The sequence below is a fragment of the Synchiropus splendidus genome, chromosome 4 (assembly GCF_027744825.2).
Source record: "Synchiropus splendidus isolate RoL2022-P1 chromosome 4, RoL_Sspl_1.0, whole genome shotgun sequence".
Taxonomy (NCBI): domain Eukaryota; kingdom Metazoa; phylum Chordata; class Actinopteri; order Syngnathiformes; family Callionymidae; genus Synchiropus; species Synchiropus splendidus.
Window position 1 is genome coordinate 1,020,375 of NC_071337.1, and position 288,358 is coordinate 1,308,732.

The window sequence follows — 288,358 nt, forward strand, 5'->3', positions numbered from 1 at the left end:
GCCTCATCTGCCCTTCACTACTGAGTCGTGAAGCCTCATCTGCCCTTCACTACTGAGTCGTGAAGCCTCATCTACCCTTCACTACTGAGTCATGAAGCCTCATCTGCCCTTCACTACTGAGTCGTGAAACCTCATCTGCCCTTTACTACTGAGTCGTGAAGCCTCATCTGCCCTTCAATACTGTGTCATGAAGCCTCATCTACCCTTCACTACTGTGTCATGAAGCCTCATCTGCCCTTCACTACTGAGTCGTGAAGCCTCATCTACCCTTCACTACTGAGTCATGAAGCCTCATCTGCCCTTCACTACTGTGTCATGAAGCCTCATCTGCCCTTCAATACTGTGTCATGAAGCCTCATCTGCCCTTCACTACTGAGTCGTGAAGCCTCATCTGCCCTTCACTACTGAGTCGTGAAGCCTCATCTGCCCTTCACTACTGTGTCATGAAGCCTCATCTGCCCTTCAATACTGTGTCATGAAGCCTCATCTGCCCTTCAGTACTGAGTCGTGAAGCCTCAACTGCCCTTCAGTGCTAAGTCGTGAAGCCTCATCTACCCTTCACTACTGAGTCATGAAGCCTCATCTACCCTTCACTACTGAGTCATGAAGCCTCATCTACCCTTCACTACTGTGTCATAAAGCCTCATCTTCCCTTCACTACTGAGTCATGAAGCCTCATCTGCCCTTCACTACTGTGTCATGAAGCCTCATCTACCCTTCACTACTGTGTCATGAAGCCTCATCTGCCCTTCAGTACTGTGTCATGAAGCCTCATCTACCCTTCACTACTGTGTCATGAAGCCTCATCTGCCCTTCAGTACTGAGTCGTGAAGCCTCAACTGCCCTTCAGTGCTAAGTCGTGAAGCCTCATCTACCCTTCACTACTGAGTCATGAAGCCTCATCTACCCTTCACTACTGAGTCATGAAGCCTCATCTACCCTTCACTACTGTGTCATAAAGCCTCATCTTCCCTTCACTACTGAGTCATGAAGCCTCATCTGCCCTTCACTACTGTGTCATGAAGCCTCATCTACCCTTCACTACTGTGTCATGAAGCCTCATCTGCCCTTCAGTACTGTGTCATGAAGCCTCATCTACCCTTCACTACTGTGTCATGAAGCCTCATCTACCCTTCACTACTGAGTCATGAAGCCTCATCTGCCCTTCACTACTGAGTCGTGAAACCTCATCTGCCCTTTACTACTGAGTCGTGAAGCCTCATCTGCCCTTCAATACTGTGTCATGAAGCCTCATCTACCCTTCACTACTGTGTCATGAAGCCTCATCTGCCCTTCACTACTGAGTCGTGAAGCCTCATCTACCCTTCACTACTGAGTCATGAAGCCTCATCTGCCCTTCACTACTGTGTCATGAAGCCTCATCTGCCCTTCAATACTGTGTCATGAAGCCTCATCTGCCCTTCACTACTGAGTCGTGAAGCCTCATCTGCCCTTCACTACTGAGTCGTGAAGCCTCATCTGCCCTTCACTACTGTGTCATGAAGCCTCATCTGCCCTTCAATACTGTGTCATGAAGCCTCATCTGCCCTTCAGTACTGAGTCGTGAAGCCTCAACTGCCCTTCAGTGCTAAGTCGTGAAGCCTCATCTACCCTTCACTACTGAGTCATGAAGCCTCATCTACCCTTCACTACTGAGTCATGAAGCCTCATCTACCCTTCACTACTGTGTCATAAAGCCTCATCTTCCCTTCACTACTGAGTCATGAAGCCTCATCTGCCCTTCACTACTGTGTCATGAAGCCTCATCTACCCTTCACTACTGTGTCATGAAGCCTCATCTGCCCTTCAGTACTGTGTCATGAAGCCTCATCTACCCTTCACTACTGTGTCATGAAGCCTCATCTGCCCTTCAGTACTGAGTCGTGAAGCCTCAACTGCCCTTCAGTGCTAAGTCGTGAAGCCTCATCTACCCTTCACTACTGAGTCATGAAGCCTCATCTACCCTTCACTACTGAGTCATGAAGCCTCATCTACCCTTCACTACTGTGTCATAAAGCCTCATCTTCCCTTCACTACTGAGTCATGAAGCCTCATCTGCCCTTCACTACTGTGTCATGAAGCCTCATCTACCCTTCACTACTGTGTCATGAAGCCTCATCTGCCCTTCAGTACTGTGTCATGAAGCCTCATCTACCCTTCACTACTGTGTCATGAAGCCTCATCTACCCTTCACTACTGAGTCATGAAGCCTCATCTACCCTTCACTACTGTGTCATAAAGCCTCATCTTCCCTTCAATACTGTGTCATGAAGCCTCATCTGCCCTTCACTACTGTGTCATGAAGCCTCATCTACCCTTCACTACTGTGTCATGAAGCCTCATCTGCCCTTCAGTACTGTGTCATGAAGCCTCATCTACCCTTCACTACTGTGTCATGAAGCCTCATCTGCCCTTCACTACTGAGTCATGAAGCGCCACTCCACTGATGTTCTGTTCAGAGTGAAGCTGCTCCTCTTATGTCATTCCCAGCGTCCCACACTCAGTCACCTTGGGCACGAATCCCACCCCGGAACTGAAGAGCGGCTCTCCTGGTGGACCTGAGTCTGTAGTTTGTTTGTGTTTCTATCTCAGACTTCTGAGCCGAACGGACTCGGTCTCCAGTCGGAATCCCTGGAGAGGAGGGCGCTTTTGACATGGACCTGTTCCCATCCACTGCTCTCCTTCCACCAGCCTGAGCCGAATCAAGACTCGATCCACCTCTCGATACCATCCATCTTGCAGCGTGATGAGGCACAGATTCCTGGCAGCAGAGCCGTGCGGCCGCTGAGATCTGAGGCCAGATGTTGCTGCTACATGGACGTCTCCTCAAGAGTCAGGTGGCTGTGTTTTTGGGAGGTGGCGTGCGAGCGCCAGCTGCCGATGGAGACGATGTCTCAGCGCTGTGTAATAGTCCTGCTGCAGCGACTTCAAACTCCCAGCTGCATCTCTGGAACGATCAGTCATCGGTTTGGACTCCAACAACACGGTTGGCTTCATGTCCTGCACTGTCTGCAGTGGAGGGAGCGCCGGCTGAGGACCCGGCGTCTGGGTTTGAGCTGAGGGGAGGAAGGTGATCGGTCTCTCCACACAACAGTGTGTCACATGTGCGGCCAGATGTGAGTCTGAGTTTGCCACCTGAGTCTGTCACAGTGCTGCACGTGAGGTGGCTGTGTGTGTCTCCAGGTTCGACTCTCACCTGAATCTCCATGAAAGGCTCCCGCAGCCAGCTGTGGCTCCTCACAGACTCCAGCACCAGAGTGTCGCTCCCTCACGGATGTTTGGGCGGCGGCATCTCAGACGCGCGGTGCTTAGGATAATATTGGTCTTCATAGTTGGCTGTGCTTAAGAAAACATGGCGGCCCACGGCATGAATATAGATGCCGGGCTAAGGAAGTGGCCGCGGCGCGGTGGGCGCACACATCTGCTCGCTGGGAGTGTGTGTGTGTCGCGTCCGGGCCGTGCCATGAAGGGAGGTCGAGACGTGCCGCGGCTAATGCGCCGCAGATGAAACTGGAGGAAATCTATTAGCACCTGGTGGGACTCTCTCCCCGCACCCCCCCCACCCCGGTTAATAACGCCGCACACTCCCACCACACTCCCAGCGCGCCTCTAAAGTCTGGGGGATTAGAGGAGGGTGTGTGGCTCGCGCTGCCTTCAAGGCCCTGCACGGGGCACGGAGCGCTCGTGCAGGGGTCCTGGGACGGGGGTCAGGAGATGAGCCACGGTGAAGCATGAAGGAGGCAGGGTTAGCTGCAGAAGGACATGGAGATCATGGGGGCCGGGGGTCAGGCACGGTGGACTTCACCCACAGTTTGGTCGTCTGCCTGCAGAAAGCCTCCCACACAAGGCGCTGCCCTCACTTGCTTCCCTGCGCTCCCTGCAACACGAGGTGCTGGTCTCCTGCCATCCCATCTGCTCGGCCCTTGTACAGCTTCCTCCATGGAGCTTCACAGATATGTGACCCCTGTTCCACTTCGACAGACGGTGGAATGAGCTCCGCATTAAACAAGGTGAAGAGCAGAGTGAAGACAGGGTGGCAGCGGCCGAGGCGACCGCCAGGAGTGAGCTGCGACGGAGGAGAGGCTGCGCGAGTGAGAGACGCGTGTTATACAACAGCATGATCTTTGGGTTCGAGGCAGTAGCTCTGCCATGGAGGAGGGAGTCAGAGTCAGAGTCAGAGTTAGATGCTGATGCCATTGGAAGAGAGGGCACGGTCAGGAATGAGACTGTCGTCATGGCGACTGCCTATTCAGGTGGTAAACACCTGCTGTGATGTGGTTTGTTGTGTCTCCTGGGCATGGTGTGTTGTTTCCGTATCTGTGGGTGCGGGTCTCCTTGCGAGGGCACGGATTGTGGCCAGGTGAGGTCAGCATCAAGGTTGTCATGGAATGTTTTTATTTCATTTTGAATGTTTGTCTTTCAAAGGTTTGTGAGTGAATGTGTATTTGTGTTGAACTTCTTTGAGGCCAAGACTCTTTAATGTTCTCACGTCATTTTTGTCCGCTCACGTCCTGAAGGTCAAGCATCACTGCTCTGCTTCCTCCAGGTGGAGGTGGATCAGTGCAACCTGGAGAAGTTTGGAGGCAAAGCTGTGGAGGGACCATGGTTAGTAGAGGGGAGGGACCGAGTTGGACCAAGGATGGTGGAGATAGTGTTGTCGTCCAGACCGAGACCAATGAGGAATGAGAGACCAGCGAAGAACAGGACAGAACTGAGGACACAACAGTGCAGTAAGAAGGTTTGGAGCCCCACCCCTGGCCTCGCCTAACCCCAACCTCCGCCTTTGTTTACGTGTGGCGCTGCCCACGGCCTCAACATGCAGCGCTGAAAGCTGCCTGTATCGTCAGTATTGGACGAAAAAGTCATCTTGCCGATAGAGTTGCCGATACGAACGTGTCACCATGGATTTGAGAAGTGCCATGGAAGCTGGGAGACGTAACGTGGCACACCTGGCAGCTTGTTCCCAGGGCAGGAAGACGAGGCGGGTGAAGGGCTTGCTGAAAGAAGATCCTTGAAGAATCTCGTGGCCTTCGTGGCTGTGCAGAAGCTCTCCGGCTGCTGTTATTCAGGGGTCCACCCCCCGTCACGCACTTGCTGGGTGAAAGCATTGCCTTTTAACCACGTTAATGTTCTGGAAATGCTCATCAGGGGGGCGCATGAGAACGGCAGATCCGTGTTCCCCGACCGAGAGCGTCAAGTGGCCCGAGCACTTGGGCCAGTGAAACACAACAGGGACGACAACGTTCCTCGGGCCCTTCCTCTCCTCACAAAGTAAAACCCTCAATGAAAGTGGCGGATATAAGCAAGACCTGGCCTGGTCTCCCTCCTGCGGCTCAGCTGGGAACAAATAAGTGATTCTGGAAGGGTGACAGCTTTTGTCGTAGGATCGCTCCCAAGTGCAAACTTAGCATTTTGCTGCCTGAGGCCCCAGCTCTCTTGGCAGGGAGCGCTAACATGAAACCCTGGCCGCTCTGTTTGATCCTGGATGGAGAGGTTTGGGCGGTGATTTGGGGGTCCCGGCGGACTCTGGTGACTCTGCTGAGACCACCTTGACAGCGACAAGCGAGAGACGTCAGGAATGATCCAGTGGAACCAGACAAAATAAAACCCAAATTAGCGCTCGGGCTTACGGAGTCGTCCTCCTTCTACCTGCTGTCCAAAATCGGATTACTTAAGTCAACTGTGTGCGCAGTGTTTGGGCGGCACTTGCCTGCGAGCTGATGCGGAGAGAGTCCCAGCTAATTGGATTTATGTGCGGGAATGTTTTTCCAAAGCCACACTTGTGAAATACCTCCACATCTGCTGGCCATTAGAAGTGGACATAACACACAACAGAGGGAGAGGAAAGCCCCCGACGCCTTGATTCATTGGACGGCGGCGCGGCTTTTATTGCAGCGCGGGGAAACGTCTCGGTGGAGCGGCTCGGCCTTATCTCTACCTCGCCCTCCTCTCATTCTGTTTGTTTTGCTTCCAGTCATTTCGCAACCTTCTTGTCAAAACTGAAATCTTCTCAAGCTCCATCGTCTTCAACGGCGCCCCCCCGCCCCCCTTCACTCCTCCTTCTTCCATTCCCATCTCTGCCCACTTGCCCGACGCTCATCCATCTCTGTCCCGCTCCCCGACCTTCACTGCCGTGGCTCCCGAGGCAAGCGCGTCCTCCTGTTTCATCCCACCGTGGGCACGCTTGCCAGGGGGTCTGACAACCCCTGACCCCTCATCTGTCATCCCAGAGAGGAAAAGCGCCCTTCTAATGGTGGGGAAAGCGTTGAGGGGGCTGGTGTGGAGGTTGTTATTCTAGTGTCGGGGTGGTCAGAGGTGAAGAAGGGGCGATCACACCGGTGATTAGCCTCCTGCATGTGCTGCAGCAGCCTGCACAAGCTGACGCTTGCTGGGCAGCTGGCCTGTAAAAGACTGGAGGTGGAGGGGCCTCCACCTGGAGAGGAGCAGCTCCTGGGACCCAAGCCTCCCTGCTCATCTCTGTGACAAGGGAGCTTCATCCTGCTCGGTGGCCACGCTGCGAGCGCTGACAGCTTCTGGCCTTGGGATGAAACGGCCTCGTAAACATGTCGCTCTGCTCCTCTCGTCTCTAAACTTCGCTTGAACCGGCCCTGCGTGCACCATCACAGGTGTCTGCTTTCTCTGGCCGTGTTGCCAAACTTCACAGGGATTTTAGAAGCACATCAGGAGCCACGCCTGCAGTGTTTCCATGGAAAAGTCTGACACGCCTGGACCAAAGCTGCGGCTCAGAGGTGACTTCAGTCCAAACCTTGTTGCTTGCTCTGCACCTTCAGAAGCCCAGGTCCAGGTCTTCTCCGTGGCAGCAGTTTGCCGAGGCTCTTGGTCCCTGTTGTCACCATAAAGCTGGCCACTTACTATGTGTCATAGTGAGCTGAACTACTCCCGTGCTGCTTCTCTCGTCTCCTGACTGTCTTGTCGTGGCCCATCAAAAGTTCAGCAAGTGGTCCAGATAAAAAGAGTTGAATCAGACCAGGATGTTGTGCGGCCCGGCACAATGGTGTGGATTGTTTATTCAGGTTTTTTCAATACTGTGTCATGAAGCCTCACCTACCCTTCAATGCTGTCTCATGAAGCCTCATCTACTCTTCAATGCTGTGTCATGAAGCCTCATCAACCCTTCAATACTGTGTCATGAAGCCTCATCTACTCTTCACTACTGTGTCATGAAGCCTCATCTACCCTTCACTACTGTGTCATGAAGCCTCATCTACCCTTCACTACTGTGTCATGAAGCCTCATCTACCCTTCACTACTGTGTCATGAAGTCTCATTTAACCTTCAATACTGTGTCATGAAGCCTCATCCGCCCTGCAACACTGAGTCTTGGAGCCTGATCTCCAGCTTTGGCTGCAGAGCGTGTCCTCATTTGTCTTTTCCGAGGCGGTGTCACCTGCAGGAGCTGCGCTCCTCACACTTTCCACCACGACACAACAAACAAAACTGAAAATCCGAGCTGCTTTGATGTTGTCGTGCCGGGACTTTCGCTCCTATCAACCGCACAAACCGCAGGACAAGTTCAGCGACACACGTTCACTTCCTAGATGGCGGCGCTGCTGCGGTTTGAGCGCGAGGCTGGTGAAGGCAGCAGATCCATGGGACCATCTTCGCCTTCTTCGAATGGCAGCTTTCATCTGGTCGGGGACCGAGCCAAGACGTAAATAAACGGCTGTCAGTCTGTGGAAGGGTTAAGTGCTTAATTAATTAACGGCGTGATTGACATGTGGCGGCTCCAGGGACGGGCCGCGGGCTGTGAGCGCGACTTCCAACAGCGCTGCCTTTGATGTGCCTTCATCTGTCAGATCTGTTGACCTGAGGCTGCTGCTGCCGCACAGTTCAGCAGTCAAGGAGTCCGCTGCGCCACCGCACATCCGCCGGAGCTAGCGCCGCCGCCGCCGCCGCGCACCTGTGCACCTGCCCATACACGGGGCCGCAGCCAGAGCAGGGGAACAAAGGCGCAGCAAATGACCAGCACACGTCCTAATGAGGGCGGCCCGCGCGTCTGGCGCTGGCCTCCGCGCAGCTCTGCTCTCTGGAGGGCCTTAAGCCCAGCAGCCATTAACGGCTGGAGTGTGGATTTCCTGTCAAATGAGGGTGAGGGTCCTTACCCTGGTACCTGCCTGGGATCTCTTCCAGCTGCTCCCACTTAACGTGGAGCTGCTCTGCGCCGCTTCATATTCAGAGACTTTATTATCGCTCATATACCAGGAACCTGATACCGCAGAACAGAAGGACCTTGAGGTTGGTGCGCTCCAATCGGAAGATCTGGCCGAATGAAGCACTGGAACCCACTTTGGTCTGGTTGTAACAGCGGAGTAATTACGCAGTGCTTTGATCCGGGGTGATGTGCAGAAGTGCGCCGCGGAGGTTCAGACCGAGAGAAGTCCCAACCTTCCTTCCTGCATGAATTCCAGGTCTCGAATACGAGTCAGACAGAGCCACACAGCAGTTCAAAACAAGTCAAAGGGCCATGCTACAGTACAAACGGAAAACAGGAAGCTGCTTCTGACTAGGATCCTCCGTCACAGCACCAGCCTGCTGGCTGATCGAGCCCCTGGGGTTGGACAGACAGACGGACGGTCCCAATTTCCACTCTGGTCCTTCCCTTCGGCAGAGAACCTGCAACACGTGGCTGTGCTGTGGAGCTGTGGCCACTGGAATTCTCGCCGTTGTGACATGGCCTGACCTGGAATGATATGGACAGGTAAACTGAGATGTCTTCAATAACATATCTATATATATATATATATGTCTATTCAAACTTTCACTCCTGGATTGAGTTTTTCTGTCAGTTCATTCGAGGTGGTTTTACCCAGCGCTCGAGGCGGGATGCAGAGAGATGGCGCCCCACCAAGAGCAGAAATGACCATTGACAGGAGTCTAACGCTCCAGCGTTCCTGACCCTGCACGACAAACCCGAGCGACATTGGTCGACTCAACATGGCGACACACGAGGCTCAGTAACGCTCACCACCACCTCACCACCGCAAACACAGGAAAGCAACACTGTCACTGAAGTAACCCACTCTAATGTGTCTATTTGGACAATCAGATACTATCCGTGCGCAATATTTGGAGTTCATTGGCCCTAGTCATGACGAGTCAAGTTGCTGGTTCTTGACACTTTGAAATTTACTGCATGGAAATGACAAGAGGGAAACTTTTTTTCCCCAAGAATCTAAGAGTGAAGGAAAAATTGGGGCACAAGGCAAAAGAGGCAAGAGGGCTGCTACCACCAGGGGGCTCTCTGCACGTGTCCCATCGAGTCAGGAGCGTGAACCCGACGACTCGTTTTTCCCGGTCTGGGTTGCACTGAGCAGCCCGGTGGTCTCTCTCGCTGTCAGTCACACTCACAGCACGGTTTTGAGTGAGACGTCCAAACCAGCCTTCTGAGTGCTTTCTCAAGAAACTGCTATCGTCTGTATGCAGGTGCACCATCATCATACGTGGCCGGGAGTCTCTCACTTTCAGACTTCTGCTTGCAGGACGTGATGGGGTGGGGTGTGGAGGGCAGGTGGTGGAGGTCCAGGTTCTGGGGCGACATGTCCGACTGGGATTGACTCGCTCACGTTGGACTGAGGAAGCGTAGTGAAGGGTAGAGGCCCGGCCCTGGGAAGGCCCCGTGGCTCAGCTATGGATCCGGTCCAGGTGACTCCGCGGGTGCGTGAGTCTGGAGGCTGTCGTCATGGCGAGCCTGAGATACCGAGTGAGTGAAGGCGCCGCCGCCAAAACACCGCGGCATGATTCAACACGCTCACAAGGCTCTCAGACAGTGAACCTCCCTGGAACTCTGGGTTCCTCCCGCTGAGCACGCCGGACAGATGCGCGCGCGTGCGTGTGTGACTTCTGTGCACCGGCTGCTCATGCTGAGTCTGCGAGCTGTGGGTCTGAGAACCTCCCGTCTCTCTCCTGCCTTCCTGCAAGAAGCTCATGAATCATAACGTGTCACAACAGAGGCGCTGAAGGTAACCTTTAGGTTCAATCCACGTCTTGCTCAAGAGGCAGCTCCCACTGTAATTTGTGAAGTCGTTTGGGATAATTAGAGTCTGCTCCTTGGCAGGACGTCCATGTGACAAGCAGGGACTCAAACCCGAGACCGTGGCTGCCAGCGAAGTGCGGCCGCCTTTTCTTTGAATCGCTTTTTCCTGGATTCACACTTCTCCTACTGATGAGTTGCATAAGATGCAGGTCAATAACGTCGCAACACGAAGACGCGCTGCTCTCTTCTTTGTCTGTTGGGACGGTGAAGTCGCCCCGCGTCACGACCTCCATTCTGGGAGGAGACTCGGTGGGTTCGTGCAGACCAGCAACGCTGCAAGCAGAAGCCAGGTGTCGCGGATGTTGCCTCAACCCTGGCGCGAGGACGACTGACCCGAGTCGACCAGAGAGCAGTCCAGTCTGTGGCTTCCCTGCTCCAGAACCGCTCTGCTGCTTCGCTGAAACAGGATTGAGCTACATGATAAAACTATTGTGTAGCAGAATTGCATTTAAGATGTGAAGCAACCACGTCACGCGACTCTTAGTTGCATCAACAGTGAGTCATGTGATGCAGTAACCAGTGCAGCGTCGTCCTGCTCTGAAAACCAGTCCATTTATGTCCGTGTATTTTATTCATATGTGAGAGCAAGTTTACAAACCTTGACTTCAAGGTCAAATCTCTCCTTTTTCCTCTCTAAACTTTTGGTGTCCGATCCAAAAGACCTTTCTCCACAGCTGACCAACGTAAAACCCAATCGTTCCCAGTTTTCCCACAATAAGAATTCATTCTATTTTGCGCTCACATCAGGTTGTCATTCAAATAATCTGCCAGAATATTGAGAGTTACGTCTTGTTTTTGAAGATGCTTTGAAGTGCAAAACACAGTGGCAACATTTCAAACAAATTCACAGACGTTTATAAATAACATGACAAGTGTATTTCCGAGGCTGTGAGCGTGTTTTCAGAGTTTGTGAATTGTTGTAAATGTGTCTTGCGCTTGTGGCTGTGAAACACAAACTTTTGAAACAAATATTTCCAGACTCATAAATGACCAAAGGACGACAGATCTTGTCAGATGCGACTGACAAAGCCCGAATGCCACGAACTCCAGTTACAAACGCTACAAAGGTGTCGGCCTGCAGAATTGGAGCCAGATGCAGAGACATTATCTGACAAGGGTCAGAGGTCAGGAAGGTCAAAGGAGGTGGTGTTTGAGACAAATCATAAACGACCTGAGATGGTGTTGCAATACACCGTCTGATGGAGCCTATTGAAAATATCCCTCCTCAACTCATCTTGATTTTCCAACCGTCCAAAGTGAAAATAGATGGAGTTTCCCTTTAGGAGAAGAGTTGCGCTCTCGCTCATTCAGGCTCATAGACGTGTGCGCGCTGATCTCCAGCAGGGGGGGGAATCCTGGTCTCCCTCCTCCAACCCTTGCAGACCTCCTGGTCCTCACAGGCCTGCCACGTCCCAGGATGCTGGTGGCCCGAGGGCAGCAGGAAGTGCTGCCATTTTGGAAAGTTGTGACAGACCAATGAGGCCAGACATCTAATGGTGCTCTTCTACTCAAGCCTGAATTTCCTTGCTTCCTTAACATCCTCCCAGTGTTGCTGTCAAAGTTCTGGAATCTATCTCTGGTGTTTCCACTCCCAGCTCGCCAGGAACAGGTCCCAGGATCAGACTGACCCCGGTCTTCACAGGCACCGACCGGGCACGGGTCTGACCTGGTGTCGCGGAGGCAGCATTCGGAGCAAGGAAGCCCAAACCCGATCCGCACAAACCTCCTCCAGCTCTTTCTGGGGGATCCCGAGGCGTTCCCAGGCCAGAGCGGAGACATCATCTCTCCAGGAGTCCTGGATCTACCCTGGGGTCTCCTCCCGGTAGGACATGCCCGGAACACCTCCCCAGGGAGGCGTCAGTGGGGCATTCGGATCAGATGCCCGAGCCACCTCAGCTGGTTCCTCTCCATGTGGAGGAGCAGCGGCTCCACCCCGAGCTCTGACCCAACTCCTCACCCTGTCTCTCAGGGTGCGGGGCCCAGCCACCCTCCGGAGGAAACTCATCTCAGCCGATCTCATCCTGTCGGTCATGACCCAAAGCTGGTGACCACAGGTGAGGGGGGGAACGTAGAGCGATTCGTCTTGTGACTCAGTTCCCTCTTCACCAGTGATGGTCGCTGTGTGGGACCATTGTGGTGAAGGTGAAGAGGTGAAAAGACAATCTTGTCCTGTTAATAAATAGATGCTTTGGTTGTTAAAGCTTTTGAGTATCGTTCATTTAAAAAAAAAAAAAAAAAAACAACTTTACTTTACACTTACTGCTTTGAACTTCGCCGCAGGTGCGCGATGCAAACGGCAGCGCGATGGCAGAAGTTTTATTTTGAAAAGTCTGAGCGGAAGCGCGCCACCGCGTCCCGCCGCTCTTGACTCTCGTGAGGAGCGGCGCGCAGCGCAGTGAAGCGCAGGATCAAGTGGAAGTTTGCTGGAGAGACGGACGCGGTGTGGCGGATCAGGGGCTCCTCCTGCTCCGCGGCGGCTCCTGGACTTGACTTGGACCCTGACACTCACTCTCCACCCCCGGACTCTCAGCTGGCAGGCGACATGAGGACGCGCGTGTGGATGGATCCGCTTCTGCTGGGACTCCTGCTCGCTCTGCTGGACGCACGTAGGTCACTTGTCTTTGCCTCGCCGAGTCTCCGCACCGGGCCGCGGAGCGGGATGCTGCGCTGCTGCGCGGTTCATTCTCTCATGGTCTACTGGAGCCCCGTCCAGGGGCCACAGTCATGACGATGAGTGTTTGATAGTGGTCCGGCTGTGGTTGTGGACAGCAGGTGGCTGGTTCAAGGTCCCAACTCTGTCTGTAAACTTGTGTTAGTGTGGGTCACTTCAGTCATACACTTGCGCCTGTGATGGACGAGGCCCCTCGCTCACGCACGCACGCGCGCGCACAGACGAGCTTACTGTCCCGGGTGACTTCCACTCCAGTGATGAAGCACCAAGTCCAGTTCGCACCTCCAGGATGCCAGTCCTGACCCGGGACTGCCCCCCTCCCCCTGCACTCTGCTCTGATAGAGAGCTGCACCGGGGGTGGAAGGGGGGTTAGGGGGGTCAACATCTGGCCGCTGGACCTCTGAAGCAGATGTCAGGTCTGGTGTCCCGGTGTCACGTTTGTTGGACCCACTGGAAGGAGAGTGAGCAGGCAAGGCAGGGCTCCTGAGGCGTTCCCGGGCCAGAGTGACCCGACTGGCGGGTCCTCTGCGGGAGACGTGCGGCAGAAAGACTCGACTGCCACAGCGTTTGTCGCTGAAGTCCTGAGTTATTTCTGACAGCTGCTTCCTAGCTCGGTTGTCCGGGGGCCTCTCGTCCATGTTGGGAGCCTCGAGTCGTGTTAACTGATGCATGAACAGTCATCGTCGTCTCATTCTCTCCGTGTCTTTGTAGCTGTGCAGAATTTGGTTCACACAACTGACTGGACAGTAGCGTCTTGACCTGCGTCAGGTGTCTGATTCCTCTGTTGCATCTGAACTCTGGTTTCACCTCTGAACTTGGGTTTCACCTTTGAACTTTGTTGTGAAGTCCCATTTGCACGAGCATCCAGAAGAACGTTACTAGCGTCACGAACGTTACTGGCGTCAGAAACGTTACTAGTGTCATGAACGTTACTGGCGTCAGAAACGTTACTAGTGTCACAAACGTTACTGGCGTCAGAAACGTTACTAGTGTCATGAACGTTACTGGCGTCAGAAACGTTACTAGTGTCACGAACGTTACTGGCGTCAGAAACGTTACTAGTGTCACGAACGTTACTGGCGTCAGAAACGTTACTAGTGTCACAAACGTTACTGGCGTCAGAAACGTTACTAGTGTCACAAACGTTACTGGCGTCACAAACGTTCCAAGGTCCAGACGATTAAAAAATTCCATAACGAAAATTCTCCACACCGTGCTGCGCTCAGGAGCTAGCGTTTGTGCTAGAGTCAAGTTTATGATGCAAATCTTGTCAGTCTGAACTCTTAATGACCCTCACGACTATTTTGACAGTCGAGTCCCAACTACGGTAACGATTCGTCGACGAGTCGGCATGTGACGTGTGCGGGTTGACGAACACTCCAGCGTGTGATGTATAAAGTAGTCATTGAAAACAAACACTTGTGGAGTGTTGTGAATGACTGTGGTGTGAAAGGTACGTGTCCTTTGATGTGTCCTTTGATGTGACCTCCTTTAGTGAAATGGTCCGCCGTTCTTCGGACATTTCAGTTTGCAAAGGTCCCGTAGTCTCAGCCTACTGCAGAGAGAGTGATGACGAGTTAACTCGAACCCGTCGTCGACTCGTCATCACAGCCCTAGTCCCGATTCAAAGTGGGTCAAAACAACTGTATTCATGATGAGTTCTGATCAGTTCCCTGATCCTCATCTCCTTCCATCTGGGGAAGGCGGGTGTTTCCCGGTGTGAACAGGCGTGTCGAGTCCAGACGGATTTTTGAGCCCAGACACAGATGAGACGGTTAAATGTCGCGTCCAGGAAGTGAAAGGGAAGCTTTTGTTGCGGCGTGTATTTCCGCGTGTTCCTGAACACTGGGATGAGTCTCAGCTCGCTGCACGCAACACTGTGCGTCTGATGAATGAAAGACTTTGTTTCTCTGCCTCTGCCATCGGCCTGCGCTGCCTCCGCCAAGGATGCTCTCCTTGATTGGCTCCTGCGAGGGGCGCGGTCCAGCGAGGGGCGCGGTCCAGCGAGGGGCGCGGTCCACCCAGTGGCGGTCAGTGAGTGAAGGACACGCCCCTCTGCAACAGCCTGGCAGTGACTCCACTTTCTGCCCTGTGACTCGCGACTGAAATCGCCTCCTGCAGGCGAATCAATCCGCGCCTCAGGGACTTGTGTTTTCATGTTCGTGTCACCCGCAGGTTATTTACCTTCATTTCCTGTGAGTCACGCTCTGATTGGACATGTTTCATTCTTGGAAGAATAAAGGAGCATCTCTTCTTATCATCAACTCCATCTCAAAGGCGTGTGGGCGCAGGAGTCTGCTGAGGTGGCCTGAGGTTTGCTGTGATGCGTTCACTGAACCAATACTGACACCAGAGGTTCCCTGATGGGCCGTTCCAGTGCAGGGTTTTCTTCAGTCAACTTTCCTTCTTCTCTCTTCAGTCAACTTTCCTTCTTCTCTCTTTAGTCAACTTTCCTTCTTCTCTCTTTAGTCAACTTTCCTTCTTCTCTCTTTAGTCAACTTTCCTTCTTCTCTCTTCAGTCAACTTTCCTTCTTCTCTCTTCAGTCAACTTTCCTTCTTCTCTCTTCAGTCAACTTTCCTTCTTCTCTCTTCAGTCAACTTTCCTTCTTCTCTCTTCAGTCAACTTTCCTTCTTCTCTCTTCAGTCAACTTTCCTTCTTCTCTCTTTAGTCAACTTTCCTTCTTCTCTCTTCAGTCAACTTTCCTTCTTCTCTCTTTAGTCAACTTTCCTTCTTCTCTCTTCAGTCAACTTTCCTTCTTCTCTCTTTAGTCAACTTTCCTTCTTCTCTCTTCAGTCAACTTTCCTTCTTCTCTCTTCAGTCAACTTTCCTTCTTCTCTCTTCAGTCAACTTTCCTTCTTCTCTCTTTAGTCAACTTTCCTTCTTCTCTCTTCAGTCAACTTTCCTTCTTCTCTCTTCAGTCAACTTTCCTTCTTCTCTCTTTAGTCAACTTTCCTTCTTCTCTCTTCAGTCAACTTTCCTTCTTCTCTCTTCAGTCAACTTTCCTTCTTCTCTCTTCAGTCAACTTTCCTTCTTCTCTCTTTAGTCAACTTTCCTTCTTCTCTCTTCAGTCAACTTTCCTTCTTCTCTCTTCAGTCAACTTTCCTTCTTCTCTCTTCAGTCAACTTTCCTTCTCTCTTCAGTCAACTTTCCTTCTCTCTTCAGTCAACTTTCCTTCTTCTCTCTTCAGTCAACTTTCCTTCTTCTCTCTTTAGTCAACTTTCCTTCTTCTCTCTTCAGTCAACTTTCCTTCTTCTCTCTTTAGTCAACTTTCCTTCTTCTCTCTTCAGTCAACTTTCCTTCTTCTCTCTTCAGTCAACTTTCCTTCTTCTCTCTTCAGTCAACTTTCCTTCTTCTCTCTTCAGTCAACTTTCCTTCTTCTCTCTTTAGTCAACTTTCCTTCTTCTCTCTTCAGTCAACTTTCCTTCTTCTCTCTTTAGTCAACTTTCCTTCTTCTCTCTTCAGTCAACTTTCCTTCTTCTCTCTTCAGTCAACTTTCCTTCTTCTCTCTTCAGTCAACTTTCCTTCTTCTCTCTTTAGTCAACTTTCCTTCTTCTCTCTTCAGTCAACTTTCCTTCTTCTCTCTTCAGTCAACTTTCCTTCTTCTCTCTTTAGTCAACTTTCCTTCTTCTCTCTTCAGTCAACTTTCCTTCTTCTCTCTTCAGTCAACTTTCCTTCTTCTCTCTTCAGTCAACTTTCCTTCTTCTCTCTTTAGTCAACTTTCCTTCTTCTCTCTTCAGTCAACTTTCCTTCTTCTCTCTTTAGTCAACTTTCCTTCTTCTCTCTTCAGTCAACTTTCCTTCTTCTCTCTTTAGTCAACTTTCCTTCTTCTCTCTTCAGTCAACTTTCCTTCTTCTCTCTTCAGTCAACTTTCCTTCTTCTCTCTTCAGTCAACTTTCCTTCTTCTCTCTTCAGTCAACTTTCCTTCTTCTCTCTTCAGTCAACTTTCCTTCTTCTCTCTTCAGTCAACTTTCCTTCTTCTCTCTTCAGTCAACTTTCCTTCTTCTCTCTTCAGTCAACTTTCCTTCTTCTCTCCTCAGTCAACTTTCCTTCTCTCTTTAGTCAACTTTCCTTCTTCTCTCTTTAGTCAACTTTCCTTCTTCTCTCTTCAGTCAACTTTCCTTCTTCTCTCTTCAGTCAACTTTCCTTCTTCTCTCTTTAGTCAACTTTCCTTCTTCTCTCTTCAGTCAACTTTCCTTCTTCTCTCTTCAGTCAACTTTCCTTCTTCTCTCTTCAGTCAACTTTCCTTCTTCTCTCTTTAGTCAACTTTCCTTCTTCTCTCTTTAGTCAACTTTCCTTCTTCTCTCTTTAGTCAACTTTCCTTCTTCTCTCTTCAGTCAACTTTCCTTCTTCTCTCTTCAGTCAACTTTCCTTCTTCTCTCTTCAGTCAACTTTCCTTCTTCTCTCTTCAGTCAACTTTCCTTCTTCTCTCTTCAGTCAACTTTCCTTCTTCTCTCTTTAGTCAACTTTCCTTCTCTATTCAGTCAACTTTCCTTCTTCTCTCTTCAGTCAACTTTCCTTCTTCTCTCTTCAGTCAACTTTCCTTCTTCTCTCTTTAGTCAACTTTCCTTCTTCTCTCTTTAGTCAACTTTCCTTCTTCTCTCTTTAGTCAACTTTCCTTCTTCTCTCTTTAGTCAACCTTCCTTCTTCTCACTTCAGTCAACTTTCCTTCTCTCTTCAGTCAACTTTCCTTCTTCTCTCTTTAGTCAACTTTCCTTCTTCTCTCTTTAGTCAACTTTCCTTCTTCTCTCTTTAGTCAACCTTCCTTCTTCTCTATTCAGTCAACTTTCCTTCTTCTCTCTTCAGTCAACTTTCCTTCTTCTCTCTTTAGTCAACCTTCCTTCTTCTCTATTCAGTCAACTTTCCTTCTTCTCTCTTTAGTCAACTTTCCTTCTTCTCTCTTTAGTCAACTTTCCTTCTTCTCTCTTTAGTCAACTTTCCTTCTTCTCTCTTTAGTCAACCTTCCTTTTTCTCACTTCAGTCAACTTTCCTTCTCTCTTCAGTCAACTTTCCTTCTTCTCTCTTTAGTCAACTTTCCTTCTTCTCTCTTTAGTCAACCTTCCTTCTTCTCTATTCAGTCAACTTTCCTTCTTCTCTCTTCAGTCAACTTTCCTTCTTCTCTCTTCAGTCAACTTTCCTTCTTCTCTCTTTAGTCAACTTTCCTTCTTCTCTCTTTAGTCAACTTTCCTTCTTCTCTCTTCAGTCAACTTTCCTTCTTCTCTCTTCAGTCAACTTTCCTTCTTCTCTCTTCAGTCAACTTTCCTTCTTCTCTCTTTAGTCAACCTTCCTTCTTCTCTATTCAGTCAACTTTCCTTCTTCTCTCTTCAGTCAACTTTCCTTCTTCTCTCTTTAGTCAACCTTCCTTCTTCTCTATTCAGTCAACCTTCCTTCTTCTCTATTCAGTCAACTTTCCTTCTTCTCTCTTTAGTCAACCTTCCTTCTTCTCTATTCAGTCAACTTTCCTTCTTCTCTCTTCAGTCAACTTTCCTTCTTCTCTCTTTAGTCAACTTTCCTTCTTCTCTCTTCAGTCAACTTTCCTTCTTCTCTCTTTAGTCAACTTTCCTTCTTCTCTCTTCAGTCAACTTTCCTTCTTCTCTCTTTAGTCAACTTTCCTTCTTCTCTCTTTAGTCAACTTTCCTTCTTCTCTCTTTAGTCAACTTTCCTTCTTCTCTCTTTAGTCAACTTTCCTTCTTCTCTCTTTAGTCAACTTTCCTTCTTCTCTCTTTAGTCAACCTTCCTTCTTCTCACTTCAGTCAACTTTCCTTCTCTATTCAGTCAACTTTCCTTCTTCTCTCTTCAGTCAACTTCCCTTCTTCTCTCTTCAGTCAACTTTCCTTCTTCTCTCTTCAGTCAACTTTCCTTCTTCTCACTTCAGTCAACCTTCCTTCTTCTCTCTTTAGTCAACTTTCCTTCTTCTCTCTTTAGTCAACTTTCCTTCTTCTCTCTTTAGTCAACCTTCCTTCTTCTCTCTTCAGTCAACTTTCCTTCTTCTCTCTTTAGTCAACTTTCCTTCTTCTCTCTTCAGTCAACTTTCCTTCTTCTCTCTTCAGTCAACTTTCCTTCTTCTCTCTTCAGTCAACTTTCCTTCTTCTCTCTTCAGTCAACTTTCCTTCTTCTCTCTTCAGTCAACTTTCCTTCTTCTCTCTTCAGTCAACTTTCCTTCTTCTCACTTCAGTCAACTTTCCTTCTTCTCTCTTCAGTCAACTTTCCTTCTTCTCTCTTTAGTCAACTTTCCTTCTTCTCTCTTTAGTCAACTTTCCTTCTTCTCTCTTCAGTCAACTTTCCTTCTTCTCTCTTTAGTCAACTTTCCTTCTTCTCTCTTCAGTCAACTTTCCTTCTTCTCTCTTTAGTCAACTTTCCTTCTTCTCTCTTCAGTCAACTTTCCTTCTTCTCTCTTCAGTCAACTTTCCTTCTTCTCTCTTCAGTCAACTTTCCTTCTTCTCTCTTTAGTCAACTTTCCTTCTCTATTCAGTCAACTTTCCTTCTTCTCTCTTCAGTCAACTTCCCTTCTTCTCTCTTCAGTCAACTTTCCTTCTTCTCTCTTCAGTCAACTTTCCTTCTTCTCACTTCAGTCAACCTTCCTTCTTCTCTCTTTAGTCAACTTTCCTTCTTCTCTCTTTAGTCAACTTTCCTTCTTCTCTCTTTAGTCAACCTTCCTTCTTCTCTATTCAGTCAACTTTCCTTCTTCTCTCTTTAGTCAACTTTCCTTCTTCTCTCTTTAGTCAACCTTCCTTCTTCTCTCTTCAGTCAACTTTCCTTCTTCTCTCTTTAGTCAACTTTCCTTCTTCTCTCTTCAGTCAACTTTCCTTCTTCTCTCTTCAGTCAACTTTCCTTCTTCTCTCTTCAGTCAACTTTCCTTCTTCTCTCTTCAGTCAACTTTCCTTCTTCTCTCTTCAGTCAACTTTCCTTCTTCTCTCTTCAGTCAACTTTCCTTCTTCTCACTTCAGTCAACTTTCCTTCTTCTCTCTTCAGTCAACTTTCCTTCTTCTCTCTTTAGTCAACTTTCCTTCTTCTCTCTTTAGTCAACTTTCCTTCTTCTCACTTCAGTCAACTTTCCTTCTCTATTCAGTCAACTTTCCTTCTTCTCTCTTCAGTCAACTTCCCTTCTTCTCTCTTCAGTCAACTTTCCTTCTTCTCTCTTCAGTCAACTTTCCTTCTTCTCACTTCAGTCAACCTTCCTTCTTCTCTCTTTAGTCAACTTTCCTTCTTCTCTCTTTAGTCAACTTTCCTTCTTCTCTCTTTAGTCAACCTTCCTTCTTCTCTCTTCAGTCAACTTTCCTTCTTCTCTCTTTAGTCAACTTTCCTTCTTCTCTCTTCAGTCAACTTTCCTTCTTCTCTCTTCAGTCAACTTTCCTTCTTCTCTCTTCAGTCAACTTTCCTTCTTCTCTCTTCAGTCAACTTTCCTTCTTCTCTCTTCAGTCAACTTTCCTTCTTCTCTCTTCAGTCAACTTTCCTTCTTCTCACTTCAGTCAACTTTCCTTCTTCTCTCTTCAGTCAACTTTCCTTCTTCTCTCTTTAGTCAACTTTCCTTCTTCTCTCTTCAGTCAACTTTCCTTCTTCTCTCTTTAGTCAACTTTCCTTCTTCTCTCTTCAGTCAACTTTCCTTCTTCTCTCTTTAGTCAACTTTCCTTCTTCTCTCTTCAGTCAACTTTCCTTCTTCTCTCTTCAGTCAACTTTCCTTCTTCTCTCTTCAGTCAACTTTCCTTCTCTCTTCAGTCAACTTTCCTTCTTCTCTCTTCAGTCAACCTTTTGTCCATAAATAAAATTCTGAAATTAACTGAGAGGCAAAAGACATTTTTAAAAAGTGAAACTTGAGACTTTGAATGTGAGAAATGCGAAAATGCTGTGTGTAATGATTGTAATATAGACTCAAACTCTGTGTGAAGTTCTAAGGCTTTTATCGGTTCATTTGGTCACTGGAACCTCCAGCGCCACATCATCCACCTTCATCCTGGTTCTTCAGTCATTCTCCACCTTGTAAGCTCTTCCACAGCGAAACGTCTGTCTCCGTCTTGAACCCAGTGGTACTGAAGCTGTGGTCCTCCGGTCGTCATGGCGACACCAGATTGTTCTACTTTGGTCTCGGCCCGTTCAGCTCAGTTCAGGAGCCATGACTCTACACTAGCACTGAACTGGACCGAACCTTCGCGAGAGGTTTTCCAAAGGTCATCATTTTGTGGATGGAAATGTTTGATGTGGAGGAAAAGTTGTTGTTCAACGGCTCATTCCAACAGTAGCTGCTGCTCTGTTGATGTAGAGGCTCAGAAACAGCCTGCAGAGAGATGGAGCTGGAGGTCGGCCATCTTGCTTTATAGTGTTGGGCTTCTGACTTCCCTCTGTTCTACAGTTCCATCATGGGGATTTGGAGGATCCAGGATCCTTCAGGTCCGAAACGCAACTCTTGGCGCCAGGATTTGTTGGACAATGTGAGCGTTGCCCTTCAGCTCAACAAGAAGGGAGGGGATATGATGTCGAACATGCTGCGTACAGGGCGCGGCCGAAGGAGACTCTAGTGATTGGTGGAATCGGTGGGAAAGTCGTGGGGATTGGACAAAACTGCAGCGCCTCACAAAGCTTGCAGGGACTGGTTGGAATTGCATTAATAGTTGCGATCACAACAGCGCCACCTCCTGAAGGCAGTGAGCAGTTTGCTAGTCAGGGTCATCTGGAGTTTTTTAGCATCATAATGCAGTATCAGCTCCGATCTATCAGCCGACCGGTTTATCGGGACGCCTGCATGATGATCGCTGCTCGCAGGTGCAGGTGGCTGACAGGTAGCCGGCTGTGTGAATGGCTGGTACGGAGAATGGAAGCTGCGGCCTGGCAACATGGCAGTCGGCGGTCGGATGCACAGCACTAACTAACCACATGTACGTTTGCTCTCCGCGGCACCGCCAGTGTTTTCCCAGCGGGCGGCGGCGCCCCTCTCATTACGCCCTCCTGTCACTCGGCAGCCGCTCTCTCACCTCCACGCAGGTTTGGAGGAAGAGACTCAGTGAAATCCAATTGAGCAGCCCTGGCCAGACATCATGCGCGGACCATGATGGCTGCCAGATGTGGTCCAGCAGAACCCAAACATGAATCGCACATCCTCCTCAAAAACCATTTTCAACCACGAGCAGCCGCACAGTTTACGCTAGTGCGCGCTCCCAGGCGGCCGCTCGTGTGGGCTGTTGGCACCAGTGTCACACAGCTTGGGAACATGAAACTCAAACCTCAGTGATTGAGCTTAATCTTCGGCCGCGCTATAAACACAAGGCTTTTGTAAATAATTATATTCACAGATACATTTGCCGTAAAGAGCCACTCGGCTGAGGGGACACGGTTTATGTTACGGAGGCTCTGGCTCCTAAAATAGGGCTGTGTCCCGGTGCTGAACCCGCTCACGTCTCGGCGACGTGACCCCACGTCTTTGAAATCATCCAAGTCGCGTTTGATGTCGTTTGAAGGCTCACGGTGAAGTTGTGTGATCGACATCGCGGTATCAACGTCGCCTCTCAGGTTTATTGTATCAGTCCAGTGTGGAAACCTAAAGCTGTGAGAAAGTGTGTGACTGCAGCTTCTCACTCAGACGGTCGAGTTGGAGCAGTCGGAGTCAAACCTTTCTTGCTGTCTGTGTTCTTTTGCTTAACGCTCATCTTTTCACTCATTCCTTCACGTGTCGCGAGGTCACCGGTCCATGCAGGCTACTTACCGATGCTTTCCACTGTAGGAGCACTAACTCAGAGAGATCATCCAAGAGTTCAAGTCCTGGGTTTCCTTCAGTGAGTCCGACACCTTCTCTTGTGAGGACCAGGCCTCCAGACTAATCTGAAATTCCTCGTTTGCTGTGGTGTGAAGAAGCTCAGTCTTTTCTGTGACTTGGTGTTGTAGTTAAGACCTTGTCAGGACCAAACTTATAATGTTAAGAAAATGAGATTGTGGAGATATTCGTTTGTTTGTAAACCAGAGGAAATGGAGACATTTTAATGGAGCGATGTTGTTGCTTAAGTTGAACGGAAAAATGTTGACAAACTTAACCGACTTCCTGAATCGTCTCGTGGTGACGGCCAAACTCACCGCAGGAGGCTACATTGCATGTGTGGTGTGGTACTTCAGCCTTGTGTTGACATCAAGTGAAAAGTCAGGCTACATTCTAGACACAAGAGGGCGCAACTGGACCGATAAGTGAAAAAGGGCCCAAACATGGCCCACATATCGGCCACACCGATATGTTGCTCGACCTCTAGTTGATTGTTCTTGTTTACAATATATACAAATCTTCTCATTTGGGTCCCACATTAAACTAAAAGTTGGTAGACGTACTGAGTACCTTGTAGAAAACATTTCAGGAGCCCGTCACAAGGCTGCCAAAGGAAGTGGCAATAGTCAACTGAGAAGAGTCAGTGTGGCAGTGTTAGTGACGGGGGCGGAGCCTATCACCGAGCCAGGCACGCACCACACGCATCCTCCGTCCAACTCTGTATAAATATCACTTTTGAAGTAAAATGTGGGCTATGGAAACAAGAGGGCTTCTACTTAGTGATCCAAATGTACAGAACATTAATCCCCTCTGAGACACGGCTGCAGACTGTGTCGCTGAAAACACAAATAAACATGTGCTCCTTGATATACACACAACGAGGACTCGTCCTCTTCATCTGGTGGAAACAAAAATAAATCCAGAACTCAGAAGCTGCTTGAAGATCAGTCAGACGTTCTGATGGTCAGATGAGAACAAAACTTCCGGAGCTCACGCACTTGAAGCTGGGTTCTTGGTAAATACTCTTCAGTTTACGAGAAGGCAGGAAAGAAGTGTCTGAAAAATGATGACTGTCGCACAATATACTGTACCGACATTAGTTCTGGACTGGTGGAGTCACGACTGTGGAGAGACTGGACCAGACAGAGAGCAGAGTGACTCCACATCACAGAAGCATCAGGACATTGAACAGTCTCAGCCCGAGTCTTGACCTAGTTTTGGCAAGTGTTCCCCACTGCGACTCAGCCTGAGTGGAGCGTGCAATAGTAAGTGCATAGCATCACTAGTGACCCTGTCACTATACGTATTGACAAGTCCTGCCTCAGCTTCCTGAGGGCCCGGCCCCTGGTGGGGCCACCACATCAGCCCCCTCTATAAGCTCCACCACTGCCTCAAGCTTTCATTGGCTCGTCCTCACGCCGAGAAAAGCGCCGTCTAGAGGATCCACATGGAAGGACGGCCCTGACTGTCAGACTTGAGTTTGTGTTGTCGGCCATATTGTCCTGTCGCTTGGTCTTGTGCTTCTTTCGGCCAGGGTCTGTGTATTTTCGCTGCAGTGATTGTGGATGTGTGAAGCCGTGCCTTCCACTGGACCGAACACCCACCGAGAGTCGGCTGCAACCCTGCGAGCGATGATCAATAAACATGCCTATAGACAGCTTGATTTGTTAAGGTCCCGGCGGAAGCGCTGGGCTCGGCCCGCTCTGGGAACTCGTGTATCTCCAGTAAAATAAACCAAAGTCCTTCATAAAAGCAGCTGTTGCGGCTTGCGAAAGCAGTAAAACATGAGATATGCTTTTATGAGTATCAAGTCTGGGACCGGGGCCGCATCAGAGAGCATCGTGCTGCTCTCTGGACTGTCATCGCGGGTCGGCCCGGACTCAGCACAGCCGCGGGGAATTCTGAAGCTCACACTTTCCGACAGACCACCAACGTGATGAGGAGTGATCGAAGTGGTCCGAGTCCAGGGCAGACAGGTTCGGCTCCTGCAGAGGGGAAGGTCTCCTGTTTCGCTCCTCTCGTTCTCCCAGGTCAGAGAGTCAGACGTCTTGGTTCTTGTCTCATAGCGGATGGACCGAGCTCTTTGGTCAGTGCAGCTCGTGGCCCAGTCTTCCTCTTGTTCAAGTATTGTTTTGTGTTACGGATGTAAAGGGTGAATAACAAAGTGTTCTTGTTAGCATATTTTAGCCTCAGAGTTTGACCCGGTGCAGATGGATTTGTAGTTGATATGACTCAGCTCTTGGTTTCAAGGTCGTGCTAAGCTAATGTAGCATGATGCTCAAGCTTCACTGCAGCATGCCACCTGTGTCCTTCGTTACTATTGCGACGCCACCTACAGGCCTGGATTGTGTACTACATCCTAGTGTTGTCGTACTTGACATTGGTCTTGGTCTCCAGACCACTTTTTTAGGGGCAAGGATTCTGGCTTTATGTACCTGGGGTCCCAAACTGAAATGCTAGAGGGCCACAGTGGGGGCAGGTTTTTCTTCCAAACTAATCCGGAGGAGACCCATAGACCAGTCAGGTGTCTGTCAGACTGATGCTCCGTGTTTCAGCTGACCCCTGATTGGTTAAACAAACCATGTGACCTGGCATCTACTGCAGCTCATTTCTGGATCAGTTTGAGACGCTCTACTGTATCTGTCTTGACTCGGTCTCAACCTCCAGATACCCCTGTCTTGTCTCGGTCTCAACGTCCATACAGACTCCTGGGTCTCGATGATGCCTTGGTCTCGGTTGGTGTGGTCTTGACTACAACACTACTACATCGTCCCTCCTCACATCCCTCCCCAGCTTTGTCTCCAAGCTTCTCCACGTGCACCGCTGACACACGATCAGGTCCTCTCTCCCCCTGAAAACCTCAGTATCTCCAGGTATGACTGAAACCAGCCGGAGCACAGGCCCAAGTCTTGGTTCACTGGGCAGACATGACTGTTGCCACTCCATGACTGTGTGTTTGTCTTCATACTTGACACTTGTGTTGTTGGGCAGCCTGAGCTGAGCTGGATTCAGCTTCAAGAGCGGGTCCTGCCCCATGTCCCTCGTGGGCGAACCTTTCTTTACTCGCACACATCAGATCCGACCACATCAGTGGACGGTGACGTCCCATGTGGACCGCAGCAGTTCAGTGGAGGCTCACATGCATTGTGTGTGTTGTATTCACTCTCCCTTCTTTCAAGTCCAAAGGTTTTTGTGATCTTTCCTAAAGCCCTTTGTTGCCCAGTATGTCATGGATTCATCTCCTCGTACCTGTGATGGAATTGTGCTGTTAAATCAGAGGTCCACACAAACTGATATCCAACCATTAATAACCTGGTTCTTAATTCCAGGGAGGGATACACTGATGCATGGACAGAGGAGTGGACGCATGGATAGGCAGATGGATGGAGAGAGGGAGAGAAGGATTAACATAGATGGACGAATAGATGAGGACTGGTGTGTTAAAGGAGGGTAGACAGTTGGACAGCAGTAGAGACGGATGGACGGACGGACGGATGGATATAGATACATAGTGTAGATAGAAGAATGTTGCATGGACAGATGGGCAGATGGATGGATTGGTGGAGGGGTGGATGAATGAATGTAGCGGAGGAGGGATGGATGCATGGACAGACAGACGGACAGATGGGTGGATAATAGACACATTTATACAGCAGACGGAGGGACGGATGGAGCGATGGGTGAAGAGTAACAGAGGAGTGGTGAGGCATGGTAACTGGATCACTTCTGAGAAATCGTTGACCAGTGATGTCAACACTGGAGGTGATTTTTCCAAGAAGTTCATGAGGTGTTTGGCTTCCACTTTCGTGCGTCAGGTGAAGGAAATTGCTCTTCTTTCAGTAGTGGAGCCAGTGCTCGTTGGTCTCATGTAAGTTTGGTTAGAAAATGTGAGCAGGCTGCAGACCAAACCAGTAAGTGAAACCACGTGGAGCCAGAGAGGGAGGAGAGGAACTCGCTGAGTCAAAACACATGCTTTTCTTTTATCGCTCCGTTCATCACTGTGATGAGCGTCGTCATCGTTTCATCCAGCCTCAGTCCAGTAGAACCAGGCGTCAACATGAGGAGGTGTCCACGGCCGTGTGATCCAGGGGACCTTCAGAAGCCCCGTTCACTGGCCTGTAGGGATGCTCGCGTCAGGATCTCGTGGATTGACCGTGAATTTGGAATTACAATGATGATGACCTCCTGTGGTCATGATGTGAAAAATGAACCATTCAATCATTTCAATTCAGACACCTTTTATATCCTTCTACCAGGAGGGGGAAATAGAAAAACCCTGCATGTAATGCTGGAGGGATGCTCCAATCCATCGCTCACCGATCATGATCAATGATTTCAGTGTGATCGTTGAATGCCGATCACAATAACTGATCACATGTGACAGCCGGTGCTCTGGTGGTGATGTGTCCACTCCTCACTCCTGCTGTGGAGCTTCTTTCAGTCTGTCATGTCAAGCTAGCATCCTGCAGCACATGCAGGGGACAATGCTGCGCAGGGAAGCGCCTTCAAATGAAACACGCCATTTAAAGCTCCAGCACTTGACGCAGCACGGAGAGTTTTCAGGCTCATGAAAGTGAGAGCGCTGCTTCCTCAGCAGCTGTTCATAGTTGTTGTTTACGCGGAGACGGAAACGACCAGATCTGTCTGTCGAGTGAGGTGCAGCGTTCGTCAACCACCTGAATCTGAATCTGCTCTCTGTCTCTGAGTCCCACGACCAGCGGCCACTATGTAAATATTTCACTGACATAGCAAAGTCTCTTGAGACTCACCAAACTGCAACGTCTCATTTCAAATGAAATGTTTTGTCTTTTTGTTGCATTCTATCATTTGCCTTACATTTCATTTGATGTGAGATGTCGGAGTTTGGTGAAGCTCTTGAACCTTTTTGTGTCCGTGAAATATTTACATACTGGCCGCTTGTAGCGGGAATCAGAGAGAGCCCTGCATTCATGAAAGTTTCCACTTCCTTTTCAGAAGTTTCAGATTCAGACTCCAAAACAGCGACAGGTCCGGTGGTCTCTGCGTAAACAACACCTGAGAAAGGCTGCTCATCCAGCTCGGTTTAGTTCTTATCATTCCTAATGTCACGCTCGGACCGGTGGGTGTTGCAAAGCGTCAGCTGCGCTAACAGCTGGTGAGGAAGCAGCGCTCTCACTTTCATGAGCCTGAAAACTCTGTGCTGCGTCAAGTGCTGGAGCTTTAAATGGCGTGTTTCATTTGAAGGCGCTTCCCTGCGCAACATTGTCCCCTGCATGTGCTGCAGGATGCTAGCTTGACATAACAGACTGAAAGAAGCTCCACAGCAGACGTGAGCAGCCAGCAGGGAGGGAACAACCGGCGGGGCTGATCATGATCAATCTATTGATGATCCATGATCATCAGATGTTGGCTGGAAAAATGTCAGCAGGTGTAACACTTGGATTGGTGAGTCCCAGAGGAGAAAAGCTGGAAGGCGTGGAGAGTCAGAGATTCCCCTGCGGTTCCTCTCCAGACGTCAGAATGAACGCATGCTCTTGTGCTTCTTCCAGGTTGTTGTAGAGGCTCCCGACAGTCCTTGCAGAAGTTTGAGAAGACTGAGAACCACGTGCTGCTTTGCACAGACTGCCCTCTACAGCCGTCGGTCCGAGAAAATCAATCGCAAGAACAGTGTGCTCGCAAGTGCATGAAAGTGAAAAGCTTCAACTGCAGGTTGGTGAGCTTGTTTGTCTTTTTATTCTTGCGCTTTCTCTTCACCTGCTGAGCTCTGCTGTGGTGGCGGCTCCGTTCCTCACATCTCAGCTTCTCCCTGGTCTGGCCACGTCTTGCTCCGTGAAGCAGCTGGATGCTGCTGTTGTCCCCACATGACCTTCTGGCGCGCGAGCTCAAGTGAATCCAAACAGTCAGGAGAAGCTGCAGGGACCAGTCTGTGCGAGTTGTCAAACAACATCCTGGCCTGGATCGCGACAGCAACCTTGGCTTGGCTGCCGCTGAGGTCCGTAAATGTTTTGACGGCTGCGTTAGTAAACTCCAGAACATGTTCTGGACCCTCAATATTGTTGCCTCCGTCTCTCCATAAATCACACCTGTGACTTGGGGAAAGATAAAGGCAACAATAAACAGGCATTCACTGACTAGCGGAGCAAAACACTGAGAAGGAAACAGTCATGGCTGGTCACCACCATTCTGTCATGTCCACTGAGCACTGAGCAGGTGTATGGACGACCCTTGACGCTTGTTCCACTTGCCACCGTGAAAAGGTTCAGGCCTTTGGTTCATGGATGGAACCCAGAATTGTTCACCCACAGCTGGTCAGCACTGGGTGCAGGAGGGCTGCTAGAGTGTCTGTGCAGTCTGAAGCCTCTTAGTGCGTCCACATTTGATGCTTTTTGGTGAGTTGTAATAACACAGTAGTAATGTAAAGTAGTAGTGATAATAATATTCTTTTATTCACGTTTTTTCTGCAAACACTTGGCAAAAGAGAAACAAGAAAGTCCTAAAAGGCTGACTTGGGTCCTAAAAGGCTGACTTGATGTGAAGGTGCATCAGTTCTGCTTTGAGTCTCTCACGGATGTTTGAGCTCATCGTCCTCTCAGTCCAAGGCGTTCTGTTTTGGCCGCTTGTATCCCAGATCTTGTTCTTTCAGGGCACATACTGCAGGAATGACTCGAACCCTGACATAAGCCGAACCCAACGCTGGTGACCACAGATTAGAGTCAAAGTCCAGTGGTCAGTAGAGAGGTTCCCCCCTCTGGCCTCACCCAGACAAGACTTACTGACCCATCCATCTCCATCGTCCCCTCACTCATGAGCAAGACCCAGAGATACTCCGCCTGAGAAAGGTCCTCAAACTTGAACCAGGACGAAACATTCCACGCTCCACCGAGAATCATCATCTCAGATTTAGAGAAGCTGATTATGGTCCTGGAACTGGAGGTCTTGGTCTGAGGGGGCCAACAGGACCACCTGATCCTGAGGCCATCAACCTAATGCCCCTCTGCTCAGCGCCTGTGCTGAGAAGTCCTGTCTGTGAAACCAGAAGCTCACGTTTTGAGGAGCACAAATCTTCAGGTGAATCTCAGCAGAGTGGGACTCCAGGTGGTTTGGTGACTCCACCTCTGAAGTGCTCCTCCCTAGCCCTGTAGCGGTTACGTTCATTTCTGTAGCAACTTCTCATCTGTTTCCTCTCCTCCCACTGCAGGGGATTCAACTTCCAGAGACACAACAGGAAATGTCACTTGCTTCCCTTCGACCGTTTCACGCACGGCGTTCAGAAGAAGCCCAACACCAACTTCACGCTGTACGAAAGTAAAGGTAATGACCTCAGAGTCAAAGAGTGGCCCCTGGTGGTCAGAAGCTCTCGTTCTCACCAAGACCTTTGTTGCTCTGTGGACGCAACGCTCTCAACGTAAACCTCTTTCCTGCTGTGAGACCAGCGAGAGTCAGGTGCAAACATGTGGCCTGCTCGAGTGCAAACACGAAAATCCAGCACTTCAGATTTGAATGTTGCACTTGGAGCTTCTTTCTGATGTGTGTTGTGGAACCAAAGCAGTGTCTGCAGTAATGTCTGTGCCTCTCTCAGAATACACCAGGGAGTGTGTCAACAGCATCAAGGACAACTACAGAGGCCGCAGATCCTGGACCAAGTCAAACATAACGTGTCAAGCTTGGTCTGATAACAACATCAACGAACACACGTGAGTCTTTTTCTCCTAAACCTCCTCATTTACCGCCAAGAGAGGAATGTGTTGACCCACCAGCCGCCGCTTCTGTGAGGTTGTGTGTGGGTGTGTTTGGTGAACGAGCGGAAGACAGTGGAGTGGAGGCGTGGCCTATTAGCTCTCAGGTCCGTTTCACTCATCTGGGATTCCGTCATGCCTATGGTTCGCTCACACAAGTCCCCATTCAGCCACACTTGTTTCACACCCAAGTGGTCGCCGTTGTGTGCGGACGAGCCTTTGTTGCCGTACCAAACCAGGCTAATACGCACACAAGCAGTCAAATGAAATAGTCCCATAATGCACTGCAGCAGTTGAAGCTCCTTAGAAGACGCTAACAGTTCCTGATTATGCGTGAAGAGTTTCAGAAATGTATCACTCTTGGGTTTTCATTTTGCCAAGTTCTGACTCTTGCGCTCAAGTGGTGGCTGGCTTTAAAAAAGGAGGTCCGTTTGCTCGGGGGCGGGGCTAAAGTGCGTGGAGAGCCAACATGGCGGATGATTGTGAAGGATATTAAAGCAACCAGCTCAACTCCCGAGAGTCTCGCGTTACGAGGCTCCTGCCTCAAACAGTGGAGCTCCAGTGTTTGGAGTCGTCCTCCATCCATGCTGAGCTTCAGGAGAGGTGAGGAGGCGAGTCAGGTGGAGACATGAGCGCAGTGAAAGCCAAGCTCCACAGGACAGTGGAGACACCTGCCATGATGGACGGTTCAGAGACACACAGGCAATTGTCTCCTTGATGGTGGTGACGGCTGAACTTGCATTCCAAGATCATCAGTGGACGCTGTGATGCGCTGGAGTCAGAGAAGGACTTGGCCTCTGAGCTTCTTCACGGCGCCTTGCTCTGCTTCCCTCGCTCTCATGCTTCGTCACTGCTGATTTGACTTGTGAGTTCCCCTCCCAAACTGCCCACATGATGTTGGACAACATCGCTGCGGCATGTCGGCGACGTGAGGCCAGAGGGGCTTGACTGAGGGGGGTTTAGTGGCTAACAGGGCGCCGCCCCGCTGGGCGGGAATTGCCTCCAGAATGAGCCACGCTCCATTTCATTCTCAGGTAACTATTATTTTCATGCTTGACCGATCAGTGCGGGGCATTCCTCCGGAGGCTTCCTGCCAGGAATGGGGCTTCCACCTGTTTTCTCTACTCCCTGTCTGGGCCCAGTGTGGGGGGGAGGATGTGCCGGGGGAGAGTCCGAGGGCAGAACGTTACTCTGCACTTCAGTAAGAATGGAAAACACAGGCCATTTATTTATCCGCTGAGGGAATGTGTGTTTGCACAGGAAGGTCAGGGAGTGTGGCGGCGTGGGTCAGGGCTGACAGCAGACGTCCACCCCGCTCCTCGATTCTCCTGATCGCTTTCTATTGTCTGTAAGGACCAGGTCACGTTTCAGCCACTTGTCCGCAGCGTGCGGTGGTTGGTGCCAATCTGTGGATGGCCTGCCGCTGTAGGTCCTGACCTCACGCAGCACGAAAACACTTCCCCTCACATTCCTCGGCGGAGCACTTGTGGTTGTTTGCCCCTCTTGGCACCTCCTCCTCTTCCTGGTCTGAGTTGAGCTGCTTCCATCCTCCTGGTGCCCTTCGTCCGCTCCTCTTCTCTCTCGGAGTCTCGGAGATTCCTTCCTTAGCAAGGAGGGAGTGAGCGCTCGGGCTGCAAGATATAGTGATATCATATCAATATCATGATATGAACATTCCAGATGTCGCTAAATCACCTGCTCCTCCTGCGTGTAAACCTGTATTTGCCAGCTAAGGCCCATTCATGCTCCCTTTACTGATCCAAATGTCCCGGCCGTTTCTGACCATGTCACAGTCACTGGTCGCATGCTTCCTTGCATTGCTGCTCCCCCATATATATCCAGCAGGGGGAGCAGCCCAGAGTCAGAGCTCCAAAGCTTTGACAGTGGAGTCAGTGTTGATCCTGTAGCTCTGGCACAACAGAGGAAACGGAGGCAGCGTTGTAGGAGGCGCTGGTCGCTGAGGCCCTGAGATATCTGGCCACTGGAGGACGGAGAGTTGCCACCGTTCTTCTGTCTTCTTCCTGTCTCACTAGAGCGAGGTGTCGGGGAGCTACACTGCCCCCCATGGTCTCCACTGGTACTGCTCCGTTTGGTCTGTATTTGTGTAAGGTTTGTGCAGAAATACAGAGGAAATGAAGGCTGAGCAGAGACACTGCTGTATCCGGATCCGTATGGAACGTTGAGCATGAATGGGCCTGAAGAGCAACCGACCAAGATCATTTCCTGCGTGCTGTTGATCAACAGCTAAAACCAGGCAGTGGACTTTCTACTGTGCTTCCGTGATCATAACACTCATCATAATAGTCTTCACTTTACCCAGTGTTGTATTGAGATATCTGCCATTGAGAGCTGAAATATTGCCCACAGCACTCAGCCCGAGTCAGTGGCTCGGTACTCTTGACTCTTCCTTCCTGTTTTCTGACCAACAAACTCAAGGCCCTGGTTGTAGCGCTCCACTAGCTCACCACCATGTTGCTACGATCAGACACAAAGAAAACTGCAAAAAAGTGACGCAGGTCAACAAGAGTTAATGAAAGACAGAATGTTTGTGCCTGAAGAGGAAAAGAAGCAGGCCCTCTCGTGTGCTGCGGGGGACAGTGGCTGTGCTCAGGAGCGACGCCAAGGCGCTGGGATCAGATCCTGTTGAAGGGCTTCTCAGACACGCACTGTTTCATGGATGTGAGCGCTGCAGCCTGGTTTGTGTTTGAACCGCCGGCCTCGTGCATGACGGAGTGTGGGAAAGATGAGACACTGTGTTCTGATATACAAGAATCTTTTCCTTAAAAAAAGAGAGAGAGTCAGAAAAGTAATAATAAGGAGTGCAATCACACGTTACAGCAAGGATGGTGTTGTTTAGGAATTCACCTTCAACAAAGTACTGTGATACTGTGACTGACGTACATCGGCACTTTGCGATGATGAATTTCAGGTCTAACATGATGCTAATACATATCTGAATAAGTGTATTTATGGTGATTCCTGTTCCCTAATCTACAGCGCAACCCTTCATGCTCACCTCCTCTGCTCATGTAACGGCTGCTCGATCAGCTGCTGGTTGGTGCGCAGCCTCCCGTGCTGAGCGCTGAGTTGCTGCGAGGTCAGAGGTCACCTGGGCTCCCCACAGAGCCGTGTGTGCACACGCTGTCGGCCTGCACCGCCGGTGGGAACGCGCTCTGGCAGGAGGCTGAATATCTGGCTCACATCTGTTAGCGCGGCGTCGTGAGGCCGCCTTTTATAGACTCTCAGCACAGGCCAAGCGACGAACCTTGTTATTACCTTCGGCAATTAAACGCACTGTAGCCAGACGGCGATGGAGGCGCGTCTCCCTTTAACTGTTTCAGATGTGTGTTTTGGTTGATGATCGACAAACAAGTGGTCCGTGGGTGAGGCCTCTTCTTCATGCTGCTGCTTGTGTTTTGACTCGTGGTCCATCTTGATCTAATTGGAGCCACTAAAGACTTGACTCACAGGGACATCGCTGTGTGTCGTAAAAGTGTGCCGATGTGCGCGATTCAAAACAGCCATTGACGTTGCTGAGACTCTTTGATGGCATGAGGCGGCAGCATGAAGACTAGACAGCGAGTGTGAGGATGCAGCGTGTTTCTTGACTCAACCAACCTCCCTCCCATGGCGTCATATATTGGACTTGTGCGTCTTATGCTGAGGCCAAAGGCTGCCTCCCGTGTTCGCATGTTGATGGTGTTGCTGTTGGTCACCTCTTACGTGGCTCTCCTCCGGGGGTGAGCATCAGAGAGTCAGCATTATTGAAGCATACGTCAGTTGGAGGGGCTGGGGGTTGAAGGTTCTTACGTGTCGAGCAACATCAGCGCCCCCCCATGGCTCTCTCTGACTTCCTGTTACGTGATGCGCTGCCCACAGCCTCAGGAGAGGCCACGGAAGGCGGAACACATGCTTGAATTGAAACCTAACGTGAGGCTGAAGTTGACTTTCCCAACCTCCATATGTGACGCCATGTGAGTGAGAGTTGCTTGACTTTCTTATGGTCCGTCACTTGTGAGTTTGGTACCATGATGATTTACAGTCCTCTGTGCTGGTAGAATGCATGAAGCCGTGCTTGCACTCCGCTCTACTGAATAACGCAGTCAAACAGAACTTCCTGTCCAGTACCACTCTTCAATGATCGGACTGACCCATATATGCCACATGCTCTGTTCGCTGAGGAGGAACAGCCGCGCTGTAAACCAGGAGGGGCGACCGTGAAGACCCGCCTCCATCACTGCGACCTCCTGACCAAAACATTGTTTTCCACTCATGTGAGCTAGTTTTAACTACACATCAAACCCATTTGAAACTGTGCCACCGATACATCCTCGTGTGTGAGGCCCAGTTCAGAGGCGTCTTCCTCATGACTCTGCTTCACACGGAGCCGAACCCATGACCAACGCCATCAGAGCAGGACTGCTGCCGATCTCTTCTGTTCACAACTGCCTTCCAGGCCAATGCTCACATCTGATGAATTTTATTCCGTTTATTTTGTGCTTTATTTCGAACAGCAGTTGTTTTCTTGCTGTTCATCCTCAGAAAGTGGCAATGAATGAGTCAAACCTTTTTCCTTCCTTCACTGACTGAACTAAAAAAACATAACTTTCTGAGTCAGAAAACATGTTGAGCTGATCTTTTTGGATCCGTTCCAGGGTTCATTTATGAAAACAATGATCATGTAACGTTGAGCCCGACGTTTCTTTGAACCTTTCCTCACCTGCATCATTGGTGTTGTAATTCTTCGGTCACGTCCCGTCTCCTGGTCAAATGGCTTTCGTGAGTGTGTGTGTGTACCTGTGTGGTCCGAGTGAAGCCATGCTGGTGGACCGTAGCATTCTGAGGTCCAGCTCCAGGGCCGGGCTCGTCCCACCCGTCCTGAATTCCTGCACAACACATATAAACATGGCTGTTTTTGTTTGTGTATCCCACTCAGTGGATAGCAGTGGTGCCGTCCAAGACGCTCCAGTTTCATGAGTCAAGATAGCCAGACACTAACTGGAGCTGCTGGGCTGTGTTGGTAACGCCACTCACGGTCTTCTGTCTGTTTGATTTTGGGGTTAAATTCAAGTGGCTGCTCTGTGAGACGGCGAGTGCTCTGAGGTGTTGCTGTTGTTGTCAACCGCCTCTCCTGTGCTGGTCAGGGCTTCACTGGCAGCAGAGAGTCCTGCGTGTCTCTGGAAGCTCCACAGGTCAGAAGATCAAACTGAGAGCTGATCTGTGGATGTTTGCTCTTTGTTATGAGAGTTTCCCCTGAGGCTGGCGTGTCCAAGGTCCGGCTCAGGGGCCATTTACGTCCCGGAGTGAGGTTTCAGGTGGGTGGGAGTGGAAGTCAGGTGACACAGGGGGCGCTGTGTGGCATGACTCCTCTGAAAAAGTGGGACAAGAACAGAAACACACTTGCAACAGGGACGAAGGCGCAGGCTACACACAGAGAAATAAAACTCCCCGCAGTTCTGTCAGCGAAGGAGGCGGCTCAAGGAGACGGGAAAACACCACGCATGAGCCAAGGCTCCTGAGCCAACTGTGCCAGGTCTGAGCACGACACATGAAACACATTCTTTGTGGATTTGTTCACCAGAGAATGTTTATCTTGTTGTGCGAATATCAGAATCAGCTTCATTATCAATGGCAGTGAGGATCCCACCAACTAGGAAAGTGTCAATTAAAAATCAATGAATACAGATGAACAATGTTAATACGAGTAAACTGAGAAATAAATAAACAACAAGGCTGTTCACCAACTCATCAGTAAATCACCTTGACGTTCTCCTCCATCCACAAAAAAGACTTGTCTTGATTTTAGAAGTCTAGATTTTCATCATTTTTCGCACAGGAGGGGTGAAATATATATATATATATTTATATATATATATATATATAAAAGATCCCTTGTCACAACGCAGTGGATCAAGTCCTCCCATAGGGGGCGCTAAGCTGCAGAAGCACTGAGAGCCCTGGAGAGGTCCCTGTTGCTATTGGAGCCTTGACTCCAGATGTGATTGTCCTGTTGTATAATAATAACGAAATGGAAAAATAAATCTTGTTTGGACTCGAGCGTCTCGTGTTCGACTTGTTGAAAGCCCTCATTATGTCGTGTTTCCGAAGGGAACTCCCTCCACCAACAAGCTCACTGACTCAGATTCGCTTTAAAGCTGAACAAAAGTGCTGCTTGGATCGCTGCAAGTGGTTCGTAGCGCTGTTCTGAGCTGTTGGCAGCAAGTGCTCTGTGACCGAGTCTGGCTGCCTTCACTCTCCAGAGCTGGGATCGGGTGGGAACCAGCCGGCCGCTCATGCAGAAGGGGTCCTGAGCCACAGGCGGCGAGGCAGCCAAGTGTGGAAGCACTCCATAAAATAGGTTTAAACAGCTCACGGTCACACCTTCACTAAGGTGTGTCTCCTGCCCTGTAGGTTCTATCCCGACCACTACCCCGCGCAGGACCTGAGGGACAACTTCTGTCGGAACCCCAACAACCATCCAGGGGGTCCCTGGTGCTACACCACCGACCCCAACGTGCGGTCTGAGGAGTGCGGCATCCCCAACTGTGCCGAGGGTGAGACACGTCCCGAGTTTGCTCCGCGCCAAGATGTAAAGCCCGCTGTGTTTCCAGAGGTCTGTATGACCTGCAACGGGGAGGATTACCGGGGCAAGGTGGACCGCACAGAGACTGGCAAAGAGTGTCAGCGCTGGGACTCGGCAAGGCCTCACCGGCACAGCTTCCAGCCCAAAAGGTAAGCCACCACCGTCACTCTGAGAGACCTCGCACCAGCCGTCATGCTGCTCTGTCCCGCTCTCAGGTTCAGGGACAAGGACTTGAGGGACAATTACTGCCGGAACCCGGATCACCGCCTTCGCCCCTGGTGCTTCACCATGGATCGGAAAACGCCGTGGGAGTACTGCAACATCTCAGTGTGCGGTGAGAAGGTCCTCCTCCAGTCGGTGTCCATGTGTGTGGGAGGCCCGTCCACCTGGGCGTCAGTGTTGGAGGCAGCAGAGAAGCTTCTGAAGCCTCTCAGGCCTCTTTCACATTTTCTACTGGTGTCACCTAGTTATGAGACGCTCCCACTTCAACACACCCGGCTGAAAACTAGCCTTCACTTGGCTAAACATTTCAGTTGGACAAGACGGTTTTTTAGTCCTCTTGAAATGACGGTTAGTCCACATTATATTCTTGTTTAAATATGTTTATGAACGCATTTCATGCCTGTCATCTGTCAATAGTTGGAGTCAGTAATGTGTTTATACTGTCCTCGGAGGGACTTCACTCATTCATGACGATGCAGTAATAATGATTCATGAGTGGCTCATGTGATATCAACACACAAAGCTGGCAACTGATGCTAAATACCAGTGTCCTCTCGAGAGCATCGAGACCAGGACGACAAACCAGGACGAAACAGTCGCACAGAAAACAACAAAATAATTTTCCCAACAGAAACAGCTATATATTGTCTTTTATGTTTGTGTTGTGCTGAACCCAAAGGCTGAAGTCGGAGTTGGACAGTCATGCTACGGCAGGCGTCTCCAACACGGGGCCCACGGGCCGCAGGTAGCCCGCAGAGACGAGGAGAGCAGCCCACGGGCCGTTAAAAAAGATCATAATAATGTAGATTTTCATGTAATAACCATCTTATTATGTTTGATTTTGCGGTAATTATTGTGGGACCTCAGCAAGGAGACAGGTATTTGATCATGCATTATACTGTATATGGTGATTTCAGAGGTGAGGACTGAACAGACCAAGACCAATCTGCAGTATTACTGCGTGAGAGGAACCTTCCAGTCCAGCGTGATCGGCTAGTTCCTCCCCTCCCTCCGGTCGTGTGCTCATGTTCCCGCTGGGTCGAACCCCAAGTTCTGTTCCGGAGAAATATATTCAGAGAAATATATTCAGCGCAACTTTGTGTATCTGGTGGTCATCTCCAAAACGTAGTGTAATAGAGTTTGGTTGGCTGATCTTAGCTTTAATGGGAAGTCTCTCATGAATCGTTGGCGTCCCTTCACTCAACTCTGTGCCGTTCACGAGCCAACGCTGAAATCAAATCTGTCTGGAGACTCTACCTGGTTTCACGTCGATTTCCTTCACATGTGACTGACAAGTCAACTTAAAAAGCGATTACGCGCTGCAGAGCAAGTGAGCAGCGCAGCTGAACTCCTCGTGTATTTTGGCCTCATCGAGTTACTGCTGAGTCACTCGGTTACGTAACTCGGCCTTTGCTGCTGTTCTGATGACAAAGAACTCAAAAGTGCGATGTTCAGGAAGCCGCAGTTTAAACCTGCGGTGGGGGCTGCTGCCAGGTTTTGGGGGGGGGGGGGAGGTGTGAAGGAGTCTGGGAAGGTTTTGCGCCTGCGGTTTTGTGGTGGCTCAGTCGTGGCTCCCTGCCTCTCCCGCAGAGTCTTTTGTTTAGCCCACTTGGTGTTTCATGTGGTGCTCGCTTCCCAAACACTCTGGACTAGCAAGGTCTTTTTTCTCCAGCTGGACTTCAGAGGGAGACGTGAGAGACAGAAGAAAGCTGCCTGTCGAATCAGGGTCTTCTCAGTCATCGAGGCCGTCGGTTGCATTCACTCATCCGTGTGGCTTCTTAAACCCAAGTCTCTGTGGGAGTCAGAGTTGCCTGCAAGAGTCATTAGAGATGAGCACAAGCGAGTCCTGGAGTCACCCGAGGGCGCGATAGAGTGGAAGCCTGTACCACAATCGAACATTCCAGCTCAGTGATGTGATCCCAGCGTCCCATTCAAAAGTGATACTTTTGACTGCTTTCACTTCAGTCAGCGTTTTCACTCAATGGGAAGAAGCCTGGCCTCCACCAGCTTCCAGATCAACTCCGAATGTTCCAGCTGCATCATCAGAAACACAAGAAGTGGCTTCAGAAACTGCTCATTAGGTCGTCGTAGCTGGCAGGGAAGCTCCATGGAGCCGCATCGGAACAACCGCCCCCCTCCCACAGCTGGTCCACAGACCACGGAGAGGGCCCCGCCTTTGAACGCCTCTTCACTGGAGACCGTGTCCTGGTTCTGAAAGATTCTTCTGAAGGGACCGCATGACGCGTCACATGTGCAGCCCGAGTCCAAGCAGAGCACTTCTCTGGAAAGTTGTTTCTGAGGAAAAATGAATGTGCTGATGGGATCGATATGTGGTCAGCAGGAGCAACAGGAAAACGCTGCGCTACGGTGCCATTCTCAGTGCGATCTAGGCCTCGACTAAAATCGACTATTGTCTCGGCGCGACGGGTTCTTTAGTCGACGAGTCACAACGCTGTTGTTAGATGATGTTACGTAAACGTGGCGACCCAAGGGTGTGGGACCATTTCACAATCGATAGATCAAAGGACACATCAAAGGACACAGACCCTTCACACCACCTTCAGTGCAGTTCAAATTGAAATATAGAGTTTCAGAATATTATCACACCAATTTAGATACATACATTTATGTTTAATTTATTTCTAGTCCATTGACAACGCTACAATCGTGTTGCTGTTTTCCTCAGCTCGTGCATGTTGTATGTTGCCATCTGGCAGTGACTAGTTGACGATCACCATAAGCATGAGTTATGATATATATTAAATCAGATTTCCCGTGCACTTGCCTCCAAACTTGCTAAAATCTTCAGGACTCAACTGATGCGCCTGCAGCCGCTGCCACTGTTGTGGCGAGTGCCAGGACCCCCGAGGGCTCAGGCTCAGGTGCGGTCAGGTGCATCCACAGTCAGGGAAGTCCAGGCCTCTTTGTTCAGGTGACCTGGGTTTGAGACCAGAACATACAGAGACCGAGACCTAAGTGAGTCCAGAAGCACAAGTCTGTCAGTCGTATAGAGACACAGGAGAGACAGCTTCCTGCCCACTGCACTTTGCAATCATATCAAAATAGGACATGAGCTTTATGGCTGGAAGTGGAAGTCAACACGTGCGTATGAAGTGGGCCGGTGTCTGTCCCACGCACTCAGGCGCTACAGCAAAAGTACGGTGATTTATGGAGGTGTCAGGCAGATGTGCGTTTGTCCAGATGTGAGCATCCCTCACTGTCTGCCCTCCGAAGATAAAACCCGCTGGGCTGCATTACACGCTGGACGCTGGCATGTGTTGCATCAAGCCCGCTCTTCTTCCTCCTCTCTGGGCGGGGCTCGGCTAAACAAGCAGAATTCCACCTGAGCGTGTTTGGAATAGTTCCCCGTCCCATGAAGTGGAGCCGGGCCCGGCTCTGATACCGTGGGCCTGGCTGGTACAAACTGCACTACCTTTTTTTTTGGTTTGTTTAATTTGAAGTCAAATATTTATTCGCAAATACCAAGGGCTTCCTGGAAAAACCATGATGTCAGCAGTTGGGTAACTTGTTGTGGATGTTTGAAAAACACTTTGGTCATCGCAGCTCCTGTGTTTGATCATCTGTCTCGGGGTTCGGCGTGACACATTCCTGCAGGGATTAATGCTGGTCTCTCCGCGCTCACTCCTTCTGTCTTCCTGTGCCAGAGCCGGACCCTTCTGAGGACCCGCAGGTCGACGTGACGTCCACCTCCTGTGTGACGGGGGACGGCAGAGACTACAGAGGAACCATGAACGTCACTCCAGAGGGCGTGACATGTCAGCGCTGGGACTCGCAGTTCCCCCATAAACACTCCTACCTTCCTCACCACTTCAGATGCAAGTGAGTCCCGCCCCCCGTCTCACCCTTGGGTGCCGCGGAGCTTCACCCCTTTTGTTCTCGTTCTCTCGCAGAGACCTGAGGGAGAATTACTGCCGTAACCCCGACGGCGCAGAAAGCCCCTGGTGCCTCACCACAGACCCCAAACAGAGGACGGCCAGCTGCACCCACATCCCCAGGTGTGACGCTGAGGCCAGACAGAAACTGGGTAAATGTGCAAGTCCTCCATCACTGATGAGATCTTTGCCTGTAAATAACCTGGCGGGACTAGGACGGCTGCTGCGCGGGAGCTCATGTGATCGCCTGCGTTTCAGGAAACGTTTAAGATGGGATGAGAAACAGATGACTCGGCTTTGACGGTGGCCTGGACTACCGTCTGGACCTGACTAGCAGCCTCATTCCTGGTCTAATACCAGCGAGTCCCGACTCACTACTGCCCCCTGCTGTCCCAATGAGCTTGTTTAAATCTGGCTGTTCATGCTCCCAATCTCATCTGAAAAGTTGTAGGCATCAAACTGGAAAGGCACTCGGAGAGAGCAGCCCTCCACCAAGCAGCTCAGCCACGCTGAGATACTCCGATCATGTGGACGCAAGCTTTTCTTAACTGAGGAATTCTCTCTTGAGTTTGTCCTCAAGTCTATGGTTCTGGTCCGTGTAGACCCACGTTCCACCAGTGCTCTAAGGTCCAGGAACTGGATCTCTCTTCTGGTGGAGAGTCTGTCAGCAGCTGTCTGTATGTGTGTGTGTGTTCCTCGTATACTTATCACACCTTCTTGTGAGGACATTGTGGCCTGTCCTAACAAGGTTAAAAGGGTTAAAAGGTCGGCAAATGTCGTTTATTTTAACTGGGTTCCAGTTTCCAGTGCACTGGACGGCACTAGAGTCTGAAGTTGATAAACTATTGTGACGATACAAGTTTAATGAAGATCAGCACGGCATCAAGAACTGAACTGTGAGTCATGTGTTCGTCACTGAGCTGATCACAGTCCGAGTCTGGAAACGCTCATGTGGAACGATGCGCGACTCATTCTCATGGAACCATCTATAGATCTGAGCGGCTGCTGGCATCATGCGACTCGTGTGAAAAGGACCTTCCAAACTACAGGTCTCTGACTCGGCGCTGACTCGTCTCACCCTGATCCAATTCCTGCTCAGGTCTTGTGGCGCTCGACATCCGTTGTGTACCGGAGCACAAACACTGCCCTGGTCACCAAAGTGTTTCGTGATGGCAGGTGTCTGGTACCAGCTGGGACCAGGTGGCATGGGGTCAGGAAGAGGTCACGCTCTTCAGATGAAAGGCCCCACAGTCACAGCAGTGCAGTGCAGCGTAGCGTATTTGTTTGGGTGTAAATGGTAACAACGTGAAAGATGTGGTTCTTCCAAGTGGCTTTCCTTCCTGGCACGTCCCGGCGCCGAAGCCTCGCTCCCACACGAGCTTTCGGCCGATGGCTTGTTGGGTCCTGGCAATAGAGTTGCTCTGAGCACAGAGCAGTGGCGAGTGCGGCTGGACCGCCAGCTGCCCAGTGGATCCCTCTCCTCAGCAGAAGGACAACAGCAGACTGGCGTCCTCTGCGCTGCATGTCTGAGGAGCCTGCGAGGCAGAAAGCTGCCCGTCACTCACGTTTCCTCCCTCTGTTTCGCATCAAACGATGACTTGTTACTCGTGGCCGGTTCCCAGTCTGTGTTGAGTGAGAAACTGTTTCAGTGTAGAAATGGCTGTTGAATGAGGCTGGGCCTGGAATGACTGGTGTCCTCCCTGCTAGAGTGCTACGAGGGCGCGGGAGAGCAGTACAGGGGCAGGCTGGCCGTTACCCGATCCTGGATCCCCTGCGCCAACTGGTCAACTCACATCAACAGGTAGGAAACTGCTTCGCATGTTCACCTTCCACCGTCCACCCTTCAGTGCTGTCGCTCCTCGTGACTGCCTCAGGTCCGAGCTCCGCCTTCCGCCAAGCCCCCCCACGTGCATCGCTGTCAGCCGGAACATGTCATTTTCTGCCTCCCAGAATCTTGTTTGTTTGATCACAGGACATCACGTGATTGAGTGAAACTTGGGCTGAGACACTGACGCATTCCATTTATTCATTTCATGCGTAGTACACACCAATCGCATATAACCTTCTTCATTTTTCAGTCACCAGTTCCAGGTGCACCACCTGAGCCAGTGTGGTGTCATCACTGAAACATCCATGATGAACATGAGAACGGACTTGACTTGGTGACTTGGCTTGACGGGGCAAGACGAGGCAACGACTTGGTTGACAAGACGGGACTCAACCAAACTATTACTTGACTTGCTGCTGAGACTTGACTTGGCAGGGTAAGATGAGACGATGGCTTGACTAGACAAGATCAAACTGCGACTTGACACGGAGACTTGACTAAACCTGTCAAGAAGACAGACTAGACCAGACAGGACTTGACCAAACACGTCATTGACTTGACATGGAGACTTGACTAAACCTGACAGGAAAACCGACTAGACCAGACGGGACTTGACCAAACACTTCTTTGACTTGACATGGAGACTTGACTAAACTTGACAGGAAGACAGTGGCTTGATGAGGACTTGACAAAACCTGACGGCAGAGGAACACAGCAGGACACTAGGAACAATCTGTGAGTGGACCAGAGGGGCACACAGACTAAAAAGAAGAGGCAAACACAGGAAGCTGAGACCAACCCTGCCAAAATAAAACAGGAAATAGGCAACCAAACCTTCAAACTGACAGAGAGAACTGGCGACGCATGACACAGATCTGGAGTGTCTGGATGTTGTTCACATTCGTGCAGGCCAAGTATGTTGAATGTAGATGAAAAGGTTTTGTCCAGTGTCACTGGAGTCATGTGAGTTGTTCAGCTACAGTCAATGCTATAAACGCTGTGAAATGGTGTCGATAACATTGTTGATCTTGGCTGAATAAAAGCGGTCTTGTTTGGAACAGCTCCACTACTGTAGCGCAGCTCAGCCAGACCCGCACTGGTCTCCTTCTCTTGAGTTCTCCGCCCACAGAGGCAGGTCGGCACCGTGAGAGAGTCCAACTTTCTGGAACATCAATCTGTGGTCCTTTTTTCCCGGATTCGTCTTTCAATCCCTTGATCTCCACTGGTCTTGTGTCACTGAAATTGTGTGACTAAAACTCAGACATTCCTGTTGAGGATGGCCAAAACAAGCTCACATAGATCAACTGAGAATTCTGCTTTTGGACGAGAGCAGTTTGGGGCCGAGTCACGCTTCAAGTCAGCTCAAACATCTTTGTGGAACACATATCTGCTGTTGCCTGGCGAACAAGTACAAGTGAGGCCGAGCAGGGAAGGGGTCCCAGAGGGGTCGGTACCTGGCCCGCTCTCCATTCATCTCCCTGACAGGCGGAAATCTCTGCCTGCTCCCGCGGTGACCCATCCTGATGGAATCGTTGCTGCGCTCCCTCGGAATAAGTTAATTTACAGGAATTTTAAAAGCCAAAATGGCCCGGGCAGAAAGACATGTTCCAGAGCTCACCTCTGACCCCAGGAAGTGCTTCCCGAGCTGAGCGTATCAAAGCCAGTCAGCTTCCTGGTGCAGGCGGGGAGTCCACCTCATTCAAGGTCAAGGGTCGTGGCGGGAAAATGAAAGCGTTCCAGCGTGTTCAACGTCCTCCTGGGAAGCGATATGATCTGAACTCCTGACAAATTGTTGCCCGTCACTGATTCCTCTGCCAGTTCTCCTGGATTCCTGCTCCTAATAGCTTCGCAGGGATGATGTGCACGTCGCAGATGATTATGTGGAGCTTCACTGTGAGCGCTGGCTCCTGGTGGTCTGAGCCAGGCGGAAGGCTCTGCGTGCATTCCTCCGGACTCCCTGCTCGCAGAGCCGTCCTTCCTTCTAAGGGGCTCTGGCCTGACTCCTGAAGCCAAAGAGCGCAGAGAGCCGTACCTTCAGGGCGATGTTTGTGTGCACCCCATTCCTCCCAGCGAAAACATCAGACTCTCTATCTGTCTTGCAGTCAGGACTCTCACTCCACGGTCTCCCATGTCGGACTGGAGCAGAACTACTGCCGGAATCCGGACCGAGACAAACACGGCCCTTGGTGCTACACCAACCCAAACACCCGCTTGGCATGGGACTACTGCAAGCTGCGGCGCTGTGAGTGTTTCTCCAGTGGCTCGTCCTGGAAGTATTTGTTTGATCTGGCCGCAGATGTGTGTGGTGCTGCTCGCAGGCAGGAATGAGAGGAATGCGGAGCAAAGAACCGGCTGACGGTTTGGCGTTCGCCGCCTTTTTGACACACGGCTGCACCTGGCTAATTGTTTGTGAAGGCAGGTCGCGCTTGTCGTGACACAGTGGAGCTGCAATGCTTTTCCTCCGTGGCACGAGTGAACACGGTAGCGGCTTGTTGAGAAGCCACGTCTCAACATGCTGCGGCGTCAGTGCCAGACTTCAGATGTTTTGGTATCTGACTGCTGCAGGAGTAAACTTGCCTGGGAACCAGTGGTCGCTCACCACGCATGGCGCCGGAAAACCGTCAGAGACTTTCGAGGCTTTGCTCAGAAATGTGGTCTTGTTTTGTGTCGCTGTGTCTCACGTACGCGCTTTGTGTCGTCAGGTGAAGCCGCTGCAGCGACTCCGGCTCCCAACAGTGAGTAAAACCCTTGTGTCCGGATCTCTGTCACCTTTCAACCGCTCGGACAGACGTGGACGGAGGCCTCACATTGAAGGGACCCTGTTGAGATTCTGCTTTTTTCAGTCATAAATCTGTTCACTTGTAAAGACAACATCGACTTCCCTCTGAAATCAAAGGGAACGTGGATCACAAGACATGTTTACAGCGGCGCGTGCCGACGTCAGTCGCTCCCGCCTGCACTAAACTGTGTCTGTCTTTTCGTGGGTGAGCGCTCACTCGCTCCTCACCGTCCGCGCTGTCGAGCGTTTGGTGGGGAACCGTCCGTCGGAAGTTTTTGTTTGTGTGTGTGTTCTAGCCGTCTCCACTTCTCAACGAGTGTTTTCCTTTTTTTTAGGTGACACAACTGGAGCGACTCCAACGACAACAAGCTGTAAGTGAAACTCTCAATTATCTCACTCTTCGACCACACGAGTTGAGTCGTGAGTTTTCAAGTGGTGTCAGTGAGGGCTCGGAGTTTCACCTCACAATTGTCGCGACGCGATTTTCATAATCATGCTCCACTGGTCCATGTTTCACTTTACTCATGTTCTTATGGCTGAAGAACTACTTTTAAAATGCCTGTTGAAGTGCTGAGACAAATTTGAAAACAGTTTGTCACAATCAAAGATGCTCTGATCTGTGACTGTTGACTGGGACCTGTGGGCACAGCTAAAGAATAGCACCTTCAGCTCGACGCCATGAGCTCAGCGTGTTTTGCACTGTGTCGTCGGCAAACCTCACGTGGCAGGGTGGTTCAACACCACATCACGGCCGAGGCTGGTCCACCGCAGACTGATTCGACCTGTGTGGGTGGGTGTGCAGACCTCTGCCAAGCTGTCGTCGCCCTGCACAGGCAGGACGCCAGTCATGGTTCAGCACGGTGGCAAAATAAAAGCTGCCATGCCTTCAGAGTTACCTTTATTTTGTTAGCTCCCATCTAAAGTATGAGTCAGTCATCTCAATTTCAAGGCCATATCTAAGAGGCCATAATGAGAAATTGAAATTGCTGTACAGCAGGTGGCAGTAGGCAGCTCGTGCAACACTCAGTCCAAGTGCAAACGTTGATGAATCCAGATGAACTCCATGACAAGGCATTAAAGGCTGAAGCACTAAGATCATGCTGCGTCTGGTTCTGAGACTTACGTGAAGATGTTGCATTCCGAGGTGCAAGATCAACCAGTCGTCAAGTCAGTGACTTAAATCAACGCAGTAAAGAAGACTGAATGAGTCTTAAAGTCTGAGACAGACGTCATCCCCATATTAACAAACTGACTAGCTGCTCACTTCCTGTTGACAACCAAGTTGTTAATGCCTCTGACCTAAAGTGTTTCCACGACCTGGAAATCTCTCATCAAATCAACTGTCATTTTCAAGAACATGACTTTGAAATGGAGGCGGTGACCATGTGTCAGCAAGTCCCGTTGGAGCCGCTGGCTGAGGAGCCTCTGAGCGGCGGGTTCTGCTGGTTCTTTGATGTGGTGGCGAGGAGCTATGACAGAAAAGACATCACGTTTCAAACAGCGGCATGTCGTGTTGCGTTCCGCTCCGTTCTGATGTGTGGTGATTGACGTTTAAATCTGCCTCGGTTCCAGATCAAACCAGACGGAAGATCTCCTGTTTCGTGCACATCAACACCAGGATCGTCGGAGGGCATCAGGTCCGAGGGGACGAGGGCAGCTGGGTCGTCAGCATCCAGAGAGAGTGAGTCAGCGCCCGCCCTGGTGGCCACGTCAGCCACGTCGTAGTCCTGAAACCCTCTCTGTCCGCAGGAAGGCTCACCTGTGCGGGGGGTCTCTGATCAGGGAGGACTGGGTGCTGACGGACCAGCAGTGCTTCACGTCCTGGTGAGCCTGGCCCGGACAGCGGGTGTGTTCACGGCTTCTAACTTCTGTCCCGGTGCTCCACAGCATCCCTGATCTCAGGGAGTACAGTGTCCAGGTGGGCTTGGGCTCCCTGAAGAACTCCTCCGGTCATCCCAGTCTGCAGATCTCACGCCTGATCTGTGGCCCCGAGGGCTCCAACCTGGTGATGCTCAAGCTAGCAGAGTAAGTCGCCGTGGACAGCCTTGTACAATTTACTCCTTCAACTCATCACAAGTCGTGTCTGAAGTAATCGGCTGCACCAGGCCTGGCCCACCAGTCCCAGGCTGAGAGCCCCACTGTTCTACTGTGCTGCTGAACAGAGCCCATGCTCCAAACACGTCAGGCTGTGAGGCTTCACCTGAGCAGCTGCTCACCTGACTCAGTACAGTGGTTCAAGCTCCTCCCTGTGTGTCACCAGGTTGCTGGTTCACATCCGGCGTACGTCTCTGGTGCATGTCTTTTTCAAACTCCTCCATTTGACCCTGATCCTCCTGGAAATATCAAGCGGGGTAGATTGACTTGACTCCTTTATGTTTGGACGTGGCTCCTGCCACCAATAACGTGGCCCCGCTCTGTGTGTGTGTGAGCCACGCTGCAGACTGGAGCCTCTCCTCTTCACGGACTTCACCTCCATCAACAGTGAGTCACAGGTGAAACACATGCCAGAGCTTTAGTTGAGGGAAGGACAGAGTCAGACCTGGAACTGAGTCATGTCAGGGGTGTTGATGGTGGATCTGATGAGGCTCCAAGTCTGAGGACCACCACTCACATCACCATTGAACCTGCGGCCAGGTTTATTGTTTATGTTTCAACGTTAAACACCAGTTAAAGTCATTGAACAATATAGTGACATCTCGCTGGAATAGCTCTGACTTTTTCCTCTTATTTCTTGTATGAACCATCATCTCAACAGCAACTTGACCAAAACTGCAGGCTCATTTGGCGAAGAGCCGCATGAAACTGGGGAAAGAGCCGCATGAGGCCCGGGAGCCGCGGGTTGGCCAGGCCTCGGCTACACTTTAGATGGGTCTTTTTTGTTTTTTGTTGCAGGCAGAAATGCTTGATTTCACAGAAATGGTGATGTTGTGGGGGCCCACCACTGGATTCAAACTTGCAGTTTCACTGGTCCTGCGGCATGTTCTTAAACGTTGAGGAGTAAACGTTTCATTATATCCCTGATGCGCCTGGACAACCTTGATTCTGTCCCAGCTCCCTGGTCGAGGAGGTCGCACTCTAAGCCAGAAATCTCACACGTGACTAAGCTTCACAACAACAAGAAAACAGAAAGCGTATCATAGAAATGGACACGGTTATGGTGGGTTTTGGTCTCAATAAATGGAAAATCCGGAGAGAAGCATCACAATAACAGAACCACTGCTCGCGGCACTATAACATCCGGGTACCTGAAGGGACCGACCGAGAGAGAGCCATATTTATCTACTGATATTGATTTACTTCTCATGATTAAAAGCTAGTATTTTTACTGTCTTCAGCGCAGTAAATGTCTTCTGTTCCACACCACATTGGGAGCATTGAACACAGTATTTCAGTGGTTTTACATGTCCATGAAGAAACTACGAAGATGTGCTGCTCGCTTTCTTTGCCGTTTTTATTGGTGGAAAATACCCAAAGCATTCTGGGTAGTCTGAGTCTTCCTCGGTCCTGAGGAAGGTGCTGGCGAATGTGAAAATTGAGGAAGATGCTCTCCTCAATCTTGCTCCTCCACTTAACTTCCCGAGCGTGGGGACAGTCCTTGCTCTCTGCAGGACTGAGGTTCAGGATTATTTGGTCCCAACCACATTCACGCGGCCCAGTTTTTGGTTGGCTACTACTCACGAGACTAAATGTTTTAGTAAATGACTGACATCCATGGAAACCAGATTTTCTGGGTCTGTCTCTCAGTAGCCGAAGTGATGTTAGCATTCTTGTCATCATCTTGCAGTCACAGCTAGACGTCACCTCTGTCTTTCCCCCAGCCCCGCACCCGTGTCTCAGGGAGCCTCCACCATCCACCTTCCAGTCAAGGAATGTCACATCGCAGAAGGCACCAACTGCACCATGTACGGCTGGGGCGAGACCAAAAGTACTGCCTTCTTCTGAGTCGACGCAGATGCTGAAGTACGTTGGCGTGCCCCAGCTGACTGACCTTCCTCTGCGCAGATACCGGGCAGGACGAGGTGCTCAACAAGGTGACCATGCCCATGGTGGACAATGACATGTGCTCGCAAATCAAAGGCGGCGCCGGAGACAGTCGCGTATGTGCAGGCGGCAACAGAGGAGAAGGAGTCTGTGACGTAAGGCGGCGGAGAAACAGTTGGTCTCTCCTCAAGAGGCACCTGAGAGCAGTCTTCCTTCTGTTCGCAGAGAGACTACGGGGGTCCGCTGGTGTGTCAGGAGCACGAGCGCAGGGTCATCGTCGGCGTCAGCATCCAGCGGACCAAGTGCGCCTCGTCTCGCCCGGCCCTGTTTGTGAACGTGGCTTTTTACTCCGAGTGGATTTACAAAGTGTTCAGACATTACCCGACGGCGGAGACGAACTGATAACGCGGGGCGGGGGACGGACTCCGCGGGGGAGTTACCCCAGACTGACGCGGCGCCAGGGAATTCCAGGACCTCTCCGGGATGGAACCGCTCTGGATCGTGGGATTCTCCTGGGGCTGAAAATCAGCAGCTCGCCCCTCCAAACGTCAAGTCCAGCGTCTTATCAACCAAAGTCTTGTGCACATCTTGGAACTCTACATCGACTCGTTCAGAATTCCTGAAGCCATGCGAACGACAGTGACTCACCTGGATGATACTTGAATACGAACGAAGGTCGTCACTTCATAATCTCCCCGTCTGTGGGTGGAATTGTGTTTTTAAGTTGGGCTGCTTTTATTGTTTCTTCGGCCTGGAAGTTCGCAGGTTTACACGAGTGCGTTCTTCCACAGCCGCTCAGAACCTTGGTCCTCGCTGGCCTGTGTGGTGGTGGACACCAGCAGCGCTACTATGCCAAAGCCTTCGTGATCTTGTGCTTCTAGCATGAGAGTCAACACTACGTTTGGTCTCCAGTTTGGAGGAAAGCCTGGCCCCTGGTGGGCTGTGTGGTCAGTAGGATAGAGATATATATATTTCTAATCACGCTGCGATGGTTCCGTCAGCGTTTTATGGGTCTCATAGATCTGACACATCAGATTGGCGTTGTGCTTCTTCTGATATATTTAAAGAGAATAGCAGCTTCTCGGTCTATTTATTCAGCCTCTGCGAGTGAAAGGAGGTTTCTCTGTGTATTTATTATTTTCCACACTCTCACAGTCTTGCAGCCTGTAAAGACCTGAAATGTTACCAAACAAGTTTTTTTTTTTATCCTGATTCATCCACCAGAGTTTTATCTTCTCTGGAGTTCTTATCTTTTCCCTCCAGGGCAGACATGTCACACTCAATCACACACGGGGCCAAAAAATGCATTTCCATTGAACCGCCGTGAACCGGCTTTCTGACAGGAAGTAGGCTAAACTGACATCCGTCTCGTTCGTTCCTGCAGTTCCCCTTCGATCGGCGTCGAGGTGTGAAGCTTCATCACTGAGGTCACCGTTTTGTGTTGAACCTTCCACCTCTCTTGCGGGCCTCCTGAGAGGACTTGTTGGGCCGGATTTGGCCCACAGACCTCGAGTTTGACTCGGGTGCTCCAGACATTACCGTGAAGATTTGTTCTTCACTTGGCTGCTGAGCTGCCATGCACTCGTTAAAAATAATCATCTTGAGGTGGAAACCTGTCTGCGAGTCCCGTCTTGTCCCCACCCATCTTCACCTCTCCTTCCTGCCACCTTTCCCCCACAAGATCAGCACAGCTTCAGCAGCGTATGAGTGTGTTTCACACCGTTTGTCTGCATACACATCGTTCCCACAGGGGGCCGTCCGGTCTTCACCACTTTGATCCCGAGCCGACTCATGTTTGCTTCAACGTTCCCACGAGGTGTTTCCGATGTCGCACTGCCTTTTAGCGCCTGGTCCTGTCAGTCCATTCTCACCGACTGCGACAGTGGTGCTGACTCACGTGACTGATCCTGGTGTTTGCACCTCCCCACGTCTTGTCCTGTTCAAACGAGGGATTATTTTATTATCCTAGGTGTTTTACATTTCCACGTCCACCCTTGTTTTCATAAACGCTCCCCAAAAGAAGTCCTCTTTTCTCGAGACAAACTTGTTCCCACGCCGTGGATGGGATCCCACGAGGATCAGTTTGGTAGCGTCTCTCTCTCCGTCGCCCCCGTAAGCTGTATGTTGGCCATGAAGGTGAATAGAATTCTGATATTGAAAGTGGAATCTCATGTGTCAAACTCACGGCCTGAGGGCCACATTTGTCTGAACAGGTCAGACCATAACACAGTGCGTTCTTACGAGCTGAGCTGGAAAGAGGAGCCTCCAGAACAAACAAGGATTCTGTAGTTTATCGTTGCATGTACAGACATTGTTTAGCATGGAAAGCTGAGGCTGCGCTTCTCACTCTGTCTTCAGTTGGAGGAGTGTATCTTGGGGCCTTGTTCGCAGGTTAGGGGAGGGGGGAGCGACCTTCTTTCAACTGTGGGCAACGTTTAGCGTTTGAGTTCTACTTTCTTAGACAACAATATCGCAGATACACGCGGCCAAAATGAGTGTCTAGCCCTGTGTGGCGGGACTCCTTTACAGTATGTTCACACCTACCGCGATTCAAGCAACAAAGGCGAATGACTTACATGTGAAGTTGGGCGGCAATGACTCGTCAACATAGTCGACTATAATCAGTCGCTGAAGGCTTCATGTGCAGACAAGGCCTGATGTCATCGCCACGTGGACATGTTTTCATTCACTGCAATTGGACGTGATGCTGCGCTCGTCTCCCCCGAAGCACCGTGTGCCGACTAGTCGAGTAAGGGTGAAGATGACTCGTCAACTATCAAAATAGTCATTATGTCGAGCAGTAAAGTGAAGTAAATGTACTGCAGAGGTTAGACATTGTTGTGGACACGTGTTTGTGTGTGGCGTTTGGTGCGAGGAGGTGACGCATGCAGAGAGGAAGTGAAATGGAAGAGAAGCTGATGGCAGCGGTTGCTAACGTTCAGGACTGCCCGAGCTGCTCTAAAGGATCCGATGCACCCAGGGAAGGCGGCGCCCAAGTCTTTAGTTGCTCTACACTTTGGCCTCTCTGATCTGCCATGTTGACACGCCACTAACTTAAGCCCCTCCCCCAGTAGGCTGACCTCCTTTTTAAGCACGACTTGAGAAGCGTCGGGATATCGCTTTGGCGGCTGACTCAGGTGTGAGTGTCGCCAGTGTCGCCAAGTCACGTTGAGCGTGAACGTACATGAGAGAACGTCACTTACTGACGTCTGTGGACTCATGCGGCCCACGTTGTCGAAAAGACCGCGTGGAGACCGGCGCATGCTGAGGGTGAGGCTCATCATCGGTCACCTGGCAGAGACTGGCAGTAGATCTGGATCAGGAGAAGCCAGTTGCTTTGCCCTTGGTTCATGACGTGGTTTCCCCGGTAACAACGCTGCATTCTCCCACCCTGCGGTTCCACAGCTGCTCCGACAGCAACATGAAGGAAAGCGACTGTGACTGTCGTTTGTACCAAAGAGTGTGAGCCAGGCTGCTCTTCACCGCCGAGGCCTTGCCCCAACGCTTTGTTGCACAAATGTGAAAATCTGAAGCAAGAAGGAAGAAGACGTCATGTTTGTTGATGTGTTTTTCTACCTATTTAATGCCACGTCATGTAAATAAACTCGGCGCTGTCCTTTTGTAAATATCATTCATGTTCTGATGTGTGAACTATAAAAGCTGCTACTTTGTGTATCGTTCAGAATTTTGTATCTTTGTACCCTCTGATTTTAATAAACAACTTCAGACACTCTGACTCGTCGTCACTTTCCCCTGCATTCATTTGGGGCGGGGTTTCTTTCCCATCCCTCCCTGCGCTGGAGGGCGATGGATGTTGTGTGGCGCAATCGCGCGTCGAGGGTCCGACTGACTTGGATGAATGAGACTTGGGTCTCTATTAGCTTTGGTTCACACTTGGCTAACGTCCAATGTGATATATTCAAGTCAAACAAGCTTATGCTGAAGCAGAGCATCTGGATTATTGCATTGTCATGTGTCGTGCTGGTGAAGCCTCAGTTTTGGAGCTCAATCGATGACGCTCTCTGCTCATCAAGCTTTGACTTTCAAAACAGACCTCATGTTATTATACGCAGAGCGCCACCTTCGGAGCACTGACAATGAAGCTTCATGAAGCTTCATCAGCACAACACCGGCTGCTTTCCTTGGAGTCATTTTCCCCACCACACTAGCCCCACAGGAGTCGGATCTGTCTCGGTTTGTTGCACGAGTTCTGTGTCACATTTGTCCACACAAAACTGGAGCTGCCGGTCACCGCTACTTTTTGAAACGAGTAGAATTGTTGACTAACTTGCTTATGCTTCTGGATCCAGTTTGTGGTGACAGATGTTTCCAGTCCTGGTGACTGGACCTGTCCTGCTTTTATTTTGGCCCCAGCAATAGCGTCCGTGTGACCCCGCAACCCTTGCAGTAAAACTCCAACTGAATGTCTTCACTTGCATATTTTCATCGCCCACTCTTATCTGCAACCAAATGTTTTATATCTTTTCAGCCACTGTTGTTTTGACAAGAACCATGAACAGAAGCCCCCAGGGGACGTGAATTTCCCAGAACCCAAGAGTCCTTTTGGAGCACTGATTCCCTGAACTGGATTTGCAGGGGGTCCGTCTCGAACCCAAACAACTTCAGTTCCCCCCCAAATCAAACATTTCATTTGTGGCTATGTTTTGTGTCCCTCACTTTCATATGACGTGGATCAATGAGAATAACTAAGGTCAGAGGTTTTTGAAAATGCTCCTAAGCTCTCTGCAATTGTGTTTAACACAGGCATCACTGATCATATTCCACACTTTACAGTCAAGTTCATTCATTTCACCTTGAAAGAAGCAGCCGCCGATGTAGAGGTGTCGCCCTCTGCTGGCGGAACGAGGGAAGGTTTCCTCTTCGATGGAAAGCGCTGCTGCAGTTTGGACGTCTTTGTTTTGTGACACCAGCTCACAGTACGGATATTGAAGAATGTAAACGTATTAAAAATATCTCATTTTATGCGCATTTTATTTCAGTACAAATCATAAGATATGGACCAAACGTCTGAGATAAAAAGGCCATTTGTGTGAATATATATTTTCTTTCTATATATTTTCTTTCGGGCACGGCCTGTTTTGTAAGTGCTTTTATTTTGTTGTTGCGTTTCCTGTTTGTCCTCACATCTGTGTGACAGGTACCCAACTGGAACCCGTCTCCTCATCAGTGTCTGTGAGCGTCCATGAGCTTCCTGGTGCCAGTCTGTGGCGACCGATGCTGTGAGTGTGCTTTTGAACCTCCACGCGCCTTTTGTTGCCTTATCTGTTTTCTGTTCTTAATCCATCGTGCTTGACTTGTGACCAGCGCATGATCCTCTGTTTACTTTTGATGGTTTCCACCAGGGTGTTTTGTGCGTTTGTTGCTGGTTGTTCTTTCACGTTTTTTCTCTCTCCGTTTAAAGACACCCTTTTTATTATAGTTAAATATTGATGGTGGTCCGAGGGTCCAGTACTTTTGGGTCCCGTGTCACTTTCAGTATATTTTGAGGAACAAGAAATACTCTCAAAAAATGGCAAATGAAAGTAATAGGCTTCAAACAACGAGCATTTTATATTTACTGCAGAACTAGCAATAGCCAAAAAAATGGACGAAAAACGGTGTATATATTAGTGATGGGTATGTGAGGCATCATGAAACAGTATTGTAGGGTCGATGCTTCAGCGTGCTTGTGTTCAGAGGCCACTAGATGGCGCTCTAGCTCTAGAAATGATGGTTTCCTGGAATTAGTTCCCTGAAACATTTACCAGCTGACAGCGCTACCTGGTGGCCTCTGAACATCAGGACACTGTGTCATGAAGCCTCATCGACCCTTCACTACTGCACATCAGTTGTATAGTTTCAGTCTGACCTCATGAGGACTGTGCAAATGCAGGCAAAGATCTTTATCCGCCCTGGTCCTGGCACAATATGGTGGCGATCGATTTCAAATCTGGAGGGAAATGCGCTGCCTGCAGGTAGATGAGCTCTCTGGTCCCTACTGAGGAGGGAGGTCCCGGATGCACCACCTCCAGTAACATCAGCGCTTCCAGAGACAAAAGACCCTCCACTGATTCACAGCTTTAACTCTGTGACCATCCAAGTGGCGGATATTTTCATCGGTCAAAGTGGTGGTTTAGGTGGATTTTTGCCTGGAACACTAAAGAAATATGGCATCACACTGAACAAAGACAAACAGATGGGGCACAGGCGGTGACACGCTCAGTTCAGGTTCGCCCAAAAGATGGAGGTCTGAGGCGTGGCCGCTGGTCACATGACTGAGGTCCTGTCTTCATGAGCGTCTTCAGAGCCAGGTGTGGGAGAGAAGCGAGCCGCTCTGATCCTGCTGAGCCAGGACTCCACGCCTCCTGACGTCAGCGGCCACAGGTGAGGTGTCCACAGGTGTCCCTGTGTGAGGAATCAAAGGGTGGCGTCCCAGCACCGGTCCGTCTGTGGCCCAGTGCCAGATGGAGGATGGACACTGGGAGTAATCCAGAGCTGTAAAGGAAAGAGAGGGGATTAGACCGCTTCATCTCAACATCAACCTCCTTTCTATATCATTCCATACAGCAAGCCTCATGCAGCTCCAGGAAGCCTCTTTTCCAGAGCTCAGTAGGGGGCGCCCTCGGTTCTGTAGTGATGTGAAGCCAACAAAATCCAACAATGTCGACACTTTCATGAAGCTTCTTGATTCAGACATTTCACAGCCATATCAAGTCCCGTAATGCACTGCAACAGTAGTTCACCCGGAAAATCGCCAAAAGTTGATACAGAAGGAAAGAGATTCCACGATTAGAATGGACATCTTTCCATCCGAGTTGTTCAGCTCAAGACTCAAAACTCAGGTTTACACACGCAAGCAGCCTCAGTCCAACACAGTCGCCCGGTGTTCAAGAACATTCCTGGATCCAGAGCGCAAGCCGGATCACTCCCAAAATGAATTCATTAGTCCCACGTTCAACTCCATCCATAACTTCTCAAATGATTTGACACAAACTCCACACCACTGCCTGGAGAACATAACCTCCTGGGCGGAGGAAACGAAGACAGCGTTGTTCCTGTTATGAACTGTAGTTATAAATACAGTGGTGCCTCGGTTTTGGAATGAAAATCCAGAACTGGAATGCCCCCGAAAAAAAGCGGAAAAAAACATAACGTGCGCAGATCGATCAGCTGAGCCACGAGGCGCTCTGTTGTTGTGTATAACGCAGCCTCTGTACGCAGACGTGTCCCGTTAGCTCCATTCACTGACTGTTTCTTCTTCATATTGAGGTGTCAAACCTTTCCTGTCTCCACACTGGACCATGGTCGAGTGTCACAGGGGAGGTGCTGGAGCGCCCACTCCAGGGTTTGATGTCCTGTTGTGGGCTGGAGCTGGGACAGGGATGAGGCCAGTCTGGGACAGAGCCTGACTTGGTTTATGACTTTGTCACAGCCAAACTGCACAGAAGCGCACATTCAGAGCTGGACACGCACCGGGCACCTCTTCACTTCTGGAGAGACCTCACTCACTCGGCAACCCCTCCCACATGCAGCGGCCACACACATAGAGGAACAGCCACCTGCAGCAGACACTCGACATTCACTCCTACAAAAGCTTGTTTTAAGGCTTGGAACACATCATTTCCATTCATTGTAATGGGCAAAATCCATTCAGATTTCGAACAAATCGCTTCTCAAACGGCCGTCTGGAACGGATTGTGGTCGAGAACCGAGGCACCACTGCACATCTGTTTCCAAATTTCAGTGTTTTACGAACATATTTTTGTTGTCTTCTTGATTCATCTTTATATTCAATCTCATGCTTGATATCCCCATCTATTTAACCCTGAAAGCACCAGCGACAGGAAGCATTTCAACAAGTCTAGCAGCAAATATGGAGCCTGATGTAGTTGCTACTTTACACCAGCAGGTGGCAGACCCATGTAGCTTCAACCTGTGTGACATGCATGGGCGAGTTTCTATGTCTGGGGTAAACGGAGTTTGAAAACCGCTCAGCTGGTGGAGGAGAGGAGGAGGCTGTGGTTCGGTAGGAGAGTGGTTTAGACTCGGATTCTGGATGAAGATGCTACAGTGAGACAGAAAGTGACGCCGTTTCTGTGTGTTTGCCGTGATAGTCCACTTGCTGCACGGCATGCTAGTGCTTTACCGTGGTGGAGGCGCGGTCATAGCGGTGACTGTGGAGAAAAAACCCAGTGGAAATAGCAGTGGAAGCCGTGGGAGACAATACAGTGCCGAGTGTGTAGTGTGGTGTCCAACAGTGGTGATGATCATCATCGTTGCTTGAGAGATGAGGAAGAGTATCACCAGTGGATCAGATAAACATCTGTTAAAGTTACGTCGCTCACTATGGTGGCGCCTGGTGACATCATAACATACAAATACGATGAGTGACTTTGCTCAGATCCCAGACTGAAGATGGCGGGGCGGGTTCTCAGGGTCCGGCTCACCTCACTCGTGAGTGTTGCTGATCTAAGTCTGACTCATGAGACAGTAGAGGGGGATGTTCTCTTGCCTGTGTCTCTGGAGAAACCGCTTGGTCGTCCATGAACCGCGTCCCTCTTTGGGTCTGCCAGGCTCATCACTCCAGATCTCTACAACACATGTGAGGCCAAAAACATGTTTCAAAGTGTGGCCTGGGGGCCAAATGTGGCCCTTTGACTGTATTTGTGTGGCCCTGCTGGAGTCAGAGTAAAACTATAAATCTGACATTGTCTCTGACATTTTTGTCTTGTGCATTGTTTTTTTTTTTTGTTCATTCTGATGCAACTGAAACATAACTTTCTCGTTTGATTATTTTTCTTCATTGTTCGTCTTTTGCGTTGGCTATTTTAGGAGTATTTCATGCCCCTTAAAATACATCAGAATTTAAAGTAGATTTTGAAATGTATGAGACACATTGACAATCTTTAAATGGAATGTGCTTTATGTTAAATAAAACACAACATTTTCTGTGCATTTTGCAAGTGTAATTTCATGATCACACATGACGTCATCAGTTCATTTTTATTTTTAATTTTTCCTCACCCTCCTTTCTTTGGGTTGGACCCTGGCCCCTTGGGAAGTTTAGTTGCCCCCCTCTGTTCTAGGGTAAGCACTTTGAATAGCTTTCACCTCTGTGACTGGCGAGTCTGAGGGCTGTTTCTCCTACCTGAGGAGAAGTGAGACTCAGTGACGGTCCACAGGTTAAACGCTTCCTCTCCTCCTGACGGCCAGGGACTGTAGACAGACAGGAGTTTAACCCAGTCGCTCAACCGGAGGTGCAAAGTGTGACTTACTCTTTTCAGTTTCTCGTCTCATCTTTGCCCTTCTGTTGGAGAACCAGATCTGGAAGACATAAACGCTGATGTAGGACCTGCCTGAACGATGGTCACACGTGGATTTACCTTTATAGTGTCCTCCGGAAGTCCGATCTCCTCTGACAGTCTGCGCCTCGTGAACATGTCTGCATAGTGGTCGTGTGAGAATTCTGCTGAAGGACGTCATGTTTGGTTGGAGCGTCTCCCACACCTGTCTTCTTGATGAGGACTCACCTTCCTCCAGAGTTTGCTTCTGTCCCAAGGTCAGAGAGGTGCGGCTCCGATGGCGGAGCTTCTTAGTGGTGTCACTTTTAGTCAAGTCCGGTTGAAGCCTGGCATCACATGCTGCATCTGCACCACAAGCAAGGTCTCATTGGGAACTGTTGACAACTGTCTCAAGCAAAATCAATACATCTTTCATGTATATTGTTTAGGACGCAGTGGTAACAGCACTGACTCCAGAACCCGAGCCCCACAAGGAGTATGAAGACATTGAAAGTGTGTATATCTCTTGCACTGTACTACTGAGTTGATGGACATAAACCTCCACTGAGCAGCTGCAGTCCACCCCCAACACACACACACCTCCTAACAACGGTGTCCTTCAAAACAAATCCTTGGATCCAGAGAGTGATGCAGATGTTCCTTGTCCCATTATCCACATCGACCAAAAATGTCCTCTGAATTGGTCCACAACTTTTCAAGATATTTCGAACACAGACACCGTTGAAAACGCTGCCTCCTCAGCCGAGGTCATTGTCTGAAATAGTAAATATGTCATAGCCGTAGTATTATAGGTAAGAGTGACTGGACTCTGGGAGTATCAGTGTAGCTCAGACTAATCCTGAGCTCACCAACATCTACTCTGTGTTAACGCACTCACAGAGCCCAACCCTCCTAAAAAGAGTACTGGACAGAACTAAAACTGACTGGAAATCAAGTGAGTAGATCTTGTGTACTGAACATCTGAATGGAAGAACTCATCTGAATGGCCTTCAAAATTGAATCTTTTGTTCCTAGTCTCATTGAACACAGTTCCTGATCCTGATGTGTCTCAAGTTTATTTGTACAGAAACAATCCAGCGCTGTGGAGAAATTAACCTCCTTGGTGGAGGCGACCACCTTGAATATTTAACGAGTAATGACAAGTATTTAGCAGAGACGGACTCTGTCTCTGTCTGTAATTCTGAGATGAATCCTACCTTGGTGCGTCCTGCCGTGCGCGCTGACCTCTAGACTCATCGCTCCATGGTCCAGAGGGATCCTCCTCAAGATCCGATTGATGGATGACACCTGCGGAAACACGGCTCCGTCTCAGTGCTTCACACGTGCACGTGCAGCGCTCGGTCTTACGCTGGGGATCCTGCCGGCCGCGCTGGTTCGCCCTGCTGCCAAGAGTTTTCGGATCTCCCACGCGAACATGGACGGGTTCTCTCTCTTGCACCGGACGATGGAAGCGACGGCCGCAGCGGTGAGGAGCCGAGGGCGGCTTCCTCCGATGGCTCTGGGGCCAAGGAGTCCCGTTTGGCGGAACCGGCTCAGGATCTTACTCACGCATGCGTTTGAGACCTGGAAGAGTGAATGTTAAAAAACAGAAAGAGAGTAGATCAAATTCAGGCGATAAAAAGCGGAGTACCCGGAGTATCCTGGAGATTTGGCTGGGCCGGACTCCTTCCGAAGCCAGTTGGATGATTTGCCTCCGCTGGGGTTCTGGAAGAGGCCTGCCGTTGTGGAACACCCCGCCGAGTTGGTTCACACATCCACCTGGAGGCGACACACCACAGTCACGCTCGCACACAGCCGCACAGACGGAGCTCACCGGCCGCACCTTGGCCTGTCCCGCACATCTTCAAGTCCTGTACCCGAGTGACCGCGGGCCTCCTCTTCTGGACGCCTTTATGGACCTGCACACCTCCACATGGCACACGTGAGTAAATATTGACTCGATAGTTCACCGAGTCTTCACCGCCATCGATATGGATGATGGATCTTCTGAAGAGACGAACAAGGGAGTGGTGAAGTCCCGCGTGAAAATCCGCCAAAATAAAAATGGAATATTGAACCCCGATTATAAGAAAAATATCCAGAAAGCAGTGAACATTATTATATTAAAAAATGCCTATATAGAAATATTTTAATATGAAATTTAATTTTAAAAAATCATATATATATATATATATATATATATATATATATATATATATATATATATATATATATATATATATATATAAAGTGTAGTGTTTGGTTAAAAAGGCAACTGTATTCGATCCAATACATTTTAGAATTTAGATTAAATGGATTGATATTTAGAAAATACTTGTGTAATGAGACTTCACAAAGATTGCTGATTTAATATATTGCCATATACGAAGATAACAATAAGAAGAAGAACAAAGAAAATAATAATAATAATAACAATAATAATAACAATTATAATAATAATAGCAATAATAATAATAATAATAATAATAATAATAATAATAATAATAATAATAATAATAATAATAATAATAATATGTTAGAATTATTTGGGGATGCAGTGCTGATACAATATTCACACAAAACTGTTATGAAGAGAAGCGATGCTTTGTCAAAGTCCTCTGGACAACTGAGAAAGTTGATGGAAGACGTGTATTTCCACCACATGCTTGGTTCCCAATAACTTCAATCAAAATGACCGAAGATGGCCTTTTCAATTCTGTCGGTCTGAATTGGAGTCGGACTGATATTTCTTCTCATATTCTCAACAATCGTCGTAAGAGCGAGCACATCCACCCACGTGCCTGCGCCCTCTTGTCACGTGGTTGGAGCATCCTCTCCCGAGGCAAGTGGCTCAGATGAAGAGCATCTCTCTGGTCCTGCCATAAAGCAAACATGTGCCACGATGACCACTGCCATATGGTCAAGTGCTTTCGATAAACATAAATCCATATTGTCCGCAGGCTTTTCTTTTATTGCGTTTTCTTTCAAAGCGTGAACAAATAGCCTGGCGCGAGGAGAGGGCCAACTGGGGCTCCTGGTTCCACCCAGAAGACGGGGATAAAACCGCCATCACAGATGTTCCCTCGCTCAGACATGAGATAAAATACGCTGTAAACGATTGGAAGGGAAATATTTGACAAGCAAATATTAGTCTTGGAGGTAAAAAAAAAAAAAAACCCGGACGACGCTCGCGTTTGGCTCGGTTTAATGACTAATTGAATATCATTAGTTGAGTCCACACGGATCCAAGTGGCCCCGAAATCAAAGCTGGGATTTTAAAATGCCATATGGGCCGCATTATACATTAACCATGAGTCAGAGGACAATATTGCCGCGTGCGAGCCGCCAGGTAAGATAAAGGTCAGCCATCTTCCAGACCTGGCCATCTCCCTGCCAACAGAGTCACGAGCGAGCGGGGCGGTGCGCGCTATTTATTACAGCTGCCTTGATGGACTCGTTGATTTATAGTGCTTTATTGCGCGCACACTGTGTGCCAAAGCAGATTATGTGAAGAACTTGGGTTGCGACGCTAATCAGACTGAATCGGAGCTCCCCGCGTGCGTAAACGTCCCTGCGCATGCCAGGAGTGGCCCGGGGCCTTCAAGGAGAAATTGGGTGGCAGAAAGTATCAAATAGGCCGCGATGTCGCCTCGCATTTGGTTACTCTACTGATTTAGCGCGCACTTCAGACCGACAGTTGTCTTGAGGCGGTGAAATGTGCCTGCAGGTGAACCGCGTAAAATGTTTTCCAGCGCCTCTCCACGGCGCACCGACGAGCCTCGTGCGTAACGGTGCTGAAAATCAGCCTGGACGACGTCATCTCTCGACAACCATGCAGCTGTCTCGGCTAGAGAAGCGATTGCTTCGTCTCGGATCATCGATTGATGTGTCACGCGCGGAGGCACATTTGTTTAATTTTTTTTTTTTTTTAATTTCCTGACGAGGATTTGGGGGCGGGCGCTCGTGTCCTGGGCTTCTTCGACAGGACTTCAGCATTTACAGCACACGGAACCAAAACATCTGACGCTGAAAGTACACGTGCGCTTCCATGCAGCTTGTAATATGAATGTAATTCACTCTTCACTTTATCTCGATATGTAGCACGTTTATTGTGCAATATCATTTTCCGTCTATTTAAAGACAATTCTATAATGATACGGAAATTAAATACAGTTACATTTAAGTGGTGGACTGTCATATATATAAATGCCTGTATTAATCCAGATGAGATATTGTGTCAAATATATTTGCATATATATTTCATTTGTTTGCTGTTTTCTAAATAAATGACCCCCTACTAAATAGTATAATCGTTTTTATTGTCTGTTTATCTATATGTTATGTTTTAATTCAGAATTGTTGCAATAATCATAAAGACTACAATTCTTCGTTCAGTCTCGTCTCTCACCACCAGAATACTGCAAACGTACTCCTCCGCTCTGGGAGCAGTGGAAGCACACTGTTGGTCTTTGGTGAAAGCTTTAAGATTCTCCAGCAAAGGTCCAGTCTCTGGCATGGCTGTTTGCATCTCCCCTTTTCCCACGTTCCGTTCTCACGCAAGATTGGCTCTACTTCTTATGGGAATTACATTAAGAGTATCACAAACATGATGAGATCTTTATCCAGCTCATGTTTTGAAAAGGTCCCACAGCATCAATTCACTTTGTGCCCGTTTTCCTGCATCGGAAGCAACTTACATTCCAAGCTGGAAGAGCCAAGTGCAATTACGGGGTTTGGCTCAGGGTCTCCCTAAATCATTTCAAAAACAGTGATACAGTGGCTCCACTGTGGCTCCAGGGAGGGGACCAACTCAAGGGGGCCAAAGACACCGACCAAATGAACCCTCTGAGAGTCATGCCCCCGCGCCTCTGATGCTCTCACTTCTACCACAACAGGATTCTCCTTGGGCGGGGATTCTCTGTTACGCCTTGCATTAGTTTTCATGTTATATAGCACAGTGGTGCTCAGGTGGAGGGTCGGACCCAGATGTGGGTCAGGGAACCGCTTTCAGTGGGTTGTGCACCATTCAGCTTTTGCATTGTGCTGCATGTGAGGTTCAGGCTGCACATTTTTAACTCTGTGAAGTGCAGTTTTTCTCTAGATTTGGGCTCAGCTTGACATTTACAAGGTGGTTTTACAATCATCCTCTCGATTCGGCTTGAATGGAAGAAGACAAATGAAATGAACACAGTAGTTCACACAAAGCTTGCTTTGATTGTTTCTTCTGTGATGACCTCTGCTCCTCCTCTTCTCCAGATGCTGATGAGGAGGTCTTGTGACTCTTCTTCTCCATGGTGGGACCTTCACATTAAACCTACCTAAACCATGTGCAGCCCGCTCGGTACCTTGTTTGTAATGGACCAGTGTATCTTGTAAGTGCGATGTCCTCTACGTGAGTACTGATTTCATGGCAAATACAGAGAGTAGCAGCCAATTGTCCATTAGAAACCTTGGAAAACAAAACGGCCTCTTCTAAATCCTAAAATTTATTTTTCCTCACTATATGTGTTGACTCTCTATTTGTGGTGCCAGCGACGTAGAGTAGATTGTAGATTGAAGGATGCTGATTTGCTAACAATTTTGTTGTGCTGTACTTCAACATATGCTCGAATTCAGATATTTAAAACGATTTTTTTTCCTTTTTGGTTTGGAAAGGTTTTATTCACAGTGGTACCCCGGTTCTTGACCACAATCCGTTCCAGATGGCCGTTCGAGAAGCGATTTGTTCAAAATCTGAATCGATCTTTCCCATTACAATGAATGGAAAAAGAACTAATGCGTCCCAAGCCTTAAAATAGTCTTTTGTAGGAGTGAATGTTGAGTGTCTGCTGCAGGTGGCTGTTCCTCTATGTGTGTGGCCGCTGCATGTGGGAGGGGTTGCCGAGTGAGTGAGGTCTCTCCAGAAGTGAAGAGGTGCCCGGTGCGTGTCCAGCTCTGAATGTGCGCTTCTGTGCAGTTTGGCTGTGACAAAGTCATAAACCAAAGGTTTCACACCTCAATATGAAGAAGAAACAGTCAGTCAATGGAGCTAACGGGACACGTCTGCGTACAGAGGCTGCGTTATACACAATAACAGAGCGCGTCGTGGGTCAGCTGATCGGTCCGTGCACCTTATGTTTTTCCGGCTTTTTTCGGGGGCATTCAAGTCCTGGATTTTCGTTCGAAATCTGAAGCAAAAAAATCCAGAAATTTTTGTTTGAATTCCGATTTGTTCGAATTCTGAGACGTTGGAAAACCGAGGCACCACTGTATATTTTCATTATCTTACTTTTTACCTTTACTTCACAGAAAGTTAGTTTCCAAAATGTTGCTTGTATTATACTTCAATATGAATATCAAAAGCAACGTCATATAATGTAAATAAATTCAATGTTTACTGTAATAACAAACATTGGTCCATTCATTCAAATTCATACACAATCATTGTGCAACACAAATAAGAAACAAGATAAACACACCAAAAAAGTAAACGGCGTTTTTAAACCACGGAATATTTGGGGTTTTTGCATACATTTTGGCATATCATTTAGATCATGTAATGGTCCAATGTATACTTCATAAACTGGATACACTGGTAATGCTTCAAGACCGCTTTAGGACGGGGAGGACGGAAGCGGCGGTTTCCGACGGCCCGTGAAGGCACCACTAAGTGGGTGAACGCTATGCTGACGTGTCGCACGTCTTGCTCCGGAAGCCGTTCCGTTCGAGTCTCTTTGGCGGCGTGACTCCGACAGCCATTCGCCTCCATTCATTGCGCTCCATCCAGGACCCGGAACCGCTTCCGACCCGAGCGTATGCATGGCACATTGTGTTTCCGGCATAGCGTGTGTGTTGGTCCGTGCTCAGCCTTCTTGTCTCGGCTCCCTGTAGGTCAGTCAGCCAGCTCCCTCACCTGCTCACCCCGACTCTCTCGTGCTCTTCGACCCGGTGGACATGGCTTCTGTTTCGGCTCCAGCTCAGGCAGCCTCGGCTCCTGCTGCGTCCCTGCAGAGAGGCATAGTGAAGATGGTAAGGACACCTCAGCGCACGAGTGGCAAGCTGTTTGGCAGCCGGCTCTTTCAGACGTTACTAACCAGTCACCCATTAGAATGGTTTGTCTTTAAATTGTTAGCGAGTGTCAGTGTTGTCGGGAGCCCTGACGGCTAACGTTAGCGGCTAAAATGCTAACTCTTCAGCAAGAGCACATGTGTTCTGCTTATTTCAACTTTTCCGCTGCAAGTTGCGGCAAAAGAAGACAGTGAGTTATAGCAAACCGTGTTGAGGTTCACCCACCGTGTGTTTGCCCTCACTTTAGAACTTTTCTGCCACTTGTTTGCTGTGACAGATGGTTGGTTCGAGCTAACGCTGTTATCACCAGAAAGTGCGACCGAGCTAGTTTGTGTGTTCGATAATTCACATTCACTTCGTCGTGTTGGACAAAATGCCTGTTACGCAACGTTCGTTTGGTGACATTCTTCCCTTTTTTTTCCTTCGTTCGATTTTAATTGTGAAAAGTATTGTGACGCGTTAGCGTTAAAACATGGCTGAGTGACTTTTGCTCATTAAAAAAGTGTGGATGTTTGCTGACGTCCGGCCTCAGTGGGCTGGCGTGGGGAGACCACGGAAAATGACACGTAGCTCCAGAGGTTTTTTTTTTCTTCCCTGCCTCTGTAATCTGGTGTCCCTGCAGCTGCGCCGACTTTCAGTTCTCCTTCTGAGCGACTCAGACTTTGACACCGATCTAGAGTCACGGTACTGTGAGTCTGATCAACCCTGTTTTTGTGTGTTCAGGAATGAGCTTCACTTCCCTCAGCCCATCGGTGTTTCCACCTAAGTTAATGCACGAGGAGCTCTTAACATCAAACCACATTCAACATATGTGAAATGGCTGAGGATGGAGATTTGATATATATATATATATATATATATATATATATATATATATATATATATATATATAGTAATACACTTTTTTTTTTACAATCCATTCTTTATTTGTTCACTTTGGTGCAATATTGAAGCAATCAATAATTCAGTTTTGTTTGTTTTTCTTGTAAAGAATAAGCAGAAAAATGCATTAGTATTTCTCAGTGTATGTCTAATGCAGCCGCAGCTTTTGGAAACAATAAAAATCACGATAATATAAATAATAACTTTTATCCTCATTGAATTCAGAAGTCAAGTCTTTCATTGCGCTACATGTGTTTTGAAGGAACCTTCTTCTACTGTTAGCAAACAATAACATGAACAGCGCCACGCCATATCAGTAAACTTTATTGATCACTCATCTCAGAACAATGTCCCTACTGAGGTGCTGCCGACTAAAGTGCAGCTGGTTAAGCCCCTTGACCCAAAGATAGATGAGGGAAATCATGCAGCAGCATGCAATGTAAACAAAGACAAGGGTGATGGGAAACCTACAATAAAATAGTGTGAAATAAAGTAAAAACTTTCAGACTAAAGGCATTATTGGATTTCGCTCGTTGAGTTGTGTTTGAACCCATTTTAGCAGCACTGTCCTGGCAAAGCAATGGGGCCATTTTTAAGATGGACTCCCAGTTGAGTTTATGCTTTCCTCGTTTTGTTGTTTGGTTTGTCTGTGGGCACGAGGGAAACTTTTGTCATGTACCATGAAAGGTAAAACCTCACTGAAATCACCCACTTTGAATTGCAACAGTCAGTCATTTACATAGTTTCCCTGCAATTGCATAGATAGGAAAATCCAGAGGTCTAGAAAGCGAGTCTAGCGACTAACCACTGGAGCTGTTTTTGCCGGATGAATTCATTCTGCTTGATGAGGAGAGGGTGTGATCCAACAGTTAAAGAAAATCTTGTCAGGCTTAAGGGAGGGGGTGCTTTGTGTCGTTGGTGTAGTTTATCGCGCTCAGATCTTAAATCAACAGCCTCCTGTAGTACGCCCAAGGGTCCGCAGATAAAAGCTGTTTGCTCAGATTCGCATAAATGCCGAGGTTGTCAAAGCCAACAGTAGGTTATCTTCTTTTACTATTTATCATCTGATCACCGGATCTGTTTATAATTGAGGTTTTACGACCTTGGTAAAATCCACCCCTGTGATTGTTGTGGCTTTTCCACGCTTGAAGTTGACTTGTGTGAGTGAAATGGATCAATATTTGTTGTTGTCTTCCCGTCCAGGTCTTGTCAGGTTGTGCCATCATCGTCCGAGGTCAGCCCCGTGGAGGTCCGCCACCCGAGCGACAGATTAATCTCAGCAACATCCGAGCGGGAGCCATGGCCCGGCGAGCTGCTCAGGGTCAACCCGACACCAAGGACACCCCTGATGAGGCAAGAGATCTTAACCATAGCTTTTTATGGAAGAACCGACTCTTTGCTTGGCACTTCTATTGGAACACTTGAAATCTGTTCTTAGAATCTCATTGGTTCATAATTGAAAAAAATTGAATTGCTCTGCTAAATATGTGCCAATAAGCGCGTTCAAATTCTGGTCTCAAATGTACGTTCAAGGAACAGACTTCAGGATCTGTGAGTCGGACAGAAAGGACATTGGTGAAGGTCTCAGTCTTATCTGGAATTTACACATCGTAACCCTTCAGTGTAGACCGCTCCTGTGACTTTAACTGGATTATCATCTGACAGAAATTACTAGCATACCACGAAGGAAAATACTTTACCTCAACACAGCGAAAGGATCAGATTCCTTTCTTTGCCATATGATATGGACATCATCCATATCTGCTGTATGGGACTTCACAGTTTCTTTTGCTGAGTGAAATGTTGAAATTCAGAGGTAAATGAAAACCTTACTTCCTCTGTCTCCACTGAGATGATTCTTATGATCATAATTTCAAGACGAAGTAAGAATTTGGCACTGTCTGAATGCATTTTTTGTGCCACAGATTTTAATATACGAGTTTCCACTTTTCACTCTAAATGACTTGTATTTGACATAAAAAAAATTGTAGTTGAGCGATACTATTGGCTCTTGCTGCAACATGTGTGGGTGCCATGACAGGTGATGATGGGCTGATGAAGCGTGGTGATGCTGTGTGCTAGTGATGGGTAGATATGGTTTCATGATGCAGTAACAAAGGGTTGATCAGGTTTCAGAAGCTGTCCTGATGTTCAGAGGCCACCAGATGGCGCTATCTGCTGCAAAATGTTTGGGCTTGAACAACTAATTCAATAAAATCTCACGTTTCACTACACGGCGCTTAGTGCACTTTCACAGTCCACTAGATGGCGCTTTCTTCTGTGTTCTGAGAAAGTGGCCTCATGAAACTTCACATCCCTGTGTGCTTCTTTTAGAACAGCTCGCGCTTCCTTTTGACTACTTTCTTGTTCTTTGACTTCGGCCCTTCTTGCATTGAATTAGACATGTTCTGTTGGTTGATTTAATTATGTCCCGACACTGTTTAACCTCGTCTCCACAAGGAAAATAGACTGAATTACTGAGAGAAGGTTTCTGACCTGGCATGCTCACGGGGACGATTATAATGAACAAAATGCATGTGTTTGTTTTTTTTCTTCATACAGAAGAATAAACACCGAGCGACTGGTATTGTAATCTGATTGTTAATTGGGAATGTCCTGTAAATGCCAGCAAACATCGTTGTCACAGCTGGGACGGGGCTAAAATGCTTTCTCCATTGCAGCCATGGGCCTTTCAAGCGAGAGAATTTCTGAGGAAGAAGCTCATCGGCAAAGAAGTGTGCTTCACCGTCGAGATCAAGACCGCTCTGGGCAGAGAGTACGGCATGGTCTACCTGGGGAAAGGTCAGTCCGGGACCTCCTGGTTCATTATCCTGGTGCAAAGTCCAAAGTCGTAAATGCTCCGACATCACATGAATTCCTCAACTTCTTCTTTCCTTCTTTCTTTGTGAGACCAAATAAGCAAAGCCATCACAAGGGATGGTGTTTGCCGAGGTGGCCCTCACCCTACCTGGCTCTTTAGGGCGCCCCTTGTGGTCCAGCGCTGTGATATCAATCATAATTCACACTGTAGTACCTCATCAGACTTCCCTAAACCTTTTCACAATCTGGTCTGAGGACAGATGACGTGTCAACACTTATCTGTCTATGGTCATTCAAACATTGTTCATTCATTATGGCCACAATTTTTACCTTACCATTTATTGCACTAAATGATTATTGCAGTCAACAAACAGACTTACAGACGTGTTCCTAACCTCGTGTTTCTCTCTGAATACTAATTGCAGACACGTCTGGGGAGAGCATTGCTGAGTCTCTGGTGAGCGAGGGCCTGGCCACCGTCCGCAGGGAAGGCATCCGGGGGAACAAGTAAGACGTTTGGACACACTGTGGCTGTTTTGATATACAGCCATACAAGTTCACATCTCATGGTCTATTTACTTGGTAAATATCCAGTCAACAGGGATGGTGTAGAGTAAAGGTATCTTAATTTATTTTTGACCCCACAGATCCCAAACATAGTGAGATTTAAATCCACTCTTTTTTGCCTCTTCACTGTGTGTGTGCAGTCTGAAATATCTGTGTGTATATTTATTATTATTATATTAGTTTTTAGATTTAATTTCCTTTTTTAACAGTACAATTACACTGATGTATTGTCGTAACTATTCTTTTCAAGTACAAATGATTTCTTGATTTTGTTCGAGCCTTGTCATTTGGGGGGGTGACAATGGCCCACGAAGGCCTGTCCAGGTGAGTGTTAGTTTATCGTAATGCAAAGTAAACAATGGTGTGTTTGTTTACAGATGTCAGTTTTCTTTTACATGCAGGTACCTAGCTGCTTCTGCTCATGTGTTCCAAAGCATTCAGATGTTAGACCTAATGCGGTGCATTCCCTTGGTAGTGGTGTGTATCTATGGTGCCCCAGAGGGGGGCAGTATTACCCTGCCAGAACCAAGTTTCCACTCCCTTCTCGCCCCTCATGCAGCAATCCTCTAAATGGAGCTGCACATGCAGTGTTGGATGACAAGGCACGGCTACATGCCTCCCGCCCCCACCTCACCCCCCCGCACGCTTGCCCCAGTGGCTAGATTTGCATATTACAAACATTACAAGCAATTTGACTCGTGCGGCTACATTACATCTCCCAACGTGAACGGAGATGATGTTAATATTTTGTTCCTAATGAGCCATTTTATGCATTTTGTGCAATCGCCCGGAATCTCGCTAATGTAAATGATGCTTTAAGTGTAAGCGGGCGTCGTTTGGCCAAAGGGGAGAAGCGTTGTTCTGTGACGACTCAAGTTTTTTCACCCCTCAGTGCTCTTGCTTCCAATATCCATTACCCATGGTATTTTTGTGCATTGATCACACGATGATGTGAGAATAATTACCGGGGTGATAACGATGATGGCTTTGGACTGCATAGTTGAACATGTGTTCAGAACTCGGATGCTGCTTGGAAAAGGATTCGCCGACCTCAGCAGAAGAGCTCTGAGTTTGGCATGAAAGACAAAGATAGTGAATCGCTTTAATTGCTTTATCAAAACGCTCTCAGATCTGTAGCATTGCTTAAGCCTCGCTGAGCAAAGTGTTGGCGTTATAAATCTGTTCCATCTTTCTCTATTGTAACAGCTATGATTCAGCTGCCAGTGTGATTTGTGTTGCAATAACAAGTTACCAGTTTCTTTGAAGCTGAAGCTTTAAGAAAGAGCAAAGCAGTTGTTCGTGCACTACTATGATGGCAACTGTGTGCACTCTGATTCGCTCAGTGCCTCTGTTGGTGTTGTCCACTCTGGGTAATGGACAATTTTAGGGACTTCTATTGTGACAGTGTGATCATTTAATTGAAATCTCTGACTTTATTTTGAGGTAATTATGACCTGGACCGAATTTGGTCTCGTTTGGTTGGAATTGACTCTTGCTTTAAACAGTCAAGCTGAGTGTGAAGCAGCCAGGATGAAAATCTGTTGAGAAATGTTCAGACCCATTTCCGCTCACCATTCCATATGCTTCAGTTACGGACGGAGTCTTCTGTCCACCTCCGTTTTTCTGGACATTTCCACAAAGCTTACAGATACGTGCCAAACAGAGCAGTACCAGCGGGAAACCGTGGGGGGAAGTGTTACTGTTACTACCCGATACGTAGCTCCAATGAGACACAGAGAAGCCATAACAAGGTCGGATATTTTCCGCCCTCCAATGTTTGATGTCCTCACTGGGTTTGTCGTCATAGACTTTTGACTCTCAACTGCTCCCCCTGGTGGATACATTGATGAACAGCAATACCACTGTAAAGCGTGCATGTAAGCATCTGATCAATGACGGCAACAGTGCTTGAAAAGGAGGATCACATTTTAATAAATGGACCGTAAGGGTTTGTGTATTAAAATTCCTAACTCAATCTCTATACCCAGGAAAATATTATCAGTAACACTTTCCACACCTCTGGGGTGACTAATACTATGGCATTGAAAACATTTTATTAACATGCATAACAGAACCCCAGGAAAATGATCAATAAAATAACAAAATGATCAGATAATGGAAAAAAGGACACATTTCCACTTGCAAATAAATTCACAATGCATGACATCAAATGTTCATGTTCAAAGCCTAAGAAGACTCAATCATGAAGAGATTCAGTGTAGAGTCGTGAGACAGCAGTTGACGTGACTCCGGCACCCTTTCTGTGTGCCTCCTGAACTGTTGAAATTCTCAAGTCATGTTTAACTGGGAGGACCCTCAAGACAGATCCATTGTTGCTATCATTTCCAGTTCCAGAACATGTTGGAAAGACTGTCTCTTGCTTGGCCCGAAAACTCCTCTGAATGGGAGTCTGCGTCCTCTGACCTGACTCTAGGCAATCGGTGGAAATTGGATGGGTGGATAGTTTTTGAAGTTGATAAACTGGCCAAATTGCAACACATTAGTTTTGCCAGTTAAGAAAGTGCCGTGGTTGAGTGAAGTGCAACCGACACTTTCATCAGTTTTCACCGTGCTCTTAATAAAAACACCCAGGTGGTTAGAAGCTGCAGAATTGGGCCAACACGTCCGTAATACATTTTTCTGCTGAAAAATGTAAAAGATCAGCAAGACCTTTGACTGATTGGTTTATATTGTGTTGCCCACAGAGGCTGGAGATTTCCTGGAGCACAGAGTCGATTATTGCTCCTCACTGCTTCCCCAGTAGGTAACGAGAAAGTAAACACCTGGCGGCGGAAGTGCTTTTGCTGACTGTAGCAGAATACAAGAGCTCCTAAACACACTACATCCTTGCAGCAAAGTCATTTCCAAGGCTTCTAATTTATAATTTAAGATGGCAAACAAAAATGCTGCTCAAACTTGAAATATAAAACTATTCTCTTTTTCATTGTTCCAGGAAAGTGAACTCGTTTTTCTTCTATTCAACGAGCTGTGAAGATGCATTTGTTTCTCCTGCAAATTAACTTGAATCTTCAGCCTTTGAGTGCTTTCTCTGCTGCTTGCATTGTTTGTTTTGAGCAGCTTATCCTTTTGCTGTTGGCAATTTATAGGGAGGTCAGTTGTGTTTCAGAAGGTTTTAGATCTTGTGCGTTGGTCTTGTCTGTGGGAGCCACCTATCACCAGTCTGTCAACAAACATCATTTCCAGTTCTTTTTTTAAATTTCAGAGTCAGAAGGGTGAACAAAGTATGATTTTTTTCCTCATTACAAATATATTTTTGTGTATCTCCAAAGTAATATCTCCATGATGTGGAGATGCTCCATTAACAGGGCAGAGGTGGTGCAGGTCCCTCAAAAATGTTTGACCGTCTTGAAGTAATCTGAGGGAAAACTATTGCCTCTTTAATAGCTGAAATGTTTGCACAGAAGCCCATCAGTGCTTCTTTGCATAAGGTGGATCAAACATTGTTAGAACCAGCTTTTTTCGGTCACATTTGAATAAAATGTTTGAAGATTAGGGTTGGGGGAAAAAAATTGGGCTCCAAACTTCCAATTAGGAACACAGCTTGAGGTCAGACTGTACATTCGGTGCTGGCATTTCCCTTTGATATATGTTCTTTCTACCCCAAGTCACTCTATTTATTCCCGTTTCTTAAAAAGCTCTTGTCGTCAATGCTTCAGCAACTGTAGTCAATCGGCTTCTGCTTCAAAATGTAAAACAAGCCCTTTGGCCATGGAGAGTGGTGTATCATTAGAATTGCCCTAAAAACACTGCTCTATTTGGAGTCGCAGTCTGGAATTAATTGTGGCGTTTCAAGCCAGCTGCGTGCTTCGCAGTTGAAGGAGCTGCCAAATTTTATTGTTGCCGTCACACTAAGTGCTCAAATGAATTTCTTTTAAAGCAATTATAATCTGGTCATCAGCTGGTTCCGACTAAAATAACAGTGCAGTTTGTCTGCGACAGCACTTTGCATAACACTTAACTCAACCTAGCTGGAGCCTCGTAACCCCATGCTGATGTCACGCTTGTTCTTTTAATGAGCCCTTTATAACGTTAATAGCCATTCTCAGTGGCTTCGCCTCAGAAAAATTACAATGTTTAATAATTACTACACGCCAGACGCTGCAACGATTCCTCACCGTTGTTCGCACATGTTTTTAAATTGAAACCAGTAGTGAGGAAAGTTACTGCAGGTTGGTTGGACTTTTGGCCCACACTGTAAACACTGCCAAATATTAATGTGCTTATTAAATGATCAAAGAATGTTTCACCAAGGTCATGCAGGTGCCAACACAAACAGCTGCGGGTCATGCAAATCATTTTCAGTTTTTCTTCTGAAAGAGGAAGTTGTTTTTTTTGGCTACTGGTGTTTTTTGTTAAACACACTCTCTTCTGGATTATCTGGCTTGTAACGGTCAAAATATGTCGTTTATTTCAACACAAATTTCAATAAACAACGTTGCATTTGAACAAGCCAATCAACAGTTTGTCAACAGACATGGTGGCTGTCATTTAAGCCGTGGTGGTGAACCACGATTGTTCACATGGAATGAAAACAGTGGAATTGCTGCAGTCATGGTCACGGGAGTGATGATGCTCCGCCGCTACCACCACCATCATCATTGTTTTTACTTGAGAGATGCGGTGGGGTATTTCCACGGGATTAGATAAACGTCATACCAGTCATACATACCAATCAAATGAGAGAATTTACACGCACCCCACACTCACCTTTATCAATTTTCTAACAACACCCTTTGTATATCAAAGTTGAATTTTTCAGTTGAAAACCTCTGGCGCCCAAAGGGTTTATGAGCTATTGGAGCTTCACCATGTATTGTTATGCTACATTATTGGTCACGACAGCTCATGGAGCCTGAGCAGAATGTTTATCCCAATGTTCCAAATATTGGAGTTTAGTCATGTTCCATGATGCTTGGTTGCACAAGAATAATTGCTTCAATTGCTCCAGTTACCAAACGTTGTCTCAATACATCACTTTGTGTCTCACTCAGTGCCTCAACAGCCACCGTTTCAGTTCATGGTCCTCACAAGTCACCTGGTCTTGCTTAACTTTCTCTGTTTAATCGTCTTTTTGCTTGTGGAACACAAACAGAACACGAAGAGAAAAACTATAAAGCCATGTAAATTAGAAATCATTCAACGAGTGAGTTACATGCCAATTGCATTGTGACATTATGTCATTTTTTAAAATGATATTCGGTTCACTTTTGTACCTGTGCTTTGTGTCTCAATTGGTGTCAATTTTTCCATGTGAAATGTAACATCTCGCCACTGATGGAAATTGAGATTTGCTTTTTTACTGGCTAAAGTCTGAACTTGAAACAGAATGTCTATATTTATGACCGTGAAAGATGACTCAGGGGTATTGCTGCCATGGGTAATTTCACACCTGGCTCTGGGGGACGCATGCGGCTCTTTGCCTGAATTTATTTATGATGTCTGAGAGAAACTATGAAATCTTGAAATGTTCCAACTATAATTTCCAGTTCTAAATAACTTGAGTCATTTAGTACTTACTTTTAATTTCTCTTCTTTACCTATGTTTTCTCTCCCACTTTCATTTGGCTGGTCTTTGTTGCTTGACCAAAGAAATAAAGCTCATCCTTTCCAGGAAATTCACTGCACTCACGAGTTTGAATGAAATGAAAATATTTTGTTATTCTTTTCCGCAGTCCCGATCAAGTCAGACTGTGTGACCTTGAGGACCATGCGAAGGGTGCAAAAAAAGGAATTTGGAGCGAAGGCAGCGGCACGCACACCGTCCGAGACCTCAAATACACCATCGAGAATCCGAGGAACTTTGTTGACTCCTTGCACCAGAAGCCTATCAATGGTAAGAAACGTGAGCAGCGGTGTTGGTTTCCATCAATCTAAAGTCTGTGTCACATAATGGCCTTTTGTCTCCAACATATTCGTTCACAGCCCATTCATTCTGCACTCACCTGTGATTCAGATGGTTCCATTACAAGAGAAACAAATGACAGATTTTTTTTTTCCTGAGAAGTAACTGCAGTTTGTTTGTACTGACGTCTTCATAAGGCCCTCATGGCGTTGTAGTGCTTCGGAACAGGGAATGCCAATTTCCTCCCTGTTGTGCTTCTTCCCGTGGCTAAGTGGTCACGCACAAGCAGCACAGAGAAAGAAATCCTGTCGTCACTCCACCGCTCATCTCAGAGTGCCATTTGTGCGTGAAATGACTTTCCCACAGGTGTCTGCCAATTTTAGACTACTTTGGAGGTCAAGTGAGTGCGTGGAGTGATCCTATTTTGCAGGGAAATAACCAGCTTTACCTCAAAATGAATAGACATCACCTCGAAGCTTGTTAGGTTGCATATTGCCTCTCGAGTCCGACAGGAAGCTCAGACGCTTTATCAGAGTTGTAGCTTGGAGGAACAATTATGTTTGCTGTGATCATTAAAACTGAGACTGAACCAACGGCATTTAGGTGAGAACGTTGAGAGAACGACTGATTAATTATGTCCTCAACACAGAAGCACTTTTCAATGCTAATAGAGGCTCACTATTGCAGGTGTTCTGTTGATGGCATTCAGTATGTAGAGGCCTCTTCAAAGCCTCCTCATTTTTGATCAATGTTTTGTCATATGATTGATGAAATATATTTTAAACTGAATAATGTATTGCATTCAAAGTATATGTCTAGTGCAGTGGTTCTTAACCTTGTTGGAGGCACCGAACCCCACCAGTTTCATATGCTCATTCACCTAACCCTTCTTTAGTAAAAAAATAAAATATAATTTTTTTTTTTTTTGGTGCACGAAATGAATTGTGCATTAATATCACCTTGTTCAAATAACAAAACCAACACAGTGCATGAACTCAAAACAACTTACCTAAGTGTGACTTCTGCTGTTGCCTTTGAGAGACCAGTTCAGATATGCGGTCTGATAGGGAGGTCTCACTCTGCTGCATAAACCAGCGACCTCAAAGCGGACCGGTAGGAAATCTCGGAGCAGGACGCTTTCAATGACTGTGCCCACTAACTGCAGACTAGACTGAGGGGTGGACCTCTGCGGCGGAGGCTCCATCGAACCCCCGAGACCGACTCACCGAACCCTTAGGGTTCGATCGAACCCAGGTTAAGAACCACTGGTCTAGAGTCTTCACGTACAGTAAGATGTCACCGTGTTAGTATGTTAGTATATTTATTTCACAAACTACACTGCTAACCTTTTGTCTTTTATAGTTATATCTTTTATTCTCCATGTTTTCACTTGACCAGTGTGTAGTTTCTGAAACCGGTACCACCAGGGTCCGTCTCTCGTTTCTCTCTCTCTCTTGTTCACGCACATCTCCTCTGCATATACTGTACGTGTCACGCCTCCATCCCTAATTTCCTCAGTATACACCCATTTTGACCATTGACGTTTACAGAACTAAGTAGTTAAAATACGTGAATACCAGTGACTTGAGATCCCGGTGGATTGCGGCTGCCCGTGTCTCCATGCCCTGGCATTGATTGAAAATCGTGCTGTGTAGGATGCAAACGGAGCTTAGGATCAATATGCACACGGAGAGGACCGAGAAATGACAGGTTGACGAGTACATGGGAAGTAAATGCAAAGGTTTCATAACCGATGTTACAAAATAACAAGTTAAAGAGCTGTTCTACAGGGAAGGGAACTTTCATCCATTTTGGGGTAAACGCTGGTAATATTTGAAGTGGGTTGCTCTCTTGCCTCTGCCAGCAATGTCCAGCATAGCTCTGTCTGTTAGGAAAATACCGAAGTTATATTTTTGGCAAATGTTGATGATTAGACGAGGATCAGATGATTCCAAGTTCCCTTGCTCACTATTGAGGCTCCTCCTCGGCCCAGAACAGGCAAGTCATAACTCTGTAAAACACCACTTTCAATTTATGCACTTTAATAACTCAAATTCTGTTTGACTGTGTGGCAGAATCGGTCATTCGTCATTCCACACAGTTTTTATATTGATGGATAAGATGGCTCTTATTTTGACTGATGTCCTATTTGTGCTAGAACTCCTGGGTCTGTCCCATCATCAGGCACTTGCACAGACATTTTGAGGGTCTGGTTCTCACGCCAGAAAAAAAGTTCACCATAGCAGAAACATTAATGTTGTTGTGATTATCAGGAGGGCTTTATAAGGAGCGACATGCAGTCCAATCTCAGATACAATCAACTTCAATGTGTCCAGTGTAATTCAGCTGAATTTATGCCAAGGTCCTGTGGCATAGTGGTCAGGGCAGGGCTAGGAATGAAGAATGCAGGTTAAAAGGGCTGGAGCTGAGGCTGCTGTGCATGTCCCTGCCAGTCGGGGATTTGTTTTTTGCTGCGAGCCACTGCAATTCTTGAGCTGTAGAAGTTTCAGTTGAGTTTTATAACAAATGTGAATGGAGCAGGAAAGGCCGCAAGCTTGGTCTAAAAGTCTTTGCAGATAACAAGCTGTTTTTTCCCCCTTCTCCAGCCATCATTGAACATGTGCGTGACGGCAGCGTAGTGCGTGCCTTGCTCCTTCCTGACTACTACCTGGTGACAGTGATGCTGTCTGGAGTGAAGGTGAGCTCTTTCCAACACAACAAAACCAGCCAGACATTGTAAACAAGAACGCTCGGGTGCTGCATCCGTTGTGCTTGTTTTTCCACATCAGTCTTCTTCACCACGCATAACGAATGTCTCCGTCTTCTACTCTGAGATCTGTCTCTTAAGGTCTCTGTTTCACTTTTCTTGTTGTATCTGCTTCCTGTGTTTGCAACCATGTTTTGATTTTTTTTTACTATATAGTTGGCAGACACAGGACAGAGACATCTGTTTGAAGGCGATAAGTATATTTTCTGACATGCAAAAATGAAGCAGATGGTCTCGATTTAAATGCTAACGTGGGGAGATGTTATCTAATGCTTGTGTTTGTGATTGATCTCAGTGAAACTGTTTATCTTTTCCCAGTGCCCAACATTTAGGAGAGAAGCTGATGGCACAGAGACCCCAGAGCCGTTTGCAGCAGAGGCCAAATTCTTCACAGAGTCACGCCTCCTGCAGAGAGATGTTCAGATCATCCTGGAGAGCTGCCCAAACCAGATTATACTGGGCACCATCCTTCACCCGGTGAGACGCCTGAGACTGTGATCTGTGGTGCCATTGACATTAAGATTCAGACGGCGAAATTAAGGATGCTGCTTCAGTTCTTGCTAAGGTTGTGCCCTTAGTAGTTTGATGCTTTGTCCTCGTTTCAGTCTGTCATTGGCTCTCTTCCTCTTCTCCAACATTCTTGGTGCAACGCTGTCCTCTCTATCTGTTCTCCGTAACACTGTCTCCAAACGTCTCGCCTTTCCGGTATCTACCAATGACGGCCTACTGAGTCTCTAAACATCATGGCGCTGACCACTACTGTCCTGCAATACTCTTCTTTCACGCTAGCTGCCACTCTTCTGTCCCAGATCAGCCCTGGCAGTCGTCTCCACCAGCCTGCACCCTCTCCCTCACATCCATTCTTTCATTCTTGTATAACTCTGTCAGTTTCTGTTCGATTTACTCCACTCTTGGAAGACTGAAATATACCCCCTAAAACTGCCGGTCTCCTTCCAGATGGGACTTTTCTCTCTCCAGGTCACTATTGCCTGACTTATCTTGTCATTTCTCATACCCACCAAACTAGTGCAATCAAGGGAAGTTGGAGGGAAAACATTGAACAGCCTTGTTATTTTATTTTATTTTACTTTAGTTTATTATTTATTTATTTTTGACTGCACGTTATTCCAAAACACTTTCCTAGTTAGTGGGCTCCCCACTGACCATGGCAATAAATTTGATTCTGATTCTGATTCTTTATGATGGCAAAACTTGTTTGTCATTACCATGTGAGAAGCGTGCAAGAAAGTAGTCAAGGCCTGGGCCAACTATGGCTGGTGTTTTCTTTTGGTCAGTCATGCTTGTGACTTGTGTCTGACTTTAATTCTGCCTCCTCCTTCAGAATGGAAACATTACAGAGCTGCTGCTCAAGGAAGGCTTCGCCCGCTGCGTGGACTGGTCAATGGCTGTCTACACACAAGGCGCTGAGAAACTACGAGCAGCTGAAAGGTCTCTCTGGCCTACTTATGTCATCTATGTCTGTTGTCCCTATTAAGAGGAGGCTGAAGATCGCTGCCTGTTGGAAACTGTTGACCATCATCATGTCTGTCTGTCTTGTGTTTGTTTAGGTCCGCCAAGGAACGCAAAGTCAGAATGTGGAGGGACTATGTGGCACCCACTGCAAACTTGGACCAGAAGGACAGACAGTTTGTTGCCAAGGTACACTTTGTTCCTGTTGACAGCAATTTTAGGCTTTTAATCTTGTTGTCAGGTACAATTTCATTCAGCTTGACTTCAATTAAAATTGGTCCTTTTCTTCCTGCTATTATGTTGACGTTATTGAAAAAGCACTCATCTCAAAGTTTATCTTGACACCTCTGTTGTTGCCATGTTATTCATGTCATTTTCAAAGATTTGAAAACCTGTTGGAGCTTCATGTTTCCACTCCTTCATAAAGTGTTAAATGTGCAAATTTATTTTACAACCATACCCTTGTTCTCGTCTTTTAAGTTTGATTCCTTGAAAAGCTTCTGAAAGTCTGTGCATGTAATTGGTTTGTAGAAAAAAATATCAGGATTATGTTGTATAAAAGTGACACATTTGTTCATATTATCCCCTTCATGGGTGACATCAGGATGGATTTTGGTTCCAACTGTTTCAGATTCAAAAGATTTAGATGACATGTTTGAACAGAACTACTTGCATTTAATGCAACATGTTGCATACGTTCAACTCTGTCTAGCAAATTAAGACTTGACCTTATTTCAATGAGTTAATATTTTTTCAAGGATGGTTTGGCTTTGTAAATGTTGCTTACTGTTGTGCAACTTCAGCTGTTTCTGGATTGCAGTAGCTGACGGAGCCTCTGAAAACTTTGAGAGGGTGTGTGTGTGTCGGGGGCGGGGGGGTCGACAGCTGTAATAAAACGTGCTGTCTGGTAGCAAGTTGAGCCAAGTCCACGGTTGGACACTCAGAGGTTCCAGGCCTGTCATTTCTTGACCGCTCTTGTCCTTGTGACGTGCTGGCACGGAATTCTGCTCTGGAGTGACATTCACTCATCAGTCCCATCGTGGACATTGACATCAGCAGCAGTGGCGTCCACTGCCCTCGTGTGCTCGTCCACTCTGCTTTTCACTTTTCATTAGATGAGTGATGGTTGGAGAGCAGGCTCAATTCCCATAAGTCGGTCAATGCTGACGTTTCGACTGACTCTTCCTTTTCCTCCGATCACTGCCGGGATGGGGGAAGCAGATGTAGGCCACATCCCAAAAGTCTTCCACGCGCTGCCCTTCCTTTCCCCTGGGGATCTGTCCCGCTGAGTAATGATGGATGTAAACTGACGTGGTGTAAACCCTGAGCTGACCTCATCACAGGATGGTCATGGACTCTGTTACAGATGCTTTGAGGTCCATCAGAAAACTGATGAGGAATGAGATCACTTGATTTTTTTGTGATCAGTATGGCTTCATCAACAACGCCTAGCATTCAGGTTATCTTTGTGACACTGAACTGTGTTTATCAAGGTCGAGTTAGCAATGGGCTTTACTTGATAAACACCTAAGTTTTTGTGTTTTATTTCTGTTCAACTCTTTTCTACCGATGAACCAATTAACTAGATTCTCACCTCAAGCTTTGTTCAAATTTTCATTCCAAAGCAATGACATTGACTGACGTGCCGCTTCATTGCTCTCCTCCAATGTCACCACGACATCGTTTTGTTATCTTCCGTCAGGAGGTTCAGTTATATAAAATTGAATCTCAACCCAAAATCCACAACACGCTGCTGTCTTATCCTCTTATCTATTTTGCTCTCCCAACACTCCTCCACTGGTTTCTGCCCATTCGTTTTTCCTTTAATCTCCCTCTCAATCTCAATTTAAAGAATAACCCGGCAACAACACATTCATCATTTTGACAATTTCGGAAGCGCACTACAGTATTAATAAAACTTGTCTGCAAGGGGGAAGAGGGTGTTTTAATGCGTGTCGCTCTGCTGTGGGCAGCAGAAAACACACTCCACGCAGGGAATGACTCCACCCACTGAGCCTGCAAATGTTAACGCTCTCCACTCTGGCGTGGCCTCATGGGAACAGATGAGTCCATGTAGTTTTGTCTAGACACACACTAATTAAAACATAGCCTGAAATAATGTTGCAATATATGGATCTTAATTAACCGTGCAATGCTCTGTGACATTTATGGAATTCATATTTAGGATACAGGATTCCAGCATCTGGCTGATACACGACTGACTGAAGTGCTGACTTGTAATATGCTGATTTCCACTTGATTCTAAAAGATTTAAACAGAGCAACACAACAGTTTTTTTTTCCTACTGTGTTTTCAAGCTGGAATTGGAACAGAAAAGCCTCAAGAGGAAAACAAACTGAGAACATGTTTAACAAGTTAACATTGGTGTAGTTAATTATGATATCAAAAGAGGAAATGAATTGATTATAAAGTAAATTTGTCATCATTTGTTTAATCTACTAATTAAGCTCTTGTGTTTTTATCAAAAGTGTGTCATTAATAAAGAAGTCGGGGCTGTCAGCATGGCATTCAACTTCTTTGGAAGCTTTAAAGACGTCTAGAGATGATACAGATCAGATGCACACAATAAGGAGGCGGCTCTCTTGTGTAATTTACTGGCCTCAAAGCCATCTTTCATGTATAGACATTGTTTGGGAGGGATCTGTTTCCATTCTGTCCACTGCTGAACTTGGATTTTCTTCTCCTTTTTGTCTAATTGTTGGAGAGGAAATGATGTGACAAGAATACGATGTGAAACTGCCTGCCTTAATGGATCTGACGAGCAGCACGATCCCTGAGCACATCCCAAATTATCCTCTGACTCATCTGGACATTGCAGATGTCATGCTGGCCACTAACAGAAGGTGGCAGTAGATCCCCACCTCTTGCGTAGCCGTGAGTCATGGTGCTGTTTTTCATCTCCTCAGAGCTCGCCTCTCATGGCTGCTACTTTGGACAGACTTTTGGCTTCATTTTGTTCCTCTCTGTCTCGGTCTGAGATGTTGCTGGCCTTCCAGTCCGAAGTATAATCTGAGGTCTCTGCTGGCAGATTTTATTTTGATTCCATGATTAGTCACCTCCTGTCTGTCACTGTTATTTGTCGTCATGGATCCAAAATTTGTGGCTTTTTTTTAAGCATGGAAGACGGTGCCAAATTTCCCATATTGTCCTCTTGTTCAGTTATTGGTGTATATGTTTGCAGCCGGGTTTTCGGTCTCTTTCAGGCGCCCTACTTAAGCCTCTGAGTTTGGATGCCCCTTCCATGTCACTCACGTCGTACCCCAAATCTGTCGTCTCACTTGGGAGGATTAAGTTATCGCATGAAAAATTTCTGCAGATGCCGTTGCTTGATCACTTGCTGGAAGAGTCACAAACAAGTGTTCAGGTTGAGGTGAACTCTACTTGTGTCTTATGACAAACTTAAGAAGGCTGCTTGTAACAAATCATGGCGTTGGAATGCAGCCATGCGCTCAGGATCCTTGACCAATACACCACAACGGTTTGCCTGTGGCATTGTGTTTATCCACCCGCGGCTGCTAGGGGTTTAAAAGCTCCAAGCATGTTAGGTCTCAGGATTAACCTTGTCTCGAACTAACCTCAAATGTGCCTTGGTGAGTGGTGGAAGAGTTCTTCCCGAAGTGACCAATGATAACCTGTAGAGGTGTAATGTTGTCCTCGAGCCTTGGAGACAATGTCCTTACAAAGTTCATCTGCAGCTCTGCCAGGTTGGAAAGGTTAGAATAGTCATTCTCTTTCATCATTGTGAGGCGATGAGCAGTTGCTATGAGAACAAATGACTATTTGAAGCCATGTGCAAGTGGTTTGTGAATCAAGTAGATGTTCACCAGTTTAATTAAAGAAAAATCCTGTCTCTGGCAGCCTTCCGGTGCCAAACATCTTTAGATTTCCTCTGTCATCCAGACCAGCTCTTTCTCCCATAGTGTTTCGGTTTACTGCACTTCATTCTGAGCGTCATTCCTCCTCTGTCTCTGAATAGATCTCTTTCTCTATTTCTCCATTACCTGCTCCTTCACCTCTCACTTGAAATGTGTGAAGTGTAATGTCACTCAACTGCTTCCTCGGTAGCTGCCCCCTCTCTGGGCTTCAGAAGCTCTTGTCTGAAATCACTCTGAGCTTTTTTGGTGCCTCTTGTAATCACATCGCATTTGTTTCAACTCTGGCTTGCAGGTGATGCAGGTGGTCAACGCTGACGCCATGGTGGTCAAACTGAACTCTGGCGAGTACAAAACCATCCATTTGTCCAGCATTCGGCCCCCTAGGAACGAAGGAGAGGTAAGACCCTGACTTTTTTTTTTGAGCCCAAGGTTCTCCTCAGATCATGAATTTAGTTTTTCCTCCCATTTATAATCCAAGCACAAGCTGTTAATACCTCCTGGAGCAGATTTTGTAATTGTTTTGCCACCCCCCCAGTTTGACATGCAGCCACTTGGTGGCGCCCCTGTTCTTAGCTCTCATGCAGCGATGCATTGAGCCACCCTCACACACCCAGTGGATGCAGCACTGCGGAGTGAGGTGGACCCATTTTTTTTCTCCCTCGCCTCCACTCTTCCTACTTTTCCTTAGACATGTTTGGCACTCCCGTATCCAACATGGGCTGATTTTCATGTGGATAAATGGCATCTGTTTAGAGATTCCATCAGAAATGTAATTCTGACATGCCAGAAATGATTTGTCCTGTGTGAGCTACAGTGGACAATTTAATGTAGATGTGGACAGTTGCTTGCATCGAAATTAGTAGCTGATTATAGAGGTGCTTGTTTCTTGCCTTTTCCAATCGAAAAAACCTTTTGCATTTGTCATTCCAATCAACTGTGTGCGAGCAGGAGAAAGGCGGCAATAGGTTTTCAAGTGTTTTTGTCTGCATTGAGTTGCTGAATATGGTTGGCTATTTTCTACACACCAGCCAGGATGTTGCTTACATTGCTGAACTCAGACAGCAGGGTGTTTGAAACCCATCATGCCCCTTTGACATGGATTAAGTTGTTTTTCTACCGTGGGCTTGTTGATTAATCAGCTGTCCATTTGCCTTTAAATACTTTTCTCCTTTCTCCAGTGATGCTTAGTATGATATGTGGTGCAAACAGAGGAAAGAAACTCAAATCGCACTCCAGGGCACAGACAGTGACTCGAGCCTTCCACACAAACCCAGGCTTACGTTTTTTTTTAAGCCGCAATACTGAATATTGGGAAAGGTTTTGTGTTTGTTGTGTGTGTTAGTGGGCCTGTCTCGAAGTCTGGGGAGAAAAAGAATGCCTTACCATTGTGACAGTAGAGTCTCCGTGTCTGCAGGAATTTTTTAGTTCCAGTTGTCATTATCTCTGTCTGTGTGCTCTGTTTGAGGATGCTTTCTGCAAGCAAGTCGCTGTGTTTGTGTGTCTGCTTGTACGCGCTGTTTGCGGTTACTGAGGTCAGATGCAGTGTAGCCGTGCACTGATGTGCTGTGACAGTTGTTACCAACCCAACTCTTCTACTGCGTTTTCTAAATTTCACTTAACTGCTTCCCCTACTTTGAGTGAGTCATCGCCGCAAGTCAACCAATCCTGGTATTGATCAGGGTTGATGATCTTCTGTCAAACTCTAAACAAGTGGCGTTTGTCCCATTAAACCCATGAATGTATGTTGGTTTGTAAGCCTTACAAGCAAGCTGACTTTTCCAGCAGCTCTAACACAGTCAGATGAAAAATCGTCTGAAACTGCCCAGTCACAAAATTCTATTTTACTTTACAAATATTCCTAAATTAATGTGTAGTGTATGCCTTACGTAGGGCTAAACTAAGGATTATTTTGACAGTCGCCGACTCTTGAACGACAAGTCAGCATGCACAGTAGACAAACACCAAGGTGTCTGATTGTAGTGTTGCAAATAGAACAGAAATGTTATTTTGAAACTTTAAATTTGAATTTTAATAACTCAAGATATGGTGTGGAAGGTACTGTCCTTAGTGAAATGGCCCCATACTTTGTTACAATGGACACCAAACCTCAGCCATTTCTCCTCTTACTGCAGATGGTGCGGAGAGAATGATTGGCGACCAATTTATTAGTCGGTTATAGTCGACTGTCCACTAGTCATTGCAGCCTTAGTGTCTGGTAGATGTTTGAGTCATTGGTCCAACTGAGTTAGCAGTCTTTACTAAATCCTGAAGTCCTTATTGTCATGTTAGCTTAGCTGATGCAATGGAGGATCCGAGCTACTTCGTTCTGCAGACGGAGCCAGTTAAAACCTGCAGCGATGGAAAAAGCTTTGCCAACATGGGTTAGTGTCTCTTCAATGAAAGAATGAGACGCAGGCTTCAGAACTTGGGCTGGAGCTGTAATGCCAAAATAAAGGCACAAATTTGAGAAGATGCCTGAAATGCAGCCGGATGGAAACAAATGGTGTGCAGCAGTGCAGCTGTCTTGCCGTGACTGATAAAGTCACATTAATGCTGAAATGAAATGTGCTGCAGGTTCACCACCAGTTCGCCTCACTTTTGCCTTCCACCTGCTGTTTAGTAACGAGGCCACCTCGCTTTTCTAATTAACGGCAATAACCTCTCACTGCCACTAAAGAACAGGCCCTGACTCCTCCCTCGTGGTGCCGCCGCCGCCACATCTTTAGTGGAGTTATTTTCAGCTTAAAGTCAGATCTGGCTTCCCCTCGCTCCCCCTCTTTTTCTCATTATCTCGGTTTCCTCTATTTTGTCTGTCTTGTGGAGCAGGACAAGCGCAGCGTCAATAGCCAGGATGGATGTCGGTGCATCTTGGTGACTCACTGGCACAAACACACACACTCTCTCTCTCCATTTGAAAACATTTTGAGCCTCTGCGCCTCTGCTGATGGTCATTCCTCATCAGTGTTGTGTGTGTGTGTGTGTGTGTGTGTGTGTGTGTGTGTGTGTGTGTGTGTGTGTGTGTGTGTGTGTGTGTGTGTGTGTGTGTGTGTGTGTGTGTGTGTGTGTGTGTGTGTGTGTGTGTGTGTGTGTGTGTGTGTGTGTGTGTGTGTGTGTGTGTGTGTGTGTGTGTGTGTGTGTGTGTGTGTGTGTGTGTGTGCGCGCGCGCGCGCGTGCTGTTCCTCCTGTGTTGCCATGCGTGCATTGGTTTACGTGATCTGTTAAGGATGTTAACGATGGACCACAACGAGGGGTCGGCCCACTGTACTTACGTAAGGCTACACAATGAGCAGCTTAACTACACACTACTTCACAAAACCCGGCCTACTCCTCCAGCCTCTGCAGGCTACTGCTGAGTTTTTGTGTGCACTGGTGTGTGCGTTTTCTTCACTAATGTACTTTCAATCCTCACTTGACATGTCTTTCTGCAAAGCATCTCAAAGACATCCCCGGTTCTTAAACCAACCAACCAAACCAACTGAGACACATACAGCATTTTTTGAGCTTGAATATAACCTCAGTCTAGATTTGGCCATGTCTTGTCCCATGAAACCACAGCAGAACTAGCTGGCCAAGAAGGCTGATCTGTTGTTTGTATATTTTTCATCAGAGGGACAAAATTAGCATTTCTAGCATAATCATTTCTAAGCCGAAGACGTGTGTACATTCTGAAATGACAAGCTTATGTCAAGTTAACCTCATAAATGGAGTCAGTAAATGATGCCTGACGTGTTTGTTTCTTTCTTTCACGGGTATCGACTCATTCGCACCACACAGTCAACTCTGCGAGAGTCGAAGAAGATTGTGAGCAGTCGAGGGCGGTTAGGAATGAAGGAAAGTTACCCCAAATGGAACAGAAGTCCCCCCGAGGGCCGTGAGAACAAACTGCAATTACGAGGTCACAGTGAAGGCGTCTGCAAAGATCTTAGAGCTATTAGTTCTCTGCTGTGCTGTAAATGACTGGTGCAAATATAGTCATTTCCATAAACTCTCAACAGATTTTCAACTCTTTTAAAGTAAACCTCCGTGGACAGTTTGGCTGACATTCTCACAGGTGACTTGAGATGCTGTGTCCCTGTCTCGCTGGCCCTCTTGGTATTTAGTCGATTTTTGACCAGGTGTTACCAGGAGCTGGTATTTCAGCTGTAGACTATAGAAACTGATGGGAGAAGGTGCAACACTTCCACGTTCCATGTTATTGCTGCTGCTTGTCCGTGTACTTGACAAACTTTTTGAAGAACACTCCGCATCAAATTTGGTCAGCCGACGAGCCAGTGGGTTCGGTCTCCAGTTCAGTGATTTATGAACGTGCACACTACCGATGTTCACGCACCGTGATATTTGGGACAAAGTTTTGACTTTGTAATCACTACCAGTTCAGCGCTCAAGCTTTAATCACTGCACCTGCTTGCAATTATCCAGCAAGGACACCACCAAGCTATATAATATGCCTCGCGTTTTCAAAATGACTCATCCCAAAGCGCGGAGAAAAAACAACATTCCTCTGAACAGGAAGAAATGTGCATACTCTGCAACTAAGTTTGGAGAATATTATCCAGATGCATGCGATTTTTACTGCACGTCTCAAGATGTTCCTAAACATTTCGCATTCCTCTGAAGTTCATACTTGACATAACAAGAGCCTTTTTTTGCCCAACACCAGAGCGAAGATCTTTTTTTTTTTCCTCTTTCCCCCTGTTAACATGATCTTTGCGACGGCTTCCTCTGTTTCTGACAGGTTCATCGCATTATCATCCAATCATTTCTTTGTATATTCCTCCCAGTTCTTATAGATGGGGAGCGCAATCTTCTGTCCTCCTCTCTTTCTCCCCTCCATGTGCCTAATTGGCATCGAGTGCTGACATTTACACACTTTGCCCCTCAGCTCCGTGGTTGTCTTTTCACCGAGAAACACCTTATTAGTTTGGAATCATTTTTCTTTTTTCATACTTAGCTTTTCTCTGAAGTTATGTTTCTGCGCCTCCTTCCTAAAAAAGGACGAGTAATCTTATTGAAAAGAACAGAAGTTGTCTCAAAGGTATCAAGAATGATAAATCAAACTAGGACTGCAACCACTAGTGAGATACTGGTCTCCAATCGACTATTAAATTAGACGCCGACAGGTTCATCAGTCGGCTGCTGGAGACGTCATCGCTGTCTTTTCCTCATGTGCCTGTGGTAGCTTTGCACAGTCCCTAGCAGAAGAGAAACGGCCGAAGCTCTGGGACCCCGCGAAGTGTAACTTAATTCATATTCACATTTCTCTTTTTATTCAATATTTTGACACCACAATCGGACATGTTGGCGTCTTCATCAACCCCTACACATTTTATGGCTACTAGCTGACTGTCAAAATAGTTGCAGCCCTAAATCAGAATCTAGAAACCTTCTTTGCCGGTGAAGGGTTCCACACACAAGAAGGGCTTTCTCTGGTGCAATCGTGCATTACACATAAATAACAGGAAGACAAATCGAGGTGTAGTTATGAGTAGTATTTACAACTGATCCTATGTAATGGAGTTTAAAATGCTTCTAAAAGGTCTCAGAATTCTGACTGCACTTAAGGGTATTAGAGACCCCAACAATAAGCCCCAGCTGACACGCAATGGAGGCCATTGGTGCTTGGCCGAGCTGTGGAGGATTTCCTCGGCCATGTGTGAGATTAACTCACCTCAGAGCTTTATGCTGTGCTGACTCGACGACTGAAATTGTACTGTGACAGGTGTGCATAGGACCCAGCAAGGAATCATGGAGGGCTGTTAGCCTCAAAGGTTTCTGGGCTTCCTTCAAAGTTAAAGAAACTCAAAATCCATGAGACATCATTAGAAGTAGGACAAGCAGTGCTACTAAATTATTTTATTCCTTAATGATATCATAATACATGATTTGTTTTAACAGTACCAACTGTTGGTGCTCTCTTCGAATGTCACCTTGTTTAAGGCTTTCATTGAATGTCATTGCTGGGGCTGTGTGTCGGCAGGTGTTTTACGATACGTATCCTGATACAAGTGTTGATATGATATATTGCAATACTGTTTGGTCTGATATTTATTGTTGAAAGAGCCATCATTTTAGGGGTGGAATCAGATAATGCTATTACATGCATGAAAACAGGTTTATACTTGTGGAGTCCAGCAGCATATCCAAGTATCTATGTATTAAATATTGATGGAATATGGTAATATGAAAGTACTATCACACTGGCAGGTATTGCCATATTTCAGCAAAAATATTGATCCAATATTGTGCAATCAAGTATCAAGCAATGTTTGAGCTTATCAGTGTTTTCTGACACCCCAAGTCATTGTTGCTCTATGCTTTGAAAACTGGACTAGATCTTTAACTCCGCTCTAGTTGGGACTGTGTCTGTCTTCAACATTGCACACATTTGAATACAGGCCTTTTTTCCCCTCTTTCTCTGACCACTTCAGTTGCTGAGTTAAGCAACGTTGCTAAAATACAGTCCTGATTGTATCGAGAATCTAATGAACTGTAAAGAATCAAAGGCAGTTTCATTGGGGTTGTTTTCTTTTGTATCATTTTTTTTTCTTCTCCCAGCTAGTCCCCATATAATATGAATGCACCTGCCACTCAGTGGCTGAGCTGGTGTCTTCATTCTAGAAGGCCTCTGTGTCCTTTTGAAAATGCAAATGGATTCTATTTGTGGAGCTCCCCTCAAAGAGACTGTTGTGTGTATTATGGGAAGTATTTTGGTGTGCAGCTGTGTAAAAGTGATGTGTGTGTGTGTGTGTACGCACCAAAGTGTCAGTTTCCTTCCAAGCTGGTTGTTAAACACAGAGCACGTCTTTTGTTACCGTTTGTCCTTGGAGCTTGTGTTTTGTTTTTGTAGTTTTATTTACTATCTTGGGAGTCTGTTTGATTCTTTCCTGCACTTCTCTTAGTCAAACCGTCTCTTAAGCAATTCCTGCACCTATAAACAGGCTTATCTTGTGTTGCATGCTGAGAAATGACAAACCTGCTGATTGTTGTAAATCTGCAGAACTGCTTTAATTTTCTCTCATTTTTTTTCATTTGCATTTCCACCTAGGAGAAGAACAAGGACAAAGATAAACGCTTCCGTCCCCTCTACGACATCCCCTACATGTTCGAAGCCCGCGAGTTTCTGAGGAAGAAGCTGATTGGAAAGAAGGTACCGTGTCTTTTCTTATAAGTGACTCCAAAAACATGTTTGGCACCCAATTATACTCACAAATTGACCCAATTTAATGCAACATCATGTAGCTAAACATACGATGGCCACCTCTGCCTGTTGATGTGAAGCACAGTTGTCGATCATTTTTGAAAACCAAACGTGGCTCCATTTGAAGCATATTAACACATGGGCTGTGAACAAATATGAGCTCACACATGGCCGAGTAGCCAAGATAATTTCTTTGAGTCAAAATGTTGGTGCCAAGTCAATTGAGGCAAAAGTTGCAGAAATCATGCCACAAATAAAATAGCTGCAGGACGTCTCTTGTCGAAGCAGTTTTGTAGTCAACAATCAAATCTCTTTGCGAGCTGGCGCTCGGAGCAGCAGCACTGCTCTGGTATATGCCCACGTGTGGACGCCTGAATCACTGTTCCCTACGTCTCTCCGTGTGATGAACGATTTCCCAGGTGTAGACAGCATGGAGTTTCAGCCCCTGACGCACTCTTTAAACAAGCAGTGTTGATTTTCTTCTTTTGTTTCAAACCGTCCTCTGGGTTGATGCACTTTGGGGCTGCTTTGATTTGTACATCTCCAACAGAGGAGGTGACTGAAGGGCCCTTGCGCCACGCTGTCACGCACGCCCCGCTCGGCGCATCTGTCTCCGCGCCGGTTGAATTTAGAGGAGTTTCTGATTGCAGATCTTTTTCCATGCCACTCTAATGGACGACATTATGTTCATTCGGCAACATCCTTGATTCACAATTATTTACCATTCATGGCTTTTGGGTATCACTGACTAATTAGAGGCTCTACTCATTTGTTGTCTACAGAAATCGGCACAAAACACAACTAACAAAGTAGGGCAGCGGTAATGAGGTGTTAGAAACTTTATTTCAAGTCACAGAAACAAGTCTTGGGTCCTGCAGCTTTTGTATTGGTGCACATGGTTCATGTTGACATACAATGCAGCTGTCCTTCTATCTGCTGTGGTTTGGAGGCCACCTATACATTTCACTTTGTCGTCTGCAGCTGCGGAAAGATCACTGTAGTGTGGATTAATAATTATAAAAAGCATCACCAGCGTTGCCTGATACAGGGGAAAACATACACCCACTCAGAGCCAAAATTTCCTGGTGACACTGAGAAGAACAGAAGAGTTTTTTATCTTCTCTTCCCACTGGCTGTCCCAGTCTTTTTTAATCATCCTCATTAATGTTTTTTCAGCTGCGGAAACATTTGCCGTGAGCTGCCTCTTTGTGGGTTCCATGTGATGTTTGTTGTTTTGAGTTTGAAGACATGAAATTGGGATCTGAGATTACATGAAGAGGCTTTATGGTGGTACAAATATTTAACTCTGCCTAATTTCGGTGGATATAATCAGCCAGATGTTGGAGGCACTTGGATGCTAGGATTAGGACAAGAACAGCTTCTTTGTTTCCTGACTCAACCAGTCCTCCACCATCTCCTGTCCTGTTGATCCTCCATAACTTAACCGCCATAACTTTATCAAGGACCTCACTCTTTCCTCTCCACATGTCCAAACCTCCGTCCTCCCTAAGTTGGGTCTCCAAACTTCTCCACATGATCACACCATCAATTCTCTAAATAGCTGTGAAGACTTGCATGATAACTTGGTTTGCTATTTGCACACGCTGCTGTGTACCCAGCAGAGTTTGCAATGTATCAATGTTGTACTTCTAAATTTAGAGAATTGAAACACTTGCATCTGCTTCTGCCTTCAGCTGTCACAGCAGCTAAGAACAGCTTCTAAATAATAAGTCTGACTTCAATTGGCCCCGTATTTATTGGCAGAGATAAACTTCACACTTGAGCCTTTAATTTGTCTTACCTTGGCCCGGCGGAGTTGGATGCAGGTATGTGCATCAGCAAATCCAAAGTCTTGTTGACCTACTTAGAGTGATGCTACATTTGAATTCCAAGCTGTTGGTTTGAGATGCGATCAAGTAATTAAGTCAAGTCATGAGTTGAAGGTCCATATGGTCAGTTGGTGACTACTTTTTAAACCCAAGCAGATGTTTTTCTGTATGAGCCACCCTCTGGTGCTGGTGCCGCTGTCTGGATATGAAAGTTCATCATTCAGTTATTTATGATCACCGTTTATGATGATGTACCCAATTCCTTGTCACTTGTTATAAGGGTGAATTGGTCACATCACCAGCTGGTACGTCACGGGACAGAATTAACCTTCGAAGCACATTGGCATCCTCTCAGTGGAAGTCGTTGCCAAGGTTTTGCAACAAGCACATATTCCCATGACCCGAAGCTTAGACGACGTGACTAAACAAGCCTCGTTGTGCTGAGGCCCAAAGCCGTAAAGCTACTACTTTGCTGTTGGAGTATTAAGATGCATTTTTTCCTCTGTGTTTGGCAAAACATTTATTTTGCTGTTGAATTTGCTCAATCTTGGTGATTCATGTTGTGTTTTAGTTGCCAATATTGATTTGCCCTCTGATGCGAGAGTGTAGATGAAGCTCATTTTCTCAGAGTTCATGTTTGGCAACCATCGTGCGTTTATGACCCTTCAGTCACAAACCGTTGAAAAAGGGACTCCCCTGGTTATCTGAGTCCAACATCAAAAGCTTTGAGTAGTTTGCTGTCGGGCTGTGACTCACACCTATTTTGATAGTTGTCAAATCATCCGTTCCCGTCATGATTCGTCGGCATATGACGTGTATGGGTTGATGAACACATGCACACTTGTGCATGCACTTGTGTAGCAATAAATGCTGTATTGCTCTTATCAAATACATTGTATGTGAATTCCAATTGCTCAAAATGTGAGTGAAACTTGTTTGGCAACTCTCTCTAAAGTGTCCATTGTAAAATGTTTCAATAATTCACGATGGTCCCGAAGCCTTAACCACTTCTCCTCTTACTGTGGATTGTGCTGAGGCACCGCAGATAAAAGAGATGATGACATGACTAGTAGACTCATGAACCTGTTGGCAACTAAGTCAGTTTATATTGCGTCGCTGCTGCGCTACGTTGGCCTTTTTGTACGAAAAGAAACAAATGCACAACTGTTTTTGGGGTTTTTTTTTTTGGCCAACCTGAGTTACCATACTGCTTTGCTGTGTATTGCAGAGACAGAGGTTTCTTGGTTCCCTCCTTTCACATCCAAAATAGTGGTAACACCACAAAGTGATGCGGCCCCTTCAGGGGTTTTCAGGGGTAATTTGCAGGGGTGCACCATCATCTGTTTTTTGCTGATTGTTATATCTTTTTTTTTTTGTTTTGCAACTACATCACTCAAAATAGTCACTATTATTTTTATACTTCATCACTTGAACCTTTTAATAATACTGAACAATGCATCATCGGAACCTTTAGAGTGGAAAAAATGGCTAAACAATGCTAAATGTCAATATAAAACAAACTAACTTTCATTCCCTTTTCAATAAACTGATCAAATTGTAACAAATGTAAACTTCATTCATCACCTGTTAAATAGCGGAATGTTGCCTTGTATAACCTGACAGACCGCTCCTCTTCATCGACTACATGACCATGTGCGCTATTAGCTGCTGAAACTGCCGATCACCTCTGACAACAGAAATGGGCTGCTTATCCAAAACGATAAACTCCATTGGCATTGGTTTTGCCTGTGATTCACTCTGGCTAGCTTTCGCTGGGTTAGCCTCTTGGTAGCACTCAAATTTCGCATCAAATTTGTGTTGTTTTGATGGTTTTGGACTGCATGTTTGATCAACATTTGGCTGGTAAACTTTGTTGAATGACCACCGTAGTGTCTGGCTGTAGCATCACAAGTGCTTTGATTCTGCCAGAGTGCCAGTGACAGTTCTGTCATTTCTTCATTGTGATGTAAAATGTAAGAGTAATAATATCTCAGTATGTATGAATGGCATCTTTTTGAAAAAAAAAAAAAAAGTCTATACTTGTCATTTATCGGTGCCGATAAATCGGCCAAATGAATGACCGATGCAACCATGGAAGTTATGTGAAATGTCATGCTGGCATGCTAGTTGTTGATACCCCACTTCACAGCTCTCTGCCTTCATATCTCTCTCTCTCGTTGCCCTCCTTCATATCCCTATATGTTTTGAAACGGCAGAGCTGGCATAGTGACATAATCCCGAAAAGCTTGATTTGGCTAACTTTATAAGTAGTGCTTCTTGTGCGCCTGGGTCTCAGCCTCAGCAGAAAAAAAAGTCCAATGAAAATGTTGCATTAAGCCACTTATCAGAGTTGAGCACATTCAGCTAATCCTGCATTGCTCAAAGTGTCTCCTGTTATACAGCTGCTTTTGTAGTACCGCTAGATTTGCCTTCTCATTGCTGTGCATCTGAGTGTGCATTCTCTGAGAAGGCACTGTATGGAATTTTTCAGCACTATTTGCAAAGGTATTGGTTTTTGGGGTAAGGCTTTCAGAGCATGTAATCGACTGCATGCTGAGTAACACTGGGAAACATGTCATATGATGAATGGTCTCTTTTGGGGACGTCTTTTATTTTGCTCCTTATATTCATTTTGGAACATGTTTTCCACAATAATATGTGAGGTTTCACTAAAATCCTCTCAAAGATTTATCTTGCCCTCAATTAGCTTTCATATTTCTTATTTCCATATTTGTAATCATAGTTACATGGTTTGTTTTGGTGACTCCAGCAGGCGGAATAAGAGGAATAAAGTGAATGAGTACCTAATAACATATCTAGCCACCAAAATGGTTCATGACACTACCAAATGTAACCTACCAGGGTCTGTACTAGAATCCGTCATCCTTTAATCCAGGTGATCTCAGGGTCCTTCCATTTCCAAAACAGGCCAGGGCCCTTCCAAATATTACAACTGAAGAGGCAGTTTCATTTTGATTTTGTTTGTATTAAATAGCTTTATCTCATCTAAGTGTAGATTTACAAGTTGAAACCTTGTCCAATGTCTTGAAACCATGCACTAATCACTTATATATTTTTTATTCAAACTTAAATCGGTACAAGTCTCAAGTTTTCTTGGCTTAACAGAGAAAGCAAACAGATGTAACCTGATAAATAAAGCTGGACATGTGAAAAAAGTGATGGGATTATCAAATATTCTGTCCCAGCTCTGTACGAATAGCTCAGAAATCTCACGAAATCACGCGTGACAGAAAGAAAGTTGAAACTTCATATGAGAGAAAGTGCTTTGGATGAGAGAGTGTTAGGCTCTCCCCGCACACTATTGATCATAAATGTTTTTTGGAGCCACGTGTCAGGGCAAATGCATATTTCACAAACCACAGAGCTATCTTATGGGTCAAATTAATCAGCTGTCTTCCGTTGGGAAAGAGCAAAAGTGGTATGAAAACATTATGCGTGTGGACCCCTTATAAACTGACATCTAGTTCCATAGAGAAACGTGGGCTACTCTGTCTCATTTTTTTAAAGTGAGCCTTTGGGGGACCATGGCACACAGGCCATGAATCACTGCTTTGTTAAGTTATCTACAATTCTGTACCTATATTTCTTCTTGATACGTGGTATGACTGCCAATAATTTCTAGCTAGTATCTTTAATCCAGCCTGCTCAACCTCTCCACAGCATCATTTGATTTATGAAATTGTCGATAAACTTTATTTGAAACAAGACAACACACATGTCATTTCCTTTTATGATGGCTGGTTTCTTGCCTCGCTAAATGGATTGCAATCGCACAGTTGTCTTCTCGATGCCCATTCTCTGTCTTGCCTCCCCCTCTACCTTCCTCTTATCTCGGTGTCTTAAAGATGGCTCTGGCTTATCAGTGACTTGGTTTGATGGCCCGTGGAGAATGGGCCTTGAATTCTTTTAATCCAACATCGCCTGGTCAACTTTATAATTCTCTCTCCTTGTTTCATCGAGAAGACTCCCACTGCCGCTGTGGTCGGAATTTATAGCAGCCGCTAAAGCATTTTGTTTTGCTTCACATTGTAGTAGACGGAGCATATACTGTTTGCTGCTTTCTCATACAATCATTGACAAACCATCACTACTCATCATGACTATATTTTCCACATAATTCCTGCTTATGTAGAACAGCTTTGTTGACCCTCTCAATTGGCTGAAATACTTTTCTGTTCATGTATTTATAATCTGAAAAGTCATTTTGGTCTTTCATAGGCTGAAGACTGAAACAACTATTAAATTAGCTGCGGATGGTTTCATGAGTTTTCTAGTCATGTCGTCATCACTCTCCACGGTAAGCTGAGGCCAGGGGACCACCACAAGCCTAAAAGTTGAAAGTGTGGAACCATTTCACAAGGGACACATCAAAGGACACATACTGCTCATTTCATGTTTTGAACAACCACAATTCAAATATCAAACCAAATGACTGTTGACACGCGGTGGCGTGTTTGTCTATCTGTACAATTCATATGCCAACTCATGGTGATGGTTGTGGGTGACTAGTGGATCATCAAAAACAGCCGCTAGTTTCAGCCCTACACGAGTTGCTCGTAAACCTGAGCTTTGCGTCAACGTGTGTAATCTCTAAGTGACCAAACACAGTCCACAGTGGGCCTCGTTTCCCCAATTCTCGTTTTCCTCCATCTTTCATGTCCTTGCAGGCGGTCTCTCTCTTTGACCCACTTTCGACTGTGACAGTGCTGTGGACCCGTATCTCCTCCCCTCCCACTTGTCTGACAGGGGTGTAGCTCCTACAGTAAACTGCCTACTTTATGTGCAGCTGCATGCCTGCTGTTGGCACTGTCACAGTGTGTCTGGCCCAGGAAGCAGGCTTTCCCCATCACACGCCTGTAGATATGCATTCACACTGTGCTGATGGACAAAATAGCATCTTCAGGCGGGTCGGGCGGCAGTGCGTCCTCGGGGAGCTGTGTTAGGAGCACACAGTGTGCTGCCATTTGTGTCTGTATGTCCTCGTCCTCTTGGGAGTTCTGCAGTGCGCGCAGATGTGATTCACTCTGACTAGAGGTGACCTTGAGAACTTATTTCAGCACACACGAGTCAAAACCTTCTCGACATTAATTATGAGCGTATCTGCTGTTGCCTACACATTGTTTCTGCGGTGCGCTTTGTCAACTTTTTCTTCTCTTGTGCTCGTCAGGTCAACGTGACGGTCGACTACATCAGAGCAGCGACTGGTCCAGGCGAGAGCACTCCGGCCTTCGCAGAACGCACCTGCGCCACAGTCACAATTGGCGGCATGTAAGTCAATTATCTTCACAGCTTTAGATTTTGGAAACATTTCCATGAACTGCAGTCTTTAACTAAAATCCCAAGCATACGTGCAATGCCCGTTTCTGTTCCAATGAAACATAGTCCAGAGATACAGTGTTGGAAAGCAATTGTTTCCCCTTCACAAAAAGTTCTGTGAGTTGAGCTTCAGCCAGTCTGACAGCTTCTACTGACCTTATACTCTTTGGGGCTACAGAGGCTGCAGACACTGGACGGAGCGAATACACACCCAAGGCAGACTGCCAGTGAATGAAACAACCAAATAGACGCGCAACTCGACCCTGTTGTTTGGAGAACATCTTAAATCACAGTTCTCCCCAACTCTCCATTTGCAGCTAAAGTTGGAGCCATTCAGAACTTGTCTGTCTCATCAAGTGGATGCTATTAGACGCCCATGTGACACGGTCGCTGACAGAGTTGATAGCAAGGGAGCTGCTCTTTGTTTTGTTTCTCCATGAAGCGTACATAACCTTTTCAAAATCTCCACATGACAGGGCGAGCCTTATTAGCTCTCAAATGGGCTCCGCTGGTGCTCGCTGTGACAGCATCCTTAGTCTCTCTCCACCAGCCCCTTTCACGCATTTTTATCCATAATTTACCCTGTCCTGACTCACGGGGTTCAAAGACCTCTTTGTCCCCCTTTTGCTCGCTTTGAGACAGTATCCGGACAATTGAAGGGACATGCACATTGATGTGCCACACGTTCATTAGAAATAAATCTTATCCTTGCATGTTTAGGAATGTTTGTCCTTATTATGAGGACAGTTGTAATTTGTTTGCAATCATGATCCATGATCCTTTCTGTTTCCCTTTGCAGCAACATCGCAGAGGCTCTGGTCAGTAAAGGTCTTGCTACGGTCATCAGATACAGACAGGACGATGACCAGCGCTCCTCCCACTACGACGAGCTGCTCGCTGCAGAGGCACGGTAAGGATCACGCACTGATCGATGCCGCACATGCAATGGTGCGGAAAGTGTCTTTCCTCTTCCTGATGCCTTATTTCTTAATGTGATTGTCACACAAAAATCTTTGGCGTCATCAACACTTTTAAATATGAATCAAAAAAAGAACGAAAAGAACCCAAGAGCACCATGAATCACAAACATACTCTGGGCTGGCGAGACAATAGTTGAAATCCACCCTGATGCTCCGACCAAATGTGGTGTGACAGTACCCCACTAAACATGAGTCTTTTCACGTATATTTTACAAGAAGACAGCGGAAACAAAAAGTGTACTACGCTCAATCGTCATTCACTCAGGTCACTTTCACAACACTTGAAAGATGACTGAGACTAATGGTGGTGGAGATGGAGAGTCTAAACTACCGTCTCTTCAAATTCAGCATCTCGCTCTACAATTTTTGTTTGTACCCGCTTATCTGATCCCCGTTCCTGCAGCATTATTGGGATTCTGTCCTCTTTTGGCCCTCCGTCTCCTCCCATCTCTGTTGCCATCCCCGCTCTCTCTTTCTCGCTCTCTTCATCTGTCCCTGGTGGGGTCTTATTAGAGTTGATGAGAGGTTTCTGTCTATAGCTGAGGTTTTATTTTTAGTTCTGACTGCACGAGGCACCAAAGCCCTCGAGGAAGCTCCTGCTGGCTATTAAGTGCACACTTGCATACATGTGTGCATAAATGCCCAGCCTTTATCATTGACTTGGCCAGAGGTGGCGTTATCCCTCAAGTCTTCAGAGGTCATCCTCATATCTCTCCGTCCTCCAGGCTTTTTAAAGCAGTGATCACTAGCACCAGTCATCATCGTTAAAGCTCTGGCTGGCTCGAAGGGAGCAACTCATGTCTCTCCATTCCTCCTTGTTTATTCTTACTGTTCTGCTACTAATGGATTTCCTCTCACCATCGCCCCATGCACATGAAAAGCAGGTAGATTTTCCAGGAGAAGGAAGAATCCTCCTTACAGTGGTGGTTCCAGCTGCGTCTTAATGGCAGTTCAGAGATGAGGCGCCACATTTACATCCCGACTACACAAGCCTCATTGGCTCGCCCCTAATAAAAACCATGGTCTTTTATATGCCCCATTCTGTTCAGCAAACACATGGGTGATTTCTTTATGAAGTGTAATGGAAACTGTTATTAACTTTCATGTTGATTGCAGGGCAATCAAGAACGGAAAGGGACTACACAGCAAGAAGGAAATTCCGATCCACAGAGTGGTTGATATCTCTGGTGTAAGTAACTCACTCTTCAAACATCACTGAAACAGTTGGCTGGGAGGTTCAGGGTTAAGAGCTGCAACGTGATGGATGACACGACCTCAATGAACTGCTTCTTTGCCATGAGCTGGATTGATGTGGTGAAGCAGCTTGTAAGTGACAGATAATATGAGCTGTTGCAACCGTGCTCGATTATTCTCATGGGCAGGAGCCTCAATTCAAAAGGAGTGAAGTGAATCTCATTAATATACACAACAAAACAGACATCAAAATAACCATAAAGATACAAAACAAACTTCAATGATGAATTGGTTTAATTTACTGAGACAACAAGACTAAAGACAAATTTGAAATACAATTTTCAATCTATCTATCATAAACATGTTGCTTGGCTAAGTTATGGCTGACAGAGGTGGAGCATACCAGTCTTTATCTTGACTCAGCTGACCTAACTCCCTCAGGACCTGCAAACCTGGGTTGAAGTTTGGGCCTTGGAAGTGTTGGCTTCTCAACTTGATCCTTTTCACTGGCTGGTTCAACTTTTATCTCACCCTGTCAGTCCCAGTTCTGTCCCCACCTTACGCCTCACTACAGTGAGGGACGAAAAAAAGTCCACAATTGTCCGTCTGCCATCGTGCGCTGAATTTCAGAAGCAATTGTGAATCGTGTAATTGGCCAGATCTTCAGGAAAAGAGCACTGTAGTTGAAACAGTCGTGTTGTTCAGCACAGGCATGGTAGTGTGTGCACCTGGCCATGCTAAAGACATTACTGACCTAATTAAACCTGATCTGAAGCACTCACCGAAGGAAAATTAGACCCCTGAAAGTCTCAGAAGCAATCTGGGGCTTTATTAACTCGTGGCGCAGCTTCGTAGCCTTCCAGCCTAATGTACCGAGACAGTCTGGCTAAGCCTGCACCGATTTTCTACTTTATCTAAAGATTTTTGCATGGCAAAGCTGCTAATAAACAAAGATCAAACGCGAGTGATTTGATGTGAAATGTACAGAATGGAACTGCAGTTCTTGATGTTCCCTTGTCTGAAGGGCTTTTCTGACTTACGAATAAGGCCGGTTTGCTTGCCATGCTTTTGAATTAGTTTTGGATTTGCATGTCCTTGGCACAATTAAATTTTTCAAATATGTGAGTGGCTCCCTTGTTGTGATGTTGGTAATTTGTCAGACAATTGGTCTGCTAATTGAAATGTAGTTGATTCAGTTAGTGCTTAACGACCATTACTAGTGTGATTTCATTTCTTTTGCAAAACAATCTTGCAGTTGGTGATGTCTAAAGTAGCCATTATTGCCCACATTGAGCTCACAAAATGCTTGTTTGGAATGGCTTCTCCATCTGTTACCTCTGCTCTTAAACACGCCCCCACAAATCCACCATCAGATGTTATAGGTTGGAAATTGTGTTAATCCTCGCTAAGTGAATGTTTTTTTTCTTCCCGTTTGATAGTGTTCTGCAATTGTCCTCCTGCATGGTGTTCAATAACCCCATACAATTCTTTTCTTCTGCTGTCCAGGCCATCCGTTTTGGATGTATCACTTGCTTGTATTTATCACCTCATACAGCAAGCCTTTATGTATGACACTCGAATGTCAGGATCACAACACGTTTCATAAATAAACACCCTCTCATATTAGGCCAATGATGATGGGCTGATATCAGATATGGCTTTGGTATTAAATAAATGATATTGTCGTATGAATTTGTCTGCAAGCCTTCCATGACAAGAAATAGACACTATACATTCTTATCAAGATGGAATTATTGCTTAAGTTGAACTGGAAAATGTTGACTAACTTGCAAATGCCAACAACACATAATGCAGTCAGTGACCCAGCCAACAGATTAAGGGAGAGAAGAAGAAATATGGTTATCTCTGTCATTAAGGTAAGTGGAACACTGAGGTTCACAGATGGGTGTGGCCAGGGAGGATGGTCTAGAAAGGATGCTGTGGAGGACTTGCTGTTGCAATCCCTGATGGGAACTGCTGAGCTCCATATTAAAGTTGGCATCTGTTTGCTGTTCACTTTGACGTCCCGTGACATGATGCCAAATTGGCCTCACTGAAGACATACTGCTTGCGTTCGTCTCACTAACACACACGCTACACATGTACAGTCATGCACACACATTTTCCGTCTCTGTGAAATCTGCTGGATTGTGTCCCAAATACTCAATGGCATTTCAAAATTTTACTCTGTGCCACTCATGAAACCAAAGCGTAGAAGCAGCTCTGCCAGTCCTGACTGGTAATCACGGATGCAGCTCTTTCAGATGCCCAGCCACCTCTTTTACATTTTAATAATCCACTCGATGGTCTGCTCTGAACGACTCAGAATTGAACTTTCGAAACATTAGTGCCTCATTGTCTCGCTTGCTTGAGCACTCTTATAGTGCTTGTCGACTGAAGAGGGACATTTGCTTAAATTAATGAGATTCTTTTGCTTTTTTGGTCTTTGAAAATGCAAGTGTTGGTTGAATGATGGGTGGATGGAATACACTTTTCTGTCCCTGTTTCTTGCTGCTGTTTAACTACACGTGACTGGAGTGGCCGTGATCTGATGAGGTGCTTTGTTTAAATGCTTAGCTCTTCTCACTCGTCTGTGAGCATGTCACGCAGTATTTTACACTGTGGCTGCAGCGCTTTTTGTAGTCTGCGCTGCCTGTGAAAGTCATGAGTTGGAAGAAATTGCTGCTGGCATTACATTTAGTACAAAATAAGAAGTCTAGCTTCCACAATGACAGTGAGAAGGTTCCACTTTTAATATGGAATAGTGCTATTCATGCTTGAGAAAAACGGTAAATGGTGACGACCATCAGTCTTCCATGTAATTCCTGGGCAGTTCATGCATTTTCAGGTCAAAGTCCCCGTCGAGTTTTGTAAACGACTGTTTAAAGTTCGGAAGTTATCTGCGGCTTCCCCCTGTCATCCACATATCCCATCAATCACAGCGCTTCCATGCCGCTAGTGTGGCTACTCGTGAGATGTGGATAACCTTGAGATTTACGCCATTGACACTAACGTGGGGACCGCGATTACCTAGCTACGGCTGCAAACCGGTTGAGAGTCAGTGAATTACAGGGTGGAAACCAGTGTGATGGCACTACGAGTAGGGCTAACCCGAACCCCGGCACAGAGGATCAGACATTTCGGGCGTCCTACTGTCGATACAGGAGGGTGTTTTTTTTTTTTTCTATTCTGCCGCGGATGATAGTTTATAACAAAACAACTGACACTCATGGAGCAGCAAGTGTGGGCTACAAAGTGATGTCAGTGCGGCCATCGGCCAGACTTGCATCAGTAATCAGTTTAATATGAGCTAAATGACGAACAGTAGCTTAACCAACCTCGGAATTTGCCATAAAGCCCCATGTGTTGCTGCGTTGCTGTCTGCCTGCGGAGAACACGTGCTATCTGCACCACACTGTTAATGCCAAGTAGGTTTGGTAACTGGATATGTTTGCATGTCTTTTTGGAGCATATATAGGCCTGTCATGATCATCAATATTAATTGTATTTATTAATTGTATGGTCACTAAAAAGGAATCACTTTGGTGGCCTTGATTCATTTCCACATGTATGTTCACTTGTTTACGAAGAAACCTGTCTTCAACTGCTAACAGGAGGGTTCACTCTGTCCGCGATATCAGACACCTCTCCAGTCGCATTTGTGCCACAGTCGGTCACCTCAGGGTCAGTCATCTAGCAAGCACAAGCTCAGTTTAGCAAGTTAGCGAGACCTCTGAGGAGCAACACGAGATACTGTATCTTTGTGTAAATGAAGGGAGAGAAGAAAACATGATTGCAAAGCCAAAAGCCACAGCCCCCGGTATGGGAATATTTTGGCTATATATATTTAGACAAGAAGAAGTTAGAATATGATTGTCTTTGCTTCTCACCCCTGCCACTCTTCTTCACCTCCCTTGATCTCTGTTCTTTACTCTGGATATCTCTTATCTGCTGTGGCCAAGCTGCTCCCAAATCCAAACGGTGCAGCGTTTTCTCTTTAAGCACAAACCTGTGTTTGACTTCTCATCTTTGGATGGGTGTCAGATAGGCGTGTGCTCTCCTGGTCTCACCAATAATCTTAATTTTGACAAAACCTATGAAAAATTCAGTTATGTTTGTCGCCTAGTGTGAATCATGCATGATGCATTCTGCTCACCTGTGCATGGCTGACATGTGCCGCTCCATATAATATAGTGGCGTTCTCAGTTAGTGAGCCAGGCAGCTTGGATTGGATTCTCCTTGCTGCTGTTACAAGTCACATCCACTTGAACCCTTCGGCTCCTGCCTGTGAACCAAAACAGTTTTCTTTATATTTTCAATAAGTGAATACTACTCTACTCTCTCAGAATCGTAACGGTGTTAAATGGTATACTTTGCTCACCAGTCATTTAAAACCTTGTACCATTTCCCCAGAGATGTGAGGACGTAAAGGCTGCTCTCACCTGCGTTGTATAAACTCCAAATGTTTGTCTTGCTGGGCTGTTTTTGTTTAGCTGGTCGTCTGTAAATTTAGAAGTCGGAGTAGCCTTGTGCATGTGTGCTAACGTGTGTGTCCACAGGCATACCCCACACAAACACGCTTACGTCAAGCTCCTTCAGTGGCTGGAATCGGTCTGCTGACAGGGATTATGTACGTTTAGTGGGATGCTATCAAAAATAGAGCTGATATAAATGTGTGATGTAGGAGCTAAACGGAGGTGGTGGGAGGAGAGTGTTTAAAGTACTTGACTCACCTCGTACCTCCAAAGGTTGCATAATCAAGTCCTCTCCCCTCACAGGCTCCTTTTTACTGCACCAACTTAGACTTCACAGCCCACTCGCTCACTGCGGGTCCTGTAAATCTGTTCCTGGACTGCAGAATGTTTACTGTTGGAGCCTCCCATTCATGTGGGAGAAGTTCAGGCGACAAGGACTCTTCGCTCACCATGTCAAGTGTTTGACTCCCACTGGTGACTTACTGATGTTTGTTTGTATAGTAAAGATTGACGTCCCTGCTGAAATGGATTCTGTAATTCAGCCAAAACAAAATATAGCCAAGGAAATATTTATCATATGAATTGCAACTTGCGGAGCGCAGTTTGCTGATGAAAGTTGTGAATTGAATCTGCATGTGTACCGTGAACAAAATTAAGAATTAGGAAAAAAAAACCACACAATGTACAATAGAATTATTTTAATTTCCTTTCAGCTTGGGACCATGAAATGACCTGAAACGATGCACTCTGGCTTAGGAACGTGTTGGAAAGGGAATGAAATTTCCTGCTTTCCTGGCAGGATGATACAATGTATGTGGTGGAAGATAAGCGCTGGAAAGCATCCTCAGCCTTGCGAGAAGGCGTACATCTGATCCTCCAGCTCTTCTTCAGCCCAGACAGTCCAGTGAACTGGTGACTCACTCTCCAAATCTGCAGAGCTTCTTTGTTTTAATGCCTTCTGCTCCAGACATTTACATCCCAGATCAGGCCAATGGCGCTTTGGAAACGTTTGAAAACAATGTCAGAATTGAGGCTTGGGACTAATTAGATTATGGCACCTGCTCTTGTTGGAAGTCATGAATCCACAACGGAAAGACAAATCTCACGGCTCCATCTTTGCTCCCTGCTTCCATTTAAAACACATTTTTTAAGAAAGCTTTATTTTTTTGCTCTCATATTCTTCCTATTCCTCTTTTGTGCATGTTTGATTACAGTTTTGCACGATCCTCATGCTGCATTTTTTTGTCGAGGGCTTCGAGCAAAGTATTTGGGGCCGACGTTTCTCACTGATGTCAGATAGCAGAACTCGCAATCATTTCTGGGTTTTGGCTTCTGAACACTACGTCACCATAGCTGTATGCATATATGCGTGTAAGTTGGAACCTAATGTTAATGTGTTTTGTTTTTGTTGTTCAGGACAACCAGAAGGCCAAACAGTTCCTGCCCTTCCTGCAGAGGGCAGGCCGTTCAGAAGCAATCGTAGAATACGTCTTCAGTGGCTCCCGTCTGAAGCTCTACATGCCAAAAGAGACCTGTCTCATCACCTTCCTCCTTGCTGGTGAGTGGATTCCTTCTACTGTACGTTGCAAATTGGAAAAACTGGAAATGGAAAGATCAAGCACCGCTAGTGTTAAATAACATCGTGGTCACGGTGCCTCCATCTTTACAGTGCCTCCAATTTCTGTGTTCCGTTGGGCTCGATAGAAACAACTTTCCTGACATGTCAAAGGCGACTAGTCTTTTGTATGTGGCTGTTCAGTTGCAAACAATGCTTCTACAATCATAACATGACATTGTACGCAGCACTGCCACTGCTTAATATAAAGATGCCTTGACATGCTGCCTCATTCTTTTTCACACATTCGGCTCTGTTGCTTAAGCTGCTGGAACATTCTGCTCCTGTTTTCAGCTCGAGTGCTTTTGTTGAGAGGAAATTTCTTTAGCTGTGTGAGAAAAACGGGATTAGTTGAAGGAACAAAAACTAAGATGTCTACCATTGTTTTCCCGAGAGCGTGAGCACTCTCCAGGTCAGGAAGTTCCTTTTCTCCCCTTCCTGCCGCTTCAGTTTTGCTCTTACCCGTGCAGATGTTCACGAGGAGGAAAATACATTTCTGATTGACATACAGCTGAATCGTCCTTTCATTGCCTAAGTCACAACTGTGTGTGCTAGAGTGCGAGCGTGTTCCTGTACTTCCATCGTTGTGAGAACCGATTGTTTTTAATCATTGGAGTGTGGACATTTTGTTTGTTTAAGAGCAATGGTTGAGTTGACACTTTTGTTTTGGTGGGGTTAGAGGCTAGGGGAAGCTTTATGTCGATGAGTGTACCGTGTGAGTGTCAAAATGAAAAACACATTATTGTGCGGGTATTGATAACTGCCATTGGCCTTACATCAAACAGAATGATTGATGTCTTCAGGGACCTGTCATGTAACACACATGCCTCTGGCTAGTGGAGGCAACAACAGGGTCCTGTGCTGTATTTCTGATGTGATGTCAGCAACAATCAGTGTATGTCCTGTTGGTCCCAGGGAGCAGATGAGGTGGTGGCTTTTATGCACTGTGACCCAGATGTTTATCTCTGTCAGCTGGGCAAAGACATGCAGGTTAAAATGTGTTGGCAAACGTGTTCCCTGGCTTTGTTGAAATGCTCCAGATACTCTGGGTTGATATGGAGTCGCGCCTGCTGATCCAAAGGTCAGCTAAGGAGAGATATCTCCGAGCATCCACCTCACGATCCCAGTGATAATCTTTTACTTTTACGAAGAGGACAAAAAGTAGAAGACACCAACTTTTTAAGAGGAAATGAAAGCAAGCACAACTTGGATCCCAACAACTTCTGCTCTGAAAGTTGAGCTGGGATTGAGATTGAACCACCGTTGCCACTGTGTGCCATTAGTGAGGCCACAGGGGAATCGGTTTACTTGAGTGATTCTATATAGATTCCTCTAAATGGCTGGGCTATAGTAAATATGATGTATGAATGAAAACTCTGGACAAACCAAAATTAACTTTTCCACCAACGTTAAATGTTACCTCGCATTTTCTGGGTAGAAGAACACCTTTTGTTTTTTGTTTAGACCAATATTCCTTTCATCAGATCAGCCGTGGAAACAAACTTTCGATTATCTGCCGTCATAAAGGCTCTGCAATGCAGTCGCTCCGGCACATCTGGACTTCTATCCAACATCCCGTGATAATGATGTTATACATTTTTCAGACTGAAGCAGCCTTTTAAATCCACTCATCTTCCAGGTCTTATTTTGCTTTTAAAACCCATTAATTTTTTTCTGGAGATGTCCATGTCTTGACATGATACTTGCACATGCAGGTAACACTTTTTAAAGACAGCCCATTTACATCGTGCCACAGTTGAAGTCTGGCAGCATTTGAAACTGGGCTGTCATGTAAACGCCACATGATAGCGCTGCAGCCAGTGTTTAAGGTTCATGCACACGTACCTCTCCTACACAAAGGGTCAGCACCAGAATGCCGCATGAGTATCTGCTCTTGTGGTCTGTGCCTATTGGACATCTTTGAGAACACCGACATATAAACACCTGAGAAACTATCATGACTGATGCTGTTTCCACATGCACACTTTCTGTAAACGGATTCCAACATCCATCATCCTCATCTGCTTATCCGTTGCTGGGTCATGGGGGAGGCAGCTTCAGAAGGTCGCGCCAAACGCCCTTCTCCCAGGCAACATCCACCAGCTCCGACAGGGCATCCCAAGACACTCCCGGGCCAGTGAAGAGATATGGCATATATCAGCAGGTAGCAAGGCATTTCCACCTGCTCCTTGGTCGTCCCCTCGGTCTCCTCCCAGCTGGCCATACCTGAAACGCCTCCAAATGGAGGCCCCCAGGGGCTGTCCTCAAGTGTTTCCACCTCAACGGACTCCTCCCTGCGGAGAAGCAGTGGCTCTTCTCCGTGTCTCTCCCAAGTCACAGAACTCCTCAACTTATTTCTGAGAGACACCCGCTGGATCCGTATCATGACCCATAGCTCATGACCATAGGTCAGGGGTTGGGACCATGATTGAGCTTTGCCTTTTGGCTCAGCTCTTTCCTCACACAACGGTGCGTTACAGCGACTACAATACCGCCTCTGCTGCGCACGAATTCCAACAGCGCGTCCATATCTATCGTGAAGGAAACAATGCCGTGGAGACTCGATCGGCTGACCAATTGGGAAGTTGAGTGATGAGTCCATTCACACTTGCTGCTTGTTCAGTGTTTTTGGGTATGTTTTTGTCTACTTGGAGAGCTCCTTCCAAGCCTTTTCAGGCCTCGCACTGTACCATCAATATAATTAAAGTGGTCTTTGTGTAGTACATTCCTGAGTCGTCTTTCTGCGGATTACGGCGAACAAGCGCAGCTCTTATCTGAGCCCTGGCCAACCCAAGCAGAGGCTCAAATATCTCCCTCTCTGCAATTACTTTACTCGCCTCTTTTTTTGCCAACAGTGTGCACTATTTCCCCCTCCCTTTCATCTCTGTGATGGCTTCTCATTTTACTTTTTTTTCTGCTTCCATCACATCTCTCAATTCTGGCTTCCTTCAAGCCACAGTGTCCCAAGTCTGATCTGGGACAAGTGCTGGCCTGCTATTAATATTTTCAAATGATCTTGGCCTCACAGTCTCCTCCTCCTGCTTCTCTTGCTCCCGATGGATCTCGGAAGTTTCTATCCATTTGGATGGATAATTTCATAGAAGCAAAGTTTAATAATAAATATGCGGTTACATATTGAAGCAAATTATTCTCCCTCAAACCTTGCCTGCTATTTGTCGCGTGATGTTGTGTTCATGTTTTTGTCCTGTCCTTAAGTGAGCTGCCATTACAACTGTGAATATTCCTTCCTCTAGGCATTGAATGTCCCCGTAGTTCCAGGAACACGCCTGCGGGTATGCAGGTAGCTGAGCCCTTCAGTGACGAGGCAATGCTGTTCACCAAAGAACTGGTGATGCAAAGAGAAGTAAGTAACCAATTACCATCCTCCCTCCTCATTTGGCATCCAAAGATCCAATGAGCATGTTGCCATTCCCTTTTTAACTGCAACACTATCTCTCTCTCACACACATACACACGCCTTGCCAGTTTATAGAAAGCTCACCTGATAGTGGATCAGTGCATTTCAGCTTGAGAGAACTCCCCACTGTGTGCCTGTTCATTCACATGCTAATAGGTTTTATGGGAAGCAGTGAATGGACCAAAGCCATGATGGAACTAGCTATAATCCCGCCACCACTTATCCAGGCCACACACTCACTCTTTTGGTTCCCCTTTCCTCCCTATCTTTTAAAAGGCCCTTTTGTGCTGGCTGTATTGTCATCTGGTATTAAATTGTCATGTTAATGTAGCAGTGGATGGTGTGTTAGGTGTGACTTTGAATGAATGTTTCTGCCTGTAGAAGTGGTGGCAGGGAAAATGGCTATTGGCAATAATAGTCCAGTACATGCCGGAGGTCGACGTTGTCAATACAAAGGGCGACATTGATCCTGAACTAATGATCAATTGTCAGACACAAGAACCAAGTGTTTCCTATATACTGAACAAAGAATACAGATTGCACATGTATCTGTTCCTCAAAATACTCATCATTTTTGCTTGTTTATTGAACAAATCTGTTGCAGAGTAAATAGTTGCCTGGCTATAAAGCAGCTTCTACTGAGTTTAAATGATTGCTGTGTTATGCGCCTTCACCCCTGTGCAGTGGCACACATCATCTTCCTTGCCAGTCACAGCAGTGTCAGCAACTTTTGCACAGGTAGCTGGGAGTAATAGGCGAGACTTGGCCACATAATGAGTCCAACATCCAGTGCGTGGGCTGTCTGGTCTGCTACCTGATCTGCTATTAAGGCTAATAAGAACAAATACACACATATGCTGTGAGAACCACAGCACTCAGAAGAAGCCCCGCGTGACTCTCATATGTGGACCTGGACTGTAGAAAACATCCAGATGTGATGTCTTGGATAAGCATCATGGAACTTCAACAACACTGAGTTGATTTGCAGCATTAATAGGAGCAGACTGAAAGTAACAATATAATGTGCTAAGGAGCACAGGATTTTCCATTGTGCTTTCCTGTGCACCTACTACTTGCTATAATGTAGCACGTAGGTGATGGTGCGTCACTGCGATGCATTCAGAAATCCTATTCAATTTACTCAGCACCCCGACAGCACCGTGGCTGTAAATAGCATTTGATTGCATCCTGTTTATCGTGGTGTTGAGATGGTCTCTGAATACGAGTTGATTTCGATGAATGCAGCATGTTTCTTCTTGGTTGCTCAAATTCCTTGGCTGTGATGACATGGTTTGCTTTCTTAGTGTGTCGCACCAGGGACCAAGAAATCACCCCGCTCAGCCTTGTGTTTTTAGTGCGGTTCTGACGCGTCGTGTCTGTTATTGGAATGTCTCTTGAGCAAGTTGTAAAGTAATAAATCAATGTCTTCGCAATGTTTGGCCTTTCAAGTAAGAAGCTGTTTCTTTTTGTTGTCGTTTGAGAATCTTTTTTTATTTACCACATTTTTAATTCCCCTGTTGGTTCAATCGTTTCTGCCTCTGCATTGTTTCTGCAGAGTTTCTTCTTCATCGCGGCTTGTTTATTTTTCTGTCTTGTTTTCCTCTTATCCTCCTGTTTTGGCTTCTCTTCTCTCTGTGTGTAGTGTTAATCTCTGACACACACAACTCAAACTCCAGACACGGAACACATTTCAGAGTGAAAGAAGACAAACACACTGGTAAACACAACTCCAGTCATCTTTGTTTTTTAAGGTCTCCTTTTTGAAGATGATTTCACCTCCCACCCCAATTGACATCACTTCGCTATCTCTCCTGCACTTTCTCTGTGCTTTTGGGGGAACTTCAAACGGACAGTCTAACTAGGAGGCAGGCTGGTGGAAGGCAGAAGGCTTCGGTAATATGTTTATCTTGGCTGCATCAGTCTGTTGACGACAGTGTGTTAACACACGAATGTATGGTGACAACGTTGAGGCGTCTGTCATTCCCTGAGCGCCATCAAGACGTAGACGTATTGGAGGTGAGGTTTTTAAGCCCTCAGATTATGATAGTAGAATTTTGATTGGTTCACACTTGTGTCAGACCTGTATACTGACTAAGAGGATGAGCATCTGCTTATGTAATCCATTGTTATCTATCATGCTTGCTCAATATTTAGTTGATCTAATCAATCAAATGCAATAAAATAGACTTGATGTTGATGGTTTCACCTCTGGATCACAAGCAACTTCTAGTTTTCTTGGGTCTACTACTGGGAGTGTTCTAGGTGGAAAACGTCGTCTGTCTCAGGGCCCGTCACTGTTTTTAGTTTTGATATTAGCTGCCACAGCTCATACCAGCAGTCCCCCCAATTTCACTCTGCCTGCACTCTCCTCTTCACCCAGCCTGGTTTCTTGCCATTGTTCTGGGTGTCTGGTGAGAGCAGCGTGGCTCAATCAAGACGCCCTGTATTATGCAGCGTGTTTCCACTATTTCCTTGTAAAATAAGTTTTGGCTGTGAAACGCCACATTCTGTCACAGCCGTGGCGGACGTCTGTCATCAGTTCATATCTGAGGTGAGAACGACTCGTAGTCCTAAGAAGTGACAGAGAAATGAGGAGGGGTGATCTGGGTGGCGTACAACGTACCATCCTCAGGCCATGACATATTCTATTGTGACCTCTCAATGGTCCTAATCTCATCCCTCATCCCGGAGTTCACATCAAGGATTGAGAGATTACTCTGCTGAGCAGTATGTTTGCTAGTGCTGATCATCATATATCAGGGATTTATTTCAGCTCTCTTTGTCCCGCTGCTATATGACGCATTTTCAGACTGTTTTTCACTTCCACTGACGCCCGTCTTAATCAACTTGGTATCCAATCGATTGCCAAAATAGCTGCCTATTTGGAGCCAAGTGCCCTCTCGGAATCGAATTCCTAAGTCCAACAGTGGGATGTGTAATCACGGGACTTTATCATACTTGGTCTGCTGCTGTTCCGACTGACTGGTGTGATGGTTTGACACCTGCAGTATTTGGTGGAGTGTTGATGAGTTGCTGTGCTTCCCAGATGTCCTCCATAGCTCATTTCTCTGCTGCAGTAACTTGCTGAGTCTTTGATTAAGCCCTGATGAACACCCACAGCTTGGTCACGTCGTCAGATTTTGCAGTTTTGTGGGAATTCATGATGGACCGTAACACCGGTCTGAGGCCCTGAGGTGTCCAGCTGCCTGGCTCACTTTTTAGCCATGTTAGTTTGACACATGCTACACACCAGCTCTCATGAAATGGAGCGTTGTCTCTTCTTCTTTTCATCGCTGCAGTTCCGTGTTGGCTGTCTCCACAGCCCCCATACTCCAACATTGATTTCCAATCACGCTTGAATTATTTTGGCAAAATGCCCGTGACACCAGTCGTGCTTCCCTTTGACAATCGCTCGCCCACCTCCCCTCGCCTCTCGGTTCCAAGTACTCAGTGTACACATGGGTGTGGGCTTTACGCATCCTCAGTCTCAGACAAGTAGTACACAGCCTGAAAAATGTATGCCGTGGTTTCCCTAACAGACTGCGGTGACAGCAAATGCCTTGTGGGTTCACTTCTACTCACCACATGCTGAAGTCAGACAAACAAAAAAGTACTGGCTGTGACCCAGTGTCCAGTTCAGTTATGTTAACTGCACACTACACATCATAGAAAACATCCATACTGTTTGACTTCTGTCAGTAGCAAATAGTGTGATGAAATAAATTTCTTCAAAATATAATTAAATGATATTGAGTTGTAATAATTGATGGTAAATGACAATAATACGTATTTTTCAAATAGGATGCACTTCAGTTTTGTCTTTTATCTTCGTCCACCTGTCCGTCATTATGTCATCACCGTCCACCAGACATCTGCTTTATGATTGTACAACAGTGTCATCTTCCATCGACAATTGTTGATGCTGCCATCTTGGTTTGCTGTGTATTGTATTTCATAAAGTTATTTTGACGATTCTGTTCTTCATTTGTTTGGACAGTTGGCCTTAGTTTCAATAGATTGATGGTCAAACTAATTATGTTTCAGATTTTCTGTTCTTTCCCTTCAGCAACACGATATTGGGATTTGTTTGAGTTTCCGGGCAACAGCGTCTCCAACCTTGTTACCATGGCAACTTGTTAAATTTGCGATTAAATATACCAGGACACAGTTGGGCTCATTTATTCTTTACACGTGCATCAACTTTCTTCATTTAGTTGTTAGAGTCGCTGGCATTTACACGGAAGCGGGCAGAGGATGCAAAATGTGAAACTTCGTATTCTGTTTTTGTCATCAATGCTACACCATTGAATATGTGTTATTTTAAGTACTTTGCAATTCAAATGATGTCTATTGTCCCTGCATCTCTTCAGACCAAGGTCCGACAAGCAAGGAAAGCATAGATGGTTGCTGTTTAACATCCTCTTTCAAATACAAAGATCAATAGCTCATTAGATGTCATACATGAGTTAAAGAAACATTCTTGGTGTTAAATGATGTCCAGTGGAAGTGCCTCAGTTAGAATATCTTCTCCTCTGACCACAACCCTCTTTGTGATTGGTCACCGATAGAAAGTTTAATGTGGAAAAGGGGAGATGTAGAAGAGTGTTGTGGGACTTTTTCAATGTTCTGCGCTCACAACTGGTGAAGCGGAATACAGGACAAATATCTGAAGTGTTCAACTGTAGCTCAGCTGGTTGCCTTCAGAAATATGTGTTTAACTCACTGGCTCGTCTTAATCTTTAAAAAGGCCCCCAACAACCAGCCAATTATGAATCCACCATCATGCTTCACGGTGTCGAGACATCACTGAGAGCTCAATTTGATAAGGCACTTTATCTGAGAATATTGTCCCTCATCTCTGGGAGCATTTTGTTTTTGAGGTATAAGGAGTCAAGAGAATTTTTGCCCCGCATTTTTCCTGATCTAGAAAACAAACCTACTTCTCTGCCTCACCATATGTCAACAGAATCTCTGATGATCCCCTCTGAGGAAAAGTCTCCAGGCCGCCATTGTTTTATTGATGCACAGTTTGATCCCATTCTGCTGGTAACTGTGACCCAACTGTGCAGTGTGATGGACAGATGCACATTCATCCCTGCTTTCATCGGATACAAAGATAAAACCGCAGAGAGAAATATTGACACGGCCCATTGTGGAAGCCCATTCATGGCCAATATTCCACTTTTGAAGCGAGCACATGGTTATTTTCTGTCCTGAAAGGGTCAGTTATTTGTGTGTGTACATGTCAATATGGGTCTGCAGTGTAGTCGCTCTGTTGGTTCCCTTGACAACTCTGGCTTTACAACAAAGGCACACTGACTCACACTGTCGATGGTTATTTTGATGAAGAGACAACACCGAGTTTTATCGATGCTCGGTTTTTATGCCAAAGGCAGGTAAACAGGATATGGACTCACCAGCAGTATCATGTGTTATTAGCTGAAATGAAAATTGCCATGCACACTGCTGCCATGAGAAGACTACTAAAGAGCAAGTCCCATTTCCTCTTGTCCTCCTGTTTCTCTGTCTGACGGGCCCTGTTTTCATTTATTTTTATACAGAAATGGATGAGCGTATCGGAGTAAAGAAAGAAAAGGCTCGCCACCCCTGCTTAACCCCAGCACAGGGTCCCCATGTCTGTACAGTTACCCCTGCCCCAACCCAACATCGTCCTTCGTCCACTCTGTCTTTCCTTTTTTGCCCCTGCGAGACATGTGTTGTGTCAGCAATTGACAGTTTCTGCCACCTTATGGTTTCTCTTTGTCGCTGCTTGACCTGGAAGAAAGAACAGACCATGCAAAAGCTCAAGGCGAACCGAATTGCTGTTGATCTGGCAGCTTTGCGTCAGGACAGCTGACGTTGATGGTAGATGCAGGTAACGCAACAAAATGTCTCCTCACCTTGGAGAGGTGGTTTTATACATGCTCACTTCAGTGCGCTGAGTCACATTCGTCTGATCTCCGAATCATTAAAGAGCTTGGCCAAGAAAATAACTGAAACAGATGTAGTTCACTCTCCAGGCCTGCCAACAACGACGAAGACACGAGACCTGCATGAGCATGATTGTGCTTGTAATGTTCGGTGACAGAGACAGTGCCAGAGTGAGCCAAGTTGTTTTCCTGTTCTGGTTCTCAATGGTGCCGAGGAACGCAGCTCCCATATAGGTCTCTGGCTTCCTGTGTCCTGTAGCTACAGCCCGTCTGACCGTGACCGGGTGCGTCTGCAGCCTCACAGCTGCAAGGACGAATCAAGGCACCGCATCTTATACATGCGCATACAACTGACTGGTTCTTTTCAGATGCAGATGAAAAGAAAAGTTTTCTCCCAAGGTGGGAAACCCTGGATTTTCTCATCTATGCTTTTCTGTTTGTGCTCCGATATCAGTTGTTTTGAGGCTTTTACCACCTCTTTTCCTGTGCTTTTGTTTATATCTCCGATGGCAACTGGCGCTATGAAATGGCCATGTGTATATAGGAGGCTTCTGTGGAAGTATTTGGGTGTAGGCTACTGATTAGCATGTGGCACAGACCAGAGAGATGGGGGTGAGTAGCTGAGACATTCACGACTGGAGAGAACCCCTCCTTCTCAACGGAGACAAGGGCGTCTTGTATGGACTGTAACTTACACTGCTGTGAAACCGCAAGATCAAGTGGAGAGATTACTGCTCAGATATGAGAATGAATTGGCCGCGGATGGATCCCTCCGTGATCCTTGTCTTTGGCCAAGGCTTGTCTCACTGCTGTTGTCAGGATGCCCTTGGTTTTCTTGTGACATTTGCAGGCAGAACTGACAGAACCACAGTTTCCAATGATTTCTGCTGCTCTCTTGATATATCTGTGAACTTAGTTCAGCATCAGGATGATTATTTCCACAATGTAACGCAGCCTTGCACATAAACAGAGTTATTATCTCTTAGAACAATGTAATGGATGCATGTACTGCTGTGAGCAAATAGTCGTTGGCTGCCTACAAAGTGGGAGGGTGAATGATTGCCAAGCCTCCTAAACCCTGTATCCTTCTCTCTTGTTCTTTCATCCCTTCGCCTCCTTTTTACAAGCTGTAAACCCGCTGCATCCTCTTTTCCTTTGGCACACTGTGACCTGCAACTTGGTTTCAAAGCCGTTTTTAGCAGCCACAAATCAAGTGTTATTGATGCACAATCACCTTTTGAGTCGTCCTTCTGCTTCAGAAAAACTATTGTTTACCTTTTTGGATTTTAATATGAGCCCGACCATGTCATGCTGACAACAGTGGGGTATTAATTCACTTGACAAGACAACAAATATTCCGAGTGGGCGGCTCTGCTCACTGAGATCCCAGCACACAGACATCAAGAAGTTATTCATACTCATACTCGAGCAGAATCTTCCTGTCACTGAAGGAGAAACTTCAGCGAATCTGTTTGGAATATGATACTTTATATGGATGGGAGATGGTGTTCACCCATGTTCTCGCAATTCATTTTAGCAGCTTTTCATCTTGGTCTTTAAACCGTCCTCCTTTCTATCTCTGATTGTAATGGTGTTTTGGCCCCTGCCAATACTCACCACTGACTTGGGTCGCTTTAAATCCAAACACTGTACCCTCCTCCTGCTCTCTGTTGGTTTATTGTATGCTAATCTTTATCTGTGTAAAATGTAATGTCACTTTTCCTGGGCTTCTGGAGAAAGGGTTGTGGCTTGCAATTAGCCCCAGGGGATTTCTGACCAACTTCTCATGGTGGCTCATATTTTGACTGCTGAACTTTGAATTCCACTCAAATGTCAGTGTTGATATATCGACGAGGCGGAACTGTGCTAATTGAATGTATAACACGTCGCAGTCCTGTTTCTTGGTTTGCATCTTTAACATCACACTTTGGCAGCAAAGCAGTAACCATTGTGTTCACACCTGCTAATGCTGTTACATTCAACAAAGGAATCCTGGCTCGATCTTGTTCGCGGCGCCTACCTGAACTAGTGTGCAATGACGAGCTCAAACACCTGAAAGGGAACCTTATTTTACGTTCAATACGATTGCCGCTACAGGAACAACACACGTCTCCAGGTTTATCTGCGAGCCAGGGCTTCATTAAATACCAGATTTTGACAAAAGCCTTATTATCTCTGCCGGCTTAATAAATGTGCGCTCGCTATGATTCTGACATCTTTTATGATTCCGCCCCTGATACAGCTATATCAATGTCACCTGGGTTGCTATGGAAACACCAAGTTCAGTAATGGGCTTTGCCATTGACAACCTTAGCTTCACAATGGCTACATGAAGAACGCATTTAGATGCCACTGTGGCTTGTGACCTCATCACACACTTCATACCGATGTGTCATCCAGTTTTCATCAAAACAAATCCACTTATTTTATTTCCTTTTTCTGCTGATCACATCTGCTGATGGAATGGTGAGGACATTTGTGGTCACTAGGATTTGGTCCTGGCTCTGCATGCTTGTGCTTTTTATTGCTCTGTGAACACACAAACCGCAACATTGCCTCCTCACACAGCTCAGCCCCTCATTTCTCTGCCCTCGGAAGTGATTTACAGCGCACACTCTCTTGCTCAACTGCTGGACAGCATCGTAAAAGTGAGGCGGCGGCGTCTCTGCTTGCTAAGAATATATAGCATTTTTTTTTCTCTTCACCTGGAAAAAACAGCAATAAGTCTGTCTCATTGGGTACCACACAAATTGAGTGGTGGGGCCAGTGATTTAAATGGCCAGCAGTCTCTCTGAATCATTTTTTGAGGTGGAAGATAGTTGCTGGAACTTATTGCTGAACGGACATATTAAGCTCATTCTCTCAAATTGTGGCGGGGAGTCATCGTGGTAACAATAGGGTGAGTCCTGGCTCCCTTCATTCCACATTACAACTAAGCAAATCTTTGGCCCTGACTCATGTTGACTCACCAGGCAGCAGCTCGCAGGCCTGCTCAGAATAGCCTCAGCTTCGCTAGCACACTGGCGGCGATTGGATGCACAATTACTAGCCTGTGATCACAGGATGTGGTTTGGAACCTCGTCCAGAATATAATTGCTTACAATGTTTGCAGTTCATATGACTTTGTTTTGATGCAGAGTACAGTGTGGTACTTTATTATACACAGTATAACAGTACAGTCCATACACGTTTATCGTGTTTCTTTTTTCTCTGGTTAATCTTGCATGAATAAAAAATATAGGAAAGATCAGGGCCCTGAGTTCTCATCTCATGTACCCGAGAGATCACACATCCTACTTCCATCAGAAGTTATCACTAATGTAAAACTGCACCACCCAGTTTCTTCACAGACCTCTTTTTTGGATTTAACTTGACATCTTAGTTTCTCAATTTAACATCTTGAAATGGAATGATGTCTACTCATCCTGCTTTAGAATGAAGTAATGTGACTCGTGGAATTGTCGAACGTCAAAACTCAATGGGGAATGGACCAAATAAGTTGACATTTAATGGCAAACAAAAAAAGTTTGAATTAATGAACATTTTGTTTTTTGTTGTTGTTGTTACTACATGTATTCAAGAGAGATTTGTGAAAGTGGCTGCTCATGCTAAATCTAAATGTCGGCATTGATGGTCCCTTCAGCTCCGTTCCTGCTCTTCCTTCCTACCCCTCCATTCACCAGTCATAGCAGAGTCATGACGGCCCAGCAATATATCCCCCTTTCCATCTGTAGCTGGCACTCTTGCATCACATTTGCTTCCTTCTCTCTCATGTGCCTCCACTCCTTCTCTCTCCCTCCTCTTGCTTTGCTTTTCTGTCTAAGGACTAATCACCTCTTCTTTTCTGGTTCTAATTTTGATTTTGTTAAATGAGCTGCGTCTTGTTTGCCTGCTATTGACTTCATTATATCATTCCTTTGGCTCCCTTTGTCTCGACAGCTCTGCGTCTTTGATACCATCGAGTACGCAGTTTGTTGTCCCTCACTGTTTAATAAGACTGGATTCTTTCACTTCCTGCTCGGGACTGCAGTGGGCACTGCTTCAGAGAATGAAAGAAAGACGCGGTGTACCTGCCAGTGCCTCGCTCTCAGGCTGATGGATGACCCTCTAACCATGTTGACTGATTAGTATGACCAGGCTTTTATGGCACTGTTGTTTGTGACCCCATAAAATAACACTTTGGAATTGAACATGCTGTTGACGCGCCCCCCCCCCCGTTATCAGCTAAACAAAAAAAACACAAGCTTGTGAGAACACACGTTGGCACTTTATGACACAATTAGCATTTCAGCCAGTATGAATGCTCCCCAAGTCAGCATGGTAAACATTTCTCATGAGAACGCCTCGGCACGCACCCTCATCAAATCACTGGAGCATAAGCGACTTTCTCAGCCATGAGTCAGCAAATCGGTCAATCGTTAGTACAATACTGAATGGGCATTTACATGTGACGCTCGCATGGCTGAGACCGCCACGCTGTCCCTATGTCAATGCAGTTTGAGCGTTCCAGTCTCACATCTCATGAACAACGGCATCGTCGTCTCGGTGAGAAGGTGGGAGCCGCCAACCAAAAGGCCATGGCTGATGTCATTGTGTCTGATGGTAGCCAAGTGATCAGGGGCGACTGCCCCGGTGCACTGCAGTGATTTATTTGTTGCTCAATTCAGCCATGGCAATTGAAGGAAATGGAGCTGGATTGGAACACGACACTGCTTCACACCTTAGCTGGGCTTTCCTTGCTCGCTCTGTCTGCTCTCTAGCTTGTTCCATTTTGCATCGTCTGACAGCCCTCCATGCAGTTTTTATATCTCATAATGCTACACTTATCAGAGCTCCTTTGGATCACTGTCCTCATCCGAAACATTAATATCTCAGTGTCACATTAGCAAAATGCACTCCTTATTACATTGCTTCCCTGTTTCCAAACTCGACCTTAAGAATGTGTCTTCAGGCCTGGAAGGCCTTTTGTCCTTTTGCTCCCGTCTAATTTATGTCGATGGGTCTCACACTTGCTAATGCACAGATTTGCCAGCATCTTTTGCTACACATTGTTACACCTTTTCCAAAAGCAGACCAGCATGCTCTCTGTACCCTTCCAGGTGTTTTCACCTGGAGCTTGAGCTGTTTCTTCTGTGCTTGTGCTCAGTAGTGTTCATAATTCTGCCTCTTAAAGTGCAGAGCTATTTAAGTCGTGGCGCACTGAAGGGTATTATCTTTGGATTACTTTTGAGAATATGCGGTTTTCTGAAGTCCAAATACAGGATACACCTCAGTGTAATTCTCTGCATCTGCTGCTTGGTGTTCATTTATCATTCATTTCAAAACATTTACCCTGAGTTCATTCACAACCTTTGAAAATGTCTTACTCTGGCCAGTTTTATAACAACCACAGCGCAGTACATCACAGCAAATCAAACCATATGGAGATTACTGAGTAAAAGTGACGGTACAAAAGCAGTTGACGTTCAAAGCACCAGTTACTCGCACATCATTTATTCCGCCTGAGCCACTCAGCACACACGGGGTTAAAGCATAGCTGCAGCGTCTTACTGCAGTGTCTAAAGCACTTGGCTGATCGTTACAGTAAATGGCAGAAGAAAAGGAACGGGGAAATCATCTCTCTCTAGCAACCCTTTTTTTCTTCCAAAAATCATTTTTATTGCATTTATAACATTTGGCACAGTACAAATCTTGGTGCTTTTACAAGATAAACCTCTAAAGATCGACACTGACCTTTTCTCTGTTTTTGTTAAAGAAAGTCTTTGTATAAATATTTCGCTATCACTGCATTCTCTTCAGCATGGTGTAAAAATCACACAGAATGCCCTCTTTGAAAACAAGACTATTCTCATATGTCAAAGTCAAGACAGCATCTTAAACAACTCATTGTCTTTAAATAGAAGTTACAAGTTAGAAAATAGTTTCAATTTCTTTTAATATATGTTTCTCTATCACCAGCCCATGTTTTTTTTTTTTCAAATGTCCATATATATATATTTATTTATAAGCATGTACAACAAGAAAATCAGCAGTCTCTACTGTCGCACTCTGTACAAAAAAGTAGTCGCTGTCCCTTTTTCATTGTGCATTCTATTGCATGATTTTAAAAGGAAATGACAGAAGGGGTCATGAGCTAGGACTTTTTTTTTTCTTTAGAAAAACTGGGGTCTTTCAGACCTCTTAAATCTGAGTCTCCTGGACCTTCTCCTTGGTGTGAGTTTTTATGACAAAGGGCTCTGCCATTGCCGTGATGGTGCTGGGTAAGGTTCGAGGCAGAGAGTTCCCAACATTGTTGTCCGTCCACTTAGCCCCGTGGCCCGATGGTTTGTAGGTGTTGTATTTGGGTTTTAGAGTGCTGAAGTCCACCTTATGTGGGCTGTTGTAGTCCACTTTGTGTGGACTGTAGTCATGTTTGGGCCTCTGAGTGTGGGGACTGAAGTCGGACTTGAAGGCGCTGTAATCTCCTTTGTGAGGGCTGAAATTGGTCTTGAAGGCGCTGAAGTCTGCCCCTGACTTTTGGGAGTTGTAGGGGTCTTTTGTTTTGTAGGCAAAGTCAATTTTTTGTCTTTGACTGTTGTAGTCTGGTTTGGGTTTAGGCTGAGTACTGTAGTCAGGCTTAAAGGGGCTGTATTCTGCCTTAGGTCTTGGATGGGTCCCAAAGTCGTGTTTGTATGGACTGTATTCTGCTTTGTGTGTGTTGTAGTCCGATTTCAATGGGCTGTAGTCGTGTTTGGGTTTTGGTTGTGTGCTGAAGTCTCTCTTGAATGGGCTGAAGTCCGCTTTTTGCCTGGGATTAGTGCTGAAATCCGGTTTGAATGGACTATATTCCGATCGTACTTTTGGGTGGGTCCCAAAGTCTGGCTTGAATGGGCTGTACTCTACTTTTGGTTTGTGAGTGTTGTAGGACTGTCTAAATGGGCTGTAGTCTGGTTTTGCTCTGTGAAGGCTAAAATCCGGTGTCGATTTATGAGTGCTGTAGGCGGCTATGGATTTGTGTGTAGCAAAATCCATATTTGGCTTATATGTGGTGTACTCTGCCTTGGGCTTGTGAAGAGTGAAATCCGGCTGTTTGTATTCGGTCTTGGGTTTGTGAAAGCTATAGTCAGTCTTGTGGCTGATGAAATCAAGTTTGTGAATGCTGTTATGGTCCCGGATTTCAGGCAGTGTGAGGGACGACTCTTGGGCTGCGGACGCTGGGGGTGGAAGGTCCTCCTCGTCCACCTGGATGATCTCCACGGTGCGTGCTGCTGCCACTGTGCTCCTTTGCTGGTGCCTCTTCCTCAACTTGTAGAAGGCGATAAGCATGACGGCAGCAAGGAGGGTGACAGCCACAAAGCAGCCAATTATGATTTTAGTTGTTTTCATCACTTCGTCTAGACTTGGACCAGACTTTCCTGGCTTGCCAGTTGCTCCTTTGACCCCTGGCCCTGGTGATGGCTTGGCTGCTCCCTGTGTACTGTCGGTGCTTTGCAGCAGCACAGTTGGTGTGGAGATGAAAACTGGTTGAAAGACAGAAGGGGACGCTGTTGTTGTCGTTGTTGCCAGGCCTTTTCCTCCCCCTCCAGCCGCTCCAGCGGCAGTAGCGGTTGCTGTTGTCATTTTCGATTTGGGCATCTCAGTTGTTGGCCCCAGTACTTCAACTGTCACCGTAGTGAAGTAGCTCAAATTGGATGTGTTAAGCTCAGCTGCACTCACATTGAGGTAGGCTGAAGCGTTGGAGTTCCCAGCTGCGTTGGACACCATGCAGGTGTAAGTGCCTGTATCACCTGCCAGGACGTTGGAGAAATTTAAGGTGCCATCATTCAGGACTGATATTCTAAGATGGCGGGTGGCATGTGTCAGTATAGTTCCATTTGGTAATAACCAGCGTACCGATGACATCAGTGCTGTACGGCAACGAAGCTCAGCGACTCGGCCTGCTGAGATGTTCAAGTCTCTAGGTGCATCAGCAATAAATGGTGCGGAGCACTGGGTGGCCGCTCCTTCACCTCTCTCCACCTCGACCAACTGCCTGCCCCTCATGTTGGCAGGTGAGTGGCATCGTCCACAGCAAGTAGAGTTGGTGGGGATATACTCTCTGAGCCATCGTGCTAACCACACCGCCTCACAGCCACAGTTCCAGGGGTTATGGTGTAGATGGAGTTCCACCAGGTACCTGAGCGGGGAGAACAGATCATGTGGCACAGAGCTCAAGTTGTTATGGGCCAGGTTTAGCTCCACCAGTGAAGATAGGTCGTCAAAAGCATTTCGCTCGATGACTGTGATCTGCGAGTTCATGACCCACAGTTTTTTCAAGGAGCGGAGCCCTTTAAAGGAGCTTGGCTTTATCACAGGGAAATGATTTTCAGACATCTCCAGCTCTTCGAGACCCTTCAGGGGACTCAGGTTTGGCAAGTCCCCTCGTATGTTGCACATGCCCAGGTTGAGGTACTTAAGGTTTTGTAGGCCCTCAAAAGCCCCTTCTGAGATGTACTCGAGTTTTCGCAACTCTCCAAGGTCCAGTCGCATGAGAGAGGGCACCCGGTTAAAGGCATAGGAGGGAATACTTTCAATGGGGTTGTTCCTCAGCCACAGTTCTCTTAGTTTGGATAGATACTCAAAGGCCCCACTGGGCACCACTGTCAATCTGTTGTCAAAAAGCTCCAGAGTGTTGAGACTTGTAAGTCCATTAAACGCGCCCACCTCAATCTGCCGTATGGCATTTCGCCCAAGCTGGAGCACCTCAAGGTGGTGCAGGTGGCGGAATGAGTCAGCCTGCACCGCCTCAATGGCGTTTTCCATTAGATTGAGGTGTCGCGTATTGGCAGGAATTCCTGGGGGCACACGAGTGAGGCCTCGCCTGGTGCACACCACCTTCCCCTGTTGATTACTGCAGGAACATTGCGGTGGACAGCCCTGGGGTCCTTGAGACATTGCCGCCCCTGCCAAGGCTAGGGAGGTGCTGCTCCACACACGCGCCATTAGAAAGACTACACAGAGTAGGGCGGCTTTCCTGGCACGATGCACAGCTACCCGCCCCAGGAGACTCATGATGTGGCACGTTCATAATTCAGCATCATCTGGGGGGGAGGATCGGGTGTTTTGGGGGTTCTTGAGAGGGGCTGGGGGGGGATTGTGTGCCAGAAATATACAAATGTTTTGATAAGAAAAAAAAAAAGGACAAGTTATTGTGGTTCTCTCACTGTAGCGTTAGTGGGCTCAGATATTTTTCTCTATCTTTGCACTGTACTCTGAGACATTCTGATTTGAAAGGGCAGTGGAGATGTGCTTGCTTTGAAACATGCATGAGAGGATCATGTCGGTAAGTCTCAACAACATAAATGGTAAACAAGGTCGTTACGGGGGGATCGAAGCACTAGACACCTACCTCAAGTTATTTTACAGATCCTTGCACTGAGATATATTACTTCTCCTTATATCAATAGGAAAGAGCTGTGTTATGTATACAAGTAGTACGTGTATTCCAGGAGAAGGAAAAGAAGCCGTTTAAAATATCTGCTCAGTTAGAACATGTACGAACGCCCAAGAGCTTAACCAAGACGATCACTTTTGTAAATCCACACATCCGTATAGAATCATTTTGAAGGCCTTTATGTGTCCGTGTCCTTTCCGTGTCAGAAGAGAAAGAAAACAAACCAAGAAAGAAAAAAAAAAGATAGAAATCCAGTCAGGCTCCAAAAGCAACAGCGCTCATGTGCTCTCTTCTTTCTGCTGCCTCCTCTCTTTCCTGTCCTTGGAATCGCGAGCTTGATCCCAGTGCTAATCGCCCTACTCTGCTCCTCATTGCAGAGTTGTCCGGAAAAAGGCACGCATTTTGTGTCCTGAAAGCCGTTGCAGGTGAAAAAAGAAAGGGGATTGGGGGGGGCACAGAAGTTGGATGGTCCGGTGGTAGATGAAGGTTGAATTAAAATCCAAGTCCTTCGCAGCGTTACGTCCCTTGGCGGTTGTGATGCTTGTGTAAGACTGACAACCCAGAGGAAAAAAAACAGTGTTCTCTTTGTATTCCTCAGTTCACTTTTGAGTCAATCGATCGATCAGTCAGTCGGTCGGTCGGGAAGCCCTTTTCTTTCTCCGTGGCGCCTCTTTTCAATGAGGCATCGTGTCCGCTTGGTTATTCTTGTTTTGCGTCTCCTTTCCCTCCTGGAGTGCCTGGCGAGGGGGTTAAAACAGACGGGCAAAAACTGCCTTCATTAGCTGCTTCTTTTTGTTAACAGACCCCACGCTCGAGCCATGGTTGCAACAGCAGCGATCGCGCACACTCACAGCATCTCTGCAGAGTGTATCGCAGCAGTAGAAAGTGCACACAGCAGCAGCTGCAGCCTGCTTCCCGTGCACTTCCCAATAATCCGTCAATTTCTTCCTTGGAGGAGTTGAATGGGGGATGGAAAGGGGTTCTCCGAGAAGTGGGGGTGCTTAGCTGAGTGAGAGGGAGGGGTGGTGCGCTGTTTCTCCTTCTTCTCCCTGGCTTGTGTCTTTTACTCCCTTTTTCTTCCAGTTCTTTCTTCTTCTTCTTTTCTTGGTGGTTATCAGCACCTCTTCAGAAACATAGCATCCGACTGAGGAGAGGACGAAAACGGGGGAAGGCAAGCCAATGGTGAGCGCACTGCTTACAGGCGTGACGTTAACAGTAGCGTCGATGTGGAAAGATCCGTTGTAGCAGCAAAAGAGAGAGTGTGCACCAGCTTGGTCTCTCTCGGCACATCTCTCTCTCTCTCTGTCGCTCTCTCGCTCTGTCCATCTCACACGCTCACTCTCTTCCCCTGCTTTCTATTGGTCTCTCTCTCTGCCTCGCTTTCTCTCCCTGCCTCCCTGCTGCTGTCTCTGCAGTGTCCTGAGGTAGTTGGGAGAGCTCAAAGCACTCAGACCTTTTTAGAAATCTGCCTCTTCAAACACCATTTTACTCTTGCTCTCCTGTGCACTCTTTAAATACTCATACTTTTTTTTTTCGGGGGCGGGGCTTTGTGTGGCTCCGGGGAAATTAAAGACTACCAATGCGAGCAAAAGGCACAACCGGACGGTGGCATTCCCACGGCAACCAGATTTTTACCGGTCTCTTGCTTGTGCTAAGCAAGCCATTGTGACGCCTCTGTTGGCAGCACTGTTGTGGTGGAAGAGGCAGGCAGATGGGTCTCCTGTCCTCTTGTCTGCTGCTTCCGTTTTCTTCCACCCCTTTCGCTTCTCCTGTCCTTGCTCTCGCCCTTATCATTTTGTCCTTTACTGATGGAGAAACATGAATGGAGTGCTGACGCATCCTGCTTGGAGCTCTGTTTTGCTTAAATGCGTTGTGTTATCTGCCCCCGACATTCGTGTCCCTCTATGCCGTTTTTGTCGTTTCCTCAGCCTGTACTTTTTCCCTCACCAGTGCCCTAAATTTGTTTTTTATTATCCTATTCACTATCACAGAATGTAATGCCTCCTTCAAAAAAGACTGTCTGGTACATGGAACACATTATAATTGACAGTTTTCAAACACTTTTCTCAGGGCTGCAGAGAGTGGTCAGCCTCATCAGCTGTGATCCATTATTCAGTGTCTTGCCAATGATGGAGTCCATGTACCCTACAGCCTTTCTTCCACATGAAAAGAAACCTGAGTTTTATAAACCATTTTGTGCTTCCAAGGACTAATTATTGTTCATGAGCAGGTCGATCGGTGTCCTGAGAAAGGCAAAAATAGTTCACACAACTCTTTTGTGACGCTGTAATCAAGTGGAGAAATTATATCAGGCTGTCCAGCCTCTTCACTGGAAACATCGTAGAAAGTGCAGCGGGAACTGCATATCTGATGCAACAGAAAGTGGAATGTAAATAAACAACCCACCTAAACATCAAAAGGATGACATTGGCTGTGCCTTTCCAACATTTTCTACAGCTGATAGCCCTGATCAGATCAGCTGAGGGAAAGAAAATGTTATCGTTTTGGCACCAAAATTCATGAAATCTGTGTCTTTTTGTTGTCTTTTTTTAAAACTTTCTTGTAATATATATTTTTTTAATTTTGTGATTAGTCACATTTTAACATTTGATAAACGTTTTCCGTCCATCGGCTCAATCTCATTTATTAGTTCTTCATCATGGACGTTTTGGTTTTGTCATACCTGGAATTTGTGCTCTGAAACGTTGCTTCCGGCCAAAGGAAAGTTCATCACATTTATTCTGTTATTGGTGCCACATGTTTTTTTTGTCATAAATTAGTCGCTATTGTCGTGTTTGAGTCCCAGGCCTTTTTTAACGAATGTCGTCTTATTATAGCCTTATTTGCTGGGTAGCAGTTGGTCAAGGGAAATGGTTTTTATTTCATTCCTGAAAAGATACTTGGGCAGAGGCGAGGGACACAGTGAACAGGTCGCCAACCAATCACGCCACATGTGGACCAACATCCAACCACAACACTTACTCACTCCTACCAACCATTTGGAATCACCATATCACCACTGCAGATTTTGGACCGTAGGGGTGAATTGGACACATCCACACTACTACAGTAAGGATGCAGAGAAGACTGGAATCGAACCTACAGCCTCCTTGCTGTGAGACTGCAGCACAAGCCCCAACCCCACCATCTTTTACCATTCTTGCATAATCAAGTCCTACTTTGGTCTGGACATTTTTCTCTTTCATTAATCTTCCCTCCTTGCTTCTGCACGCGCTCAGAGCGTTTCAAGTGTGGGCACCACTTTCAACAAAACTGAGCTTCAGGCAACACAAAGCCATAAAAGGTCATGTTAAGGAAGGCAAACAGGAGTAAACAAGACATGCTTTACCTTCCTGCCACAGGAAAGAGGCAAAGCAAACGCAGCCTACTGTCCCATCAGCCTTCTATCTCCAGTGATTTGTACAAGCCTCGTGTCCATTAAACCAGGAAGCAGTAGTGTGGGTAATTGATAGCTGGTAAAGCGAGCTGTGACAGGCCGCCTGTATGTATGTGTGTGTGTGTGAGTACATCGCTCCATCCAAGCTCTAGAATAAGCGTGTGAAAGAGTAGGAAAGTGAGGAAGCACAGCATGCCAGCGAGAAAAGGTCAGTCTTGCTGTAGCACAGTAAGATATTCCCAGTGGCACATCAGTATAGAGCCTTTATTCTACACAGACACAGGGCATTAGCTAAACCTCCGTACTGTTGAAGTTCCGGGGAGATTGCAGGGGCTAGTTAAATGTCCCATCTAAGTACCTCCTTACACAGAAACACACTTACTGTCAATGCTCCTCTAATTAATATTGACTTACTGTGACTGTGAGCTGTATTTTTTTTTTTTTTTGGCTTTGCGGCATGATAATAGAGTGTATCCGCAATGTAGAAGGCTAAAAGCCAGGGCGAGTTTGTTCTCACTCAGTTTTTCACAGCCTAGTTGGTGTCATTACCGGCCCAACAGTCACAGTTGGTCACTCGTGACCGACCCTCGGCTCTCAAGTTGGTCGCCAGTCAGGTCAGTCGTGTTCCAAGGTCAAGCATTTGTTCGGAGGCGGGACCTAAGGGTGCCAAAGCTGATGTTGCAAAGCACCTAAACTTCCATGTGAAGTCAAACGTGGACTCAGCCGTTCACAGTGTAGGAGTCATTATCTTGACAAGAGTGCTGCCAGGCCTCGCCTGCAGAAACCGGCGACCAGTGGCAACCCGACGAGCTGTCAAATATGCGGGACTTTGAAAGTGTCATAGCAGTTCAAAGCTCCTGTTGCCCCTTGCTTCAACCTTAGGCTCAATGGATTTTCTCTCTGAAAGACCTCGAGGGTTTCAGAGTGTTGTTTGAGGGTACACCACGACCTACTTCAGCCCAGCTTGTCAGCGACAGTCTTTCATGGGGGCACACACAAACAGTACAAAACCTATTCCCTGGGGCGGGTGCTAGCAAAACTGGGCTGTCGCCAGTCACATGTAGGTCAGCAGCCTGTGCCTGCTCGCATGTGTGTTGGGGGGGTGGCCTGCGGACGGTCATAGTAGGAATGACAATCACATTAGATGGGTGAACCGTCCTATTTATGTGCTGCTCGGTGTGATGTTGAGCTGGCTGGCAGAATCTTCCCCTACCCAGGGGTAAAAAAATGTATATATATTTGGGTGCTCCTCGCATTCACAGTCAGTGACCTCAACGTAACTGGCAATTAATCAGGAGCGAATCGTCTCAGCGCATGGTCTCAGCCCAATTTTCATGCCACACACTCTAATGCGTATCAACTGTACATTCAACTTTGATAGTGACCTTGAGGTAAAGCCCCGGCTACACTCTCACTTTCCAATTTCATTTCAATTTACAGGAATTAATTCTGCAGGAGATTACGCACACAGACACATGCACGCAGACACTCTGCTATCACTGTCCCGGGAAGGGCTTAAACTGCTTAGCAGAGCGACTTTTTCTGTTTATCATTTCTCTCATCACCCACCGACACACCAGTCATATGCCAACATATTAAGAGATGATCATATGCCGTAGTAGACTCCCAGAAGGTAAATCACATCATCATCATCCCTATGATTCAGACGTCAGATGCTTGGTCGCTTCCTTTTCAAGGGATTCAGTTTGCCAAAAACGGCGCCGACATTTCAACTTGTGCTGTTTACCACACGTGCAGGCAGGTCGGCCTATTGATTGGTTCCTCTTTCGTGTTTCAGACAGAATTGAACTCTGTTCTGTTTGTTCTGGAGCAGAAGGGGGAATTGTTTTCGCCATATTTTATCCCTTTGGTGAGAAGAAAACAGTGGAATCATAAATCTAGTGACCAAAGATTATAAGAAGCATAGAATATGTTACAACTGTACCTTTTTCATGGAATCTGAACAGATAACTGAACAGATAACACAATGGATCTGGGCCAGATGCAATAAAGGATCCGTCTCGTATACCAGCAACATGCCGCTTGAACGATGGACCAAATCCTGTGCGGATCTGCCAAACGGATCCGAAATGCACGTGGGCCAGTTTTGGCCTGAAATAGCAAAATAAACACCAGCACCCCAGACCCGGGCCGGGTCCAGCACAGATCAGGGCCACATCCGAGCAAAATATGACCATCAGATTCCAGATTGCACCCGACTCCGTGCTGGATATCTGTCTGGTCGATCCAGCCCAAATCTGATTCCTACACAGATCCCACTGAGATCCAGCTGCCATCTGGGTATATGTCGATTCTCCGTGGAAGTTGCACAGAACTGCCTTCATCATGAAGCAATTTCATGGATTTTCTATCATCCCTTTTCTGTTCTTTGTTGACTTCTCCCTTGTCCCATGAAGGTCAGTTCTGAGCGAATTGTGTGTGCTTTCAGAGCATGTTTGCATCTCTGCGTTTGAACAGTGGCAGCAGCATCAGGTCATGGAAACTGAAGCACACCGTTTGAAAGAGATCCCCCCTCCACTCAAATCCTGTGTTATAGGATGTTTGGTCTTCACTCGCAGCCATTGTCTCCACACTAATAGGCTTCATTATGTTGAGCTGTGTTGGAACTGGCTGCCAGAGCCAGGATTAGCCTGAGCGCTGTGTTAGCTGGAAGCAGTAGAAAGAAGCTGCGCGCTTGGCTCCGTCGACCCCATCGTTAATGAGCCAGCAGAGGTAAATAGTATTTGGCCTTCAATTTTGTTTTTTTTCTTGATTTACTCAAACTATTTTATTGTGTTGTTTATGGAAACGAACAGACCACAAATGGACGGGTTGTGCTGCAGCTTCTTCTTTGCCATTAGACATTCACTTGGATCTTTGTCACACCTTTGCTTCCTCCTTCATCATGAACTCATTTGCTGTCCTTTGTTTCATTCCCCTCTGACACTCCGCTGTCTAAGCCAACCTCAGTATCTTCATCTCTTCTTGTTTGGCCCCATGTTTGTGTCAGAGCTACTGCCTACCACTGCTGTGTCCACGACACTCAGCGACATCTTCCATGGAACACCACTTAAAGGTTTCTCTCATCTGCATTTCTTATTAGGTGAAGTAGTTGAAGTGCTTTAGATTTATTATAACTATTCCAAACATCTATTACATTCCTCCATAACCCGTCCAAAGTTGAGTTGTGGGCGTAGATGCCATAGTGGTCTACGTTTCATCAGCTCTTCTTGAGGAGTTTGGAAGCACTCCCAATCAACAAGACATATTGTGTCTCCCACGTGCTGTGGCTGTGCTTAGATATGCCCACAGTACCTCACTCTTTCTCGATGTACCAATGGATTTGTTTCTGATGAAGCACTGCTCTGTCCGTGGATCACTTGTGAACAAGACCTCTGATGCTTCTGGAAGATCTCTCCTTCCACGTGGTCAAGGCAATCCACCCGTTTTATGAGTGAGAACCGTGATATCAGAGTTGTCTTGACCTCAGCAGGCAGTCAATTGCACCTGCATCAAGCGAGTGTTGGGGAAAATAAAGATTCAGTTAATAGTATTGTTTCTACCAACACAAGAGTAAATCAGTCACAGTAAACTGTGGCCAGCTGCTGAGTTTGATGTCGGAGGAGGCAGATATTTTGAAAATGCTAAACACATCGCCTCCCCCGGCCTTTTACACCGGGTCCTGAAAACCTCCTCCAATGTGATTTTACTGGCATTGCCAGGGTTTATCCCCTGGAGTCAGACTGCAATAGTGTCCAGTGAGATCTTGGCTCTGAAAGGACCAGGAGGAAAAAGCAGCAGGCAGCACTTTATAAATTGAAGTCAATAACACAACAGTCTATTCTATCAGGGCCAGTCCTCCCACGTTGTCACGGAGGAGAGCAGAGGCTAAGATGTCGATTAAGTTCTCCAAACTACTGCTACACATGGCAACACATGTCTGTGTGGGTGAACAAGAGGGACAAGAGCCGTGTCACTATACGCCGGGCGTTTCATACCTTTTGTGCCAAACTTGTGTGCGGTTCTGCCTTTACAGGTGAAGCTGCCTTTTTATAGTGGCAACCACAAAATAGTCTAAAAGCTTTGGGGACTTAAATAATCGCCCTTCTGCTGCTGAGAATCTAAGCAAAGGAAAACAAACGGAATACAAATTAATAGTACATTGGAGAATCGTCTTTAGCAAGTGACAAACAGTGGCCCCACAAACGCGTCAGCAGCTATTGAGAAGGAAACGCGTCTTTAAAGTCTCCCATTACCCTGCAGATGGACGGGTATTTACAGCTGCCTCGTGCCTCCACGTTTGATATGCTGTTATAACAGCACAGCATGGATGGGATGATTTCTTTGCTTCCTTATTGCGGAGACAAACGCTCAAATTTTTACACTATGCTGCCCGTAGAAGAGTGAAATGAATTAGTTTTACGACCTGAGTTGATGCCTTTTAACCATGCATTTTATTTCCATGTAAAATAGTTTAAAGACTGTCAGCATTTCACTAGGATGTGACACAAAATAAAGATAAAATAGAAACAATTTCTCCTCTTTCCTTTTAGTAGTGGAGAAGCTATTGTAGCGCCATGTTATTTGCAAAAAATTCTGCAAGGAACCTAAAATTGACTGAAGTCTGTTTCTGGCGGAATTCAAGTTGAGCATTCCAGTTTTTTTTCGGGGAGGTGAGAGCGTGCAACTGTTCCGCTGCAGTTTCAAAAAAAATCCTGGCGTAAACCCTGACATTATCATTTGGCCTTGCTCACGTGTGTTTGAAGACATATTTTGTTGAGCGTAAAAATCAGTTGTTGTACTTCAAAATGTCATCGTAATAAACATCCAGTGTCCATGTGTAAAAAGACACAATAATAAAATAGATGACTTCTCAATATATTTACAGTTTTGTTGAGATCTAAGCGTTTTTTTTTCTTTTTATCCCACCATCTTTGTGTTCACATTCCTTTGCAGTTTTACTTGTGTGCATTCATGGGACCCCATAATGGAAGATTTCTATACTTGACTATCTGAAGTTTCTATGGTAAAACTTGATCTCTGCATATCCCGATAGTTTCATCAAAAAAATGTTTGATTTTTGCTTGTTGCCTCCTTGGTAATTACTGCTGTGCAGTGGTTGTCATTGATGCATGTATCATAGTTGAATTCATTGGGAATGATGGAGAATCCTGGCGAGTGGCTCGCAATGGACTTTGTTGAGCGCAAAGTAGCCAAAGATTCTTTTAAAAATTTGGATTCCAGCTTTGATTATTCATGTCTTTAGCAAAAGAAGAGTGAAACATCTGGAGTCTGGTGCACTCCCCTTCATCTCTCTGTGGGTGCTCATCATCCAGTCAGACCACGTCCCTCCTAAAGCAGCACTGATTAAAAAGCCTGGACAGAGAGAGAAGTAATGGGGACGAGTGACTTGCACCTTTGATATCTTGTCATTTATAGTGTCCCTCTTCTTCACGAAATCTCATTCCACTAATGCGGGCCATTTTTTTTGCCTTCATTTTAGAGGCATTTCAAATGAGTAATATACTTTAGGTGGTTCTAAATCCAGATTTTGGATGGAAGTGTGTGGCCTCCGCTGCCCTAAAAGCACCAGCAGATTAATGAATACAAACACCAAGATTTATGAGCATGCTAACAACTCGAGGGTTGATGGGGAAATGATCATTTCACTGCGTCGTGCTTTATTTTCTGTTTCATATTTCTTGAATATTTGTGTTGGACATAAATGAAAAGGGATTTTGATCTTGATCTTTTTTTCAGTGTTGATAAATAGTTTATGAGGCTGAAAGCTCCTCTCCATATCTGTGTGCTTTAGATTGTGATTCCTTAAACTGTGCTGCTGCTTTATTCAATGTCTATTGCGGTGATCATGTTAGAATCTTTTGGATGGCACCCGCTTGCACTCCGTGTCCTAGGTCTAGGTCTCAAACCAGTCCAATTCAAATGTGACGCACTCGGACTAAAAATGAGATAAAACACATTTTGTTTTGACTGGTTTTCTGGTCACAGATGATGAAGTCAGTGCAGACATAGTTGGCCCTGCTCTTGGGCATTTGCCCCAACTGGCTGAGGCATGGGAGGCTCTGTGATGGCGTGCGTCACTGCATGCTGTGCATTTCTATATGTGGCTGACTTCGGCATCCGTAATCTGGCTTCAAGATCCACCACTGGAAATCATGCTGCTTATCTGACAGAACGGTTCAACCGCTGCCTTCTAGGAAACAACAAACAGCGGCTTAAGAAATATGTCCCCGGAACTTCATTGCCTCAAAGCCTTTCTTAAAATACTCCTCAGTCGGCTCAACAGTACTCAGGAATTGACAAAAAGCCATGTTGAAAAATGCCTGTGGCGGACAACCCGCTCGCCCGTCTACCCCTCATTCTCTCACTCTGTCAGTGCGACAGTCTGGGAGGACAGAAATGGCTTTTTGAGTGACACAGGCCGGCTATGCCATTTTGCGTGTCAGCTGGTGAAAGAGGATAGAAAAGGAGGCGGAGACGAATGATTATGGCTCAGTCGTGATTGCTCCGTACCGTACTTTTTCATCTGCTGGCCCTGCCCCCACCCCACCCACCCCTCGAGGTCACCGAGGTTTTGTCAAACGTTGCTGAAATGTCACTGTCACACAACAATGGTATTAGTGCGATCATAAGAATTGGGTATTTGAGTAATGTGTGACACTGCATAAAGGTTTTACTGGCAACAAAGGGCATGGATTTCTGTTGCTCCTCACCTAAGAAGCCATAATCCTTATTTATCAGCAATTAATGGATGGGAAGAATGACGCCATATATGGTGGAGCTGCATCTTCCTTGACTTAGATTGAACATCAAGTTTGATGTTGAAACGGGACACTGGCTTTATAATGTCGTATTGATTTTTCCAATGTTTTCCTTTTGAATTGCAAGAGAAAAATGGAGTGTCCAGTGTTTCTCCGTCCCCTCCACTTGCCCTAGCTTTCCTGGGTTCAGTGCCCCGCACCTGCCGGATCAGACGATTGATAAGTGCTTATAGAACAAACCAAAGCGACCATCTACTGCGCCCACAGCCCATCCAGTTAGGCAGAATTATCAGGTATTAGTTATATTACAAATGTAGCTCAATATTTATCGACCGTCTTGCCATGTCGGCCCTTTCTAAAAAATGAGATGGATTGTAGTTATTGCGTTTATTGATTTTAATAACCAGGCTGTTAAGGTTCAGTGAAGTGCTTCGCTCTCGCTCTGTGGCCTCCGAGTCCCTTTTTTCAGACTTCAAATATGGAAGCTTGATTATCTTTGGAATTCAGCACTGAGAAACAGTCGAGGTCAGTCTTGACTGCGTCAGCGTGTCATCGACCCTTTTTCTTACTTATGGAGCAACCAATGTACTGATGTGTGGTTTAAAGCAAAACTGGACTGCGATTCGACACCTTAGCATGTGTGAACTCTCTGCGGTTTGAAATATTTACATTAGCCCCGCCTATTGAAAAGTCAAGTCAAGTCAAGCGCACTGTAACGTCACACTGTGCTTGACTTTCATGAGCATGATGAGGGACTCTGTGGAGAGGACGACGTCAACATTTGAAACATACGCTTGAAAGAAAGCTCACTGTATTTTGGCGAGATGCTGTCACCAGGACAAACTGCTCCACTACTTTACTATCATGATACATATTTGTGGTGTGTTCGACCAGTGCTCCCTTAAAGGCTTTGGCTGTTTTCTCCTGTTGGTTCCTTCCCATTATCCCACAGTAACTAGAAATTGCCTTCACGTTTCAAACGCTGCCTTCAAATGCTTAATATTTTTGCATTAGTATAATGACACGTTATTGATGAGGATTCATTTGTCCCCTTGTTTTCTTTTCGCCCCTGTGGCGCTCGCTCCACCTGCTCACTCAGAGTAATGATGTGGGCCGACACAAGTTATGTGCTGATGAAGAGGAACACAGGCTGCAGATTGTGCTGCTTCACCTGGCCGTTTAGGGCACACAGCCGTTCCTGACCTGCTTCAGACCGACAGCAGGCACCGTCCGACAGTGATCCATGGACCCAGCCAGAGTCACATTGATCTCCCTCGGTGAGGCTTGCGTTCATCCGTATGCAAACAAACACGCATGCAAAGGATGTGAGAGCCACTCAATCATTGGCCCACCCCCATCTTGTCCTGTTGCTATTAATATGGTGCTGAAAATGACCTCTGCCACCATATAGAAGAATGTGTGTTCCGTATGTACTCGGGTTGTAATGATGTTTTCAGGAAGTGCTGATAGTGGGACGAGCAACAACTGATTATATTTTGGTGGTGGTCTGAAATAGCCCCTCTGAGCCACATGGCCATGCAAGCTCAACTGGCCTCTGTTTCTATTCGCCTGTGGCTTTGAAACACTGCCCCTGGGCTCCTTTGAATTTCACTCATGAAATGGAAAACACACATGGAGGACAGTAATTTAGGGGAAATATCACAGCATGGTCAGAAATGAGCTGCCTGGCAGAGGTCTGCTCTCTCCAAATGCTTTTCTTATGAGTCATTTCATATTTGCTTGCATCTTCATTTGGGCAGGGATTAAGAGATGAACAATTAATTACATCCAAATAACTGATTAATCACAGATAAACCTTCCACCTTTCACTGGCAGCACTGTAAAATGAAAACCAAATGATATTGTACTGATGAACGGAAGACTCAAAGTCAAATATGCCACTTATCACGACTGGTTGTTGTGCAACATCCTATGAAATAGATATTTCAATATTGCTACCGTCGGTTTAATGACAGTAAGAAACACATTTGACGGTTGAAATAAGGCCAAACCATAGTGCTACTGCTACTGTAAGTTTAGTTGATGCCTCCCACCTTTGGGATGAGTTTCCTCCTCACTGGGACACACAACTCTGTCACCATGAGGAGCTCAAGCCAGTGACCTCACTTTCTTTGAAGTTGTGTTGTCGTCGTCAAAACAAGTGGTTGCCTCTCATACGTGGTTTTTGAATTGGTTGTCAGTGAGCACTCATGCAGACCTTTGACATGATGCGACAGGCTCTTATTTCTGATGTAAATGTTCCAATGTAGACGACTATGATCGTCTTGATATGACTGCTTTACAGAGTCCGCCTTCTTAACAAGTTGAAAGCAACATGGCCGCCGTGATCATTGCTGGCTACTTTATGAATCCCTTTGGGAGGTTCCCTCTGGGAAATTGGATTGGGACGTCAATGCTGGGTTGATGCAGAGAGTCCTTGGTTGAACACAAAGTTTCAGTGGGAAATTGAGGTACTCAAACAGATTGATTGCAAATCATTCTTGAATGCCAGAACAGTAATAAATGGTAGTAATAAGGCCTTTCTGCCCTCCTCTACTCAGAATCAATAGGTACATATTTTTCAATCCAGGTCCAAAAATCTGAAATATTTTGACTCACCGCTGTTGCTGCAGCCACTGGTGACGCTTCACCCTCTCACCATCTGACTGGGCTTGGGGTCTGATAAATATCTGTATGATCCGAGTTAATGAAGCTACCGCCTCTGGAGTTGACCGGTGCCAGAGGTTGGGCCCGTGGCCTGACAGCTGTCCCGCTGACCACTGTTGTGATGCAGCTCAGACGGGCAGTATCATCCTCGAGGAGGAAACAACACAACTCTTCCTGTCAGCTTTGTACAACAGGCTGGGAGCTTTATTGATGACATCACAATGTTATTTCCTTTTCTCTGTCTCAGTCTTCATGAGTCATCAGTTAACCTCCCTCTTCCTTTTTTCATCTCTAACTGGAACAGCTGTTCCCTTCTCTCCAGTGTTTTCATTACAAGCCCCATTAGCGCCAAAATGCATTTTCTCTGTGTGATCTATAGCGTTAAGTGATCAATCGCTGTTAGCTTAATTGATTTGTTTACTATTGTCTCACCTGAGCTCACTTCTTTAAAGGTGACGTGTGTTTGCCACCGTCTACCTGCATCGATCACTCATCTAGACTTAGACTTTCTTTATTGTCATTGCACTAAAACATATCACCACATTATGGCAACAAAATTTCCGTCTGAGGCCTCCCGTTTCCAAAATACAAAAACTATATGTCCATAAATAAGTACATAAATCATGTCTTATAATGAATATAATAAATCATGTCTTTACCTCATGAGTAAATATCTTTACCTCATGAAGGTGTTAGACATGTTTGTTTCTTGGAGTCAAATTAGCCATCTTTGGTTTGGTATTTTTCGTGCCTGCTTCCAGGACGGGACAAAATGGCCGACAGCCAGCTGATCATTTTTGGGATATGTTAAACTCATTCTGAATCGGAACTAATGAGAATCTCAATTCTTATGTGAGTGGGTTTTTTCAGCACTCCCCTGTTCGTCAGTGTTACACCTTACCCTGACCTCCGCCAAGCTCGTGTGTTTTACCCATCAGAGCTGCAAGGACATTGTTAGGAACATTGACTAAAGAGATGTGGCCTTGCTGCTGCTGTTCATGAAATTTCATCTGCTACCGAACATTTGATCACACTGTGAGCTGTGTCCATGTTGCTAGGTTCTGGACTTTGGGGGACTGGGTGGGTCTCTAAATGGAATTTTCATGGCAGACTAGTTTGAAGCAGCAGACCTGACCTGCTGTACTGACCCATTTTCTTCTTTCAATCCACACCAAGACGAAGTACAATCCAGCTCTTTGTGTTATATCCATGAATGATGATAAGTGTTTTTGAAAAGTTGGAATTCAAGTGAAGCTGCTGCTGATTAGGACCCGTTCCCCTTTCTTGCCGTTTTGTATCTCTCTCTGGAGCTGGAGACGCAGTACTTGCAGCTGTTCTGATCTCCGTGCCCCAGTGCTCTCAGGCTTTCTGCTCCTGTGCACATCACTCCTGCAATCTTCTCCGGGTGTTCCGTTGATGAATGGCACATTCTGCTGGAATATCAGAGGACCATGTCTCCGCTTTAGTTCTGCCGTCACTGTCTCTCAAATGCTGCGTCTTACTGCAACCTGAAAAGCCCCAAAGCTACCCAGACTCCATCTAACAACTCTCAAACAACATCCGAATGTTACGTTGGAAACGCTCAGTGTGTATAGATTTAGTGTTTAAATGGTGCTTTTACATGTGTAGCTCCTTGTGCTCCCACCAGCTTTGCTGGGAGTGTGTGTGTGTATAAACCTGCCATCTGATAATTGGACAGATGTCGGGCGTCACAACAGTGCAGGCCAGTTTGATCAGATTATCTGCCCAACTAATCCCACTGTGTTGAGTAAACATACATTATGATAATGTGCCCAACGACTGTGCTGCATTGAAACTATGGGTTTCTTTGTCCCATATATTGAAGTGTGTTGCCGATGATGCCATTTTCATTGCAGCATACTCTTAAAAAGTGAAATACAAATAGCAAAAACCTATCAATTGTAACTAGGTACATGTTGCTCAGCACCATTATCTGCTCTTGTAGTTAATTTGTGAAACGAACCAGGGCGTTAAGCTAATCATGTCGCAGCCATTTGTGTGAATTGCAGTTTTTTTGCAGGATTTTTCAGTCTGTCAGTGGAACAGTGGCAGAAGCACTCTTCACTTCAGATGTTGTGCAGATTGGCTCTGTTATTCCGCTGGTTTGAGCAGATGCCGTGTGTCTTGTTTTCGCTGCATGTCTGCCTGCGCTCTATCTGTTCCAGCAACTGACCGTAGAAGTCAGGAACTCTGTCCAGGGCAGCAGCCACATCTTTAGAGTCAATATCTCTGACTCGAGAGAGCGATGCTGCCAGAGCATATCTCTCTTCATGGCCACTTTCTTGATCTTCTCAGCACTTCTGATGGGCAGCCATGCATGCAGGCGCACCCGCCCCGACTTCATCTTGGCTCTTGATATGCCAAGCATCTTCATGATCACAAGTGGCCGTTCAACTCCATGTGAGGAGTGGACTCGGCTGGTGATCATGTCATTACTGACTGATGACTGTCCTACTTGAAATGGAACGGGTCTCCTGCTGTCAGACGGACGAGCTTCTGTCGCCTTCATTCACTTTGAGCGGCCTGAGAGTACAGTGCCACCCACATTACTCACAACAGCACTGCGGAGCAACCCAGCCGTCCCAGACTGGCTGTCCTCAACTCTGCGGTTCACCTCAGGTTTCGACCTCAGCGACTGAACACAATGCACTTTCTCTTCCCACATGCAGTGTCTGGTTGTCGAGCATCTACTATAGCTGTAGGACTTCATTCACCTACTTTCCCATTTTTCGTTCTGCAACTCAAGTCATGTTCTCTTTTCTTTTTCTCCTGCTGGCATGCCCATTACCACACTCCCCAATACACATTGTCATGCTTAATTTAGGATGTATTTACCAGCGCACTGAGCTGGATAAAAAAATGAGGGAGTGTGGGTTGTCAGGCGATGGGGTGCTTCCCTTTCCCCCTCGTGACGCCGCCATAGTAGTGGTAGTAAGCACCTTCATGTCTCTGTGATTTATGTGGTTAGGCTTTATATTAGGGAACATACATTACCATAAATAAACCACTTATTTGCATGTGTATTAGCTAGGTATTAATCATAATTAAGTGCTGCTAGTGCTTAGTGTCTTGTTAAGCCTGACTGCGTTTTACACTGCTCACTGGAAGTTTCATCTAAACCCCAGCGTAATTACTGATCAGTAACCAGCAGGTGATCCCCATTCTGGAGTGGTTCCATCTATGTGCCATTGGCATTGGAAACCATATTCTTTCATGAATAAGAAACACTGTGAATGATCTTAGCGGAGCATCCAAAGGCCAACGGCACATGGCTGATGCTTTGTCCACATGCACATCGTAGTGGTTTCATAGTTGTTCCTCATGTGCAGAGAGTCCCAGCATTTATGAGATTACCAGAGCCCATTTGTGCTCCAACCGGAGCCATTTTGGCTGGGAGGAGGACTCCTCTGGGAGCCATCTGGGCTCTGCTTGATGTACTTTTTTTCCCCTCCCATCCTTTTTTCACCCTGTGCCTAAAACTATTAACCTTTCTGTGGGAGGAGTTTCAGCTTCACTGTCCGCATATAACAAAGACTCATGACCCATCATTGTCATTTTGCCCCTTTTTAACATAAACAGCTCTTGAAATTGTTGATGTCATGGAATTTAAGTGATTTGTATTTTATGCTTATTTTATTTTGTCTGTATTTGTTTTACTTGACTGCACGGATGGCCAAGTAAATGATGACCATCTACCCCACAACATGGATGGTGTCCCTCCTGTATGTATGGCTGGGGCACATGCATGTTTTCAGACACCCATTCATTTTGACACAACCTCAAGCATGATTTTTAATTTTTTAAAATGGCTTTTTTTATTGCTTCCAAAAAAACCTAACAATTTTATTATTGACTGATTCCATATGTCAAGTTTCAACATTGACGGTATCAAAGTCAACCACTTAATGAATATTTGTTGACATGGGCTCACAGACTGCATGGTGTGTCCCAAACCTTTATTCGTGGGTGATTTTGGTATCGTCAATATTCACACGATACATTCACGTTACGATAAATGAAACTTTAGAAGGAAGAATTTCATTTCCCCGTACAAAATTATTTGAATTCATTTTGCGTTTTCATTCGGGCCTAACAAGGTTTTTATCTTTCCTCATCCAGGTGGAAGTGGAAGTGGAAAGCATGGACAAAGCAGGAAACTTTATTGGCTGGCTGCACATCGAGGGCGTGAATCTGTCTCTGGCCCTGGTCGAAAACGCCCTATCCAAGGTTCACTTCACGGCTGAGCGCAGCAGCTACTACAAAACCTTGGTGTCAGCAGAGGAGGCTTGTAGGCAGAGGAAAGAGAAGGTGAGTCAGTGGAACAAGACGTGCATGGAAGTGCTTTCACACATGAGTACAATTGTGGAAACCTGGATGATGGCACTGCGAATATATCTACCGGTTCACGCTACTGTAATCCTAAGCCACGCAGCGCACACAGTTTTATCAAGTGAAATGTGCGACACAAATGGGATGTCGAATTCCACCACTCAATCATCCTCCGTACCCGAGCCCCCACTCTGAAATGGTGTGTGAGGTCAGCCTTCATCTGTTCAAGGCGATGATGGTTCCTTCCCACCAAACTGTTGCACAAAACGACCTGGAATAGAAAGCTACTTTGGAAAGAAATCTGTTCTCACCAAAGCCTCCTATCCTCGACGGGAGAGCTTTGATGGATGGCGCCATTTGTCACATTGATCCTGATCTGGCCCAGTATTTTCATTATGGCTCCACCAGTCAGCCTTCTTGATGCAGGAAGTAACCAGCAAGCTGTCACCCTCCTCTTGCTCCTGCTATCTCTCCAACTCTAATCCTCCTTCCTCTCATCCTGCCCTGCTTCTGCCTTGCAACTTTCAGCTGTTTTAGAAGACGAGATTGCTTCTTCTGGCAATAAAAAAGTGATGTATTGTCCATTAAATCTGTCGTGCTTATAGTCACTTCCAGATCGCTCTGTATGGCTGATGGCTGGTTCCGTTTCTGACAAATGGACAGCCGTTGTTTGACGTGCTTGATTGTCCTCATTAAAATGTTGGAGCCAATTCCATCTCAAATTTATGGCAGGGAGGAATTAGTCATCTTCCGGATCATATCTCAGAATCAAGAGGGTTTCAGACACGACACCATAAGCAGGAATGTTTCGCCAAATACCTGTTTATGTGATCAAACACCTTTATGGTCACAATTTGAAACCAATTTCCCAGGAAACCAGTGGTTTTTCTTTCCTCCATCACTTTATCTCTACAATGAAAAGCAACGGTTTACGGCAAATTCAATATTTTCAAGAGGCCATCTCCAACCAGGCCTATTGGCTAATGTGAGCCACGCCAGAGGGAACAAGTGATGTGGTGTGTGCTTATCCTCGGCTGCTGGTGATAGTGTCCAGTCACCACAGACCAATGTCTGTCCGTGGATCTGGTCTCCACGTGACACCAGGTTCCTGCATGTGTGGCTGCATCGTATGCATCTTCACTGCAGGTGAGCTGGGACTGTGTGTTCTAATTAACCTCAGGGGACTCCCCTGTGAAAACTGGAGAGCGTTGCACTTTCTTCCCCCCTCTGTTCTTTCATTTGAAGCGCAGCCTGGTCCTGTGTAGGCTGAGGCTAGGTGGAGGAGATTGCATCTCTTCCTGCCCCCCCCTCCTCCTTCTTCCTGGTGTCTCATTGCCCTATCTTTAATGTCCCTGCGGTTGGGGGTGTGGAAGACAGCTGTGGTTATGCTGCGTCAGGCCTCCCTTAAAGGAAACACGGATGTCATAATGAAGCACAGGGGGTGTGTTCTCACACGTTTTCTCATTACAGGGAAGCGGCAGTCTAGCAGGGGCCCAGGACAACATATTGATGCTGCTCCTGCAATAATGTCCTGGACCAGAACTGCTTAGGTGTAATGACTTAAGTGAATGAGTTTCTGCTCAAATGAGACCGATGGGACGCAGACATTTGGTTCAAAATGAAGCTTTCCAAGGGGGTTTTGGAGGAGCGTTTCAGAGGCTCAGCAATTCCGTCTTCTCGATCGACATCCTCTGAAGGCAGGCACACACAGGCTTTTCTAAATCTTATGAGTTTTCTTTTTTAATCTGTCAGAGACCCCACTCATGTAGATGGAGAATCTGGCGTTGATCGTCATGTCTGTGGTGCGCACGATAATCTCACACATAAAGATTCTGATCAATAAGCTCGTTCTTCTAGCCAGAAATCTCGTGCTATCACACGTGAACGAAGGGGAAGCCGAAAGCACAGCTCACATCTTGGCTGTGCATACGGTGGTGTTGGTGTTTTTTAACGGAAATATGCCAGAAGAAACCTTCTCAACGTCCAGATACCTGACGGAGCAGAATGAGGATGGCTGCAGATGGGAGTGAGATTGACTTCTCAATGCTAGCCTCTTGATTTTCCTAAATGTCAATGATCGTGGCACATTGCCAAGGCTTAAAGGAGAGCCGCCACGCCTTCAGAATAATTACCACTTTTTAAAGATGACATCTCTTGCGATTAAACGTATTAAAACGGAATGTGAGCCCAAGTGTAGCGGTAGCACTGGTTAGCGTTGTGCAATGATTCCACTCCTAGTCGTTTCTTGATGATTTTAACATTCAACTACGCCGTGTCTCTGGCTAATCAGTCCTCCTTCCTGAGCTGGCAAGTCGTACGTCCCCACGTCAGGACAGCGCGTGCACCGACCACGCAAGAATCCCAACCAAACTCCCCAACAAATCGACATTAAAAATAACAAAAAAATATATTATTTATAGTGGAGATCACAACCCTGTTACATAAGCAACGGCACGAATGAGCAGCGGGCTATATTCTTAACACAGGGCCGCGATTGGACTAATATAGGCAGGGACTGATATCATGGAGGCCGATCGCGATATATATATCGGCCAAACCAATGTATCGGTCGACCTCTAAACTGAATGAATGAATCCCTTCATCCAATGAATCAGGAGTATACATCCTTTATCTACTATATGGTTATTTGGCTCGGATACAGACGCCACACGCTGATCTCACCTGCACCGCTAGAAATATAAATTTCATCTCTTCACTATCAATCATGGTGAAGAGATGATGATGCAATGTGGTCTGCACAACCCATCGCCTCAAATCTACAATTGATGACCGTAGGTGACCAAAATGGACCCAAATCATTTCTGCTCACCCAGACTCTGTGCGACACAGTGAGCACCCCAAAGTCACCCAGAAACCAGCGGGAGGAAGCATGTGGTTTCATGGTCAGCTGAGGTTTCATTCAGGCCAACCGTCCGTGTATACTGTATATTGACCCGCCTGACCTGAATTCCACTGCTGTTTTCTCGTGTAACACACTATACAACCTTTCTGCTTGTGGTCTGCTGCATCTCTGTGTTGTTTGTATCTTTGTCAGCCATATTTCATGCGGTGATTGAGTCTCAGAACGAGCTTAGCATACAAGGTTAATTATAGCTGCGAGTGTATCGGTTTGAATGCACCAGTGTTTCCTGGTGTCTTTGGAGCGCGTTGTGTTAGGTTAGGTTTTAATTAGCAGCGTCTTTGTTGATGCTTTAAGTGTCTCACACTACAGTGCAGTCTTTAAAGGTGGAGGACTGTCCTGGAAAAAAAGCAATGTAGCGACACTAAGCTGCTGTTTGTTCAGAATCATTGTCTCCTAAAGATGACGGGTGTGTTTCTTCTGTTGGGGTGAAGTTCATTTGGAGACCGTTTCTCAGGAGTTCAGTTCAGAAGTTTACCAGAGGAAAAAGAGAAGGAGCAGATGATGATCTGCATTCAAGATATTTTTGTCATGAGGAAATATTTCCATCAATCCATCACGTCTTAATGGGGGTGAAATGCAGATTGTTCATGAATGTAGGAGTTGAGAACTTGATTTTTTCCCGGTGCGTCGGTCGCTGGTGCTGCTTGGTCAGGCTGGAGAGCTGTGGTTAGCTCTGAGTAACGCCAACTGAATGGTCCTTCCATTAAAGCGAGGGACATGCAAATGGATGTCATCTCCATCCGTCTTATCTATTGTCCTCAAACAAGTTTTCACTCCCGTAAACGATGCCCTCTCTGTTTCCAGGAGCGGCGTGACTGTATCTTGTGATGAAAAGCCAAGTGCTTGTGAAGTCTTTGCAGCCTGCTCATCCATATCTCATTATTCACTATTGATTATTTTCAATGTAAAAGCAGCCGGCTGACAGGTCAATCATGTCCCCCTTTTCAATTTCCCATCCCACTCCACCCTGTCATTCCCTTCTCTGGGTGTCCACTTGCTAATGGACAATGTGGTGTTGTGAGAGGCAAATCCAAGACCGTTAGAATGCCTTGAATAAATCCAGCCTGCTCACGAGGTGGATAAATTAAAACTATGGCGCCGAGTTGGACATTAAATGCCTCTGCAATATTTAATTACGCAGAGAACGGGCTGGTATAAAATCAGGGCCTTTAAATGCCTATGGATTTTACTCTGGCTTGTAAAGCTCTCTTTTCAAACCGTTCCACCAACCAAGGATTCTATGTTTCACATCCATTTTCAGAATGAAACATACACAAATCCGGCGTTGGTGTGCCCCGAACCTCTTGAATCCTGAAACCAGGATGTGGGCGTGTGAATGAGTTTTCTTATGTTTTTGCAGACAAAAACCTTTTCCTCTTCATCAGATTATTATAAATATTAGGAGCCATCGTCAAGTGACAGAGAAGCTGAATAAAAATATATTTTTGGGTGGAATGGTTACTGCTGGGAATGAGCCCTGTGTTGGTGGGATTTTTTTTTTCTCCCCCTCTTCCCACCACTGCTCAGATTCCCTCTTGGTTCCTGGAAACTGCAGCGAGATACGTTTGCTGCACAAGTAAGATGAAGGTTGCAGGCGGTGTGAGAGGACAGCGACATCAAAGCAAGGGGACATCATTGCCTGCAGGCTGGCCACAATGAGAGAGGTGACCCATGTCGGGCCAGGCATCTTCGGAAGTGCTGACAGAATGGAGTGTGCGCTACATTCCACAGCCTGCGCCTCTTTATTGTCTTCAAATCCATATGTATAGAATCTTTGCCATCTTCCCTCCATTTCCTTCCTGTTTGTTTGCTCTGCTCCTGCATTTCCATTCAGGCTGCCTCTCAATACTTGTGCATAAAATGCACTGTCTGCCACACAAAAAGCAAGTCGCTGACGGAGGCCTTTTTTCCCATATGAGATTACATAATCAGATTTTCAATGCACCACGTACACAACCTTGCTTGCAGATGGAGGGAGGTGCCAAATGTGCCTACACCATACTCGCACTGTCCCTTTCTTGCTTACTCAAACGCACTTGCAGCATGTGCAGACCAGTGGTGCAGACAGACACATCCACATGCTCTCTGAGGACAACCCCCCGCCAGGCCAGCACTGTCAACTGCAAGTTGGAGCGCTGGGTGCCCCGAGGCGGAGAGGCAGAAGGACACAGGAAGCGATTAGTGGGCCCACTGATGTGTATGCTCCATGCACCATGACCTCTCTCGCTGCCTCTCATCCCAGATGCTAATTCAGCAGTCTGTCGGCCACACTTATGCTCCACTGAATCTACATCGCAAGCCATCCATTTTTGATCGATATTGTTCTTTGAGGAAGAGTTGTGGATGATTGAATAGTGGAGTCTGACCAGACAAATGAAGATGCAAACTGCAACATTCTCTCACACAGGTCATACAGGACGCAGGGGGGGGAGACACACGTGGGTTAGAACTGTCAGAGCCCTTCTCTGATGTCATGATTCCAAGACAAGTGTCCCACCACTCTGATTAAAAAAAAAAAAAGATTTTTCTTGGGATTTCACATTTCAAATGATCGTAACGCCTCCCCAGTCTATTTTATCTTGAAATTTCCACCTATGGACAGCAAATCACTACGTATAGCCTCAGCCGACCAGATGCTCGAGCGCAGCTGCTAAGCAGTGGTACTTACTATTTTGAAGTGAGTTTGTCACCAACTGCCTTCAATCCCCTAGCGTTGTCAAGTCAGTAAGTAAAAAAGGAAGTGTGTATAGTGTTCAATATTCTCAACATCTTTAGTGCTCACGTCTTGGATGTGTCCATCGTGAAACTCGACCTTGTGGGTCATGATGGTTCTGTTTGTACTGTGGATCATGCTAAGATGCCTGTGTCGTGGAAGCGACAGCGATGACTCCACAACTTGTTAACACATTGATGCGCCTGCCACTTATATAACGGTGGATTGTCGTCGGCTAGTTGTGGCTGCTGCCCTAGTCAAGTGTCTATCTGGCATAAGAGTGCAATGGCTAACAATCACGCCCTGTGACAACATTTTAATGATTATAATAGAAAATTAGAGCCGTCCTATTTTATATGACGTGCGCGTGTGGAGTGGATGTAGACATTTGCTGCATTGACTACAGAAGACTAGGAGGCTTGCAGTGCTATGTACGGCAAGTGTTATTGAGTTAGAAAATGAGTCAGGAAGTGATTTTATTTTGTCTTTTTTTCTTACATGTTTTTAATGAGTTTAAGGCTACGTTCAGACCGTAGGGCTAAATGCTCAGTCGTTGACATTTCCAGTCATGCTGTCTCCAGTGTGAACTTAAAGTGTCCCGAAAGTGTCCCACAGGACCATTGGAGGACACGATGACGCAGTGAGCGTTTTCAGTGTTTCTAAAGACGGATGCTGGTGTTGGAGCGTAGCTGGCGATTTTATAGTTGCTTCCCTACGGTAGCCCCAACATTTGTTTGAAGAGATTGTGATGGAAAGGAGGCAGGTTTTTGGTCACGCATGTTGGGGGTGAACGGCAGCAACGTCCAGACAGAGAAACGGGGGTGAGTAGCTGAGAGTGGTGGGAGTCATTCATTGCTTGATTCATAATTTCTTATGACGACTCGTTTGAATGTGACCTGCTCGTTCAGACTGAAGTCGGCGATCGGACACATATCGGATTTAGGACCACACAGCCAAGTGGCCAGGGTTGCATTTAAAGATCAGATACAGGTCACACCTGCTAAAATCATTAGCTCATTGCACTTGTGCTCACTTAACAGTATTTATTGGAAATATTTCACATGGTTCTAAACTTAAATGTGCTGGCAGGGAAAGTGCAACTAGTCCTACCAGGAAAGACAAGACCACTCCAGAGCACATTTTTAACAGTTCTACAGCGACACAATGTTCCTAAATGTTAACTGAAAGGGTGAACCACTTCACCAAAATATCGATTCATTACATCCTTCAAGCTTCTCTGTAACCACTTGTCGTCACTCACTCCGAACAACTTCCACGCTGGGTAGTCATTAAGGTCTGCTCAGGCGTTACTGAAGCAGTAAGAGGGTTTGTGTCTCCTAGCAACAAAAAGCGCTTGAGAGAGGCGCTTTAAAAATAAGGTTGTCCCACTTCAACGACTTATTTTTTCCCCTTGGACATGGCGCCTGGGTGAGGAGCTCGGTAACTTTGAATATTGCATACAAGGGCATGAAGTCAGACTGAAGAAGAACACCATCTCTCGTGAGTGACGTGGACATAAATCAGAAGAGCCTGCCGCTTGTGTCATACTTGACTCTAATGACAGTCTCGGCTGTGTGTTTGCATCCAAGTGCATTTGTTTGCATGTTAATTGGCGTGTACTGTCCTGAGCGTGTTCCTCTGCATCTGAATGGCTTCGATATTGCAGGCATGCAATGGGCTTATCTGCTCTTAACAAAGGTCCTTGGGGGGGCAGGTTTGTGAATGCCTCTGGTTCACCAGTGCAGAAATAACTCAAGCACTTCCTGCTGTCTCTCACTGTACGCCGCTCGCCGACTTTGGTGGGGAGGGTGAGGGAGGAGGCAGACAAAAGTGAGGGAAGGTGAAACACTGGCAGAGAGCTTAATGCGATATGACATAGTGTGTCGCATTATAGGCTGATTAACACATGCTTAGCCTGCCACCCGCAACGGAAAACACATCCCCCAGGTGGACCTATTTTTCTGCCTTCCTGGTGCCTTCTGCCTCATATATCTTGGGGCATTTCCACCCCCCGGCCCCCTCTCCTTTTCTGCCCCATTTTTTCTCTTTCTTTGCTGGTGAATGGGAGTGTGAAGGACACTGGAGATGGGCCACTGGATTATATATATAATTCCTCATTTGTTACTCTCAGGATGCAGGGAGAAGACGCGTCTGCTTGGTTTACAGTCGCCTGCTGCTGCTCTCCCTTTACACTCATGTACCCATACAGTCAGTGGAGCTGCCGAGTGAATGTATGAACTGATGTGACACATCGTCAGATCATTTTGGTTATTACAGGCATTGTTTGAAGGGACACAAAAGCCATGTAAAGAATGGGCAATTAAAGTTGAAATATTTTGGGCTTCTGACAGTCTGGCGGTTATCCGTACCGACAGCCATGCCCAGATATATTGGCTCCAGCACCCATTGCGAGTGGCAGCAGGAGTGACGTTTTACCCTCCAGACAATTGACATTTGTATATTTTTGGAGTCATCAGACAGAAACGGTGAAGGGAAAAAGGTATTAAGCCTGCGAGCTTCCGCTGCTGCTCCAGGTGTCTTTTCAGATAGTCTTTGTTTAATCTCTGTGAGAAAGAAAAGAGCGTAGGCTGTCCACGTTTGTTCTAAAAATAAGGCACGCGCCAGTTCCAGACATTTGCATAGACGCTGACATTTTTAGGGCCCCTTGCTTGCAGTTGCACTTGACTCCGTTTAATATGGGTCGGCACTAAGACGCGCCCCCCCTCTCATTCTGCCTGCTGTGATCTCCTATGCCACTAATAGAATGCAAAATGTTCTGTCTTGAGGCAACCATGTAAATGCTCTCTTCACGTGTTAGGATCTTTAATCCCTGCCCTACTTTATTAATTTGTTTGTTTTAGTTTAAGGGCATGAGCATCAGACCTTATTTCCTCTCCCCAACTCACCCGCCTTACAGGGCACACGTGCCGCTTCATTCATCTCAGACTTCTCACGCCTTTTTATGCCCTTATATGTTGCCGCCGCTGCTTTGCTTTGATTTCCTAACCTGCCTCTATTGGAGCTAGATAATCTACTTGCCGTCATAATGGAGAGGAGCTTATAGTCGGCGTGGTTCCTTACACCTCATCAGGTTTCTTTATTGCTTGCACAGTCCGCTGCTCATTGACGGACTCCTCTGACTTGAGCATCCAATTCTACTCCTAAATGCATTTTTCTGCGCCCATCTGATGTCCGCGCTCTCAAAGTCTCATTATTCTTGCTCTTCCCCTCTTAAACTCTCCACCACTGTTTTATCCCCTCATACATTTTGGTCTTGCCTCAGTACCTGCACACGATTATCCCCGTCTCCCCCTTTTCCCCTCCCCGTTGTAGCTTTCATTCAGCTCTAAGTCCTTCCTCGACTCTCTGCACTTTTCCAATTTGAGTCCAAATTAGGCATTCTGTTTACCATTCTCCCCTTCACCTCACGTGGCCTGCGAGGTGAATACAAAGCTTCTGGGGTTGTTGTTTTTCTTTAAAGTGTCCTCGACATCCACCTGACTTTTTAAAGTGTCCTGCTGGAGCTTTTTCGCCCTTAAATCTCTTCACGTTGCTGGCTAACAGTTGGACACTGCGTTGTGTTATGTTCATGTGTAGCTTTCTTTCTCAGCTGGGCTCGCCGCTGCAGATCTGTGAGGGAGTTGAGAAGTTAACTATATGTGTCCTTGTCACGACAGCTCTGGCAGTCTTTTTGTCAATGGGTTGAGAATGATCAGAACATTAACATTCAGCAATGTTAGGCTTGGTTCATCAAAGTCGTAGTTCCAAGCCAACGGTGCCCCCTAGTGGGCTCCGTAGATGTGGACCATGCTTCATAAGGCTTCATCAGCCCTCGGCTAGTCTGAGTGAAGGTGGCTGACAGCTTTTAGCCATGTTCAGGAAGCTTTGAGCAGTCAGAGTTCTGCTGTGTCTGAGTGGCAGTCTCTATATGACAGAGGTTCTTAATCAGTGAAACTATTTCGCTCCCAAATTCTACTGACCGAAGGTGCTGTATTATTGCACAGCTTTGACTGTCTATGAAGAGTAAATAATCCACTGATGGTGCAGTAACCGAGGTAGATGGTTCAGTCACTTTTCATTTTTCCTTCACTCACTGGGCTGTAACTGGAAGTCGCCCACTATACTCGGAGGTTGCCTTCTCCAATAACGCCGTCAACTGCTGACATGGTTTTTAACCCACTGAAGGTTTTCCAGTGTATCCAAAAAGATCCTTTCTCTTTTGGTCAATGTTGAATCATTTACACTCATCCAAACAAGTGAATTTGAAAAGCGACTCCAGCCTGTGAGTAAGCAGTCCTCGCTGAGCCTCTGGTTTGGATTGTTTTTGTTTCACATATCAAACCATATGAGCCTTTCACAAACACAAAATGTTTTCTTTTCTGTGCTTTCAGACACAATTCCTCATCCTTTTCTAATGTGAGGATGAATCACTTGGGATGGTAACATGTCCAAACCGTTTAAAACCAAATTTAGCTTGTTGTTTTATCTTCATTTTGGCAGTCGGCGTTGGCCTCATCTTTTCATATTGAGATTTAAAAAAAAAGGGGGGGGCATTTTCTTCTTTTTATATGGTACAAGCTGATTCTGCTTGTTATTTAGGTCAGTTCACTTACTGTGTCCACCCTTGCATTCATCAGTAAAACTAGAGAATGGGACCACTCTCCCAGTTTTGGGACTATGTCTCTTTCCATCTCCTCTCACATGCCCAGGGGTGAGACGGTTACGTAAACAAGCGCTCGTCGCTGCACTGGCTCCCAGTTGGCTTTGTTGTTTGTCTGTTCATTTTTGTGCCTACTTCATTCAGTGGCCATCACCTCAAATGTTACCTCACTTGTCTTTTTTCCCCGACACTGCGCTGTGCTACTCCACTGAACTTTGCTGTCCCCACAAGGTTTTTGTCAGGTCACAGAAGTGATGTGATTTTTTTCCTCTTCTGAGGTGCCGTACATTTCACACCTCACGCTCATCATCGATGGCAGGTGCCTGTACTTGATGATGGTTGTCATTCTTCCACTCTTCTCTTCGGCCCTCTTCTGCGTCCCCGCGATCAGAGCGAGTCCACAGTTATGAAAATGATCCTTCTCTTCTGTAGACTCCAATGTCAGAATCGGTGAATCCTCTTCCTCAGCCAGTTTGAACACATGACCCTGTCTGTCCTCCTCTGACCACCTTTGTCTCAGGTGTGTAGAACTCACCAGTGTGAATTAATACCATGTGTGAACGAAGAGATGGATTTACAGGCCGACTCAACTCAGTTCGCTTGTCTTATGATCCTTCCTCCTCCATTTGTTTGTCTGGTGTTCAGTTATCACTTCATCAGTATTAAACCTCGCTGCCTCTTGCTGTGATGCGACGCCGCTGCCATGACGCTAATCCCTGCCTGGCCCTGTTTTCCTCTTCCGTGTCTTCAGTTGAATGCCTCCCGAGTGCAGAATTATTAATACACCTTCCAATGGGATTAATGACTGGTGATTTATGACATCACCTCTTCACCTTCATTTTCATGGTAACAGCAGTCTCTTGGTGAGAGACGCCAGCAAAGAGGTGGAGGACCAATGAGACGGGTGTGACTTGGTCAGGTGATCCAAACTGCCTGAGAGGACGAGGCGGACTTGCTGTGGGAAAAGTCTGCTGATTCTCATGGTGGTGGTAGGTTCACTTGTGATCTACCAAGGCCATCAGAAGCCATGTCACTGGTGGGTTGCTCCTGGTAGCATCCACTCCCAAAGCCATCTGCTGCACTCATGCTTTGGAGCTCCAAACCAAAAGATGGGAAACCAAGGGTTTGCAGCTGAATTTGCTCCAGTTTGGCTCGTATCTTCGCTGAAATGTGATGCTGAGTAAAATGTCTCAACAGTGGGATTTGATCCTGAAAGGCTGCCTTTCACAAAGCTATTGGAACGTTTGGCCTATGGTCACCAATCATGCGTTGCCATCGACGTCTCTGCTTCAAAATGAAATACAGACATAAATGTAATTGTTGAGAAAGATAAATGTCCATGTATGGATTTTTAAATAACTTAATATTCAATGTCCTGTCCACTTCATGCTTTAAAACAAGTGTAGTTTGAAAGACTGCTTTTTAAACATGTTGTTTCATGGAATGGAATCTTTCACACGCTGAAATCATTTACTTAACCTTCAATTTATTTCCATATCTGGCCGTTTCACGTGCCGTAATGGTTGCCGCCACATGCCTTCCATTTAGTGTGTATTGTTTTGCTCCTATGGATTCGTCCTTGGTACCTTCACCTTTTAAAAAGTGTTGATAGAAAGCTCCCTGTGAAAATCTCTGCATGAGGTTGTTGAAGTGTCTGCCTCCAGGGAACCTGGCGTATTAGCATTGTGTGCAAGTGCTGTGGCTTGTTCTCAGTCATCTGGTCTTTATAGCCCGGTGCTGGTTCCCAGTGGACCAAGGCGCACAGCAACTAATCACTCTCACGTAGCCAGTTATAGCTTGAGGCTGATGCTTGCTAAACAGTTCGTTTTAAATAAACTAAAAAAAAAAATGTTACAAGTTGCTCTCCCGATCGCCCCGGGCTCCTCCACAGCTATCATGTCTGTCTCCGTGCATGTGTGTGTGTGTGCGCTCGGCACTGTCATATTAGGAAGTAAGACGGGCCTGAGCAGCCTCACCGACTGCCTGCTACCTTTTTGAAGGCGGAACATCTGTTGGCTGTGATATGAAGGCAGAGTATCGTTTTCTCTTCTTCCCCGCTCCCCATCGCCTGCGCTCCCGTCCTGAATTCCCCAGCTGCTCGCCTACCTCCAGTCACCTACAAAACCCCCCTGTCCCACACCACCTGTGCAGTTTTAATGCGTAATTGATCTGCTAAGTAACCACATCTGAGAGACTCAGACCTCTGTCCCGGCAATGCTTTCCAGCTCCCGAGTTGGTTGGCTTTGACTGATGGAAGCCGCCACCTCGTTGTGCCACTTGAAGAATTATGCAAATTCAGGAAAACCTTTCAATCTGACCGTTTAATCTGCACAGCGGCTTCCGTAAGCAAGTAGTCAGAAAGAAAAACAAGATCATATGGATGTCATTTGAGGAATCCAATCCTGAAGGCTGAGTCACCATCTGTGCTCGGCTGCTGACCGCGTACCTGTTGAGGCCATCAGGGACGGCTGTCAGAGACCCTGGGCTTTTTTAATAATGCTTTAGTGCTGATGTCCAAACCTGGTTCTCTCTCAACTGTTGAATTCTCTGCAATATTGTTGATATTCACTTCTGTTTAACACTCATTCTTCTTTGTTGGGGTCGCCACGGAGAATCGGCCCGCACACATCCATAAAGCTCAATTGTGGTCTTCCCCACCTTCTTTATGATGGTACCTCCATCTCCAACATTACCATGAAATTGAAGCGGAAAAAATGAATTCATTCATGAATCCTATTGGATGCTGGATTAATAATTCTGCAGTCATGTGTCATCATGTAGAAGACGCTCTCCTCTCCACATGTCCCTCTGAGTCTCTCCTCCTAACCATCTGTCCAAACTTCTCCACATGTCCCTCTGAGTCTCTCCTCCTAACCATCTGTCCAAACTTCTCCACATGTCCCTCCGAGTCTCTCCTCCTAACTATCTGTCCAAACTTCTCCACATGTCCCTCTGAGTCTCTCCTCCTAACCATCTGTCCAAACTTCTCCACATGTCCCTCTGAGTCTCTCCTCCTAACTATCTGTCCAAACTTCTCCACATGTCCCTCTGAGTCTCTCCTCCTAACCATCTGTCCAAACTTCTCCACATGTCCCTCTGAGTCTCTCCTCCTAACCATCTGTCCAAACTTCTCCACATGTCCCTCTGAGTCTCTCCTCCTAACTATCTGTCCAAACCTCTCCACATGTCCCTCTGACTCTCTCCTCCTAACCATCTGTCCAAACTTCTCCACATGTCCCTCTGAGTCTCTCCTCCGAACTATCTGTCCAAACCTCTCCACTTGTCCCTCTGATGTACTTGCTTCTACTCTTGTTCTTTCTGGTCACTGCCTATAAAAAAACTGAGCATCAACTGCAACTCTTTGAACTATGCGTCCTCTCTTGTGTCAGATCTACTGTCACGAAAGCAAGAATCGTGACCTGTCGCACTACTGTGCTGTGGAGTTTCTCTGCTTCGTCTGGCTGCCGCTCACAGCTCACACCCAGACTGCACTCTCCTCTTTGCCTGGTTGGTTCTCCTCACTCGCTCTGACCCTGGTTACACTTCAGATTAGGGAGCGTACCACTATTTTCTCATTTGCTGTTAATAATCGGTTGTGTTTAGTGTTAGTTTAACTGTGTGGCATCGACACCGCTCAACAGGAGTACATGATAGTGATTCATAACTGGCCCATAGCCATATCAATAACTGGTTTATTCATGGAGTTTCTTTTGTCAGCACAATGGAAGGAGGCTGTGTGTTGTCTGCAGCAGGGATGGCGTTCCACTTGAGCTATACGTGTCTGTGAAGGGTGAAATCATGGGGTGACTTCAGCCCTCTATACAGGGCAGTTCTTACGTAGCTATTCCTCCCGAACATTCCCTTCCAGCTTGCAAACCTGTGCACATGCTGATCATAGGTTAAGGCAGGCACACCTTTCTGAAGTCTGTCCGTCTTCTGCTTCATCTTCATAGGTTTGTGGTTGGTGCAAGGTCGCAGTGGATGGTACGCAGCATGTGCCGCACGCATGACTGGTGATCTTGCAAAGTAGAACTGGATTGGAACGTAACCTGAAACGTAGATGAAGACCCAGCAGAATACCCTTTGTCTACATTGATTGATTGCTGGTTTTCCCTGAGCAGTTCCCTTCAAAACATTGAGTTTCTGGAGTAAAGATTCTGCTTGACAGTCGAGCTAAAACGTTCTGATGAGGTCTGTGAAGGTCTGTCATGTGACTCGCTCTTCCTTTCTCACCGTAGATGGGCTTCCCAGTCAGCCCATCATCAGCTGAGCCGTCAGGGTTAATGTTGCGTCAACAGCCCAGCGACCCTCGCAGGCAGGGCTTTTTAGGGGCCATGTGGCTGGACTGGGTTCATGTCTCATCCATTTAGAGTACAGCAGCATTTGATGTCTGTCTGTCATGTACACTCCTGTCATCGTGGCTGCAGACGGTGATTCTTCATCTGAAGTCCTTTGAAATGGTCCTTGTCAGGAAGGTTGAAGACACGAGAGCTTCACCATTCACCCACCTGTAAGTCAAAGAGGTAGACCGAGTCGTCCCACTCTTCTCATTCACTAAACACTGCACCTATGGGATCGTGTGGTAACGTTTTCGCGTGGTAACATTGCGTAAAGGCTCGTGCTTTATTGTTCCAAAGCAACTTCAGTTTCTTCAGAAAGTTGAAGTCAATGAGCAGACCCAGTTTCACTGTTGTCTTTAAGAGCCAACCTAAAATAAGTGTTATGCACAGAAGAATGGAAAGATATATTCTGCCATATTAGCCCAGCATTCTTTCTAAAGTGTGCTTCATTAGCGATATAATGGGCTTCCGATTGATTGGCAAAGTGCTCTCTTCTGAATTGCACACTCGTATTGATTCCAATTGTTCTCAAAGTGTGACCAGATAATGAATTGGCTATATAACTATGCAAATGACAAGGTAAGGGAAATGGAGGACTCGATACGACATTGATGGCTGTTCTCTGAACACGCATGAGCTTGTTGATGTGCTGGTGGATGTTACTGGCTAAAACGGGTGCAGCTCTTGTTTTGTTTAATCATTCCGTTATTCTCAGTGGGAGTGTGCTTGAGATGCATCTGAACTCCAAACATTGTGCAAACAGAGGCTATTAATAGACCAGTAGAATGGCTGTTGATCCCGTTGAAAGCCACGGAAGGTATTTCCACAAAGGGTTCAAATACCTCGAATGTGTTGCAAAATGGAAAAGGTGTATCAGACAGAATCCATTGTAGCCGTACACGAGGTCAATTGTTGCTGCTGGTAATCCCTGTCTTACCGGGTGTTCGTCTATGTAAATGTCCACGTCATGGTTGAGCACGTTTGTAAAGTCTTGAATAGAGGAAGGTCGTGCGACTGCAGCGCTAGGATTGGTGTTTTCTGATGGTGAGCAGGTGAGGCTCCTCGAGCCAATACAGGCTTCATGTGTGAATGAGAACGTAAAAATGGAAATTTACCTAATCCCCCGAATGCATGCTTGAGCACTTCCTTCAGCCCCGCCGTTGTGGTTGCAGGATCAGCGTGAATGGCGCTTTACTCTATTAGCGCTATGAGCTCACACTTGTCACTCATTTGGATGCAAGTGTGTTTTCCTTCTCGGGAGTTGTGAAGGTCAGACGATCCTGCCATCTCATTCAGGTTGGCCTCCATTATTAGGCCTTGTTGTCCCTTCAGTCTGTGCTTAATGGCCAGCCATTCCTTCTCCCTCGCTCGTCTCCTCCCCCTCTCATTGTTTCTGCCAGCTCGCTGGCTCCAGCGTCTGGCTGCAGTTGCAGAGCAGCAGTCACATATACCTGCATTCAAGTGGAACAAACAGGATGGTTGGCTGCTCACGGAAGGTCATCAGCCCTGGGCGCTGTGTGCGAGTGTGTGTGCTTTATAAAGAGATAAAACTCTGTGTCGCACTCCTGTAATCCAAGGGACGGTTCCATCTGATCAAGCAACCGCTCACACTGCCATTCCATGTCAGAAAAGAATTTTGCTTTGTTTTGGAACATATTTCTCTCTGCCAAACCATTTCTTGAGCAGCAGTGACGAAGGAGTCAAAATCAGGTCATAAACTAGTCAGAAGTTGGTCTTCACCAACGCTGACCTTCGACATCCCACTCGTATCAATTAGACAGATTGATTCCACAGGAGCCGCAACGTGGGAGGCAGATGTCCGTCTCTGGTGCGCTGATCGAGTCAGAGGTCAAGAGGAAACCTCGCGGCCGCGTGCCATTTCCGATCCAGCAGTAAGCCTACTCTGGATGAGGTGCCGCGGTGATGGCAGGCAGGCTAATGAATGGTGACACGCTAATCTTTTTCATCCCTAATTGCTGCACAAGGTGGAATTAACAGGCGAGCACTGTTTATGACCATCACGGGCGGAATATCTCAGGGCTTGTTTGAACACATCACAGACCTTCTGCAAACGCCACTCAAGTTTGACTTTGTTCCAACTGTTTGTAGACTGAAACAACGATGGCTGGTCCTCCAGTCATTGTGCCAAACATGTTTGCTCCCTCGGTGGAAAACATTGTGCTTCTTGTTGCAAGCTGGGGGCGGAGGTGGGAAATATTCTATCAAAGCAGTTTTTCTTACCTTGAGGCCTTTCATTATTTACATTTTCTTTGCCACCATGTTACGATCACAAGCAACGATGGAGACTATAGATTCAAAATGATATCGTTTCTTTCACTTCCTGACTGAACCTCTTCAGTGTGAAGCGTCCTGCTGTGTTTTGGACTGACAGCCTCACAGCAGACCTCATTGGATAGATCTTCATTCCTAACTACTAAGTCCCACACTCTTTTTAGCGTGTTCTCTCTCCTGCTGTGTTGCAATTGACTGTTGCCTATCGTGGTCTTTTGGGCCTCTCCTTTGTCATTTCCTGGCGTACAAAAAGGATGCTTGCGGTTAAGATGAGTTGAGTTGGCAGCCATGAGCCCTCACTCTCACACCTGATGTGACTCGACAATGTGTGGCATCCCTCGTCAAGTATGATCCCCAGGCACTCAATGTTGGACCAAGCGGTCACCTTGTGTTGTATGACCCTAACCATATGGAGCTTAACTCTCAAAGCAGCGAGCCAGACGAAGTGCCGTCATCAAATGCCGCTGCAGTGGAAACACTTGATCCATTTGTGAGCCTAATGCATCCTCATGCAACTCATAAGACTGATTTCTGGGTCATCCTGGAACGGTCCTCTTGAAAGCCACCTAATTGTGGCGCCTGTGGAGTGAGAACAGCCAAACCATTTTCCTGGATCCGCTCCATTCCCTTCTGTTATGACTTTGAGAATGACAGGGCTCCATCTCGTGTCATCGGGACCCACAGGTCATGTCCCGTCTTCTAGTAGTGCGTAAATGGAAACCCGTTTCCAATTCTGTTGCTTCCTGCTTGTAACAAGCATTGCCAGTTTCCATCATCGCAGAAAAGGATCATCCTGGCAAGCAGTGGAGCCAGTGTGTAATAAAAGCCCAGGGACTGATGATCTGAGCCCAAACGCTAGCATGGCTGAGCCAAGGCAGAGCGGGAAAAATTGACAACACTCTAACTTTGTAATTGAATTAACTTTGATAGCAGGCTGTTTCAATCATTTGCCTCAACCCAGTTGGCTAATTCTGCTGTTTTGAATCTCTCCCTCTTTTAAAGGAGGCACTCCTCCAGTCGCCTGGAGGAACCGCTGCTAACAAGCGGTGCTGCCTCTGCTGCTGCTGTGCTGTAGCTCCACCAGTTGAGGAACTCTCTGGGTCAACTCCAGAGTCCCTGCCCATATTAGGTGTCTATCTCACAGCCAGTGGTTGAACTCCCCTTTATCTTACCACCTCGATTCGCTCAGGCGTGTGAAGACCCTCACTATATTCCGTCACTGTATATGAGGCTGTTTACAAACATGCTGTATTCACTTTTAACAGCCGCCCACTCTTCCTGCAGCCTCCACTGCTCTCTGCAAACACACACACACACACATCAACTGACATCCATGCAGTTTGATTCGCGGCCCAAGGCAAAAGCCGTCTTTCTAATGAGCCTCCTGCCCTCTGCTTCTCCCGGGGAGCCGAGGGAGAACTAACCTTCATGCTGAAAGGAAGCTGTGCAACCTGCTCATACAAGTATTGTATGGAGGTAAATAACGTCGTTGTTGCATTTGTGACGCTCTCCCGCACAGCAATAAGAGTGTTTTATTGATGGTGTGGCCTGGGTCACCTTGGTATGATCACGGCACGTCCAGAGTTAGCATGAGTACAGAAGCCCCGAGAGACCCGTGATCTCTCGTCACTGCTGGATGTCTTTTCTTGTTCAGCTTTTGGTCTCAGTGAGATTAGTCCCTTGCAGCATGCCGTCACCACTGCTGTGGACCAGTGGTGTCGGGACATCCATGTTCCCCAGTTTCAAGCCCTTCACCTCTCACAGAGGGATGGAGGTCAACGAAGCGGGCTGAAGCAGCGCCTCCTTGGTGGAGGTGATTACACCAAATGCTGCCAACGGTGTGAAGATGCTCATCAAATCTGTTCAAGTACATGCCGGATCAGTTTGCTCGAGTGTTTTGCTGAGCCTTTCCTGCCTCAGAGATCAGGACGAGAGCTGACCAACGGAGCTGACCGATGTTTAGTGACATTATTCAATCGGGCTTTGAAATCCTCTCCATGAAAAGTCATTTGACAAGGCCGACTGCCGTTTCCTTCGGAGGGACAGGAAGAGGCTAATCCTCCGCTCTTGATTCAGATCGCTGTGGTGAAGAGGCTTCAAATAAAGTGCTTTACCTGAGAGCAACTTCTGTTTCCACTTTTATCAATAGGCCTTGGACGTGGCCTGTCCCCAGATTGAGCCTATAGAAGTCGATACCAGAGGGGTAAAATAAGCCAAGTGGTATGATGATGCTGGACGTTGACAGAGTAGTGTTGTTGACTTAATGCTGCCTGGCTGTGTTTCTGAGCTTGTCATTAAAGGTTTGTCTCTTTGACTTGCTGGACAGGTGTGACAAGTCAGGGTCAGGCAATAACAATCTGTGTGTTTTAGATCTGGTCCAACTACGAGGAGAAGCCGGTGGAAGAGGTGGTCCAGCTGACGGAGGAGAAGGAAAGAGTTGCCAACTACAAGCCAGTGTGTGTCACAGAAATCACCGACAATTTGCACTTCTACGCCCAAGACGTCGAGACAGGTAAGCTATGGCTGATGAATCAGCAGAAATGGCTCGGGAATGTCAATTAAAACCAGTAAAGTCGCATGACGCGACTGTGGTGCTGAGCCATTTGTCATCATGTCACACGTTTGTGTCTCATATTTAACACTAGACTGACTTTATTAATGACAATTATGGCGAGCGTTGGCACCCCCAGCTCCCTCCGCCGACATACAAACAAGGGCACGCTGCTTATTGCCAGACAGTGAGGGATATAAATCACCCCCTCCTCTCACCATGGCCAAGAAGTGGCCAGAGAGATGGGATGATGACGCCTGGCTGCTCACCACTCCAACCTGTGTGCATGAATTAAAGCACGCACGCACGCACAATACCTCCCCCACTGTCTCCACGAATGGTGCGACTTCATGGTGGCGTCAAGGTCTGGGACTCTCCCCTGGATTTCTTTATTGAAGCACAAACTAATCTGAAGCTTCACACACGTCAGACTTTAACAAGGCAATTGGCAAATGTCCAGAGCAGCAGCTTTGGCCCCAAAGACCTTGTGAGTGAATTCAAATCATGTTGCATGTCTTTTTCTCTGAGCAATTGTGGAAAATGGTCTTGTCAGTTGTCACAGATCGGATATAAATGGGCAAATTTAGTGAAAAATGCCATTTAGGAAAAAACAAATCATTATCTAAGTTGTTTTCCGCGTTAAATTGTACATTATTGATATGTTGCTCAAAAATGGAGGCTAAATCATTGCTTGTTCCAAATGATGAGGAAGTTTGAAAATGAAAACATTGCATGGTCTAATAGATGATGTTGTTAAAGAAAGACGTCTCTCCTCGGACCTGTTGAGACGGGTCATCCACCTGGTCAGTCTCCACCGTGAGCAACATTCGATGTGACTTTGAATTCATAGATTGTCGAGCTTTGGTTTAGAACAGTCAGTCAAACTCGTAGCCCTTTGGATTTGGAGAGAGAGCTTTGTGTGCTGCTTTTCCATGTACCTCGGCAACACATTTGGTGTGGATCATTATTGCTCTCCCGGTCGGGGCTGTTGGAGCACTGCTGTAAAACATAACCACATGTCAATGAAGATCAATAGTGCTGTCCACCTCCACTCACCCACCGACCCACCTCTTTTGGTTCTTCACTCTTGTGAGGAATACAATAGCACAATACCTTTATTTTCGGTGCGTGACCTTTGATCCTTGAGATTTGTCAAACCGTCCACTCAACGATCAGAAGTGCATGCAGGACCTTGCTCTGAAAGAGAAGTACGAAAAATGCTGGTTGTCACTGCTTTGATGGATTGGATGAAAAGTGGTGTTTGTGTTGAGCTATTGTCTTTATCTCCAGATGAATCTGATCCAGCCATTCAACGTGACCTATTGAAACATTTCAAAGTTCCCTAATAGACTTCTCCTCACGATTTCATTTGACAGAAGTCGCTGGTCGCTCTCTTGTTTTCCTTGAATGGTTCCTCTACAGGGGGAAGAGCGCTTTCTGCGTAGTATTTTTATTCTGGCAGAAGAGCAGTGAGTTATTTAATCTGCTCTGATCGCTGCCAGTTCATTCATTCATTTCCTGCTTTTAATAAGCACCATCTATTTCACACAGGAGCTTGTGTGCTAAAGAGTTTTCTGAGGGGAAGCACAGGCTCCGTGGCCTTCCTGCTTCCTGCCTCTTCTGCCCCATACCGCCTGCCTGCTCCGCTACTGCCTCGCTCAAACTCAACATTTTTGCTGACCTCAAAGCTGCATGGAGTCACAGCAGACCCTCGAACAGCACATAAAACTGAAGGCCGGAAGTTCACCATCATTGTTGCATCGTTACGCTCTGAAATCGTCAAAGTGTAGTATAGTTTACAAGTGATCCTCATGCATTTTGAAGCCTTTCTACGGGGCAGACAGCACCACTGCACCCGCGGCTCGGAGCCCACTGTGACTCATGGATGGACAGCATCTGTTTTCCTCCTTACATTTAGTGAGGTTTATCTTCCGCTGTGCTGTATAGTCCGGAATTTATCATCGATGGCAATACATCGCTGCCGACTGCTCCAGCTCTGTCCAGCAGCTGCATGATCCTTCCCCATGTGTTGTTGAAGGTTCACTTCCTCAATTTCAGATTTGTCGTCTGTCGTCTGACGTCTGGTCATCAGAAGACCATCTGCACAATTGGTGTTTGTTTGAAATCCTCTCGTGAAGTCAACTGGGTTTTCAGGCTCTAATGTTCTTTCAGTCAGAGCCACAAAATAAGCCCAAACAACAATTCAGTTACGTGTCATCCATCCACTACGCTTTTGCCTTCTAGCACTGCACGGCGCGTTCAAATTCACATTCAGAGCAATATTTTTCTTGAATTTTCACTTTGAATTTTGATCGATTCGCTACCATACAACCCATCCATGTCCATCACCATCATTTTTCTGTACTACTGTTTTCAGTGAGCAAGTATTACCAATAATTCATAATCAATAAGAACTTATTATTATTATGATTCTATTTTTTTACAAGCAATGTTATCCATGAGTCATTTTTTGAAACTATCGTTTTTGCTGTGGTCCGCTGAGCCATTGCTGTGACGGCAAAAACCTTGCAGCTATTTTTGCATATGTAAGCCCAGGAAATAATCTTCCTGCTTTTATCTTCTTAGCCATTGTGAAGGAAATGCAGCTGGCTGTGTTTTATTCCCCATGGCTTCTCTCCCACTCGCTTTTCTTATTTTAATTATCCCAGTTTAATAAGTTTTAAGTGCAATTTTTTTTCCTGTTGCGATGTATTTATTTAGGCTTGATAACTGATTAACTTGCAGTGTAATAATTCTTCCCATCACCGAGCGCTTGAGGGATTTTGCCCTTTAATCCTTGGTTCATTTTGAAGGCCTTTATCTGTTAATGCAGTCGTTTATCTCTTATTGTCTCAGTTTCCTCTGTCTCTTCCTGGTCTCCCCTCTTTTCCTCTGCTTCCGCGGTACCTTAGGCTACATGTAATTACTGTCAGAGGGGGGACTCTCATAGATCTGAGTGACCTTGGACACTACAGTGAGAGGCCACTCCAGGCACAGTGGGGAGTCCAGGCTGTAAACCATTGTCACATTTTCACTGCAGGAAATTCAGCGGCAGTTCAAAGTTTCTAAATATAACCCTGAAGTCTCTGGGCACTTGTAATGGCCTCCACGTCAATATCGTGCGCTTGCCTTAATTGCGTCCTTCCAGTCTCCCAGGTAGTGGCGCCACTTGTCATCTGTGCCTCTGAAATAACTCATCACTAGTTTACCATTGACATGGTTTGTCCTCTCAAACATGATTGTTTCATCAACCTCATTAAAAGGATGTGGCTTACTGTTTATGATCGGGGAGAGGAGTCTGAATCAGACGTTTTAGTGCCTTTACAAGGCTTCACTGAAGACACTACGATCGCTCCTGATCCTGTATCACTGATGGTGTTCTAGGAGAATCAAACTTGCAGACAAAGTGAGATCATTCCTAACTGCATCTTCATACGTAATGTAGCACTCACGACCTTTCCCAAGGTGACGCAAGTCGAGCTGCACCGCGCCAGTATGGGCACCGTTGACATCATCATGGCCCATCGAATGGCAAATATAAGCCAATTTAATTATTTACGATAATGAGATGATGCTATTTAGATTTATACATGAATAGAAATGTTATTACTCTTTAAAATTTTACACCACAGTGTAAAAATGACACAGCAGGCCAAGTGTTCCAGCCACGATGGCGGCCGTTTTGCAACACTTCTCCGTCCAGGAAAATGACAACCAACCTTCAGTTCGTGCACACATGCGTTTGCTCCCAAGAGGCTAACAAGCAAACGCTAACCACAAGATTGTAGATTTGATCAGTCCTTTGTTCATTGAAAAGGGAATAAAATGTATTTATTTCATATTAAGTACTTCATCAACGTTTTTTTATTGTTTATTTATTTGCGTTAAAAGTTGCAATTTTTTTCTATACAGTGTTGCTCTATTATTTAGTTAAGGTTCCTACAATTAATGACAAAAGAAAACAAAAACATGAGTTTTGTGTGTAATTTAGTTGAGGAGAAAAAACAAACAATCGCCAAAAATCTGTATCGGCCTGTTCGAAAAAAACAAAACATTTTGGCCAAATAAATGGCCCTCTGTGCATGGCTTGACTAGTTAGCAAGAAGGGTGTTTGACCAGTGACAAGCTAATGTCGTCTTTTGAGAACCAACAAGTCAACACCAGAGCACTTAGCTCGGCGCTGATGCCACCGCACATGAAGAGGCAATCAGACGCTGCCACTGGTCATTTCCTGGGCCACTCTTGTCGCCCCATCAGGAGACAGAACATGTCAACGCAAGTGACGCTTTTGTTGAAGACGCCATTCCAATGACTGTAGGCTCTGAAGATGACAGTGGCTGTTGAAGAAAGGCACTTTCACAACAGATTCGTTTGTGACGTTCATCTGAAGACTGGGCCTGTGTTCCGTGAGAGGGCTCCGCACATATTCATAGAACTGAAGTTACGTTCAGTAACTATTATTTCCTGTTAGTTCTTAAATTCTGTTTCCTTTAGCTGCATTAACTGCCCTTCTGCACTCATTGACGTGGAGTGTGCATTTGCTTCCTCGCTGTGTCATATCACTGATATCACCTGATGGTGGAAGTAAAACACATTTTGGTTCGTTTGTGTTGCTGTCAAATGAATTGAATTTAGTTGATTATTGTTATACTTCAGGATGTTTTTCTGTCTGAAGCATCAGTCAAAGCAATTCAAATGTTGTTTTTCTTGTCCTCCGAATGAAACTGCATCGCTCATTCCCATCCAAACCAAGGCCGCCCTGGTTGTCGAAGAAAGCAGGATTGTAAATATTTATTTGTGGCCATTGAATCATTGAAGGCCCACTAACAAAGACAGAAGTGGTTATTATGACCTGTGAGGTTGTTCAAGGTGGATAAAAAGTGAACTTTATTTGCAGTTTGTTTACATCTTATTCCACACATCTTTTATGGGGAGGTGAGGTGAGAACTGGTCTACTTTGCCTCCAGTGCAGACGGACCAGAAGCAAGAGGCAAGACGCCTCCAAAAGTATTGCCACGTTGCTATTATAAACTCAGCCTGTTTAATAAAAAAAAAACACTCATTTTCTCACCACCCGAAACCTCAGCTGCTGTGCAGTTGGCGGTACTTCCTGTCAAGTACTTGTTTTCTGGCGCAGAGTCATAATGAGAGGAGTCGTTTCTCCCCCAACCAGGTGCCTCTCCGTCCACATTATTCACACTTCTGTGTTTTACACACAGCAGCTGTTCATCACCTAATGATGCTGGACACAGCCAGTGATGGAGCGAGGCAGGCGGGGAGCTGCGCTCGCCCTGGCTCCGCTTCAGTCCAGGCCTCCAAATTGATAAAGAAGAAGCCCGTACTTTCATGGGTGGTTAGACGCTTTAAAATCTCCCTTTGATATTGTTTTTTAAATGCCTGTTTGCTCGTACTCATCGTACCGTCTCTGACTCCTCCACGCTGGTGTGAGTTGAGCAGGGAAACCACTGTACTCTGCTATTGATTATTCTGCGTGGCCCATTTGCGGACAATTGGGTCAATGGTCTATAGCAATGATTCCTTTTTGTAGAACAAGCTTTTTAATAGCAGCGCAGTGATGTACTTCTCGCTGTTGTTGTTTCTTTTCTGCTTGTTGCAGCGAATGCATCGTGATAAGGTCATTTTGGACGTGTATGAAGAGTTACAACACGGTCTGATCCCATCGTCTTCCAGTTCTCTGTTGTTGTCTAAGTTTTCGTCTATATGATGTTGTGTTACACTGGCGTGAATATGCATGTGATGTCATCATGGTGGTGGTCAGCGGCGGTGCATGCCCTCACCCCGGACATGCCTGACCCCACTGCTATCACAGTAAAACGTTACATATTCTGGGCTTAAGTGCTGTATCGGTATAAGCCGTTGTGATATGGGCGTCACCAGGATAGCCTCAAATGTGAACCACAGTTTATACAGTCAACGATTGGGTCATTTCTTTAGATGGGGTGTTAGTGATCTAGGTCTGTGTCAGGGTAAAACTGTTTCCATTAGTGTTCAATTGTGTCCTTGCCACTCACATTGCACTGAGAAGCTTCGTGCCCTGCGCAGACCACAAGCATCGAGGGGTGGGCCAAGTGGGTCTGAGACCTCTGCCACGGTCAGGTCAATAAAGAAATGCTAAAGGTGACGCTTTGCACTTCAATTTGCAGCTGAGCGTCCTCACTCCGTTCATTTTACCAAAGTATATCTGTAAGCCTGGTTGGCAGTTCATCTGGTCTGAAGCTGGCCCACTCTTGTTGCTCTTCAGACGCCCACTTCACATTTTGTTGTATCCAGCCCACATGTTTGGCCCACATGTGGCCCTTTGCCTGCACTAATGTGAGGTTATTTGCCAAAAAATAAGATAAAATGTGGAATAAAAGTGGAAATTATTCTAATATTCTTCTCTTGATGGGAGATGTTGCAAAAATATAATTCAGTTGCTGTTTTTTTTTTTTTTTGCTTGGTGTTCCATCACAATGGCCCCTGGATGTGATGTGACCCTTATAACTGCCCACCTGATCTGGCCAATAGAATAAAGTATTAGGCCTGTTACCATCATCAGTAAGTCAATTCATCGAAGGTTTCTCCCTCAGTGTTCCCTCAACCCCGCCTCAAGTTCTATTGCTGACAGGAGTGTTCACTCTGTGTACCAAGCGTGAGTGACTCGGCGGAATGAAAGGTCTCGTGATGCTTGTGTGTGCACTCCACCACTGGAGAAGAGGAGACGTGTGTGGAGCACCGGTACCACTTGACGATAAACATCAAGAAGCCCAAAGCTGCAGCATCTTTGTGTCAACATTTCGGTTTGAAGCCAAACGTGTACGGTGAGCCCTTGAACACGAACGAACCAGTGTGTCTCATTTGCACAAAAGTGCTGGCAACAAAAAAGAGCAACGCTGCAAACGTACATGCTCATCTCAAGCACAACCACCTGCTTCAGTGCACTCAGCTGGTGAGAAGAAAAACGCACCATTCCAGACTCATTCAAAAGACATGTAGTCAACAATGTTGAATCCACTGAGAATGAAGCTTGTTATTGATACTTTATTAATATTCTTAATTATGATTAAACATCGATATAACTATCATTTGTGCAATAAGTTGCATTTGTTATGGTGTCAGGCTGATAAATGATTACTAATATATGACAAAGTTGACCTTGAAGCTCATGACAAGTGCGGTAGCACATAAAGGTGCATCAACCACAAGGCTGCAAAATAGAATGGATTGGAGTCGATTTAGTACTTGGCAAAAGTGGTTCTCTTGGGCTTGGAAAAATGCTTCAAACCTTCCCTCCTGACTCTGGGAGACAAGCTGGCAGGTGAATCTGTCCCAAGTAGACCTGTCACAATATCATATTTTAGAAGGCACTTCATTCCAAACACTTGCTCGGTAAAGGTCGAGGTGCTTTCGTGATCCAAGTCCACTTCAACCCTCCTCACCGCAGTGTCTGTATTGAAAGAAATTACGGGACCGAGACTTTAACTGAACCAGCGCCGATGATTTTGTGCCTTTGTGGAAGTGGCCATCCAACAGTTCTGCCGTTGAACAGAGGAGAGGAAAGTTGCAACAGCAAAGTGAGCGCCAGCACTGCAGCCAATGCAATATTTAGAGGTCAGGTTGATGCGCATCCTGGCAGGAGGAAACATTCATTATTTAATTTGATTAGCAGCTTGGCATATAGCTGTCACTTTGAATTTGGTGGCCTCTGAATCCCTTCACAGCCCCGGCCAGTCTGTTTCCACACAAGTTTGTGTTCGCGTCAGGCAGAAGTAGGTGCTGATTAATGTTATGGATCTAATGGAGAGTCAAAGATGGCTCATGGAAAAAAAGATATTCTGCCTTTTTTCAGCACTGAAGCAGTCATTTGGTTTAAAAGGCACTGGATGCCTGGAAGGATGAAAGGCTAATTGGTGTTGGTGGGGAGTCATTGAACGAGTTTTAATCCATACCACTTTCCATTGCTTCTGGAGCAGCCCGAGTCAATGCTCTGCTTTAAACTTGACTCCGAATCGAACGCTGTTCAAATCCCACTCTGATGAAGACGATGTGACTTTATCTCTGCGATCGACTTCATCTTTTTGAAGTTTGGACGTCATTTAACTCATTGTATTGCTGCGACAAAAGTCAATTATTATCACCAAACATGATCATCCCACATCGCTCAGTCAGCGACAGCGCAGCATATAAACAGGACAAGCTGCAAATGTGAAGCCTGATGTGAATATTAGTTCATCAAGATGGCGCTGTGGAGAACAGGAGCCTCTTTCTGGCTCTTTCAAGGGAACCTTCCCAGGGGATTGCTATAGTTTCCTCCATCCATCCATCTATTTACTTAACACAAGCAGATGGTGCACACCTGCAACTTCAATCTGAGCAACAGTTCTTGCCGTGTTTCTATAAAGGTGTAAATGAGATGGTCTGAAAACTGTGCCAGTTCACCGAGACGATGCAGGCTGGAGTTAAGTTGTACCACAAACGGCACATATTGGATCTGGCACCGGGGACATGGTGCAGCTATGATCAGAAGACGGGAAAAATAACACCGCGGGAGAAAATACACCTGTGGAGGTGTTGACAGTCCAAACAGTGGCGATGCTCAGCCGTCATCATCACTGTTGCTTGAGCGATGAGGATCAGAAAAAGACCTGTGTAAAACCTGTGCAACACACGACGGCTGTCACCCGGCGACATCAAAACATACTCATTAGATGAGTGAATTGGCTTCCATCCCAACCTCTGGTCAAGACATTTATCTCTAACCGTTTTCATGCTTTTGAAATAGTGGTGTCCAAAGTTTGAAGAATATTTCATTGAGACAACTCTGCTGCCCCAAAGGTTGAGACATTGTGTGACTTCATTACTGACGCATTGTTCTGGCTCCCAGTTGGACAAACTTTCATGATTAAATTGGAGCCTGTTTAAACAGTTCCATTTGCAAGTCTGACCTTTTGCTCCCTTTCCTCCTGTCAGTGATATTTGACGACATAGTTTCATAATAACACTGAATTAGACGACAATTAAAGGCGCTGGGTTTTGTCTTGTTGAAGATAATGAGGGAAACGCTGCTATTACCTTTGTGTTTGCTGGTCATTGTGACAAGGAGACGGTCCTATTTGCATCAGTGAATGTGTTCTGTGGTTGTAAATCCTTCTGCCGTTAACACCCTCCTGGTGCTGGTGCTGGTATCATGGTATCGCGTGTTTTACCTCTGCGTCCTGTCTGTGTGCTCGCCCTGCTTTTGTCTCTATCCTTCACATTTACAAGCTTGAGAGTGAGAATGCTTTTATAAGCTGCCTTCCCTCTGTTGGCCTCTGCCTCGCTCTTATTACCATTTTTCACCCCTCTGTGCTTTAATGGCTTTCCTAAAACAGCCTAATAGAATTTAGCACAGCCTTGGGATCCGTGGCAAAAGAGCACATGATTCACTTTTTCTCCGTTGGCATTTTCCTTTTCCAATTGTCTGTGCTCACGACGTGTGCACTGTAATGTAATCAAAGATCATCACAACTAACCTGCCAAGTCGCTGCTCCCCTTCGCTGTGGCTTTCTCCTCTCTGTCTCTATCGATTCCCCAATTCTGGGGCCTAAATGTTCCGTTTTTCTGGATTGGGCAACTCTGCTTGATTTATAAACAGCCGTGGTGTATACACAAATCTCACTTTGTGGCAGTGGAGGACAAGGAAGTAGGCAGCGACTCCAGTCCAACACTTCACATTACACCATCATCGCTTTTAGATGGCCACAGAACTGAGCACTGCACTTGGTTGTTTTCCACCATTTTTTTAGCCGTCTTTATTTGTCCCGCGAGCTTGCCTGACAGTGAGGACAATAGCATCCTCGCTGTGAGGAGTAAAGACGTGTTTTCGTTACTGTCTGGTGCGTTTGTCCGCCGCTCAGCCTGCTTGGATGTTTTGACAATTCCCATTTATCCCCTTGTTTTTCCACGACAAAAGCCCTGTTTAGCTTTTTAGCTTGATCTCATTCTGCATACAAAGTTCCCCTGCTCCACCGTCCCGTTTTCCCCGCCTTCTTTATGGTATATAGTGGTGGTCTCTATCCCACGTGTTCCTCTGTCGCTGAGCCGTAACTCGCCGTGAATATTCTCTCATTAACCCAGGTTTCTCATAACTCAATCAAATATTAATTCTGTGCTATAGATTAATGCACTTTTCCTGGGTCTGCACCTTTTGAATATTCCATCCTGCATTTTCTGTTCTGTTTGCATCTTGCTAATTATTCAAGCCCTCACGTATGAATATTGATGTCTTTCTACACCCAGCCACATGATACTTCCTCAATGAAACGTGGTCGGCCGGCGTGTGCAGGAAACGCTTATTTGTGTTCGTTCTAATTCAGCACTACACAGTCAAGTAGGAGAGGACTGTCTCATGAATCCAGTGGTTATTGTTTTGCAGCCGTGCCTGCGTGGTTGACGTTTTTTCTGAAACTGAAAAAGGCGCCTCTGCTCTGTCTGATGTTGTGTGTACTCTCCTATTCCCCTCACTGCATTCATCAGCAGTTGGCAGAGCAGTGGGCGGCCGACGAGGTGTTTGGACAAGCACCGTACGTCGCCCCGGCCCCCTCAACAATCAAACCCTCTCAATCCCCTCCTGTACCTTCCTGTTTATCACAACTAAATAAGGCTCATCCTCCTGATCGCAAGTGACCCTGGGTGAAACCACCGCCCTGAGTTTGTAGGAAAGATTAAAAAAGGTTCTCTGCCGTGTGTCGAGTAGAAAAAAAAAAGGCTGCTCTCTTTATTTTGAGGATTTTCGTCTCTGGACCAAAACAAACGGATTTTTTTCAGTCATTCTTGTGCCAGGTTTTTCTCAGTACACTGCTGCTTACTTGCCAGAACCATGGCCGCAAGGTACTGACCACTGCGAAACTGGGCCACCCAGCAGCCACTGAGACGCGCTTGAGGTAAAAGTGCCTGAAGCCGTTCAGGAGGTTCGTTACAAGAGGTTGTGTTGCACCCGGTTAACTGGGATGCCCTGCCTCTGCAGTGCTCTGACTCAGCCTTGGGTCTCCTGACAATGATGGGTGATACAATAGACCCTCGGGCCATAAACGCTGGACGTCATCTGAGCGTTCTTGAGCAATGTATTCATGAGTACACGGCACCGACGTATCAGCGGTGTAGGAAAATATCCCCATATAATATATAATGCCTGATATTGTGTCGATATTTTTACTGAGACATCGCAATACTTGAATGTGTGATATTGTTTTGATATTTTATCTTGGCTCTATCAATATTTAAAACGTGGATACTTCAAAGGCATCTGCATTTGTGGTTTATACTCATGTTTGCTCAGTATAGGATGAATTCCTCTGTTGAAAATTAGTCTGACTTTTGGTTTTCATGCTCATAATATTGTACGACTGTACTGTACTTGTGATGAAATGATGGCTCTTATTACAATATATTGCTGAACTGACAGCATCGCAATATATGGCCGCCTATCACTGGCTACCCGGGTATCTGGATGTGTGTTGCATGGCAAGATACGGTCCAGTGCACAGCCCCACTACCTGTGGTTGTCTAACTCTTTCTTATGTGTCAGGTGGTCAGTTGGAGACGCTGATGGAGACCATGAGGGCGGAGATTGCTGCGCAGCCACCAGTGGAAGGCTCTTACTCTGCGCGCAAAGGAGATTACTGCATAGCCAAGTTCGGTGACGGTGAATGGTAAGTGATTGTTTTTGAACCTTACTAGGATGGAATATAGTTAGGCACGGCCACTTGACAAGGAGCTGTAGATCCTCCTTCGTGTGAGCGCATGTGCTTGTCCAACAGTGTCGGAAATGATAGACGCCACATCTTCCTGTCTCCGTCTGGAAATCCAGAGAGTCATTGAATATTTTTGGAGATGGTGACCTGATCTCTCTCCTGCTCATTTCCTCACACAGTCATAGCCTTAGTGATTCTGATATGGGATCTGACACGTTGAAAGAAAAACCTCAGTGTTGCTGCATGGTCTTCAGTTGCCACAAAAGTCCTGCGCTGTTTTCATAGGGTGTTGTCTTTGGGAGTGAGATGGGAAATAGAATCATTAACAGTGGCCTCCTGGACTGCTGACGTCTGAGCATGAAACATGATGATAACGGTTGAGTCCCAGTTTAGTCTGTCACTGTCACCTGATGTGTTGTTTGTCAGGAGGCTTTAAGTAGCAGCTAGTGGTTCCTGGTCGTTTCCTCCGACTGCTACGTCGCCTGTCGATGTTGTGCATGTGTCATATTCACCGACGCCTGAGCAAAGATGCGTTGTTTCATTAGCAGGCTAATTAAAAATGTGTTGCCTTTCAACCCCTCGCCACAGAGTCAGGGAGGATAACGGGAGAAGCTCATCACTCACTCACATTTTGTCTTCTTTCTTACTTTGGGCCCCTGTTAATCATTTATTCCGTTTGGTTCTCCACTTTCTTCCCTCTCCGTCCGGTGCTCATTATTTGGCTTTGTGCCTGTGTCCTTGGTTCTGTGCAGCGCGTCTCGCTTCGTCTCTGATTCCGGTGTGTCGAAATCTTTTCCTTTGCTCCAATGTTAGATTTCTGCTAATTCTTTTACTGTTCCACTAAACCCAGAGTTGACAGAGCTCACAGACTCACCAATGTGAACATGCAGCTAATTTGCTGGAAGCATTTAGGAGCTATATCTGAAATGTTTGAGTGATTTCAGTGAGGATCCACTAACTCAAAAGAAATATAGTCCCAAAAAGAGCAAACATTGTCTTTGTTTCCTTGGACTGGAGCAACACACGCTGGTCCAGCCGCTGTCCACATCCCGACAGTTCACTGTGTTTTGGGTGGTCCGTTTGGTCTGCTCATTTACCTTCGTGTCATGTCCCACTGACTGGTGACAGATGCACAGGCCATATGGCCACTTTCATGACACTTTCTGATGCCATTGAGAGTGGAGCCACTATTTATGAACCTCTTGATGGTAATGTTGTCACCTTTCTGGAGGATTTGTCAGCCCACAGAGTTTAACAGCTTCTTTCATTGATTATCACCACTTTCATGGCTGTATTTGCTTGAAGGCAGAATTGGGTTTGGAGCTCCACTTTATTGCACAATTGTCCTGGTGGATTCCCCCAGCACGGCAGACACATCCTCCAACACCTCCTCCCTGGGGAAATAAGCCTGGAATCATTCACTCATCTGTTTTCCCTCTTCTGCCCTCTCTCTTCACCTCTTTCTCCCTCCCTCTATCATTGTCTTTCTTTTCTGCTGCAGGTACAGAGCCAGAGTGGAGAAAGTTGAGTCACTGGCAAAGGTCCACGTCTTTTACATCGACTATGGCAACGTGAGTAACTGCTCCTCCTCACAGCAGACTTCAGGAAATGCAATGTGAATGTGTTAACACCTGAGGAAGAGCTGTGCAGTGTTGCTGCTGCCCGTGCTGTGCTCGTTTATAGCGACCCAGCCTCGAAGGACTTGATTCGATGTCAGAACTGGAGCTTTTGATATGTACCACCGTGGCTGGAAGATGTATCGTATTCTGATTAGAACTGCTGTTTTGGCTCTCACATCAACATCACAGGCGTGTGGTCTGCAAGTCGACTCCATCCAGTGTTGACTTGGACGTCAGTGGCCCGTGTTGTCCTGTTGACTCCGCGTCACCCTGGGATGCACAGGTCCACCGGATCATCCGACCCTGTTCGCCACTAAAAGAACCACAACTTAATCATCTCTAATTCCATTTTTTTGAGATGTTGCTGCACATGACTTCATTTGTGAATTTACTCACTGAGCAGCTGTTCCACCTGGACAAAATACAAACCTGACATGATTGGCGGGAGGGATTCATTGGCTAGTTTAATGTGGAACATTCAGATTATTTTTGTTTCCAAGTTGTGCAAAACCCTGAGTGTCTGCCCTCATATTCCCTGTCCAGCTACCGTGAGCATCGTCCCCTGCTTGTGGCTGCTTTTCTCTGTTGTCTCACGGTGACCGAGGCCACACATCTTTGCGTGCGACCATGTGCAGTTGCACTTGCATCACCAAGTGGCTCATGAAGCAAACGTGGGCCCTGCGGGAGATTTCCCATGATGCAGCGCAGCAGAGCTGCGTGTGACTGACCCCCACTTTAGCTGGCAGACACAATGCGTCCTGGCATGTTGCTGAAAGTGTGATTCTCACAGGCTGACCTGTCACCCATGAGAAATAATGCTGATATCCACCTAGTCCAAGTTTTCTGTCTTTGGGCTTTGAGATTATTTGGAGTTTTGGCTCGCAATATTGCCATGACTTTCCATGATTCTGGCTTCCTGTCACTGAGGTCGACTGTGGCTTTGACCAATCATCTCAACTCATGAAGGTCCTCACTGTGACAAGGGGCGAGCGTTGCTTCGTGTAGCACAGGGCTCTCAGTTTAGCCTCTTCTGAGCTCCTTTTACACAGTGAGGGGTCAGGATCGTCACGACTGCTGACATTTATTTACAACGCTGACTTGGCTGTTGAGTGAAGAGATGTGCTTTTTATTGATCAGCCATGATCATCAGCTGGCTGATGATCATGTTTGCTCCTCAAAGAGAGTTAAGAGGACACCTGGAAAGTCTGGGTGGAAGTTGCTGTGTCCGGCCGCTACACTCCAGGCCCTTACCACCCGCTTGGATTTGACAAGTCAGTCTGCCATTCTTTCTCGAGGTTTTCATGGACCGTCTGACTGCTCCCTGCATCCCAGTCTGACAGGGCAGCAGATGTTCCAGATATAGGGTGTAGACAAAACTGCCTTTGTCTTTGATGGGATTGTTTTTATCATTTTCACCATCCACATTCCATTCAGCTTAGTTGCCATCATTGCAGCATCGCGTGTCATTCAGTACTGGCAAATGACTTTCAGCAGTTTAGCACTGAAGTTTTGTTTAGTTTTTGCACCCGATACAGACAGAATCACCCCATTTAATGCATTTTTTTTAGTGTCCCATTTATCACCTGTTGAAATGGAGCCGTAGGCTCCCACTCGACCATATGAATGGGTCATGCCTCCTGTGAAAGCCGCCCCCTCAGTGGGATGATGGCATCCGTGTAGGGTGCACCCAGGGAGACATTCTCTCTCCTAAGGCCTGACCTGCTGGAGGCTGTCAAGGGCACAGTTTTTCAGTCAGCTTTCGATTGAATCAAGCGTAAAGGTCCACTTCATCATTCTCAAGACGTGACGGCGCCACAGTGGCATGGTGTTGCGAAGACAGCCTCACCACTTGTATGTGATTTCAAATACATGTCCACGTTGCTTTGTTGGCAGCTGTGACGTCGAGTGCAAAGTGACGCGTGTCCGTCCTGTGCTGTCATAAACTGCCGTCAGTGGATTGTTGAATCCAGTCAGAATGGAGGATGAGCCTTTGGAGAGTGGCAGGCGGACGTGGCCCTCACTGGAGTTGGATGTATTCTATAGAAACTTTTTTTTCCCAGCCACTTGAGAATCGTATGTTCATTCTATTTTCCTGTTAATCTGCTGCAAGCAACAGGAAGCAGATGTGTCTTTTATGCTTGTTCACATGGATTCATCACTGTACAAAAATACCTCTGCTTCCTGGTGCTTGACTGGGTTCCTTCAGCAGTCGACAGTTTCATTTAAAATTAGGCATTAAAGCACCTTAACATGAGCAAAGTCATCACATAAACATGGGAGATGACAAGACAGTCAAGCGCGAGTGGAGAATTTTCATTATGATTTACCATCATTAACTACATAATGCATATTGTAAAACCAAGGTTTTGTGAGAGCATTAACTATGGCAAACTATGACTGGTGGTTTAATGATGTCGTGCAACATTGATCATTTAGATGGACATGAATCAGTGCTGGTGCCAGAGTTTGTTGCCAGTGACCAGGATATATCAGAGGGACGTGTTGAGAAGTTCCGAGACAAAGTTAGGTTTGGACACGTGGAGAGGTGAGACTGTGCTGGACCAAGGTTGGTGGAGATGAAGGGGAGGAGGAGAATCAGGGAGGTGCATACGGTGGTGCGAGTAGAGCGTATGTGAAGGTGGAGGAAGCTGACTTGCTGTGCCAATCTCTCTCATGACAATCCATTTGTCTGGAGCACTTGTCTGCAATCTTTGGGGAAAGTTTGAGTTTTTCCACTGGCATGGCAGCCAGCTACCCGATTCCTGGCCTGCTGTGGTCAGTAAGTGTCCACGGATGGAGTCATGGGTAATGAAGGTTGCAGAGGAAGTGGGCCTTCAGGTCTACACTCTCATTTGCATCTTTCCCATGTAATTGAGCTGCAGTAGCTTGTCTGCTGGGACCACAAAGGCAAGCCCTCACCTTCGTCCATCACTCAAGATGGATCCTCACGTGTGCTTCCTTGGACCGCCTTTAAAGGCACCTCAGAAATAGCCCTGCAACAGCTGAGTAGTGGGCTGGAAAAAGGGGAACCTCCACCGTATAAGTTGTTGATTGGACTGACGAACAGAATCCTTCAAAACACGGCCTTGAGCCACCAACATTCCCACGCATCTCTCTCACATTTCTGCACCAGTATTCCTCTCTGTTGTTGATGTCCAAAAAGTCTGCCAATTGCCCAAACCAAGAGGACTTATTCTGACTCTGCCCTCTCTTCCTTCCTTCCTTCAGAAAGAGGTTGTGTCCAGCACACGCCTGGCAGCCATCCCACCAGCCTTCAGCATCAGGAACCTCCCAGCACAGGCCACGGAGTATGCCTTCGCCTACATCCAGGTGCCCCAGGATGTAAGTTCACGCTCAGCACTTCGCTTCCAGAACGCAGTAACGCTCCATTCTAAAAGCTCTGTGTCATTTACCGTCAACCGCTGTGGTGATAGAAATGGTTGACAAAGAAAAAGAGAGTTTGTTTTCTCTGAAATGAATCCTACATTATTGAAAGTCACGTTTTCACGCCAAAGTTCCAGCCACTCCATGAACTTACTGTCTCGCTCTAACAAATGCAACAACGTATCCAGTCAGCCAGACTCTTCGTCCACAAAAAATAAAGAAGAGTAATCGCACACATCACCCAGAAAGGTTTATGCATCTCCCAGCAGTCCAGTGTGGTAACACATCCTCGATTAAAACATCCCAGCAAACGATGATGAATTGCCTCGGACAACCGCAGCGCACGCAGACCTTCACCTGGCTTCCTGACTCCCCCGTTTAATGAGTCCATTAAGTGATACAAATAAATAAAAGCGCCCCGTACTTCTGCAAAGCCCTCGCATCACAGAGCTGACAGATCAGAATATAAAACACCACTCGACGCTCAGATCAATGTGGCACATGAATGCATCGAGGTGCTGATGGCGTCCTGCTGCGCCACCCTGACCATCACACTTGCATTTGACTTTGAAGCTGTCAGCAGGCAATAAATATGCCAATCTGGATTTTCATTTCAGAAGAATGAGGATGAAAATGATGGCGTAAAAGCGAAGGAGCATGACTCTCTGTGATTCATGCAGTGGTCAAAGAAGCCATTGATGCCTGGGCAAACATTGCTCTGTCGTGAACCCTTCACACTTGAAACTGCGCTCTGCCAAAGAGCACTTGCTCCGCGTGGGGTTTTTTCTGCAGCGATAATCGTGTTTTTATTTCCAGTGTGTTTAATCAATCCCTGGTGACCGAGCTGTGTGCGCGCGCCAGAGGCTCCTGAGCGTCCTGAGCCTGCAGTATCCATAGTTTCACCAGCGGAAACAATCCTGTGTTTCATTTGCCTCATGCCTGATTGGCAGACGCCGCCTCATCCTGTGTGTCATCATCAAGTGTGTGTTTGCTTAAAGCACATTTGTTCTCCTTAATCTTGATAAGAAGCAGAGCTTATCGTTGGCATGTCAGCTCTGCGGCTTATAAGCAACATTTTGTCAGGGATCCTTTTATCATTTTGGACTCAGACTTCGATTGTACGCAAATATTTGAAGATACTTTGTGATATTTGTGCTTTGATTCTGTCTATTGATGTTGGTTTCACCGCGTTTCCTCCGTCGACCCTCAACTTTGTCGCGTCACTCGGCTTCACACTTCTCTTCCTTGACAAAAGTGTGCTCCTTCTGTTTCCATCCAGTGTTGTCAATGAATGGCTGTGGATGCCACTGTCCTGTGCTGAAGCAGTGACTTGCAGGTTTTTTCAGCGCTGACCCACTTGTATTGCGTGTCTGTGTGTGTTGAACTCCTCACTGCGGTGTTGAACTCCTGGATGCCCCCTGCTAGCTCATTAAGCCTGCTCAGCTAATTCAAGAAAGTAGAGCGCAGAGGGCCTGTATTTAACCGCTTCATTCTGTCAGCATCAGCTGCATCCGTCCAACACCCAACAATAACTACCAGGTCCACTTGTTACCAAGTATTAACACGTCTCTCTTGAGCCTTCAAATGAGATCAACCCTGTGGCTGAAGCTCCAGTTCCACCTCATGTGTGAGTGGAGTGATCCATGCTCTGCTCATGTGCTCAGCGGCGCGCTGGCTGGGAGCACGCCCTTCACCACTGTTTCACTCACTTGTGACACATGGCCATATATTGCAATCCTGGACGTTCAGCAATGTATTGTAATAAGAGCCATTATTTGAAATGAGAAAACACGTCGTGCAGTACAACGTTATGTGCAGTATGACGTCAGTCCTGTTGGTCTTGCGGTTACATTTCTCCATCCAACAGAGGAGTGAATCACTGCACAATATAAAAACGTCAGTTTCTACATGTCGCAATTGCAGCAGCATATCCAAGTATCTATGTCTTAAACATAGATATAGACTACAAATATCAAGACGTGTTGCTAAATTTCAGCAAAAATATTACGGTATCGCAGAATCGGGCATCACAATATTTGAGTGGATCAATATTTTCTTACTCCCCTATTAGTGATGCAGTCACACAAATAACTCAGTCAAATCCTTCATGAACAGCGTCCTTCATATGGAAACAGTCTCAGGCTTTTATTTCCTCAATATTCACCATTTCCTCCCCCTCTGCTGCGATGAGCTGAAACTATGTCAGCTCAGCTTCTGTCCTGGAAGCCTGGCGTGTCCTCCCCCTGGATGGCTGTGGTGAGATGCCAGCAGTGGACGGAACCATTTTGGTGACATGGTCCTGTTTCTCCAACGTCTTGTCATCGGTCAGTGAGAAACCTGGCTGAAGGTTCGAGGTCATGGTGCTCTCCCTCCTTACATGAGGTCCCTGACAACCCAGATTGCCAAACTCCCGGTTTCATTCTCTTTTATTTTCATCTAAAAGACATGAAGTGCAGTTGTCCTGTCACCATTTTAAGGTTCCCAGTTCAGTCAGCCGGTTTCCCAGGTGTTCTTCAGCCTGCTCTCCGTCTTTCTACCTTTCCATTTGTGCTGTGTCCCTCAGCCTTGTCTGGCTCTCGCCCTGAGGTCCCCTGAAGCTCCCGTGACAAGTTGACCAGTGGGTTTTGTACCTTCAACAAGCTTCCCGGCCCACACACTCTTGCACACGTATTCACCAGCCGTGCACGGCACCGAGGGCAGCTAGCTCGAAGGGGGTTGCCATGGAGACAAGGCCATGGGCGAGATGAAGAGAAGCAGAGAGATGGATGGTGCAGAGTAGGCATAGATCTTTGCAAGAGATGGACGGATTTTTTTGTTGCTTTTCTTCTGGTTTCCACGTGCCTTCATGCTTTTGAAGACGCTGCACATGTGGGCTATTTTCTTTTCACAGTGCTCCCTCCCCTGAAGGGCATCAGGTCAGTATTGCTTCACAGCTGCTCTGTCTTTCCCCGCGCCATATGTTCTATCAAATGTCGGCCTTTCACATTTGAGAAGGTTAGCAGGAAGAAAAGGTAACAGAGGAGCAGCACAACCGACCAGCGCTCCTCTGTTCTGCCTGCTTCCACGTGTTTATTAAGGCGTCACGTCAGGTTTGGAATTGATCACCTTGCTCGCCTCCCTCTCTCAGGACGACGTCCGCGCAGATGTGGTGGATTGTGTAGTGCGAGACATCCACAACGTCCAGTGCCTGTTGAACGTGGAGTACTCTGGTGCCAACTGCCCGCATGTCACAATACAGTTCGCCGACACCAAGGAGGACGTGGGCCTGGGCCTGGTCAAGGAGGGCCTGGTCATGGTGGAGGTCCGTAAAGAGAAGCACCTGCAGAAGATGGTGAGTCCCCCGACGAGTCACGCCAGTCTTCTCCCCCTGGCTGCAGTCCGTTTCCATGGCCAATGTTGGAGACTCATGTTGGAGGGAATCCATCCATTCATTTGTGTGTGTGGCAGGAGGCAGCTTTGTGTTTGAGGCAGAGACGTTGAGTCAGTGCAGGTGGACACTTCCTCAACCCAGCTGAGCCAGAGGTTGAAAAGGCAGCCAGAGCAGAGGCGAGGAAAGACTGTAGGACAGTGAGAGCTCCAGATCAGAGTTGAGAAGACGGTAAGAGTAGACCTGCTTTCACGGGACGTGAACAATGCCATTCAGTTAAGAATGAAGAAACGACATGAATTCTCCAAGCAGGAATCAGTGTAAAGAACCACCAGATGGATCAATGTAACATTGGCTCCAGCTCCCAGATCTCCGTGGCTTGCAGAGCTCCGCAGCTCTCATCCGCCCTGCCTGTCCAACTTTCCTGTCTTATGTGTAGGTTGAAAGTGTCTCCACATGACGCACCACATGGTGAGCTGGTTGTCTTTTTCAGTAGCTGCTCCATCGTCTCGGGAGTGATCGGGTGTGAGAACCGTCATGAAACTTTTATCAGGTGGAGAGAATTTGTGATGACACAGCTCTCAGAAGCCCAGCGCTAGCCCCGCCCACCCCCAAGTTTACTGCACAGACTTTTACGTTTACTTTTTAGTACTAGAACCTGTCCATAATGATCCTTGCTGCTACTGTGACTGTGACTCAGTGTTTGATTCGACTCATGTCAGATGTGCACCTCCTGACTGTAGCATTCAGTCCAACTCTGCGTGTTAATAGGTGCATTTACGAAGGGAGCTCTGCTACATTCAGGCTAACCAACCAGGAGCACTGAGAAGCTGGTCAGAGGAGAGGTGGCTCACTCACCCACTCAACAAGACTTGGGTTTCCTGTCACTTCAGTGAAGCTTGCTTCAACGCCGCAGCTGCACAGGATTTATGAACGTCTCTTGACAAAGGCATTTGAGCTGTGTATCGTTTGAAATTTTCAGACTTGTATTACGGCGCCTTGCTGTGATCCAATGTTACTGTGACCTTTAACCCTTTTGTCTGGATAACGAACCACAATGCTTTATTCGGGCTCGGGCTTCAAGAGATTAGTTTTGATTCATTCATAACTGACAAAAATAGTAACTGGTATATCATGCGTCCTTTCACAGGGAACATTTTTCAGTCGACAATTCAATGATACAGTGTGATGTCGGCATCAAAACAAAAAAACAAATTGAATTAAAACAAGCTCAAAAAAATGTTCATAGTCACTGGAGATGTTTCACCATATGTGAACAGATGCAACACGCTGGTGTCAAAGTGTCATTCACTGCAATTCATTTAAAGCCTGATTTTTTTATTTATTTCTTTGTTTTTTTGTTTTTTTTTAAGTCCTGCCTCCGTTGTCCATGTTCCTGTCTAGTGGAGTATTTGTCCCCTTTACATTAACTTTGCTAATGAGTACAAACCTCTAATGAGGAAAAACACTTGACATTCCAGTTCCACAATATTCATGTACACACCTCTGTCATTTGCCTGAAATGGCAGCCATTTTGTCAAACCATGCCGCATCGCTCATTGACTTCCCTCTCATTATGGTAATTCTCCCTGTAGACTCAAAGCTCTTCTGTACATGAAGATAAAGAAAAATGGAGGTTATTTCGACGGGCTGCAATTACCGCCACTGCACAAACCCTCAGAATTACTCACTCTCCCCTTCATTAAAAAAAATTAATCACGCAAAGTAGCAGAGAAATATGTACAATGGGATGTAATTGTTCATCCACCAATCGGCGAATAAATTCATCTAAATTAGGAGCAAACAGAAGGAGCGCCTTCGGATTCCTCAGTGCGCTTGGCTCACAAAGATGCACTCAACAACTAATGTTTGAAGCCACCAAACCGCAGCGGTATAAAAGCACTTCCAGCCTCATTGTCGCTCAATAAAAGCGTCTGCGTCATTGTGCAGAGTGCTCTGACCCCTGACCTGGGAGAGTGGCTGGGAGATGGTAATGTAATCTCCTGGTAATAGACCCACCGGAGAAAAGACGTCCACACCACGGCAACGAATAGATGGCAGCTTTCCACATCCAAGTCTGGTTTGTTTTTGATGAGTGTTTGCTTAAGCCTTGTGTCGCAGTCTGATTTCATTCTCAGGGATTTTCCCTCTCAGATTCAAAATGCCGTCTCTTCCTGTGGTGCGTTCTGTTGCATTCTTTAGATGGTGCACCCGGTCACAAGACTGGCTCACTCTTGAAGTCTTGAAGGTTGGTAGCTCTCCAGTGGAGAGGGGCCTGGCCTTCACAAGTCCAGAGGCGCCACACACACGCCCAGTAGTGCTGCAGTCAGGGTGAGAGAGTGAGGCAGTCAGGCTTGGGAGTCCATGTAAAATATATACATTTGTCAACAAGTTGTGTTTGATATGAGCAGCATGTGACATGCGTCTGTGGTCCAACCCTCCACGTCGAGAAACAGTGCTGTGGTGTGAAGAGACCTGGAGAATACAGTCAAGTGTTGAGGAGAATTATCACCTTTAGTTTGTACTCGCATGCAGTCACACATTGTGAATTCTGCTTGATGTTTTGATGCAACGTGGGGTTAACTTTTGGCATCATCTCGGAGACGGCTCACTGTCGTCAGTCCTCTTGATCTACTGTGTGCTGTCAGGGTAGAATACAGAGCATCGAGTCGAGACACACGATGCTGGTCATGTTCAGAACCAGAAACGGACTGCTACCGGATCATCTCCGCGGACCGTTCAAACTCACTCCTGACGAGGAGGAGCAGAGAAGAAGAGGGAGCTTCTACCAACCGTGTGCTCGGACCACACACAGCAGTGTTTGGGACAAGACTGAACGAGGGAATTCCAAGACCCGTTCTTCACTCTGCACCTCTTCAGACTCTTTTACGTGAAATGATGCTGATGCTGTCCGTAGTGTACCAGAGGCTGCGTAGCATGGTGCAGAAAAGCACTAGGTAAATGTCAAATGTAATTACAGTCTAGTGAATAGAGCAGAGTCATTCATTTACATGGATCTAGATTTTTACAGTGCGGTCGGTCGGACAGGACAGTAAATGTACCTTCTGCAAGTCGTGGCATGTTTTCTTTCATTGCTCGTGATTTCTTACAAATGCGTTTTCCCTCACTAAAACTGTCTTTTTAGGTCTAAATAATAGTGTGGATTACTGTAATAAGAATATTGTGGCAGATTAACTTTTAATTATGTTTTAATCTGCTGCAGTTTTGGCTCACTCCGAGCCCTTGAGCTCCACTGCAGATGATGCAAGTACAATAACACAAAGCCATCTAGTGTCCAAAATGTTCCATGCTTCAACCTTTCTCTGACCTCACAATCTGTTCCACTTCTCATCCCTCAATTTTTTATACAATTATCCCTTGAGCTCCTATTATGGCGCCAACCCGCCCCTTTTCTCTGCCACTTCTCCCAGAGCCCATTTCTTCCGCAGCCTTCATGTAACTTTGTGTCCTCTATATCTGCTCCACTTTGGCCTCGTTCTTTATTCTGCCATGGAGGGGATGGGATCAGGCCGTGGTCGTGGTGAAGAGGGGCGGGAGTGGCACCTGTCATGCCCTCACTCAGAAGGGCCACCTCAGTGGAGGCTTTGGCATGGGCACACGCTGGACTTCACGTGCGTTTGTGGGTTAAGCCTTAGATGGTGTGTCATATATGGACTCCATACGGACAGCTGTTGTCCCGTTTAATCTGCCTTTTTATTTGATAAAATATAGGCTGATAGGTGATTAGGACGGCGCGTGGAAAGTGCAGCAGAAAGCCTGGTTTCTGTGAGGTGGCCTGTGCTGGAATGGTGACCTTTACACTGAGCAACATAATACAGGCAGAGATTTGTTCTCTGAAACGGCAGATGATCCCAGTTTTAGTTGCACAATCATCACTTGGCTGGCAGTGGTGTGAAAAAGGCTGACTCCAACAATAACCACCCTCTCTGCCGCCATCTGTAGCCCACTTGATGTCTTCATGTTCGGCTTCGCGACGAAATTGGAACTTTGCTTTCCGAGCTGGCGTGTTGAGTGCTGGAGCCACAGCCTGCTCGCGCGCCTCTTGGATCCCCTGCCGGACTTTTATTAACCGGATTTCTGACTGCTGGTCACCGACCTGACGCTGGCACCGCTGCTTAACACAGATAACTTTGTCCCGCTGGCTCTAAGATGCTTAGCTCTTAAGCTGTTTATGTGGGAGAATGTCTGGGACGATCATCAGCGCCTCTTAATTTGAGGAAACTTTGGGATGTGTTATTTGGTCTGCGCCAGAGTCGGCCCCCGCTTCTCTTTAAAGAGAGGTTGGTGTTTAGTTGTCACCTGATGGCGGGCTCAGCTGACTCGTTCTTCGCACTCGAGAAGGGACACGTTTTGTTCGTTGCCTTCAGTGCTAGCAAGGTGGAAATGTGACAGAACAGCATCCATGCTTTTGCAAGTGGCTTAGTTTTGATGGTATTTTGGGCCTAAACCCTCCCACGAGCCCTTTAAAAACATCCCTAAATCATCCTTCATTCTCATGTTTCCTATGTTGTTGATAATTATTGCATTGTTCTTAGTGCACTAGAGGAATGCACTGTAGTTTTTCATCCCTAACACGTATTACGTTATTTCCGAAGTGTGTAGTAAAATGACCTTTGGGGTCACACGGTGCCGCAGGAGTAGCTCGCAGTTGCAAAAGGCTGGTGATATTTGCTCTTCAGACTGCAGTCCCACTGGTGTCACAAGTATCAAGCACGGTTGCAATAGTTTGGGATTTGTCTTTAGTTTTCATTCTTATTTATTCAGTGGGTTTCATTTACTTTCAGTTTTTGAAAAAAAAAAGGGTAGTTTTTATTAGTTTTCGTGTTTGTTTTAGTTCTTAGTTTTTTTCCCCCGTCAGTATTGGAGTATTGGAACAAGATTCAGTCAGTAATAAAAGCTCAACAATAGACACCATCTAACAAAAAAGGAGTTAAGTTTAGAAAGATGAGGCTTTTGCCCAGCGACCACCATCGCACTGGTCGGCTCCTGATGCTGCACCTGACTGATCGATCAGTAGATTTTCAATCCATGCTTCTTCATGAAATGAAGATGCAAACAAAGCTCAATTTTGCGATTATTTTAGTTTGTTTTGATTCGTTTTGTTTCAGTTAGTTATCGTTTTATGAAAAAAACGTTTTTTTTTTAATTTTTAGTTCAAGTGAACGACAATGATTTACTGTATTTAATTGTAGTTTTCATTTTTCCATTGGTTTTCATGAACTCCATTGGCCTTGGTACCAAGCCTGTTCATGGAACTTCAGGATCAGGGCTTTGATGTCCAGGTGGAACAACAACAACAATCTCCACTCTGCCCACTTAACCAGGGTTTTCCCCCAATTAAATATCAAAATACAAACATGTAAAACGTTGTTTTGATTCTTCTGAGTAGCCATCAATTAGAAAATGAAACTAATTGGTCCTGTGTACATGTGGAGAAACATCTGCTTCTTTAGAAAGCAAGCCAGAAAAAGCAATAAAATAAATGGGTGAAGAGGTCACTGTTTGTAAGAGAGCACTTTTTTTTGGCCTGTATGTGTGAAAACAGCCCAAAAGTAGAAGCAGCAAGCAGCCAGGCTTCTTTCAAGCCACGATGTGGACTGACCCATAAAACATGGCGTCCCTGAAATGACAAACAAACCACATGTTTCGCACAAATACCCATAACAAGTATTACACATGCTCAGTGCGCCGGCTCTTTTTAGCACGTTTAATTTCATCGTGTAAAGTTTAATCTGTGGTACATCTGCTGTGTCATGTGCTCTCTGCCTTCTGTGTGTCAGACTGGGATGATGCTGTGCTCTGTACTTCATGCAGAAGCTCCACTAAATAGAAATGGTTCTAATGAGACATCTGTGCTTGTGTCACTGGGGGGAATTCAAACTCTCTCTGGTCATTTGGGCTCCAAGTCTTTTCTGATTTACCAAATAATTCTGGTCCTTTTCATCACTCATTTTCAAACCCCTTCCATGTAGCGTCTCTTGTTCAGCTCTGTTTTCATGTGAAGAACCCTGTATGGCAGGGTTTCTGCCTCAACGTGAGGAGCTGAACACCAGAAATGTGTGGACTGTGGCGTGGCGTCCTGCCGCTCCTCACCGTCTCCAGCCCTCTACTCGTTGTCAAGAGCAGCCTGCTTGCATAATTCCCTCCTCCCATCACTCATCTCCTGTTTACTCACCCCTGACCTCTGTTATGCCTCCATTTCCTCACCTTCTCCATGTCCCTTTCACATCATCGGACTTGTCATAATTACTTTTTCTGACGCTCGCCGGCGAGCCCTCCCTCGTCTTTGCCTGTTTGTTAACCTTTGCCACCCATGTCACACAAACTCAGCGTGAGCGTTTCTGTTTCGGGCAGGCAGCTCATTTGGTGTGGGCCAATTTGCATTTTGTCTTTCAGTGCGATGGCATGTTGAACAATAATCCCTGGGTATTAGAGTGGAAAGGTGCTCAGATCAGACCCGGTGTTGGCCTTGTAATCAGATGGGATTTAAAATGCCGCGCTGAGTTTCAGCTCGCTCGGCTTGATCGTGATGTATTTCACCAAACGTATACTGCGAGAATGTCGAATGATGAAGAGCCAGAGTGGCCACCAGAGCCTCTGTCCGCCCCAAAACGCCCAGCCGTCTCCTGCTGCGGTACGTCTTCACGCCACCCAAACATGATCTCACCGACCCCACCCAGAACCATACTGGAGACTTTTCTCCTCACAGGTACTGTCTTATATATGAATACACTCCACACACATGAGCTCCCAGCATCAAAGAGTGGAGGTCTGCTGGGATCCTCTCCTCTTATTTAGAAACTTTCAAAGACGCTGGAGTGTATTCAGGCAAGTGTTTACACACACACACACACACGCAGCATCAAGGCTGCCAATAATTTCAGCTGGCTCTAACTCTACAGAAGGCACCAGGCATGAGTGAGGGAAAGTGGGTCAAATGTCACAACTGTCAGTCCGGTCAACTGCAGCGAATGGAGGTTTTATTGTGTGGATTCATTTGAGAAGTGCTTGAGTATGGCGCAGTCTATTGGCACACCAGTCGGCAGACGCAGTCTTCCGGTCGTGTGCTGTAGCGCAGTGATGCGGGCCAGTAGAGAGTCACGCCTGGGCCTCAGGTGAAACCCTTCAATAGATTTCATGTCGCCCTGAGCAAGTGTAGGATTTGTTCCTCTCCCGCATTCTCTCCGCTAGAGAAGATAAAACTCACATCTCTAAAAGTGTGTGTTTTGAAATGTCATTTGATCTTGTGCCGATAATGCATCTCTCCCTTCTATTGAGTCTCCACTTTCTTCATGAGGTGTGACCTTCAGATGTTTTAGTCAAGAACAGCCAACCCAGGATGGAGTCAAGACCCACACCCAAGCATCCAATGAAAGAATTCGGCTCGTAGCTGGCAGATTTTCAGAGCGCTACGTTTTGTCTCGGGACTTTCACTTTCAACGTGCAGCAGCTGTGGCTCCAACTGGTCTCCACAAAAACATCCTGAAATAAGAGTGTTGAAGCAGTCGATTGAGTAAATGTGGTCTTGAGTTGTCAACTACTGGATTAAGTCCCTTGTCAGTCAAAGGTGCCTGTGGTGATGGTGCACTTCTGTGAGCTGGTGGACCTTCTGAGCTCTGGGTTCACAGCACGGAGGTCTGTCAGCAGGCAGAGCCTGAGTGGCTCCTGGCTCTTCTCTACACACTCACTCGCATCAATTGTACCATCGAAAAGTTCATTAGTGTTACAAGCTAATATTCCCTGCTTTGCTAATTACAAGTTAATTATACAAACCCGGAACCCTGTTCCTCTCTCTCCATTTTAATTATTATCAATCAGCAGCAACACAGTGCTGCATCGACCCTGGTTCTGATGGTTCCCTCTGGACAGGTGGAGCCACAGGACCAGGTGAAGATGCTGGAAGACCCTTTATGAAAGTTTGTGCTCAGCTGGCCGTCTGTCGGCAGCAGAAGAGCAGAACCCGAGGGAAAAGCTCCACAAAGAGGCTTCTCTGTGAGCGAGGACGACTCTCCGAATCTCTTTAATTACCAGCGGGCCTCTCAGGACATGTGCTTCAGCGATCGGTTCCCACTTTTGTTCCTGTAATCACAACCAAGGCCTCACTTTTTGTGTCAATATTGGAAACGTGTCACGGGCTCGGCTCATTGGGAATGGGAATTAGGGAGCTGGGAATGGTTACTCTTGCCGGAACAATTGGGTTTTGTGGACTCCAAAAAGGTTTATTCATGTAAAAGATGGGTTTGTATGAGCTACAGTGAAACGTCTCACTGTGCTCCCTAAATCTAGACTAAACGCTGCCCATCTCCTGACTAGCATCTGTCGAGCCACGCTGCTGTTAACATTGTTCATGTTCATTCACAGTTCATGCCGACAAGATACTGAGCCACGTCACCTCAAACATATATAGCGCACTGACTGAGGTCTTTTCCTCCTTGACAAGTTTAATTACAGTGCTACCTCGACTATGACTTGGTCACAGCCAAACTGCACAGAAGCGCACATTCAGAGCTGGACACGCACCGGGCACCTCTTCCCTTCTGGAGAGACGTCACTCTCTCGGCAACCCCTCCCACATGCAGCGGCCACACACATAGAGGAACAGCCACCTGCAGCAGACGCTCTACAGTCACTCCTACAAAAGACTATTTTAAGGCTCGCAACGCATCATTTCCATTCATTGTCATGGGAAAAATCGATTCAGATTTCGAACAAATTGCTTCTCGAACGGCGCCTGGAACGGATTGTGGTCGAGAACCGAGGCACCACTGTATTTGTTTCATGAGTCCGTCTCCATGCTGGAGCCTGTTTTCCAAAGCAGTTTACAAGTGATCTTATGAAGCCTTTCTACGGCACAGACAGCACCACTGCACCTGCTGCAGCTCAAGCATGAACATCTGTTTGCCTTCTTAGATTAAGTGGGTGCAGCTTAGGTTCAGTTGCTCTCTATAGCTTGGAATTTACGCTAATAAATGACGACGATTAAGGCAGGAAAAAGCCTCCCTGTGTGGAATGTGTTTGGGTTAAAGGTTTTCTGTGTCCGGAGAGAGGCTGCAAGCCCCCTGTGGTCCCTGCCACTGTGGATCATGTCCTCAGTCCCTTCAACCCCCCACCTGAAATCTCTGCACCGTCTCATCTATAAATGGCTTTTAGCTGTATCCGCTGCACCAATTGACTGGCTTTCAGGTCGCTGCCCTCCCTGTTCGACTCCAACGCCTGTCACAGTCCATCAAGACCCCCCTCCCTCGACCCCCCAAACCACCACAGGGCACATGCCAACACACACACACACACACACTGGCTCTGAACTCTGTAGGCGTATGACAGCATGACCGTTTGCCACCATTGGTTCAATACCTCATTTACAGGCCGGGTTACAGATTTAGGCTTTTAACAGACATTTTCTGCTTTTCAGTGATTGGCCTCGACACACGCCCACGCAGCGGAAGTTCTGGGTCTTTTTTTCCCGCCTGGGTTGACATGGTTCTGTTCCCAAAACCCTCCGGTGTCTTCTGCAGATCCGTCCGCACCTTTGATCTTTTCCTGAAGCTCCCCGAGGTGTGTGGAGGTTGGCTGGCGGCGCCACATTAGCCAGACCTATTGCGTCCCAGCTCTGTGATCTAATGACTGTCAGAGAATGGAAGTCAGTGCAAGCAAACTTGTGAGGAGTCATTTGGCGCTGTGAGACCCGTGAGGGCAGTGGAGCGGCTCTGTATGTACAGTCACTTCTCCTACTGCTGCTGGACATGAGTGTGTTCTCCTCTGCTATGCCAACATGCTGCTGGGCTTGTCATTGCACGGGTTCCAGGGGAGTCTGATGCAGAGTGACAGGCTTTCTGCGGGAATCGCTAAGCAACAGGGAGTAATCCCAGTTTACCTTCGATGGAGACGCAACTGCAGCACATTCAAGAGATGGAAGATGTATTTGGTCAGCTTCTGTCCTGTTTGTTTAGTGGTGCCTTCCTCTAGTCTGTGCAACTATGACTCCCTCACAAAGATATGGGATGAAGCTGTGTTTGGTTTCCACCTGTGTTTGTTTGCTGAGCCGTTTCTCCTCTGGATTTTCCCTGTTATTTCTCTGCTGCAGAGTTGGCTGGGTGTTGGTTTTCACCACGTTCTGTGGACGGCCCGTCTAGTAGAGGTCTACATCTGGCTCTGTACACGTCAGTGCAGAGCAGCAATTAATGACCATCATCTCCTTCATCAGTCAGGTGTCGTGGGTCCAACCCTAATATCCAATGTACAGAGAGCTACAGCATAAACCTATTGGTCCAGTGGAGTTTGTCAAATGGCCTGAAGAGTGATCTCCAGTGCTATCGGATCAAACCTGGTCACATGTGGACTGGGAAAGAAGCTGAGCAGTCTGAGCTGACTCTACACATGTTCATGACCTCAGCAGGACTCCTGAAGCCACACAGGCTCATGGGATGGATGAAACACCTCCATCACTGCACTGACAGACCTGATGGAGCCACCTCTTCCCTGCGGCTCTCCATGTTCCTGAGAGAGGAGCAAGTGTGTTGGTGACTGTGAGGCTCATGGCTTCCTCTCTCCTGGAGATGAAGGTGCTTCTTCCAGCTGCAGCAGCTTCCACCCAGCTCTCTCTTCACAGCTGTGACAGGAAACATCTCCATCAAGGAGCTTCTTCAACCTCTGAACGTTGATGTCAGAATCTGTCCATTATCTTCCTCTGGAGCTGCTGTCGCTCAGGTGAAGACCTGATTCTACTGAAGCACCAGCTAACTCCTCTTGGAGGAATGAGGACCATCATGGGAACTGAGGAGCGGAGAACATCTCCACAGAGGCTCCTCACTTGAGTGTCTCAGTCAGGAGTCAGAGTGATGTGTCCAGCTCTCCAGCTTTGGCTTGACTCTTTGGCTTCATTAACTAGGTTTGCTGAAGTTGCTCCAAATAATGACTGATCATTTTGTGCTCATCTCCGTCTTTGTGTAGCACACCGTTGACGATTTTGTCAACGTTAAATACACAAAGATTTGAAGTTTGAGACGACTGACTGACATTCCAGCCCTTCCAGAAGCGGTGAGGCTCGTCTGAAGCAGTAGTTAGCAATGTGTTCCGCAACACCAGCAAATCTTTGGTGAGTGGTTGGAGCTCCTTCACCCAGACGTAGCTCCTACATGAACACCTCAAACGTGGTGTGTCTCTGGAGAAGTAGGGCAGTGGTAATCAGGATGAATTCACACACGCACCTCTTCATCACGCATCACGGTTCTGGCTGGCTGCTGACTTCCCCGTGTGTGGTGCGCGCCTGTAACAAATCTCTGCTCGGCACAGTTGCTCATTAGAAGAGACCGTCCTTAAAACTTGGCATCCTAACTGTGAGCCGTGCAGTATTCATGCGCTGCCATGTAGCATCTCTTTAGACCAAAACCTACATCGGCGCCCCAGTAGCTCCTTAAGTTGAAAGTAACACACAAGCCATTATGCTCCTGCAAATGATCCGACAACAACCTGTCGTGTGTAGAGTCGTCTGCTTTCAGTGCAGTGGGAATGAGGCAGCAGTGAGATGATGTGTGAGGAGGGCTGAGAGCGGGCCCGTCGGAGTGAAGGCGTTTCACTCGTTTCTATTAATGAGAGGAGCTGGACGGAGGCAGCGGGCGGCTCTTATCGCTGCACTTGACTGGCTTTTGTGTTTACTGACACTCGAACGTCTGCAGCGCCTGAGCAGCGAGCGCGGAACCAGATCTGGAACTTTGACTCGCTGTTCTCTGGTTTGCTGTGAAATCAGAAGACGTGTCAGCTCACCTACGCACCAGATCATGCACAACCTGTCAGACAGCTGCTGCGCTAGCGTTCACAGAGATCCATCACTTTCACGTCGTGCTTCCCAAAAAGCGCCACCTGGGCTCAGCATACTGGTCAGTGTCAGGAAACACACACACACACACACACTGGCTTCTCTGCCGAGCGGTGGACAGATTCACAGGCAGGCAGACGCGATGATCGGAGCCAAAACACCAGATCCACACCACCTGTCGTTCATCTTACAAAACACAGCACATGTCCACATTCATCTTCCATTAAGTGAGCAGATTTCACCCTAAAAACACGCTTCTTTTTTTTGTATTTTGACACGTCTCGTGAAATATCAGCCATCTGAAAGTACAGTTTGGAAGAAAGTTTGGAAACGCAAGCCTAACTTTGTCACTTCTCCCTGACTGATGCTGTTGTGGGGAGTAAAAACCTAACTTAATAATGGAAGGCAAAACTTGTTTGAGCCACATGGTCATGTTTCATGGTGGTGGCCTTGACGATTGTCCGCATGAGTCTGAAGTTGGATGGCTGGAGCTGAACAATCAGGCCGTACTTGTGTAAATCGAACATGAAACTGTGGTCACCTCGGTTTGGTCTTTAAATCCACGAACAGAAATGATTTTTCTCGATGGGATTGGCGTGGATTCTTCTTGAGCGTCCCAGCAGGAGGCTCAGCTCGCGGCGTATTCCCTCAGAACTCTGCTGCTGCCAGTGTCCGTGGCCCAGTATTGGCCAAACGCGGCATCTGCCCGACATATGGCCGCTCGGTGGGGCCATCCAGACGGGCATGCCATCATTGGCTGCCTTCTGCTTTCTTACCCTCTTCAAGTCGCTGCTGGTCCTCTTCCTCTGATTCATCCCGGTCTTTCTCCGAGACGGTCTGTGGTGTCCACATGTCGATGTGGGGAGGGCGCACAAACCCCGACTCCCCGCGATTGTTCAGGCAGAAATAGGCGCGTTTGGTGCTGTGTGTTGGTTCACTGCTGCAGTAGTCTGGAGCCATGGACAAGAAAACGTTTTTACCATGCGATGTTTTCTCCACAGTTTGCATTTTAAAGTACGGCCTCTGGGTCTCTGAAGAGCTTTGTGTTTTTCCTCCTTCACATTAAAAGCAATGCTTGAGCAGTTTATGAATCCGTAGTCTCTACGGTTTTTGCACCAACCTTTCCAACCTGTTTGGTGGCGAGTTGTTGTTCTGCGAGCGGCCAAACTGAAGCGCGTGTCCAATCCTCTCTTGGTGACTCTACCCCTGAACATATCAACTGAAGTCTCAGAGAGAAAGTCGCCTCCATGTGTGGAAGTGGTGGTTTCATCTGGCTGCTCGCTGACCTTCATGGTCTCCTCTTGGCAGCCGGCGTCTCTTCCTGACAAGGATTATTTGGCTCGTTATATCATCTTCTCTTCTTTACCATGCCATTCAGTCCTCACTGGGCTCAGGCGAATGTGACACACAGCTTTTCCTCTCCCACTTCAAGTCGACCCCTAATGAGTTTTTGTGCCTGTTTGTGTCTTAACTGAGTCGTTCTGCAGCGCTGATGGAAGAGCAAGGAAAGACAGATCTGCTATCGAGTCCATGGCGCTGGAAAACAATTGGCTTGCTGTGTGGAGCTGAGGACTGGCTGAATGGCGTGTTGCACTCAGCTGCAGAAGTGAGCGGGGAAAGTTTCCTGTTTGACAGTGAGACTCGCCGCCTCACCACACGCTGAGACTCGCCGCCTCGCGCCGAACTCAAGCGCCTTATCTGTCCATATTGTTGTGTTCGTTTCATGTCAAGCTTCAAAATTATCACTATCATTTGCTGAGCTCAGCGCGATTTCTATCGGCCACGTTTTCGACTCTCTGCCTCTTAATCTTGTGATCATTTACAGCTCTAATCATTTCTCGCCTCAAGAAGCTAAAGCTTTATTGCTGTGGGCTTTCTTCATCAAGTAAAGCAACGCCAAAAATCAAATTTAATGTGGGGTGCTCAGCGTCATGATGGAGCCTCAGGCTCAGATGTAGAGAATGGAAGGCCCCGACTGCTCGCCTCCTTCCTTGGACGTGCTGTAGAAGTCTGACCTCTGTTTCTGGCTGAGAAGAGTTGGATCACACCTGGAGTCACTTCTGAAGCCCAGGAGGGGCGTAGAGACTGGAGAAGTCCAGTGTGGAGACTGCAGCTAGAGGGAAGAGGAACCTGACAGGGCAGTTGTGGTCGCTTCCAGGACGTATGTCAGAAGATACTGAGGTTGCGTGGCTAGATCAGAAATGAGTCTGTCAGAGGACCACGGTGTGGAGACCGTGAGGGAGGCCGGATGCTTGTGGAGAGGAGTGTTGGAGACGACGACGACGAAGAAGAGGAGTGGAACCAGTGATGACCAGGACTGTGAAGGAGGACCTGATGGTGTTACATCACAGAGAAGAAAGACTGAGGTGTAAAAGAAGCATGCGCATCCATTTCTGAGTCATTTAGTTTTAAAAATGACAAGCCTGGCGCCGACTCCCCAAACTCTGTTTTGCAGATTCCTTTTGCCCACAGTTCTGTTGACGCCACAAAGCATGGTGTCACTGATGCACTGTGTTGCCACCTCCTTTTTTTAATGGCAAACAAGCGAGGTGGCCGTTTTGTCAACTTCAACTTGCTGTACATTGACAGATACAAACATTTGAAGTGGTATTTTGGTGTGCAGCTACTTGCATGTGGTGTCTGACTGCTGGAGGGTTAGAGAGCACAGTTGGGCCACGTCGAGCTGCTACCTCACTCTGGTGGAAACACTACAGTGAGTGACAGGTCAGGGGTCACATCAACAGATTTTGGGTCTCGTGGCGTGACCTTAGCGATCCTCTGTCTAAAGTAGATGTCTAAAGGTGACCCCGGCCTCCCAGTCCCGTGTCCGGGGCTTGCTCGCCCACATGGCCACCACGGCTCTTCGGTCCTGACTTGGCAGGAGCAACACACACACGTCCAGCTGCACGTCTCCCTGTGTTATTAAATCAGCCTGTGCTACTAGCTGAGCAATTACACTCCGCGCCCCACACAACATCTGCCGCTCTTGTTCCTGCCTGCGCGCGCGCGCGCCCGAGCGTGGACCCGAGCTCATCTGCTACTATAATAAGCCGACAAACACGGTGCACAATTGAATCTATTACTGGAGCAGAGTGAATGCTTTGCTGGCTGCGTCTTTGAAGTGGTTTTCTTCCTCATAAGGAGCTTTATTGTCGGAGATAAGCGCTAATTATCTGCCTCTGTTGCCAATCGCAACGCTCCCAATGACTTTCAAATGTTGTTGTTGCCCCCACTTGATAAGTCCTCCCGGGCCCCGACTCCACCGTCACCGGTCACAAGTCTGTGCTGAGGTTTCCAGGTGGCCAGAACACTTGATGCCTTCAACTCCCCCAGCTCTCTCTGCGTCCAGCCTCTTCTTCAGGTTGTGAAGACGAGGATGTTGAAGGTCAAAAGTGATCAGGTGGACCAGACTCGGTACATCGAGACCGTTTTACGCCTAGGAACGAGTCAATAGAAGAGCTGATCGCTGCTGAGAGGCGCAGCTGACGCCTGCACGAATGAAAGTATGAACCGGTTTTGCAGCGCAGAGATGGTGTTTTTAGTTTAGAGTCCAGACGATTCAAGGCCCAGCTCCTGTTCTGAACCAGAGCTAAAGATGTTTGGAGCCAAAACTCCCTGAAACAGAGAGACGGTTTCAAAAGAGGATGATGTCTTGTGCTGGCATGTTCGGATGGCAGCAGTCACTAACATCACTCTTCAGTGAGTGTATTAGCGCCTTATCGAACAATATCACGTGGCTGCAAGTCAATAAAGAAAGAGCCTTTTGAATGTGGAGGTGTGTTTTGAAGGTCCTCGGGCCGACACCTCCACAGCTTCATCTGAGCCTCCTGACTGGCTCCAAGTGGCTGAGCAGTTCCACATCTGCTCTGGGACCAGTGGAGGACAGCTTTGAAAGTGGTCACCAGCATCTGAGAGGTGCTTCTGAAGAAGACTCGCACTGGGGTGACGCACAGGTCTGGACCAGTGATGACTCCGACAGATCAGGGAACTTCAAATTGAGTGTCAAGTTAAATAAAACGACACAGTTTTTCTGTTTTTAAAATGAAAAATGTTCATAGAAAACTAGCTAAACTAGATAGTAGTTTGTCGACGAGTCGGCACATGACCTGCACAGGTCGACCAACTTGGCTGACTATTGTGTTGTAAATGGAATATACATTCATATAAAGTCAAAAGAAGTTTGCACATTGTTGTAGTCACTCGTAGTGCTTCACGGCACTAAGGAACTCCAGTTGGCTTTCCCAGTTGGACAGCAGGTGGCACTTGTGTTGGGAACTTGCTCGCACTACACACTCAGTGTCGGAGTGAAGAAGCTCTCGACACTGAGTGACTCAGGTGGTGATCCAGAACACACTGTCCCTCGTCCCATTGTTTCCTGAAGATGCCATCGAGTCAGTTTTGGAGTTGGACTCTTAAGAACTAGGGCTGGGATTCGATTGAAGAAAATAATCGAATGAATTAGAGAATTTGTGATGAATTAATCTCCGTTTAATGGCATCAGAATATTTGCCAGAAGAGGCCACATTTTTCCATGTGAATGAACGTGGTATATTAGTGAAACTAGTGATGGAGCCACACATACAGTTAAACAACACAATATTCTTTATTTTGCATCAGTTTGACAACAGCACAATGAAACACCATGGTGACGATGTTCAAGTTTTTATATCACCTGATTTCAACTGAAGCTCTTTTAATGTCTTGAAAATACTTCAGTACTACTACTATCTAAATACTACTATCAGAATTTGACTTTTATCAGAATTCCAAGTCCATCCAGAGTGGTGGAAACCCTGGTCATTGTGTAGTGAAAAACCTCCCTGAACCAAAGCAAACAGATGCTTTTCTTTGCTTTGGTTCAGGGAGGATTCCTCCATGTTTGTTGTTGTTGTTCTCATCCTAGCTGCATCAGTGGGATCAGAGGAGCAGGAGCTCCTGCACTGACAAAGGCTCCCTGCTGTCTGGAGAGCACACTGTTGGTGCAGCTGGGCTGAGAGCTAGGTCCGAGAGCTGGGCCATGTTTCTCCAGCTCTGGTGACAGTGTGTGTGCTTGCATCAGAAAGGACCGGTTTAAGTCGCTGAATCATCAGCGGATGCTGCTGCTGCCTGTCGGAGTCCCTCGCGCACAGAAGTGTTGAAATATCAGCAGTGGAAAAGTCGGGTTGCAAAGTTCTGTTTTGTCCTGTCAATCCGCCGTGTGATCCTAATACTGGTGTTTTGTGCTTTAGGTGACGGAGTACCTGAACAGTCAAGAGTCGGCCAAGAGTTCCAGGGTAAGTCTGCCGCCGCCTTCTGTTCCTGCTGCTGACAGTCGGTTCGCAGACGTGGAGCTGTGTCTGCAGTCAACATGCTGTCATACTGTAAAGACGCTGCAGTCAGAGGGACGGGCCGGCCACACACTGACTGCATGTCTGCGTGCGGCGCGTGAACCTGTGCGTCAGAGCTCACGCCGGCACATGACTTGGTCTCATCTCCCAGAATGCAGTTTGAGAGTGATCAGTTGTTTGGCATTTCCGCGCCTCACTCTGCGCCTCCTACATGACTTTGGTGGAGCATTTTAGGTCTAAATTTAGCGCCGTGAAAGACACAGCTGGCAGTGACCAGTCTGCTGCGGCTCCTTCCGTTACCCCGACAACAGGCTCCTCGGTGTCGGAAGGCGGCGTGAGCGAGACACGCCCCTCACAGTTGCTTCTGTCATTCATGTCTAATAGCGGGTGATAGTGAGCGCGGTTGCTAATGAGCATGACGGTACAGAGATGAGGGGCGCGAATGGGCCGCCGCTCCTACGTGTGGACGCCACCTGCTGGGCTGGTGCTGTGGCGTGAGCCCCGCCCTCCTACCCCCCTCCCCCGCAGGTCATGTGCACCCGCCGTAACCACTGCCCTTCTGTCTTGTCTCCTCACCAGCTCAACATCTGGCGCTACGGGGACTTCCGCGCCGACGACGCCGACGAGTTTGGTTACAGGCGTTAAAGGAAGGAAAAGAACAAAACGAAAAGCATCCAATCAACACCATTCCAAAGACACGGGTGACTCACTGGACAGAAAACCCACTACAAGCATCCCACGTTTTTACCCTCCACTTTGACTTCCTGCGGCTCAACCGGCTCCCGTTGACCGCGCGAGCAAACCTGAGGGGGTGGCGCCCAAACGCACCCCTGACCCACGACTGTCTCATTCTTAACTCGGTCTCAGCCAATCACGCGCTCTCACCTCCGACATCTGCCTCCTCTGACCCGCGCCGGTGTCCCGGTCTTTTAAAAGCCTCCACGTAACGGTCATGAAATCTTTCAAGGTGGACTTTCATCGGCGGAGCGAGTGGGCGGAGCCACGCCCACCACCAACCATGAGTTCCTTTCCGTCTGGGACGTGCGACTCTGTCACCTGTGCTGCTCCGTCTGCAGCGCCGCTCCCTTCCTCCGTGAACGCTTCTCTTCCTTCTGTCTTGGTCGCAGAAACAGTGTTTCCAATTTGCTTCCTTCATCTCGGACCTTTGCGTTATGTTGAAAATCTGCTGAATAAAAATGAGCAAATGACTCAAGTCTCGGCTTTCCTGTCATTCACACCGCGACAAGTGACTTGGAGCAGTGTCCGTGCGCTCCGAACTTTGTCTGCTGTTTGGCCCTTTTTTTTTTTTTAGGAACCATTTGGTTCACGGAATCACAGGCGTTGGTCCCCACAAGGCAGTATCAACAAGCACACACACACACTTCCAACATTCTTGTTCCAACTGTCTCCTTTCCTCAAACCACTGGGCCTCCGGAACTTTGTCTCCAAACCCCTCCACATGCCGGTCTGGTCGAGTCATCTCTCATCACCTCACTGTGACTCGTCTGACTCTGACTCCTCTGACATCTGTCTTGTCTGACTCTGACTCCTCTGTCTCATCTGACTCTGACTCATCTGACTCTGTCTCATCTGACTCCTCTGTCTCGTCTGACTCTGACTCCTCTGTCTCATCTGACTCCTCTGTCTCGTCTGACTCTGACTCCTCTGTCTCGTCTGACTCTGACTCATCTGACTCTGTCTCTTGAACCAAGCCGATTAACGGCGGCTGAAGTGGAAATGAGATCTGGCCTGAGAGAGGAACCTGCAGCACAGTATCAGTTGTTGAGGCCCAAAACTGATGATGAGCATCTAAATATTTCATCAACTCGTGAGAATGTGCCACACAAGTAAACGTCCCATTTAGCACCCAGATCACCACACACACACCCGCACGCTGCTCAATTGTCGGCCCCTGTTTTCCCTCATGTATAATTGAAGGGCGGTTTATGAGACGTGCTGCCGAGGTGCATCGAAGACCCTCGTGAGGTCCGTGGTAAACATGCTGCTTCATCTTCAAGGTCGCTCTGAAGGAACGGCGACGATGCATCATTCAGTTTTCCACAACGAGCACGTGTTAATGGCAGAAGACGGCGGGTCCGGGAGAAAGGCTTTGGTCCGACGGATGTTTTGGTCTCTGGACACTGGAGTGACACGAGTCTATGCTGTCGGTCGACGGCTTGAATCTTAGATACCGCGCGCTCGTCTCCTCCCGTGCCTGAGGGAGTTTCCCCAAACTCACCCGTGGGGAGTCCAGAGTGTCTGTCTGTCTGCCCCCATGATGCATCCAGATCCAACCGTGAGGACGAAGGAGGTGGAACCTGCTCCTACAGGTAGCACCTTGTTGCAAGCCGCAGACCAGAGACGCCACCAAGTGCCGCACCAAACACAATAAACTTGAATAGACAGTGATGATCCAAGTGACAAGAACCAGTTGGTCAGAACAATCCGTCGTCTGCTGAGGTTGGAACAGGTGCACAAACACGTGGGTCTTAAGTTTGCTCTTCAAAGCTTCCACAGAGTCAAAGAGACCAGAGGATCATTCAGAGCTCGGGTGCAGCAACCCAGGAGGACCGGTCTCCTCTGGCTTCAAAGCCAGTACAAGGGACCTTCAGCAGGGTTCGATCCAGGACCGGAGCCTCCGAGACCCGGTGCAGGGACACAGCAAGTCTGTGAGGCAGGAGGCTCCGCAGGTCAGAACCAGGGGTTTTAGAAGGTGAATTGTTCAGACAGGGCTCCGTAGTAAGTCAGCCGTCCATTGTGCCGTACAGCTGCTTCATTTGAGTCAGGTTTCCTCACCCACAGCATTCGCTGATGTCCAGAGCTCAATGTTTCCTCAACAGTGACGGTACCTGATGCTCAGTGTGCATGCGTGACCCGCATGTGACGGGCCGTGCCGAGACACGAGATGACGAGCGAGTGTGCTCAGCTGCTGCTGTGGACTCAGACCCTCGAAGAGCTCCTCCCCTGCGCCCGTCTTCACTCACAGGAGAGGTGGTGAATCATGATCCAGGGGAAGGCCTCGGATTTGAAACAGTGTCCATAGCCACGCCCACGTGCCCCGCCCCCAGCCCATAACTCCACCCCCAGACCACGACGCACTCGGACGAGTGTTGTCCACCAACATCACCTGCTGTGTGGGGAAAAAAAAGACGCTGTCAACATATATTTGTGCAAAGGTAACGTATAACTTTATCAAAACATATACAAACGTATTGCGTCAAATATCATAAATATTGTCACAATAACAAATTCCTCATGTAGAAAACAGCTGGGCGTCTGGAGCAAAGTCTAAATCAGCAGATGCACTTGTTCTTCTTCTTTGGTGGTGTTGGAGCCTCTTCCTCGCTCTCCTGATCTGATGGAGGGATGAGGACGGGACGCTCTCCTTCAGATGACTCAGCCTGATGAATAATTATTACTCTGACTCTCGACGATAGTTCTGTTCATCTTCCTTCATATAGTGATGCAAGACAAGCACAGTTGTGTTGTGTCAGCTGGGCTTTTCTGAACGTTCACACTGTTCTGACCTGTTTTTCCTTCAGGAAGAAGCTGAGTGGTGTTTTGTCTTTTTCATTTTTCACACAAAGATTTGGGAAACGTTTCCTATCCTTTACATTAAAGGACAGCAGTAACGGTCAATAGTTCTCTGTAAAATAAGTCGTTCATACGTTGTTTGACAAACGCTGCCTGAACTTCCCAGCGCTGTTCTCAGGTAGCGAGAAGAGAGAGTTCGTGCGGCGCGGTCGCCATGTGGCTCGTCCCATGACAAGACCTTCAGTTGGTTTTGTAAACAGTTGTTTCAAGTTTTGAACTGACCTGACTTTTCCTCTTGTCATCAGCGTCCACTGATCGCGTCGTCTTCCGTGCCGTGTCGACCAATGAAAATGCGAGTGTTGCAAATCACCAGATGTGAATAAGATTTGGCCGTAAACAAACATGGCGTCCGCGCTGGCCAAGGTTTCGGTGCTGGTTCAGGGTTGAGACGCGGCGGATTTATCATATTCAGTGGAAAAAGAGCGCAGAAACCCAGACGCCCCTCTAGCTAAAGCCTGATCAGTGTGACAGGTGGAAGGCCGAGTGGCAGAGTGGTCAAAGTTGACTTGACTCTTGGTGAGTGTGTTCAGAGAAAGGCCTGGAGTGCACCCTGGATGGTGGGGTCCTCACTGCGTCGAGGTGGAAAGGCTCCTGGCAGCCGGGACACCTGAGCATCATCGAGGGCAGGTGACTTTTTCTTTCTTAAATTCACCCCAAATGTTCCGATTCAGCTGCGCTCACTTTGGTCCTCCGTTACCCAGAAGCCCTTTCTGTATGAAACTTGCTGCGGCTCTTTAAATCAGGTTCCAGATGGACGAACGGAGGATGGGGTTTGTCTGGAAGAGGACTAGAGCAACCAAGGGTGACGTGAGAAGAACGAAGGGCTCAGGGTTCACAAGTCACTGCAGAGAGAGAGGAAGGCCAGCGTGTGTTGTTCTCCACCTGGGGCAGAGTCCGTGTTTGAAACGCCCCCTGAGTCGTAAAGAGCCCTGCAGACGCCACACAACAACTGTTTCATATATCTATATATGTTCCTGTTTCACGTCTGTCTTCTGGCCGGAGAGATGAGGCGCTCGTTTCTCTCGCTCCAACCAACGGCAGACATGAATGTTTCCCGGTGGGTTTGAGATCTGTTGCTGCGACCGACCCAGGATCCATGCTGCGTGTCACGGAGCAGGGGGGCGGGTCCTCCTCCGGACGTCATTCTTAATTCCAGGTGCCACCAGCAGTCAGCAGCCACCAACTCAAAGATGGCCGAGCAATTCATCACCGCCCTTCGTGTCCCATTAGCACAAGTTGGGATGAGAAATCTGCTCTCGGAGCAATTAGGAATCCCGTCTTGGCCGAGTCCCGGACCGAGCCTGGCGACCTGGGTTCATGTCGTCCCGCCGTGGCGGCGATAAAGGGGAACAAATGAGGGGCGAGGCTGGGGGCACGGAGGTGTCCGTCCGTCTGTGAGGTGGCGCTGCTGCAGCCGGGCCGCCAGACGTTACGGGCGGATTACACACAAGTGTTGTCAGCAAGTTGTTTGCTCAGAGATGTTGATTATTCTGATCCTGCCGCAGCTTCTGAGGCGGCCGGATCCAAACGGTGTCAACAACGATTAAACGCTCGAGCGTTGCCTCGCCGCCGAGGATTCTGAGGAGGTTTTTTTTTTTTTTTAAACATCGCAGTGTTTTTCTCTTGTCACGTCGCTTCGGCGGAAGCAGGCAGATCCATTCATTCAGTCCCGTCTGCTGCCCAGCTCTGGAGTCTGGAACCTCTGTGTGGTGGTGGGAGGAAACCTGAGTCCCCAGAGAAAACCCACACAGGCGGAAGCAGGTCCAGGTTGGTCCCACAGGAACCTGCAAGCCAGGCTAACAGTGCCATCGCTAGTCGTGATAACGGCTCATGAGGCTCCTGATTGTCAGCGCTCAGTAGGTGGCGCTCTCTGCTACGGCTAAATGTCTTGTGTCTCTCACTCAAGTTCCCCCGCTGCACTGATGAAGCTTTGCGAAGCAGCCTCCTCACTTTCAGAGCTCAGCAGGTGGTGCTCTCTCTTTAAAGACGATGGTTCGCCGCAGAAATCCGAAGATGTTAGCAGACTAGAGGGCGCAGTTCTTGGCTTTGAAACACGATATGAGGCGTTTGATCTGAGCCGATATTCGGTGTGTTTTCACAAGTCGGGGCGTTTAAACCAAGTGGTCCTTCATGTAACAGTGAACCGCTTCCAGAAAAACAGGACGTGGCCGCCTTGTCTTGGCTCATCTCCTGTAGCAGCCGCTCAGATCCGTGCTGCGGTGCCGGCGATACAAAACGGTCGACTATTCAGCAGCGCTTCCACAAACACGTATGAGAGTTTCTTCACTCTGTTTGACAGCCAGTTTGAACAGAAAGACACTGAAAAATGTCCCTTTTCCCAGACACTTTCTTGCGTCTTAATGGCTTCCATCTCGTGGCCAGTCCTGATTGGACGGTTGTCACCACCACACTGCTTTCCAGAACGTTGGCGTCTCTGTTTTCTCCAGTCAACACAGACCAATGGAACAAGTTCACGACGCAAAGGAAGCACAGAAGCCCTCAAAATGACCAGCGCATGTCCTGCGTGTGAGAGGAGGAGGCGAGTGCTCAGGTCGGACTCCAGCATCAGCCGACTCTGGCACTCCGCTTTCCTCCCACAGAGGCGAGTTGGTGGCTGTATGTTGCTTCTCCGTTTCATCAAGTGGAGTTGAATGTGAAGTCACATCTGAAGCCGCTGAAGAGAGACAAGATTAAAGAAGCAACAAAACAAGGAACGGAAAATCCCCAACATTCAACAGTCAAAGAGAAAAGAAATGAAAGACAAGAATGAGGAGTGAGAATCAAAGGACCTGCGAGATGCGTCGGTCCTCTTCCACTGCTGAGCTGAGTGGATGTTTCTGAGAGGGAGATGATGTCAAAGTGAGTCAGCTGTTCCGCGCCGCCACACCCCGCGCTTCTCCCTCCCACAGACTGTAAATATTCACAGATGACAAGTTGGTTTTCAAGCGTCAAGTTGGTCATGACATCGTTTTCGTGAGGTTTGAAGTTGGTGAGGAAGTGAAACCACTGCTCCAGAAGCAGCGGGGTTCACTGGCTCAGTGGGTCCAGGGTGCGAATACTCCACCTGGAGTTATTCAATTTACGTCCTTTTAATTTTCTTCATTTGAAGTTTTGGATAGTTCATGTTTTTCACATCAAATTTTTGGATTTGATGTCTATTTTTAAAAGGGGCGTGGTGGCGGCAGATGAAGGGGCGGGGCCATGAGTCCGACTCCTCACCTCTCAATGAACGGCTGACAGCGCCACCTGGGCCCTCAGCTCACCTGCTTCATGAGCAGTACGTACGAACACTCGCCATCCATCGGCTCCACGCTGAGCACAATGAATCCGTCGCCACCTGGTGGTTTGTGAGGACGTGTCCCTGCTGGGCTTCAAAGGACCTTTCATTCCTGAACTGGACCTTCAGGTGAGCCTCTCGTCAGATGAGGTGAAGCTTGTCTCCGACTCTTTTCTTTGAAAGCGAAGGTGTCGCTTCTCCTCACCTGCTTCATGATCTGCTCTTGTTTAAGGAACGAGATGAATGTTTCCCTGAACGTGTGAGTCCAGGTTTGGCAGCTGAAGACTTGGTCTCAGTGAGAGAAGTTCGTCTGAGGCCCAGTGTGGCCACATGAGACTCTCCTCCAGAATCCAGTGATGCAAAACATCATGTGCCGTTTTGTTGACTCTTATCCACACCACGTTGGCGAGAAGGTGGAGACCACCTTCCTGTAGGAGAGTTTCACCACAAGCCGTTATTGCTGAAGATCCAGACGTTCCTCATGTCTCACGCCGCCTTCCCGAGTCCCTCCTGAGAGGTGGACAAGTGGAAGCCAGAACCCCCAGCTCACTCTGGATGTGACGTCCATGTTGAAACCAGGATTGGGGGCGTGGCTGAACAAAAGCAAGAGCGCCCACTGGTGGCTGCCGTCGGATGTTGTGAGTCAAACAAGCTCTGCACAGAAGATCCGACTCTGTTTGTTACAGGGAACCTGCTGGACTGTCATGATGAAGCATCACGAAGCTTCATTTTCAGAGGCCACAAGATGCCCCTCTCATGTCTTAACAGTGAGCGCCACCTGCTGAGCTCTGAACATGAGGCTTGATCGAACCTCACCGATGCTGAACCAAGTATCCAGAAATGGTTTTCTCCACAGGTGGTTCTCACTCTTTGGGCTGTGACACATTTTTATCCCCACAGTGTCAGACAGCGAGGACTTTCAAGAGGACTTCAGCGCCGGCTGGACGTTGGGGGGGAGGGTGGGAAACACTGCGGCAGATCCTGAGGCCGGGGGCTGCACGCAGGAGGCCTTGGGAGTCAACAGAAGCTGGTTGAGGTGGCCTCCCTGGTGAGGTCCTCCAGGACAGTCCACCCAGGAGGAGGCCCCAGGACAGACCCGGGACACGTACTGATCCCAGACGTCACAAGTGTTGGTCCGTTTTAAACGCTCCTGTTGTGACACCAACAACGTGTTGTGTCCTCAGAGGTGTCTGCCAGTGGAGGTCTGACTGGACTGAAGGTCCTGGTCATCATCATGGAGAAGGTCCTCCTCTCTGTCCGCTCCTCTGCCGAGTCGCCATCGTGGCACCTGCTGTTTGTGGTCAGGCTGCTGAACAATGTTCCTGATGGAGGACTGGAGAACATCGACGTGTCACTTGCACTGCACCGATGTAACCACGGAGTTGTACTTGACATCGTCGACAGGTTTAACCGTGTCAAAAGTGTCGCGACAGACCTGCTTCGGCGTCGGTGAGCCACTCCTCTCCGCGTCTTTTTAAATGATTTTTGGATTTTTCCCTTGCTGGTTGACCTGAGCAGCACTTTTGGAGGAGGACGTTCCAGAGTCTTGCGAGATGAACTCGTCCGTCTGCTCTGGACAAACTTGAAATGTTCCAGTCAATACAACAAACTTCTCTTCCTCCCTCAGACCATGTTCGAAGGGAGAAAAAGCACCAGACTGAGTGCGAGGCTTTGAAAGGAGCAGCTGGATTCCCCCCACTTCATGGAAGACATGAAAGATTGAAGCGTCCCGGGAGAGGATTTGAAGCGATTGCGAGATTCCCCGCTGCAGTGTCGGGCTGTGTTTATTTGAGTTGGACCCGCAGTCTGCTGTCTTCTCCTTCTCCACTGATCTTCTGCTTCACTCTCTCGAGGCGTCTATTCTCCCCTCGCTGGGTAACGGATGAAAATTCAAATCAAGTTGGAGGAAGTTTGAGGGAAAAGTGACGGTGTCCGGTTCAACTCCTGGCTCGGGAGCAGAGCTCCGCCAGTCCGGGTCTCAACCTCTACTTTGACTTGTTACTTTACTGGAAACAGTGATGCAGTGTCAGCCTGTTTCTGTGGATTAAACATGAACCTCCTCCTCCAGGTCCTGTGAGGACAAGCGAGAGATGGTCTCTGGAACATGTCCTGGCTCTGCTCCGGACCATGGTCCAGTCTGACCCACCTCAGGTCCAGGAGGAACCTGAGCTGTCCAACCTCTGTCTGAAGGGGCCACACACGTGTCAAGGGTCCCGGACTCTCCAGCGATTTTTGTCTTCAGTCTTCAGAGACTCCACTCATGAAGCTAAACAAACGTGTTGAGATGTTGACCACCTCAACATGCCACACATGGAAAGATTCTGTCTGAGCACTGAGCAAGGAGCTCGGCCTCGTGGCTCCTCACCGCAGAAGCAGAACACCACACGCAGCCGGAGGTGAAAACAGAGGGACGTCTTTTCCCCTTGATGTTTCATGATGATCCCTGAGATTTCTGGCTCGGATTGAGACCACGATCCAGCGCTTCCTTGCTTCTTCGCCTGCTGGTTTGTTGCAACATTTGCTTCCTGGAGGTTGATCCGCCATCTTGGTTCTGGAGTCTGAGCTCCAGGTGGAAAACCTCCAAAACAGGTGGTGAGGATCAACGTTCCTCCATCTCGATGATGTCACACATGAATCGTTGCTGCTGGATGAAGCTTCAAAACGCCTCACTGGACACGGTGAGCACCTGTAGAGTTGACAGCGCTGAACGTACATATGTTTCGGTGGGAAGCAGAAGTTGCACGAAGCGACCAGTTTATCGTCAGCTCTTTAGACGTCAAGCCTTATTTTCAAAATGACAAACCTCAGAAAAGGCTTTGTGTGAGTCGAAGGAGCCAGAACTGGAGCTGAACTGGGAAGATATTATCCTGACATTGTCTGTCGAGATCGACATGGAATTCCATTCAGTTTTTCAGCCTCATCCTGTTTCTAAACCTGCCGAGTCTCTGTCCCCGTCACCGCCTGACGCCACTCGGTCCTCCTGTGTCGCCATGTCACTGGACCCGGGTGCGAGCGTCTCCTTGGGCTCCGTGTTTGAGCGACGATCGCCGTGTCTGCCGTTTCATCTTGGGTCGGACCTGAGCAGGAAGCAAGGCAGCACGTCAACACACCGCTGAGGAACCACAGAGCAAGTCGCGAGTCGCATCACATCCCGCCTCCGACAGAGATTTGTTCCGTCTAAGGCTGCTTCCTTGTTGACTTTAGATCCGTCCCCGTTTCTCAGGGTCGCAGGACGGCGAGTTGATGCTCTGGAAGAGTCGAATATTCAGTCGCTTGCAGCCTCCCAGCAAGGTGGTTGCTGGTTCAAATCCAGCGTGAGGCCATTCTGGGTTTGGGAGCCACCAGTGGCCTGTTTGTTTTCCCCTTCAACAACTCTGGTTTCCTCCCACTGTGCACGAGTTGAATTTGTCTGTGGATGCGGTTGTCAGTTCGTGTGGTGGTCTGAGGGCCCCCTGTTCCCCCCCTCCCCCCTGTCCATCTGTGTCTCGAGTTCTTTACAGCCCAGACTCCTCAGTGATGGAGACGGATCAGCATCAACCCCTGCTCTTCACCCCTGGCCCGCTCCTCTTCATCCCAGCAGGACGTTCCCCCTGATCCTACGTCTGCAGCTCTGAGAGCTGATGGTCCTCTCAAGCACCGTGACGGCTTTTTGATGATTATTTTATACTCACCAGTGGTGGTAAGTGATGTCAGGTCCCTTGGGCCAAACCGACCTTCTGACACTATCCACTATGACCATCCAACAGGAGGCCAGGTGGGTGTCTTGCCCATGGGCACCATGACAGTCACAGAGTGGGAGTTCTGCCCTGCTGGCTGGAATCAGGCCTGGAGCTCTGCTCATGCTTGTTTTCGGTTCCTCTCCTCCTCCACCAGGGCCGCCTCGCCTGTGTTGGGGGTCCCGTCCAGACCCACCCTGATCCTGGCTCGACCTCCAGACCGTATCGAGTCTCCAGTCACCTCCAGGTGTTTACTGGCGTCTCTGAAAACAGACAAGTTTGATGTTTCATTCGGGGAGAAGTTGCACCTTCAAGGTCGTTTCTTAACTTCACTCCTTCAATGGAGCTTTTGATCTCATCACTTTTTTACGTAAAAGGTCCAGTTTTTGGAGCAAATCCCCCGAATCCCAAGGAGCTTCTGTGGCCCAGACAAACTCCACCCAAACTGGGCCGCTCCGCGACCTTGAGAGCCTGGCCGGGCTCCAGATGGATCCGCCTGTTTGGACGAAGACTCTGGTCCTGTGCAACATTTCCGGCCCAAACTTGTGAAGTCATCCATCATCCGGGCCTTTTGTGTCGCCTTCATTAAAGCGGGCCGTATCTGTCCCGCGCGGCTGCAGAGGTGAAAGCAATTTGGTGGTCGACGCGCCGCACATCTGATCAGAGTGTTGCCATGACATTTGGTGAGAGCCCTTGTCATTAACCGCTCTCATCCGCCGTTCAACAGGATTTGCCGTCAAACATGGGGAAGGAGGCGCCTGTGGACTCGCCTGGCGAGGAGGGGCGATGGGATTGAGTCAGGACACGGCGAGGACGGCACCTCATCTTCAGAGGAGCTCTGCCACGGAAGTGACGACAGGAAGGGTTGGGTGAGCGCCCCCACACCTCACCACCCGCGGGACGGTACAGTGGTGAGTGAGCCGCGCGGCACCTGGACCAGGTGAGTGTCGCCCCCTACCCCCCACACACGGCTGGTTACACGCCGCTCCATGACGACTAGTCTCTGTCCAGTCTTGGCTCTAAGTTGCTGGTGAACAGCTGCAAAAACTCTGTTTATAAATGCAGTAATACTGTCCATAAAGTTCACTGTGTTTGCATTAACATCCCAGCTGACTGAAGAAAAGCTGGGGATTTCATTGGATCATCGTTTGGTGCAGCACGTTAAAATACACTTCCTTTTCCATGTATAATACTGTGGAAACCATGTTCAACAAGTCGCTCTGAAGTCCAACCAGCCGACGTTCTGCTGTGTAACACTCACAACAACGAGAAGCAACATGCTACAGCAATGTAACTTATGGGGGACGCGTTTGTTCATGTTTAAACCTCGGGCCACAGGGAATGTCTCTACGGGCCGGATTTGGCCCCCGAGCCTCGGGTTCATCAGCCGTAAATGAACAGTGAATCTGAACCTGTGGATGTGGCTCAGGTGGTTCATCAAAACAGAATGTGTGTACGTTTCACGCATGATGACGATAGTCTGTCGCCCTGGTCATAATCGCAGTCTGACTCCATCTGCCCTCAGAGCTCTGAAGCCTTGTTATGAATCTACTGGTGTTTCTCTGTATGGATCCCTGTCCTCGGCCGAGTCTCCTCCACCCACCTGAGGGCAGCGCCCCCGCCTGGCACCCCCATCCGGCTGGCAGGTTTCTGCTGCTCGGGGCCACGCGAGCTTCCCAGGAGCCCTCGCTGCTCCTCCTCTCACGGCGGCGTCCCACCGCGCTGCAGGCAGGTTTGTTTGGTGCAGCTCCAGCTTCTCGCCCTAATTCTCCAGAGAATTCCGTGGCAGGTGGAGTGGGCCTGTTAGTTGGACATGCTGGAATGTTTCACCGTCACACGCCATTATTACATAAGGGCTGGTAACCTTGTGATTCACGCTGTTCCACGGAGAGGCTCCGCAGACAAGTGTGTCGCGTGTCCTCCTTTTTCACCAGATGTTGGCGTACATCTGAGCCAGCTAGCCAGCCACCACGCGCTTGTTTCAACGCTGGGAAAACCACAAACAAACTCATTCTTACGTCTCACGTGTCTCATAACTTTGGAACCCGCTGCTGGAGACTCATCTATTCCAGCGCAGGTTGGAGTCAGTGCGAGTCTCACTCATGGTTTTGAGAAGCTCATGATACCAGGGACACTAAAGTTTGGCCCCGCCCCCCTTAGAAAAAATGGCGTCATGAAAGGAGCGGCATGAAAAGGAAGCTCATGCCTGAGTTGTTCCCCGTCGATTTGTGACATTCAGAGTTTCCCTCGCCGTGTGTGGCGCATGCATTATCCTTTACATGACTGATTGAATGTATTCACTGACGCTCGCTGTCTCCACTCTCCAAAGAGGGGGCGCCTGTGGGCTGCGGCGGGAGAGGAATAACCCGCTGGAGCATTGCTAATTCCCCAGCATTAGCATATGCAGATGCTGGATAGGTAAAGAGCGTGGGCTCGCGGCTGGAGCCGCTGGAGCCGCTGCTGGAGCCGCTGCTGGAGCCGCTGGTGCTGCTGGTCTCCTGGTCTCCTGTTCAGACACACGACACGCGTCTCCTCCGACCGACCGTCGGGGCGGAGCCACAGTCCAGACTTCTGTCTCGGGATTCTCTCACCTTGACTTGGAGCCCCGGCGTCTTCTGTGAAGTGAAAAGGGAATAAAACATGGGCTTCAGCTGAATCATTTATTAAAGGTTTAAAGAAAAGCTCTTTGACTGACAAAACACATATTGCACAGTTCAGGAAGCCGCCTCCAGCTTCAGGCAGGTGTTGGACTCGAGCTCATTTGCTGCCAACGCTTTTCATCAAACCAGACGTCCAGCAGTGACAACAGTCGGCAGGCCTCCACTGGTGGGTGCCGCTTTGGCCGGGGAAAGGGAGACGGGCAGGCGGAGGAGGGGGGGTGGGACGGACGCTGTCTAGCTGACTGCAGAGATGTTCCCTCCACTGTTCCTGACCGAGTGTCCGTGTCTGAGTCCGGAGCAGGTTGGTGGCGACCGTCCTCTCTGCTTTCACTCCTGGCACCAAAGTACAAACCCTCAGTGCCGCACGTTCGGACCTCCAAGGTCTCAGATAGCGACTAGTTTCAGGTGGACTTGTCCATCCAGTGTTGATGCAGAAGCAACGGCAGCTCTAGAACCAGTGTAACGGGGGAGGTAGACGGGGATGGCATTTTTAACAACCAAACCAATGACGATAATGACGAGGCAGAACAGCGAAGAATGTTTGGGCCACGAAGGTGGACCGCTCGGCCTTTGGTGGGGCAGAACTAAGGAAAAGTGTGGAGGATATTCCATAAATAGAAGCCAGTGAAGGTGAGGTTTCAGCAGGATCTAAAGGTGGCGCTGCATGCTGGGTTTGTGTCTCCTCTGTCTGACTCTGGTCCAGAGTGGTGGAGCCCTGACACAAAAGGCTCTGTCAGATCTCAGTCCAGACTCCTGAGGATCTGAGGGTCCTGGCTGGCTGCAGTTCTGCAGCTGTTACGTTCTCACCAAGACTCGACTGGACTCACCTCAGGCGCAGTTTCCAAGGTACTGATCTCCAAATACAGCACTGTCACTGGAGCGTAATTTGTTGCAGTACATTATTGGACTTTGTGGTGTTTTTCCCGTGGGCCAGGATGTGCCAGCCGGCGGCCTGAATGTGGGTTGCAGGCCTGGTGTTTGGCACCACGACGGTGCCTGATCCGAACTTGATGCTGGGCTGTGAAAACACCGTTAGTGGAGCGTGTCTGAGCAGGTGATCAGAGGTGAATGACGGCTGACACAAAGGGCACCCTGCTGAGCAGCGGTCAGGAAACGCTGCCTCCTTTCTTCCTCCTTCGACAGAAGCTTTTCAAAGCGCTTCCCTCTGGAGCGGAGCTTCGGCTTTTCACAGGTTCGGTGGGAAACAGCCCTGAATGGCGTCACACCGAGCGGCTCCAATATATCTGTTGCCCTCGGAAACGAGTCGTGACTCAGCCGCTTCAAACGGCTCATGGTGCGCTCCAGACTCAGTCGGTCCTGTGCTTCCATGGTTTGAGGTTCTGAAGGCCTCTGGTCTGCTGCTGAACAACATGGATTTCACCGCTCTGCGAGCCGCGTCAGTGACTCAGACATGTTCCGAGTCAATCCCACAGGTCAGTACGTGTCGCGGTCAGTGGGTCCCAACAGATGGTTGTGGAGAGACAGAGTCAGGGTCGCCGTGACTCCTCTGCAGGCCTACTGTGACCATGAGAAGCCAGTAGGACGTGCCTGAACCACATCCAAGTCCTGCTTCCTTTCCCTTCACTCTGCCTGCAACAGGGCCACGCGAGGACATGTGACCTTGGAGAGTGACTAAACCTGAACGTGGTGTAATAAAGGGCTGTTTTGCTCAGCCCAGTGCCCCCCCGCCCCACGAGACCACGCCAACCGTTATTGCGGTGAATCATGTGTCGGCGGGCCGGCGTTGGTTTTTGTGCCTCCTGTGGGGGCCGTTACTGCGACTTCACTTCTCTCTGGATCTGTTTATTGCTCCCTCTATTGCACGGTCGATGGAATGATTCCGGTCCTTCGACACTGTTGCACTCGTGTATTTGGCAGAGATGGCTCGCTTCCACAGCGTTGTGTTTGTGGCCTTGGTGCATTTGATGCCACTTCTTCCATAAATATTTGATGAAAGTGGTAATGACGGACGGAGTCTCTCGAGCCGTCGGACCTGGTCTGAACTGAAACCACCGGCTGCTCAGAACATCCACCGCTGGCTACACAGGCCGGGCCTCTGTGGGGGCCGGACCCGACCAATTACGCTGAGCGAGTGGCTCATGTTTTCCTCGGGAGGAGAGTCATTAGAAGCTGTGGGCCTCAGCAGCCAGGACGGACTGGTGAGGGTGAGACGTCTTGATGGACTTCACCAGGTGGTGAAGTCAAGGTGGAGTTCCGGTTCAAATCAGGAGGTCGGGTCGCGGGGGCAGCCTCCCCTTGACTCAACACCGAGCTGTTCCCAGACCAACCGAGAGAGTCAGAGTACCTCGCCGTTGAGGGTCCTGGGGGTCACATCGACTGGCCGTTGACCAGCAGCAGTTCTCCCTTCAGTCTCTCCACGATGACCAAGTCCCTCAAGCAGAGTCCAGGCTTCCTGTGGAGACAAGTGTGTGGTCATCGATGAGAGAACGAAGGCAGATCAAATGGAAAGCTGTGCCTTTTGGCTCAGCTCTTCCTTCACCACAACAGATGACTCTCAGTCCCCATGACTGAAGACACTGTGCCGTCTCTCATCCACCTGGAGACGCTGAAACTCCTCCTCCTGAGGGAGCAGCTCCAGTCAAGACATTCCACCGGTGTCCGACTTCTGGGAGCCAGTCTCACATTTTGTCCCTGAACAATCTGCCATCCTTGACACTGAAGTGGTTCGGTCAAACACCAGTGACGCGCTTCATGTCCGATTCTGCTTCTCACTCTCAGCTGTATGTTGAGTCAAGTCTGGAGTGTGTGTCAGGCGAAGTCTGCTGCCACCGCTGGAGCCGGAGATGCCGTGGTGGAGGCCGGTGCGTTTCTCATGAGCTTCATGATGCAAGTCTCAGAGGAGAAAAAAAACTACAGCGCAACATTGTCGTGACCCCTTTATATCATCACATCCGCAAAGAGAACTCATTATCATCCGAGTGTGTGCGCTGAGGATGCCTCCAGGTGTGGGAATTCCCCTGCTGGTCCCTTTGGTTTGAAATCTGAGGATGAGAGGCGCCGTAATTGGTTTGAACACTTTTAGCCGCGGTAACTTTGGAGGAGGTCGGTGGCGGGGAGGGGGTGTGTGTGTGTGTGTGTATCACAGTCGTAAACACTTCCGCTGGTGGTTTCTTCAGTGAAAGGGAAGGTCGAGGGTGAAGGACGGGAGGCTCAGTTCTGACGGCGCAGCTTCTTTGAGCTGGACTGAGACAGACAGGCAAACGTCCTGCAACACAGCCAGGTGAGGAGCCGCAACCCTGGGAGGAGGACGCTGCAGTGCTGCAGTTGCTGTAGTCCAACAGGAGGCTGCCGTGACTCAGTGACACCTGAGGTCACAAACACTGAGGCTCAAAGCCAGGTGTAACCGCTCCCCTCCTACTGACCGCTGCTCTGCCTCGTGTTCTGGCACGTGACCAATTGAAGAGTCAAAGCGTCTCCCACATTTATCTTTTCTCTCTCTCTCAAGTGACGGAGAAAATAAAACAGGGCTTGTTTGTAGCTGTTCCACGTTGCAGTCCTCCTCACTCCCGTGGTGTCAGAGACTCACGTTGGGAAAGTGGAGTTTTGCGTCAGATACTGACGGCGTCAGCAGCCTTCAGCGCTGCATGGTGACTCAACTGGAGCACATGTTCCCGATCAGCTCAGCTCCACTGAGGACGGCGCGCTCATGTGGAGTGGTCACGCTCCCTCATGGTTCCCACCTGAACCTGAACCCAGGTGGCTGGGTTTAGAAGGTCAAAGACCAGGTTGTGCTGCGTGACTGGCTCCTTTTACCCAGCAAACTTTATTCAGTTCTGATTTGCATAGTGGATGGCTGACACGTCTCAAGCTGCATTCTGGGTATCCGCCATCCCCGCCGTCACGTCGTCCTCATCTTCAACTGTGTGGGTTTCTGGATGGACTGTGACCGTGGATTCAGACGCCACCATGGAGTGACAGGTGGGATCCCACAGTACAGCAGAGTGCGGGAGGGTCAGAGGGACAGCTGGTATCCAAGGGGGGAGCAGCACGACTGACCCGGTCCTGGTCCAGTTTTACTCAGAAATCTTCGTTGTGATCTCAAGAACTGGGGTTCAGTTCGCGCACAAAAGCAACACAACATAACAACAGGGCTGTGATGCTCGGCGCAAGATCTAATGAAGCCGCTGGAAAGTAGTGCTGAAAAACGGCTGAGGTTTTCTGTGTTTGTCGGAGGATGGTTCTCAGTGAACGACAGAGCTGTTTGTGACCAGTGGGAGGCAGTAGCGACAGTCAAACAGCAGTTCTGCACGCAGCGCCCCCAGCTGGCCAGAGTGAGTGCTGACAAAATCAGGTGCGACGTGGACACTTTGGACCCGGGCCCTGACGTGTCACCATCCACACTGGCTTGTGATCGTGGCCCACTTCAATAGATGTGACTGTCGTTGCTCTTCAAGGTAAAGGAACCACAACTCTCATTCTTCTGTGTCTCCTGGGGCCCAAACTTAAACACACTAAGCGCGTCTTGTCAGTAATGTTCCACTTGACAAGTGGCCTTCCCCACGGATTCATCTTCGGCGGTGACGGCCTCTCCAATCTCGCGCCCCGTCATCTTCAACTCTAATGCCCCCCTCCTCCCCCTCCCCCCGTTGCTGGGTTTTGATTTGTTCACTGTCTCGTTGGCGTCTCGAAGGATGGCCGGGCCATTAGCAGGTAATAAACGCCCCAGATGTGTGACTTCCTGGAGTGTTGGCAGGGCCACGCCATTGGGGAAGAAGAGCGGAGGCAATTTCCTGGCTGCCGTTGCTCCACGTGCTTGGGCAGAGTGGGGATTTGGGTGATTTTGGGGCGCCTGATAATTGGCCGCCCTCCGGGAGCGCTGGGCATTAGGACCGAATCAGCCCAATTTGCTGATCCCGCTTCAGTCCTGGGAAGCAGAGATGCCAGCTCTAATAGAGGCGTCTCTGGGAGAGGAAAAGCAGCCGGGCTTCTGCCCCTGTCGAGCGGGAGCAGGCGGGCAGCGCCAGGCTGCTTCATGATTGGAGGACGTGCTGGGTGTTGCATTGTTGAGCTGCTGGGACCGCTGTGCTGCAGGAGCTGCCATCAAGAACCCAACCCTGGCCCATGCAACATTCATGAGGATTCCACTCGCCTCAACATGAATATTGTGTACGCTGCACACGCTGGCGTGAGCGAGTCATGCGGCCCGGCGTTCGGTATCATTGTGTCGATGTTAGTGCTGGAGCAACAGCGAACTCAGGGGTAGATCCTCCAAAACTTTCCCCGGAATTGGACCTTGGACCCAACAGAAGGTCTCTCTCCCCCCTCCCTCTCTGTCTCCCTCTCTCCCACTCTCTGTCTCTATCTCTGTCTCTCTCTCTCTCTCTCCCCCACCCCCCCTCCCTCTTTCTCTCTGCCCCCCTCCCCCTCTCTCTCTCTCCCTCTCTCTCTCTCTCTCTCCCTCTCCCTCTCTCTCCCTCTCCCCCCCTCTCTCTCTCTCTCTCCCTCTCCCTCTCTCTCTCCCTCTCCCTCTCTCTCCCTCTCCCCCCCCTCTCTCTCCCTCTCCCCCCCCCCTCTCTCCCTCTCCCCCTCTCTCTGTCTCTCTCTCTCTTTGAATGAATGTGGTATATTACTGAATCAAATGATGGAGCCATACGGCACAATAAACCACCATGGTGGCTATATTCAAGTTTTTATATCACCTTATTTCAACTAAAGCTCTTCTCATGTCTTGAAAATACTTGTGTAAGAATTTCGGTCTTGATACTGAAGGTCCTGGCTCTGAGATCAGTGTTGAGCAACCCAGTGTGTCGAGGCGACCACTCGCTTCATTCATTCATTAATATGTGAAGAGATGCAAAATGATCCGAGCACAAACCAGGCTTGTCTATCGGTCAGGAGTCACTGTCCACAACCTGATCGTGCGGACAAGGGGGCGGAAGTGAGGATGGTTTGGCTCAGTTTTGATCACTGTCTCAATCCAGGCGTAACTTGTGCGCTGTATTTCGTAACTGTGCTGGGAGTCGGCTGGAACTGTGCTGGAACTATTGAATGGCTCCTGCGATCCAAAGTTACCTTGGAAGAAAACTTGCTTCCTTCTGCTCCGACAATGTTCCCCAGCTCTGAGGACTGGTTTCTCCTGCAGGAGAATGCTCCATGCCACAGGACCACTCCAAATCTGGGACACGTAGCGTCCAATGGCACTGAATGGTTCCATACTTGGTGGCGTCACTGACTGACCATTTGAATCTAATGATTTCAATCGCTGAAAGTCAGGGCTTTGCTTCTGTCTCTTCTGATGTGTCCGTGTCACAGTAGCAGGGAATCCCAGTACCGTCCACAGGTGACCACACTAACAGACCTGCTACCCAGAAGCTGCCGTATGAAACAGTCTCTTTATTTCCTTTTGATGTGACAGGAACCTTAAAGGCTTCCACCTCTGGCTCTTGCTCTGTTGCGATGATCTGCCACTGCCAAAGTTTGACTGTGCCTCGGTTTCAGAGGGTGCTGGACGGGAACGGTGAGTAGCGACGTGCCAAGCGCGGCTAGCTCCTGACACCGTACCGTCCCCGGTGATGTGATGACTCATCATCTGGCTGGCGTGGAAGACTCGGGTGAGTGAAACCTCCGCACTCAATGATTTCCATTAGAGGTCCGGCGGAGAGTTGCGGCGTCTACTGAAGCCTGTAATTGCTGCTGCTCGCAGTACTTTTGGACCGGCAGCAACAAACAGGCCGGAGAAATCTTACTTCCTGTTGTCAGCCTGTGAATAAATAAGGAGTTGCTTTCTGTGCAGCGCAACCCTCAGTGTGGGCTTTCATCAACGGTGACACGCGGAGCAACACTGGTTTAAAGAAACTCCTGTTTACTCTCCGTTTATGGCCTCGGCTGCTTCCTCTTCAGCGGTAATTGCTGTTGCGTTCAGTGTCATGTCGTAACCATGAGCAACATTCCGTAACCGCTGCAGTCATTAAAAGCCATGTGGACGCCAGCTTCAGCGCAGTTGTAGCTCGTATTTGACACACTACTCACCCAAATGTGAAGACATGTTCCAGCACATATCAGGAGGTCGAGAGCCCTTCCAGTGGCTACGTACCGGTGGCCACACAAGAGGAACCTCAACTCCACCTGTGGAGAGGTTGGTGGAATTGGTGGGCAAGTCACAGTGACTGGACGATATAGCAGCACCTCGCAGGCAGGGGCGGGTGCAGGGAAATCTTTGGAGGGGAAGAAGCTCAGTTTTAAACCCCACTTCAACTCTTTGCGCGTAGGAGAAAAGCCTGTGATAGTACAAATATAAATCTGCAAGTGTTGTGTTTGGTTTCAGTTTAAGCAACGACACTAGCAAGATGCTAACGTTACAAGTGGAACGCCCTTGTCGTCTTGTTTCAGAGCAGTTCTCTCGCAAATGCAACACAACGTTTTTGGACAGACCCTTTTCCTTCCGACGCACTTCTTTCTGAGTGACTCCATCTGTATGTGATAGACGCACTGCGGAATGTTCTTCAAATCCAACAATGCGCCGCCACTGAGCTCCGTGAGGCCACCGTGGAAATTCCTCCACTTCAGCGGTGATGGCACCCGACTCACTGCGCGCTCACGCCGAACACTGGAGACCAAACATGAGCGGCCCCACACGGATCCAAAGGACGCTGCTTTGACTGTCCCACACCCGTTTCACACGCTTGGGCTGTGGTTCATTTACGACATAGCTCAGATGGTCGAGGGATCGGACTGTGGCTGAGAGGTGTCCGCTTCGATCCCTGCTCCTGGTGTGGTTGTGTTGTCGTGTCCCTGAGCAAGACACGTAACCCTGGTTTGCTTCAGACGGAGCGCTGCGTTGCAGCCTACTGTCATCGATGTGTATGAATGGGTGTCCTCTGATTCTTCACCAAGGTTGGGCTGCGAGCGCCTCCTAGAGTTTTCCTGTTTCACACCTCTATGCCGCGAGACGCTCACTTTGAATCCATGAGCCGCGTATGGTGGCAGTAGTGAGTCAGTGAATTGACTTGTCAGCTGCAAATCTGGAGAAGTTCTTGGAAAGAAACAATGGTGGCGCCCCCATCAGGAAACACTGTTCACCTGTTGGAGCAGTTTTGAATTTAATTAGAATATTTTATGGCCATACTTTTATTTACACTGACTTAAAATATATTGTTTTTATTTTATGACATTAAGATCTTGGTTTTATTATATTAATTTTATTCAGAGTTTTATTCAGTTTTTCCAATTTTCTCATCAGTTGGCATCAAGCGTATTTTTTTCTTTAGTAAATGTGATGAAGATGACTTGCACCTGCTTCTGCCGCTGGTTGGACTTTTCCATGACAAACATCTTTGCGATGGTCACATGGTTTCACGTCACTTCACAAGGTTTTGGTTTGTTTACGTGTATATGGTTATTGGTCACAAAGGAAAGCAAGAGTCATGAATCAGCTCTATTGAATGGGCCCCGGGGCCATTTGTTCTGGGTGGGCCCCCAGGTCATATGGGTGCATTTATCGTTTTCAACGAGCCGCTGAATGTAGAGAGCTGAACGTAATGATTGGCATTTCCAAAGAGTCAGTGACCTGGGGGGGTGGCTGTTTGGTTTGGTGTGGTTTGGTTCCAGCACTTTATCCTGAAGCCCTTTCCTAGTGACCATGGCAATAAAGTGGATCCCGGACAGGGGGGCTGTGCTCCGGTGCCACCATGAACGAGCCGCCGCGCTGCAGACACTGCAGTGACCGACTCCTGACGTGTCTGTGCTGCGAGGTTCGTCTTGTCAGAGGCTGTGACCAGTCCTCCCACTGAAGTGCTGGCTCTCAAACATGAACCTGAGCTGCTGAAGCTCTTTACGTCCCCATCAAGCCTTTTACTGCGGCGAAGCTGAAACGACCACCTCGGCTTCCAGCTGAAGACCCCTTTCATCCGGCCAGCGCACATCACGGCGCGGCGTCTCCATCCGCTGATGGTTTTTGCGAGACCCCCTCGGGCCCCAGCCGCTCCACACATCCCGTCGCCGTGGCAGACAGAAGCTCTCGTGCGGTGGGAGGCGACTCTGCGGAAAGGTGGCGGTGTCGGCCCCTGGCTGAGTGGACACTAAACAAGGCTGGAGATATAAAGGGGGGTCTGCTGAGCGCCGTGTCTTTGGATCCTGGACACCGTTCGCCGTGTTCTCATCTGCTGCTGCTAATGAGCTGCTCGCCTGAGAGAGCGCCGTGGCTCCCGCCAACCCCATTAGCCCGGCAACTGTCCCCCTGAATCCCAGCTCCACGAACAGCCTCCGCGCTCAGCGTCTCCGTGGCTCGGCAGATTTTGTTTGTCTACCACCAATGAGCGAGGTGTTGATGGCGAAGCGGCTGGTGCGGCGGGCGTGAGGTCGGCCAGAGGGGCACGCGGCCGGCCCGTGATGATCTCTCTTATCCGGCTCCAGCAGCCAAATGAGCCGCGGCTGCTGACAACCCAACATCAGCGGGGCCATTCATGTCCCCCCTGCCTTTTTAGTCAGACGCCTCGCTCCAGACGTGTTGACGGTGATTGTCTCTGGAAGCCTCGTCCTGCTGGATGAGTCCAGTCAGGGGAACCAGGCTGGACCGAAGCTGGTGGGATGCAGGGATCCGGTGACGTCTGGACAGGTTTCAGGTCGGACTCTGCACTGCTGTGTTTCAGTTGAGCTCGCTCTGCGTCGCTGACCTGAGCCGTCGCAGCCCAAACCTTGACTCGCAGTAGTGATGTGCAGATGGATCCTGGAGTAGCCATACCTCCCATACCGGACCTTGAGTCTCTAAAATCGATTCTCAAACCAAAATATCGATACTTAAGTAATTTAAGGTAATGCATATCCTTAACAGGAACACGATGAAAAGTAAGTAAACTATTGAGATCCTGCCTGGACATGCTACTTTTCCTCCGCTGGCACCCGAAGCAGTCGCAGTCAAGACTCGGTCAGTGATCAATGATTAGCTGCTTGTTATAATGATAGTGATGGCAAAGATTTGGTGTTGCCAAGTGATGATTTTTTTGTCTTTTCTCAGGAGGACGTAGTCAAGGCAACTGCCTCCACTAAGTAGCGCTGCAGGAAACACTGAAGTGCTGCAGCTATGACTCACTGCTGGACACACAATGTTCACTAGAACATGGGAGAGTCATGTGATGATCAGTCATCGAGTCACGTCACCGAGGCACCAAACAACTACGCCATCTAGTGACGTCACTGTGGCACCAAACACCGGCGCCATCTAGTGACGTCACTGAGGGACCAAACACCGGCGCCATCTAGTGACGTCACTGAGGGACCAAACACCGGCGCCATCTAGTGACGTCACTGAGGCACCAAACACCGGCGCCATCTAGTGACGTCACTGAGAGACCAAACACCGGCGCCATCTAGTGACGTCACTGAGGGACCAAACACCGGCGCCATCTAGTGACGTCACTGAGGGACCAAACACCAGCGCCATCTAGTGACGTCACTGAGGGACCAAACACCGGCGCCATCTAGTGACGTCACTGGAAGGTGCGAGTCTCTTCAGGAGGCTCAGCAGGACAGAACATCAACAGTGGCACTGACTGGGTCCAGTGTTGAGGCCTCCTCACCCATGTTCCTCAGAGCTTCTCTGCTGTGTTGATAGCTTGCTATCGTGGCGTGTTTACGCTGGTTTGAGGCAAACGTTGAGCCAAACACAGATGGTTGCCACTGGTCCCTCATTCTTTCACCTGGCTCCACCTGGTTCTGATGAGGCTCTTCATCTGCTGGTGAGAAGAACAGGCTTCCATGCTCACTGGCTCCTTCTGAACTCTCATCTTTCTCCTCTGATCCTCACCTGCACAGACAGGATCCACCTCCAGTGACCTCACAGAGGCTCGGTTCTGGTTCTGGATTTGATTCACTAGGGATTGGATTCACACTGATTTAGTGTTGTGGTTCAGCAGAAGGAGACGATAGATGATCAGCTCATGCTGCAGACGGGTGGATTGTTCCAGAGGCGACAAAAGTCGAGCCATGGTTTGACTATTTTTAGCCCTCCTGACCTGCTGACGCAGCACTTCAGTGAAGTTCCTAAGCCCGTACACAGTCAGGAAGTAGAGCTCCACGCAACGCTGGCGGCTGCATGAGTCAGAGTTCACTGTCCCGCGGTGGTCTCTCAGCAGCTGCCGCTCACCTTCAGAACCACAGCGCTCCTGGCTCCTTGTCCCAACCATCCGCTAGACACCCACCGCTATAAACTCCGGAAAAGTGACGTTCCTTAACGTGTCTCGCAAAGACGAGCACTTGCTGCGAACAAAAGGGACCGTTTCCAAGGCTTCCGTTGCAGCGCGCCAAGCTCTCATCTTCTCATTACCGTGTCAACAATTCAGACTCTGCCAAGAGGAAGCGGCGGGAGAGCAGCAGACAGATGAGCGCCAGCTTCACACGTCGCGTCAGCAGATAAGAAGAGCTGTTGGGTCAGGAGGCGCGCACGGCTGCGCCCCACAGGCCCGTCAGTGGACTCGCACCGCACCGGCCTCTCAAATAAATAACGCCTCTCCGTCTCCTCCACAGTTGTTCACAAACGTTCCTGTCGCTTTCATGAACCAGCACCAATTTATATGGTAATTATATCAGGGAACGGCCGCTCCTGTAAAAGAGGGCGGAGCCTGGTGGAGCCCCTCCAGCGCCGGCATCGGCAGCCCGCTCACGTCGCCGCCACGGATCGTCCTGATGATAGCAGATGTCATTTAATGCGCTCTCCAGGGGGCCGAGTGAAGGGGCCGCAGCTAATGGAGAGTGGGACAAATCTGATTTCTCTTTGACAACATTTCGCTTTTTCTAACTGGACCTGCCACCTGCCCTTCAACTGCTCGTGCTGAATGGAACCCAGGAGCGGCCCGCTCCTGCAGGAGACGTCAGAGCACGTCAAGGTTAGCGCCTTTGTTCCACGGGCCGGAGATGAGGTGGCCTCCCGGGTTAGTGCCACTGTACCAGATCAAAGTTCCTCCGCACTGATGCAGCAAGGAAACACTGAGAATATCGCTAAAAACATGCAGTGTTTATTGGACTCAAAGACATTCATGTTAGTTTAGGATTTGGCAGCTCCGTCCTTGCTCAATGCTACAGAGGCTCTATGGCCACACTGCACATGATTTGGACACATTTGCCAACACCTCCTGATGATTTCAAATGTTTGATAAAGAACGACACACGCTCTTATCTCTTTTTCTCCCTCAGATTACTATAACTTTAGAAGGAAAGAATGGATATTTGGGATGTTTAAAACCAGTATCTTGAACTCTAATGGCTCATTCATGCTCAACGTTCCGTATGGATCCGGATATGGATGGAAACTTCTGCCTTCATGTCCTCTGTATTTCTGCACAAACCTTTCAGAGATACAGACCAAACACAGCAGTACCACCGGAAACCATGGGGTGCAGTGTTGCTCCCCGATACGTGGCTCTAGTGAGAGAGGAAGAAGACAGAAGAATGGTGGCAACTCTCCGTCCTCCAGTGGCCAGATATCTCAGGGCCTCAGTGACCAGCGCCTCCTACAACGCTGCCTCCGTTTCCTCTGTTGTGCCAGAGCTACAGGATCAACACTGACTCCACAGTCAAAGCTTTGGAGCTCTGACTCTGGGCTGCTCCCCCTGCTGGATATATGGGGGAAGAGCAACGTGAAGAGACATGGAAGCATGTTTTGTTTGGTTTGAAAAGGAAACGTACAAGTTTCGAGGACGAAGGAGCATCAATGGGCCTTAACCCTTGTACGCAGGAACGCGACGATGAGCTGATGAGGCTTCGTGAAACAGTATTGTTTTCAGCGGGTGGTGCTCTCCGTTTCAAAAATAGATGCAGCGTTTCATTAAAGTAAGTCAAAGCCAAACAATATAGAGCAGAGAGTGCCCTCTAGTGGGCTCTGGGAATGAGGCTTCATGAAGCTTCATCACCCACAGGCTGTCGTGATCAGAGCCAAATAACTTGAATCACAGCTCAGTTGTATTCATGGACTGGTCTCCGTCAACTTTTTCTGCAGCCCATACAAAGCAGCATGAGAATATAATGTGTACTTATGAGAGCGCGGCGAGTGTTAGCTACTGATGAAGAATGTAGTTCTGAATGTTTGTGTAAAACGTGCTATCAAGTGTATATTTTCTTCCTGTCCCAGAACCGATTTTACAACGCTACTATTGAAGCCTGGAATCTCTTTCCTGACCTGATACGATAAGTCTTTGATTATTTTCTTCTGATGGTCGTGTACTGTCCCACGCAGTGGTACTGAATTGGTTCTGTTTTATCGAAAGGTGAGTGTTTGTCATGTAAGTCTGTTTGTGTGTTTGTGTGTTTTGAAGCCTCCAGCCTCAGCTGTTAGAATTTGATGGAAGCTGAGGCTCATAAACATCGGTCCCCTGACATTACGGTACTTTTCTGACCACTCTGAAATATGTATTTTGTCATGAACCCTATCACTGATCTTTTTTTGTTAGGTTTAAATGAAATGATTTTTCTGGCCTGACTGAAATGCTAATCTTCATCCTTGTCGTCTGAGAAGGTCCCGGCTCTCCCTCTGGCCCTGGACCTCCCACACCCTGGAGTTGTTTTTAGAGCTCAGCGAATGAATTCTGATTCCGACGGAAATGAAAATTGTGTTTCTCATAAACATAGCGTAGCGGCAGTGTCGGAAAGTGGAGCTTCATTTATGGGTCTTTCCTTGATGCTTCGCTGGAGACGGCAGTCGCTCCAATCAAGTGCAATTTCCCATTGAAGCGCTGCATAAACAAACTTCTAACCACCACTCAGACGTTCCATTTTACTTTCAAGGCAGCGCGACCTCAGGTGTCGCTCTGTCAAACTGTTTTTTCAAATTACAAGCTACCAAAGTGACATTCTCCTCCTCTGCTTGTTTGTTTTCCATCAACACACCTGGAAATCGCCTCTCAGAAAGTCCACAGTCCCGGATGGATTCCCTGCGTCCGACGTCCTGCGTTTTCAAGGGGAGAGTCTTCACCTCAGGCACGGTCCAGCTGTGCCAACGGCTCGTCCAGGTGATGCAACTGCGCCATGTTGGTTCTTCTTTTCTTATTTGCCAGAAACTGAGACTCATTTTACCCTAGACTTTCTTTCAATAATCATCATTCCAAATGATGTACATTTTCAACATTCAAATGAAGAAAGATTTGTGAAGTTCGGAACATTTCCTCGCAATAAAAAAGCCCCGCCCATCACCACCGGACTCTACTCTCGGGGATTTCAGAAGCAGAAAAACTTTACTAATCCCAAGGGAAATTGTGTTCGTAACATGCTCTGTACTCAACATATCACGATACATTCAAAAAAAACAATATTATTAAGTGCAAAAACAAAGCTATACTAAAGAGCTTAGAAAACAATGTGCAAGAAAATGTAGTTGGAGAACAGAAAAACGTGCCAAAGAATCCTTCACTGTACCTGTTCCTATTGCCACGGGGAGGAAGGAGCTCCTTTGACTTGGGTCGTCTGAGTATGTGTTGGTCCGTGTGCTTCTGTACTGGACCAGGAGCAGATGGAGGGGGTGGGTGACCCAGGTCCAGGATGCTCCTCAGTCTCCGGAGCATCCTTCTCTCCATAACCGTCTCCAAGGAGTCCAGTTTCACCCCCAGCACACCACCAGCTTTGAGGAGTCTGTTGAGTCTGTTAGTGTCCACCAGCGTTCACCTGCTGCCCCAGCAAACCACGGCCAACAGAGTTGCACTCACTCATGAAACATCCTCAGCATTGTCCCGCAGACCTTGAAGGACCCGAGCTTCCTCCAGAAGTAGAGACGACTCTGTCTCTACTCTGTAAACAGCCTCAGTGTTCCGAGTCCAGTCCAGTTTATTGTCTATGAGGACCCCAAGATATTTATAGTATTTCCACATTGATCCCCCGGATGGAAACGGGGGTCACAGGAGACTTGGTCCTCCATAGGTCCACCACCAGTTTTTTGGACTTTGCCACCCCTGACTCAGGCTCCAGCTTTTGAAGTAACGGAGCAGCGTGAAAAGTATCGGCACCGCGGGGGCATGTCCCAGCTAGAGCCCTGACTCTTTCCAAACCAAGCAGCAACACAGTTTCAGCTCTTGCATCAAAACCCGCCTTAAGGAACCAAACTCTTGGTTGGCAGCAGGTCACAATGTTCTCGACCCACTGGCTCCTGTTCGGAACCTTTAGCTGCCATCCTCACGCTGCACCAGATGCTAACCAGCGCTACGGTGTCTGGCTAATATGCTGCTCTTCCAGACAGGAGAACAAGTTGTCACTTCATGGTAATTACAGGGTCCCTCTCCCCGGCAGGTGAAAGCCACGACATATTTTCAGAGCCTTGATCTCCTGATCCCCTGCTGACAGCAGCATTTTACCTCTGGCCTCGGCTGAAGTGGACGAGGTGTGCGGTGGCGACGGGGATCAGAGGAGTCGCAGATGTGCGGCGGGGCAGATGACACCGTGTGAAAGGTCAGGGTTTGGGAGCGCACCCGTGCTCCCCGTCCTGGCACGGCATCTGAAGGAGCCAAGCCCTCAGCCATGTGGCGCGCCATCCTCCCGCCGCTGCCAGAGTGTGGGTGTTGGAGGAAGAAGCTCCACCTGCACTCAGACGCATTTAGGCGCCGCGTGCGCCGCTCCAGATCTGAGGAGGCCAGGTGGCCACTCTCTTCAGCCTTTTGGGACTCCACTCGTCTTCGGGTCTTCAGGGTGGATTTCCATTGTTCCGCCCGCGACTTGCTAAAAACGGTGTGTTTCTCCACGATAACCTTGTTATTTACACGATATTTCACAGTGATGAGCTGATGAACAACTTAACAAGAATGAAATGAACCATAAATGCTTCAGTGGAAGCAACAATATTACGAAGTGTAATTCCACCATGAAACCTGTAAAAAAATCATTTTACACGCATCTTATTTGACTAGAAATCATAATAATAATCAAACTATGGACCAAACATCGAAGATAAAAAGGTGAAAGAAAGTTCAATATTTTGAATTTTTCAATATTTTGAATAAGTTGAAGACAATTCAATATTTTGAATTGTCTTTCACCAAATCTTGATGAAACTACAAAAATGACAAAGAAAAAGAAGAAACAAAACTTTGTGATGAATGTGTTGTATTTTCTGTTGAACCAGTATGGGCTAAAACGGAAACAGAATTTTAAAAAAATGACAGAAAATGACGACTTATCAGTTGTATAGTTTTAGTCTGACCTCATGAGAACCGCAAAAACACAGGCAAAGGGCCGCATATGGCCCCCGGGCCGCACTTTGCCCAGGTCTGCTCTGATAGGACTTGAAAGAAAAACACTGCCCAACAAACAAACAGAAAGAGAATCACATTCCGACTCAGTTTTGAACTCAATGATGACTCGTCTCACTCCGAACTCACTGTCTTTGTCTTCCTGACAGGTGCTGCCTGACAATGCAGAAGGAGGTTACAGGTTTGAATCCTACACGCTGCACACCTGTGGCTTCGGGTACCTGACTGTTTAGATCTAGAGGGAAGGAGTTCTGAAAACACTGAGGTCCAGTTCTGGAGATGAGCTGTCCAGGGGTGATGGACAGTGGTGATGAGGGTGAAGAAGAGAGTGCTGACAGGGTGGAGACCACCACCTGGGGTGACCCAAATATAGCAGCGGATCAATGGTTCAGAGACTCAGGAGTCAGAGTCAAAAGAGATGAAGACCTGCAGGATTGTAATGTGGAGGAAAAGATCAGAGATGAGTCCATCAGAGGGACATGTGGGGAGCTTTGGAGGGAAGGTTAGAGAGGAAGATGATGAAGGTGTGATGGGAGGATGGTGATGATGGGTGGAGGAGGTGACTCACCGTGGTGACCCCCGATGGGAATCACTCAAAGCAAAGCTGCATGATGTCACGGCTGCTGTCCAGAGCTTCTGGGTGAAACTCCGATGCCACTGTTTGTTTGTGAGGCTGATATTCATTGGTATGCAAGGTGTCTCCACTGAGTGTTCGTGGTCCCGGCCTTTTGACTCGGAAGCCTGTTAATGAGCTGGGACTTCTGTCTCACTCCCACGAGCCAAACCGCCAGTACTTAGTCCAACCTGGCTCTCAGAGGGCCCCGGCGGTGTGAGGTGTGGAGAAGGGGCCGTCGGGCAGCTGAGAGAGAGACCTGCGGTGGGAACAGACTCCCTCAGAGAACGACTCCCGTCAATACTGAGACGAGTCGCTGAAACCCACCGGTCCCGGATGTCTGCGCCCGGCGAGCTCGCCGCCTCGGTCCCCGCCGAACCTTCATGTCTCCTCCCAGACGGCAGTTGTGAGGTCCTCAGTCCAAGTGCTGCGGCGCTTTCGCCGAAAAACACATTGACTGTAAGTGATGGGATTATTGATGGGTGGATGCTTGGTTTTGCTAACTGACCTCATCTGCCTGTCCTGTCTCTTGCCCACAGGATGCTGGAGCCTGCGCCTGCCTCACACTGCTGCGCCACCACGGGCTTCCAGTCAGACTCGCCCTGTCAGCCAGTCAAGCGGCGCTGTGCTAATGCGATGTGACCACTTCAGGCCTTCCACCTCACTGTGTCATGTCAAGGGCAGATATATCCTGCGCTAGCAGTGCTTCGCTCCCTTCAGTGCTTCAGCGCACAGCAGCCGCCACGCAGCCAGCGCCGGCCCTTAACTATTTATTTGGCGGCGACTGACTGCTCACGTGTGAATGTCAGAGACGCAAAGCAGTCTGCAGATTCCACGTGGAGTCCAGCGATCGCAGTGTGTTTGGATCGTGACAGGACTTTCGTGTACAGGTCCGCTGACGTTCCACTGCAGTGGAGTCAAACACGCGACGCCGACAGGGAGGTGGCGTCACGCATCGCAGCGCGTTTTCTGAGTAGATGACAAGAAAACGCGAGTAAACCTCTCTCTGCTCCGCAGCCGTCCTCACGCCGTCCATCTCTTCATGTGTCCCGCCGCGACTTGAGTTCTGCCAGCACCGGACTGAGGCTTGTTTGCTGGATTTTTCTGTGAAAACAGGCCAAACCCTTTGTTCTCCTGTCCGCCTCCATGAGGTGTCATCTCTCAACTTCGTTGGTTCCACTTCGCTCAGACGCGTTTGGTCACGTGAGAGTTCATCTTTAAGTTGAGGTCAGTTATCTGTCGGGGTGGCGGCTTGTGTTTGGGTGTCACCCTTGTTTATACGTAGCAGAAACCCAGGCCAAGTTTAAATAAGCACCTGAATCACACACCCACCACAAACACTGCCACACTCACTTCTGCTACAGCAACAATGAACCCGAGCAGCTGCTGTTATTAGCGCTACCTTTGTGTCATTACAACACGCGACGTTGCAGGGAGCCATTTTCTGTCTCCCCCCTCCGTGTAAATGACCTTCCTTCGGTGACGCGTGTGGAAGAAAACAGGCGTGTTTCCTGTTCCTTCCGACTTGTTCTGAACAAGCAGCGCAGCCTTAAGAGGCTTGGCCGTCCTGTCAGCAGCGGCCCCCGCGCGCCTCCCGCCAGGGTCGCCGCCGGCAGGCAGTTTGTCTTTCACACCTGTCTGGGATCACAACTTAAATCTGATTAAATATTAAGTAATTACTCCGAATCCACACCAATCACCAGTGTGACACTCAAGCGATTTGACAAGTGGGTCACAACATCTGCCACACAGCTGCTGTGATGTAATTGTAGATTACTTCCCGTTCCAGGCCACAATCTGATATGTGATTAAGTTCTGTCTCAGGTTCGGAGGCGGAGGCCCTTCATCAGCAGCCGCTGAATTCACGCTGGTGTCTCCAACACTCGCTGCCGCGCGGGACTCTTTCACTCCACGCCTTCCTCTCCGCCTCGCTCAGCCGGCCGCTGCTGGACGGGTGACTCGGACTGGAGCCGCCCAGAGCGGAGCCTGTGGACCGGCTGCTTCAAGGTCGTCCACTCGTCGCTCGCATACCTCCAACCTTCAGAACCTCCAACCTTCAGCTCAAACTTGGCAAAACCAAACGGTTCCTGGCGTTTGGTCACAGTCAGACAGGCTTCCGTTTCTTCATTGCCACACCATCCACAACACATCACTGGGCTCCTCTCCACACATGTCTCCGGTCCACTTCCTCCTTCCAAATCCTCCCAGCGTGGGGACTTCCTTTCCTGGAAGTCCTTTTGATTCACGTGTCAGAGTTATGACAACTCTCCACCTTTAAAGTAGAAACCACACCCCTCTATTATTGCCCTATATTTATTCGATTCATATGGAGTATTTGCAATGAGATCAGTTGTCCAGCAGGTGGCAGTACCAGCAGCGATCGATGCCTGATACAAGACCGTGAGCTGAGATGCTTTTCATGGCTTTATTTGCGGTTCCTTTCTTCATGTCCTCGCCTCGCTCTTTCTGGACGATCCAACCTTTAGACCATGATTCAAACAGCATTTTATCACTTGTTGAACTCGCACAATGTAATGTTCACCCTCCTCCACCTTCATCTTCATCATCCTCTGGTCACACCTTCACGTCCTCATCGTGAATCTCATCTGCTTCTTCATCTCCAACATCCCTGGTCCAACACTGTCTTCCCTCTCCACATCTCTGAACCAATCCTGACTTGGTCTCCAGCTTCTCCAGATGCTCCTCTCATTTATGACCTTGTCCTTCCGACTGACTCCCTGTAACAAGCTCTCTGACACCAGAGTCATCACGGCAGTGACTCGACTGTCCTGTGAAGCTTCTGCTTAACTCTTCTGTCACCAGCTCCATCCCGCCTGCACTCTTCTCTTCACCACCCTCACTCTGTCTGTTCCTCGCCACAATAGATCTCTTAGCAATATTTCCCTCGTATTGGACTGACACTTTTGTGATCTGTCCATAACCCAGCCACCCAGTGGCGGCCCTCGGCTGAATGACTCCCCGGCTGAACCCGCCTCGCGGCTGATGAAACTTGCCTTTTTTGAGCAACTGTGCAACGCAGTGTCGTCTTCCCGATCCGAGTCTAGTCAACTCTGCGGTATGCAGTGTCAAGTCACATGACCTTGCGGCAGTATAGCGGTTAAACCACAGCCCTGTGTGTCACAAGGTGCTGGTTCACATCCAGTCTGTGTCTCTTGTGCATTTATCTTTAAAATGGGTGCATTATACAGTGATGCTGTTCCAAACATCATAATAAATAACAAGGCCATTTCCTGTGTTTTTAACAAGCGACCGATAATAAAGCGCATCAACGTGAGCCGCCTGAATCCCGCTCCTCCTCCCTCCGCCGCGGGGACAACGCCTTACCCATCGCCTCCATTGTTCTCGGCTGCTTCCGTTTCATTTTTTTGTCCATTACCTCCGCGAAACAAATGGCGCTAATAACAATAATGACCCAGGTCTGACCTCATCGTCGTGTCAGGGAGGATGCGACGGCAGCTATGGAGGAGTGACTTGGGAAAGAGTCTGATTTCCATCTGTAGGTCATGTTGCAGACCTGCTGCCAGTGTCAGAGCGTGGCTGTCGCGTGTTGCACCGGTGTCAAATGGCGCCTGCCCCATGAGTAACCTATTTCTACGTCACTCATGCTGCGCCCCAATAACACCGCTCGGTTCGCCTGGACCTAAAACCACCACTGAAGCCACCAAATGGTTCCCTGGTCTACTGGTGTAACGCGTGACATGATCATGACTATATGCAGTCCAACATTCTTTGCTTCATCTTCCATAGTGGTCTCTCCATTAGGTGCCATCACACCGGAACAGACTGTCGATTGAACTTGTGGTCATGTAGCGCCATGACTAGCATTAGCACTAGCAAGAGCCTCAGCACTGTATGTGTATGTATGTCTGTCTGGTCAAAGCCTTCGCAGGACTGAGGCCCACAGAGGCGTGAGTGGGGGCCAGGGGTGCCTCCCCCAAGGGTGTTGGGCGGCGTCATGGGACCCCAGAAAAGTCCTCCTCATTGAGCTTAATTGGTAAGTGATAGCGTCCGACAGGCAAGAGACAAACACGCTCTCCTCCACAAACACTGCTGGCACAGCAGGTCTCCCAGCAGCAGCCAGAGTCTGACTCATCTTTTTTTAATATGCTACTTTGATGAGCTTGTAGCTGCAGTGTTGCTCGTGGTGGGGGGGGGTCCCCAGAGATCCCGCGCTCACACGCAAATACACATCCAAGCAGGACGTGTAATTAACAGCCTCTTTAATTTTCTCTAGCGCCATCACAAAGCTGACGTACTGGTGCGGCGGGAACAAACACAAAGTTTTTGTTGCTTTGCCACTGAAACTGGAGAAGCAGCCCGCGGGCGCAGGCCTCCACCAAACAGGGCGTTTAAACCTCTCACTGAACAGTAGGTGAGTAGTTCCCAGGTTGGCAAGTCCAGCGCAAACTTGCTCAGAAATCCTGCGATTCGGGAGGGTTGGCGACTCGCTTTTTCTTTCTTTGTCTGCACCCTGCCTTGAACACAACACCGAGCTGCAGCTTGTCCAACAGAGAGCGGCCCACACTTCAAAAGGTTCCTGGGTTGGACACCATCTCTTCCCTGTCCCATTATCATCATTTTGAAATAGGTTTCCAGATTGTCATGTTTCAGTTTATCATGCTTTTATTTTGTCACTTCCGGTTTTGTGTTTGCTCCTGTTTCCTGTTTTCATTTCAGCTTCACAGCAGCACAGCTGGAACCTATCCTGTAATCAAGCCTCGCTGATTTCAGCACCTTGGTTCCAGACCACGTTTTAGTCGCAGTCTCACACCGAACCTACTCGAAATACCTCCAGAGCCAGGACCAAGGGCAACAGTGCACTCACATGACTCCCGTGTGCCACAGGATTCCAGCTCGTCCGCACATGTCCGAGCTCATTCTGCTGCGTGCGTGTGAGCCATCCTCACCTCCAGGGCGCAGGGCCCGGCACTGTCGGTGGGATGTTCCGCGCGCGTCCTCCAGCGCGCCAGATGCACCGCAGGCACCGCAGCGCTGGTGGGTGGGAGCTGGTGGCGAGTCACGCAAGCCTTCTTCTCAATAGGCAAAACCCTCCTGAGCATTTTCCTCCCCATCTGTTCCTTTCTAAACACACAGATGTCTGAGATGCCGGAATAAAGGCATCACTCCGCGGTGGATTGAGGACAGAGTATTGGTGGGGAATCAAATGAGCTGCAGCCCCAGGCCCCTTTGGATCTGTTGGAAAAGCTGCCGTTGTGTGTGTTTATTCGCTCCACGGCAGGAGAATGGAGCGTCACCTGGACTTCACCTGCCTCCCGCTGATGACCCTCTTGTCTGGATGAGTGATCGTCTCATGAGGGACCGGCCTTGTCAGGAGATCTGTCGGCTTCTTTCAGGAGGTGTTGAGGCGCCGCCCTCAAAATCATTGCGCAATTCTGACAAGGGTTTCTGAATCACTGCACTCCACCGCTTCCACACGGTTGGAGAGGCTTGGTGGGAGGCAATTGCATCCACTCAGCCGGCCATTTAGCAGAGGAGCTGCCACTGAAGAAGCGGCAGCTGCTCACTTTCAACTGAACTTGTGCGGCTGCTGAGCAGTAGTGACACCGCGCAGGCAGGACGAGTGCTCAGCTTGTCGGCCCACAGATCAGAACGGCCCCCTTTACTAGGCTCTGAAGTGAAGATGAGCTGTTTTCTGGAGCTCTCCCGTGCTCAGTGAGGGCTTTGGCAGATGGAGATCTGTGATCAGCTCGCAGGAGTAAGGACTGGGCTCGCTACTCTTACCATCCAAAAACCACCATCTGTTTGGGAATAGATGGTACTTTCAGGCAGGAGGAATATTCATTCTGCCTTTCTCACTCACAGTCAGCAATGTTCTGGGTGGCCGTGGTGGTTGTGGCTCTAACTCGAGCCGCGAGCTCTGAGCTCTTCTGTGGTGCTGAACTTCTGTCCAGTCTGGTGACCTGCCAGGGATCAGCCGTGGAGAGGCGTGACCTGTGTCTGCGTGTGACCCAGGGCATCTGGTGCTGCTGCTTCTACACCGGCGTTCCTCATTCTTCATCCTATCTTGGTGGGGCTTTTTGAGGTCCTCGGTACAGACACAAACTGGGTTCGTAATTGGTGGGATTGATAACTAATCAAAGGCCTCTTTGTTTGCTGAAGCAAACTTGACGTTGAGTTTCTTAAGGGGAGACGTTCCTCGCTCTTCCACAGATGCTGGTGCCGTGATAACAGTCCTTGTCAGAGGCGCTTATGTTGCCTCACCAAGCCAGAGAGACACAGCTGCCTCAGCTTTCAGGACAACCTGTTTCTGTTTCTGTCCCAAACTCAAAAGTTTCTTTTTTCTTTCTTCCACCACCTGCTGTCCAATCAGATCACAGTTAACTCATAGCAACCTCTGCTCAGGACGTTAGGATATGTGACGCCAGGCGAGGGAGCATGTGTTGCCGGTCGTACATCCTCAACAACATGCTCCCTCACCTTTGTGCTCACCTCTGTCCAGCTGCATCTCTGGTCATCCGACCTCCGACACCTCATATGTATAAAAATAAGGTTGGTCAGATCCAATTTGAAATGTTTTGGCTTGAATGTCATTTTGCGCGTTGATATTTTTTGTCTCCCATCACAGCGCAGCGCGTATTTCCTGGAGGCAGTGGAGCCTGGCACACGGTACTTGGCAGGGCAGGATGGAGGGAGAGCGATTAGTCCGGGCAGCGCTCTCCTCCTTCGCCTCTGCATGAGTCAAATTCTGGTTGACCTTCTGTCGGCGAGCTGTTGCTCTTCTCCTGGTCAAACACACCGCTCCTCGTCGGTGTCGGCCTTTTTGCTTCCTCAAACACACTTTCTTTGCTCTCCTCTGTAGGACGGAGAAAGATTCAGGGACTCTGCAAATAATCCTGAAAACTCCGATTCGGGGTCATTTGGAATGCAATCCCCTCGCAAACAAGAGCGGAGCCCTTGACTGTTTTCCTCCCGCTCAGCCTTCCATAAACAGAATGGATTCAGATTCGTTCGTGGAGGGCTCTTTGATATTGACCCTCAGTTCCGTCCAGAACCGTGGAGATCAGGCCTCACTCGTGGGTCTACTCCAGCCACTCTGGTTTCCTCCCACAGTTGAATGATTGAATGGAATTGTCCACATGTGAGTGTGTGTATGGATGGATGCTCTCCTCTGTGCTGCCAAAGTGTCTCCACCCCCCGCAACCTCTAGAAGGGAAGAAAGGGTAGAAAATGAATGAATTACAAAGACGTTCTTTAGTCACTCACAGACGAGCAACACAATTGTCAGACTCTTGTCAACAGCAACGCGACACAGAAGCCAATTCACCTGTCAGTTTCCCGCGTCCTGATGCTGGATTCTGCTAGTTCAAATCCATGGGTTTAGACGTGAGGCACATGCCGATGCAAGGCAGCTCCCATTTCCTCATTTACCAGCTGGAAGGTCCATGGCCACAGCTCAGCCTCCGTCGTCCCAGGACACTGTCGCCTGCTAATGGAGCTAACTATTACCTCGTGGCCTTGCAGTACCTTTCCAATCCAACGTCACCAGAGAGGTCTTGAGGGACTCAGCAACATATGACAATTTCATTTCTAATGTTGGGAACACTGGTCAAGACGATTTGCACTGAAAGAACTGTTTATGTGGGCCTCTTGAAGATGTCTCTGTTTTCATCCTTGCTGTCTGTCGATGACGTTCGTCGGCTAACTTCTCGAACCTTTTGCTGTTTCAGAACACACTTTTGTCGACGTGGATCTGAGTGTTGCACAGTCAGTCTGACCTCATTTCTATCATGTCTTTTCCGTAATCCTCTCCACTGGCGAGGAATTCGAACCCCTCCACTGAGCTCTGTCAGTCTTTATCGAAATAGATCCCTGCTCAGTGCCAGAGCACCATCCATCAACTTTGTGCCACACACCGAACGAGAGCGTGATTAAATATTCAGGGAAGTGAGCAGATCCATCAGAATTGTCAAGTGGACCTCATGTTGTCAGCCTGAAGAGCCGCTGCAGCCCTCTGTGTTGACAGAGGCCTTGACCTGTCCACCCAGCTGCATAAGCAAGGATCTCTGGCCCAGTCTCGGCACACAGTTCTTTTATTTCCCTGCTTAATTGTGACATTCCTCTCCTGCTCTCCTGTCAGGGAGAATCAGGGCGAGCGCAGGGAATCCTTGGTTTCTCCTGCCCCAGGTTTCTCTGCCCAAACTCAACAACCTTGTTGTTTAGCACTGCTGGGGCTTATTTCATATTGAACTGGCCCAAATGAGTCTCGGGAGCTGCTGTCTGGAACTGGCAGAGGAGCAAGAGGCTCACATTTCACCCCAAAACTAGGGGTAGAATCGCAGTTCTACACCAATCGTGGACCCACAAAAGGTGAGAAGACAGAGGTTCCACAGCTCAGTGGATGTCTGGGCTCCTCTCTGCCAGAACTGAAGTGGCCATGGAGTCAGTGTCTCTGTGTGGGTCCTCCAACCCTCAGTGGGATGAGCATTAGCACTGTGTTAGACGGAGACTCGAGACCTCGCGGCTCCCCGACTCGCACTTAGTGGCTGGTTTCTAAACCAGCGTGAGGACGAGGGGGCGCAGCTCCGTCCACAAACTGTTAAATATGTAATATTCCGCGGCAACTCACTGTTGAGTCTGACCAGCGAGCTTTATTCAGGTTGTCTTCCTGGGCTCGGAGCACTGGGTCGGCTCTTCCACCTCTTCAAGGTCTTCCACGTTCATTGGAGCCTGAGTCACCTGTTCCCCTGATGCAGGATATTTCCTGGCTATTCACTCGAGGGTTGTACAGTCAGGATTCTGTAGCCATGAGCACTGTCTAGTTGGTTTCCACCTGGTTGAATGCTGCCTGCATTTTTTATCATTACAGCTGTAGAGAGCAGACAGATGCTGCCAAGGTCACCTCTGATCTGGTTGTTAGTTTTATGAGTCTCATCTCTGTTTGGCAGATGATGAGGTTCTGATACCTGCGGCTGCAACAGATTTTTTGCTTTTATTTTCCCTCCTTCGGTTGTGTTTTTCAACTCTCTTCCGGCGCTCACTCCTACTTCCTGGTCCCTGTCTGCCGTGTCAGGTGGTGGCTTCTCCTGACTTGGTGCTTTGTTTATTCTGATCGAGCAAGTGTTTTTCCTTCTGTTCTTTGGGTTCTTTCCCTCGTGAGCTTTTCACCACCAGGCGGTTTCTGTCGTTGCAGCCCTCGTGTGTCTGCACCGAGTGATTCTCAGGTCTCCCAGTTTTCAGGTTTGTCCCATCACGTCGCCACCATGACAGACGGAACCACTCTCATCGCAACACATGCCTGATCTGTAGGAAACAGCTTCAGGTAAATGTTGGTATAAAATGACACAATTCGCATGTCGGAGTGAGAAATTGTTTTGGATCATTAGAGTCTAATTATATTTTATTATTATATAATTATCGGGCCGGCGTCCTCGTACACACCTGGTCCGATCACCCGTCTGTCACGGGCTGAGTTCATGCTAACCTCATGTGAAATGAACAACCATCAGTCCGCCGGCTCTTTTGTGGCTGAAGCGACTCAACTGCGAAACAAAACAGTAATGAGACGCAAACGTATTAAATGACGTACACGAATGGCTAACGTGAATCCTGTGACCGTCTTTGCTGGGCGGTGTTGCTAGGTTCCAGGCCTTGGATCCAGGAAGTATTGGTGGAGGACGTCTCTTCGACGCTGAAACGGTTCGTGTCACAGTTGTTCAGATTAAAATCCTCCAGCGGGAACATCTGAATCCCACAGTATCGTTTCACGTGGGGAATATTTAGACTGAAAGAAAAGTGTCTGTGTAACAGAAGCAGGTTTCACAGGAATTGTTTGACAACCATCTCCAGTGAGCCAAGTCGGGTTAAGGCAGGGGAGTCCGGGTGGACCACGCGTGAAACTGTTGCAGCTTCTGACTGTAGGATGGGAAGAGACTGAACTGGTGTGTTGTGGCAACGACGGTCGTCTTGACAGGGCGCCTGCACTCTTCCTTTGAGATAGGGAGGAAAGCGCTATCATCCGAAAGGTCCTCCGCATGGACCGGAGCCAGTTAAGATGGTTTGGGCATCAGGATGCCCCTTCACCCTGCCCAGGGTCGCAGCGGAAGGAGGCACAGAGGCAGATCCCAGGCAAAGCCGAGCATCTCTCTCGAGCATCGGACCAGTGCGTGTGACGGAGCTCTCTGTGAGGCACCTGCGGTGGGACGGCGTCAGAACAAGGTAAGAAACGTCCCCAAACAAGCCGTCGTCTTCCATTCATTTGCACAAACCCGCTAACGACACTTGGAGGACGAACGTCTGAACTGTGGCGCTCCTCTTTCTTTGGAAGTCGCCAGGCGTGTGGGGAACAGATGATGAAACCACGGCAATAGTTTGACTGTAATGATTGAGCAAAACAGAATCATCCCCCTGCTGACGCCTTTATGACTTTGGATGCTGCGTCGCAAACATTTCCTAATTAATGCGGCAACATGCTCGCGATGATGCCGCCAGACGTCTCCTCAGAAAAACAGATCTATATCGCTGCCACTGACGGGTGAGAGAGGAATCCATTAAGACGGACACGCAAGGAGCCACCATGAAAACCTCGCGGAAACTCCTCCAGCTGACGGCGTGAGGCATCACTGGAGGGTGCATGGGTCTGAACGTGCTCAACGGCTCTCCGTCAGCAGATCAGATCTCCCCCTCTGTTCGCGGGGAGCGATGAGGGAAGCCGTCACCTGCCCAAGCTGAGGATTCCAGGATAAATGCTGCGACAGCAGGGTCTGCTCTCAGCAGGGGGCGCATGAATCGAGCGCACTCCGGTGATGTGTCCTTCATGTCGGGCAGATGGGATCTCGTCTGTGGGTGTCTGAGCGTTGTGAGGAAGCGTCGGGCCACTCTCACTCTCAGAAATGAAATGCTTCCCGAAGAGGAATCTGTGGCGACACGCCTGTTTGCAGGGTTTTAGAGAGCGCAGACCTCCGCCAAGCAGCTCAGAAAAGCACTGAGCTTTCTACCCTCCGTTTTGCATTTACTCCCACTTCATGTTTTTTTTTTAACCTTTATCAGGTGGATACAGCAGGTGGCAGTTGCATCCACGCACTAAATCTGCCGTAGCTGAGGTCCGACAGACGAGACACATAAAACAGAAAGGAAATAATGGGTCGTCCTACATGAACCTCTCCAGACCAGAGCTTGTCTGGAGTTTAGATTTTTCCGGTCTAGAATGGGAAGTAATAACTGAACCACAAGAAGAATGTCCTTGTTTGTGGACAGTAATAACTGTGTTATAACTAATCTACATGAGATTCAAACAAGAAGGCTTTGTTCTCATTCAGGAGTTGTTGCACCAGCCTTGTGTCCTTGCATGTGCTTACGTTCCTTCCATCTGTTCTCTCTCTCTCAAATGGCTCTAATGTGGTAGTAACACTCAGAGATGGCGTCGCTAAGCTAGGCTAACCCGCCAACGTCATGTATATTAAACTTTTGCGTCCTATACTGACGCTGAAGGCTGCCTTCAGCGTCGCATGTCGACGCCGTGGGCCTCAGAGAAGCCATGTGATCGCACTCAAGTCGCGTCAATTGCTAATTCAATCCCGGGAAACAGCTGAGTGTTTTAGTCATAGTTGCTAATGATATGCAGCTATAAATAGCAACTGAGATCAATGTGATCCAACTTCCATACGGTTTCCCTCCTGCTCTGTGATCCTGGCCCCCACATGTAACACGATACAGGAAGTAAAATGTCTTTGTTTTTTTGTGCTACTGACACGTGAGCCCCGCCCCTCGCCTCAGACGTTTTTTAAATCTACGGAAACGTACGCGTCTCAAGGCAGCGCTGAAGGCTGCCTTCGGCGTCACTATAGGACGCAAAAGTCCACTTTCCCAGCGTCAGTATATACGAGGCCGTGGGAGTGAGGAAGGCTGGTTGATCAACATTTAGAAAAACAAAACACCATGGAGTCAGGACCAGGACCTAGGAGGTGGAGGAGACTCGGATCTGCGTTGATTCTTCGTCTTTATGTTGAGTGAGCTGTTAGACACCACCATCTGACTCCTGACAAACGTGGCCGGGGAAAGGGCAGTGACTCAGCAAGAGCAGAGCTGCTCTCGGGCAGCACACACTGTTGATTCTTCGAGCTGCTGGGAACTAATGGGGAGTCGTGGAGCAGTGCTTACACCCAGTGTGACTCATTACCTGGTGAATTCAGACGGACTGCAAGTGTTTCTTTCGCCGCTCCGACAGAAAGCAATTAGCAGCACATGTTTTCCCTCTTTGTAACACAGGGAGTGCTACGTGGTCAAATGGCATCACGCACACCAGGATGCAGTGAACGGGTTCCGCTGTTGCTCTGGATTAAATAGACCGCAGGCACTGAGGTCGGATGGACTCATATACTCATATATATATATATAATTTAATATTAAAAATTCATATCCAAATATTTTCAAGACGTGAAAAGAGCTTCAGTTTAAATCAGGTGAGATAAAAACTTGAATATAGCCACCATGGTGGTTTATTGTGCTGGTGTCAAACTGATGCAAAAGAAACAATATTTTGATGTTTAAATCATATACCAGTCATAAGTCATACACCACATTCATTCACATTGAAAAATGTGGCTTCTTGAGGCAAATGTTCTGATGCCATTAAACTGAGATGAATTGAGATTAATGAATCACAAATGATCTAATGAACCAGATTATTTTTTTTATCGAATCCCGTCCCTAATATATATGTATATATATATTACATTATATATGTGTGTGTGTGTACGTGTGAGAGAGAGTGTTAACACAGTCAAGGCTGTTATATTTCTATTTTTATACAGACACAATATCAAGAACAGAATGTTTAACACACACAGGAACCTCTCCTCACCCTTTCCCCAGCCCCTCCCCCTAAACCTAACCATCCAAAACACATGACTAACCTGAAGCAGGACCAGACTGAGACCCAGTTGGAATCACTCCGTTGTTTACTGTTAGTTTCAACCCACAAATCGAGGCCTGGATTTGTGAGGTCCTGTCAAATGTTCTCCACATCGTCATGTGGTCCTCACAAGGATAGTGTTTTGTGAATGATTGGTCCCCACCATGTAGGTTAAACAGTATTTCTACATAAAAACATTGATCTTATTATTACTACTATTATTATTATTGCTATTAAACAATGATCCCCTTCAATCCATTAAGTCCATTAAACAAAAGACTCATTGTACACTGTCAATATTTGTCACCAGAATGATCCGATACATCTTGTATCCTGAAAGCAAACGTCAGGGTGTGAAATCCTCCATCGGCCCAATCTCGCTCGCTCTCCTTCATCCTGGATGTTTTGGTGATGACATCATCACAGCTCTGTGAAAGGATCATTTGGATCAACCTTTCTGTGATTCGTTCATCAATGTGAACGTGTTGAAGTTCTGGATTCATTCTGAACCCCAGCAATCTAATAATCCACCGAAACACCTGAGCACCGTGATGCGATGGTGTCGTCCTTCCACAGACGCAGGGGAAGCAGCCGAAGAGATTCATCTCAGGTGTGGTCACGCTGCGTGACTGCCGGGGTTTGGCTGTGGGGTCCCATCGGCGCGGCTCCTCCAAGGTCTCCTCAGACATGACCGACCGACCGCATCCCTGTTCTTTCAATCTCACTTCCATGGGAGCAGCCATGAGTGACGACGCCTCATAAACTGTCCATATAAAGACAAACCCTGGAGCGGAGCGCGGCGCGACCCGGCCGTGACCGCGGCATGTGATCCTGCTGCGCCGCCGCTGCCCAAACTTGGAGGCGCCGTCTCGCCAAACATGAAGAACAGAGACACCACGATTGTTTGCTTGGAAGATTTGCTGTAAACAGCTCCAGCCAGCACCAGCTTTAAACTATTTTCATGAAGATTACATTGTAAATCCCCTTAAACGGCTGATCCAGCACTGTTAACTGTTTGCTCTGCTTCTCCCCACGGCTGTTGTTCTTAAAAAGAGAGGACAGGAAAATGTAATAGCTAATAATGAGCCTGCACAGTGAGCGTACGACGCGCTGAACATGACACTTGCTCACAGCGGAAATGGAGGGAGAAGAAGTGGCCGAGTCACGTGGCAGCGAGAGTCAGAGACCTGTTGCTAGGAGATGATGGCTTCGCTGACACCTTGGCTCTTCTCCACTCATGTGGGAGTTGTTTTTCGGAGGTTAGATTTCAGAGCAATAATCTCTCAGCTGTGGTGTGGCAGATGGGGTGAAACTCATACACACAGGGGGCCAAAATTCTGCACTAAGTTACGGGCCAAAATAAGTACTGCGCCTCATTCGAAGCAGGTTTGTGGAGAGTTTGTTTTCATGTGACTGTGGCTCCGCTGCTCTGCCTCCCACCAGGCCCCAGTCAGGCCGCGGATGACTCCGATAAATTGCCACGTATACCACAAGGTTGGTTTACCGCAGGTGCAAATGCCACGATCATAGAACACGGAATTACAGCCTCTTATCTTGGGAGTTCATTGTAGACTAAACGCTTTTATTAGCGTCAGTTTCCATTCTGCCAAGGGTCGCCCATCACACACAAGTCCTGCGAGTCATTGTAGCCCTGGTTATTGTCAGGCCTGAAGTCCCCACACTCCTGAACGTGTCATCCGCAGGCTTCCAAGATTCGTGGACCAGCGCTTCATCTGAGAGAGAGAGAGAGAGAGAGACACGAGGACAAGCAGTGAAGGCTACGACCTGTGCGTTCCCACGGTTATCCTGGTCAGCACAAACGGGCAGCACTGGCATCTTGATCTACGGTGGCCTGAAGTGGCCAAAAAGAAAGGATAAACGTTAATTTTTAATTTTTAATTTACAGTGACATTTCACTCTAAATATGTAACAAGCCTGTGTCACAAACACGTTTACAGCAGCCTAATCTAAAGTGAAACCATCATGATCACTGCCCCGCCCCAGTTCTCAAAACCAACCCTTGGCAAGGTTGGTCACCGATTTCACCCCATAGCAAGAGACGCGACAGTGGAGTGTCAACGTTTGCGGCACTTAACGCTTCATGAGCCCCAATGTCCACATGCTCTGGGGAGTTTTGGTGACTCTGTCAAAACGCTTTCGCCGGCTACAGTTCCTGACTGGGCTCCAGGCCGTGTGTTTAACACGTCCTCTGTGGAGTGAGTGACACTTGCTCCATGATAGAAGAACTTGCGCCCCAACTTGGCGTCGGCAGGAGGGTGAGCAAGTCACTTTTTGAGAGCTTTGGAGTTTGCTCCCTATATTTTCTGTGCTGTCATATTGAACAGACCTAAGTCAATCTTGGCCCGACCCGGACCAGCCAGGGGCCTCAGACCTGCCATGTCACCACCAAACTACTCTGCGCCAGTGATTCATTCCGTTATGGCTGAAGCAAGAGTCCGGAGCAAACCGTTCAAGAAGAGAAAACCAGAGAACGTCGGAGTGAAGCCGGGGACTGTGTTCCCACGCTGGCCACAGCTCAGATGCTGGAAGGCTACCGGACCTGAGCTCTTATGAAACGTGGGGAGGTGTTTCTATCATGCTAGCTACATTAGCGTTCATAACTGCTAGCTACAGTTGTACAGATGCCAGACATGGCAACGTCATGAACCTTCTTCAGCTTCTTCCAGTAAGAAGGGCTGGAGCCCAGTCGTCTGGAAACACACCGCACATGTTGCCAGTGGGTCACTAGCTCATGTTTCAAAATTACATTTAAAAAACCTCCCTGGAACTTTGGCAATGCCTGGCATCAATTCCTGTTTCGGTCCTCACACGCCTCCATCCTCAGCACGTGACCAGCTGCTGACCCTTGACGCGGTTCTCTCCGCCAAAACTGCAGCCCCGCATCCTTTCTCAAGCCTCCAGTCTGTTTATGTTCATAAAGGCTCGCATTTTCATATGAATGGCGGCCAGGCAGCCGTTACTCTCAATGCTCTGGCAGGCGAGGAGGCCGCCGCCGTCGCGTGAATGGGGCTCCATTTGGAATGTAATTTCACTCATCTGATTTTCTCTTCCTGGGATGATCTGGAAAGGTATTTTTAGAGCGCAGGTGCTTATCCTCTTTGTGCTGCTGGAGGCTAATGTTAAATGAACACATCAATCTTGGCGATTGCATTGTGAGCGGGGTGGGGGGGGTTCTGGGTTCTGTGCCAGCAGCCAACTCTGCAGCGGTTCCTGCAACAGTGTGAAAGAAGCCCGCGGCCGTCTTGGCACTTGGGTTTGATTTCATCATTGGCTGCAATGTTCTGGCTGAAATCTCTGGTGATGAAAACACACTGAATGGTTTGCAAGTGCCGTTGGAGTCTTGGAAGTTTGCTGCCGCACGCATCAGAAGCACTTTGGGACGAACCTCTGCTGACCTTTGACCTGGATGGCACCCACAGTGGTGAGGCACGCTTCCTCTTTACGACCCTCGAGTGGATCACTGATCAGACCGTGATCTCACGTCACACACACTCAGTAATTAGCCCAACACCAGAGGTGAGTCTCAGGACTGGAGACCTTGACGTCAGGTTTCCTGGATGTGTTGACCTTGAATACAGATACAGCTAATGTGTGTGGCCCTTTAGTCCATCACACGACGCCTGACTGTGGCAGCAACACTGAGAAATGACCATCAAAAGCGATGGAAATTAAATGGCTGGAATTCAATTCAGAGAATTTCATGGCGCACACTTTGAGACGTCGCTCTCACACCTGTTTTCCTTGATCTGGCTGTAAAGAAAAAGAACTCCACAACTCAGAATTCACTCATATAAACACGTACATGGCCACACGTGGAGCCTTGACCACACATTTTCTTGCTGAAATTCAGACCCTTTTTCAGGAGTTTTTGAAAACCATGTTAGGCTGAAGCCTGAAGCTTCATGAAGCATTGATGACCTGCTCTGTGGTTTCAAAGCCAAAGATGGTGTCATCATGCAGAGCTTCATGAAGCCTTACTCTCGTTCCTGGAAAAGAGTTTGAGAAAATAGTTTAATATATCAAAGCCAGAGTGGAGCTTCGCGAAGCTTTGGCAGCTCACTGCTCTTCTCACATCCCATAATTCAGCGTCGACGGGACAAACCTCCTCACACCTCTGCAGCTGCCGTTCCTCAGTCGCAGACCTTAGTGCTGTTGGTATATTGAAGAAACATCGAGTGACGGACTCGTGAAACCGTCCATCAGCGGAATCACGTCTATTTTCTGCCAAATGTTGAAATACTTGATCAAATAAAGGCAGCGTGAGAGCTATTACCAGACGTTTATGAAGTGAACATAAGGTGCGCGGCCCTTAAATCAAACACCTCATCCGTCAGGACGGGTGAGTCACCAGCCATGACTCCACCGTGGGTCATGAAGGCTTGTCAAATGCATCACGGCCACGCACGTGCGCTCGCGTGACACTGGCCAGGAGAGTTTTGAGTGATGCGCTGCCTTAAGACCTGGCTCTGGCCGGGCTGCGCTCATCGCTCATCTGCTTCAGTGTGTGGTCAAAACACGGCTGAGGTGCTCACACCTGGACGCTCGTCTGGTGCTCTGGAACACAGGGAGGTGTGTGGAGAACATGGCAGCGCTGTGACACGCACCTGTGGCTCCTGGTGTTGGGTCATGCCCAGCGTCGGTCGTTCCACCTTCTGGTGCCAGAAGGAGCTGTCGGAGGGACTGGCTGAAGAAGGCGAGGATTTCAGGCGATCCACTCTGCGACAGCTGCAAATCGAGTCTCGTTCCTGCCATTGTTTTCCTGCCTGCCTCCTCTGGAGCACCGTCCTCCATGTCGCCGCCTGCTCACTACTGTGTGCTTCCAAAGCAGGGTGTCTTGGTATAGAGCGGCACAGATCTGTCAACGGACGTGACTTGTTTGTGAATGTCACACCTTTTAAATAGCACTTGACAAAGGACAGTGGTACCTCGCTTTTCGAATGTCCCGGACGTCAAACAAATCGGAGTGCCAACAAAAAGTTTCGAGATTTTTTTGCTTCTGATCTCGAACGTAAATCCAGAACTTGAACGCCCCCGAGAAAAGGCGGAAAAACCATCACGTGCGCGGACCGATCGGCTGACCGACGACGCGCTTTGTTATTGTGTATAACGCAGCCTCTGTACGCAGATGTGTCCCGTTAGCTCCATTTACTGACTGTTTCTTCTTCATATTGAGGTGTCAAACCTTTCCTGTCTCCACACTGGACCGTGGTAGAGTGTCACAGGGGAGGTGCTGGAGCGCTCACTCCAGGGTTTGATGTCCTGTTGTGGGCTGGAGCTGGGACAGGGATGAGGCCAGTCTGGGACAGAGCGTGACTTGGTTTATGACTTTGTCACAGCCAAACTGCACAGAAGCGCACATTCAGAGCTGGACACGCACCGGGCACCTCTTCACTTCTGGAGAGACGTCACTCACTCGGCAACCCCTCCCACATGCAGCGGCCACACACATAGAGGAACAGCCACCTGCAGCAGACACTCTACAGTCACTCCTACAAAAGACTGTTTTAAGGCTCGGAAAGCATCATTTCCATTCATTATAATGGGAAAAATTGATTCAGATTTTGAACAAATCGCTTCTCAAACGGCGCCTGGAACGGATTGTGGTCGAGAACCGAGGCACCACTGTACTTCAACCTGCAGTTTTACTCGCTGCTGAGTCCCGAGTCCCTACACACAGAACGGGATCTGGACAACTGTCGGCAATAGGAGCTGCCATCCATGTCCACACAAACCTGTAGCGGCCCTCCAGAAACATGAGCAGTGCAGAGCCACGTGCTGCCCGCTGGCAGCCATCGCCAACCCTAGAACACGGTGTGCTTCTCTATTTATCATCTGTGCGCACCGGGTGCCGAGCCAGCCGGCGCTGCCTGCGCACAGGTGCCATGTGACTGCGCATCACCTACATGAAGATGTGGCGCAGGAGGTGAGGCTGGGCGCAGTTCATCTCTGAGTCAGAGGAAAGGGCCCTGCTCTTCGGATTACAGATCTTAACTGTCTTTCAAAGAAGTAAGTACAGAACTCCGCCTGATAATTTTGCATTACACCTGTTTTTCCTTGTGTGCAGTGACAGATTATGCTGAATGGAAATGGGGTTATTTAGTTTATTGGCAAATAATTATTAAAGACGGGTTGCAATTGTCTTTCATTTTCTTTTTTATGTCTTTCATTTGTGATATTGTTTTCATTTAATTTAATGAATTCTTTTCCTCTACAACGGCCCTGAAGTGCAACAGACGAAAACACTGCAGACTAAACAGATGCTACAAGTCTCACCAACGCCCATGTCCTTCCTTGTGGGATGAATCCTTCAGAAGCATCATCACAGCAGGCCATTCCATCCTTCCAGGTCCACCCGACTCTCCTGATGTGGCTGGCTTGGTGATACCCACATATCCCTGCTGCTTCACCTGTAGTTTTCTAACTCACAGACAGATTCTTTTCAGATGCAGCTGGATTGTTCGGACGGTGGTCAGTCTGCACGGTTTCCATGACTTAGAACAGTGTCCTGTCTTGTCATCAGTCTTGGTACCACCCCCTCCTAGTTCTTGGTCCCGCCCCCTTACTCGGTCTTGGCCCCGCCCCTCATTGGTCTTGGTACCGCCCCCTCCTAGTTCTTGGTCCCGCCCCCTTCATCGGTCTTGGTCCCGCCCCTCATTGGTCTTGGACCCGCCCCCTCCTAGTTCTTGGTCCCGCCCCCTTCATCGGTCTTGGTCCCGACCCTTCATCGGTCTTGGTCCCGCCCCCTCATCGGTCTTGGTCTTGGCGAGGTCTCGGGAAACGGTAGTCTCGACGGCAACACCCCTGTTTTCTTCCTCTGACTCTGCTCACCATAAACAACCTCTGTGAGCTGCAGTACGACTTCCTGTTCACCAAGTCCATCACCAGTGAGGCAGGTTCAGCCTCAACAGTGCCAGCGCCGCAACACTCCAACTTGGCGGTGTCGCTAGAGTCCATATGCTGGCACACATCACCCCCGCTGCCTCCATCTGGCGCTAGCAAATATGATTTGAGGATAAATATTTAATTTGACCCTCGTCCATTGATGTTTCACTGAGATCAAGGCCATCAACTCCTCCTCACAGAGGACACTATACTTTGTGTCCAGTCCAGTCGGGCCACTGGCGGAGTGAGCCTTGTTGTCCTGAGGCAAAGCAACCGACCCGCCCGGCCTCAGGCCAGGTATCGTATTCAGTCCTTCTATACACAAAAACGCAATCGCATTTCCTTCCATCTCCTACCATGACATCCATTGTGATTCTGATGAGGTTCTCATGAGCAGGTCACAGGCCGGCGCCATCTAGTGACGTCACTGAGGCACCAAACACCGGCGCCATCTAGTGACGTCAGTGAGGGACCAAACACCGGCGCCATCTAGTGACGTCACTGGAGGCACCAAACACCGGCGCCATCTAGTGACGTCACTGAGGCACCAAACACCGGCGCCATCTAGTGACATCACTGAGGCACCAAACACCGGCGCCATCTAGTGACGTCACTGAGGCACCAAACACCGGCGCCATCTAGTGACGTCACTGAGGCACCAAACACCGGCGCCATCTAGTGACGTCACTGGAGGCACCAAACACCGGCGCCATCTAGTGACGTCACTGAGGGACCAAACACCGGCGCCATCTAGTGACGTCACTGAGGGACCAAACACCGGCGCCATCTAGTGACGTCACTGAGGCACCAAACACCGGCGCCATCTAGTGACGTCACTGAGGGACCAAACACCGGCGCCATCAAGTGACGTCACTGAGGCACCAGACACCGGCACCATCTAGTGACGTCACTGAGGGACCAAACACCGGCGCCATCTAGTGACGTCACTGAGGGACTAAACACCGGCGCCATCTAGTGACGTCACTGAGGGACCAAACACCGGCACCATCTAGTGACGTCACTGAGGGACCAAACACCGGCGCCATCTAGTGACGTCACTGAGGGACCAAACACCGGCGCCATCTAGTGACGTCACTGAGGGACCAAACACCGGCGCCATCTAGTGACATCACTGAGGGACCAAACACCGGCGCCATCTAGTGACGTCACTGAGGCACTAAACACCGGCGCCATCTAGTGACGTCACTGGAAGGTCCGAGTCTCTTCAGGAGGCCCAGCAGGACAGAACATCAACAGTGGCACTGACTGGGTCCAGTGTTGAGGCCTCCTCACCCATGTTCCTCAGAGCTTCTCTGCTGTGTTGATAGCTTGCTATCGTGGCGTGTTTACGCTGGTTTGAGGCAAACGTTGAGCCAAACACAGATGGTTGCCACTGGTCCCTCATTCTTTCACCTGGCTCCACCTGGTTCTGATGAGGCTCTTCATCTGCTGGTGAGAAGAACAGGCTTCCATGCTCACTGGCTCCTTCTGAACTCTCATCTTTCTCCTCTGATCCTCAAGATCCTCACGAAGCCTTGTATCTTTCTGTTTTCTTTGTCCTGAGAGAGAGAACTCAACTGACTTCAGTGGTTGCATTAAAGGGACAGGGCAGCTTTACAGACGGTTTATGTTCAATGGAATATTCGGTTTTTGCCGCTCACTGAAGTCACCAGAGACCTGACTTAGTGTGAGTGACGTTTCTCACTGTTTATTGAGATGTTCTGAGCGTCGCCTGAAGAGTTGAAACACCAGGCACATCTGAGTTCACACCCTCGACGCTGAGGTCGGGGGCTGATGGCTCCAAACCCCCTTCAGTCTGGAGCTGTGTGTCTGAGTGCTGTGTGGAAATCAAGCAGATTTTCACCAAAACATTGTTGAAACTAACAAGGCGTCATATCAATCCATCTCTGTTTACAAACCATGCATTGGACTAAATAAGCAAATGAATCAAAGGAACAAAAAGGCCATTTGTTCAGAGCGACAGCCTCCTCCACAGTCTGGCAGGCAGGTGATAATGAGGTAAACAAGTTCATAAAAACCCAGCAAACGTCGGCTCCTGACTCCACACAGAGGATTCAGCAGGAGAGAAGTGGCAGGAACATGAGGAAATCAGAGACGACACATGGATGTCAAGTCACGTGAGCTCACTGGAGCACCGGGGGGGGGTGGGGGGGGAGGTGGCCTTCCAGAACACGCTTTAACATGTCTTCAAATGTTTCGTATTTTCCCTCCAAAATAAATAAGATGTTGAAGCAAATACCTTGTGTGGCCTGTTGAAAATCATATTTGACTCCAAATTCTCCATTATTTATATTGATACTATTTAAAATGAAATAACACATGATGAAAAAAAAAAATTTTTAAGCCCATGTTGTCATGGCATAATGACTCGTTTTCTTCTGTCATTGCTTTGACTGCCCCTTGTGTTAGTGTTAGTTGAATTAGTTGTTGTTTATAGTTGTTTATAGCAGACACCTGGTGGCCTCTGAACAGGACACTGTGTCATGAAGCCTCATCTACTCTTTGATACTGTGTCATGACTCCTCATCTACCCTTCAATACTGTGTCATGAAGCCTCATCCACCCTTCGATACTGCGCAATGAACTGTCACCCACTCTTCAATACTGTGTCATGAAGCCTCATCTACACTTCAATGCTGTGTCATGAAGCCTCATCTACCCTTCACTACTGTGTCATGAAGCCTCATCTACACTTCAATGCTGTGTCATGAAGCCTCATCTACACTTCAATGCTGTGTCATGAAGCCTCACCCACTCTTTGATACTGTGTCATGAAGCCTCATCCACCCTTCGATACTGCGCAATGAACTGTCACCCACTCTTCAATACTGTGTCATGAAGCCTCATCTACACTTCAATGCTGTGTCATGAAGCCTCATCTACCCTTCAATGCTGTGCCATGAAGCCTCATCTACTCTTCAATACTGTGTCATGAAGCCTCATCTACCCTTTAATACTGTGTCATGAAGCCTCAGCCACCCATCACCAGTGAGTAACTGGTTCTTTTCTAGAAACCAGAGGAACCCACACCAGCGAATGACTCTTTCCCGTGAAGCTAGAGGCTCCCTCTGTCTGCAGTCATGTGCAGCGCTCATTAGCTCGTAGCCACACGAGCTAATGAGCGCTGGCTGAGGGTTGGGTTGGGTCTGTACTTAGTATTGCATGTCCATGCTTTGATAAGAATCGCCTGCATTTGGGGCCACTGTACACACACGTAACCAGGAGACGCAGGTTCAATCTCAGACAACACAGAAGTTGTTTTTGTTTGAGCGACAGTGAGAACTGGATAGACACACTCTCAGCCGACATCAGCAGGTGTTCAGGCTTCTCACCGGGCGGAGGGAGAGAATGGGGTGGATACAGCCGTACAGGAGGGCGGCTGGGGGTGTGAAACCCCAGGCCCGGCCTCGCTGACAGTCGGCAAGGACGGATTTTTGACTCCCTTCTGCTAATGTGCTGTGTGGGGATAACAAACGCCGTCGTCTTTCATCGGCAGGGATCCCATTGATTGAGCCGTGGAGGAAAAGTTGGGCTGGGAATTGTCCGACGCTGGGCACGATGGCCTTTTGTTGTCCATCGATTGACTTATAAGTGGGACAGCATTCTGATGAGCGCAGCTGACTATTGATCTGCTCCATCTATATGATGTTGCTGCTGCCGCCGCCGCTGTCCTTCCTCAACACCTCGGCAGTTGGCTCTTTCCTCACCCCCCACGTCGAGGCCTAAATCTCCCTCCACTTCAGGCCGACCGTTTAGCTTCAGACACTTGGCTGTGATGGAGGAGAGCCTCGCCCCACGTTGAACACATTCCTGGGAGGCATAGCCCCGACGCAGAAAGACAAACATCAGCATTTGTAGAGCAGGTTTATACATCTTTGATGCCCGTCTCAGTTGTCGGTGTTGCGAAGGAGAGGCTTTCACCAGCCTCCATAAAAACGCTTAAACTAGCATTGTGCCCACTTGTAAAATTCATGTTGGTGCCTCCACATTTATTATTGTGTTACCGCTGCCGAGGAGGGTTTTTTTTGTCTGTTCGCAAAATAAAGCCAAAACTGATCCCCAGGACACGTGAATGATGGTGGGACAGAGAGCAGATGACCAGTGGAATCACCCCGAAACCACCAGGTTTGACCCAAATCACGAAAAAGGTACAGAGAAACAGTTAGAAATATGTTGAGGAAACAAATGCTGAGTGTGTTTGAACCTCTCACACGCCATCTTTTGACCGTTTCATGATGATTTCATCAAGTAAAAGCAAATGATTTGCAACACAGTCTCACTCCATATGGAGGACTAAAGTGGTGGGGTTGAGAACGTTCCCCCTACTCCACATACATACAGTGAGATTAAAAACAGCAGTGCAGAAAAACCATCCCAAAAATGAACGGTTGTTAAAATAATCGATCCTAAGATTTGTTCAATAAATAAAGTAAAATATTCCTGAATAAATAAATAAGATGTACCGAGTCAGCAGATGTGGAGTGAGAATGTGTCGGGTCTCGTGACCCACGTTTGGGTCCCGACCCACCACTTGAGAACCACTGCCGGTGACCAGTTTGTACTGGGTTCCACTACTGCCACCTGCTGTCCTGTTGAGCTCATCTGATGTGAATGCAAACAAGCTGCTTGGCAGAGGTCTGCGGCCTCAGAGAGCTTGACAGCTTCTGACCTGCAGCAGCCTGAACGCTGCCATCAGATGTCAGCTGGGTTAAGTATCTTTGGAGCGCAGCATCGCGCTGCTACGTCTCATAAAACCCAGACTCTTCCTTGAAAAATGTCAGCGTGGCAGAGATCCCGTGCTTTTCAACTGGCCTCGTGGCAGAGCCTGGTCCGGATTCCTGGACATGGGAGAGTCATTCGCTGGAGATCCACGACAAGAAGGAGCCTTATCTGCTCGGACAAGCGAACGGTGTCCTGCATGCAGCAACAAGCCCACAGGACAACAATCCTGAAGAGCCGTCTCACTTTGACCTGGATAGCCACCCTCCTCTTCCTCCCCTCAGTCGCCTCTGGCCTGATAAGCACCAGTCTTTGATGCTTCGTGGCAAAACTCTCCACCGGTTTGACAGACTGAGGAGGACAAGTGCAGTCCTGAATTTCACCTCTTACACTTCCTCAAAGAGCCCTGGATCTGGGTGCAATGGATGGGGGACGCTGACGTCAAGGAAGTCAAGGAGACAAACTCATTGCTGGTGATAGAGTGACTTTATTGATCCCAAGCTTGGAAATGACTCAGCCGCGGTGGAGAAGACAAAGAGGGCCGCGGCTAGAAGGGAACAGGCTCTCGTGTTTGCCGAAGGAGCCTGACCCAAGTGCAGAGTGGTTGTCAATGAACAGGAGACTCGAGGTTCGCGGTTAAGACGAGTTTTAATACAAATAACACAAATGATACACAGACAATCATGGAGACAGAAATCGTCAACACCACGAAAGGAGGGGATAAACCTGAGACAGAAAAGCAGGTGTAAGAAAACAGAGCCTGAAAACGGGGACAACTGAGGAACACACTCGGAAACAATATTCACGAGGAAAGACCCGAGGAAATAAACACCACACGGCAGAACTAAAAAGGCAAGTAAACTAACACTCACACACAGGTCAATCTAATACATGAGCGGGAAGAGAGAGAGCGTTGACAGGCGAGAGAACGAGGAGTAGAATGCGGAGAAACAGAGATACAAACAGGGTCGCGAGAGGACTTTACCATGGCACACGAAATGACCATCTGGCACATCAGACTGGAACTCCCGAGTAGAAATCCATGCTGGTGTGATCAGCGGAATGAGCCCCAGCTGCGTTGCCATTAAGCTGGAGAGAATAGGATGCACAACAGGAAACACGGGACCGGGACAACAGGAAGTAACAGAGTAAAAGTACAAACAAACTCAAAGCCTAACACATGCTGCGATGCTCATGTCAGTGTGAGCCAGGACTGGGTCCAGATGCAGCGCTGTTGTGGGTGGACGGAGCATGGAGGAGAGGCTCTCCTGCCTCCTCTCTGAGCACTTGCCTCTGTGGGAACCGTCCATGATGGAGAGCAGCTCGCTGAGCGACCCGCTCTGCAGCAGCGACGCCTCGCGCTGCCTCACATCCAGCAGTGTCCCTCATTAGGTCCAGTCTCATCAAGGAGCAACACCCAGATCGCCTCAAAAGTTGACCAATTTAAAGGCGACTCATTCCTCACGGTTAATGATCCGCCAACAAACCAGCGTGCTGGAATTATGACCGCCCCAACCAATCGATACACGGCAACAATACAGTGCAGTTACATATCAGAAATGGCACCTCCATATTGGAAAACACCTCCATCATCCTGCTGAAATAAAGACCCTTCAGTCGGACGGCTCACTCGACAAACATGGACAATTGTCTCGGAAGGTTCTTGTCGATAATGCTCTCTGAAGATGTATCGGTGCCTCTCAAATCGATGGGCCCAGAAATGTCATGTGTTGGGTTCCCTCAAGTGCATCTCCTGCGCCGGGAGGCGGGCGCGCCATGAAGCCCGCTGGAAACATCTGGAACACTTGCTCATCAACTGGGCTCAGTTCAAGTCCCTGGATTTACAGGGAAAGTCACGTGTCACTCTTTTCCACGGAGTTCAGTGGAGCCACTATTATGTGCCATCGGTGACGTGTCGGTTGGTTTTATTGTCTGATACCTCCAGCACCTGCCTGTTACCACTGCTAAGAGTCTTTCGGAGGCTTAACTGTCCATATGCCCGAGGTCACCTTCAACCAGCTCTGATTTCAAATGATTGACTGCCGAGTCTTAGCGGAGGATTACGGCAGAACATTATGCTAATATGGAGCGGCGGATTGGAGCGGCGGAGCATTGGACTTAAAAAAGGGAGGCGCCGTGGTTTGGAGTCGTGAGCTTGTTATCGGTAAATAGTTTGCCCACAGCAGCCACTTTGTCTTGGACTTCATCATCACGGCTCAGGGTCAGGCCCGGCTCTATCAGTGCTATCTGCCGCCTCCTGCTCCTCTAATGCTTTGATTATGCGGCGAAATTAATCTCTGACAAAAACATCGACGCTACACAGAATCCATCAAGCGAGGAAGGTAACGGGTGTGAGATAACACCCGACACGCAGCGCTCATTTATTCTTTCATTTCATCTGAGAGAGAGACCTGAGCAAAGTGCGGCCCGGGGGCCAAACCTGGCCCTCTGACTGTATTTAAACTAGCGTAAAACTATAAACCAGACGTTGTCGTTGTCGCCGACATTTTTGTCTTGCTTTTTGTTCATTGTGATGGAACTCAAACACAACTTTCTCCTTGATTTTTTTTCATCGTTCTTCTTTTCCGTTGAGTTCTTGTCCCTTAAAATACATCAGAATTGAAAGTAGATTTTGAAATGTATGCGAGACATCGAGGGTGCTTTCTAACTGCAGTGTTCTGTCTCGGGCGCCTGAATCTGAGTCGCCCCCCGCTGAGATTCTTCACACCTCCGCCTCCCTCGGCATTATTCATTTAAGCAAATATGTATGTCAATAAAATCACATGTTTATCAGCCTAATAAAGGCGAAAACACGTGAGTTGTCAAACACCCGCACACATCGCGAGTCCCGGACCGTTGCACTTCGCTGCAGAGCGCAGTTTTCCTGTAGCTCCTGGCTGCTCACCTCAGTGTTCTGGGAGTTTGAGAAGTTGTTTTTGAACATGTTGTGCGCCCAGACAGCCACCAGACCCTTTACTGGCCGGCATTTATCAGGCTTGTGTGGAGTCGTGCAGGACACCTAGTTTCCGGGATCTAGCGCTGAGTCACCAGAGGTGAGAAGCTCACAAACCGCTGAGAGTGTCCGGAGACAGAGTGCAGGTCTCCGGCCGGGATCAGGTCCGTGGCCAAAACCCGACTTGCTTGTGTTCACGTCTGGGCCTTGTCTGGAGACAGAAGTCCTTGTGTGAAAGAGAGTCTTTAAATGGAATGTGGCTTAACATTTCTGTGCATTTTTAAAGTGTCATGTCATTACTCGATTTTTATTTTCAGTTTTTCAATTCTCACCCTCCTTTCTTTGGCGGTCACAGTACATGACCCGGCCCCTCAGGACATGGAGTTTCCCCCCTCTGCTCTCAGACATAATGGCAGCTTCAGTTTAATAAACCCTTCCTATTCATCCCAACCATCCACTCTCATTCCTCTGTTCTATATGATGAAATGGCAAAAGTGACGTGTCAGTCTTTCTTCTTTTTTGTCACATTCTCATGGTGACCTGAAAAGGCGCTGCATTCATGAATTTCATGCTTAAATAATGACTCCGCTTCCTGGCCGTGGACGGACATGTGACGAATCGTGACGACACAGAGGAGGTTCATCTTCACCAGCCGGTGGAGACGGAGGGATCAGATTAGCTTGACTGAAATCGTGTCATCACGTCCGGGATCAAATAGTAAAATATGCTGACTCACCTGGGACGAGTGGTTGTTGGCGCCCCCTGCTGATAGCCTCTAGATGGAAGCGGAAATTCCCCACAGTCTGTTTCGCGTTTTGCTGGCAACCGTGTCTCGTGAATGGACCACCCATTCACAGTAAAGAGAGTCAACACTCGGTGGCCTGGGTGCGGTTATAGAACGGAGGGATTCACCACCGTCTCTTATACACGTATTTCTCTATATCAACAGTCGCTTGAATAGATTGACATGTACTGCACATATAATTACAGCTTCATATTAGTGCGTGCTCCAACACCCATCGAGCCTTTTTCCCTCCTCAAACCTTCAAAGGTGTGGAGGTGTTTCATGGAGTCTTTATCCAGGATTAACATACATTAGTACCAAATTACCTTTTTCCTATGGATTATCACTGGGACCATGGGAGTTATGGAAGATCTGCATCTGCTCATCCTGAACTCCCTTTGGTTACAGATGGCACCGTGGATCTGGATTATATATTCGTGCACTTTATTGAGTCTATAATGGATGACCTTCATCCAGCGGTCAGAAGTCTGTTCTGATGGTCCGTTCACCAGCTCAGGAGAGTCAAATATCTCGTGTGATCCTGAGGTTCTGCTACCACAGTCGAGGTGCCGGGTGTGCTCATGCTATCACCTAAACTAGTCTGGAAACCATGGAGACGGACTCGTGGAACCCAGTGGAATCATCGACTCCCTACGTCTGTCACTGACATGAAAGTGCTCCAGATGTTCCCACACCACAGCCGCTCTCAGCTGCTGCTTCTGGTCTCCTCCAGGAGATGGGCTCTGTGGGCGGAGCTGCTTTAAGGTGATGTCATCGCTGTGACGTGACAAGGCTCAGTATTTTAGCCTGTAAACATCCGTATATCAGCAGCGCTGCCGTATAAGCCGCAGTGTTCAGAAAGAAGTAGCGTCTTATAGTCCAGAAATGAGGGTAATTGTTAGTATTGACGCGAAACCCAATTACCCACTTCTGCATAGTGAAGATCAATATGAGCAGGAAAGTGACACTCAATGGTCAGGATCCCATTTTTCATCCCACCTGCGGTTTAATCTGCAGCGGGTGGAATTCCACGGCAGCGCTTTAATCCCTGACAACGACAGGAAGTGCATCCGTCTGCACATGACGCGAGCCTTCACAATCACCTCCCAGGGCTGAGAGAAATAATACAGACGAATAATAATAATACAGAACACGCGCGCAATAATCCCGGCCACGCTTGCACTCTCCGCCGCACCCTGGAGGAATGTCAGCGCGCTGCGGCGCCACTGCCGACGCCGCGCTCCCCCCTGGCCATTCTGGGAGCAGGGAAATAATTTTATAAAACATTCATCATTCATTCTGTAAGGCTGAGCTCCCACGACAGGTAGGAAGAAAGCAGCGGCGGAGGCCGGCGCCGGGAAAGCAGCTACACGTCCGTAACAAGGACTGACAGGCTGTTTTCAAGTGGAAAAATGGCGCTAATTTATTTCGCACACACAATGACCTTGCGCTTGCAATATTTATGTCACCTGGCGTGATGGAAGGAGAACAACCTTTGCTTTGCGCCGCGTGCTCAGAATAGATGTGTTTGGACCGGAACAGAGGCGCGTAAGCGTCGAGTGTTAAAGGAGGATAAATATCCATGCGCTTCAAACTGATGACGACAAAGGACCGAGGATCAAAGGCAGAATGTGTGTTGCAGCCACCTCTGCAGAAAGACTCCCCTCCTGCCAGGTGGAGTGCACCATCAGCGCCACCATGGCGGGCGCAGGCCGCGTCCCTCACACGCTTCAAACATCGAGGGAGCTTGCTCTTCTATTCTCCGCTGCTGTCGTGGTGTGGCGGAGCTGAATGCTGGAGTAAGCAGCCGCTCCGACTGAAGCGCCAAGATTCTCTCTTTGATTCACTGATGCAAGAGCTCTACAACTTAAAGCTGAGAACAGAAGCGTCTGTGCGTCTCTCGCTGCACCACCGTGCAGTTTCAAAGCTGAGATGCTGATCCTGTCGCAATGTTTGCATCGTTACCGTTAGCCGCTAACTGCTAAAGGAAATGAACAAACTCTGTGAAAGTTGTGTTGAATTATAACCTTGAAATAAACATTTTATTTCAACTACAATTAATGTACGGTGGCCAAGAAGTGCACAAGAAACACACTGACAAACTCTTTCAACATATTTACGACGAGTGCAATCATTTCAAACCAATTTACAGACTTCTTTAGTAAACGGCTATTTGTGTTTTCAGGGGTCAGGAATCTTGTGGAAAGGGAGGGAAACAAATCATGCACGTGATCTGGAAGTGGTTGCTGGAATGTTCCACTTGAAGGGAGTGGACTGAATGCAGAAAGATGTTCAAATTTACAAACTCTGAAGACACATTTATTTAAAAAAAAAAATAATAATTTGTTTCAAAAGTTTGTGAATGTGCTTTGCACTTCCACTGCTGAGTACGGCAAAACACATTCACAAACTTATGAAAGAACCATTTACAAATAGCCAAACACATTGACAACATTTGGCCTCGCTCTTGGTTTAGAGATGATGAGAGGTTTCAGTGAATGAGTTGTTCAAGTCCAAACATTTCACCGCAGAGAGAATAGATGGAGTCATGAAGCTTCATCTCTGCTTAAATACTATGCTTAAATACTGTGTCATGAAGCCTCATTTACCCTTCAATACTTTGTCATGAAGCCTCATCTACTCTTCAATGCTGTGTCATGAAGCCTCATCTACCCTTCACTACTGTGTCATGAAGCCTCATCTACCCTTCACTACTGTGTCATGAAGCCTCATCTACCCTTCACTACTGTGTCATGAAGCCTCATCTACCCTTCACTACTGTGTCATGAAGGCTCATCTAAACGCTTCACTAAACCCATTCAATGTGGTGACAGGAATCACAACTACATTTCAGCTGTCCTGAACACAACTTGCTGCCATGCAGTCGTCGTCGCTGCATCAGCTGATCTCTGGAGCTCTTCACAACGGTTGCCTGAAGTAAGTCACTCAGACAATGGCGGCGTCTAAATAAGACCAGCTTCTCCATTAGAGGTGGATGTTATCTCTCAGTCTTGGGAATGTTTTGTGATCCCTCAGTTGGGATGGAAGAGATAAGGAACGTTGAGGTGTGGTGCTCTGGATGAAGCTCTTAAACCTCCTCCATTGCAGGACACAACAGCCAAGTCTCACTGACTTGTGCGACTCGTCTGACCTGTGGAGTTTCGTGCTCGTGTGTGGCTGGGATAGGCTCCACCCCAGCACACCTCCGGTCCACTTCCTGCTCCTCTGCCGCACACGTCAATAATCTCGGGGCGTCTGACTGACAAGCTGGAGAAATGAGCCTCATCAGGAGAAATGATGAACAAAATTGACTTCCTGTCTTGCAGCTCAGGATGATACCTGACAGCGTTGGTTTTACCTTGAAACAGTACACCGCCTTAATGAACGGTGAAAAAGGAACTCTTTCATTCTGAATTTTTATCTGCAACATTCAGACGATCCCGGGTCAAATTGCTGGGATTAAAACGCATGAGGCTCTTTGCTGATTTATGTTGAAGTGGTGAGGAGGTGGTGGTCGACCGTGGGGTGGAACGGCAGTGCTGCGCCATCAGAAGGCTGCATTCCGATGTGCGTCTAGCTTCATTTCCTGCCTCAACCAAAGAAAGGCGGTGCCAGAATCAAAATGCTAATGTGTGCCGCAATATGCCGTTTGTCCTTGTTGCTTCCTGGCCTGCAGCAGCGGCGACTCCGGCCCTCTGGTGTCCAGACTGTCAGCTCCGCTCTCCTTCTCCCTGCACGCGGAGGAGAGGGGACGATGACCCCGCCATGATGACGCCGCTCCAGAGCAGATTATAGACTCTGATACTCCGCCGCGCCAGCATTATGCACACGCTGCCCTTTAACTGGGAGATGGAGGCGAGCTGCCAGCTCACTCGGCAGCCCTCACGCTCACGTTCAGGACAAGGAAATGGAAAATACAGCGTGAGCACATGCGCCGTGCGAGACTCGCGGCTACAGCCGGCCATTAGGGAAATTGCTTGTCTCGTGTTCCCCTACAATCTGGAGGCTCAGTCGCTGATGTCAGTGTTTGGAAGCCCGGTGACGTCACTGGGGGGCTGCCAAAAAACCTTCAGATCAAAAGTTGCCTCAGAGAGTTCATTTGCTCCCGGAGAGAAGCCCATTGTCTCGGCTCTTGTGCTCCATACAAAGGCTGTGCTCCTCCACATTCCCCACTTCCGTAAGCTCAATAAATCTTTCCAAGCGCTTCTTCATTTGTCATGAGCCCAAAACAGCCCATTTAGATTTGAGCCTGTTGTTGCCAATAGACTGGGAACTGGTTCAGTTTCACCCAATAGAAGTCTGAAACAAAAACAAAAAAAACAATGCGCAGTCAACCTGGTCCAGCAGGATGGGACCACGATCTCTGGTCATTTCACTTATCCCGAGGTAAAACTAATCCAGTCCCACTGGTGCTGAGCCTGGGCTTCTGCTGGACCTTTTACGAGTCTGTCAGCCGTTTTGGTTCCAGTCTGCCGGAGCATCAGTGTTGTTGACAGGAAGAGGGAGGAGTGTATAAATAGACTGGTTCTGTCCCGGGACGTCTGCCTGACCCAGTTAAGGAGCTGGGAGGGTGTTAGAGGAGCGATGGTCCATGTCAGGAAACATGTCTCTGCGTCTGCTGACACTCGCTGAGCAGCTACGTGGAGACAGGTGACCACGTCCGACGTCGGCAAATGACTTACAATAGCTCTTCCTTCCTTGGCTGCAGCGAGCTGCTCCGTGATCTTCCTCTTTCTTGGTGGCTCCAGGAACTGAAATCCAACAACTGCAACCACTCTGCATAATTCAAGCCACTAGTTCCTCAAATGTACCTTACATTCTCACGTCTCCCTCAGAAGATTGCTCAGAGACGGTCACCTATATCGACAGGATGGGGTCAAACGGTTGCTGCCCAGGTGCATGAGGACGGATTCATGTTTGTTTCGCGGCTAAAATCTAGAATCCAAGTCTTCTCTTTGGTGAATCACTGCAGATCCTTGTGGTGCCTCTGCAGGTTCCACTGCTGGGACATTTCCCAAGTGTGTTAAAGCTGCGAGTTACGTAAGGTAAAGTCTGTCATTCCCAAGTATCAGCGCTAAAATAAAGCGCAGGCGCTGTTGCAGTCTTGGCTGCAATGATAATGAAAGACTTGTGTTGAATTGCCAACTGCTTTTCTCACTCCCCCATCGTGCGTTGCCTGGAGGTGAGAATCTGAATAAGCAGGCGCCTCGTAGATCTGACGACCTGGGTGGAGGGTGGAGGATTGATCAGCTCTTCAACGCGGGTCAGTCTGTTCTGGGAGGAAGAACTTTGCAGCTTCGTCAGGAATCTCAATGAAGTGAAGCTCAGCTGTGAGGAGACACAGACGGCATGTGACGCCTCGCAGAGGTTGATTGTTTATGGCTTTGAAATCGCTGACCGACCAGAGTCAAGTCGTGTCTGAGGATGTGACTGACTGGATAGACCTTCACTGTGATGCCATTCAGCAGTCGACCAACCAGATCGACTGAGACTATACTGTCGAAGATACTGTGGTAGAATTCATCTGTCTGTTCTTTGGTGCTCCGCTTCATCACAAAAGGAATGAGTCAGTGTTTCTCTCTCTTTCCCAAAAAAGATGTCAGCCGGAGGGTAGCAGCTCCAACCTGCCTCTGTCACGAGTGACAATGACACGCGCCTTCAGAAGTTAGTCTCACAGCTCTGTCATGCTGCAGACGGCATCCGTGGAACAGGTCACAGGCATTCAATGTTACACGTGTGACGGTTCCACGTGAAGCTTGATGGATGGATGGATGTGTCGATGGATGGATGGATGGATGGATGATGGATGGATGGATGGATGGATGGATGTGTCGATGGATGGATGGATGGTTGGATCGATGGGTGGATGGATGGATGGATGGATGTGTGGATGGATGGATGGGTGGATGGATGGGTGGATGGATGGATGGATGGGTGGATGGGTGGATGGATGGATGGATGGGTGGATGGATGTGTGGATGGATGGATGGATGGATGGGTGGATGGATGGGTGGATGGATGGGTGGATGGTTGGATCGATGGGTGGATGGATGGATGGATGGGTGGATGGATGGATGGATGTGTGGATGGATGGATGGGTGGATGGATGGGTGGATGGATGGATGGATGGGTGGATGGATGGATGGATGGATGGATGGATGGGTGGATGGATGGATGGATGGGTGGATGGATGTGTGGATGGATGGATGGATGGATGGGTGGATGGATGGGTGGATGGATGTGTGGATGGGTGGATGGGTGGATGGATGGATGGATGGATGGGTGGATGGGTGGATGGATGGATGGATGGGTGGATGGGTGGATGGATGGATGGATGGATGGGTGGATGGATGGGTGGATGGATGGATGGGTGGATGGGTGGATGGATGGATGGATGGATGGGTGGATGGGTGGATGGATGGATGGATGGATGGGTGGATGGGTGGATGGATGGGTGGGCGGCTGGGAGGATGGAATGATGGAAAGTATTTGGGGTTTGAGTGACTTGAAATAGTGTTTTTCAGCAGCAAGATCGTCACGTCACAGGTGAATGTCAAAACCCTTCGACCCGCGACGGCTGCTGTCATTGCTAGCATTGCTCCGTGAGAAGGGCGTCACGATGCTGCATCTGTGAGCTGACGTAGAAAGTGTTTCACTCGGGGTGAAATCAAAGCTGGTTCTTTCATCTTCAGGACGACCTCCGTGTTTACGATGCGCTCAGACAGAAGACCAACCACGGTCCGGGCCTTCACACCGTTCAGTCGCAGCCGATTGGCCAAAGAATCGGTCACACGGTTCACGGTGGCGCCAGTAAGTCAACTTGTCCTTTGACAGCCGGGAATATAAGAGATTTACAGGGAAAGTTACAACCGGCCGAACGCACAGACTCAATAAGTCACAGCGCCGTTTGGGAGGCAGCAGAGGTGGGCTCATAAATAGGCCGGGCCCATCATTCTCAAGGTGTCAGAGGCCAGATAGATATTTTCTCCTGCAGAGACGAGGCATGCGGGCCGCGCCGGACAGAAGCGTATTAAATTCACTCATAAAGACTATCATTGTGTGGCAGAGCAGAGGCCCCGCTGCTAACATGACACTTGACTGATGCATATTTATTCTTCTGCCGCTCAGAAAGCTTGACTCAACTGCCTTCATTTCTCAATACGTGTTCAAGTGGGAGATGAAGGCAGTGAGGTCGGACCGAGGGCGGACAGGTGGTTGGGACGGGTGGAGAGGAGAGACCGAGTTGGACCCAGCATGGTGGAGGTGGAGGAGAGAGAGGGCTTCATGATGGAGGAGAGCAGGTGTGACTCAGAAGGATCATGGAGGTGGAGCAGAGGAGGAGAGCGATGGACTTCATGATGGAGGAGAGCAGGTGTGACTCAGAAGGATGATGGAGGTAGATGGATGGATGGATGGAATGACCATTCACCATGGTCATCGTGGTCGAGCAGTTTGGAGACCAAGTGAGGGAGGACAGGTGGTTGGGACGGGTGGAGAGGAGAGACCGAGTTGGGCACAGGATGGTGGAGGAGAGAGGGGAGTGGTGGACTCAGAAGGATGATGGAGGAGGATCACTTGCTGCAGGAACTCTGGATGGAAAATGACCAAAAAAAGAGGGAACAAATGACCTGCTGTGATGCTGATGTGGTTGATAGGATCCTGGCAATTTGAACATGGAATGACGTTGGTGCCACCACATGGAATCCGTCCACCCACGGCGTCACGAGCCCTCACTGTCATCCCCGGTCCTCCTCTCCATCACCTGCTGAACTCCTCCCAGAGGCGGAGCCAGCCTTCTTCACCAGCTTCTTTGACAGGAACAATGTGGTGCGAACTACAGCGTGAAGATGAGCCAGAGTGAAGCAGCGTCTTCCTCTTCAGCCAATATGGCCGTCATGTGCTCTGTGTTTCAACCACGACCAACAGCCTTGACGAAATACTGCGGAGTGATTCAGCCTTATCATCCGCCTCCATTGATGCCTGGAGATCTCCCACTCACCACGTCTTCATATCAGCCCCAGCAGGCACTGAAGTCACTGTCTTATTGCTGGAACAAGCTGCTGAGCCCCTGTCACTCGGAGGGAGAGGTTGATCAATCAGCGGCGACCGCCCCCCTCTGCTCACTTCAAGTGTCTTTCTTGAGGAAGACGAGGATTTGATGAGTACAGGGACATGTAAATAGGCACCTGAGGAACATTTGGAGGAAGATAAAATGAAGCCAAGCATGGATCGCCAGTGGGGAAACCCACCACGTGTGAAGGTGTTTCGTACTCCACTTTGATGCAGATGTTGGCATTGTAGCAAACAAGGCAGTGACGCTGGGACAGAAGTCGACAATGCTCAGTCCTGCATGACGTCACAGCACCGCCAAGCATGACGGATCCGTGTGTGTGTGCGTGTGTGTGTCCGCGAGGGACGGACAGCAGCAAGTGGTGGTGCAGGTCAACGACTAGCATATGCCAAAACACAGACCCTCTCACTGGCTAGTTATGGGTTGGCTTCAGTCTGAGGAGCTTCTGGTCCATTTCCTGTCTGCTGCTTTCACACACACAGGTTTCTCTCACCATCTTAGTGATGACCTCTCCTGCCCATCACCCTTTCCCCAGCCTCCAGGACAAAACTGGAACCAAGTTATTTTGACTTTTTAGCCCCCCAAATTGACACTTAACCTTATGGGGACCGGCAAAACGTCCCCACAAGTTCCCAAGAATTGGTCTCCACAGGTATAGCATCAAACACACCCACACAAGTGAACAGGAACACACTTGATGTTGCTGGTTCGACATGTATATTTGCATTGCGTTTACAGGAAGTGGCTTCTGTCGTTTTCCCTCTGTTGAAGTCAGAAAGTGTCTCACAGATCGCGGATGTTTCACCAAGACCTTTTGCTTTAAACGCCAGGCTCTTCTTCTCCTTTGTCTCTCTCAGCCTGGTCCTGCCGTACCTGTCTAGAGCAGCCTCTAGTCCCGCCTTCATTCACCCATGGGCCCAATGACTCACTTCCTCTTCTGGTTCCTGCTACTGAGGCCTGCACTTAATCTTTAGAGATGGCGCTAAAGAGTGGAGCGGAAGCTGTATTTATGAGTCGAGTCCATTGAAACAAGTGGTATTTGGCCTTAAAATAACGAACAGAAAACGAAGAGAGGTGGCTCCGTAAGTCACCAGCTTAAGAGAAGTCCCAAAACAAAGTAAAGAAGAACTTTGGAAGTGATGATCGGGGAAAACTCAAACACCAAAAATCTGATCCACCAAGGTCCCGGGAGCTGGTCCCGGGTGTGAGCCAGCCTGGTGAGTCAGATTCTCTCATCCGTACTGGTCCAAGACACGTCAGCTCAAACTGCAGGAAACCAGGTGAGCGGTGAAATGGACCAATACAGAACAGTGTCAGTGAGGTTTTCAGCCAAGCAACAGAGCCGGATAGAGGCACCTGTCACTGGTGAATGTCTTCTGCTGTTGAATCAGTCTCAGTCCAAACAACAGTGATGCAGGTACCGCCCCCAGCTGGCTGGAGTCAGGAGGTGTGAGGTGGTGAGTACTGCGTCTCTGCTGCCTCCGTAGCTTGCTCTCGTGGCTTGTTCACGCTGGAAAACCCTCGGGATGAGCGCATGCGATGCTGCCCAACAACTAGCGGAGCATGTACGAAATAGAACCACCTTTGTCGAAGTTGCTTCAGTTCATTATGTTTTCTCTGAAATGTATTGATATAACTGAACAGGTTCAAGTCATATCACAGTAAACACTAATCCAGCGCAGTCAAACACAAATATCAATAGTGAAAACGAAACAAGCCTTTGAGGAAGGGCAGCCATCGCTGAGCCAGCGCCACAGACTCTGAGTTGCTGACTCACTTTGTCCTTCCAGAGTCGCCGCTGTTGTCCGGAGACCCGACAGATGCAATGAATCACTCGGATTTGTTTATTTCCAGCCGCCCGCTCGCCGCTGTCTCTCAAACCATTGTTGACATTTGGCTCACACTGTATTGATTCAAGGCTGGAGTTGAGCACAGATGCTGGAGATTTGAGGCAGATGGTGTAAACTAGGAAGACTGTGTTGACGACCCACATTCGCTGCTAGCAGCTCGGATGGAGTCCCTCGTCTGAGGAAGCACTTTGTTGCTGTCCCTCCTCACACAGTCGGCAAACCCCATCCTGTTGCTTTGTGTTGGTGATAGATAGAAAGCAGCGGCACCGCGGCTTCTGGAGGCTCAGAAGAAACAGGTTCAGAGTCCAGGGCCACCTGTTCACAGCCTCAGCAGATGACATTTCCACTTCCACATGCTGAAGTTCAGTCTCCCCAACCTCGAGATGTTTGCAGGTAGAACATGGCAGAAGGCGTTGTGGTTCACGGGCGTCCTTGTTTGGACGTGCAGGTGCTGGTAGACCGCGGTGCTTTAGCTTTGAGGAATGGACCATAGCACTTCTCACGTGTCCTTTTCAGTTGGGTTCAAGTCAACGGCGAGTGCCCTTGGTCTCAGGAGAACTGGGACTCTCACACGTGACGCACAGAACCCAGTGTCAGGGTGGGAACTGGGACCAGGCCTTACTTGGTATGGGCAGGATCCTGAGCAGTTCTGGTGCTATACATACCAAGTGACATAACTTTTGAAAGCTCAAACGTGAGAGAGTAGGGAGCGCCACTGCATGGCTTGATCTAACTACAATCGTGTGACACAGCCTACGGCGTGAGGACGTGCTGGGGAAGGTGAAACAGGCTCCAACTGAAAACAAAACCACCGACATAGACAACTGTCTTTTATGGTACTTGACCCTTTCGTGCTGAGAAGGTGTTGGTCAGGTGTGTGTACTGAAGCCTCAGACTCTCTCTGGGTCTGAATGTGTGTGCCGACCACTGCACGGACCCGTGGGTTGAGTGAGTTCACGCTCCAAACTGGGCTCTAAATGTGGGACCAAATCTGAAGATCACCTTGAACCTTGGACACGACTTCAGATTCAGTGTTTTTTTTCCCCTAATTTTTACTACTTTCTACATTGTAGATCCAGGCTGTAGACATCAGGGAAATGAAGCAGGATGTGTGGAATTATGTAGCAAGAAAAACATGTATATATGTTCCATGTATTAGGTCACTCAGAGTAGCCACTGTTTGCTTTGTTGGCAGTGCTTCCTATAGAGGTTCATGATGACGTCACCTGTTGGAAAACCTGATCAGGTGACTCCATCATGAAGCTCATGGCCAGAAGCCAAGACTGAGCAAAGTAGTCATCAAAGCAAAGTCTGGCAAAAACACCAAAGGTGTTTTCAGTCTTTGTTTCCAACATAATTCCTTATGTTTTCATTCATAGTTCTGATGCTCTCAATGAGAATCCACTGTGGAAAATGCATCAAACGTGAGGTGGGTCCAAACGTTTGGCCTGAACTGTATGTTGGGAGTCTGGTTCCGCTCAGTTCTCCCCTCACACCTCTACCCAGGACCAGACCTCAGAGCAAGCAGCGTCGTGACAACCCCGTCTTCCAAATAATACGCTTCTGTGTGGAGCGTGTCACTGCTCTGTTGGGACTGACTGACTCCCACTGAACAGGAGATAAAACATGCCTTCAATTGTTGTTAAAACATGTGATTTCATGAGGACATATTTGGGAACAAATTCCTCCTGTTCATCCTCACAGAACTGCATTGTGAGTCGTCGTCCCTGCAGCGAGGGAAGAGAACACAGCAGTGACAAAACGTTCAAGGCCAGATGAGAAGAAATACTTTCTCAGAAAAGCACGTCCCTTTAGAGGTAGACACAGAACGGAGCTCCGTACAAAGTGCTCGACAGAAAAACTCTTCCAGTCGCTGGCAGCTGGACTCAGAATTCCGTCCGATGAAATATCGCGATCGCCTTCCCACTCAGGGTAACACAGTGCTGTGAGGGCTCCAGACGCCGGCCATTTAAGATGTAAATTTACACGCATCACTCAAAGCCCCGGTGGCTGTGGAGCAACTTGGTTTGATTAAGTCCACGGAAAACATCAATCAAAAGTTTGGACACGCCTGGCGTGAGGCGCAGCGAGATTGATGCGCTGGACAGGAAAACTCATTCCACATTCAGCTACCTGGCCACGCCGGCTCATGTCAGATGGAACTTGATCGGGATATATTGTGGCTCCAGCAAGGCCGAGGCATCTGGGGTGAATGTTGGTCCGAGTAAGCAGGGAACACCACGCACTCCCCGGGAGTCTCAACACCTCACTCACGCCCAGCTTCTGTCCCGGGAGGTCGGGGTCTTTTAACTCAATAAAGCCAGGAAGACTCATGCTGGCTGAGGGGAAGAGACCCAAACGCTAAAATCGCTGCTGGTGTACAGAGCGCTCGACACCACGAAGTTTAACAGAGGTTTAATACTAATACACAGAAAACAGAACAGGAAACCAAGGACGCCGCCACCAAAACGCGGAGCGAGGAAAACACTCAGGGACGGGGGAAAAACTGTAACAGAAAATGGGTGAATAACAGTCGTGCTTAAATTGCAAGGACAACAAAAACGCACTCGGATAAACTAACGAGGCCCAAATAACGAAAAGTGCTCGGTGGTGGAATAAACACACACACGAGGAAGAAAGCAAACAAGAGAAAGCAAAACGTGAGTCACAGAAACACTCACTCGAAGCACGCAGCTAATAGTAAAAGGCAGAAAACAACACCAGGAAGAAACAAAGAAGTCGGAAGATAAAGACATGCACGCATAATCTAAAAGTTATCAAACACACTGGAACACAGTCACGAGAGGAAGATCTTTACCGGTGGATACGAAAGTAACCATCTGGCAACACAGACTGGAACCAAGGTGTTGAAATCAGTCAGGCTTTGTTACAGGATAGGTTCCAGCTGTGCTGCTGTGAAGGTAAAATGAGAGCAGGAAACAGAAACAAAGACAATATTAAAGATAACGAAATAAAAGCAAGAGAAAACAGAAACATGACAGAGAGAAGGCAACTGCTGCCTGGACCAGGAGCAGAGCAGGGGAAGGCAGAAGTTGACTAGTTTTCTCTGCAGGGTGGGGCGGAGGAGCTCAGGCGTCCAGAAGAGAGGTGATGCCTCCCATCCTGCCCAACTGCGAGGAGAGCCAGGATGCTTCTCCAGTATTCCTCCCAAAAAGCTAGAGGAGGTGGCAGGGGATATCTGGGCCTCTTTACTCTGGCTACTGCCCCCACGACCTCAACTCTGATGAACAGTGCTTTGTTTTTCAACTCTGCCTCACATGACTTAGTGTTAATGAAACTGCCGTCGTCAAGACTGCGTGGAGACCACAGCGTACGGCAACTGAGGCCAATGAAGGGTGAGACCGAGACCTGGACCAAAGTGAACACACAACTACTTGTTTGCTCCAATGAAAGCAAGTCAGCTCTTGATTTATTTTGAAAATGTGAGCCTTCCATGTTACATGTGGATGTAATGGAGTAAAAAGCCTTTTCAGTAGCACTCCAGGTGGAGGGGGGTTTGGTGGGGGCGAGACGTTCAGTGACTGAAACGTTTGAGGGGCTTTAGACAGCAGTTGGCAAGCTGTTAGATGTAGTCGGCGTTAGTAAAGGACGCACAAGTCCCGACGTCAATACGTGACGCCGTGGGAGTGAGGAGGTGTTGCAGCCAAACAAACCTCACTCCCAGCAGCAGGTGAGTGAAGGTGGAACTATATGGCGTCCACTGCTCGTAAGTGCTTAAAGGAACCCAGCAACATTCAAGTCACCTCGAGGATCAGGTGCTGCCCTGTTAATGACAAGACTAACGTCAAGAGGCTGTGGAGTCTGACGGTTTAAATCAGGCCTTTGTTCCTGAGCATCTTCAGTCAAACAATAAAAACACTTGAGAGCAGCTCTTACCATCCTCCAGGCTGAACGTGAGTCTTCCCTGTTTGGAACATCCTGCAGCAGCAGTTTTCCCCTTCTCCCTCATGAGCAGCACTGAGACCTGGGATCAGCGTGACAGCGTTTGTAACTCACGCTGCTGTTTCCAGGGAAGTGCAGCACTGGCAACGTAGCGGAGAACAGAAACACTTCAACATCAATATTTAAACAACAATGTGAATATCCTCCAGAATGTATGGCAGTGAGAGCGAGGCTCGGCGCCGGGGAAACCGAGACGATCTACACAGGGACAAATCTCAGAGCGTCACTGACCTTGTCATGTCACCCACACCTTGGTTCAGTGTTTTGGTTCAGTGTTTGCTAATGGAGTGGCTCTGCTGCAGTTTGAAACGACGTCGTGCACTGGAGTCTGATGCTAGTGTGATGCTCTCTGGAGCGTTGGCAGAGGCTGCTCACCGTGATGGACCAAACTCTCGGCAGGCTCCGGCTGACTTTCACACCTTCGGTCTGTGGAGTCACCTTGGGCGGCTCCGACACAGGGATCTATACTCGACATGGAGTTTCCCGGCCGGCTCCCGGGGACGCGCTGTGGCTTGTTAGGCTGATCCACACCAGCCAGAGGGATTCGGTTTCTGCTGTGTTCTGCTCGACACCGCTGTCTACAGGACCTACAAGTGTTTTCAGGATTTCATAGCCTCTCTTCTCAGCTCCTGAAGAACGCGGACGCTTTTTCTTTGGCTCCCTGCTGCCCTTATCTCCCCTGCTTCTGCTCTTTGTCTTGTGTGGTCCACGACTTACTGCAATCCATGACCAAATATAAAACCATGGATTTGATCAGCTGGTCTCTTAAGGCAATCGATCAAATTTTGTGGAGAAAGAAAACGGGTGAAGGTGAGCCCTCCTGCAGTCGGACACACGATGGACTCCTGGGAGTGGAGGACCGCGTGCCTGTTGATCCTTTCCGTGGAGGATGTTGAAGAATTATGATAACAGGTTTCCTGCTGATGCGTCTCTGCAGCTACCTCTTCTATCACAAAGTTCGGAAACTGCATATGTGGCGGTGGAGAAGCTGCCCGCTCTCTACTCTCCTGGAAGTTTTGCAGGCCCCTCATCCCGCCCCATCACTGACTCTTCGTCCTCCGTGCCTCCCTCCCGCTCAGGGCAGAATGGCAGGCTGGTGGGCGGCGCCCATTGTGGCAGCGGCTCCCCTCCCAGTATCTGCACCATCCCAACAACCTCTCACATATGTGCAGATCCTGCTCATGTGCTGAGGTGTTCTTTTTCCCAAACCCCACACGGCGCCCCACTCACAGGAGCCTAGTTTGGGAGTTGCTTGTTTCTCCCTGGTATACTGTCATTGACATTATGCAATGGCAATAAAGACATAGACTCCTGGATTGAAGTTTCCATGTTGCGTTACTGTGAATGGAAATGTTAATCTTGCAAGTGCAGGTGTGAGGATGCAGCTTCGGTAACTTCATGTCACCACCCTCATATAACAAAAGTGAAGAGCACCTCAAGTCTTCATCCCACCTCCGTCTAATGAACTGACCGCAGCGGCCGAACGTTGCGGCATCTCTGCCGTCGAACAGTAAAGCACAGCGGCCTCCGGATGATTCCACCTGAGCCGCAGATTTACCGACGGCATCCTGTGATAAACCACGCACAGTTGAAGTGTATGGAGTGAGATCAGTGGCACCGATGCAAATGAGCGTATGTGAATGCTGATCAGCTTCACCCTCAGAAGGGATGAGTGCGTTCACCTCTCATCTCCATGCTGATGCAGAGGCACGGGCACAGCCTTGAGCCTCCATGTCAGGGTTCTTTGTATTCGACACCACGCCAGGTGTCTGGAGAAAATGTTGCCCTTAAAGAGAAAAACAAGTGGGAAACCAAGTCAGTTGCTCCACAGTGCGCCACAGGGGTGCACATGTCGCGAGGCAGGGAAACGTTACAGGGAACCGGGATTGTTTGTTCCCTTCTGGGAAGAAACATGTCGGATAATAAGAGCCAATTAGGGAGAAAGCAGGTCTGAAAGTTGCTGTAATCCCCAAATCCCTGGTCTTTAAAGGAAAGAACATGGTCAGAGTTGCTGCCCCACGTCTTCCTTATTCCACTTATCATTTAGCGCGGAGAGGATTCCATTAGCAAAGGTTTCGCTTCTCTGCCACTTAAGCCAGAGCTGAATCTCCTGTGCTCCGTTTGTTGACGGGTCGTCCGCAGTTCTCCGAGCTTTTGGTGGCCGAACGTAGTCGACTGAACTTCACGTACACTGTCTAATGAAGTGCTCCCAGTCTGAGGAGGTTTCAGCTGGACAGCTACCGACCTTGGCAGAAATAGGAGACCTGGTTCCTTGGAAGGAACCTTCTCTTCAAGTCTGAGCTCAAACATTTAGCCGTATGTTTTAAGTGATGAGTGGACCGGGACTGCTTTAAGGAGGTTTCTCTGCCACTCACTTCTAACCCCTGAAACAATATACCGTAATATCTGGACTATAAGCTGCAAGTCTTTACTCACGGTCCGAACCCTGCGGCTTATACAGTGACGTGTCTAATATACAGAGGTTTACAGGCTACAATACTGAGGCTGGTCACGTCACAGCGATGACATCACCTTAAAGCAGCTCCGCCCACAGAGCCCATCTCCTGGAGGAGCGGAGACCAGAAGCAGCAGCTGAGAGCGGCTGTGGTGTGGGAACATCTGGAGCACTTTCATGTCAGTGACAGACGTGAGGAGTCGATTCCACTGGGTTCCACGAGTCCGTCTCCATGTTTTCCAGACTAGTTTACAAGTGGTCCTCATGCTTTTTGAAGCCTTTCTAAAGAGGTCAGATGGGGAGAAAAAGAATTTCTGTACCCGTGAAGTTGGTTTGAGACATCATCGTGGCTGTATTCGACTGTGCCGTCTGCAAAACACATCGTCTTCTATGGCTCCTCATCATCCCACGATCCTTGGATGAAAACAAGTAAAGCCACAAGCTTTTTCAGCATATCGGAGTGACTCGTCTTTTTGCTGTTGTGCTGTTTATTTCCACCTGAGAGACACATTTTACTTTTGTTTAAACTAGCATGAATGTGGGCTGTTTTGATAGAAAGAAGAGGTTTTGAAAATCCAGACCAAGAGCGATTCCAGAAGCAGAACCATGTCGGTGTGGAAGGCCTCGCTGTGAAGACTGTAATCGTAGACTACCACTGGACTACCAACAGACTGACTGTGCGACCACAGTCCTACTTTGCTGAAGCCGTTCCTTACTGCTGTGCCTGGGCCTTCATGTCCCACAGTCAACGCTGTGGGACATGAAGACTGAATTCTGGGCTTGAACTGTGTCCACCTCTCTTCATTTTCATCAGATTTGTTGATATATTTAATATCCACGTTTTCTGCTCCGACAGCGGAGTGTGGACCGTTTCCTCCCCTGAAGTGAAGATGCAATGAAAGTGGCCTTGATTTTCACGGGGTGACCAATGGCTGTTTGTGCTGCGGGAGCGCACCGTGTTTAAAGGCAGCCATCAATGTCCCCAGGCTGCCGTCAAGCATCAACAGAGCAGTCACCGGGAAGAGGTGGTGGTTTATAGCCCTGGAGCGAGGAGACGGCTCTGCTGACCCAGGGGGCCTGAACTCACTATATCTTTTTAATTGGACCCTCAGTATTAGCCCGAGGGCAGCAGCTGGAGGGGGCGGGGGCACCGCTCCTGCAACACAAGCAACACAACTGCCAGGCACCAGGAGAGAACTTGGACAGGGGCTTCTCTCCTGACCTTGCTATTGGAGCACATACGGAATGAACAGGTTCCTTCCTGCAGTGTACATTGTATCAGCGCAGCCGCTTCTATCTGGGACATGTAAACACTTCTCACCATCCTATTTCCATCTGTGACAGTGTCATTTGCGATGAGTAATTCAGCTGCGAGTTTGGCACAAGTCTTCAGCTAAGAGGCGGCTTACGGTCTCTAACCTGAATCTGTCAGGTTCCTGTCACAGCGCCGCTCATTTCTCTTCATCATGTGACTTACATCGTGGATTAAAGCCCAGGGTGGCGCAGGTCTTTCATACATATATTACGTAACTGATCATAATGAAAGCTCGGCGCACATGAATTATTCAGGGACTCTCATGCTGCGGCTGGTGAGAGCGCTACATGGCACGAGGCTGAAGGGCTCCTCCTTCAGAACAGTCCATCATGGCTGGCTAGTTGCAGCCGCTCAGCCTCCACCCTTGAAACTCTCCAGAGAGTTAAACCCATAACATGAGCTACAACTTTTTTTGAATCCTTCAATGAATTACAATGACGACTCATCAGTCTGTATTACCGCGAGGATGTTGAGGGTGAGGAACCAGGTACGTCACTCCGCCGTGGGGATGATTATGGCTCAGAATCGGCTCTGGTTCAGGCTAAAATGACTGGATCAGGTATCTGATTTTCTTCTATAACCTGTCCGATCCCATCCATCTTTGCCTTTCCCTTTTTGTTTAGATAAAGCCAATGCACTTGTGTACGAGGTGTTTTTAGGCGCCATTATTAAGCACTTCATATCCATCAACAACTCAGTGATAAGTCAAAGGTATTGGATGGGTATCGACCAATCCTCAAGGCTGCAGTATCGGCACCAGATGTGAAACTGTGTATCAAGCCGCTTTACACCAGCTCTTCCCAGGCTCCGACCTTCAACTGGAATATTCTTCCAATCAGACTAGGCCAGCGCTCCTTGAGGGGCGGGCAGTGGAGGCAGCCAGCTCTCTAAGGAGGTTGCTCAGAGCAGCATCCAGCGCTGTACGAAAAATGGTGTGGAGCAATGAGCCTCCTCACAGGGTTTGAGTTTGATCAACTGATGAGATCAACAACTAGCTGTCCACTTGTGACTGGCTTCCCTGGACTTAAGGATGTCAGGCAGAAACGTATTTATTGATGAGTCAGCGGAAAAACAAAACACGACGCCAGTGTGCCACAACACACCGCTTGAAAACCACCTGTTTAACTTCAGCTACCAGTTGAAACAAGCAGCACCACACCGAAAACGTGCAGAACTCCAGCCCTCTGAGGATCAACTTGAGGACCCTCGACTAAGAAAACAGCTTCTCTGTGGCGAGGGTCCAAATACTAGCGTCGTACTCTCCCAACACATGACGATCTCTGCTCACCAACACAACAGCTGAACGACTGGGTATCACGACCGTCCACATGAACTCCAGGTGATGAGGCCGCACCTTCCAGGTTGACTGTATTTTATTTCAAGATCTCGCCAGCTACATCTAGATTGATGTAGATTTATGTGGATTAGATGAGATTAGATCTTGTCTTTATCAGTCCCACAGTGGGGAACTTCAGTATGTCACAGCAGCCAATGAGGACAGAGACACGGACACACACCAAAGACATTGAAGATACACAACAAAAGACGTCCACAAAGTATCGGCAAAACAAACAAAAGTCAAGTTACAAATAAGTAAATGTCCATAATACATAAATATATATCCTGACAAAATAAATAACATATAAGTAAATGTTAGTAAACAGATCATGAATAATAAATTCTATGAATAGATGAGCAATAAATAAGCAAATGACGGACGGTCAACAACGCCCATCCTTCAGTCCATCAGATGTTACAAGTTACCTCAGAGTCCTGGGCAGACGGGAGCGTTGAAACGGCTCCGTCCTGCCACTGAAGGAGGAGCTGTCCAGTGCTGATACAGCCATACTGAACAGCAGTGGCGGTAAACAAACCCTTTCTCATCCGCTCATTTGAATCTGCCAGATCACCCTCCACTTTATCTTCTCCTCCTGATTCACTCATTATTATTATTGGTGATGAAGTCCTCGTTGCCTCTGTCTCATAAGTGGCGCACAAGATTTGAGGATCGTAAACTGGACACACAGAAAACTGAGGAGCAGCTGCGGCGCTAAAGTCCAGTCTGGTTAATAGTCCGATGGACTGCTGCGAGGACGGTGAGGGCAGCTCCAGAAGGCCTCCTCGCTGCTCCAGCCCTCTCTGGATTTATTGGCCTCTTTAGTGGGAAGCAGCAGGTGAGGATCAGTCCGAATGCAAATCATCATTCGATGGCCAATTCTCCTTTCCCCGTTCATCAATGTCCACCAGAGACGCGGCTGCCGACCGTGGTATCAGGGACATAACTAACTGGAATGGTTTTCCCTCGCAGGGTGGCTAATGAGCGGCGTGGACTCGGAGCCGCTGGGGAGGAGCGCGGCCCCCTGACTCCCCTGTTAACCCTTCCGCCCTGCGACACTTCGCAAGTGGAAAACTGAGTGGATGGACGGGGGAAAAACTGATCACACCCGTCCCTGCCTCCGCATAAAACGTTGAGCCTGGATGGCCCTAAAATTGCAGGCAAAAAGGTCAAATGACTATGAGGCACTTTGTGTGAAAGCTGTGTGACAAGGTTGTCTCTGCAAGAGACTATTCACTGCTGATTTGTTGTCAGCCCTGAGTGCAATTTTTGGGGCGAGTGCTTCACTACACCACAGGATGAAAGGAAATGCATTACTCAGAAAAATGCAGCTGTTGCTCTGGTCAGCGACTCGTGTGTGACGGCTTCGATAAAATCCACTCTCATCCCTGCTGACAATGACATCGGCTTTGTGGTGGAACTGAGGAGCATCTGTTTCCATTTGAAGATACACGACGTGTTTATTCTGGAGGAGCTCTCCTCCACCTCTTTTACATCCACGTTTTCGAGTCCCTCTCTTCATACAGTTCATTACTTTCACTTGCAAGGTGAAGAGCTCGTGGCTGTCAGCCAGTTCAGTCGCGCTTCCCTCCTGAAAATAGAGCCGCAAAAGTGGCTCCATCTCGGCAGAGACTCGTCCGACGTCCGTCCAGTTTCTGCACTCCAGAAGTGTGCTTTGGACTCTCCGGACCACCAGGGCTTCTTTAATACAGCTGTATTTATGAGTGTTGAGATCTCATCTAATGAAATATGACTTGATCTGCTGAGCTGGTAGAACTGTCCATTTTTTATCAGCGCAGTTCAAAAGTGCCTCAGCACAAACTTTGAGAGGATCAATGTGGTGTAACAGAAACAGCTTTTTTCTTTCTGCCTTATTACGCTCATGGAATTTGACAGCAAATGGCAGCTGTGATTTCAGGTTACGAGCCGTTGTCAGTTGCAGACATCAAGTCTGATGAATCATTCGTTCCAGCCCAAAACAATTAATGGACTTAATTAGATGCTCACTCATTTGTTCCTCATGCACTTGTTTGTCTGGGAAACAATGGAAACGTAGCTCCAGGTGATGGACGAGGAACATCACCAACATCAGTGTCGGGCTCCTGAAATCGTATGGAACTTGCTCGAAGGTTGTTGTTGTTTCAGATTGAGCTGAAACTGACACCTGTTTTTATTTCCTCGTGTTAATTCCATGAGCAAATGCTTTTGGAAATGTGCCGATCTGGTCGTGACCCTTCCTCACCATCACCCAGTGTCTGTGGGGGAGTGGCTCAACCACTATTGTGAGGTTTGTTCCCTGTACTACACAGAAGAAAAGAAAAAATACTTCCGTGTTTGACTCAACACACATATTTCTTTGTACATGTGTCAAAATAGAAGTTGGGGAAAATGAAGTACGTCATGGCTGCTCGAGAAATCAGACACAAGTTCTGAATGTTTGCAGAAGACTCGGAACAACAACAGTACATTTTAACATTAACTTTAATACAAACACACAACAGTCAAAAGCAGGAAGGAGGAACCACGGGAGTCGACACCAAAACACAGAGTGAATAATGGAAATATACACACTGGCACAAGGAATCAATCTATCTGGAGAAAACAAACGGTGAGTCACAAAAACACTCTCACGAGATTCAAATAAGAAGCCAGACAACAAACTGAGGAGATCAACTTAGAAAGTGGCTGAAATAAGACAGGCACGCAACGATCGAAAAACTATGGACGAATACGGGACAGCAAAGTCACAAAAGAGCGAGTTTTACCGTAGGAGCGTGAAGTGACCATCTGGCAACACTGTCTTGCAGTGTCCAGTCTGCAGTTTGGAAGTTTGAGCTTCTCAAACACAGCACTGTCCCTCAGAGAGTCAGTCTGATCCGTGGGAGTCTGTCGTTCCTTCCTCCTCACCTGCTGCAGCTGTAATTCTTGTGTAACAACAGCTGAGCGACACGTGGATCTGCTGATGCCGAGCGAACGAAGACAATCCTTCATTGTTCCTGAGAGTATCGCTGCCTTATTGTGGGTCATCTTTATTCCGAAAGCATCGCTCTGCTCAGGGATAAACACTATAAATAGATTGATTATACGCAGTGATATTCGAAAAATCCTGATTCATATTCATAACTCGCGTATGACTTGATGTTTTTCTGCCATATGCTCGGTTCAAGGAGAAGAGCTAAAGGGGAGACAAAAAATAGGGTGCACTTTTGGCGTGCTGTGTCAAATAATGAATAAGTAACCCAACATGCTGTTTGCCGGAGGACAGCGCTCTCTCTCGCTAGCCTCCAATAAATCCTGCTCATAAAACTGAAGAGGGAGAATGGCTTCAGCGTGGAGCAGATGGCGGCGGCGTCCTCTAGTGTGTCCAGCTCTGTCAACCTTTGACCTGGCCGTGACATCATTTCCTCCACTCCATTATCTCAACACGCGCCTTCCTCGGCTCTGGGTCTTTCGTGTTCCGTTATATCCAGTTTTCAAAATTGTCTTTAAAATATTAACACTGTCTCCCCAGTGGCGGAACAGGGCTCGGACACCGCCAAATGATCCTCGCGTAATGAAGCCTCGGGGATGCGAGAGGACCGGGAGAGACTCGTGCGACTTGTCAGGTAGGAGTCATCCATAATTTAACACCCAGGGAAGGAAATGGAGATGTAGGTGGAGATGTGAGAAATTAGCCCCCGTGACCTGCGTGTGGAAGTGAGGAGGCCAACGTAGAGAGAGAGACCTCGGAGCTCAGCGCCATGTTCCTTCACTTACCGCGGAATTACTTCCAAATTATGGAGATTCCAGTGGCGCCGCGGGAACTTGGCCACAGTGCGATGAATTAATGAGAGTGTTTTGTGAGAAGGAGCACACTGTTGTCCAGTCGGGGAGGAGGAAGAAGAGAAACACTGGACTGAGCTTCCTGTTGTCGATGTCAAGCAGGAAAGACATTCTGGCAGCCTTTGTGTGTGCAGAAAAGTTTGGGGGGAAGGGAGCGCCCCAATATGTCTGGTGGTGGCACAGAAAGTTGTCAGCGCCAGTATTCCAACCGTGGACCTAAGTTCTGGAAACTATTCAGTAAAGTGAAGCAGAACACTCACTGATGTCAGAGCCTGGCATCCTTCTTTCACCTGTCAACACTAGGGTTTCCATCCACATACTCTTTAGAGAATTTTCACAAAAGTCCCCAAAAGGGTGGGATATTCACCGAAAAGGTTTTCACAAGTGGAGGAGGTGGGTTTGTCTGCGTCTCGACAAAAAGAAACGACGACTTTTTGCTATGGAAACAGCCATGGAAGCGTTGATGTCATGGATGTGATCCAGACGTGCTGCGGACATGTGAGCAGCATGCGCTCTCCAAAGAAGCCAGTCAGTGGAGCCAAGCCCTCCTCACTCCCACGGCGCCATATACTGACATTGGGAAAGTGGACTTTTGCGTCCCATACAGACAAGAAAGGCAGCCTTCAGCGTAGACTGTTACGCAGGACGTTTTCCGTCTGTAGTTCCAGGCGGGGTGGTATTAATCATGTGTTGCGTGGGGCAGCATAGCGCATCATCTGTGGGGGGATGTTTTACGTCCATATAGCTCCAGGTGTCGCTCATGCAAAGGAGCAGGAATGTGCGAGTGCGGGGAGCATCATGAGGAGACGTGCGGAAGCTCTCCTCACCGGAGGAGATAGGATGTCAGTTGCTCAGTGGCTCCCCTCCTTAGTGACGGTACTGAAAGCTACCCTGACTAAAACGCACATTTGATGGGGCTTTAAATAGCAATTGACACGTTGCTAAACATAGAATGAATGGAAGCGCCCTAACCCTAACCCCACCCTCCATCTTTTTTTCCCATGTCGCACTGCCAATGCGTCAACATGAAGGCTGCCTTTGTCCTCAGTGTAGGACGCAAAGGGCAACTTTCCCGACATCAGTATATGAGGCCATGGGCGGGACGATGGGTTGATGAAACAGGTGAGCACCGAGCTGCTGGAAACATGTTTTGGACTGGACTATCTCGGACTGAACCACAACATCGGTAAACACCAGCGTCCCTTTCAGCCATCGATTTGCTACACTCCAGTGGTAACTTTAGCTCGTGAAGCCTGATGCTTTCTGAGTGTGATGTTTGTACAGTGGCAGCGAGACGCTCTCTGGTGACATCATCTCATGGCGCACTCTCCTCTCAGTGATCACATGTGAAGAACAAATGGATACAAGCATCAAGTCACATTTCCTTTTTGAGAATTTTCACTCTGGCCACCAAAAGATGTCGACACATTCGGATGGATGGATGGCCGACTAATGTGGGCAGATAAAATCTTCTCCTCTCACGCAGCTAGATGAGCAATGTTAGGCCGCCGTACTTTTCCTGTCTCTACCTGAAGGTGGACACCAGGCTCTGGCTGAGGAAACTCATTCCAGTGACTTCAAGTCAAGATGCCCTTGTTGTGGTCCATGGAACGGCAAAAATATACTGGACGATTCCACGTCTTCCTTTTTTAGCTGCAACACACTGGTAAGGAATAATCTAATCTTGGCAACGGATGGAATCGTCTCTGACGAACAGCAGCAGAGCAAAATTGTGCTCCACCAACAATGGGTCTTTGTGAAGACCGTGTGAGTCACCGTGGGGCCGACAAAAGATGCACACTGGAAGCTCGGTTTTCAAGGTCTGTGCTTGGGAAAATAGAGGCTGGAAAACTTGACCCAATGTCATGAAAACACGAGAAAAGTAAGTATTTTGCTTTCATGCAACTAAACAGTAAGAGCATGTTCCTTCCTTATTATGAAAGCAGCAGGAGGTTTTTGAAGCTACTCATTATCTTTTGCTCAAAGCCGAAAACATTGCAGACAAAATAAGGCCCAGCGATCTGAAATAAAGAGGAATCAAATGAGCTGGGAGTTGAGAGGGTCGAGTCGCGTGTCTGCGGCAGATGAAGGACTCTGGCAGGCCGTGCGTTTGGCGTTGTTCCTCCTGAGTGAGCTGTCACACAGAGAAGTCGTGCGATCGTCCCAGGACAGGACGTGCCGCACGGCCATCCATCCCCTTGACCCGGAGCGTAAACCTCGACCTTTCTTTCCTCGGTCGCTCGATTGAACCAAACATGACGCTTGTGTCATGAAGGAACAGGCTGTAAAACAGATCAAACTGGTGTGATGGAGTCGGAATTCGAGTAATATTGGGACTGGAGTGGCGCCATGCCGCCGCTTGTCACACACGCCGACAGTGAGGCTGGTGATTTTCACACGCCATCCCGCCACATGTCCATCTTCTCAGGCGATGAAAAACCCAATTTATAATTGATGGCAACAGAGAAGAGGACGCTGACAGAACGCTGACTGACAAGCGTGTTCCTGCAGCGTCTCTGCTTGCCTCAGCATCCAGCGGGCTGAGTGTCAGTTACCATGGCGACCGTGATGGAGATGCTCCCCCTGCTCTCAGACACCGGGTGATTATAGGTGATTAAGTTAATCTGGCTGGATATATTGCAAATAAAATGGAGTGTGGACCTCAGCATTATTAATACGGCCCTTTGTTAATTTTACGTTTTCGCCAATAGTTAGCTGCACGTGTCTGGGGAAGTTGCTAGCACAGTTCCTGTTTTGACACAGGTGAGTTCCGTAGTTTCACACACAATTTCAGTCAAGATTCGAAGAACAGAGCAGCTCAACACATTTGATTTCATTGGACGTCTGCGAGGCAGTTGAAGCAGAGTCCAAGTCAGCGGCTGCTTTTGTTATTCATTTTAGCACTAGCTTCTCGGCTCGCAATGAAACCCCAAAGTCGTCCTCGTTCACCATGAAGGAGAGACTCTGGTGTTCATCTTGACGTGTAAACACTTACGTCCTCTGAGTCACCTGCATCACTTCTCAGGAATCCTCCAGGTAACATTTATGACATTACTGACATGCCTTTTGGGTGAGCTAGTTTTTGGTGGACTTTAACTTCAATAGTTGTATTTGCCATGTAGCTCTGGCTGAATGGGTGAAATGGCACCTGTGGCTCAAATCGCGGCTGTTTGTTTTTCAACAATAGTTAATGTGTTTGAAACGTTACATAGGGAGATGGTCAAGACACAAATTGGTGGAAAGAAAGTTTAACTTTTGCTGGTGTTTAACTGTCTGTTAGCAAAATAACTGTCAAAGTTATGAGCAAATGTCATTGGCATCTGACTCACCAGATGGATCACTGTCACATATCTATGTATCTATCTGTCTGTCTACATGTTTCCACCATTCTTCTGTCTTCTTCCTGTCTCACTAGAGCGAGGTATCGGGGAGCAACACTGCCCCCCATGGTCTCCGCTGGTACTGCTCCGTTTGGTCTGTCTCTGTGAGCTTGGTGGAAACATGTAGGCATACAGAGGAAATGAAGGCTGAGCACAGACAAAAGTTTCTGTCCGTATCCTGATCAGACGTTGAGCACAAATGAGCCTTAGGGAAGAAGACTTATGAATACTAGTTTTACAAAACACAATATTAAAACAAACCTCCGCAGCCGTGAGGACTTTTCAAAATAAAAGACAAGTGTGGGTACAATAGTTTGTCCGGTACAAATCTGACTTTTGGCGTTTGAGTGGCTTCCATCCAGTCAGAGAAATGTTCCATCCACCGAGGCCTCTCTTTGTGCGCACCTTAACGCACGTGACAGTGCAGTGAGGTGTCTGTAAGCTCCACTCTCGTGTCCCTGATGGCAACGTCTAACATGTTTGTTTTTTTTTTACTTACTTTAAAGTGTAAATGTCGGGACGATAGGCTGCTGTACAACGTTTGACATCTGTCAGCAGAAAAGTTTTCAATGGTGCCTCGAGTCTGTTGGGTTCAAAGGCGAGCTGGAGAGACAGAAATGAAGAGCAATGGAGAAAATTCATTAATTCAGTTTCCAAAGGTCAGAAAGCGATGACTCCCCGACAGTCGAGTTTGTTGGCCTTTGATCCGGCCATGTGTCTGAATTCTTGTGAAGCCACCAGCCTTCTGTCCCTCAGCCTGTGATCCCCTGCGTGTCAGTGGCTTCTCCAGGCTTCAACCCACAGCTCTCAGTGTGTCACGCCACTCGCTGGTGCCGGAACGACAAGTGAACACGACACAGCGCTGCCAGAGAATAGTCTGCTCCCAAAGAAAAGTTTTGTTTTCTTTCCCCATTCAGGCGTGTTTTGGTTCAAATGGAGGCTGACGATGGAATGGGACGGTTTGGATGTAAATACAAGGGATAGTGGAATTTGACTCGCATTTAAAAAAGAGCTGGAAAGTGGGCCATGACGTCATGAGCAACAGTGGCCAAATAATGTGTGGATTTGCTCAATTCTTCACCAAATATTGACGATGAAGATGAAACTGGCGTATAAACATGTTGATTTTTCACCGTGTCCTCAAGACAAGGAAGACTCTGGACAAGAACTGACCTGGACATTAAAGACATTTGCAACAAGATAATGAGTCAATTCTGCTCGGTTGTTGTCGGGCGACAGGTTGCCATCTAGTGGCCAAGGTCGTGGTGGTACATGCTGATAACAGTAGGATTGGACCTGTTGGGCTTGTTTACGCTCATACATGTGGCACACCAGAGTACACAGAACATGTCGCGTCCACTGTCTTACGATACATTAGTTGTATATTTTCAAGTACTTCAGCTGAACTGACCGGTCATCTCGTGACGTAGTCACCATCAGGCCTGAAAATGCAAGGTCATCATTCCAGTCAGTCTGGGACACGATTGACACGCTGGAACCAGTGAACCACTTAGGAAACTAGAAACTCCGCCCACTTTATTGGTTAGCGATTCCTCATGCCCATTGATGCCCTGCATTTATTGCTGGAACAAAATTTGCTTTTGAAATACCATTGATCGCAATGAGTCCAGTCGGACTGCAGGTGGCTGTTGTGAGTTCCAACAACGCTCACATACAGAGAAGAGGTGGCCTCACTACGAAGCCTTGCAAGTGAGTGACAGACACGCTTTTAAATCCAGATGAAAGTTCCCTTGAAATTCGTAGCCAACTCCGTTGGATTCACTGTAAAGAAAGTCCATTTCTAAAGCACAATTTTTACGTTTGATTTGACATTATCTGTCGGTGGTTATGGGGGCTACCGCTTCAACAGAATCCCTCACGTCCCTCCCCCCTCCTCCCACATCACTGATGTCATTTATCCCACAACCCCCGCGTCCAAGTGTGAAGTGGCAAGCTTCAGACGCAGATCGGCCTCTAGTCCGAGTCTCTGATTCATCGCCGCACCATGTACAGGAGAGACGACACCCAAACACTCATCGATGCAGATGGTGACATTTGAGTCCTGAACACCGAGTCCAGACAGCTGAGTCCCTCAAGAAAGAGCTTGTTTTTGCAGGACGATTCAGACTTGTTGGTGAGGTAAACCAGGAGCGAGTGAGAAGAGACGTCAGACATGGAAAACAAATCAAAGGCTGGTGGTGACAGACCTGTTTTTGTTGGTGATTTCACTGAGCGGCGCCGAGGTGATGTCAGTGGTGGAGCCGCAGTATATGCTGTATATGTCTGGTGTGTTGGATTGCACTTCTATATCATCAAATATGGCATTTGAGTCGTCGCCTAGCAACTGAACCTGGAGAGGGCGTGTCCTCGCGGCAGGATGAGATGGATATGAGGCATAGAGGGTCGTCCCCAGTGTGCTCTGTCGCAGTGGACCAGGGGGAGTCCAGCTGTTGGAGGGGAGATAACGATAACGCCGGCACCGCTGGGATTAAGGGACTCTGAAAACAGATTTCAAACCAGGGAGGAGTTGCATCAGGACCTGTGGTGACCTCCTGGCCTCAAACACATCCTCCAGAGGTCTGGGAAGAAGTGGGAGCCCAAATAAATGAGCCGCGAGGGCCCTTGATTCCTCCAGCAAAGTGAGCGCTTTCACCCAATCCCCGATGGCTTCCGTCGCAAATGACTCCACTAAAATGGTTCATCTTCACTTAAAAGCGACTCACTTCAACGAGCGGGTTCATGTGCTGAGCATTAAAATTCCCATCTGCCTTTCAAGATGCCGGAGTGGATCAGCCTTTCACAGCAACGCGGCTTGTTTCAACAGCCAAACCTTTGCAAACTAGAAAGACCCCGTTGATTTGGAGCATTATTTATTGTTGCGCTCGGGCGCCCTTTTCTGCTTGGGGTTTGTCATATGGTGCCACGTAGTCACTCGTCTGATTTCTCTCATGCTGATCCAAGTCAAGGAACTTCCTCCTGGAACACTGGCCCAGATCTATACCCCAGCAAGGAGCTAGCAGGGGCGTGGGAATGAGCCTGGGTCGTACCCGGATCCCCTGGGTCGTACCGTGGGGGCTACAGCGGGAACCTGGGGTGGATGGCTTGTAGTTACAGGCTCTGAGTCCAGTTCACATTGCCAGCAGCGCGTGAGTCGAACCGGTTCCCCATGGGAGTTGGACTCGGCGAGGCCGCCTGTTGTTGCTGGTCTGGCAGGACATGGATGGAGATTGGTGAGAGTCTGTTTCCTTCAGTTAAACTGCTTCTGTTTTCATTTAAAGCAGTGATCGTGTCTTGTTGTTCACAGCACTCACTTCTCATTTCTCTGTTCTGGCTCCACTCATTTCCACAGGAGGCTCATCAATAAAAGTGAAACTCATTTGAAGAGACACTTGCCACCGTGTCTCCAGAGTTGCTGGTGTTTGCGTCCTGCTCCTCTCATGAGCCAGTGTGTGCACTGTAGCCCAGGTGAGACATCATGTCGGGTCCAGGCCTCGCACTCGTCTGCAGCTTGGGAGTGATGGAGAGAGTCGGCCTGATGCACATTCGAGGCTCCAGCTCCATCCAGGTGACGTTTCAATTGTTCACGGTGACACGCTTTCATTCACATCAGCGCTAAGTGCTCGATTGGACTCAGCGTGTTTCAAAGGCGCAGCTCTTCAGGATAGAAAAGCAGATCACCATGTTGAAATATTCAACAATCTGCTCAATATTTCAACTCCAGGAAACTCTCCAGACTCCGGAGAAGATCTTGGAATGTTTTTGTAGGGTTCAGGGTCAAAGCATTTGAATCCATTTTTAACAATGTGGTGGGTTTCTCCAGAGACAACTCTGGATTTGGGTGATGTCAGCCTTGAAAAGAGCGAGGGATCTACAGTTTCAGAGGGGCTGTGGTAGGTCACGTTAAAGTCTCTGACCTGAACCAGCAACATTCCCAACGGGACTTTTTATGAGTACTTCCCATGACCAAAGTCCATTTCTCATAGCAATAGTGCAGACTGACTCTGGCCAGCACTTGAGTGGAGGGTGGAAACCATTTAAAAGTGCCACTCTGTCACAGTAAATGTTGAACATGTAACGTAGCAGTCTTTAAGCTCAACAAAAGAATCAACAGGAGTGGTTGTCTTTTACTGCCCCTCACCCCGCACAGCGAACAGTAGCAACAACTGTCAACACGGCAACACCCGGGGCTCAATAAGGCTTCACACACAAAGACTCCACCAAAAACAATAAACTGGACTGGGCTCGGAACACTGAGGCCCTTTACAAAAATGGCCAGAGGCGTCACCTCTTCTGGAGGAAGCTCGGGTCCTTCAAGGTCTGCGGGACAATGCTGAGGATGTTTCATGAGTGGGTGGAGTCCAGTGCAACTCTGTTGGCCGTGGTTTGCTGGGGCAGCAGGTGAACACTGGCGGACACTAACAGACTCAACAGACTCCACAAAGCTGGTGGTGTGCTGGGGGTGAAAC

At 47.9% G+C, this 288,358-nt stretch overlaps 4 protein-coding genes across 6 annotated transcripts; 2 read left to right on the forward strand and 2 right to left on the reverse strand.

Moving 5' to 3' along the window:
* Window positions 1-12,473: 12,473 nt before the first annotated feature.
* On the forward strand, window positions 12,474-53,161 carry LOC128757987 (hepatocyte growth factor-like). 2 transcript variants are annotated; one of them, XR_008414423.1, is made up of 19 exons: window positions 12,474-12,660; window positions 27,994-28,153; window positions 29,643-29,755; window positions 30,024-30,138; window positions 36,592-36,734; window positions 36,792-36,912; window positions 36,979-37,097; window positions 40,651-40,825; window positions 40,897-41,030; window positions 42,586-42,679; window positions 44,809-44,948; window positions 45,409-45,441; window positions 45,821-45,856; window positions 47,058-47,166; window positions 47,235-47,309; window positions 47,373-47,510; window positions 49,304-49,387; window positions 49,488-49,621; window positions 49,692-49,840. XR_008414423.1 is itself a non-coding variant. In XM_053863691.1 (19 exons), exons 1-19 carry the CDS (start codon window positions 12,597-12,599, stop codon window positions 49,866-49,868), a joined length of 2,187 nt encoding a protein of 728 aa, XP_053719666.1. In that variant the 5' UTR covers window positions 12,474-12,596; the 3' UTR covers window positions 49,869-53,161. The 2 variants fall into 2 exon arrangements, 1 of the variants encoding a protein (XP_053719666.1); XM_053863691.1 differs by having other exon boundaries at window positions 49,304-49,410; window positions 49,692-53,161.
* A 2,606-nt stretch (window positions 53,162-55,767) lies between these two features.
* Window positions 55,768-60,609, reverse strand: pax4 (paired box 4). Its single transcript, XM_053861433.1, has 10 exons — window positions 60,591-60,609; window positions 60,399-60,526; window positions 60,116-60,331; window positions 59,965-60,055; window positions 58,997-59,113; window positions 58,850-58,932; window positions 58,742-58,790; window positions 58,615-58,682; window positions 57,979-58,057; window positions 55,768-55,961 (listed from the first exon to the last, which is right to left on the reverse strand). Exons 1-10 carry the CDS (start codon window positions 60,607-60,609, stop codon window positions 55,768-55,770), a joined length of 1,044 nt encoding a protein of 347 aa, XP_053717408.1.
* Window positions 60,610-65,448: 4,839 nt separating this feature from the next.
* On the forward strand, window positions 65,449-200,609 carry snd1 (staphylococcal nuclease and tudor domain containing 1). Its single transcript, XM_053861858.1, has 25 exons — window positions 65,449-65,539; window positions 65,618-65,755; window positions 67,880-68,029; window positions 69,358-69,478; window positions 69,922-70,003; window positions 75,757-75,917; window positions 78,533-78,624; window positions 79,012-79,170; window positions 80,036-80,142; window positions 80,262-80,352; window positions 84,352-84,456; window positions 91,105-91,206; window positions 98,275-98,375; window positions 99,223-99,333; window positions 100,520-100,592; window positions 106,489-106,630; window positions 109,942-110,051; window positions 142,434-142,622; window positions 161,942-162,083; window positions 173,689-173,812; window positions 175,356-175,425; window positions 178,702-178,815; window positions 181,985-182,188; window positions 199,289-199,333; window positions 199,967-200,609. Exons 2-25 carry the CDS (start codon window positions 65,681-65,683, stop codon window positions 200,030-200,032), a joined length of 2,736 nt encoding a protein of 911 aa, XP_053717833.1. The 5' UTR covers window positions 65,449-65,539; window positions 65,618-65,680; the 3' UTR covers window positions 200,033-200,609.
* lrrc4.1 (leucine rich repeat containing 4.1) lies at window positions 113,046-138,465 on the reverse strand. Of its 2 annotated transcripts, none has more exons than XR_008414341.1 (2): window positions 116,006-135,385; window positions 113,046-115,880 (listed from the first exon to the last, which is right to left on the reverse strand). XR_008414341.1 is itself a non-coding variant. In XM_053861857.1 (2 exons), exon 2 carries the CDS (start codon window positions 125,063-125,065, stop codon window positions 122,216-122,218), a length of 2,850 nt encoding a protein of 949 aa, XP_053717832.1. In that variant the 5' UTR covers window positions 125,066-132,351; window positions 138,246-138,465; the 3' UTR covers window positions 113,046-122,215. The 2 variants fall into 2 exon arrangements, 1 of the variants encoding a protein (XP_053717832.1); XM_053861857.1 differs by adding an exon at window positions 138,246-138,465 and having other exon boundaries at window positions 113,046-132,351.
* Window positions 200,610-288,358: the final 87,749 nt, after the last annotated feature.

Coding starts and splice junctions, on each gene's coding strand:
- LOC128757987 (XM_053863691.1), top strand. CDS start 12,597: ATGAGGACGCGCGTGTGGATGGATCCGCTTCTGCTGGGACTCCTGCTC. Junction 28,154..29,642: donor GTGAAAAGCTTCAACTGCAG/GTTGGTGAGCTT, acceptor CTCCCACTGCAG/GGGATTCAACTTCCAGAGAC. Junction 47,167..47,234: donor GTCGTCAGCATCCAGAGAGA/GTGAGTCAGCGC, acceptor CTCTGTCCGCAG/GAAGGCTCACCTGTGCGGGG.
- pax4 (XM_053861433.1), bottom strand. Junction 59,114..59,964: donor GCACGGCAGGACGCACCAAG/GTAGGATTCATC, acceptor CTTGTGGTGCAG/ATGCAGCATGTGATGCCAGG. Junction 58,683..58,741: donor GAGACGAGAAACTGAAAAGA/GTAAGTCACACT, acceptor GTCTGTCTACAG/TCCCTGGCCGTCAGGAGGAG.
- snd1 (XM_053861858.1), top strand. CDS start 65,681: ATGGCTTCTGTTTCGGCTCCAGCTCAGGCAGCCTCGGCTCCTGCTGCG. Junction 69,479..69,921: donor CATGGTCTACCTGGGGAAAG/GTCAGTCCGGGA, acceptor TACTAATTGCAG/ACACGTCTGGGGAGAGCATT. Junction 78,625..79,011: donor TGATGCTGTCTGGAGTGAAG/GTGAGCTCTTTC, acceptor ATCTTTTCCCAG/TGCCCAACATTTAGGAGAGA.
- lrrc4.1 (XM_053861857.1), bottom strand. CDS start 125,065: ATGAGTCTCCTGGGGCGGGTAGCTGTGCATCGTGCCAGGAAAGCCGCC.